Genomic DNA, 288,358 nt, shown 5'->3' with positions numbered 1-288,358 from the left:
CACACACACACACACACAATGAAACCAAACCAAACCAAACCAAACCAGACACTGACAGAAAAGAAAGAAGAGTAGGTAGGGAAAGCAGGCCTGTGAATAAATAATTCACTAGAATTGGGGTGGACGTTAAAACCAAGGCACATGCTAGCATAGCTAGGTGTATCAATGCCTTGAGTGGCACAAAATTCTCTGCACAGATTTTAGATCCTGGTGGCTCAAGTACTGTCAATCTCATCTTGTTCTACCATGTAATCAATATTTCCAACTGAGACCTTCCTGGGAGACCAGGTGCTTATCCTGTAAAATTAGAGCCCACCCTCTATACGAGATTTCCTACCGTAGAGCCTACTCTGATATACACAGTGGGGCACCAACTCGGCCTTCTCCAAGGCTCTTTATAAAATATTCTTCTAACGACACAAATTTCGCTGTGATGGGTCCAGGCTTGGGTCTTTTTCTTATGTGTTCTCTTCAGGGCGGATCTGTAATAAGACAAGAGGGCTCCCGCAGCAAGAGTCTCTGGGAAATCACTGCTGGCTCTGGAGTTAGGAAGACTTTGAAAGTTTTAGAAAACAGAAAGCTCTGAAACTAAATAGACTGAGATGTTTTTAAAAAATGACTTTCTTTAAATAGTGCAAGGACTGGCCAAACCACACAGCCTGTGGGCCATACTAAATATGGTTGTTTTCTGTCTTTGTAAATAAAGTTTTATTGGAACATAGCTATCTATGGTCACACATTCATTTACATACTGTCTGTATCTATCAGAGGTGAGTGGTTACAAGAGAGACTATGAAAATGTTGCTGAGTCAAGACAGTAACTGAGGAAAGTCACGAGCTCTTTTTGGTGGGAAATCACATATATGTAGGAGAAAATCCAAGGATTCTAAGAGTTATATAAAACAACATATAGCAATAATACTCTAGGAGAAGATATTTACTGGGAGATGTTGTAAGGGAAGGTACACACAGTAGAAAGACTAGAATAGTATTAACCTTGAACTCAACTCATATTTCTGCCAATACTAGGGCCCCAAGACCCCAAAGTGGTCTTGTTCACAAAGTGCTCCTCAGGGTTGTCATGTCTGAGTGGCAGTACCCAGCACTCAGCAAGAGCTTCTTCTTCCTTTAGTTCTGTTGTCACAGATGCTGGTAAAATGCATGCATCACACACAGGATGGTGTTATGTTCTGAATAGCAGTGACACAGTCTGGATTCCATTCTGACCCTCATGGTGGTCTTCCTTTGTTGACAGATCCTTTATGGAAATGTCATTGTGAATGTATGTTATAGTCTCTTTCGGTGTCAAATCTTTGCCTTAATCTATAGAACCTAGAAAACGTAGAGAAGAGGCCCCCTAAGTAAAAGAGAAACAGAAATTATCATTTCCAATTAAGCACAGGTTAAACTCATCAGTTCAATATTCATAATGTTAGCTTATTGTTAGTGTCAGTCACATGTTCTGATCAATATCTAATATCAAAAACATGGAATTACTACTTTGATGTCAACATCATTCATAATGATTGAATTCTACTATCAATATTAATAAATGCAGACGAACCCAAGTAACTTTGCAAACATTGTCGAAAGCTTTTAAATTTTAAAAATCATTTTTAGTTGTTGAAAATAGAATAACACATTTGATATTGAAGAGTCTAAAAACACTGTTATATTATTACTTAAAATAACCACTAAGCCTTTTCTAAGTATCAGGTAGATTAATGGATGGCACACCTATCAGTTTATTTAACCATCACAACAACCAGAGAGAACTGCAGAATCGTTATCCTCAGTTTCTAAGAAACCAAGACTTAGAGAAGTTAAAAATGGCCACAAAACATACAAAGGGTATCCCATCGGTAAGTGACATCATCTTAAATTCATGAGAAGATGTTTAACATACAATGGAGGCTGAAGCCCCCACCTCACAGCTCAGTGTCTCCTCACAAAATACTGGTTTGCAGAGTCCTTAGTACTTTGCCTTCAGTTATATATCACTTCCTCTGATGACGAGGTGTTGATCAGTTGCATTTACAAAATTCAGTGCAAGTCTGATCATCTATTTATTGTTGTCATGAACTTTTTTTGTTTATTTTAAGGTGGGTATATTTGGAAAGTCCAAGTATTCTGTTATAATGGAACCCCCCCACACACACACACCATATCCAAATTTGACTTACTACAGTCAACTATTTGTATATTTTTAGCAATTGTCCTAGTTTCCTTGCTATTGCTGTGACAAAACACTGACCCAAAGCAGCTTGGAGAGAGGGTTTATTAATGTTCACAGGTTTCAGCTGATCGTCACGGACAAGGAAGGGACCCGGGGACAGAACCTGAAGCAGAGATCACAGAGGAATGCGGCTGACTGACCCGCCTCCTCTCGTTTGCTCCATCACCCATCTGCCTAGGAGTGGCACCGCCCACAGTGGGCTAGGCTCTCTTCTATCAATCAGCAATTAAGAAAATGCCCTGCAGACATACCCACAGGGCAATATGATCAAAATAATTCATTATTTGAAGTTCCCTCTTCCCAGGTGACTCTAGTTTGTGGCAAGTTGACAAAATTAACCAACACAGCTGTTTCTTCTGCTGTCTCCGTATTTCCAAAAACACGTGCAGGTATCTTCACACTGTGATTTTTTCTTTCTGAGGCATGCCTTCCTGACTTCAGAGAAGTGGAAATAAGGATTTAGCTTTCTTATACTTTCCTCACATCTGATACCTTTACATGCTATTATGCATATACACCCCCTTGAGCCATCCTTCCAATATGGTTACAGAACATTTTCTTATGAAAACATTATTCAGGACATACATTGTTGTCACTATGGGATCATTGTTGGCAGCTGAGTCATGAGGTGTTCCCTGGTTATAGTTCTTTGTTCTCCAAATTCTTGTTTTCCCGAGAGTCACTAAGTACATGATTTTTCATCTGCTTTGTTTTCAAAGACTTGCTCATGCTTCAGTTCCACCTCTGGCAGAGCTGTAACTCCTCCTCAGAGGGTCAGATGCAGAAATTAACTCATCTGTTCCAGGGTGGGGGTGGGGCATCTCTTCCAAAGCTCTTTGGTATTTACTCCAATAGCGACTAGAAATGACATAGCTCTCAGCTTGAAAATTCTATTGCGTCAATCTTGTTCTAATCTTTATATTTCTACTTACTTTTGTCTATGCTGTCTGTAGATTTGTGAGGTATTAAAAGTATTTTATTCTCATAAAAGTATCACTAATTTCTTTTCAGCCAAGAAAGAAACTACATTGTGGTGAGTGAATAATCTTTGGTTCACAAGTCTCTGCTCTTTCAGGACTTCCTTTTTCTTCTATACATTGTGCCTCACTGCTGGAGGTTCTTAACCACTCCACAGAGAGGTCTCTGGGTTTATGTCCATGTCTTTCAACATTTATTTTTCTCACTTGGCCATTTCATCTTTTTGATTATAATTTGATTTAAAATGATTCTAACTTTTAAACTTATGGGTGAATGAGATATATATCTCATCATAAAATTACAAAGGAAAGCTATATGTTGTATCTTTAAAAATGCTTAGCAGATTCCCTTTGACTAGTCACTATGGTTGGAATGGTTTATACAGAGTACACATTTTATAATAGTTAAGATTAAACTGAAACTAACGTGCACAGGGGCCATTGTCAGCATAAGATTGGTTAATTAAAAACAGTATAAAGTTATAATCTGAATTAACTTGAAGAAGATAGAACACAAAGAGCAAGATTGCATGTTTAATTAAAACTTTATCAATATTAACAAAAACAAGCTATTAAGAATGAAGTTTGTGGGGCTGGAGATGGCTTGGTGGTTAAGAGCACTGGCTGCTCTTCCAGAGGACCCAGGTTCAGTTCCCAGCACCCACAGGGTGACCCAAACAGGCTCTAAGTCTGGTTCCAGGGATCTGGAGCCCTCTTCCGGCCTCTGCCGGTGCTGCATGCATGTGGCGTGCAGACGTTAAGTGTTGACAAAGCAAACCATACACATAGAATAAAATGAAATCACAATAGAATTTATAAAACTTGGCCCTTGTTATCATTCAGTCTCATGTTCCCTCTTCTCCATGTTGATATGCTATTTTTTTTGCCCAACCTCAGCATTTCAAATACAGTATTATAAAGTCTCCAAGAAGTTCCACAGCCCTCAGAGAGTTCCAGACTCCTCTACATCACTGCCAATCAAGCTTCTCAAAATAGGGGTCCAGCCTGTTATCTTCATTTCAATCTTCATGAATGAGACTTGTCCTTAAGGTAAATATAATGATTCAAGGTCTTCACTAAATCTTTCTCACTTTGTGGAACTTCATGTCCAAATTACTCTTTCCTGTGTTCTGAACACCCTATTTGTATTTTGCTAATATTTTTGCTCATCTCATTTGTTCCTGTTGTTTTTGCTTCCAGAACCCCTGGCCCATGTATAATTTAGATGTTGTTTTCCCTGTCTGTCCAGTCAGACCTTTGTAGAACCTCCAGTCATATACCTCTCTTATTCTCCTTGACTGATTAGCTAAGTGCTCTGCATGAGAACCCAGTAGATTCTTATTGACTGAATAATAATATCTGGGCTTGGTCTAGAAATCAGGCATAGTTCATGGAAATTTGGGCGAGTCCTGTGAGGGTGTCACAAGGTCCCTGCTTGGGATGCTTAATTTCACTAATAAAAACAGAGATCCCAGGATGCAGATGGGATCTGAAGTACCTCTTCTGAGGCAGTTCAGTACCTCTGTACTGAACTGGAGGACCCCTCTGCAGCAAGAGCAGTCCCGGGCTTTGTTTCTCTCCCTCCCTGTAGCGGAGCAGCTGAAGGAAGTCTGAAACAGTGACAGGCTGTGGAGCACGTCACAGCAGGAGTTCCCCATCCCCTGTGGACCTCTCCTTCCACTGCAACAACAGTCACGTCTTCTTCCTTGCTCCACTATGCAAGACACAACTTTTCAGGGTACTCCCATTATGTAATCCTAGGCACTACCACCCTACCACCGAGTCCCTTGGATTCCTGCCCCAGTTCGCCAGAGTACTCTGGGGGCGGGTCTACTCTGGAGGCTGCAACTAGCATTGTGGGGAGCATTCCCTCTAGGAGTAAGGCAGGGAGGGGATGAGTTCTTCTCCTGGCCAGTGAAGGGACAGCTGGTGTCTAGTACACGGGTAGGGAGGGTCACCTAAGAGCTGGGTGGATCAGGCTGGCAGAGTAGCGCTCATAGCTCCCTGGGACCACTCAAGTTACATTTACAGGGTTCCTCCCGGGGAATACACTCATTAAGGAGACCCTGATCCTTGGCTTCTGGGATGGCCAGGATCAGCTTGTGCTGCTTCGGACCGAGTCCTTTGGGGGGCTTGGAGGATCGCATCCATGTGGGTGTAAACTGTCCCCTGAGCTTCGTGTTCCTAATTTTGACATCATGTAACCTGTAATGCCAACCCCTAATTGGGCAAAGATGACCAGCACCTTTGTTATTTCTAATATCTAGCATCCTTGTCTACCGCCTGGGTCCACCATTTTTGTGGTTGCCGGGACAGTTGGTCCACGTGAGTATCTGATCTTTCCAGAATTTTCTAGGTTTCATTCTCAGAAGCGGATATGGGAACCAAAGACAAAGTCAGATTTTCCAGGAGGGACTTGAGAGGAACTTCGGGGGAGCCAGGGGGTGCCTTGGAAGGGCATAAGAAGATTAGGAATCCTGCCTAGGAGAGTTTTCACACCGCCGCTGCCATCTTGACAAAAACTGGCCTCTTTTCACTCGAATGACTTTGGGTTCACAGTTCTGCTTGTCACTGTAGCCACAGGATGGAACCCGCAGCCTTATGCACAGGACAACCACAGGACGACTCAGGCATCGACCACACAGCCACAGCCCTTGGCCCTGTACGTCATTTTCACTAGAGACTGCTGAGGGTAAATGAGCTTAAGTCAGCAAACGCCAATATTTATGATTACTTGTTTTTAATAGTTAGTTCTCTTTTTCTGGCAAAGGAAAATTTGAAGCCCAGTTAGCAAAAATTGGTTGAATATACTCTACACAATTTCTAACTTAAAAAATGAAAATATTATTCTCCAATCTTGTAATTAGTAAAGAAAAATCCAAGACTGGCAAATCAACATTTTCATGCAATATAAAAATTGGTAATTCACAGAAACAAAATTAATGAGTACATTCTAATAAAGCACGCATTAAGTAACTCAAGCTGGGAAGTTAATAATAGTACTTGAATTTTTAATTGTGACTATTTTTCAAGAAGTCAAAAGCATGTCCCAGCACCGCAGCCCAGCTCTTTAACACGTGGGAGCCGGCACGGACCTTTCACAGGACTACGGAGTTGCTGTGGGGTCAGATCTAATGTAATCCATGTTTGAGGATTCTGCTCCCAGACAACTGCTGGGGGATTTCCAGTGTTCACCCTTTTTCTCTTGATTAGATATCTCTTTCTTGAAAGTGGCATGCTCTTTTCCCCATTAGAAGAGTGAGTACCAAGAGTTAGAAAGGATTTGGTGTGTGTGTGTGTGTGTGTGTGTGTGTGTGTGTGTGTGTGTGTGTGTGTGTGTGTGTGTAAATGAAGGCCCTTTGAAAGCGATAGGTGATCTTTTTTTCTTCTATTAGCATTGTTGGTTGGGAAGATCCAATAGAACAAAAAATAAGCTCCTTTCCGAGAACAGAAAATGCACTTCAACTTACTGCTGACATGAAAACCATCTATTGGCTGGGCTTCGGTTTGGTCTTCTCTTATGAACTAGAAGTTACTCGGACCATCAAGGGCCAGGACGTTCTATGTGCTTTCTAGGGAACAGCATCCAGGAGGTTTGTTTCTAGAAAGTTCTTTCTTGACCAAGCAAGAGACCTCAGTGATATTGCTAGGGATTGACTTTCTGAAGCTCCATTTCTCTTTCTAATTGTCCATCAAGGACTATTGTCAGAGGCAGGAAGAAAACAGAACCTTTAGAAAGGGGGCCGTGTAAGAAGAGAAGACTGGCAGAGATGGAGAGTGCAGTCACCCGAGGTCCTGGACTAGAAGAGCTGTCTGAGTCAGCCGGGACCTGCAGGAAAGGCAGCAGCATGTCTGCCCCACAGAGGCTCAGTACAAATGCCTCTTTGAATTCAAGGAAGGCCCTTGAATTAGTCTTGGCTCTAGGCTGTCCCTCCTCAGACTGAACTTGCCAACAGGCCACCTTGACAGGAACCCATGCCCTGCGGTCCCTGGCATGCTCCATGTGGACCTCTCCCAACAGTGGCTTCAGCTCACTGTTAGCTACCCTGGAGGGCAGTAGCAGAAAATCCTTGGCCTGAGATTCTAGGAGTGGGTACCCTCATGGAACTAGTTTGCTGTAGTCAATGTAGCTGATTACTTCAGGAATAACGAAGCACAGTGTAGTCAGTGGAATCAAGGGTCAGTATAAATAAAGATCAGCGTGGTTATCTAGAAACAGATACAGGGTGTGTGAGAGCTTGTCATTGGAAGAAGTTTCTTCACACATCCTTGAGCCAAAGAACAGTATATTTAACGCATGCCTTTGGACAGTTATTTACATAGAAAAAATAAAAATAGCTTCCTTATCTTGGTGCTCAGGCAAAATGTTTTCCAGATGGATCAACAATATGAAGGGGAAAATGAACCCAGGATTTGAAGCACAGATTTTAAACACTTCTAGCAGTTATCTCTAGAAAGCAAAAAAGAGAATTGGACAGAGGGGTGGTGAACATGAGGCTTTAGATTAATCCCCAAACTTAATTTTTGAAAACCTAGTATATGAATAACTACTATATTTTTCTTTGTCTATTTCTCTATTTTGATGTTTATTCTCCCTCGTTCTAAAACTACCATTTTGGAGGTCTGTTCCCCTTTGACTTCTCAGTGTCTGCTGTTGAACTGTGAAGAAGTAAGAAGCAAACAGCAGAAGGCAAGTATCATGTTTTGTGACCAAACTGCGAAGCAAACCTTTGAAACCTTAAAACCTTTATATATTTTGATTTTAAAGGCCAGTCTGGTTCTTGCTATCTGTGAAGCCCAGGCTGGTCTCGATCTTCCTGCTCACGCTCCCAAGTGCCAGAGTTTCTTTTTGCAGACCATTTTATTCTTGCCCCTTTGTTATGTGAGCAGGACAATAAAGGAAGAGGCTGTTGTGAGAGATCATTATAGCAAATGCCTTCATTTTACCGAAGGCTGGGAGACCAGCTGGCGGTCACCCCATGTGCCAGGCCTGCAGTGAGGATGAGAACCCCCAGGCCACACTGCAGCGCTATCCTTTCTCAGCTGCTGGTTTCATCCCTCCTTCCTCCCCCGCCCCGCACTGGCGCCCCTCTCCAGCACTGCTCTGGCTGCACACAGCTTTCTGGTATTGCTGGTCTATTCTCCTCACAGAGCATGAACTTCCACTCCTGGCCATCCAAACCCATTTTGATTTTTTAATCTCTGTAGTTTTGCACATAGTAGGCGACCAAGGCACATTTGTCAAGTGTTCTGCCTCCATTATTATCTTTATGGTGTTGCCAGCCCGACATGAAGGATAATATAGCCAAGGAACACAGCACTTAGATTGTTACAACGCTAATGATTAAGCGATGAAGCTATTTAATATCCAGTCCTCATTTCAGATGTTACTTGACTTGAGACACTGAGCCATCCTCCTCCACTGGACCTTCTGATAGATCCATGACGACAGAGATAGGTCGTTAGCAGCAACAGCAGAGCCGCATTGGCGTGGTAACTCAGTACAGCACAGGCTAGTGAGCTCAGTGCTCCCTCCCCAGATCTGCTCAGCACCACCTTAATCTGGTACTTCTCAGTATCCAGCCCCCCCCCACCCCCCCGCCCCCCGCAGTGGATGCATGCTTAAAAGATGTTCACTCACACTGTTTTACCAGTGTGATAGCTTCTATTCGCCAGCTGGGGTTTCCGTGTGTTCTGCAACTTCCTATGGCTTTACATTGGGTTTGGGTTTCTCTCTGCTTCCCTCATATTAGGGAATGATTCTGAAATAATGGAAGCGGGCTCAATTCAAGCTTCATAGCAATTTAAATATCACTTTTTATCGTTCCCCTCCTCACATTTCTACAGCATCTTGTCTACTATTATTAACACCACAGCTTGAGGCGGGCACAGACCAATTTACCTTTATGGATTCCTTGACCCCTAAAAGTCCTTGCTCTGTCTCTACGCTTTTCAAACAGGAGCCTGTGTCTACTTGCCCTCAACAAAGGCAAGCGACGAGAACCAAGGCAACCCCTCTCTTTTCCCTGATGGCAAAGAGACTGTACAGATTATAAATTTACGGATCCCTGCCCACTTTTAGTTTGAATGTGAAATCTGCATATTTAGAGGACACAAGAATTAGTAGATTTGGTTTTTTAAAATTATACCAGGCACACAGAATGAACTTAATGTGAACTTATTAAGATATGAAAATCACCGTGGCCAACATATGAAAAAAAAAAACTTGGATTCCTATATAGAGTCAAAGACGTGCTTCTAGCATTGCATAAATATTAATTTTGTTAAGGACGGTCTTAAATAATGTTGATTTCCTACTGAATTCGGAAAGAGTATTTCGAGGAGTATTTGACATGTAATGCCTCCTCTATATTCTCAGCACCAAATGAATGGCTAATTAAATCTGTTCTATGAAAACATCATGGCAGATGGTCCTTCCCATTAATGAGTATGTAATGAAATAATAAACATGCTGAAGAGAGAGACATGAAAGATTGCAGATCAGTTGTGCAGTGGGTAATTTGTCTCAGGACCCAGAGGTCAACCAATCAGGAAGCTGCTGTGAGAGCAAACACTGAATGCCCTGTCTACCCTCCAGCCTGTTGGTGACTTACTAATGTCACAAATGTTACATTCAAATGATTGAGTCCTCCATGTACAGTGTCCCAGAGAAACACTCTGTAATTCACACAGTGCTTTAAAAAGGGTAATCTCATTTGTAAATATGTAGGTAAGAGTTAGTACAAACAAAATCCTATAATATGTTACAGTAATACAATATGACTGAGATCTTATCATGATTTTGTGCAAGACTTGGCCCAATTTATAAGTAAGAAGAAACTGTTATCAAGGAGAGTCTTCTAGGTCGAATGCAGATGTGTCCAGTGAGTTCTAGTCTGCCATTGGTCTCTTCTCTTCCATGTCTAACTACACGCCATATCTGCTAGAACTGCTGATCAAAAATGACCCCAGGTCTTCCACCAGACATCCAGCTGACAACTCCATGGTCGAGTAATGCTGTAGGATCCAGCTGTCCAAGAACTTTTTGGCCAATGCACCTGGTTGTATCATGTACTCCAGACTTCCATTTCTTAACTTTAAGAAAGCTCATGTGACTTTTCTCTAACTGTGCCCAGCCCCCCCTTTCTTCTAAACAACACTCACAACAGATACATGCTTTTCCTATAGTTAAACCACACTTGATGGTGCTGGTTCTTCTACCTCTCTGAAAAACCCTGACAGGGGGAAGGACACTCTGCTGTCAGGGCTTGATAAAATATCAACATTAAAAAGTAATGCTTTCTGTATTCTAACAATACACATGTAGAAATGAAATGGATAAATAACAGTGTTTCGTTCACAGTGGTAAATAAACTCTATGAAATAAGAATAAAAATACAAAGAAGGGCACAGGGTTTACATACATCTATACATATATGTATGCGTTTAAAAAAATCTGTAACATTGGACTGAATGACAAATACAAGAATGCCTGTAATTGGAAAGGTGTTTCATATTCTTGGACAGGTAGACCAAAATAATACTACAGTAATCTTCTCAAATCAAATTCTTGGGAACAAAGCCTCCTCAACATGCACACAGTTCCTCCTGTATGCACACAGACCTCCCCTATCATGCACACAGCCCCCATGCATGCATGCAGCCCCCCATGTACACAGTCCTCTCATGCACATAGTCCCCTCATGGACATAATCCCCCCATGCACACTCCCATGCACATAGTCCCTCCACGCAACAGTTTCCCCAACATGCACACAGCTCCAGCTCCCCCCCCCCACACACACATAAACCCATATACAGTGTCAGTCTGAATAAGAGAAAAACATGTTGTGTCATGAGGAAATGGCTCTGGGAAGATGTGACCGGGGTTATAAAAAGGAAACTGGACAATTAGACACAACTGTTTGTTTTATTGTTTTCACTCTGGCAATCAGGTATTACTTTAATAACTTAAAAATATCAAATGAGTTAGACCATTAAAAACCACAATGAACTCACACCTCTTCAAGTTCCTTTATGCTCTGATTACCACTGCACTTGTTCCGATGCTCAGGTCCCGTACCTGGCACTTAAAAGCTGTGTGATCTCTGGATGAGTTCTTTAAACTCCCCGTACCTTATTTCTCTCGTTGGTTAAGAGACAGTGGAACAATAATTCTAGTAGCTGGCTGGTCGGGTTGTGAAGTAAGACGAGAGCCATTCCCATGTCCAGGGCATTACTCGGCCAACAGTAAGAGCTCCGCAGCATTGTTCGTTCCTGTCATTAATACTCAGGCCTGGGAGCCGCTCCCTCCTTCTCAGGCACTGTCAACGCAGTTCTACTCTGCCAAATTAAGACGAAGGAAAAGAAGGGAATTTGATTTAAGCACTGCTGCCCCAAAAGGTTGTCACTAACTCATGGGTCAGTGAGTTGTAACCCTGGGTAGTCATTAAAAGGATGCGGAAGGAGAGAGGATGCAAGGTCAAGCAGTGCTTATCCAGAGTGTCCAGGGATTTAGACAGGCGTGTGTGTGTGTGTGTGTGTGTGTGTGTGTGTGTGTGTGTGTGTGTTCTCAAGTGTTAGCACAAACATGATTGTGTATAAACAGGAAAGAAACAGTACGATTTAGAATAAATGCACATAGGAGCTGTTTAGTGCCTGGGAGAGTGAGGTCAGAATGCCACACAGTAACTCATGTTTTCTGTTCCAAACATAGTAGCAAAAGGTCTGGCGCATGCTCCTTTATGCACACCGAGCCCTACAATTTATTTCACTGTGTTTGATGCTGGCAGGGAAGCACTTATTTATTTAAAATTACTCAGAACATAGCACAAAGAGCTATTCTGTGGCAATGAAATGCATCTATAGTGCAAAAATACCTCCTTGCACTTCTGACACACTATGACCGTGGTGAAGGCAAATATGAAGAAGCTTCTTTTGTTTCTGGATGCTGCAGGAGGAAACGAAACAATGGCATATGAACGTGGTTCTCAACCTTTTCTCTGTGGGGCACATGCAGCTGACTAATGTTCCCTAGCACAGCGCTCCTCGAAATGCAATTCCCAGCACACTGGCCATTACTTCATCTCATTCTCGGCCACCCAAGAGAGCATTTCAGGATACGAATGAGTGAGGCTGACATTGGAGAGGATAACCTTGGAGACATTCTGTTTTTTAATTAAAAATGTAATGCATGAATATATTCTCATTTGAAAATAGGAATACAAAATGGGAACATATATGCTAGCTCTGCCTTACCCTAGCTCCTGCTTTCACGGAGAGAAGTCTGTGCATTAACAGCAATACTAACAATTAACAATAGTAACAGTGTGTTGTGCTAAACCTGTATCTTAATTTACATGCATGTATGTTTATATACACATGTGCTCATATATAAAAATGTGTAGATATATACATTATATATATATATGATATTTCTTGTTGATTTGCTTTTTCCCATTTAATACCAGAAGTGTCCATGAGTATATACAGCCCATCAAGCACCTGTTTTGCACCAGTTCACATTATCAACACAAGAGATGAGGCACATTTTAACTCACTCAAAAGCATTTGCCTTACAGGCTGCTTTTCCTACCTACTTACAACTTACTTAACGTGGTGGAATGAGCAAGCTGGCCATGGGTGAAAGATACGACTGTCTGAATTGTTGATGTCCCAAAAAATTTCTCCCAGTTTAGCATTTATGAATTCCAACTTATGTATTTCTTCATTTGTGACTGTCGAGTATTATTTCTAAACTAAGAAGGCATTTATGTCTTCTAGCCTAATGGTTTTTTATGACCTCTTTTGATGCTTTTTAACTTTGTTATTCACCTTACTTAGTTCTTTAGTGCATCAGGCGCTTGCATTTGGAAACCTCAGTGTGTGATCGTATGTGCCCTACAGGTGTGTTATTACTGATTTGAAATATAATTAATTTATTGGGTTACATATTAACTTTTTTGGGCCCTCCATATATTTTATTTTATTCTGTCAATACCACACTGTTTCAGTTATTAAGGTTTTATAATATATTTAGATATCTGACATGGATAGCCTTTCTTTCTTCATTAAAAAAAAATAGTTCTGGAGATTGTTCAGATGTTCCTGGGGGGTTCGTTTATCAGGCTCACTTCATTAGCATTTTATTAAAATGTATCCACTGAGTGGGGATAATTAACACCTGTAAAATGCTGAGTCTCATCTAGAGCATACCTTTCCATTTATTTAGGTTTCCTTCTATAATTCCCAGTGAATTTTGAACATTTTATTCCATGCAGTTCTTGCATATGTATTTATTCTCTGGCATTTAATACTTTGTGTCGCTGTTTATAAATATGGCACATTACATTTTATTTTTTTCCTGTCCTGATTCATCAAATTCAGCAAAAAACTAAAACAACAACAACAGTCCTCCCAGTGACTGAAAGCAGAAGGACGGCTTTGCTCCGTGAGTAGTCCTTTAGTGATCTATTTCCAGTAATGGCGCATCTGAATTGATTCCTTCATCAGGATGATCTCTGAGACATGACACATCAAAGTGACTACCTTTAGCCTTTGCTTTGGGACATTTATTTACTGGGGGAGGAGGCAATTAGGCCAAGCCCTGGGGCTCATATATGTTCAATCATGCTGGAGCATAAGAAGAACAAAGCCGTGTGGCTGAGATTCCTCCTCCCTCCTTGGATATTCACCTCTGAAGTTTTATTTTGATTTCCTTTTGCTTCAAGCCTTTATTTTTATATAACTAAAGATTTTTGTGTTATATAATATTTTATACACATAGTAAAGGACATAAAATAACTTGATCAAAATTTATAGCTGGGTCATTTAATGTGACCCAAGTTCAATAGCTGTTAACTATTTGCTATGTTTGATTCAAGATTCTTTTATTACTGTTTTTGTGAGTTTTAAGGAAATAACATGAACTCACTCTTCCAAATGCAGCCAAAGCACACCCCCTCCCTTACTACTTATTCTGATATTGGGTGCTTCATTTTCATGCATCTTTTCCTATTTCCATGCACATCCCTAAGCCATATTTATTAACGTGTACCTTGAACTATCACATAGCTGGTATCACAATGCACATGACCTTTGGAGCTTGACATCGTGGGCTTTTGAAATTTGTCCTTTTTGACAAGGTCAGTTTTTTTCTCTCCCCTCTCCTTCCCCCCTTCCTTCCTCCCTTCCTCCCTCCTTCCTTTGACATAGGTTTTTCCACGTAGCCCTGGCTGGCCCAGTACTATGTAGCCTAGGCTGGCTTTAAACATATGTCTAAACTCCGTCTCTGCTTCCCGAGTGCTGGGGACTTAGGTGTGCACTGTCACGTGTGGTTTGGTTTTGGCCAATTCTCTTCAGCAGCTCTTGGTTCCTTTGTTTATATCACATTGGACAGAAACCAACCAAGACACATAGTTAAACCTAGTATCCAGGAAACCTGAGGAATGTGGTGTTGTTTAAGCCAGCCACGAGCCTAGCTGAAAAACAGTTTCTATTACCAAAACAGAAGATAATGGCTTCCAGCTATTTATCTCCACCCAAAACCTCTATGATGTTTGCTATAGATTTCTAGTATATGCCTTTATTACATTAAGGAGTATGTTTCTTTCCTTTTCTCAGTTTACTGAAGTATTTCTAAATTGCATTTAATTGCAGTTGAGTTTTATCAGTTTATTGGTTATCTCTTAAAATAACTTCATTAAGTTGCTTTTGGCCTGTGACTTTTTATTTGCAAATTTTCTTTTAAAACAAAGTTTATGAATTTTTTTTAAAAAATTGGCCAAATAAATGAACTGCAAGGACAACGCCCCCCCCCCCAAACACAAAATGACTTTATGGATGTCTGCTCAATCTGATGCTTTAAATGGAATGGGTTGAAATGAGAGACAGCCTAATGTTAAACACTTCTTACATTCCAGAAACAAATTTTAATAGATCAATATCTTGACCTTGTATCATTTAGAAAGACATTGTTTTCTTCAAAAACAATGCAGAAATTAGCCAGCTTTTTCTGTTGTTACCCACTCTTGTTTGTGGGACTTTGTGAGCAGGATTATGTTAGACATCTAGAACAGTGGGGGGGGGGCGGAGCTTTCCACCTTTTTTTATATTCTGGAAACTTTATACATCCTACAAGTTATTTATGTAATTTAGGTATTTAATAAAACTCATTTATGAAATCAGTTGGTCTGAGGCATTTTTAAGGGAGACATCCTTGACTACACTTGTAACTATGTCTAGGAGACTATTTTGTCTCTTGAGTAAACTTTTGCTATATTTTTACTAGAGAAAAAAAATCAACCTTACCATTCTTTCACTTTAGACTTCCGAATTTCTTAGCATCAGTTCACACTAAGCTAACATTTGATTGCTTTGTGCTGCTTGCTTGCATCCCCCTAAAGGCTACATTATTTTTCTTTTTGTAGTCTTTTAAGCTGACATACAAAGCAATGGGTTTCACTACGGCATTTTAATATATACATAATCATATTTTCTTATACATAATCTTATTTATTGTACTAGTCATTCAGACTCCCCAAATGTCCCTCATCCTTCTTACCTCATTCTTCCTCTTTCTTTCCTGGATTAGCTTCCACTGTCTGGTTTCACAGCACGTATAATTCATTACTCTCTTTTATCCTTTGTACCTTTCTTTTTTGTTGTTGTTGTTTGTTTGTTTCTCGAGACAGGCTCCGTGTAGTTTTGGTGTCTGTCCTGGAACTCGCTCTGTAGACCAGGCTGGCCTCGAACTCACAGAGATCCGCCTGCCTCTGCCTCCCGAGTGCTGGGATTAAAGGTGTGTGCCACCACTGCCCAGCCCTTTTTACCTTTCTTAAGATCTACTCCTCCCATCTTAAGGTCCCCTTTCTATTTTCATGCCCTACACACACACACACACACACACACACACACACACACACACACACACACTCACATACTCACTCACATATATGCACACACACATGCACACTCACACACATATATGTATACTCACATGCACACACACATACATGAGTGCACACACATGTTCACTCTTTTTAAAAGCACAGGTTCCATCTATGAGCAACAACATCTGGTATTTGTTTTCCTAGTTTGTCTTCTTTTGCATAATGAGATGATCTCAAGTCTCATGCATCTCTTACTTTTCTTGCTGGGAATTTCCACACTTTCACAATTCTGTTGACCTTTCCAAAAACCAGCTAATGGCTACTGAGTAGTTCTTTCAGGCATCTTTTTCATTTTGATATTTTTTGCTTGTAGTTTTCTATCTCTTCTAAATCGGTTTCTTGTTTTTTCCTCTGGGTTGGTGCAAAGTTTAGGTCACTGTGGCCGATGCTATTGACTGGTTATCACCCCTTTCTTCCTTCCCTTATTCCCTTGAAGCTCTAGTGGCTGAAATTGCTAGGCGCTCATTTCCCAGATATCCATGAGCTAAGTGTGCCTGTGCTCCAGATATAAAAGTTCTTGTAGGGGAAGAACTAAGAAAGATGCTATTATTGCTCGAAAAGCAGAGAAGCACACAGAATACCTTTTCTCTTTAAGCAATGTAAGGCAAAAAAGTAGAGAAGACATGCTTGCTTTCTTAAAAGACTTAACCCAGGTCTATTCAAAATAGCCAAGAATTGGAAGCACCATAGATATCGATTAGCTAAAGAATGGATAATGAAAAATGTGATATATTTATACAATGGAATATTATTGAGTTATTGAGAAAAATATGAAATATTCAGGTAAATGGAGCTAGAAAAAAAATTATCCTGAGTGGGGTAACCCAGACCCCAAAAGAGAAATATTGCATGTTTTTTCTTATATGTCTATGCTAACTTTTAAGCATCCATATGTGTGCTGCAACTTGGATAAGAACAGCAGTTAGGTATCTAGCGAGGAGTTAGGCAGGAGAAGAGACTCTTCCAAGGAAGGGCAAATAATTCTGGAGCAACAAAGAGGAAACGGGAAGAGGAGGCTAAGAGGGTGGGGGATGGGCGATAAGGGAAAAAGAGGGGTATGGAGAGGGACAACTATCATTAAAGGGCATTTGGAAAACTATACAGAAACCTACTACTGCAGAAGCTTCCTGAAATACATACACATATGAAAGGAATCTAAATAGAGTCACCAAGTAAAAGGGGAGACAATGCCCTAACCATATATCTTATGTCACCAGGCAAAACCTCCAGTGCCAGGAACGGGTTACATCTTGTTGGGTCACTGGCCAAAGGGGCCCCATGGAAACTCCCAAACATCACAGGCTATTGCCAAGACTATCGGTTACTTTACGCCCCATGGCTTGATAATAAGGCCCCACTGCTGAAGACAATAGTCACATATGTCATTGACCACAGAGAAGTCAAGCTGGTGCCTAACTGGACGGTTTACCTCCACTGAGCAGCATTCATGGTGCAGGAAGGTATTCTGCAAACTACTGCAGAAGGAAGGCAATCATCAAAACCACCCAGCCACAAACCCTGTGGTCTACAACAGTGACCTGCCTGTGAGATACACTGGAGCAATAATGGTACAAAAGTTGTGGGAGTAGCCAACCATTTTGTGATTGGATTTAAGGCTTATTCTGTGAGATGGAACCCATATTAGACACTGCTTAAGTGGCCAAGAACCTTAAAGAGGATAGGTCACGGGCCTATGTAAAGATCTACTACTATTACTCACTAAAGGAACATAGCAATAAAATACCTCCCAATGAAATACTGTGATACCCATAGATCAAATGTCTTGTTCAGCCCTCATCAGATAAGCATATTCTTGCAGTAGACACTAGCACAGAGACCCAGAAATGGACAATGCACAGAGAGTGAGAGACTTTGGGATACTCAGTCCTAAATTGGATGTCTTCATCAAACGTCTCTCTTCAAGGCTGAGGGATTTATACAGAAGAGGAGACAGAAGGATTGTAAGAGCCGCTGATGATGGCTGACTCCAAGGAAACAGTGTCTTTTAGACATAACAAGGCCAATGTACATATGAACTCACAGAAACTGTGTCAGAACACACAATGCCCGTACAAGTTCAAGTTCAGCACTGAGGCAGTAGACATGGGGTCCCACTGTAACCAAGAGGCTTTCTGCAATTGATACCTCTGGTCAAGGAAAAATAAGATGGGGAGGTAGTGAGGAGGATCTGGGAGGAATTAGGAGAGAGGAAAACATGATCAAAATATTGGTTTTTTATTTATTTATTTATTTATTTATTTTTGTTTTTTTGAGACAGGGGTTCTCCATGTAGTTTTGGTGCCTGTCCTGAATCTCGCTCTTAGACCAGGCTGGTCTCGAACTCACAGAGATCCACCTGGCTTGGCCTCCTGAGTGCTGGGATTAAAGGCATGCACCACCACTGCCCTGCTGATCAAAATATATTGTATGAAAACTTATTTTCAATTAAAAATAGACTCAGCCTGGACATGGGACACAGCCTTCCTGCACACACTCTACTGGAACGAGACTGGGAAGTACAATGAGCTGTGCAGATGGCCGGCACTCTGTTGCTATGCAGTTTAGAGTGGCTCAGAGGGCAGGCAGTCCCTTGAACACATGCCTTGTGTCTCTTCCCACGTTCCATGATAAACAGATAACCCCCAAGGTACTCAAGCACAAGACTGAAAGATAGTCTATAATCTTTAAAGGGCCTATATGGGGTACTCTCATCTGATTAAAAAAGGAGCAAAAGAAAATGAATCTTTAAGCTGTAAAGTCTAGGCCCAGGCAAACAGTGACAGAATGGTGTAGTTACCAGCCTGAGGTAATAATGCTATGTGTATTGCTATAAGGGAAAATACTCACCCACGTACACATCCACGGGAGTGGAGACAGGGAGGCTTCTCAGTTTCACTATTAAATCATATATAGTAAAACCAAATGAATCTACTCACAGGTGGCTTTAAATGCCAGTGTCATATAAACAATTAGCATAGATTTATTAGTCGTATCTGCTAAAACCGACATATAACTAACGACAGGCAATAGAGCCAAAGAGCAGTGTCCTGCTATGCGTTCAGATATTAAAAGAATTCTATGTTATAATACCTTTATATTAAATATTTTCCAAAGATATGGTGCTTTAAATAAAGTACGAACAGGGGAAGTAATCATGTTTGCTCTCTAAGGGCTGTTAGATGTAGGCCGAGAATGAGCATGAACACATTTCCAGTCAATGAAATAGGGAGTGTGTCATCTGGTTGGGGCCCAAGTGCTCACCCTCTCTTTTCTGTTTCTCCCAACTGAGTGGATTCAGCACGATGGCATAAAGACTCGAGGACTCCAGGAGCCAAGGGGGAGGCAGCAGGAAGAGTGCAGGCTGCTGTAAAGATGGCCTTATTAGAGGGACAATTGTCACAGCATGGCTGGTCCTCGGGAAGAGTGATTGCTTGGTGAGCCTGTTTGTTCTGGAGATGAAGAAACAAACAGGCCCAGAGAGGCATGGCCTGCTGAGGGGGTGCCGCCGAGGGGCTGCCGCCAAGTCTGAGGCAGGCCTGGCTCTCCTCAGCTCCTGAGGTGTTACTGCACTAGTTGGCTTGCTTGTCTTAGTCCAAGCAAGTGGTAGTTCCTAACTTCCTCTCACTCACCCCATCAACCCCCGGCACCCTTTTCTAGTATTATATATATACACACACATATACATGTGTATGTATGTATATATATATATAAAATATTGTTATATATATATATATATAACCAATCTTCAGGGATGATCCCCAACCTCTGGCTGCTCTGCTTTCACAGTCTTTCTCACAGAATTTACCTCCCCTTCTTTCCTGACACCCTGCAGCAGCGCCTACACCTACTTTGCTAGAGGCTGATGTAATAACTCACTGTGGGACTGACTTCAAGCCTTCACTCAGTAGATAGATTTTGTAGGAAGGAAAAAAACAAAAACCTATATTCTTAGTTTCAAATATGTCAACTTGACACAAACTAGAATTATTTGAGAAGAAGAAACCTCAGTTGAGAAACTGCCCCCTTCAGGTTGGCCTGCGGGCAAGTCTGTGGCATTTTCATGATTGACGATTGATGTGGGAGGGCCCAGCTCACTGTGGGTGGTGCCATCCCTGGGCTGGTGGTCTTGGATGCTTTCAGAAATCTTGCTGAGCAAAGCGTGAGGAGAAAGCCAGTAAGCAGCGATTCTTCATGGCTCTGCTTTAGCTCCCTCCTTGAGTTTTCTGCCCTGACTTCCCTCAGAGAGCATGGTTACCTGTAGAGTAGGTAGAAATAAACCCCTCCCTCCCCAAGTTGCTTTCCTTTGGTGTTGATCACAGCACTAGAAACCTAACGAAGATGACGCCGTTCCTGGTGAAAACTCTACAGTGGCAAGTCTCACTTGCAATCCCATTCCCAGTGACCGATCACGACAAAGCATCTCATGAGCTGAAGAAGGCACAGAGTGTGTGAAGGAAGAAAGCTCACGGGGAAAGGCCCTGGTACCAGGGCCTGTGCAACGGTCCTTAGCTGGATGGAAGTTGCTCTTGTTTTCCTCAGTTGGTTCTTCTAAAAGAAAATTGGATATTTAGATACTGAACTCAATGCCCAAAAGGAAATTCAAATTAGTATCATGTCAGCTGCAGCATTTTCAAAAGTCATCTTTGCATACGAATATTCCATTTTCAACAATAGTCTTGAAATGTCTATATTGCACAACACTGTGCTATGGGGAATATTTGAAAAGCATAATACCAGTAGCTCCAACACTGGAGTAACTGGAAGGTATAGTGGTAAGAGTGTGGTATGAACAAAAAAGGCTTTGGAAGAGAAGCAAGGCTTTAGCTAGACCCTAAAGGGTGGTTAGACTTGGACATGTGGAATGGAAGGAGCCAAGCTGAAGTTCTGGTGGAAGTTCGGGTACAGCAGCACCAGCTGCTGTGGCTGGCCGCTGTTCCACGTGAATCCATCCTCAGTGGTTGTTGTACCTGTCCCACGGCTTGTTAGGTATCCTGAAAGTCACCCGAGAGGGCATTTCTGGACACAGATGCAAATTTGGCTATTGAGAGGTCAGGGAGCAGTTCAGCTCACCTAGGTCTTCCAAAAGTTGACAAATAAATTGACTGCAAATAGAAATTTGCTTTTTCAAATTATTGTTCTGTGTCAGCTAAATCCTATCCATTCTAATACTGTGAACTGCCCCAGGCCTACTGATACCAGGGTCTTTCTGCCTCTCCATTTTGTATTTCAGCAGTGCTGAGGATCAGACCACCAGGGCTCTGTGCATGCTCAGCAAGTGCTCTACCACGGATCCACACCTCAAGTCCAATATCAGCTACAGACTTCATTGCCATACGGGCATATGCATCAGACGGACAAACCCACTCAGGGGCCACAGATGATGGCCACGATCGCTTACAGAATGGAACCTATACTGTCACTTAGAACTCTCTTCTCAGCACAAACTTCAGAGTAATCTCATCAAGAAATAGCAGGACCAGTGTGTCCTCTCCAGCAGGTACTTCTGCCTTTTCACCTTTGGTGGGAAGTAGCCTCGGGGACATGAAACCAATTTTCAGCAGTGATTTGCTACAATATTGAATACACATCTCAATACCCTCATAGATAGAAAAGAAGGGCCTTATTCATCAACACTTTCCTTTAGGTCAGCAGACACTCGGGGAACAATTAGACTGTTTATAAAGCCTTGGTACCTGGAATAGTGCAAAGTCAATTTAAGAAATATATTGAATATGTGAGCTTTTTCCAAATTGTCATCAACTGTTATGACAAGCTATTAAAGAAGCTATTGTAGAGGACTGAAGGAGCAGCTGATTTCCAAACAGTAAATCAAGCCTTGGTCAAGAGCACTGATGAAAAGAGAACAGGATTCTCGCTGTGTTTATGAGTGGCTCAAGACAGCTTTAATACACATCAATCACAGGTAGGCTGCCTGCTCTGGTCCCTGCCCCCGACTCTCAGCGTGACCTTTTGCGAGTCACCAGAAGGCTTTCAGGCTCCGTTACTCAGCCGAAAACAAAGGCAAGGAGAGAACCCTCAATGAAAAACAGGCACTGCATCGCTAATGAGATTTCCTGGGGAAATAAATTCTTCACCTCTACAACCCCCTCTCTGTGACAGCCCTACTCTAGACTGCCACAGCGACCAGTGAACAGAGGGGAGCGTCTGAGGCTCCTGGCTGTGTCACCCTCCCAGCTTCAGAAGCCCTGATCAGGAAGAACCCGGTCTCCCTTGAATCAGGAAGTCTGTGGAGGAAGAGTCCTTCACAAGGATACTTCACACACTGGAGCAGTAGCTTTGGGTTCGAAACCTCTCAATCAGCTATGGTTTGCTGAGGCTGCGAAGAGTTGCCCAAGGAAGCTTTAGACTGGTTTAAATCAGTTTACAGTAAAGTAATCAGTCCTTTGAAATATCTCTGTACAATCCCCCCACCCCCACCCCCAGCAAACATTCACTATGGTGAAGCTTCCCGCTAAAAACCCAAGATTAGGGTCACATGAGGGTGTAGCAATGCGACCCGAGAAGGAGGCAAACTTTGAAGACTAGCTGGGACAGCAGCGTCCTAGGAGGGGCAGTGACACAGGGTGGTGCTGGGAAGGCCACCAGTTTCCTCAGCCTGCAGTTTCCTGTTGCAGCAGGCTATGGTGGAAGCAGCTCAGTGGAGGGTATGACCAACAAAGCCTCTGGCCTCGGAAGAGGAGGCTGCGCTCTCGCTTTTAACATTGTCAGTCCCTTGGCCATTGCCAATACCCTCCCCCCAGGTCCCTGCGTGGCACACAAGGTCTCCTTTCTGAGGCTGGGCCCCTTGGAAAGGTTCCACATGACTGAACCCCACTGAATTAGTTAGTCTATTTAGTGGCTTGTAAGAAAAGCTGACGATATCAGGGCTCCAAGGCAGGCTGCCACCCCAGAGCCTCAGTCGTAACTAATGGGGGTTTAAAAGGGAGATCAGAAAATATCATGCAGATAAAATACAGAGATAGGAGGAAAGACCATAACCTCAATCTGCAAAATGTAATAGCTTTGTCAAAATAAAAGCCAATGCTAAACTTGCCTGCTGCTGCACACCTCCTAGCTCAAGGGAACTGTTCAAGCAGAGAAGCATTTTCTATTAGGGCCAACTCTGAATGCAGCAGGGAGAAATCCAGCCGTAATATCTGCACAACAGCCCCTCCATGCAAACACTATTCTGGTAATGGGAAATTTTAATGATGTAAAGCAGCAAGGTCACACGATACGTCCAGGCAGCCCTTGGAAAGACACTGCCTCTGCAGATATTACAGAAGAGAGCTCAGAATTGCTCTTGGTTCATTAGGCTTCGCCTCGGGGTTTTTTTTCTTCCACTATTAACTACAAACAAGGTTGAGGTTCTTGTTACTCCGTCCCTTGTATGCGAAGCGAAGAGGTGAAGGGCAGGGTTTGTAAATAGAGGAAGACACACGGCTTAGATGTGTTTTTATAATGCTTGAAATATTCTTTCTGAGTCACCTTAAATATGAAAATTGCAATAGCCTTATCAATGTTGCAGTATTTTTTCTTTCCCCATATAGATAAAGGTACTATATGCACATAAATATACACGCATGGGGTAGACAGATTCCCTCCCTCCATACAGCACCACGTCTTACAGTGTGCCTCCTTCTCCCAGCTTTATGACCCCATTGAGATCGCTCTTACTGTTTTCTTCCTCGTTACATTTTGATATTTCAAAGCATGGCCTGGATCTCACTCCCATCTCCCCACTCCACATTATTAATGAATTGGAAAGCAGACATCATTAGTTTTCGGAGACCATTTCTTTTAAAATTTACAGACCCCTTCATCTGAATCCCGAGAGACAGTCTGCTGTTCTCATCTTAGAATCTTATTAGCATCACGTCTTCTGTAGCCTGCCATGCAAACTGCATGGCTATGCACTTTCTAGCACTTGACCCTTTTGCGGACGGAATTAATTTACTCTTTGAAGATGCAGCAGCATGCTGTTGGGCTTGTTAAAGAAAGAAAAGCCAAGCAAGGAGATGGCAAAGCAAGCAAAGAAAATTCTGTGTAAAAGCCAGCTCTTGTAAGCCTCGTTAGATGGAGACCAGGAAGCAGGAACTAATAGCCAGTAACTATTGATGGAAACAGGCAAATTAGCTGATTAACGGGGATCATCGAGAGTTTCTGCATCCACGTCCTAACAGGCACTGGAACAGTTCCCTGGTATGAACCACATTGCAGGAATTACTTTGTACTAGAGTCTTTTATTCTTAGAAGGCATTTTGGTTCAATTTAGCCCAGGTCAGCACTTGAAGACAACTTGGGCAATGAATTCAGATTTGGGGAGCCATCTGATCTCCCGAGGTCTTTCATTTCACTTGAGAATTTACTCAAGTGTGCTTTGTGGGCCAGTACTGCTCTACATGAGGAAGACACAACAGTGAGCAGGGTAGCATAATGTCCCTTAATCACAGAACCTAATTTCTAGTGTGAAAAAAAAAAAAAAAGAAAGAAAGAAAGAAAATACTTTAGGTGACTATATGTGGAGAAAATGTTAGGCCATTAAAAATAGACATTTTTAAGAAGCAGTATTTAAAATGGAGTGATCTGTTTTCCTAGAAGTGGACAGAGCAAGCAAGTCCTGTGAAGATCTCAGGGATGAGTTCCAGATAAAAGGTCAAGTCACAAGACAGGCATGAGCCTGACACACTGAGAGGATGGAAATCGAGCTAATGTGGCTGAGTACAGTAATGTCAGGAGAATGGCAGGAAGAACTGGCAGCACCCAGGAGTAGATGCAGATATCCGAAGGACAAGACAAGGCATTCCAAGTTTGACACTGCTCATTAATGATGCAATCAAGAAGTACTTGAAGTACACCCCTGGCACTTTGTAAAGAACAGACTTAAGGGTTGTATCATGGTTTGGATATAAATATTTCCCCAAAGTTCATGTGTTAAAAAACTTGGTCCTTAATATAGCAACATTCAGAAGTGGCTCCTTTAGAAGGTGACTGAATCATGAGGGCTCTAATCTCATCAATGGGTTGATCCATCTATGAATTCATAGTGAGCTATTTGGAGGCAGCAGAAGTTTTAGGAGATGTGGTCTAGTCGGAGGAAGTAGGAGCTACGAGGGCATTTCCATGAAGAGTATCTTTCGACCCCAGTTCCTCCCAGCAACTCTCCTTTTGCTTCCTGGCCTCCACGAGGTGAGCAGCCTCGTGCCACCCCATGATGCTCTGCCTCACCACAGTCAGAAGGAAATGGAGCTAAGTGACTGCAGACTGCACACTCTGGAAGTGAGAACCAGACTAAACTCATCCTCCACGTTTTTTCTATCAGGTGTGTTATCATATCAACAGAAAGTTGACTACCATAGGTGGAGATGTAGGCATAGAGTGAAATCAAGGAAATCAAGTGGTTACCACAGGAGTTTAATGTGGGTGGTAGTGGAGGAAGGCAGTGGTGGAGGGACGCAGGAGAGTTTAAGAGACTTTGTGAAGTAGATGAAGGATTAGCGTTGCTCCTATCTGAATGACAAAGATTGAAGGTGGAGCTGACTGAAGATGAAATTAAAGGTGCTATTTTAACCAGTTAGATTGGAGATGACCATTAAATGTCCAAGTTGATAAGATGGGAGATCACAGGAAAGACTATGGGCTAAGGATCATACTGGAATAACTTTTACCCAACGTTCCAAGCCAAGTACCTAGAAAAGATCACTGTCAAGTGAGTTTAGAGGGCAACGAGGCTCAAGGATGGCTTTGGGGATACTGCATGGAAGCTGGAGAGGTTGCGGACAAGTGCTGCAGAATTACTTTACACCCCACCATTGGTGAAAGGAGAGAATAATAAACTCTATAAAATACTACTGAGAGAAATGAGAACTGAGGAATGGCTATTTTGGAGGGTGGAAGTCATCAGCCACCTTGACAGAATTCTTCCAGTGGAGAAACAAGGGCAAGGATTTGACTGGAGTGCAGAACAACAGGGGAGGAAGAGGTTGAACAGGCAACTGAGGAGTTTTCTCAGAAAGGAAAGTAGAAAAGAACATTAGTTGTCATTTGTTTTGGAATGAAGGAAAGGCCTTATTAAGCTGGGAACAACCATAGAATGTTTATCTGTCATTAAGAATGGGAAAGGGAGGACCTGAGAGGTCTTGGGGGAGGAGAAATCATGATCAGAATATAATGTATGGCAAAAATCTATTTCCAATGAAAATTTTAAATTATATAAAAAAAGAATGATACTATTGAAAAAGAAAAATGGAAATAGTTGAGAAAGGGTGGGTGGCTGTAAGAACGAAGGCTTTGAGTACAGGGAGGATGTGATCCAGCTCTCACATCAAGGTACCTGCCTCCAACAGGATCAGGGATGTATGTGATCATTGTGACGGGGGAGGTGGCGGCTCGGTGCAGTAGATCTGTCTGAGGGAAGAACCAGTTCTCCACGGACAGTGTCTCCTTTCTCAGGGAAATGAGTCATGACGTTCTCATCTAAAGATGTAAAATTCTAGGACTGTTTAAAATTTGTAGCTAAAACATTTAAAATAAGACCAGTCCATGTGATAGTAGCTATCGGTGTGGGGATGAGAACAATGAGTAGGGGTCACTGAACTGGGGTATTAGTAAGTATATTAGGCGGAAGAGACGAGGGAACCAACAGCTGGGTGATTGTAGGTATCATTAGACATCTCAGGATGTCTGTACTAACTATTCTTTTCGATATTCAACTGAATGAGGTTATAAAATTGACTCTTTGTTTGTTAGACAAGTCTCACTATGTAGCCTTGGCTGGCCTGGAACTCCGAGATCCACTTGCCTTTGTCTCCTGAATTCTGGGATTAAAGGCATGTAAAAAATTTTACTTACTTTCATTTTTATTATGCCTGGGGATCAAGCCTTGAGTCTTACACAAGCAGGGGATAGCCTCTACCACCAAGTTCCAGCTCCAGCTCCGACCTCACTCTTTAGAATGTATTTAAGCACAGCCACTAGAAACATTTGGGCTGTTCATGTAACTCTCACTAAACTGGGGCACTACTTATTGTCTTAGAAGCTCTCATTTCCGGGATGCCCCAGGAGAGATGGCTGCTGTGCTGAGATTAGACCCGGTAGCCTGTTAGAAGGCAGGGTATCTCCAGGTCAGTCCACATTCTTTGGAGTGGTCTTGTCAATCCCTTGCTTCTTAGACAGTGGTCCTTGGACCATCGGCATTGGCATCTCTTGAGAACTTGTTAAATATATAAAATCGCAGGTTCTGTTTCATAACTACCGAATTCAAAGATGAATTTTAAACATGATTTCAAGACAAGTTTTCTGTATATTGAAGTTGGAGCAGCATTGTTTGGTGTACTTTCTAGTAGTAAGGCTGATAAAATTAAGGGTGGGAAGGGAGTGGGTACAAGAAAAACCTTTCTGGATAAGATGCAGCTTGACTAGTGAGCGATTCCAATATGGAGGGGCAGCATTAGCTCCAGGGTTACTCTGGGATACCTAAAGCTACACCAGCCATGTGTTTCTGGGTAACAGTGTAAACATGGCTGGTATAAACAGAGATGTGAGAATATAATATATATCAGGCTTTGAACACTTAGGACAGCAAAAGTGGAAGTACATAAAATATCTTAGTAAATTTCTAAGGATGAGAATGTTGATATGATTTTAGATACATTGAGGCAAATAAAATATACCAGTAAAATTAATATCAGTGCTAATGAGATGGTTTGGGGAATAAAGCCACTTGTCAAGCCCAGTGATCTGACCTTGATCCCTGGAACCCATGTGAAGATAGAAAGAGAGAATCAACTCCACAAATTGTCACCTGACCTTTAAACCCACTCTGTGGCACCCATGCCAACCCCCATGCCACATCTCACATATCTACAGAAACAGTAAGTTTGAAACATGAAAAATGTTTTACCTTAAAAATGCAGCCATCAGCCAGGCGGTGGTGGTGCACACCTTTAATTCCAGCACTCAGGAGGCAGAGCCAGGCAGATCTCTGTGAGTTCGGGGCCAGCCTGGGCTACAGAGCAAGATCCAGGACAGGCATCAAAACAACACAGAGAAACCTTGTTTTGAAAAACCGAAAACCAAAAACCAAAAAAAAAAAAAAAAAAAAAAGGAGCCATCATGTAAAATAAATAGATGAATTAAAATAATGCAGCCATCAGAAAAATCTAAGATTTCTAGGTGGTTCATATTACATTTCTCGTGTTCCCAGGAGAGCACAGCTCTGAGCACACTGGAAAGGTTAAACGTCCAGGACTTTGCTGAGTGAACACACTACAGAGCAGTGGTTGGCACACAACCACCCGTGAGGCAAGCCTGACCAGCCACCTGCTCTGTGGTAAACGAGGCTTTATTAGAGTCATTAGAACTGTGTTTGTGCTCTCCATCATCTACGGCGCCTTTGCTGGTCCAGTGACGGAGCTGAGCAGTGTGTCGGACACTGTGTGTTCTAGAAAACTGAAGTTTTCATTATTTGGCTCCGCATGGAACATGTTCACCAAACCCTTCTGTAGAGAGGAGGAGAGAACTTACAGCTTGTGGGTGCAAGGCACTTTGGGATGCACTCGAAGACAACTCAAGCCTTTACAGAAAGGTTTGTGTCATCTGTAGAAAAATACATAAGGCAGAAGTTGAAAATCCTTTCAGCTGACAGTAGAATCCCTGGCATTTTAAAATTGCATACTTAATTGCACTATTCTTTTACATTATCAGAACCAGAATTCTGCTCCTACTGAAAGTATTTTTAATAGGGGATGCTTTTCAGACTTCATGAGGTTTCAGTTGTTAGCTTGGGTTCTAATTGTAGCCAGATGCTATCAAGCTTTTAATCACTCAGATTGGCTGATTTCCTTTCTGTTCTCCTATTGCACACTGAGTAATCACTTGGAAGCATAGTGCTGATGTTAGGAGCACACCGAGCATGACTTTGAATATGATGAAACTTGACACAGATTCGCATCCATCCTTTGACTGATAATGACGCTTCCACACAACTCGGAGAGGATGACCTTATTAGGGTTATTAGCTCCTGTAATTAGCACTCTCCCCTCCCCCACCCCGTCTCCTGCTGCCTCACTTTACTTTCGGGCTTTAGTAAATTCTCTGTTATGTCATCATCCTTTCCAACTTGCTTTCCTATCTATTTCCCTCATTGTTTCTAGACTAATGTTCTGTAAACACTACCTCCAAAATGCTATGCTCAAGAAAATCCTCAAAATGTACTGTATTTTAAAAGAATCTTCTGACAGGTTCATAAATTGACACTAGAGAGTCTTGTATTCTTAGTCCCCATTAACAATCCCCAGTCTATTGGCAGAAGTACTGGTCTTGACTGGTCCAGTTGGTTTCCTCTTTTACTTCCCTGCCCAGTAGGGCTGGTTCAGGTCACCATGGCGACCACAGACTACAACAATTACAGGATGAAAGCTGCTCATGCTTTGCCTCGCTCTCCCTATCTTTCCTCTGCGCAGAGCTCTTCTGTAGCATCACATTTTATGTTTCTTAGAATCTCTCTCATATCCACCCCCCCCCCCCCGTTTCTCTCTTCTGGTTCCTTTTGAGATCTCTAGGGCAGTCATAAAATAAACGCAAGAGTGAACATGCACAGGCCTACATCTAGCTAGGATATAAAAGGCCATAGGTGGGGTTTGCCCCATGATAACAATAGGAGAGAGAGAGAGAGAGAGAGAGAGAGAGAGAGAGAATCCATCTTACTACAGGTGTTAAAGAGTAGTGGATGTCTAGTAGTTTTGATGAATTTACTTCTAGAAAAAAATGAGCCTTTCAACAGTGATAAAGAGCTAGGCATGTGGCCACATACCTACAAAGCTAGCACTTAGAAGGAGGAGGAGGAGGAGGAGGAGGAGGAGAAAGAGGAGGAGGAGGAAGAGGAGAAAGAGGAGGAGGAGGAGGAGGAAGAAGAGGAGAAAGAGGAGGAGGAGGAGGAGGAGGAGGAGGAGGAGGAGGAGGAGGAGGAGGGAGACTCAGGAGGCCAGCCTGAACTACATGAGATCCTATCTCAAAAAAACTAAAAGTGAGACTGGAATCAGGAGGAGACCCACACACACCAGTAATTCACTTAGCACAGTAATTCTTCCTCCATTCCAAATTTTGCTGAGACAGCATTAAGGAAAATAGGCTTAAAAGAACACCGAATTCGAATAGCATTTTGTTGTTGCTGTTGCTGTTTTTTTTTTTTTTTAAAGAAGATATTCTGTGGTATCTGGAACTAGCTAGAGCCCTAGTATAGCTAATAAGAAGAATGGAAAATAACTGAAACAATAGACTAAAACTTACATGTTAGGATTCAAAGAGATTCACTGCTCTGGAAAATTATTAGGCTATCAGAGGTGAGATGAACAATTCCTAAAGATGTATCTCAGTCACAGATAAACATGACCTCTCATGAAGGTTGAATTATTATCTCCTTACTTTAGATGCCAGGCATAGGAAAGTGCTTGTGCTCTGCAAAAATCCCCAAAGAAACATGCAATATAGTTTATTTTTCTATACACAATGATTGGCATCTTTGAAAATTATAACAGACATACAAAGATGCAAGAAAGTGATATAAAATAAAGAGAAAAATCATTAATAAGCAAATCAATAGATAACTCAGTGTAATTAGCAGACCAGGACTATAAAATGAATATAAATAGCCTCAAATACAAGACAGGCAGAATTGGAGGGCAAAAGATTATTTTTTTTTTACATTTTTTAATTTATTAAATATTTTTCACTTATTTTACATCCCAACCACACTTTCTCCTCCCTCCTCTCCTCCGGTTCCCCACCCCCTCCCCCCATCCACTCCTCCTCTGACTCCATTCAGAAAGGGGCAGGTAGACCATGGGTGTCAACAAAGCATGGCACATCAAGTTGAGGCAGGACCAAGCTCCTCCCCCTGCATCAAGGCTGGGTGAGGCAACCCAGCATGGGGAACAGGTTCCCAAAAGCCAGCTCAAGCTCCAGGGTCAGGTCCTGATCCCACTGATAGGAGCCTCACAAACAGACCAAGTTACACAACTGTCACACACAGAGGGCCTGGGTCGGTCCCATGCAGGCCTCGTGGCTGCCGATCCAGAGTCTGTGAGCTCCTATGGGCCCAGGTTAGTTGTTTCTGTGGGTTCCCTTGACCATCCCTGGCTTGTCCAATCTCTCCCCTTTCTTCAACAGGAATCCCGGAGCTTGGCCCAGTGCTTGGCTGTGGATCTCTGCATCTGTTTCCATTAATTACTGGATGAAGGCTCTCTGATGACAATTAGGGAAGTCACCAATCTGATTACAGTAGATGGTCAGTTCAGGCACCTTCTCCACTATTGCTAGGAGTCTTAGCTGGGGCCATCCTTGTGGATTCCTGGGAGTTTCCCTGGTACCAGGTTTCTCCCTAACTCTGAAATGCACCCCCCTCATTAGGGCATCTCTTTCATTACTCTCCCCCTCTGTCCCAACCCCAACCCAACCAACCGGATCCCTCATGTTCCTACCTTCCTGCCCAGGGCCCCCAGTTTACCCAGGATCTGATCTCTTCTATTTCCTCTTCCCAGGGAAATTCATGCATACCTCCTTGGGCCCTCCTTGTTATCTAGCCTCTCTGGGGCTGGGAGAGCAAAAGATTATTTTTAACGGAGAAAAATGAAACTTTAAAAAGGACTCTGAACATTCTATATAAAAATGGAATATTTGATATGAAAAATTATCCAAATACAGTTCAAAAGGAAGTCAAACAATAAGCTGAACAGGTATCAATGATTTATGTAACAACTGCAAGCAGTTTAACACATATGTAACTCAAGTCCCAGAACCCAGAAGGAAGACAATAATCATAGTTACTATTGGAGAAAATAGAATTGTTTGAAGTATATAAGGAGGGAAACTGTCAATATAGACTCTCACAGTGATAGCATCTTTCAAAATGGAGGCAAAACAACAATATTTGCAGTAAGAATGAGATAGTCTGGTAGCTGCATACCTAAACTATGAGAAATGTTAAAGGTGAGTTCTTCGGAGAGAAAAGAAATGACATGAAATAGACACTGCAGAAAGAAAACAGAGGAGGTCTGAAAATGGGGGTTGGGGTGGGGGAGAAAAGGTGGATAAACATAGAGGAATTTCCCCCCCATAATTCCTCTAACAGAAAAATTGATTGTTTTAAACACAAATAATAATGTTTTAGTATATAAAGCATGAAAGAGTAAAGTATATGGCAACATAGTTTAGACTATGAAAGTAATAAGTGTGGCAAAGATACTGAAATGTCTGGTTTATGTGTGAACTAGTATAGGCTGTGATGAGTGAAGGATGCAGTCCATGTGCACAAAGCCTGCAAAAGATCCAGCCAGCGAAAATCCCAGCATGGATGGGGAGGGTCTCATGGAGTCCCATGCCTGGATGAGGAACGATTGGCAGGTGATGTCTACTAGGGAAGGAGAGCAAGCTTGCTTTGGAGATGAGAAACTTAGTAGGTTGCCAGAGGATGGCCCTGTACGTACGCACATGCTGGCAGCACTGGATGTGCTCAGTAGGTGGAAAACAGAGAGTACATGAGTTTGGGAGGGGAGAAGTGGTGGTGGTGGTGTGGGAGAAGGTAGAGGGTAGGGAGTGGGTAGACTGAATCAAAACACACTGTATACGTATGTGAATTATTCAAACAATAAATAAATATTTAAAAAAGAATGTAGTGCCCAGAGAAAAATCAATGGAGAAAAAAGGCAATCTAGTTCAAAAGCAATAAATAAAAAAGATGAAAAAAAAAAAAGCAAGAGTACTTAAGCAAACTTACTTAAAAAAATAAGGTAGGAAAAGAAGCCTAAAGAAACAAAGAACAGATAGAACAAATAGAAAACAAGTAGTGGATTCACCAGTCTGATTAAGGGGTAAGCCAGTTCAGTTCACGCACCCTCTCCACTATTTCTGGTAGCCCAAGCTGGGGTCTTCCTTGGGGATTCCTGGCAACTTCCCTAACCCTCGGTTTCTCTCTATCCCCATGCTATCTCCCTCTATCATGGTATCTCTTTCATTGCTTTCCCACTCCATCCCTGTTCCAGCTCAACCCTCCCATTCCCTTATGTTCTCATCCCCTATTCCCTACCCTCCATTGCCTACCCCTCACCCCCCAGTTTACTCATGGAGATATCATCTATTTCCCCTTCCCAGGGTGATCCACACATCCCTCTTTGGGTCTTCCTTGTTAGTTAGCTTCTCTGGAGTTGTGGGTTGTTGTCTGATTGTCCTTTGCTTTACATCTAGTATCCACTTATGAGTGAGTACATACCATGTTTGTCCTTCTGAGTCTGGGTCACCCCAGTCAGGATGATATTTTCTAGTTCTATTCATTTGCCTGCAAATTTCATGATGTCACTGTTTTTCTCTGCTGAGTAGTACTCCATTTTTTTTTGTGTGTGTGTATGTGTGTGTGTGTGTCTGTGTGTGTCTGTGTGTGTGTGTATACCACATTTTCTTAATCCATTCTTCAGTTGGGGGCATCTAGGTTGTTTCCAGGTTCTGGCTATTATGAATAATGCTGCTATGAATATAGTTGAGCATGTGTCCTTGTGGTATGATTGAGCATTCCTTGGGTATATGCCCAAGAGTGATATAGCTGGGTCTTGAGGTAGATTGATTCACAATTTTCTGAGAAGTCATCATACTGATTTCCAAAGTGGCTGTACAAGTTTACACTCCCACTAACAGTGGAGGAGTGTTCCCCTTGCTCCACATCCTCTCCAACATAAGCTGTCTGCAGTGCTTTTGATCTTAGCCATTCTGACAGGTGTAAGATGGTATCTCAGAGTCATTTTGATTTGCATTTCCCTGATGCAATTCCTTATTGTCATCAATGCTGAGCAATTCCTTACTGTCATCACAGAGCGTTTCTCTAGTAACTGATGGAAGCAGATGCAGAGAACCACAACCAAATGCCAGGCCAAGCTCCAAGAGTCCAGTCAGAGAGATAGGAGGGATTCTATGCATCAAGTGCATCAAGTGCATCAAGATCATGATGGGGAAACATGCAGAGACAACCAAACTACACTAGTGGGAAATCATGAAAGTTGGATCAATGGCTGTGGAGCCTACATGGGACTGGACTAGGCCCTATGCATGGTGAGACAATTGTGTAGCTTGATCTGCTTGGGGGAGGGGGGCTGGCGATATGATCAGAATCCATCTCTGGTGCATGAGCAGGCTTTTTGGAGCCCACTACCTATGATGGGACACCTCATGCAGCCTTGAAGCAGGGGGATGTGTCTCCCCATGGGAGGCCTTGCTTTCTTGTTGGGTGTGGGTTGGAGGGGGAGGCTGGGAGGGTGGGAAGAGGGAAGAGGGGGATCTTTAATTGGTGTGTAAAATGAGTGAAAAAAATTCTTAATTAAAAAGAAAAGAAAACAAGTAGCAGCTTGGTAAACAAAAATTTAACCACATCAATATTCACATTAAATGTAAAGGGGAAAAACTTTATAATTAAAAGGTGGAGACAATACAAAATTTGTATAAAAACCCAGTTAAATAGTGTTTGTAAGAAGTGTTCATAAGTGTAAGGACACAGACATGCTGATGACAGAACAAAAAAAAAGACAATATAAAAAAAAACCCTAATTATTAGGAAGTCACTGTGGCTGTTAATATGAGACAAAGAAAACTTCAAAACAAGTAGCATTGCCATATATAGAAAAGTACATTCAATAATGATAAAAGGTCATTTCATGAGGAAGACAGTGATGCTAAATGTATATATACTTAATGAGAGGCTACTAAAGTAATAGAGGAAGTGACAAAACTGAAGAAATTGTTTAAATATATACATGTTTTCAACTGCATATGAAATAGTCACTTAGATATAATTATATTCTGAGCCATATAATATCTTAATAAAAGTCAGAAGATTAAAATTATACAGAACATTCACTAAAGTAATAGAGGAAGTAACAAAACTGAAGAAATTGTTTAAATATATACATGTTTTCAACTGCATATGAAATAGTCACTTAGATATAATTATATTCTGAGCCATATAATATCTTAATAAAAGTCAGAAGATTAAAATTATACAGAACATTCTAAGATAAAAAATTAAATTAAAAGTCAATAACACAAAACCCCCTATCAAACATCTGGAAGTCAAACAATTGACTTAAAACTGACATCTGGATCACAGAGATATTGCAATGGAAATAAGGGGAAAATTCAAAGTTGTGATGGATATAGAAGTACATGCCAGGAATAAAGAGAGACACCCGTGTTGATTCTTAGCAAGAAAACTCATAGATTTAGTGATTATTTTAGAAAATAAATCAGTGATTCAAATTTCTTCCATATGAAGCAAAGAAAAGCACGGTGAGTACAATTGAAGGAAATTATGAAAAGTAGAAATCAGGGATGTAGAAAACAGGGCCATCATAGTGGAAATCAACAAAGTCTGTGGTGATAGTGTGTCCCCCAATATATTGTGCACCCTAATAAACTTATCTGGGGTCAGAGAACAGAATAGACGAGACAGACATAGATGCCAGAAAATGGTGGCACACACACCTTTAATCTTAGCATTCCAGAGGCAGAGATCCTGGAAACAGCCAGGCATGGTGACACCTTTAATCCCAGGAAGAGATGACAGGAAGCAGAAAGGTATATAAGGCATGAGGACCAGGAACTAGAGCCTTTTTTAAGTTTTTAGCTTTTAACAGCAGTTAGCTGAGATCCATTTGGATGAGGACACAGAGGCTTCCAGTTTGAGGAAACACGATCAGCTGAGGAATTGGCAAGGTGAGGCTGGCTGGCTTGTTTTGTTTCTCTGATCTTTTAGTGTTAACCCTAATACCTGGCTCTGGTTATTTCATTTATAAGACTGTTTAGCAATTTGTCTTACAAAAGTCAGCAATTGTTTACTTGAAAAAGTAACAAACCTGATAAATTTCAACAAGAATAACTGAGAAAAACAGAGACAACACAAATTTTTACTATCAGTAACAAAAGAAGGGGCACTACTATAGGTTCTGAGATGTGAAAAGCTAAGAGGGTTGGGGAGACGGCTCAACAGTTGAGTATACTTGCAATTTCCCTCTGCACTGGAGAGCTCCTCTTCACCACAGAAGACCATCGCCTCTGGTGTGGCATTTTCCTGGATTCTTTAAACAGCCATTCTTTTTATATGTGATCTCTTAAAACTTTTTTATTATGAAAATTATCAAACTGAATGATAAGACATATCTACATCTCATAAGATTCCCCTTTCTAGTCTTCATCCACAATTCAGGTTGTGCACTATGTTTAAAAGGGACAATTGCCTCAAACTGAATGAAGAAGAAAAACATAAAGAGATACCATGCTACATACCACAGTCACAACACATGCTACATACCACAGTCACGACACAGCACAACATCCCCATGTCTATGGATACTTTGCATTTAACTGCTCTTACTTGGTGACATAATATATTTGCATTGTGTGAATAACCATTTTCAGACTGATGTGACCCCTGTGATGTACGACCGTTTCCCCTACTTATTGATTGTACAGCTGTAGAAAATTGTATCATAAAAGAAATAATTTAATACATCTATTTTCAAATTTCTCTCTTTATGAGTAGCTTTCAAAGAGCAGTTACATTTTCACAGATGTAAATACTTCAATTTACCTTGGAGATATACATAAAGTATGCTCAAATTTCCCAACTATATTAGTGGCATCCTATTGACAGTCACTTGTTATTTCGCAGTGGCCAACACACTTGGATAACCTGTCTCATTATTGAGGACAAACTCGACAAATGATTTTTAGTTCTAATTTGAAGCAGTATTTGTGTGGATAAACAAGTCTGGGTTCTTAAAACTCACCACTCTTCATCTCATTAAAATGTGTTGTAGTAGACATGTCATTATATGAAGACAATAAATACTGTGTAATTACCAAACTTTTATGATTTTCTTCCCAAGTGTATAAAATGAATTCACAACTAATACTAATTGATTAAATAAAAATAAATACAATATTAGGGCTAGGGATACAGCTTAGTAGCTGATCACTTGCCTAGCATGTGCTGAGACCCTGAGTTCAATCATCAGCACTGTAGAACCAAAACAGACAAAACCACAATGTGGTACAGAACTTAAACTATAACAAAAGATACTCAATTCAGAAGAAATAAGAGAAAAAAGGGAACATAGAACAAGGTAAATAAACAGAAGAGAGACTTACATTTTGTCATCAATAATTAGATGTATACAGATAAAACATCCCAATTAAGTGGCAGAAATTATAATATTGCCTTAAAAAGTAAGTCACAACTACTTCCTACTCTATGATATAAAAGTATGAATCAGTTAAAAATACTGTAGGATCTGGAAAATGGCAAGGTTTGAGAGATGGCTCAGAGGTTAAAAGTACTGGCTGCTCATTAGAAGGCCTGGGTTCAAATCTCACTATCCACATCCTAGCTCACAATAGTCTATAACTTTCAGTTCCAGGCTATCCAGTGTTCTTTTCTGGCCTTTGAAGGCACTACATACACATGGTGCATAGACATACATACAAAAAAATACCAATACATATAAAGTTTAAAAATCTTAATACAAGAATAGAAAAATACACTATGATAATAGCCATAATAAATGTTAGAGTAGCTATATTATTATTTAGAATAAATAAGATTAAAAGGGATTTAAAAAGTCATTTCCAAGTGGTGAAAAAAATGGACTCATTAAGAAGCTATACTAGGACCCTTCAGCCTTCACTTCTTGCACATCTTCATTCCTTTGTGTCAGCTGCCAATCCATAGAAACATTTTCTACCACAGGGATCACAGTGAGTTGAGGCACAGGTAGGCAATTTTCATGATCCTTCCAGTCCTCTATTTCAACCTCTCCACATTTATTCTTAGTCCTGCTGCAGCCTGCTAGCTGGAGCCCTTCCTTCCACCCCACATCAAGTCCTTGGGAATTTTGCCTCTTAGTATAGGCCCTGGCTCTCCTAGCTTTTCCCAATGCCTTTCACAGCCTTTCCTTCTAATCCATCTCCATTTCTTTGTGATCCACAGAAGCACTCTCTATCAAGGAGTGCACAACCATCACACTTGCCTAAGATTCAGAGTAGGCAACAACAACTAAAAAATGGAACACTCACCCAACAAAAACAAGACCAGATACTGACACCAAGGAACAACCCAACCATCATAACTCAAGATGCCTAGATCCCAGCACAAAAACACAAACACAAACAGCCAAGAAAATATGCTTCCCCCAGAAGCCAGTAACAATAGGATCTGAGAAATGCAATTTAGCTAAAGTACAAGTCAAGGACTTCAAGATAACAATTATGAATATGTTTGAGGTACTTAAAAAGGATGTGAACTAACACCTTAGTGAAGAAAATGAAAATGTAGATGGTTGAATAAAATATTGAAAAGTTCAAGACATGAAATTAGAAGTAGAATAACCAAAGAAACCCAAGTTGAAACAAAACTGGAAATGAAAAGTTCAGGATGTCAAACAAAAACCTCACAGGTAAGCCTCACCAACAGAGATAAGATATGGGAAAGAGAATTTCAGGTCTCAAAGATAAGGTAGAAGCAATGGAAAGCTCAGTCAAAGAAATGGTTAAGTCATATATATATATAAAACATTCAGGAAATCTGGGATGCTTTGAAAAGATCAAACCTACAAATAATTGGGATAGAGGAAGGAGAAAAGACAGAAAGAAAAGATATAGATAGCTAGATAGCTAGACAGACAGAAAGAAAGAAAGAAAGAAAGAAAGAAAGAAAGAAAGAAAGAAAGAAAGAGAGAGAGAGAAAGAGGTCAAAGGCACAGAAATACTTTTAACAAAATTATAGAAGAAAATTTCCCAAAACTAAAAAAAGAAGTATCTATCAGGTACAACAAGCATACAGAACAGCAAATAGGATAGGATCAGAAAATAAATTCCCCCAAGCACATAATAATCAAAATACTAAGTGTACAGAACAAAGAAAGGATATTAAATATTGCAAGGGCCAAGGGCCAAGTAACAAATAAAGGCAGGCAGGCCTAGTAGAATAACACCTGATTTTTAAATGGAGATTCTAAAAGCCAGAAGCATCCAGAGAGATGCTCTACAAACTCTGAGAGACCACAGATGCCAGCCAGACTACTATACCCAGCAAACTTGCTGTCACAGTCAATGAGGAAAGAAAAATATTATACAATAAAACCAGACCTAATCATTTTCTATATACCAATCCAACTCTATAGAAGGAACTGGAATGAAAATTTCAGTCTGAAGAGGTTAACTACACCCAAGAAGACACAAGGAACAAATAATCCCAGCAGAGTAAGTTGAAAGAGGGCGAAAAAGCCCCACATTATAACAACCAAATAACAGGAGTCACTAAACACTGCTGATTGATAATTCTCTGCTGGGAGCTGCAGAAATATAAAGTAGGAATTCAGGTGGCTACACCAAAAGCTAATACCTGGAAGAAGCCAAGGGCCTTCCAGAGTTAAAGCCAAGACTCAAGGAAGTTTTGGTAATATTGGCTCTTGAATATTAGCCATTTTCCTGCAATGAACTTCTTGCATGCTATTGTAGTATCTCCATTTCTAGAACAGTGTGTTGATCATTCATTGGGCATAATTTCCCATATGCTATTGGAATACTTAGACAACCATACCCAACTGTGCTAAAAGCATCAACACAGCCAGACACCCAATTTCAAGCCTCTGTAATTTTCATCATTAGCAACATCAGGCCAGAACCATCTCCAGACAGATGAAAGTATCTTACCTGAGATACCTCCTAGATTCTACAAGAATAGACTGCAGTTTAGATAAACATCCACTGAGACTACTGCCCAGACCTGGCAGATGTGCTAATTAAGCTTAACTTTTTTTCTTCCAACTGCTACCTCTGCTCTAGATCAATTAAGAACTAAAGGGTTTCTACTACAGGTACATCAAGCTGTGACACAGGGTACCTAGCTACACTTCCCCCACCCTGCCAGAAAACAATGACAGCCAAGATAACTTGAATAGATAAGAGGCCAAAGGAAAAAAGAAGGCAGTTTTATTTTCACTCATCACTGATAGACTCCTAACACTTTAACTACTTCTAAGAACATAGTTTGAGCACATAAAATCCCCTTTGCTCAGATATTAACCGAATTTAGCCCTCAGTTGATTCATTCCCCATTAGCCACTTCCCTTTTGGGTTGCAGCTGATGGCTGACAATTATTGCTCTTTTGTGTGGATCTTATTGGCCCTCCTTTTGACCCTGAGGGAATCCAGGCCTGGTGACCTTGCCTTGGTCAGAGCATTGCTATTGCATGGGTATATACTGTAAACCTCAGAGATTTGAGAAGAAGTAGATTAGAGGACTAGAAGAGAGAACTAGAAGGATGAGATGGAAGATGAGGAAGAGCCAGGTGGGGAGGAACAAGATGAAGAAGAACAAGAGGAGAAAGAAGGAGATGGGAGAAGAGCTAAGATGGGAAAGAACTAGAGGATGAGAACCTAGATGGGGCAGAACTAGATGAAGGAATTAAGATAGCACTTAGAGGGAACAGCGGGAAAATGTAGAGAGATATAAGACAATAAAGGAGCTGAGTAAGAGAGCAAAATAGATGCTGTGTAGAGAGAGAACTGACTCAGAAGAATAAAATGAATAGACTAAAGAGTTTTGTGTATGTAGATTCATTTCATATCATCTAAGATTAGATTATCAGCTGTTTGTAGTTTCTTCTACAGACCCTGGGAGAATGCTATTGAGGGGCTGGACCCCAATAGTTTTCATTAATTCTCAGCATTAATTAACTCAATTTCCTAATGAAAAGATACAGACAACATAGTATTATAAAATAACAAGGGAAGGGCTCTTTGCTAGAACCACCACATCTAGAAGACAGTTTATAACTGTACTCAGGGATCCATATATGCATTTCTGGTAAAATACTTGTGTTTCTTGTGCACAAAGTTCATCCCACAACATCTGAACTTTATAAATGGCCTAAAGGACAGCATATGGTGAATACGTAAGAATTGACGGAAAAGGCTCATCTTGAACATAGAATTGTTGAGCCATATCTGGACAGGGAGTTAATTCATGTTGCTGAGCTGACTGTGGAGGGGCAGAAGGAAGCTCATGGGGTGAGATCTACAGTGCTGTGTTGTGTTAGATTGGCACCCTGAGAACACCTGCCTTAGGTGCATCTTCAGTATTCTATAGGAATACATTTATTGAGCAGGAACACGCCTTCTTCCTCATATTTTAGTATATAGATCTGATGATAAACTTTGGAATGCTGTACTTTGTGTGGTCTGTTGCTCTGTTTCCTTGTAAGCTAAGCATTGAGAAATGCAGAATTTTAATTGTAACTTCACCAGGACTTCTATCTAGAGGCCTGCTGCCATTTTTGTCTTCTATGAAATTCCTGTTGCCAAGGAAGACAGAATTACAATTTTGTCTGACAGATTGAGGTGACCTGGTGTAGTCTTGGTTATCAAAATACTCATGTAGTGTGGGGTTCTTCATTGGTGATATTTACAATGTGCGTGTGGGGGAAAGCATGGTATATACTGTATAATCTCAATTCCCTAAATGTGTGTACACTTGCAGGATCTAGAAGGACACATCAAGCTGAACTTCTTGTGACTGGGTGACTTTGTTCTTGGCTTTTTACGTTTTATTTTCTGTAATGTACATACTAAGAAAATAAATAAAAGCTTCTTTTGAAAGCTTTAGAAAAAGGAAAATAGTATCTATCTTTCTGCTGCACCCAAGAAATACATCTCTCCATAAAGGTAGACATCACCTTATAGTAAAAAAAAAAAATGGGAAAAGGGGGGTATTCCAAACAAATAGATCCAGGAGCAAGCAGGTTTAGCTATTTTAATATCATACAAAATAGACTTCAAGCCAAAACTAATCCGAAGAGATAGGGAAGGACACTACATACTCATTAAAGGAAAAAAAATCCACCAAGAGGATATTGTAATTTTAAATATTTATACACCAAACACAAAGGCACCCAAAGCAATAGAAGGAATGCTGCTACACCTAAAGTCACATATGGACCCTCACACAATGACAGTGGGTGACTTCAGTACCCCACTCTCACTAATAGACAGGTCATCCAAACAAAAACTAAACAGAAATGTTGCTGGAGTTAGAGTTATGTGGATTTAGCCTTTGCTAGTACAGACCAAAAAAAAAAAAAAAGAGGTTTCTGGGCTATATGCTGCTTTGATAGAAGCATAGACCCACTGCTTCTGAGAGTTGATGGTACACATGGCTCACAGATCTAGAGCTGGCGGTAAACGTACCACCACCATGCTGGGAAGCTGAGGTGGGCAGAAATGCTGCAGTTTAAAGCAAGAGGTTCACAATAAGACAGATTCAGATGGAATAGTTTACAATGTGTGTAAAAATGTACGTAGGCTTGGAAGAGAAAAAAGTAATATATGCAGTTATATGGAGAAATAGTTTTTAAAAATAGTCTTTAAAGAGACAGTAAAGGTAATATAAAAAATAAGGCATGTAAAGATGGATATTATACAGAGAATCTGGATTGTGTTGTCTTTGATATTTTTAACTGCAGAAAGACATTTGATTGTAAAGGATGCTCAGTTAAACCAATATGTATATTTAAAGGTACTCTGACTTCAAAATTTGCATGTAAGGATATGTTGCTTTGGAAAGGAAGCTCTGCTTTTGTTTCCATAGGAAGCAAGAGGCTATGGATTTGTTCCAGATTAAGATACATCAGATTTGACCAGCCAAGACTGCCCAAAAGGTCTCTAATGAAACCATGGCCAGATGATCCAACATCCAGAACAGTTTTAAGGCAACGGGCTCAGACAATACAGCTCACAGACTATTCCATAATCCAAAAAATTTCTTTCTGTCCCCATAAGAATACAGCGCCCTCATCCAGCAGGAAGTAGTATGAGAAGCTAAGCCCAAATTCCCAACTATACCAAACTGGCTTTGGAGATGGAATTGGCTCACTCCTTCTCTAAACCCAAACATACTGCTGAAAAAAAAAAGGTTGAGAGATTCTTCAGTCCTATATCAGAAGAGCCCTCTGGTGTGGGACAGAGAAAAACCAATATTTTTATTTAAAGCAGGTTGATTATAAATGCCGTATCTTTCTAAAGAAAAAAAGGGGATATGATATAGATAGGATAGGATGAAAGGGTAGATTATTGAATCTACTTTTAAAGAGCAACTTGTTTAAAATGTTTTACATTGCTATAGATTTTAGTTTATTGATACAAAAATAAACTTAATTTTGTTATACTGTATATATATTTCTACTCTTGTTTGAGGTATGCTTATATAACTCATTTAGATTGTAATGAATAATTAAAAAATACAGATTAATAATTAGTCTTCTATGATAGTCAAACTTGTAGCCATGTTAGTTAAGTTTTCTAGGTATACATAGATATATTTCAGATAGATAGATAACCTTCAAACACTTCAAAGACTGACAGAATATGGCATTTAAAATGTTTTAAAAATTTAGACTTTCTGGACAGTAAGGCATGTCTGCTCCTGGCAGCACCGATTTACTTCAGAGAGGAGGATGGGCATTGAAGACACTCTAAATTGAGTTTATCTTCACCTTGACAAAAATAGCCATTTGGGCAAGAAACTGTTTTTGCCTGGACTGCTTGATCAACTGGACATGCAGGACCCATAGGAAGGTGACCACTAAACTTTGTTTGGCAAAATGGTCCTTCAGGTTCTTGTTTCACAGAGGAAACTGCCAGACATTCTACAGGACACAGAGAGAAGTGACTGAGAGACTCTAGGCCTGTGGGCTGAAGACAGATGGCCCAACTTTACAGAGGAACTTTGGATGACTGACCAGGCTGCCAGCTGTCTCTGTCTACTCTTGCAAGACTCCTGAAAGTTGCTTGCATCCTTCTCCCATTTCTCAGGTAATATTATATCCTTCTGGGGTCTTTGATATAGTTGAAGACTAGATAGTTATAATTTCCTTAGTTATGATAATAGATAAGTTAGATATGAAACCTTAAACTCACAAATATAAGATAAATAGGATATCTTCTTTAATTTTGCCAAATACAAATAGACTAGATATTATAACTATAATTCTTGCTTGATAATTGTTTTGTTATATGTAATTTTACTATGTTAAAGTTAAAACCTTCCATTTTGAAAAAAAATAAAGGGGGAAGTGCTGGGGATGTCCTTTTGTATGCTGTGAATGTGTTTCTCTGATTGATTGATTGATAAATAAAATGCTGACTGGCCAGTAGCCAGGCAGGAAGTATAGTATATGTGGGATAAGGAGAGAGGAGAATTCTGGGAAGTGGAAGGCTGAGTCAGGAGAGGCCGCCAGCTACTGCCACTACCATGAGAAGTAAGATGTAAAGTACCAGTAAGCCACAAGCCATGTGGCAAATTATAGATGAATAGAAATGGGTTAATTTAAGATATAAAAACTAGATAGCAAGAAGCCTGCCACGGCCATACAGTTTATAAGTAATATAAGTCTCTGTGTGTTTGCTTGGGTCTCAGTGGCTGTGGGCCCCTGGTGGACACAGGAAAATGCAGGAGTTCAATAGCATCATAAATCAAATGGATATAGCAGATATTTACAGAACATTTCACCCAAACACAAAAGAATACATTTTCTTTTCAGCAGATCATGTAACTTTCTCCAAAGTTGACTATCTACTAGAACACAAAACAAGTCTCAACAATTAATAGAAACCTTATTAATAAAAAGTTAATTGGAATAATACCCTGCATGCTATCTCAACACCGTGTATTAAAGCTGGATATCAACAACAAAACAGCAGAAAGTACACAAATTTATGGAAGCTGAACAACTCACTACCAAATGAAAAATTGATCAAGACAAAGATCAGGAAGGAAATAAAAAGCGTTTAGAAGTGAATGAAAATCTAAACACAACATACCCAAACCTATAGGACACAATGAAGGCAGTTCTAAAAGGCAAGTTCATAGCACTAGGTCCCCACTTCAAAAAACAAGAGAGATCTCATGTTAATGTCTTAACACACATGAAAGCTCTAGAACAACAAGAAGAAATAACAGCCCAAAAGAGTAGATAGCAAGAAATAATCAGACTCAGGGTTAAAATCAATGAAATAGAAGCAAGCAAGCAAACAAACAATAATAAGAAGATTCAATGAAATAAAGACTTGGTTCTCTGAGAAAATTAACAAGAATGACAAACCCTTAACCAAATTAACTAAAGACACACAGCAAGAACATCCAAAATTAATCAAATTAGAGATGAAAAGGGGATATTACAATAGGCACTGAGGAAATTGAGATAACCATAAGGAACAAACTTTAAAAATATGTACTCTGAAAAAATGGAAAACTTAAGATAAATGAATGAATTTCTTTATATATATAACCTACCAAAGACAAATCAAGATCAAGTAAGAAATTTAAACAGACCCAGGACCCCTAATGAAATAGAAGTAATACTTAAAAGTCTCCCAACCAAAAATGCCCTGGGCCAGATGAATTCAGTGCAAAATTCTATAAGACCTTCAAAAAAGAATTAATGCCAATGTTCCTTATTTATTTGTCAAAATATAAACTGAAGGAACATTTTCCATTTTTTTAAAAAAGCCACTATTAGCCCAACACCAAAACCATATAAACACCCAAGAAAAAGGAAAATTATACACCAGTATTCCTTATAAACATAGATGAAAAAATTCTCAATAAACTATTTGTAAACCAAATGTCCAAGAACATTTCAAAAAGATCATCCACCATGACTAAGTTGGCTTCATCCCAGAGATGCATGGCTCAATATACATAAATTAGTAACCACATAAACAGACTGAAAGATAAAAACAACATGATCATCTCACCAGATGCAGAAAAGGCCTTTGACAAAATCTAACACCTCTTCATGATAAAAGTCCTGGAGAGACTAGGGATACAACAGATATTGCTCAACTCACATCAGAAAAACTTCTTGCAGGAGATGGGAATTAACACAGAGACAGACAACCAGGCAACATGTAGAGTGAGATACTTTGGTGTATTTAGGATTTAGATGAGATATATTTATTACACCCCTCCCCTCAAGGCTCAGGAATCTATGTGGAAGAAGAGGCAGAAAGAGCCAGAGAGGATGGATGACACCAAGGAAAGTGTCTTCCAGACACAACGGGACTGATACACATATGAACTCAGAGAATGTGACAACTCATACAAGTCCTGCACAGGTCCTAGAACTGAAGGGCAGTAGACATGCGGTCCCATGCCTAACCAAGAAGCTATCTGAAATTGATACCTTTTGGGAAAATCAGCTTCTCCAATGGAGTCTCACTAGTTATATCAACCACACTTCAGGGCGGGCCCCATGCTCAGGAGTAGTTGACCAACAGAAAATGAATTTTTTCTCCATTTACTATTTTTTTCAATAGCATTTTTGTTTCATTTTCCTTTGCTTTGGCTTTTTTTTTTTTCCAATTGGTCTTCTGCTTCTTTTTTTATTTTAATTTTTGTAGGCTTCTTTGTGTTTATTTCTGTTTTCATTTAAATTAGAGTTTTTTCATACAATATTTTCTGATTATGGTTTTCTCTCCTGCAGCTCCTCCCAGATCCTCCCCACCTCCTCACCCACCCAAACCTATACCATTTTGTTCTCTCTTATTAAAAAAAACAGATGTCTAAAAAAGATATAAGAAAAATAACAAGATAAAATAAAAACAAACAAACCTGAATAGGATAAAACAAACAAATGAACAGAAAAAAAGTGAAAGAGAAATTATAAGAAACACAGATGCAGAGACACACACATTCGAATACACAGAAATTTCACAAAGACACAAAATTGGAAACCATAATATATAAGTAAAAGACTTGTAGGGTAAAAAAATAAAAGCAACCCAGTCAAAGCATTATGAGACAAAAATATGTAAACAGACAAACAGCTCTCCCAAAATACCATTGAGTTTGTTTTGTGTTGGCCATCTACTACCTGTGCATGGGGACTGCCCTTAAGTATGGCCTGTATATCCAGTGAGACTTCAATGGTTGTGAGGTAAGGGAACACTCATCCATTGCTATTGGGAGTGCAAACTTGTACAGTCACTATGGAAATCAGTGTGATAGTTCCTCAGGAAGCTGGGAAGAGATCTACCTCAAGTTTAGCTATACCATTCTTGGGTATATACCCAAAGGATTCCACATCTTACTACAGAGACACTTGCTCAACCATGTTCACAGCTGTTCTATTCCTAATAGCCACAAGTTGGAATTAGCCTAGATCCCACTGATGGATAAATGGATAAAAAAAATCTGGAACATTTATCCAATGGAATATTACTCCACTGCTAAAAACATGAAATTCATAGGTAAATGGATGGAACTAGAAAAAAATCATTCAGGGTAAGGTAGCCCAGACCCAAAGACATGGTATATATTCATTTATATGTAGATGGTAGCTGTTAATTCTTTGATAAGCAGGCTACAATCCATACGACCACAGATAGTAGGTATAGAGTATGAGACTGGGGGTGAAAATATCCCTAGGAAGGAGAAATAGAATAGATAGTTATTACTTGATGGGGGTAGCGGGGAGACTGGGATGGGAGGGAAGAGAGGAGTTAGGGAAGGACTATGGGGAGGGACTGCTAAAACTAAGGATCATTTGAGAAGTCATATGAAACTCTATTATAGTACATTATATGTATATATATACATATATATATATACATATATACATACATATCTTTCATATACACACATACATACATATGAATGGAATCACCAAATAACTGGAGAGACAAAGTCACAACTAGACTTCTCTTTACCACCAAATGAAACCTCCAGTGCCAGGAATGGGTTATATCAAATTGAGTGGTTGGCCACAGGGTCCCATGGGAGCCCCCAAACAACCCATGCTATTGGCAAAGGTATTCGTTGCTCTCTATGACCTGATTCTAAGGCTCTGTTGAAGAAGACAACACCTATACAACTTTCTGAACATGGAATAGTCGAGCAGGTGCTAACTAGAGCCTTCACCCCTACTGACTACTGCTCTTGGTACTGGAAGGTACTCTGCGTGCTACCAGAGGAGAAAGGTAGACACCAACCCAGCTACAACCACTTTGATCTACAATCATGACCTGTCTGCAAGATACACTAGTGCAATAGTGGCACAGAGTTGTAAGACTGGATGTGAGGCCACTCCATGAGATGGAACCCATGCCAGGCACTGCTCAGGTGGCCAAGGGCCTGAGATCCCACAGTCCATGGACCTAAGGAAAAAACAAATACTACTGTTCTGTTAAAGGAACAGTATCATAAATGACTCCTAGTGACATTCTTCTATACTCATAGATCAGTGCCTTGCTCAGCCATCATCAGAAAGGCTTCCTCTTACAGTAGACAGGAACAAATACAGAGATCCACAACTGGGTAATGTGCAGAGCATGAGCGATCTTGGAACACTTGGTCCTAAATGGGAGGTCTCCATCAAATCCTTCCCCTCAGGGCTCAGGGTACTCTGGAAGAGGGAGCAGAAAGACTGTAAGAGTGGGGATGGAGGACAGCAAGGAAATAAGGCCTTCTAGACACAACAAGGCTGGCACACATATGAACTCAGACTGTGGCAGCATGCACAGGGCCTGCACACATCAGACGAGAGTCCCTGTGCTGAGAGAAGTGGTCACAGACCCCATCCCTAACCCAGAAGCTGTCTCCAGTTGACAGCTACTCCCAAAGGAAAAAAATTAGTTTTCTGTTCTTGTTTCTTGTTTTAGGGTTTTTTATTTTTTGAAAGAGAGAGTGATAGAAAAAGAACATGTGAAGTTGCATGGGTGGGATCTGAGATTAATTGAGTAAAGAAAAAATCAATCAAAATAAAGTATATGGAAAAATAAAAGATATAACATCCATGTTAATTACTGTCTGTAGCTTCTATGATAAGATGCCTTAGACTGGGGGCCTAAACAGCAAACATTTATTTCTCACAGTTCTGGAGACTAGCAATTCCAAGGTCTCTTCTTGGTCTGCAAGTGGCCAACTTACTATGTCCTCACATAGCATTTCTTTTCCTTTAAGGATGCCCCTCCTTCCATGGGATTCCATGTTCAGGGTTTCATCTGGTTGAAGACAGTTCCGTCTATCACACGGCCAGAAGCAGAACTCCTCATCACCAGCATTGAGTCTGCATCACCACACACATGCTCACTGCTCTAGTCAGGCTTGCATTCGTTCTACAAGCCATGCTTCTTATGCTTCTGCTCATGCTTCTTTCTAACCTGGCATACTCACCTTACACATCTGCCTGAATTTTAGCCTTTCAGAGCTGACTGAACTTGCATTTGTTTCTTATTACACCAGTTACCACTAACTTTACAGATTTCCTCCAAATTCTCCTATAGTCTTCACTTAGTCTTGAGTTGCATGTGATCTGCTATTTTTGTTTCTTTTGCCTTATGTTATATACTCAACTTTGGAAAATTGAAGTTTGAAGAGATATCATATCCTGAGATATTTAATGTGTGTTATTATTCCTTTAGCATGCCAATTAAAATGGATAACAATGTATAGCAATCTATAATTCATGCAATTCTTTATTTGGATGGCTAAGGTTTTGTTTTTTGTTATATGTATGAAAGAACAGTTTTGTTGTATCTACAGCACTAGAACATCCCTGTTTTGTGTAATCCATGTGGAAACCTGCAGTGGGATGTGTTCCCAGTGTATTAATCAGCTTTGGAACAGGCAGTGCTCATGCCAGATACAGACTGGCAGGAAGCTGATGAGGCAGCACAATGAATGATCTACCATAAAGGCCATGGGCAAGAGGTGGCCATTAGTCTAGAGCTCAGTAATGCACTCTTCAAGTACATTACTCCCCAATCCATCAGGCAACCTGCTACAGGACCAAGAGATCCCAGCACGTTTAAATCTGTAATGCGATGGCTGCCAGCCTGCTCTACATGCCCTAGGTTACAAGGGCACAGCAGTGTGGGAGAAAGGCAATCCATTTGGTGTCATAGTCAGTATTTTTTCGATTCTTTCTTCTGTGTGTACTTAAGAAATGGTCCTTCTATTACCCATAGATTAATAGTGGAGAGAAGGCTCTGGTGTCTTTATTAGCATTAACTACTGATGGATATTCCCCTGGTGTCTAATCAGCATTAGCTAAAACAAATAAAAATTATGTGGGAAAATACATTGTATTTTTTCCTAAAATATAGGTATTTTATTCTGAATTTTTACTAAAGTGGACTTCAAAACAAACTCATTGTGGTAAATAAAAGCCATATAAACTCGATATGCTAAAATTTAGTCGTAAATCAAGAGTGGCATTCTTTCCTATTCAGACAGCTTTTGCCATATTTGGAGAGTTTCTGTGCACACACATAATTAGGGTTGCTAGTGAAGGTTCAGGCAAAAAGTGATGATATTTACCATTGAAAAAATTCCCCTATCTGTAACTAATAAACATGTAATTAAACATTGTCATAAAAACAGAGAGAGGTTATAGGTTGTTAAATATTAGGCTTATTATTTATCCTGAGCCTATATTTTATACTTATGTAATATTATAATGCTTTTTAATAACAATAAACATCGTTGTGATTTTTGAATACTCTTGCTTGGTAATATGAAAGCTTTACAAGCCTATATTGACAAACCTATGAGAAGGAAAGGAGAGGCACTAATTGTCTAGGAGAAGTCATATTCAATGACCACTTGTGTCATGAAGCCTGTGTGGTACACTGTGGTGACAAGCAAACAGAGAACTCTTGCCCAGGAAAGGTATGGGGTCATCTGTTCTGCATTCATCTTGACAGAGTTGACTATGCTATGCTGTCATACCATGAAAACATGGCTTTCTCTGCCTCTGGGTTAGAAGAAACAGCAGGGATTTAAACACACTCAGATCATAAGAATATATTCATTAAGCATGTACTATTTTCTAGCTTCTTCCATTATCATATTAATTTAATAATCCCATTAATTTATTCATGATTTAATAATTATACTCCATCAAGGTCATTATTCTTTTTTGGATATGAGAATAGAGGGTTAAGATAATTTATAACTTTACATGAGTCTGGACTTGAATCCAGAAAGTATGGGTCCGGATATTTTCCTTACTACCGTTTGATATTGCTTCCCAAATTCTTCTTAAAGGTTCCACATTTAAATCGCTATAGTCACTGAGTCTATAGGGTGCAAGTCTACTGTCTTTTAAAAGTTCTATATGTAGTTCTGATACAGGGCTGTGCTTAAAAATCCACATATGTAAATTGTCCTTCTGATATCATGGCCCCCAAGCTTTGGTTTATATTGTTGTTTTAAACTACAGGAAATGGCTTGGTATTTCATACTGTCATGATCAATATGCTATCAAATGATGGGCTATATAGAGTTGAAAGATGGGATAGGCCTATTCTCTGCTATGATTGTACAATACCAGGAATAGAGAACTTAGTTCTAAACATACAAGTAAACAAAAAGTCATAGAATACTACTGATAGAAAGAAACACAGGCCATCCAAAACAAGGTTAGTTAGATAGATTAAGAAGATGAGGCTATCTGGTGCTTAGAAGATCAGTTCCTTGGGAGCAGCCATGGCAGTCGCAGTCAGTTATCTGAAGAACTGTAATGGGACTACAGTTAGGCTATGTGAATGGACGTTAAAAAAGACAGAGTGTAGTATCTCAGAGGACCAAAGCATGTTTATATGAATGAGAAATAATTGATACTCCAAGCTTTACTGTTGTTGGTTTCTTTTTACATGTACCCTGGGCATAGGCTGGGCTGATATGCAGCAGATAATATAAGCACATCTTTAGCTAGGCCTTGATGTAGTATTGGTTCTGATTGGTGGAGGGCCATGTGGTGGATGGCTTCTGGTCTATGAGAATTCAATTGATGTGACAATCATATTTTGATTATATGTTAAGGCACTAAATTAAAGACACAAAGGTAAAGAATGCATTGCCCCTATCCCTACATCTATTTTGGTATACATACACATAATAAATTTAGATATAGAAACAGAAGAAATTGTTGCTATTCAAACATCTTACCTATAAAATGATGATTTGTGTAGCTCAACAAGCTATCTTGTTTTAATTTTAAGCTATATAATATTTATAGATTTAAAAACGTTATGAGAACAAAAATGAACAACTCATTTATTCTGTTGGAACAAATCTAAGAGAAAGATGGAATTCAGGGCAGTCTTCAACATTTGAGCTGAGTTAAGAGGCTAGGCAAAAATATTTCAGGCAAACAAATAAAGACTATTCCATGGCAGTGGAACAGAATGAGAAAAGAGATGGAATTTAAATGAAAAGCATTTATAGGTTCAAAGAACTCTATTTTCTCATAATAGTAATAGTCTATCAAAAGACTAATGTTCTTTTAATTTAAAAAAATCCTCTGTATTCTTTGCATCATTTACTGAGTGGCTTTTAGATATTTAGAATGACTCCCAAACACTACGAAGACTACAATACATTACTATTTCCCATGGGAATATGCCTAAGCAGTTGAGATGTAGGAATGTACATAATTGTGTCAAGGGACATACGAAGTATGTGTTAAGAACGTGGATATCTGAGATAGCAGACCACAGGTTCAAACATTAGCCCTACGACTTACAATTATAAGCTACTAGTAAGTTACTGCCTTTCAGCCCATCAGTTCCTTTGTCTACAAGATGTGTGACTAGAAGATGGGTGATGAGATCACCCATGCTCCGTGCTGGCACTTGTCTACTTCCTTTGATAGAAAAAACTGATTATTCTTTATGCTTTCAGTTCCTATATGGATAAAATAAACTACTCAAAGGTAATTAACTTTTCTCTTCAACTAAATTGTCTTCCTATTTTCAGCAAAGTAGGGATAAATGAGAGCTCTCAAGTGGAAATGTGTTAAGTTTCTGGCCGATGTCAGCACCAGAGTACTTGGCTCTTCCAATGCCACATGCTGTTAGCTTCATACTTATGAGGAGTCTAGGGATTTTGTTCGAAGGGAAAGAATTCCTGCAACCAAACAACTAAATATTCTGGATAAAAGATTTACAACATCCTTTTAAACATATAGCTGAGTTCACAATAAAGTAAAGAAAATCCTTAGAGGCAAAGAACTAAGGAAAAGCATGAACCCGGAGAGGTAAACATGCTACAGCCAGCAGCCGCCCTGAGGGCAACTGCCAATCCCTAGAAACCTAAAGCATCTTATTTAAGAAGTTTGAATGGAAACCCCCAGTTAAAATCAGGATTATGGAAGAGATGCACCTTCTGAGAAAGAGTGAACTATGGATTCTGCTTTGGCAAAGGTGAAATAATAAAAACTCCTGGTTAGCCTAACTATGGTTAGAATGGACAAGAAGTCTCTTTAAATAGTGTCAGTGGGGTGATACGTAATTTATAACCCAAACAAGGAGTATGGAGAAGGACTTTATGAGAACAAAAGGTTTTAAAACTATGAATGTCTTAGGCAAGCAGGATGTGCGAGCATCCTAACTTGTAACCACAGGTTAGCTAGCATATGGGGATGGAGAACAAAATCATACTGTTTACAGGGGCTGAAAAGATACAAGCTGAGAAATGACTCTTTGGTCAACAGTTCTTTTCAAGCACCCACAGGAAGAAAATGCAAATGGCTTTTGGGAAAATGTGTCCTCAGCCATAAACTCATGTGATTTGCTCCTACTTTCCAGGTTACTTATCTCATGACAGCAAGAACAAATTGATGTGTCACAAAATCCACAGGGAAAAGATACTGTGAGGAGGGACAATAGAACTAACAGAAAGAAACTGACAAAACTACAGTATTACAATAGTTGAATGACATATAAATATATTTGATATGCATAAAGAAAGAAATGAAGTAGAAGAAACCCAAGCCAGAAATAAAAGACTACAGAAATAAAACCTGCGAGATTTTTGAAATGAAAATAGAAATTTCAATTCCGATGAGGGAGAGGGATTAGTCAATGGGTAGTGAGATACAATTGGAGTGGTCTAAGAAGTTCTGGTGTGCTCTGCATAGTAGGGCTACCAATGAGAGCATCCTGTGCTATGTATCCAAAGAAGCTAAAAGGAAGGATTTCAAGTGTTTTTATCCCAAAAAAGGATGTTTAAGGTAATGTGTTTAACCTCATTGCCAAAACATAAGTAGTGGCCATAACCATATAGAATTTTTGTGCTTTTATAATTAGAAATAAAACTTGGGGGCTACTGAGATGGCTCAGCAGGAAAAGGCACCTGATGTGCAAATTAGGAGAACCAATTCCACAAGGTTGTCCTCTGACAGTCATAAGTACACTATGGCACACAGGCCCACATCCACAAACACATCATACATACATAAACACATACAACAATAATAAATGTAAAGTTTAAGAGACAGGAGCAACATCAGATTTAACATAGATGAAGACGGAATGGATGACTGGAAGATGAGACTAAAAAATAAATTACCCAGAATAAAGCACAGAAAGAAAGAAATAGTGAAAACACAGAAATAAATTATGGTATATAAAGGAGAGATGTATACTCACAGTGTACTTATATATGTGTACTTACAGTGTTAGAAAGTGATAATGAAGAAAATCTAAGGCAATACCCTTAGATAGGAGATAATTGCTGAAAAAATTCACAAATGTGCCTTTGAACCCTCAGAACCAGGACATGAAGTAGTGTAAATAAAAACAAATCCACACATATATCATATCAGTTTCAAATTCTAGTTAGTAGGCTTTTTGGGGCCACAATTTGATTTGGCAATTTGAAAACTAGGAATTCTAGAGTTAGAAAATGGCAAGCATATTAAGAATAGAGGTGGTTGGGTGATGGTGGCACATGCTTTTAATCCCAGCACTTGGGAGGCAGAGGCAGGTGAATCTCTGTGAGTTCAAGGCCAGCCTGGTCTATAGAGTGAGTTCCAGGAGAGCCAAGGCAACACAGAGAAACCCTGTCTCAAAAAACAAAACAAAAAAAATTGGGGGGCTGGAGGATGATGGTTCAGTGGTTAAGAACACTGGCTGCTCTTCCAGAGGACCCAGGTTCAATTCCCAGTACCCACATGGCAACTCACAACTGTCTGTAACTTGAATTCCAAGGGATTGGGCACCCTCACATAGACATACATGCAGGCAAAACACCAATGCACACAAAATAAAAATAAGTAAATTAAAAAAAAAGAAAACAGGTGGTGCATTGCTCAATGTTAGAGAAAGAGGTTTGAATATGGCAAGGAAGGAGACTAGAATTTAACCTATGACATCAAAGTAGAATCGGAGTTATTATGATCAGTACACTTTTAATAGCTGGATTAAAATATATATTATATATATGAAAATATGTGTTTTTTTTTTTTTTTTTTGGTTTTTCGAGACAGGGTTTCTCTGTGTAGCTTTGCGCCTTTCCTGGGACTCACTTGGTAGCCCAGGCTGGCCTCGAACTCACTGAGATCCTCCTGCCTCTGCCTCCCGAGTGCTGGGATTAAAGGCGTGCGCCACCACCGCCCGGCTGTGTTTAGTAATATCAAAATGAGTCAGATTCAATGGCACAGAAGCAGCAATGAGCACCATGCATATAGAGTTTGGTTTCAAAATTCCTGTCCCCTGTAAGCAATTACGTTCCATGGAGAAAAAGCTAATTTTAGACTGGTGTAGGGAGATACAAGCTGAACTTAGAATTTCTTTCTTTCTTCCCTCTTCCTTCCTTCCTTCCTTTCCTTCCTTCCTTCCTTTCCTTCCTTCCTTCCTTCCTTCCTTCCTTCCTTCCTTCCTTCCTTCCCTTTTCTTCTTCTTCTTCTTCTTCTTCTTCTTCTTCTTCTTCTTCTTCTTCTTCTTCTTCTTCTTCTTCTTCTTCTTCTTCTCTTCCCTCCCTCCCTTCCTCCCTCCCTCCCTCCGTCCCTCCCTCCCTCCCTCCCCTTTCTGTTTTAGGAAGGGTCTCACTACATAGACCAGGCTGGCTTTGAACTCACAGAAGTTCACGTGCTTGTACCTCTTGATTGCTGAATTTCTTGCTTCAGCAACTAAGGAAATGCTTAAAACATGGTGAGGTATATCTAAAAGACACAGCTCAAGGGACTCTCCTTTGCCAAATCTGGGACCATTTGTGAATTAAAAGCTGTTAAAAATTGATATTGAAAGATCATAATCTATACAATAAAATTGGTGTCTGTCTTAGGGTTTCTATTGCTGTGAAGAGTCACCATGACCACAGCAACTCTTATAAAGGAAAACATTTAACTGGGGCTGGCTTACAGTTTCAGAGGTTTAGTCCATTATCACCATGGCAGGGAGCATAGTGGCATGCAGGCAGACATGGTGCTGGAGAGGTGGTTCAGAGTTCTACATCTGGATCCATAGGCAGCAGGAAATGATAGTGACACACTGACCAGACTTGAGCTTCTGAGACCTCAAAGCCTGTTCCCTAGTGACACACTTCCTCCAACAAAGCCACACCTCCTAATAGTGCCACTCCCTATGGGCCTTTGGGGGGCATTTTTATTCAAACCACCACAGTGTCCATGAATGCATACTAATATAAACATACAGAAGGGGGTGTGAAAGATCTTTAATAATGAAATTTTGACTAGCAAATAGGAATAGTAAAGTAGGATAGTCATTTAGGGTTGCCAAAACTAATAAGAGAAAGTTTGAGAGAGGGCCCCAAAGCATCTACTCCAATACAGTGCCCATTGATACAAAGAGAAAAACAGTAACTCTTCCAATGGTGAGATCCTAGCAGATAGTCACCCTAGCCAGGTGACCTAGCAGAGCACCATGCTAGGAAAAAGCATGATCAGGAGCCCTCTGCTGAGAAGGAATGCACTATCAGCTTTGTGACTCCCCCACGCCAAATGCCTAATGTGACTACAACCAGCAAAGGTTATATCAGAAGAACGTTGAGGAGCATGTGTAAGCTAATAGGCCCTGAAAAAGTTCAGCATCAAGGAAGACAAAGTATGAGGAAAGCACGGAAGGGGAGGAGCATGTTTACAGTTCCCTGATCTTTCTTACCTTCTTGACAAAAAAAAAAAAAAAAAAAAGACTGTTGCCTGGTCAGGGAGAGATGCATAGCCCTGTTTCCCTCTTCTTCCCTCTCAGTGACTGACTGCAGACACAATGGCTAGGACCCAAATGGTCTCCTTATACTATGAAGTGAAAAGCCACACATTGGGAATGCCTGAGAAACAAAGCAAGAGTCAGGACCCTGCCCCACCCCACCTCGCCACACTACATTGGCTGCCTTACCTTTAAATTTTGACTACATGAAAAGTATTTCTTTTGTGAGCTATCACTATACATTCATTTGTTTCTGTTGAGTATAGCCAACCTGATTCAAAATAATACAAGACTAACTGAAAATTCCTAAATACTGCCAATTTGAGTGTAGAATAGTCTAGTCACCTTTAAACACAATTTGATATTATCTAGTAAATTGAAGATGGAAATATCATATAGCCCAGAAATTCAATAATTAGGTTTATATCCTACAGATACATGCACATGGGTCTGGGGAGAGAATAGCAGGAATTTGGGAGTGTCACTACATCAAAAACAACAATGGAAAAATCTATCCACATGAGAAAGCTGATAAAAGTATATTTGTACAGTGGGTATCTATTCTGGAGCAAAATGAACAAAGCTACACAAATCAGTAACTGAATTTTAAAAATACAAAAGTGAGCAAAACCAGGCAACAAACTGAAACATCAGGTATGATATAACACGTCTATTAAGACGAAACAACAGGCCTGGGGATGTGGCTCAAAGGGCAAAGCACTTGTGTCAATGTGAGGACTTGGCTCTGCTCTCCAGCACCCACATATAGTCAGTTATGGGAGCAATATGACTGTAATTCTTTTACCCCTGCAGAGAGATGGGAGAAAAACCAGAAACCATGGGCCAGCTGGCCTGCCATCCACAGCAGTGAGCAGTAAGAGATCCTGTCTCAAACAAGGTGAAAGGTCAGCATTGACACCCGAGCTTGTCATCTGACCTCCACATAACGACATGGCATGTGCACAATTACAGTCAGACACACAGACACATATGCACATGTGTGTATACAGACAGACAGACAACACACAGACACACCTGTTGAAAAACACAATGCTGCATTTACCCCAGCATGGAAAAACCTCTGCAGTATTTAAAATTATAGCTGACACCAAAGATGACGTGGATGTACAGGTCAACATTGTCCTCTAGAAGCTCCTGCAGAGATGGAAGTGTTCTCCATCTGCATGGTTCAGTACTGCAACAATGTAGGTGTAGCTAAGCACAGCTAGTATAACTAAGGAGGGCACCTTATGCTTAGTTTCATTTTAATTCAGTTAAGTTTCAATAGCCACACGTGACGGATGACTACCAATTGGCATGGGTCTAGACAATAAATCCTGTAAGAAAAGTCATTTTATAGCTCTTTGCCTATGTCTGGTGTACAGCTCAAAAGCAAACTTAAAAAATGATGATAATGCCATACTAAATCTTTGCCTACTTCAGCCTACTTCCATGTTTACCAACAGGTTTCAACAATTTCATCAGTCAACATCTACACATCCTCCCAACTGGATGAAGTGGCAGACGCTGTAATCCCAGCACCTGGGAAGCTGAGGAAGGAACATCAAGAGCTCAAGGCCATGTTGGACTCCACAGAGAGATCCCGGCAAGCATGTTTGTGTAGTGAAACTCATCTCAAAAACAAAAAGCAAGCAACCAGACAAACAAAGGCAACCTTTAGGCAGAAAGATAAGCAAATCAACTTGGTTCAGTTCAGGAAAATTCATATACAGATGCACCAACTATAAAAAACTCATATCTCATTAAAAGATTGTTTGATACACATTTTTGTTTAATAAATTCTTATCAAAAATTGGGTAATGTGCTGCAGTTTCCTGTCCCTCCACTGCAGTTGGGATGTAATCTGTGTGTGTGTGTGTGTGTGTGTGTGTGTGTGTGTGTGTGTGTGTGTGAGAGAGAGAGAGAGAGAGAGAGAGAGAGAGAGAGAGAGAGAGGCAGAGGTAATGTGTTAAACTTGATCAACTGTGCTAAACACCACATAACACCTTGATACAAAAAGATGTTTCAATGGCTAGAGAAGACAGTCCATGACTTTCCCCAGGGTCCTGTTTTTATGAGAAAAACATGAAAGGCTGAAAGCCTTAGCAGACAGTTGTAGTTTAAGTCATGCCCAACAGATGTCGCTGTGTTTTGCTCAGAAATTTAAAATATTCTGCTGCACTCCTGTGAGTGGGTTCCAGGGGTGCAGGGGTACACAGTTTGGGATCCATGGAACTATAACTTTTGGACACAGAAAAGTGCAAACTATGGCTAGTAGAAATATGGGTAGACCTTATTTTCTTAATGTTTTGAGATAGTTTTCAAGGGTCATTTAACCAATGAAAAACGTATAGGACATTTGTAAACTGGAGATTTTAAAAAAGTATAAAGATTACATAGAATTGGGGGGGAGGGAGATTAGTAGTGAATGTGTCCAGAAATTCACAAATATGAAGTATAGATTAAATATCCTACAAAATAAATGAGTGGGTATATACAGATACGTATAAAGGCATGAAACCATATCTGTAAACTGTTAGGTCTGAAGAGAGAAATATTCAGGTTAGAGACCAAACATTTCCAGTCTGCAGCTCATGTTTGCACTTTGGAAGCCATCTGTGACCATATATTGCAGAGAACACTGGTAAGAGCAGAAGTCCATCCAAAGAAGATTTAAATGAATTCATGAGAGAGGAAATTGGAGGGAATAAGGAGGAAGATGGAGGGGGGTTGTGAAGTAGAAAAGAAAAGTATACATGTAAGGGAGACCATTAAGAAGATTTAAAAGCAGGACAATGGATTATGAGCTTCTTTAATATAAAATACAATTACATTTTCTTTATGTTTATGTTGTTTCTTTTATTTTCTACAAATAGTCCCTTATCTACAGTTTAAACTGTAGATGAATTTACAGATAAACAGAAATTCCTTAAAAGTAGCAGGTACAGTAGGGCAAACACACAGCAAATGTCTAAAACACACACACACAAATGCATGCATGCACACACCACACACATGCTTCAAGCATACACACACACACACACACACTTGCACATGCATACTACACACACATTGCAAGCACACACATACTCGAATGCACATGCACACACCACACACATTGTGAGAGCGTGCTCTCCCTCCCTCCCTCCCTCCCTCCCTCCCTCCCTCCCTCCCTCCCTCTCTCTCTCTCTCTCTCTCTCTCACACACACACACACACACACACATACACACACACACACACACACACACACACACACACACACACACACACACACACCTGCCTGAATAAAGCATCCAGGCAGCTTAGCAGTTTCTTCAGCACTGAACCTGTGAACCACTTTGTAAACATCTAAAGTAGGTGCCTTTGTTATTGCTGCTCTGTATGACGATACTGTGTCATGGCAAATCGCAGCTTTCCAGCACCAGCAAGGACTGTGAAGGCAGAAGTATCTTTTTTTTTTTTTTTTTTAAAGACCGATGTGGAAATAACTTTCTTTCCAATCATGATGCATATGGGAGAATCGGTGTTCTTCCAAATAATTTCATTGTCTAAAATCAACAACATATTTTTCCACTCTGTCTTCCAGAATCCTTTAGTTCCTTATTAGTACAAAGGGGCTGGTGATACCACTCCACTGAGCTGTGCAAGTAAAGACTCTGTCTGGGGAAGCTCTGTACCATACAAAGAAACAGAAATGTCATTTGGTGATGCTCTGCCCACACCTTCAGCATTTTAAGAGCAGCCTGGAGGTCCACTTGTGAAGACCAGGTAAATTCATGGCATCAGGATTATAGAGCTGGGAGGCTAAGCAATTTCTTCCAACTCTATCATTGCCCTCACTAGTTCATTTTTCTCAACTCTGGGCTTTTTAAAAGGATTTTTCACTCTTTTGGTGAATCCCTTCTGAGGTTTCTAGATGAATCTCATGCTTTTCCATATCACCAAGGTTGTCATTGTTAACCTATAATTATACCTCTTATCCCCCCCTTTCTCTTTCTAGTTCTCTATCTACTATCATTTGGAGAATATTGTGATTGAGATGCCACAACTGCTCCTGGAATGATATGGATAAAGGAATCTACCTCCCCACATAGCCATGTTCACCAATTTTCTCTTAAGTAGCAATAACACCATGGACATTTCTAGGTGTATAACCTTGGTATCATTTTTCCCTATGATGACAATTTCTGCCAACTCTTTCTTTGTAATAATTTTGAGTCATTTTTCATCCACACCATCTCACTATATATCCCTACTTCAATCTTAAATCTTCCACTTCCCAGCCCTTTGTCCTTAATTAATTATCTCATCTGCATATGATTGTAATGGCTTGATAGGAATTCTTTTCATTTGACTTTTCTAATATCAACAAATTTTCAGAGTATTTATCCAACAGTAATTATTCTTTAGCTCCAGTCTTCCCAGTGGCTGTGAAGTGGACTTCACTTCCATGAAGGTGCTTGATAAGGGTGCTTGCTGCTCTTACAGAGGACTCTATTTCAGTTTCCAGAACTCATGTCAGCAGCTCACAATTGTTCATAACTCCAGCTCCAAGAGGATCAAATGCCCACTACTGGCTTCTGAGGGTCTTGCACTCAACATTTATTAACCCCCACACAGACATACATGGATACACATAAATAAAAATAAAAGCATTTTGAGAAATATATTCTGCTATGTTTGCTGTCCTCATCTTGGTTTTTTTGCCCCCTTTGGTTTACCATGGGTATGTATAATGTTGCCTAATCAAGGTGAGAGGCCATGAAAAGGCAGGAGGGGAAGCGTCTGCTGCTCCTGAATTGATCTATATACGCAAAGGAAATCAAGAGTGTTCGTTGTTGTCTAGGTCTGCCCTAAACCTAACTCTGTCCTACTCCCAACCTTCTTCCATCTTAGAGGTCCATAGTTTTCACCTGCTTCAAAATGACACTCTGCATTTAATGTCAAGGATCCTTCCTAGATTAACAGTGCATGAATAAAATACAGCCTCTGTTTAATGTCTGGGTGCTTAATTTAGAATTTTTAGGTGTGAAGTTGTGGACACACTGTTGCTTTCAAATCCTTCCATTACATTACATGATGGCAACATATATATGTATACATCTCTTGTCCTCAATATAGGCCACAAAATGATGGTGTGTTCTTTTTAATTTCCAAATGAAACATCACTGTCTAGGATGCTCGCTTCATTGGCAGTGCTAAGACACCTTGGGGTGCTTATTCAGACTGGAAAGTCAGATCTAGTAGCCATCCTGTGATCGGTCAACCAAGGAGTTAGATTCTTTTCAGCTGTTACTAATTTCTTTGGTACAAGATATATTTATTGAAACAAAGACAGCCCGGCAGTCCCAGCAGTCTTTGTTGTCACTTGAAATACTGTGGTGCCATATTTCTTGTTCATTGCTGGATAAGCCACAATCCAACATGGTCCTTTTCTAAAAACAAGTACTCTGCCCAGTACTTGCCTACTCGGGAATGAGCCTGTGAGTCCACCCCATGCATGGAAGATGCTCAGCTGTGCTTGTCTGCATTGCTTCTTCCGACAAGTGCACAGCCATGTCCCCGTGGACTAGGCTCAGTATTTGAGTCTAAGCACGCATATACTAACATTTTCTGTTTGTTTACTTGAAGTAGCAGGAAGTGATTTCTGGATTCAGCAACTAGAGTAGCTAATAATTGCCTCCTCTTCTGGTGATTTAGGCATATATGCTTGAAGCCAAAAAAAAAAAAATCCCCTTTTGATTCAAAAATACTTACTCTCATTTTCTGACCCAGGATAAGTAGCAATGCTTTCAAGAGAAAACATGGACTTATTGTGTGACCCAGTTTATAACGGGGCCAAGTGAGCCATTCTTTCTGTTTTCTCTCTGTGGTGCATCCATCCAGTCACTTACAATGTAGATACACCGCAGTTTGTTTAACTACATCCCTAAAGTCAATATCCTTTGACCATGTTCAGTAAAAGATCTGTAACAACAAAACTATCTTGCAGCCTCTCATAAGTTCTGACTAACTAGGCCTACACAGGTAGATCCTGGAGAAAAGTGGAAGGTAATAACAAGGAAAATTCCCAAAAACCAGTAACAGAAATAACTTCTTGTGAATTTTTAACCACAGCATTATCTTTTTTCCCCCCTTTTATTTTATTTTACAATACCATTCAGTTCTACATATTAGCCATGGATTCCCTTGTTCTCCCCCCTCCTGCCCCCCTCCCCTCCCCCCCAGCATACTCCCCATTCCCACCTCCTCCAGGGCAAAAGCCTCCCCCAAGGACTGAGATCAACCTGGTAGACTCAGTCCAGGCAGGTCCAGTCCCCTCCTCCCAGATTGAGCCAAGTGTCCCTGCATAAGTCCCAGGTTTCAAACAGCTAACTCATGCAATGAGCATAGGACCCGGTACCACTGGCTAGATGCCTTCCAAACAGATCAAGCCAGTCAACTGTCTCAACTATTCAGAGGGCCTGATCCAGTTGGGGGCCCCTCAGCCTTTGGTTCATAGTTCATGTGTTTCCATTTGTTTGGCTATTTGTCCCTGTGCTTTATCCAACCTTGGTTTCAACAATTTTTGATCATATAAACCCTCCTCTTTCTCACTAATTAGACTTCTGGAGCTCCACCCAGGGCCTAGCCGTGGATCTCTGCATCCAGATCCCTCAGTCGTTGGATGGGGTTTCTGGCATGACTATTAGGGTGTTTAGCCATCCTATCACCAACATGACTGGACTGCTACTCACATCACCAGGGAGGCTACCTGGAAAACAGGACCCCAAGAAAGACACAGGGATCACCCAATGACGGAGAAATGGCTGAGATCTACATGAACAACCTGGACATGAGTGGGAGTAATGAAGGGCGAGGGTCGAAGGAAAGAGAGCCTGTGGGAGCGGGAGATCCCAGCTGGATCAAGAACAGAGAGGGAGAACAAGGAATAGGAGACCATGGTAAATGAAGACCACATGAGAAAAGGAAGAAACAAAGTGCTAGAGAGGCCCACAGAAATCCACAAAGATACCCCCATCACAGCATTATCTTTTGAATTATATGAGGTAGTTACTTGCTTGGAAAGTGGCCTCAAATCTTTTAGACAAGCATAACTTCATTTGCAGTGATAGTCTCTGAAGATAAAAATTTGAAATATCATGATTAACAAATCTATTCCAATGGACTTAACATTAAAAATCTTATCTTATCCCAGAGACTCTACCATAGTTTGCCAAACCCATTATTATCTAATTCTTCTCACTAAACACATCTTATGCTTGGGCTCAGACTTGGCTCGGTTGATAGAGAGCTTGTCTAGCATACTCAAAGCTCTGCGTTTGATCCTCAACACTGCATAAAACTGGATTTGGTGGGACATACCTGTAATCCAGAACTCAAGAGGATAAGAAGTTCAGGGTCATCTTTGGCTACACAGGGAGTTCGAGAACAGCCTGGGCTATAGTAGACTGTCTCAGAAAAATGGTTTGCAGCACAGAAGGAACATACTTTGTATTTTTTGCCATTTTTGGGCTCATATCATTCTTTGCATCTGAGTTTCCTCATTGCAGACAACCAAAATTACAGATTACAGATAACAAAGTGTTTATACAGAGCACAAGAGAAGTGCCTGCATGTACCTAGTGAGGGATGCGCTTGCTCATTTAGAAGTTAATGTGGTTCTTTTGAACCTGGTTATTTGTCCACTGGGTATCTGAAGTAGAACTAGAAGTGGCAGGCTGTGATAGGGAAAGAAAATGTCCAAATGAACTGAAGAGAAGAGACCAGTGAGAGGAAAATGAAATGGGAAGTTATGATGATGGTCAACACAGCAGCTGATGAAGGCAGGCTTACATAACAATATGGTAGCTCAAACACACAAACACTACTTCTTCCCTCGAAAAATGCACCAATATGACATTAGAATGATTAAAAAGACAAAAGTCTCATAAAGCCAAAGATAACAAAAGACGAGAAGACCCTAAAATTTAAATGCTAGAAAGCAGAGTGACACGTTCGAAACTTTTAAACAAACCTTTAAAAACAAAATATAAGCAAATAGGGGAAGAAAACCCAGAAACAATTTAATTTGTACCACAGACTCACATAATGAAATGGAATTATGGACACTAGCACCTTCTGGGTGTAGAGGTATGGCAAAGACGGATGATAACAATTGGGGAAAGCCTCCAGTCTCTACAGACCCTAGAGCTGAAGGGCTGCCTTCTCCTTCTCCCAGAGATTAAAGGTTCACATTCTAAAGAGGGGGAGTAAGTGGGACTCTGAACGGAAACACACGATACTGCTGAAGACGGCATCTTTATTTAAAAGACATGTTATAGAAAACCTACATAAATGGTGACCATGTCCGCTTCGGCCCCCACTGATATCAGCTGAGCTCACACACTTAAAGCTTATAAAAACCTGTTCTGGAGGAACTGACTATCATAAAGGACATAAATACTAATCTTTGGAGAGCCACAATACAACAGCCATTTGGAGTAACATTGGCTGCAACAGATACAATTCACAACGATATCCAAGGTAGCTTTGTTACCTGTTAGTACCTTACATGCTAATGTAATAGTAAAGAACCAGTTATTTAATTAAAATCCCTCTCATGATATACAAAAAAAAAAAAAAAACAATTTTAAAAACAAGATAACTAAGGAAAAAAGAGAAATAAGAAAATAACCTCATAAGACCCATACTTAATATTGTTGGGTAGATTACAAAACACCTTGGTTGTATTCATAAGCAAGAAAAAAAGGTTATGAAGAAAGAAATTCTAGAAATGCCTGGTGGCACATGGCTGAAATTTCAACCCTTGAAGAAGCAGGACAAACATTAATTCAAGGTTAGTTTGGGCTAGATATCAAGACTCTGTCTAAAAAGCAAATAAACAAATAGAGTATTCTGTGTATAAGTATGTTCTTAAAGTTTAAAAACAAAAATACACAAGGGTCATACCTCAAGTAAAGGTGCCTTGAGATCCTCTGGGATACCCGAGATTGGCACAGGCATAGTTGGGTCCCATGGTAGGTTGTTTTTGTTTTTTGTTTTAGTTGTGAGAAACCTCCATACTGCTTTCTATGGTGGCTACTCACATTTACACTCCTAACAGCACACCATGAGAGCTCCCTTTTCCATGTTCTCGTCTGTTGTTTGTTTCTTTGATGATAGCCAATCCGACTGGGGTGAGGGGGAATCCCAGTGGAGTTCTAGCTTCCATGTCACTGAAAGACAAAAATACTGAATACTTCTTTGTTCAAATATTCACTGGCCATTTGTATTTTTTCCTCAGAGAAATGTCTGTTCAGTTTACTTATGCATTTATTGATTGGGTGGTTCAGTGTTTGTTTTTTGGAGTTCTTTATAAATTCTAGATATTAATCCTCAGTTACATATAAAGTTGAAAAAGATATTTCCCATCTCATTGCACTCTGAATATTCTTTGTTTTGCTGCCCAGAACCTTTTTTAATGGCATGCAAACCCATTAGTCAATTTTTAGGATAACTTCCGGTATTACTGATTTCCCCTTCATGAAGTCCTTGCATATTCCACTATCTTGGCATGTTGGGCTCATGTTTTCCTCCAAATATTTCAGAGTTAGATTTTCCATATTAAGGGTTTGGGGGTCTGTTTTTAATAGATTTTGTACAGTTAAGGAATAGACACTCTTTAGTGACCCAGTGGACCTTCTCTTAAATGTACATTCTAGGCCACAAAACAAGTATTTATGTGGCTTTTCACAAAAGGGTCTCTTAGTCTGCACTGTATGTGAAACTCACACAGAAAAAAATCATTCTTTATTAATTAGAGATATAGAAGGAGAGGCTTGAGATTCATGGGATGTGTAGAAAAAGATAAAAATTTCAAAAAGGAGAAAACTAAGGGTTTAGAGGAGCAAGATATGTACACATGCTCCCATGAATACTTAGCTAGCTTTGATTAAACAAATGCTTGGAGAAACTGACAGGAAGCAACAGTTGAAGATTTTTCTCTAAGAGAAGAGGGAGTTCAGCCATTTCAGTTGCTCACTAGAAGTCAACACTATTTAGATGACAATATCTATAATGTCTAAAATGGCACAATTAAATTATTCAACATGTTAAAAGTACTGGTTGGGAACAAGGGTAAGCAGGGGACAGACAAAGAAAGGAAGCAATGAATTGGAAGATAAATCAATAGGAAATACTGAGTTGGAAGATGGGAAAGATAGCTGGAAATGAGAAAGCATAAAGAACAGGATATCTGTGAAATAATAGTTTAAATTATATTTATTCAGTTTTATTCTTGGAAGAACAGATAAGAAAACAATGATCAAGAAGAAACTCTCTCCCTGGGGGTCAGCTTTCACAGTGCTGGAAGGTGCTGTGTGTGCTTCTCAGGGATAAATGGCCTCACTCTGAACTGGACGGTGCATGCTACAATACTGATCTGCCATGCAAGTTGTACTCGTGCAGTAGTGGACTGGTGGTGTGAGGGGTAACCAACAACTTTCTGATTGGTTTTGAGGCCTGCTCTACAGTAGGGTTTCTTAAACTACCATAGTATTTATGTTTATACACACAGATTTATATTGCTCTCAATCTAGGTCATAAAAGCTTCTGTTTCTGCAGTGTTTAGTGGTTGATGGAGAGACTCATACTAGTCAACGTTCTGAGAATCACACTGAGCACTGTAACTTCTTCATGTCTAAAACTCAGGGAACACTGCTGTGGGATGTCGTTCTGTATGCTGTGAATATGTGTTGCTTTGATTGGTTGATAAATAAAATGCTGATTGGCCAATAGCCAGGCAGGAAGTATAGGTGGGATAAGCAGACAAGGAAAATTCAGAGAAGAGAAAGGTAGAGTCAGGAGTCGCCAGCCAGACACAGAGGAAGCAAGATAACAAGGAAGAACTGAGAAAAGGTACCAAACCATGTGGCTAAACATAGATAAGAATTATAGGTTATTTTAAGTGTAAGAGCTAGTCAGTAATAAGCCTGAGCTAATGGCCAAGCAGTTATAATTAATATAAGCTTCTGTGTGTTTACTTAGGGGATGCGAGTGGGAGAGATTTGTCCTGACCACTGGCAGGTCAGGACACAGGAAAACTTCCAACTATAGAACACAGTGAAAGGAGATCTGGAGGATGGGGAGGAGAGCTGTGAAATGCTAACTTGTGGGCATGACATAGCTATCGCACAAAGCAAATGTGGTGAACTGCACAAGATCAAGTCAGTCAAAATCCCAGCACAGATGGGGTGGACCCTCCTGGCACTCCCAGATCAACATCCTAGCAGAAGAGCTATTGGCAGTTGGTGGCTGCTAATGGAGGGAAACATGGCTACTGTTAGGTTTGCCTATATCTCAGTGGGTGGGCATATGGGTTGTATGAACTGTACACAGGTATATTAATAATTATGATGATGAAAGAATACATGAAGGCAGAAGGCAGATTGAATGGTTTGAATGGTGGGTATTGGGGAGCATTGGAGGGGGCAAGTAGTCAGGGATGGGTAAGATCAAAATACATTGCATATACATATGAAAATTTCAAAGAATAAATAAAAATATCATTAAAAGGAAAAGTCAAGTTTTTCCTAGTTATTGAAAATCAAACTTTAAAACCTCCAAAGATAATGAACTCAAGATAATATAAAGAAAACTAAACTTGGAAGCACCTTCAAGCAGGCAGAGGGAATAAACTCCCATTATAAACAGAAAAGCAATGATATAAATTACTATTTTTTTTAAAATCAGGAACAACAGGGAAGACAATAAAAGGCAGTATTCTATAACTGATAAAGAAAGTAAAAACTGTCACATTTGAACTCTATAGTCAGAAAAAATAACTTTAAAACGATATAAAGACACATTTTTAGTAAAATCAAATTTGGGAGACCTTGTTATCAGCAGTTATACTACAAGTAACACACAGGAAGTCACCCAGGCAGAGGAAGTTTAGCTGGAGATTTATATGGGCAGAATGAAGAAAATTTGAAATGGTAACTACTTTGTCAAATACAGAGGATTCTTTTCTCTTTTCTTACTGTCTTAAAAGAATGTAAAAATATAACAGAAATAAAGTAACACTGAGTTTGGGAAAATGCTCATAATATAGATGGAAATTATGTATCACAGCAGGTAAAATGGTAAATGGAGTCTGGCAAGACTCTGACCCTAGAAACAATGGCTTTGTAGAGATATAATTGATCAACTACACTTTAAAATCACATGACTCATCAGTTTTAATATTACTCAGATGAGGGTTGTCTAGGCGATTTAAAGAATGGAAATGGCTGATACATAATTAGAAATTGTTCAGAATGCCACACTGTAAAGATGTGCCTCAATTCATCTCCCTACCCCACCCCAGAATTGGGTAAATTAAGGCAGCTTCAATCAAGCCTCATAATACTTTCTATTTAAAAATTGGAAATTTAGAATTATAATAATGTTAACACAAAAAGAGACCCAAGTATACAATGACAAGATGTTCCATGATAAGGGCAAAGAAGAATATCCAACTAAAATATCAACACAATTTGAATATACATCCCAACTTGGAAAACCACTATTTTTTGACATTATACAAATGGACATGGAGGGATGGAGATTGTATTTCCTATAGAATACACTTTATAAGATAGCAATTTGGCAATCTAATAGGAAAATTGATGGCTGGTGCTTTAAAAGTGTTCAAATAAACTATTTATCAAATGCAATTCTGCTTAGATGAAGAATATATTTCACACCATAGTATTTCTATATGGACTTTGAAGGGAAATCTAACAGAATTTTAATTCTATGTTACTCAAACATGTACAAACACAAGATCATAGAATTAGATACTGTGGTGGTTTGAAAAAGACTCCCAAAGGGACTGGCACTATTAGGAGTTGTAGCCTTGTTGGAGGAAGTGTGTAACTATGGGGATTGGTTTTGAGGTCTCATATATGCTTAAGCCATGCCGAGACAGTTCATTTCACTTTCTGTTGCCTATGGATCAGGATGTAGAACTCTTAGCTCTTTCTCCAGCACCTTGTCTGGCTGCACATGGCCTACCATGATGATAATGGTCTAAATCTTTGGAACTGTAAGCCACCCCCAATTAAATGCTTTTCTTTATAAAAGTTGCCATCATCATGGTGTGTCTTGACAACAATAGAAACCCTAACTAAGACAGGTATCAAGCATTATTCTTAAATTCTTATATTAGTACATGCCTTCAATTCCAGCACTGGAGACAGGTGGGTTTCTGTGAGTTAAAGCCAGCCTGATCTATTAAGGCTCCATAGTAAGAACCTCTTTTCAAAAAACCAACCAACTAACCAACCAAACAAACAAAAACTTAAACACAATTACAAAATTGTATTTAAACTAAACACCTTAATGTAAAAAACATGAATGGACATGCTAAAGTAATTCATTGTATTACATTGTTTCAGTTACTAATATTGCTGTTGGGTTTAATGTTGTATGATGTTTCTTCAGACTGGGTTCCAGACTTAAATGTTTCTAGTTTTAAACACTAATGTTACTAATATAAATACCACATCTTTATAGAGCACACCATATAAAATGAGTGATTTCTGTCTGTATTTAAGTTAAATTTAAAAATGAATAGACTGGCAGGATTGCTCAGTAGGTGAAGTACTTTTTAGCAAATCTAACCACCTGAGTTCAATCCATAGGACCCACATTAGAAAGAAAGAACTCATTCAACAAGGTGTCTTCTAACTTTCATATGTGCATCATGACATACATGTGCACGTACATGTGCACACAAACATGTAAATAACTGCAATAAAAATTTAAGTCAGGTGGTTAGTCTATTGCTGCCACATCTGCTGCTCTCCTTGTAGTATACAAAATAAGCCTCTTTTTCTCTTTTCTAAGAAATATTTTAAAAAATTTAATAATATAAAGCCTTGCTTGCTACCACAGTATGATGACTTATACTTTATTGTTGTGTGATATTTTGATCACATTCTGACAATAAAGCTTTCTTTGAATCAGAGGGCAGAGCTATCCCTCTAGAGGTTAACCATAGAGGTTTTAGAGGACTGAGGACAGAGAGACAGGAAGTAGGAAGGAGGGACTTAGAGAGGATCTCGGCTCTTTCGATGGAGGAACGAAGAGATAGGAAGTCATTGGTCACTATGCTGTTGCTTCTCTAATAATTCAAGTTCTTACCCAATACTTGACTCTGACTGACTCTCTCTCTCTCTCTCTCTCTCTCTCTCTCTCTCTCTCTCTCTCCCTCTCTCCCTCTCTCCCTCTCTCCCTCTCTCCCTCTCTCCCTCTCCCTCTCTCTCTCCCAGTAGCTAGAATTGCCAGTAGCTTGATAGTTAGTGGGGGTATTTCTATACTAGGAATTGGTCGGGCTTGGGCTTGCACAGGTAGAGGTAATTGAGGTGAAGAAGCAGAAGGCAGGGTAGAAGAGGGAGTATGGTGAGAGAGAAATAACACTAAAGATCCAATACCAAATAGTCAGCCCTGAATTTAGGACTATATATGCATATACATATATGTATATAATAATGATGAAAAAAGGCCATGAATTTGAAAGAGAGCAAGGAGGGGTACATAGGAGGGTTTATAGAAAAGGAGAGATGTGGTAGTATTGTGTTCCCCGAAATATTGTGCATGCTAATAAACTTATCTGGGGTCAGAGAACAGAACAGCCACAATATTAAACATAGAAGATAGGGAGTGGTAGCACACGCCTTTAATCCTAGCATTCCAGAGGCAGAGATCTACCTGGATCTCTGTGTGTTCAAGGACACAGCCAAGCATGGTGACTCACACCTTTAATCCCAGAAAGTGAGCCTTTAACCCCAGGGAGTGATGGTAGAAAGCAGAAAGGTATAGAAGGCGTGAAGACCAGAAACTAGAAGCTTTTAGCTGGTTAAGCTTTCAGGCCTTCGAGCAGCACAGTTCAGCTGAGATTCATTCTGGATGAGGACTCAGAGGTTTCCATTCTGAGAAAACAGGATCAGCTGAGGAACTGGTGAGGTGAGGTAGCTGTGGTTTGTTTTGCTTCTCTGATCTTCCAGCATTCACCACAATAACTGGCCTTAGGTTTGATTTAATTAATAAGACCTTTTAAGATTCATGCTACAGAGAGATGTTGTAATTATATTATAATCTTAAAAAGAAAAAAATATTTTCTAAAAGTCGTATGGAAACCTACTACTGTAGAAGCTTTCATACATATATAATACACACATACATGCATATATAACATGTACAAATATACACACAAATAAAAAGAGTTAAAATGGAGTTACCTGTAACAGAGCAACAATGTTTCCACTAGACACCAGAGGCTAACAAATAAAAAGCTCAGTGTCAGGAATGAGTTACTTCTTTTGGAGTTGTTGGCCAGTGAGATCTCTAAACATTATAGGCTGTTGCTATTGGTATTGGCTATCTTTCAGAACTTGACAGTAAGACCCTATTACTGAAGTCATAAAACACTTGAGCCATAGAAGTAGGAGAAATCAAGTTGGTGCTGATCTGAAAACTTTCCTCCTACTGACTAAATTTCACAATGTTGGAAGTTGCTATGCTATGTTTAGTACTGGAGGAGAAAAATAATCATCAACCATACCCATTCCTGAACCCTGGGAGATACAGTGATGACGACAGGCCTAACAAGATACACCTACTGGTGCAATAGTGGTATGAATACCATGAGAGTAACCAATCATTTTATGATTGAAGTCCCATTCCACAAGATGAAACTCATACCTGGCACCATTATTGGGTTAAGAACCTATCACTAGACATGTCATAGGCTCTAGAAGAGAACATACTATTAGTCTGCTAATTGAACATGGTATTAAACTGACTCCTAATGCCTCTTTCTAAGAAAAAAGAATAAGTTTTAATATTTTAAAAGCCTTGTATGATCAGATTTAGACTTTTTATAAAGTCTTGTTCAGAGACATTCTTTGAGTATTTGATTGCTTTTTTATTGATGGATGGGGTCTTGCTTATACTCAGAGATCAATGCCTCTCTTAACCCTCATCCGAGAAGCTTCTATTTGCAGTAGATGGTGATTTAACACTGAGACCCACAACTGGCGAAAGTGCAGAGAATAAGAGACTGCAGAGTGCTCAGCCTGGACAGAACTGCACCCCTTTCTCCAAAGGCTCAGGGATCACTAGCGAAGAGAGAAAGAATGTAAGAGCCAGAGGTGGTGGATAACTACAAGGAAACAGTGGCTTCTGAACATAGTGTGACAGCTGCACATTTGAGTGTCTATCTTATCAGGTGCCACTGGTAACAAAAACAAACACATAAACACAACACCTATATTCCCCTGAAGAGACGTGTGAATATTCCTATTGTCTAAATCTGCATTAGACAACCTAATGAAATTTGGAGTAGGGTACTTAACACCAGAGAACTATTTCAAAGAAATATGCAGGTGCATACATAATGCTTTCTGAATCACCTTGACATTCAATTTAAAACTGCATCATATTTTTTTTTTTGCATTTTCTAGCAAGTATATGAAAGAAAACATAGTAAATAATTGCTCTTAAGTCATAAGTCAGCATTTGTTCTAGGAGGTCCCTATAATAATTCACAATATCGTTATGTTAAATTTAATAAGAAAGATGAGACTGCAAAACTTTTTCCTTAAAAACCACTCAATTCTGTTTTTGAGACAGGATTGTTGTTGTTTTGTTTTTTACTCTTTACTCTTTTGCTCTTTGTTCTTTTGAGGGGCCCACCACCCAGCTCCCAAATATATTCATACAGAGGCTTATTCTTACTTATGAATGCCCAGCCTTAGTTTGGCTTGTTTCTAGCCAGCTTTTCTTAACTTTAATTATCCCATCTATCCTTTGCCTCTGGGCTTTTACCTTTTTCTATTTCTGTGTATTATCTTTTCTTTCCTTCTTATTTCATGTCTGGCTGTGTGGCTGGATGGCTGGCCCCTTCTTTTCTCTCTCCTTGATCTCTCTTGCTCTTTTTTCCTTTTCCTCCCAGATTTCTCCTCCTTTAATTCTCTCTGCCTGTCAGCCCCGTCTATCCTTTCTCCTGCCTAGCTACTGGCCGTTCAGCTCTTTACTAGACCAATCAGGTGTTTCAGACAGGCAAAGTAACACAGTTTCACAGAGTTAAACAAATCCAATATAAAAGAATGCAACACATCTTTGCATCATTAAACAAATGTTTCACAGCATAAACAAATGTAACACATCTTAAAATAATATTCTCCTACACACAGTCTCAGGTAATCCATGTTGCTCTTGACCTCCTGATCACCCTGCCTCTACTCCCCACTGCTGTGGATATTGCTCTATATAAATAAAACACTGATGGCCAGTGACCAGACAGGAAGTATAGGCAGGACAAGGAGAGAGGAGAATTGGGGAAACAGGAAGAAGAAGGGAGAGACACTGCAGCCACCATCAGGAGAAGCAGCATGTAAAGACGCCGGTAAGCCACCAGCCATGTGGCAAGGTATAGATTTATAGAAATGGGTTAATTTAAGATAAAAGAACAGTTAGCAAGAAGCCTGCCATGGCCATTCAGTTTATAAGTAATATAAGCGTCTGAGTGATTATTTTATACGTGAATTGTGGGACTGTGGGGCTTGGTGGAACCTGGAGAGAAGCCCTCCAGCAACAAATGGCACCCAATGGCTGGAGTTTCCACCTTAAACCTGAGGATATTTAATAACCAATTCTAAACAGAGCCAAAACCAGGTTCCTGCTTCTTGTCTCATACGGGAAGCTAGATGCTGCAAAACACTGGTTTGAACACTGGCAGGTTCCTGGCATTTGCGTTTGACCAGCAGTATGGTGGTAATGAGGTGTCTGCCAGCGGCACATTACGCTGTGTGGTAGATTTAGTCTTTACTAGTATTAAAAAAAAAAAAAAAGGTTTCTGGGCTACACGCTGCTTTGATAAAAGCTTAGACCCACTATTTCTGAGACTTGATGACTCACAAAACTGGTGGAAAACACCATGTTGGTAAGCTGAAATGGGCAGAGCCAGCAGCCACACTGCCGTTTCAGTCTTAGAATACTGCAGTTTAAAGCAATAGATTCACAATATGTAGGCTTGAAAGAGACAAAGAAGATAAATTAATATAAAAAAGCCACGTAAAGATGAATATTACACAGACAATCTGGATTGTGTTGTCTTTGGGATTTTTAACTACAAAAAAACATTTGATCGAAAAAGATGTTGAATTAAACCAATACGTATATTTTAAAGGTACCTGGACTTCAAAACTTGGATTTAGGATATGTTGCTTTGGAAAAGAGGTTCTGCTTTTGTTTCCACAGAAAGCCAAAGGCTGTGGATTTGTTCCAGATTAAGATACATCAGGTTTCACCAGCCAAGACCCCCTGAAAGGTCTCCAATGACACCATGGCCCAGATGATCTAACATCCAGAGCGGTTTCAAGGTAACTGGTTCACACAATACAGCCTCACGGACTACCCCATAGGCCTAAAATTTTCTTTGCGTCCCCATAAGATACAGCACCCCCCTCCAGCAGGAAGCAGTAAGAGATGCTACGCCCAAATTCCCAAATATACCAAGCTGGCTTTATAGGTGGAATTGGCTCACTCCCCCTCTAAACCCAGACATATTGCTTTAAAAAAAAAATGGTTAAGAGATTCTCGTGTCCCAAATCAGAAGAGCCCTCTGATGTGGGACAGAGAAAAACCAATATTTTTATTTAAAACATGTTGATTATAAATGTGATCTCTTTCTAAAAAAGAAAAGGGGATATGATATAGATATATAGGAGGATATAGAGATGATAAGATAAAAGGGTAGATTAATGAACCTACTTTTAAAGAATAACTTGTTTAAAATGTTTTACATTGGTATAGATTTTAGTTTATGTTTAAAATGTTTTACATTGGTATAAATTTTAGTTTATTGATACAAACTTGAAGTTAATTTTGCTATACTGTATATATATATATATATATATATATATATATATATATATATATATATTTCTATTCTTGTTTGAGGTATTATGTTTATGTAACTCATTTAAAATTGTAATGGATAATTAAAAAATAGATTAATAATTAGTCATCTATGATAATCATATTTGTAGCCATGTTAGTTAAGTCTTCTAGGTATACACAGATATATTTCAGATAGATAGGTAATCTTCAAACACTTCATAGACCTAGAGAATATGGCATTTAAATAACTTAGAATTCTGTTGACATGAGACACAATTGCTCCTGGCTGCATCAATTTGATCCTGAGAGAATGTTGGGCTTCTAAGACATTTCCATTTGGAAGTTTGTCTTCTTGGCACAAAATTGCCTACTGGGCAAAGAACTGCCCTTGCCTTGATGGCTGACAGTACGAATACAATGCTGTCCTTTCTGGACAAGCGGGATACAAGGAAAGCGACCACTGTACTCTGCCAAGACAGGGTAAGATGGTCTTTCAGAATTCCTGCTTCTGAAAATGGTCTGTCAGATACTCTAAGCCTGTAGCCAATTTGAATGCACCAATAATGCTGAGAAACATTAGGTGACTGTCCAGGCTGCCAGCTGTCTTGGTCTACTCTTGCAAGATTCCCGAAAGTTGCTTACATCCATCTACCATCTCTCAGGTACCATTATGTTCCTTCTCAGGTCTTTGATGTGGTTAAAGACTAGATAGTTGTAATTTCCTCAATTATGATAAAAGATAAGTTAGATATAAAACCTTAAACTCACAAATATAAGATAGATAGGACATCTTCTTTAATATTGTAACTGTAATTCTTGCTCGATAATTGTTTTGCTATATGTAATTTTACCATGTTTAAGTTAAAACATTCCTTTTTAAAAAAAAGAAGAAAAGGTGAAGTGCTGTGGATATCGCTCTATATAAATAAAACACTGATGGCCAGTGACCAGACAGGAAGTATAGGCGGGACAAGGAGAGAGGAGAATTGGGGAAACAGGAAGGAGAGAGACACTGCAGCCACCTCCAGGAGAAGCAGCATGTAAAGATGCCGGTAAGCCACTAGCCATGTGGCAAGGTATAGATTTATAGAAATGGGTTAATTTAAGATAAAAGAACAGTTAGCAAGAAGCCTGCCACGGCCATACAGTTTATAAGTAATATAAGCGTCTGAGTGATTATTTTATACGTGAATTGTGGGACTGTGGGGCGTGGTGGAACCTGGAGAGAAGCCCTCCAGCAACACCCCACATGCTAGGGTCATAGCACTTTCTAACAGATTATGTATCATGTACTTAATAGTATATTGTCTCTTTTCCTGTTTCCACAAGAATGCTCACTAGAACGGCACCATCTTAGCCCTGCAAAATAACCTTAAGTGCCTAGCACAGTACCCAATATATAGCAAAGACTCAGGAAGCATTTGTGAAACACACACTTACCATAAGATGATGTTCCGAGAGTCTCCCACCTCCCACAATGCCCAGGCATGGCCTGGGAGCTGAAGAAACTCAAGTGTAAGTCTCTCTATTTTAATCCCCTTACTGCTCACTAGCTGCCTGACATTGGTCGGTACATAAATCCAAACAGCCTGTGTTTTCCCTGCAGGAAAATGTAACGTCAGTTTTAGGTGGGGAATAACTGTTAATGTATAGTACATAGGAACTCTGCAGATGTAGGGATCAGCATCGTGACTTTTACAGACATCACAGAAAAATATTTCATCAAATAAAAATAAGGTTTTCAATATTATCATGATTTTTCTTCCCCCTATTTCACTTATTCATTAGAAGGTAAAGGAGGAGTTGGATTTTGAATAAAGGAAAAAGTAAAAAGGGATATATTCTAAAATGTCCAACCAAAACACTGAACAATATCAAGTGCCAGATGCTGAAAGAGCATTAGTATAATTGGGCTGTAAAATAAGCAAAAACCAAACCTAGCCTGGTCTTGCCTACAGACACAGCTGACGAGAGAATGAAGATCACTTGTGTGAAGTTGGTAGCATGTTAATGGTTGGGCTCCCCTGTCATTCTCACACTTTATCTGTGCATCTTCTTTGCTCCTGCAAGCTCTAGTTGGCTCATCAGGAACTTTAACCCTCAGGCCAACCCTGAAGGAAGAATTAACCTACTTATTGAACCCTTAGGCAGTGTGCAAGGCCAGGAAGCGGGGTATTTGGAGAACACAGGGAGATGATCTCAGCATTTTACCGCAGTATCTCATGACCACTGAAAGAAGAGGTTAAAACTGATTTACTGTATTAAGCAAAAGCAGTGCAAATTTATTTCTTGGCTTTAGTTTTGCTGCCAAATGGAATCCTCAAAAATACTTTGGAAATACAAATAGATTTAAGATCTGTTTCAGGTAAGCTGTGTTTATTATTTGAAGTGAAAATAAAATGCTGCTTAGTTTTAGGCAAGTTATATATCACTAGTATTCATGCACATAGACAAAATGCAAGTTTGCACTATTAAATTCAGTCTTAATCACCGTGTCCCATCAATGGAAATAGACACTGGTGGAGAAAATCAATTTTCTTTCCAATATAAAAACAGTAAAAGCTAAGTGTATTAAATATAAAATTCACACTTGAAAATAACTCGCGTTAACTAAGCAAAGACAGTCACATGAACTTTCTTGTATCCTTACTTGTCCCCTAGCTCTGCTAGCTCCATTTGCAGAACTCCTTGAATGATAACATGCAGTAGAAATTAACTTGGCTGGCTCCACAGAGGTGGTTCAGTCTCTTGCCATTGCTCTCTGCTTTGGAGAACTGTGGCTGATACCCATCTAGCTGAAAGTTCATTGCTAATATGCTATTCTTCAGTGTGGTCCGATCTGTCTTCCACGTGAGATAGATAGATAGATAGATAGATAAATAGATAAATAAATAAATAAATAAATAAATAAATAAATAAATAAATATTACCGAAGATCAATTAGTTCCGTTTATATCTTCAGTGCTATTTATAACTGACATATATATTATATAGACACAGAGAATGATAAAACCTAAGTGCAAGAGGAGAACCATGACCTACCAAAACAGCAGCACTGAGCAAGATTCCTCTAGGCCAATCAAGTGATCACTAACAGCTCAAACACAGTGTGCATGGGACACTGGAGAGGTTGAGAGGAACCACCGTAACTAGCTAAAGGTAGTTTCCATTCAAATCATTCCAAACATCTTTCCAACTTTCACTAGAGCAATCAAAACAGAAGACCACATGTCATGTATTTAATAGGTGATTTTTTTGTGTGTGACAGTATTCAGAATGCCACTTAATTATCTGTATTTGAAAAAAAAATCTTAGCAACTTTATATCTAAAGATTGGTAAATGAATGCAGTTTTATGTTCCAAAGAAAGAAAGAGATTAAGTATTGACATTTTGTCAGAACTGGCTATAACCAACTTTTAAAGTCAACTAACCATTTACAAGTCCCAGCTGTCTCACTTTAGAGAAGCCCTACTCTGTTAATCTCGATCCTCCTTGCTCAGTCTTAGAACACCAACATCAAGGCTTCGGATGCCTGGTTTCCCTACCATTCCTAAACACTGTTGGACAGCAGGTGCTGAAAACAGCAGCCATTTGCTGGAAATGAAAGATTTCTAGTTGTACCTAAGATTTAAAGATCAAGCATTGAGAAGCAGAATTAACAGAGAAGGGCAATGCACAGGAGAAATTATGTCCTGAGCACTCCAAAAAGGATAATGAGTGCACTGAAAAAAGCCAATCAAAAGAAAACAGAGGGGGTTAACAGGAAGGAGGGTGTGATTAACTGAAGGAAGTCTCGGACGCAACACACACAACATACAGGTTCATGGCTGCTTACACAATGAAGTGTTCACATTATGGAATTCCACATAATTGTTTAAAGGGAGGCAAATATGCAGATACAGTCACAAAAAGATTCCAATAGTTTTACTACTGAGTAAAAAAAAAAAGGCCGAGTGTGGCAAAGTCTCTGGTCCCAGCCATGTTGAGCGTTTGCAGGCATCTTTGTTTGAGACAGGCCCTCCCACTGACACAGAACTTCAACACACAGGTCAGGTGAGCTAGCCATCTGGTCCCTGCCTCCATGCCTAGATTTTTAACCTGAGTCCCAGGGTTCTCACACTCGGCAGTTAGGTGCTTTATTGACTAAGCCACATCCTCAACTCCCCTTAGCCTTTAAGAATCCCTGCTGTTTTCTCCTTTCCACCATTTGTGTTGCTGTTTCCTCGGTCAGGGTCTCACTGGGTTTGCCAGGCCGTCCAAGCAGCACTTGACATTACTATGACCCTCCTGCTTCCACCTCTCTCTGTGTTTTTGTCTTTTCCTTTTTGTATCATCTTTATTTCTGGAGTCAGTGACTCAGTTTTCTCATCTCTTCTTGTTCAGACTGTAGTATTTCTCTTCTACATGGTGATCTATGTACGTTCACCCTCACAAACAAAAGCTAGGTGCTTTGGGGTAGATGGTCACCACAGATTTCATACACCTTTGTTCTACTTAGTTGTTTCTCCAGCAGGATTTCTTCCTTGAGGAGCTGGCTGACTTGACCTCCAAATAAGTGGAAAAAAGCATGCCAGCAGACTAAGGATTATGAAGAGGCGGCGGCGGCGGCGAAGTCCTTGCTATAGTGTTGAAGGGCACTGGTGTAATGCCCTTCGACACTATAGAAGATGCACTTCAGCATCTTCATGGGGCATCTCCTATTAAAGAAGCAGTTAGAGTTTCAGTGCGGGGACAAGCCCTTTCCTGAGCTGTGTCTACAGGAGGAAGGGACTGCTTTAGTTACGATGGTGCCTTAATCTCCAGGTCTCAGTCTTTCTGCTTGCCATGACCTTCACAGTTCTGAAGAACACTGGAAAGTTATTACTTCACAGTGTCTCCAAGTTTAGAATTGTATGAATTTTTTTCATGATGGCAATGATATTATGCATATTTGCCAAAGTGACAGCTCAAGGTGACAGGTGAGAATGTGAACTATTTGGAGGTCTCTAGTGTTCTAATACCAGATGATATTACCTCTGAACACAGTTAAATAGTTTACCAAGATTTCCATATTAAAGCCACTAGTTTTTTTCCTTGTAATTAACCCGTACCTTGCAGGGAGACATTTTTTTTTTTTTTTTTTTTTTGGTTTTTCGAGACAGGGTTTCTCTGCGTAGCTTTGCGCCTTTCCTGGAGCTCACTTGGTAGCCCAGGCTGGCCTCGAACTCACAGAGATCCGCCTGGCTCTGCCTCCCGAGTGCTGGGAGGGCAGCAGGGAGACATTTTTAAAAATACTTTACTTTGAGATTATAATTTCATTATATCAGCCCCTTCCCTTTCCTCCCTCAAAACCCTCCCATAACCCCCCTGCTGGCTTTCAAATTCATGGTCTCTTTTTCCTTGTTATTACATATCTACATGTGTGTGTATTCTAAATGTATAAATACAGCCTGCTCAGTCCTAAATACATAAATACAGCCTGCTCAGTCCATATAGTGTTATTTACATGTATATGTTTTCAGGGCTGGTCATTTGGTATTGGATGACCAACTGGCATGCTTTTCCCTGGGAAGACTATTTGTCTCAGGTTGAGACCTCACGAGTTTCCCCTGTCCATGTCTACATTTCTATTGGTGTTATCCTTGTTTGTGTAAGGTTTAGGCATCCATGCTGATGAGACTTCATGGCTGTCCCTTCTGATGTTACTGGGAGAAACCATCTCACAGCAAACTCTCCATTCCTCTGGCTCTTACAATCTTTCCGCCTGCTCTCCTGCTGTGATCCCAAGTGTCAGGTGCAGAAACTGTACTGCAGATGTATCCGTTGGGGCTGAGCTGTACAAGGTCTTCAGTCCAATTAGAGAGCTGATGGTTACTGAGAAGGTACGTGCGCCACGGCTGCACCCTTCGGGTTATTGTGTCATGCTTGACATTGTTGGTCACAGATGTGATAGCTGCACAGGACTACTGGTTGATTCCCTCCTTTGGAAGCTTGCATAGTGCCTCCTGGTTCCATGAAAACTAGTCCTCAGGGTGGAGGCTTTCAGGTTGGTTTTAGCTTAAGAGACCTAGGCAATTTGTCTGAAGTGCATACATGATGTCTTCAGCAATGATACTTACTTTACACCTCTGGTAGCCAACCAAAAGCCAACATCAACAGCTTCTATTTTGGGAGCCTCCTGGACAACCCTGGTCAACAACTACAAAGGGCTTCTTATGCCTGCTGTTGGGATTTTTGTTAGATGATCTATGGCTCTTGGGGGACACTGTTAGCTTCGATGGTAAAATTTCATTTAAACTATATACATGTATATTTATTTGCTGGCTTATGTGTATTACAGCCATTTTAAGTAGGTGGTTAATAGTATGATTCCTTATGACTTTTTCAGACATCATGACTGTTATTTAATCCTCTTCCTTCCTTCTTCTGTATCTAGTCCCTACCTCCCCAAGTAGACAACCCCCATATTTCTCATTTCCAAAGTGGGGTACCTTGAGGTGACATTAAAGAAACAAATGACTCACTAATTTTAGCATTTGTTTATGATTACTGACTGCAGTTATTTTTCTGATGTTTACCAAATGATTTTCTAATTTCATTATTATCTTTCAACATTTGCTCTTTAGAATTTTACTGTGAAGATCCATCTTTTTGCTTGAATCTACTTATTTATTTTTTTATATCAATGAAGATTGACACATAGACATTTAATTCTACAGTTTTTAGTCAATTATATTATATATTCTATTCATTGGGATGTGAAAAAAATACTTTTTATGGTTGATTTCCAATATGATTATGTGCTGCTGAAAAAAGTATAATTGGGGTAATTATTACCTTTTGGTTATCTGAGATTCCTTCCCTTTTTAACAACACATGTGGTTAACTTTTTGTAAATAGTCGTTGAATGCATATTATGATGAACACTTTTTTACTTAAGACTTTTTCCATTATGAATTATAAAACATTTATAAAAGCACATGGATTATTAAAGCAGACAGACGCCCATGTTATGACCATCCACATGCAAAAATATCTTTCTTATGACTGAAAGCCAAGCATTATGTTCCAACAATGTCCTTTCTCACACCTGCCCCAAATCCATACCTTCATTTTTTTATCTTACCTACTTGCTACTTCTTCTAATAAGTTTGCCATTAATGTATTAGACTTTAGAGGGGAAGGATATTATAGGAAAATGATTATTTATTAGTCTATTAATAGCATACAAAGTAAATTTCAAAACAAGGATTACCAGGGATGATGAAAAAGTATTTCACAATGATGAAGGGTTCATTTCTGTAATAATACACTACAGTTTTAAGTACATACACCTAATAACAGAACCTTAAAATGCATGAAACAGAAATCAAAGACAGATGAAAAGGCTTCTACTCATAACTAAAGACTTTAACACTGAATCAGAAAACTTGCAGATGTTGAGTAACTATCAGCCAGACCTTTTAGAATCCTACGCTTTATTGCAGAGTGTATATTTTCTTTCTAAATGCATAATAAAAACATGCTTTCACATTTATTAGTAACTTGGTTATTGCCACTGCCATGGCTCTGCCTAGATCTCCTTCAGCAAGACAAACTCTATCCTTCAACTGCTGAAGTGTACTAGCTTACACTTGCCTCTCAGAGGACTGCAGTTGGCTGATTAAAACCACACCACCCTTGGTACAGCACTTTATTTAGAATGTCTGGGATGTACAGCATTACAGGTGGAAGCCAAGAGTCAGTAGCTAAGTAATGTTGGGGTACAACAGGTCAGCTATTTTTTGGTAAACAACACATGCTCCAGAATGCTCTACAAACTCAAGGTGAGGCTAGATTTCTACCATTATCTACATATATGAACAAACTTTTTGTTCATCTTATTTCATGTCTTTCCTTACAGAACTCTCCCAGGGTAAGAATAATGTCTTACATCAGTTGTAAAAAAATGTTTTGGTCTCTGTCTTTACTAAAGTCTACCTGGGGAAGTTTTCATTAGGAGTGATCACTGGCATAGTTTGGAAAAAATGCTGAAGGCTTGACTGGCTGTCACAGCCTTAGGTGAATGTGGCTATGACAGAAAGAGAGAGAAGGAATTTGGTGTGTAATGTCTCTGGTTTATCAGAGCAATGAAGAGAGTACTAGGGCCACTGAACTTGTCCATTGATGCTGAGCACCAATGATTTAATAAAGAGAGAGAATGAGGAGTTTGGTTGATTAAGCAACCTACAGAAAAGAACGTCATTTGACACAGTTAAATGTACAGTTAAAGACTTGAACATGGCTTGTAGGAGCATCAGAATTTAAGAGAAGATTGACCTTTCATTATAGTCATCTTTGCTATCCTAATCCTTGAATAAGATTACTTGGAATCTTTTGGGCCTCCGAAAGGGGCTATTCCTCCCTTTTGGGAGAAAGGGACAATGTCATACTTCTGACAATGCAAAGGCTTCAAGTGAGGCTGCTGCCTTACAGAATGTTTTCTGTTTCAGAACCTGAATTCATTTCACCCGTTGGCCACCAGAGCAACAACCACAGTTAAATCTTGAATAGACCCAAGGAGAAATATTGGACCTGTTTATAGAGAAGGGAGATTGATGCCTAGAGTATCTGGTAGCACTTGCCTAAAGTATTCAGTAGGAACTGGCAAAGTATGTTTGGGAGAAAACCCTGAAGATTCTGAAATAGAGGAAGTAGAATGTAAAAAAAAAAAAGGTGCATTTATTTGTATCATACTGGTTTTCTATGCAATCTGGCATATCTTGTCATTTAGAATATTTAGGCCATTTACATTTAATGTAATTAATGAAGATTAAGTCTATTATCTTGTCATTGATTAGATGGATACATTTGGTGACAACTTTTTCTCTTTTAGCCAATTAATCATGGCTTAATTTTAGCTTTCTATTTTTAAGATATGCAACTGTAACTCATTAGAGTCCACTTACGGTAATACTGGCATTGAACTACTCACATACAGAAGCAGCTCAGCGCAGAATCCTTCCGTTTTTCTTTTCAACAGCTTTTGTTGTCACAAGTTACATTTGTTATAAAAATTATTATTATTATTATTTTGCTTTAGACTAAATTATCTTTAATTATATTTAAGTAATAAAAGTTTTAAAACATGGCAATGACAATTACCATTTCCAGTGCTTTTTATTTGTTTGGGGAGCATTCTTGAACATTTCTTACAGTATACATCTTCTACTAACAGTTCAGTTGCTTCTACACACTTTAAAGTCTACATTTCTTCTTTGCTTTTGTTATTTTAAGTCTGGTTTAGGCTGATTAGTTTTTGTGGCTTTTAAAAAACTTTATCATTGGTAGCAAATGTTTTCCCCAGTCTGTAGCTTATTTTTTTTCCATTATTTTATTCCATTGAAGTAACAAGTGTTTTCAGTTTTGACGAAGTTTGACATATCTTTTTTACATTTGGTTCAGGTTCCTTTTCTCTCAAGTGGAGACTTAATGATCCAAAAGTTTTCTGGCTTCTAGAGTAAATCACAAAAGCTTTTTCCTTCCAAACACGTCTTAACTGCATCTTAAAAATTTTCTAATGTATTTTCATTTGCATTCCATTAACATATTTTCTAATTTACCACTGCCTCTTAAATGCATGTCATTAGAAATATTTTATTCTACATGCAAGATTTTTCCAGAGAGCATTCTCACTGCTTTGTGTTCCAATTTTTTTGGAGGGGAGGGACTAGAGAGTTTATTTTTCCTGACTTGAATATTTCTAATTTTCTTTCTTTCTTTCTTTCTTTTTTTTTTTTTTTGTAGATCACAGGGCAGTTCATCTTAATGTTCCATTATACTAGTAAAAGAGCTTCCATTCTGTTCTTCTGGGTGTGTCAATTTTCCTATCATTATTTTCTTAAATGATATTAAAAGGAGGATATCACACAAGGTCGCATCCAGAATTTTGATGGTTCAGTGTATAAATTTGGAATGAGTTGAGATCTTATACAGAAAATGTCCTAATAGTAGTGACAGAGTACTTTTCATTATGAGATAAATGGTATACAAGTACACAGACTAATGACCTAAGAGACGAGGCACTAGCAAATGAACAAAGCTTCTGCGTGAAAAACACTTTCTCATTTTTGGTCTGATCTCCCTTCCTCTTTCAGAGTTGACTTGGACTCATTTTCATCAGGAAGCTTTTTGGCAAGCCTGCCATGGATCAGGTCCTCTGGTGTGCTCCGTCACGATAGCTTGGTATATCTTTTCTGTAGACTTTGTAATGATAATGAAAATATAAGGCCAGACTGTATTGGATTATTAAAGATGTTATGACTTCTCAAAGAGCTGAGTCATCTCAAAAGAATAATTTTTAAGAAGAGTGATAGAGAGTTGTCAACTAAAGTGGCTAGTCAAACCTGGCTCTGGACAGGCAGTGTTTCTCCTTTGAAGGCAGAAAGTCGCCTTCTATCTTCACAAGACGATTGACTCCTGAGCCTATGATTCATAAAATGGTGTACAGAGCAGAGCACATTAAAAACCAACTGGAATGTGAACTCCCCTTCTCCTGCTTTCACACACACAGGCACATACAGTAGGTTCTCCTCTCAGACATTCCTGGACTCCCAAAAGAAAACCTAGATACAAATGGCACATTTGGCTTTAACAGTTTCTTTCCAAGACAGAATCTAAAAACTGTGCCATTGTAGTTGAAGTTTCTTGCAAACTTTTAGGTAGGGAGGATTTCTGTGTTTCTTGAACACTTGGAGCCTTAATCTCTTGCACAGCTCTTGAGGACAGCATGAGAGGCACTTACAGGAAAATGCAGTTTTCCTGGCAATGGACTTGGAAGAGCTGCTTTCACCCTGTCTCAGGCTTACTTTGTAAATTATGTGAAACACTTTTAGACAGACACTGGCACTCATAAATTATACAGCTCATTTGCATATTCCAGTCATGAGACATTATGCAAAGTGACATGATTTGCATAATGGATTCCTCTTGTCGCTTCACTTGCTGTGTGCTTTTAAAAAACAAAATGAAATAAAATGAAAGCATGAAAAGGTAAAAGCATTAAGTTCCCAGCCTTGCCTGACTCCTTCTCAACTGCAATACCAACTGCTTTTATTTTCCACAGAGGCTCTGGGAAAGGGGATGGCAAGCAAAGATACACACAACACACACACACACACACACACACACACACAAAATAACAAAGAGCCTTGGTAGGAATTTTGTTCTTAATTATACTATGTACTTTCTCACTGAAATCCTTTACCCAAAATAACCTAATCTGGCCAAGAGGAATGGAAACAAAATAAAACAGATACTGAGAAAAAAAACTTCATACAACTTAATACTTGTGCTATTTAGGGAAATTCTTGTGAAACCAAAAAAACAACAATTCAAAAAAGTCTTAAAGGCACCATTATTTTGTTATTACTAGAAAAGAAGCATTTAATGGAGGAGATAAATGGTCTTGGGGAGGGGCTTACCCCATCTCTGGAAGAACTTCTGAAGGGGTTTTCTAGTTTGGACAAGGAAGGCAGAGGAGAGCCAGGGTCGTGTCTTACTATTTGACAGAACATATAATGGCTCCATATACTGTACAGGCTGAGGCAGTGCCACGTCGGCTTCTATCCGCTCTACTCCAATAAGCAGGCAACGCTCCCTCAGCAGTTGCTAGTTTTGCTGCGGGCTTTCCCTGCCCCCCTGCACCAGTGCGGAAGGCAGAGTGTGCCAAGCGGCTGGCGTCTGTACCCTGTGGGAAAAGTTAACTGTAATTCTTCGGCTTTTAAAATCAATTAACCCGTGTGTTAATTAACGTCAAGTCGACGGGAGGAGGAGGAGAAGGGGAGGGCGGGAGGAGAGAGAAAAGCTGCAAGGGCGGATGGCAGAAGAGTTGGCACAGTGCCATCCATTCAGGGGCAACGCCACAGTTTCGTGTGATAGCAGCAGCGGGTATATGTTACCGGGCCCTGTATGCGGGCCAGACAGTGCGGTAAAACCAAGGGAGATTATCCAGACCCCCAGGAGCGAACAGCAAGCGGCAACGCGAGGCGCAAGTGCCAGGATTACAGCCCACGCTGCTCCAACTCTGAGCCCTTCCTTGGACCCTGGGAGTCGGCTACTTGGGGTTTGGGGGTCTTCCACACCAAAGAAGCACAAAGCTGACTTTAATCACTTTTTTCATTTAAACTTGATTCTGCCGCAGTCGAGCCAGCACAGCGGATGTTTTCACACCCAGCAAGACAAAGGCCGTTGTCTCCGCCATGACACTGTTCCGTTCCAAGCAGAGGCCGGGATCCTGGACATCTTGAAAAATCAAAAAGAAACAAGGAAAACAAACAACAGATACAGCAGCAATCAGAAAAAATTATCAACCACCAAAATTGTTTGTCCGTTTGCCCATGCCAAGGGTGATGTGGGCATCTGTTGCAGCAGAAGGCACTTGTATGGGTTATTATTGTTTTTTTGTTTTTTTTTTTTCATTAAATTTTTTTTGAGGGGGCAAGCTACTGGCTTATTTGCTATTCAACTTCGTTTATAATTAACTAAAAAAAAAAAAACACCATTCAGCCTAGTCAACAACAAACAAAGAGGAAAAGCAGACATCGGAAGAGAAATGCCATAGGAAGCGGCATGAATGCATGCCACAGCCGGTGCCACTTGCCATTCGGAAAACCTCAGGGAAAGATGCCAATTTTACAGCTCCGAAGAAGGCAGAGATGGGAGCATAAAGGTCTACAAATAGAAATCATAAGGAAAGAATACTTCTTTTACAATCCTGGATAGAGATTGCACACAGCCTCTGCTGAGAAAAAAAGAGGGAATATTTAAGAGGAGCTATAGATGGGTAGATGTGAAAACAGGCAGCCATCGACTGCATATAGATAAATGTGTGTAAGGCTATATGTGTATACAAATACACATACTTTCTGACAAACTGAATGCTTAGAGATGTGCCTATTTTCATGCTATAGGTATGGGTACGTATATAGGTGTATATGTTTGGCATATATACACATGTGGGATGTGTGCATGTCTGAGAACTAGGAGAGGATGGCAGAGGAAAGAGGAGGTGATACGTGTATGTGCATGTATGTGTGTGTGTGTGTATGTGTGTGTGTGTATACATCCCTCTCTCTCTAATCCAGGTATATACAGAAGACAAAATAAAAATCATACTGGAGCAGCAAGCAGGCAGCCAGAGATTTATCTACATTCACTGCTATCACCAGGGAGATGAATGGGGCCGATCTGAAGCCCTTTTACAAGATCCACTATGGGAGTGGAGGAGGAGGAGGAGGAGGGATGCCACACAGACATGCACAAACTTGAAGGCAGAGAATTTTGGAAGGGGCTACTCAGGAAACCCTGGTGGCATGATGCTGAGGAGAAGGGGGAAGAGGCTTGTCTCTGTTTTAGGTGCTTAAAATAAAGACAACCTGCAGAATGGTTGGAGGGGACGACCGGTACTCACGGTTTCTGCGTTGCTGTGAATCCTTGAAGGTGTTCTGTTGGCACCGGGCGCTGAGCCAGGGGCAGGCGCTGGAAACAAAAGAGAGACAAAAAATAATAAAGTCATTCATTGGGAATATTAATTGCTGCTCTTGTGGATTTTACAAAACACACAAACTGTTTTCATTTTTGTTCCTTTTTTTAAAACTGTGGATTGGCGCGTGCCCCTTTCGCATGGAATATACAAGTAGTGTGGGATTTACAGACCAGTTACGGGACTCAGGATTAACCGCGCTGGCATCTTTTGGGCATATTCTTCCTTTTAATGAATGAGCTTTCGCTGTTAATGAGGAATAATCGTTTGGCTAATGAGCTTTGAAACATTAAGAGAAAAGGTTTTGGTTTTTTTTTCCTCCCGTTAATCGCTCTGGTGCGACTGCACGGATGGATTACAAAAGGCAGCGAAGGGAGGGCAGTACAGAGGTGGGGAGGCTCTTCTGGAGTGGGAGAAGCCCCGAGATGGGTGATGTGCCCCCGCATCCTTCCTTCCTTCTCTCTTCACTCTCTCTGCCAACTGCTACGGGTTTCCATAACTCCGCAATCAAAGTGGATGGTCGGGAAGGATTATTACAGAGTGAAGCCTCCGCGGTTAATGTCTCCAGTGTTTAATCATCATACAGTAGAATGGTTTTATGCATATTTCATTTGCATATCATTAAGCCATGTTAGCAAGGGGGCACTCAGAGCCAGGAGAAGTACAAAGTTGGGGAGACAGGGAAGGAAAAAAAGATCCCTATGATGCTTATCTTCAAACAGGGGCTTGTTCCATGATGTGTCTTCTGCTTTTGCTAAAATCATTATGACTTGGAAACCTTTGAAGTTGGATACAACCTTGGCTTCTTCTAATTCCTGCAGAGCGGTATATTTTTAAAAACAGCAGCAATGTCCCTGCACTAGACAATTAAAGGAATATAAACTCCAGTGGGCTGAAACTAGTAGCTCTTTGGGGAATGCAGAGACAGAGGCTTCTACAAATACCAACACTTAAAAAATAATAAAGAGCATCATGCTAAAAACAAAGAAAGAAGACAAGAAATGTTAACATGTGGATTATATTTGTTCCATTTGGGGGGTAATGAACTAAAGAGAATGAAGAAGCCATCGGTAATTTATCCCCTCATTAATGAAGTCACCTTTTGTATGTGTTTGTTTTTATCCTTTAATTGTGAAGATGGGTGTTGTCACTTTTGAAGTGGTTAATTAATTATTTTATAGCTCTGATCCTTCTCCTGCACCTGACAGAAAAGTAAGGTGGTGGTTAGGGAATATGTGAGTATTGGGGGTACCGGGGGTGGAGAATACAGTGAGTTCTTTGTAGATCGTATACATGCACAACATATTAATTGAGGGCTTTTAAAGTTCCCTCAATAGGCTGTTTCATTCTTGGTAAAACGCAGCTGGTTAGCCACTGATGGTGACTCTTCAAATACCACTTTAACGATTTTTATTCTGTTACCATCCTTCCTTGTTTTTCCTCAGTCGAGAGTGAGAATGTGCCGCCACCCTTTCTTGCCCGAGACCTTTCCTCTTCTGTCTTCTTCACTTCCAATTTTCAAACTGTGGAACAATGTTGGTTTAATATTGAATCCTGGTCACAGTGTAACTGCACAACTTGATTTGGAAATGAGATGCTGGTTTATATTTAAATTATCCCCGCTCCTCCCTTATCCTCCAAAGCTTTGTCTCTGCTATGAATATTCAGATGAGGCATGATGTGATTGCACTGTACAATTACTCCTATCCATGGTGGTGGCGGGGGCTGCTGGGGAGAGAGCCAGACAGCCTCCAAGCCAGTGTGGAGTTTTGTTTTCGGTGTTTTTTCTATCTCTTGGCGCTGCGGTACACGCAGGTGTCGCTGTGGTTCTTTATAAAGCTCTAATGACATGCAAAGGCTAACGACTTGGTTTGGACGCAAAGCATCAACTGAATGTTATGGATGTCTTTAAGAAAGAGAAAGAGAAAATCCTGACTGAAGGAATGTCCACATAAATTATTTTTATTTAAATGAATTCAAAGGATGGGGTGAGGGCAAGTGAGAAGGAGTCACATGGAAAACATGCATAATATTAATATGCACAAAGAATTCTTCCCGAGGAGAGGCTCCTCACTACAGCTCATGGGACAAACAGGTTCATTAGGAGACAGCTCAGAGCGACTACAGCATTTTGCTATTTCAATTTTTCCCTTATTTTAAATGAAGAGTCAGACAGATGTGTTTTCTTTGCATGACAGCATTGAGATGGATCCAATCTGTGAAATTTGCTGCCCAAATAGCATTTCTAATGGAAGCTGGGACTAAACAAGGGCATGGATATGGAAGGGAGGGGAGAAGAGAGAATCCACGAAGAGGAGGCTACTCAGCCACTGCATGGCATTTTGTAGCACAGGAAGCTGTCAGAAGCCATCTTTGCTCCACTGGTCCCAGGTGTGGGCTCCTGGTCCAGAGAGCCATCAGGGTTCACCAAGATGAGCACTGAGACAGGCCCTTGTAGGTCTGAGGCAGAGGAAAGCAGCAACTTGGTGCCTGCTCCTCCCCCCTCAGCTGTCTTCAGCTCAGAAGCCAAAAGCACAGCTACTATTTTGGGATGCAGTAGAATGCCTCCTGGTCCAGGTATTCGTGGAAGAAGGAATTCTTGGTGCTACCGCAGACTATGTTGCTAAGAGCAGATGGAATCATTCGCTGCTTAAGGAGGCCTGATCATTGCTGTGCCGGTTAATTCTCGGGGTAATGATTACTGGGGTTGTCTAACATTTCAGAGTGCTGAAGTTATAAGTATCGATTAATGCATGTTTACAATCAACAGTGATAGACAAACAGTGAATGAGTCTGTTGGGTGGATTCAGAACTGATAACATATTTGTACTATTCCTCATGGTTTCAAAGGATTAGCAAAGGATAAAGCAAGACATAGAAGATTTTGTTGATTTCCTTGGTAGGTAGTCCAAATTACTTTCATAATTTGGGTTAAAATTTTATCTTTTGTTTATATTATCTGAAGATAGTCTAAATTTGATCTGTGCATATGTTCAACTTTCTACTTAGTGGCATAAGGCTGACCTAGAATGTATCTAATCATGTTGTAAATTCTGCTGATTTTCACCTATAATCTCCAAGATTTGCATTACACACACAAACACACACTCATTCACTCACTCAGCCATCATGATACTCAAATGTTGTTACAGTATACCAAAGAACAAAGAATAAAGAATTAAGGCTATTTGGAGAATTTCTATTTAATTTTAATTATTCTGGCCTCTAACCTCTTATTTCTCTATTGCCAGAATTATGGATATTACACTTTGAAATAATAGACATAGAGAATTTGGTGCAGCATCTTAAATAACAAGCCTTACATACACGTTAGATTTTATTACTTCTATTGTTACTATTTTGGTGTATTGTTTAGTATTTAAGAGAGTTAAGGGAAAGGAATATATTTACCTAGCTATGCGACTGTAAGGTACACTGAGAAAGCATTACATAGGCATCTATAGTAAACATTGCCTTGTTATATATTAATATGGTCTTGACTTCTGGCTACAAATCATTTATGTATTATTTACTTTACTTCTCTCAAGTGGATATAATTCTGGAATGACTGTCATGTTAATGACATCTGTGGTCTGATGAGTTCGATCACAGTTTGTGTGAAGGGTACAGAAACTGAAGTGTTCATCATTAGACATTGATATGGCACTGACAAATTCAGTCTTTCAAAAAAAGTTATATTCAAAATAGTAAAAAATTAACTATGTTCAATTACCAATAACTTAAACAGTTCATAAAGGAAAAGTCTCTTTCATTCTCGACTCTTCTGGTTATGAGTTCATAAACTTCATTCACAATCTTTAATGACTGTTACCAATTTCTTGTTCATCTTTTCAGATAGTAATAGCGTGCCCAGATTTTAATATATTAGCATACTTTTAAGCATACAAATTATAATTTTTTCAGATTCCTTATAATTTTCTGTAAAGACAATCCATTCATCTATCTCTTCATAGCTGCTGTCTTCATTACCAGCAATCATGCTTTCTTGTTTGTTTCCTTCCTCCCTCCTTTTCTCCCTTTCTTTCTTTCTAACTTGTCTTATCTCATCAGTGAGGACATCTAGCTCAACTCTGCATAGATGCAGTGAGTGTGGGGAGAGAATTCCTTGCTTTGTTCCAATATTAGGGACACCATTGCTGTTTGATGACTTACAGTAGACTTTCATTTTTCACCACTAAGATACATACCCTATATTTGGTGAAAGTAGTTTTCTTGTATTTCTAGGTGTTTTTTTTTTTAAGTCATGAGTGATTGTTAAGCTTTGTAAAATGATCCTCTTGCCTCTGCTCAAACAAGTAACAGCTTAAATAAAACTGTTAGCACAGTGAATTACAGTGATTGATTTTGCTGTTAAACAAGCCTTGCAATCCTAGGACAAATGTCACTTTACCATGATGTACTTATCTGTTATACATTATGATACATAACTTGTTAACATTTTCTTAAGGATTTTTAAAGAAATGTGAGTGAGAAGTATTAATATATAATTTTCTTATAATGATTTTGGTATTGTTACCAGGGTCTTGCTGGCTTTATAAAATGGGTTGACCAGAATCCCTTCTCCACTATATTCTGAAACTCTGTGTAAGACTGTTATGATTTTTACTTAAATATTAGACAAAATTCACCAGTGGAGTTATGAGACCTAGACAATCTTAATTCTAATTCAGTTTAAAAAATACCTATGACTATATATATTTTTTATTTCTTTTATCAATCTTGGTAATGTATGCATCTCCACCCCAATTGTTTATTTTACCTGAGTTAACAAGTCAATTGGGATAAAGATTATCATAATGTTATATTATTCAATTTTTAATTCATGCAAACTTCAGTGACACCCTTCTTTCATTTGTTAATTCATGATTTATATTTTCTTCTTTTCTTGCTCAACTTGTTTTTAAAAGCCAATTTCACTAATCTTTCCAAAGAACCAACTCTTGCTGACGATTTTCTTTTGACTCTTACCCTTTTTCTATGTTTACAAGGTACAGTAGTAGACAACATTAGGCAGTTTTCTTTTCTAACATACATGTGTACAGCTATCTGCTCTCTTCCAAAAATCGCTTCAGTTGTGTCTCATATATTTTCTTTGAGGAAGTTTTTAGGTGTGTGTGTGTGTGTGTGTGTGTGTGTGTGTGTGTGTGTGTGTGTATGCAACGCACGTGCATGTCATGAGGCTTGTGTGAGGGTCAGAGGGCAGCCTGTAGGAGTTAGCTGACTCTTTGGCCTATTTATTGATTTCTAGTGTTTTAAAAATAACTTTCAAGATCTCTGAGGTCACAATTTGCACTGAATGATTTCAATCCTTTCATTAATCTTGACACTTGTATTATGATCAATTTGATTAAAAGTTCAGTTGAAAGAATTTATCTTGTGATTGCTGGGTTAAACTAGGTTATATCAGGCTATGTTCAGCTCCTTTATATTAGTAATTTTTCTTCTTGAACACCTGTCCTGTTGGCTACTGAAAGATTTGCTGAGGTCTTACAATACAGTGTGAATTTGTGTATGATGTTTATTTTTTTAGTTTTTCCATTTTTGCTTTATATATTTTAATGTAATATATTTTAATGCCATTTTTTAAATTAAATGCCCATAAATTGAGAGTGATTTCATCCCTCTATTGTATTAATACTGGTAATTATACTATATGTTACTATTTCTTGTCTTAAAGTCTATTTTAAGGGCTAATATAGTTGTTTTAACTGTATTTTGATATAATTGGATTTAAAAATATCATTTCTTTCAATTAGTTATACTTTTTCCTGAATGAATTTTTTATCCGTCAGACAATTATATCTTTTAATTGGTACACTGAGTCAATTTATATTTAATACAAACTACCTTATTTTTTTCTATTCACTCTATCACATTTATGTTCTTTCATTTTTTTTGCATTGTTTAGGATTTTTTTTTTTCATAGGCTGGGGTGTGGTTCAGTGACACTGAGATCACCTAGCATATGTGAGATTCTATTTGATTTTTTTTTAAAAGTACAGTCTCATAAAACACAGGTTGGCCTTGAACTCTCTGTATTGCTGAGGATGACCTGAGGAGACAGGAGCGCCTCCTATCTCTACCTTCCTAATGCTGGGATTAGAGGAATGTGCCACCATGACCAGCTTGTGTAGTACTAGGAGAAGCATCAGTTTTTGTTGTTTTGCTTGTTTGCTGTTTTTCAAGACAGGGTTTCTCTGTGTAGCCCTGGCTGTCTTGGAACTCTGTTCTGTAAAGTAGGCTGGCCTTGAACTCAGAGATCCACCTGCCTCTGCCTCCCAAGTGCTGGGATTAAAGGTGTGTGCTGCCACTACCCAGCAAAGTTTTGATCCTTATACCAAATGAAAATAAAGAGGGAAGGAGAATGAAATTTCTTGTTTGTTTTTCCTAGCTTGATAGTAAGATGTTAAATGTCACCCTAAATATAGCATGCATCATTTAATACAGGCTGTTATCAACTCATACTTCAGAACACAGAAAATGATAGAACCTTAGACTGGTGTCTTGTTTACCTTTTCTTACTTTTCATGTTATTACTGACAGGCGTTTTTTTGTTCATATATTTTTAACACTGTAAGATTCTATGGTTTTTCCATTATGTGGCCAAGATTAATTGAGACTCATCTACATAAATGCTTTTTGTTTCTTTTTGTACCCTCACATTTCTTTCTGAGATTGTCTTTTCTACCTTAACAACTCACATTTGTGTTTGCATCACATCTATTTTGATAAGGTACCCTACTCTCTGTCTATAAAGTTATCTCATCTTCAGTTTTGAAGGATAATTTCCTAGAGTACAGAATTCTATAGTGGTCGCCATTCTCTTTTAGCACTTTATAAGATGGCATTACATTGTCTCTTAGGCACCATCATTTCTTTTCAGAAGTAGGCTGCCAGACTTATTGCTGCCTTTGGGTGATACATCTTACTTTGCCCCCACTTAAAGTTTTTCTCTTCATTGTTCATCTCCGGTAGTTTCATTGGTGTAACTAAGTTGTACTTTTTTGTTTGTTTATTGCACATGGAATTTTTGCAGATTGATATCTTTCCTCCATTTTGATAACTGTTTGTCATTATCAATTTGAATATGGATTCTACAGAAGAAACACTCTTTTCCTTTTAAGATTCCAACTATACATATATTAGGCACTTTGCAATATGTATCATATTTTTTTGCTATTTATTATGCTCCCTACCTTTATTCATGCCTTGATCTGAATATTTTTATTGTCCTATTAATAGTTCAACAATCCTTCCTTCATCCATTTCCAATGATTCAACTCATGTTACTGTATTTTTCAATTCCAGAATATCCACTTAATTTTTCATAACCATATTTTCTCTCCTCTTTAAGCTGCATTCTTGTGTTTTGCAAAATGTCATTCTGGTGCCATTTAAAAAGCCTTATCTAGTAAATCAAGCATCTGGTTAACTACAGGTCTGCTGCTTCTCCCTTCTGGCTTCCTGCCTTCCACCCTTTCCTCTTTCCTCCCTCCTTCCCTCCCCAATCCATTTCTTCTTTCTCTTCCTTCCTTATTTTTTAACATGTTCATTGTACAAAATAAACTTCATTATGACACTGTCATGTATATAATATAGTAATGATAATCAACATGGCATTCTCTTTTATACTTCTTCTGCATTCCCCATCCTTCTTCCTACTTCTACTTTGATATCTTTTATCCTTACATTCAGTTCATGAGCAAAAACATGTGATGTGTGTCTTCCTGAGTCTGGCTGATTTTGCTTAACATGATGATTTCTAGTTCCATCATTGTTCCTACAGATAAAATAATTTTATTCTTTTTTGTGGTGAAATACTTGTGGTGGGTGTGTGTGTGTGTGTGTGTGTGTGTGCGCGCGCACACACACACACTGTGCTGCATTTTAAAATTCATCTGTTGCTATGCACTTGATTCTATAACTTGATTATTATACATAGTACAATGGTAGCTATGAGTGTGCTGCATTTTAATTATATGCTGACTTTGAGTCCTGTGAGCATGTACTCTGGAGTGGTAAATCTGGATCATATGCTAGCTCTATTTTTAGTTTTTTTCTTTTTGAATTCCTATACTGATCTACAAGTTAGCTAGATGAGTTTATAGTTTTATCAATGGTGTATCTGAACTACTGCCACACTCTCATCTGTACCAGTATTTGGTGCTACTCATTTTCTTGATGAAGGCCATTATGACTTGAGTGAGATGGGATCATAATAGCCTTCGACTTGCATTTTTCTCATGGCTACAAGTGCTGGATAATTTCCCAGGATTTATTGTACTTCTTTCAAGAACTGTCTGTTCTGAGCATTTGCCTGCTTTATTGGTTGCATGATTCTCTTTTGGTGTTTTATTTTTTGTTTTAGTTCTTTAAGTATTTGGAATGTTAATATCCTATCAGGTGAGTGGCTGGTAAAGCTATTCTCCCATTCTGTAGACAGTCTCTCCACCCTGTTCATTTTTTCCCTTTGATGTGCAGAAGTCTTTTATTCTATAAGCCCAGTTGATAATACTTGCAATTATTTCTTGAACTAATGGAATCTTATTTACAAAGTCCTTACCTATGTCTGTACCTGTTAAATATTTGTGTTTATTCTGTTGAGAATTTCACAAATGTATATAAAATATCTCGAGTCTATCCACTCCCACTCCTCCTTCCTGGACCCCTCACAACATGTCTCCCCTTGTCACCTTCTTGTCCTTGGTTGTTATTATAACTCATTAAGTCCTTTATAGTACTGCCACTATGTATAGGGATGGGGGGCTTCCACAGAGGCATGGGCAGTCTATCACAGACCATACTTGCAGGAAAAAAAAATTGTCTCTCCCTTACCCAGTAGTCATCGACTGCCAACAGCTCTTCAGGTAGCGGTGGGTTCTTGTGAGCACCCTCGCCATCCACATTGAAATGTTGACTAGCTTGATGAGTTCACAAGTGCGATGTCCAGAAGACACTCTTTCTCACCCTCTGACTTTCTTTCTTTCTGCTCCCTCTTTTGGGACACTCCCTAAGCCTTGGGTAGGAGCTTAATATAGATACCCCATTTAGGACTGAACATCAAGAGTCAATTTTTTCTCAGCTCTTTAACCAGTTATGACTCTTCCTTAACCACTGTTCACTACAAAAAGAACTTCTGCCAACCAATGTAGGTGGTTTTTTTTTTTTTTACTCTTTGCTTTTTTAGGGGACCTGTCACCCAGACCCTAAAGAATCACAGGAAGACTTATTCTTATAAATGCCCAGTCTTAGCTTGGCTTGTTTCTAGTCAGCTTTTCTTAACTTGTCCCATCTACCTTTTGCTTCTTGGCTTTTATCTTTTTTTATTCTGTAGATTTTTTTTTGTTCTTTACTTTTTACTCTGTGGATGGCTGTGTAGCTGGGTGGCTGGTCCCTGATGTCTTCCTTCTCTTCTTCCCGCTACTCAATCTTCTCTTCCCAGATTTCTCCTTCTATTTATTTTTTTTGCCTGCCAGCCCTACCTATCCTTTCTCCTGCCTACCTATTAGCTATTCAGCTCTTTATTAGACCAATCAGGTGTTTTAGACAGGTCAAGTAATACAGCTTCACAGAGTTAAACAAATGCAACACAAAAGAATGCAACACATCTTTGCATCATTAAACAAATATTCCACAGCATAGATGAATGTAACACATCTTAAATTAATATTCCATGACAGACCAAGATTAAGAATAATATTAATTAATGGGTATAATAATAAATATTTAGAAGCCAGTTTGACAATATTACCATTAAACAAAACAATAGTAGTAGGTTCATTTTGGGACCTATAACCTCCTTAGCCTTGGGCTTTTGACTGGGTGTATAGAGTTAGGAATGAATTCTTGCCTGTGGGGCAGGCTTCCAATCCAGTCAGAAGGCAGTTGTTTACTCCCATAACAGTTATAACACTATTGTACCAGTGGGCAGACCTTGCCTGGTATATTGTTGTAGCAAGCAAGGTTCCAGTTGGGTAAGATCACTGATACCTTTTTTCCTCCCCAGTAGCCTGCATAGCACCTTCTGGTATTATAAAAGATAGCTACGATGTCTGTATCTTGAAATGTTTTCCTCATATTTTCCTCTACTAGCTTGAAAGTTTCAGATATCACTTAAAAGTCTTTGATATATTTTGATTTTTATACAGGGTGGGAGTCGGGAATCTGGTTGCATTATTTTACGTTCACATATCCATTTTTTTCCAGAATCACTTGTTAAAAAGATGTTTGTTCCTCCAATATATGTTTTCAGCATATTTCTGAAAAATCAGACAGCTGTATCTATGTGAGTTTATCTCTAGGACCTCTATTATATTCCATGATACACGTTTGGTTTGGTGCTAGTGTCATACTGTTTTGTTACTATGGGTCTCTAGTATAATGTGAAATTGTGTATCATGATACCTTAAGTATTAGTCTTCCTCCACCCTCAGGATTATTTTGACTATTCAGGATTATTTTGTGCTTTTAAATAAATACGAGAATTATTTTTTTCTAGATCTATGAAAATGTTTGAATTTTGATAGGAATTGCATTGAATCTGTGTTATTGCTTTGGGCAATATAACCACTTTCACAGTTTTAATTTTGCTGACCCATAAGTATGAGAGGTATATCTATTTTCTGGAGTCCTCTTTAATATTATCAGTATTTTGAAGTTTTTGTTATAGAAGTCTTTTACCTCCTCACTCCTGCCCTAAATCTTGTTTTTAAAGTCATTGTGAAAGAGATTTTTATCATTTAATTTCATTCCCAACCTATTTGCAACTTGTATGTAGAAAAGCTACTGCACTTATGTTGCTTTTTTAATTTGCTACTTTATTAAATGTGTTAATCAGATCTAAGGTTTTGTTGTAGAATCTTAAGGGTATTTTAAATATAGGACCGTATCATCTGGAAAGAATAACTTTTTCTCCTTTCCTATTTCTATTTATTTTATTTCTTTTTCTTTCCTTATTGCTCTGGCTAAGACTTCAAATACTATATTAAATAAGAGTGGCAACAGACTATTCTTGTTGCATTCATTCTATAGGGATTGCTTTATGTTTCTCCCTCTTTAATATAATATTGACTATATATTTGTCATGTTATAGTATATTGAATAATTAATAACAAGAAAAAAACCTGTACATGTTTAGCAAAGTCACAAATTTTTGAGTATTTTGACCTTAGGTTGTTTAAATCCATGCATAGAGAACTTAGAACTAAAGAAGCTGACTCCATCCTATCATACATTTGGCCTTGCAAATTATAGACTATCCACCCAAAGTGACTACCTGAGATCTTTATTTTAATGTTTACCCAGATGCTTCCCAACATTATCCATACAAATTCTGCCCTTTATTGATATTATAGTCACTCATGAGTGTTATATTCCCAGCCAAGAATATAATCTATAGAAGAGAATGCATTCAAATATCCAACTTCGAGATTAACATTTGGTTGTTAACCAATCATCACAATGTTTATGTGTGCTTCTGTTTATAAACAGATATATGCATACTATATTTCATAACTTTGTATGAAGCAATGACAGTGTTTCCAGAAAGTTAAAGCAAAGGGCTAATAGGCTTAGGTTTAGAGAATATATAAAGAATTTGTAAACTGAAGACTATCCTGTACTAAAAATTAACTACCAAAGAATATCTCAAAGTTTTCACTGTTCTCTGTAAAGAGGACAGAAAATAATATTTTAACGAAATCAGATATGAATTACTTTATTTGACAATAAATAAGAGGAAATGGAGAGTGTTAGGTGAGAGATGCCCCTGAGAGCTTCCAAACTTGAATATTGTAAAATTAGTGTGTTTTGTGAATACACGAATAGGGGAAATGATTTATAGATGGACACATTTTTTTCTAATGAACTATCTGGTTGTCCAATTTCATCAGTGTAAAGAGAAAATACTTCCAAGCTTTCAATTAACACCAACACAGAGATTCTGTGCTGTATAGTTCTAATTATGATGGTTCTAAGTCTCAAAAATTAGAAGTTTTTCCATGATGACTTTAAAAAGATGTTTCAAGCAATTAGAGGTATCAGTTAGCATTATTTAAGAATGCTCATCTTTAAAAAGTCTAAGGGTAAAAAAAATAAAGATTCAAAACACAATTAGGGGATTAGTCATATTACAAATCAATTCTTTACCTCATTACAGGTTTCATCCAGAATTAATAACTCCTTTGTGCATTTAAAGTAGTATTTTTTAAGTTAAAAAATTACTTGTAATTTTTATAAAGGTTTTTTAATTACACAGAGCATGACATACTTATATGTAGGATTTAAATGCTGTAACAATTAACAGGGTTATAATAAAAAGTGCTTCAGATTTCTTACCATAATTATAATTATAATTTATATTTGTCTAAGGCTTCTACTGTAAAAAGCAATTTCATATATACTTTTCAAAAAAAAGGCATCACAAGACCATGAACTGATACTACATTGTCCTCCCCTGTGAACAGTACTCCTTTTTTTTATATGCATAATGTTTGTTAAGTGGCTTTATTTTTTTTCTTGCCAATAAATTTGAGCTGTGGGATTATCATTTATTAAGTCTGATACATTGTAACAGTTTATATTTTTGATGTAGAAAACCATTTCTGCCCTTTAGGAGATAATTTTTTTTTTAATCAAGGGAAGGCATATACAGATTGTTAAAAGTAATTGATTTTGCCCATATGAGTAGATTATAATTTGAAAACACCAAGATTGAAAAAATGAAATGGTAATCTGATGGTGAGTGACATGAAAGCACACAAGACTGTGACAAAAGAGTTATTAGAACCATAGTCCTCAACTGAGACCAGAGGTGCTGAGTAGGAAGTCACATCTGAGAGGGCAAGGGAGAGGATAATCAGATTCATGTGATTAGAAAGCATTTTTGAGCTTGAAAAGCATAGGTGATTTGAAATGATTTTGCTTTAATTTTTCTACAAGGGGTAGTTATTTAGTATCACTAAATTAAAACTTAAGCTTATATATGCTATCCCAAGAGTAGTCTCTCATTTTCTGCATGTCTGGCTGTGTGTCTCTGTATTTGTTCCCATCTACTGCAGGAGGAAGCTTCTCTGATGATGGCTGAACAAGACACTGATCCATAAGAATAACAGAATATCATTAGGAGTCATTTCCTTCCTTCCTTCCTTCCTTCCTTCCTTCCTTCCTTCCTTCCTTCCTTCCTTCCTTCCTTCCTTCCTTCCTCCCTCCCTCCTTCCTTTCTTTTCTCTGTCTCTGTCTCTGTCTCTCCCCCCCTCCCTTTCTCTCTCTCTTTCCTTCTTTTTAGAACAATAGTATTTGTTTTACCCTAGGCCCCTAGGATATCTAGTCTCAGGTTCTTGGTCACCAAAGTGTAGGATATGGGTTCCATCAGATATTGGTTGGTTACTCCCACAAGCTTTGTGCCACCATTGCCCTAGCATATCTTGCAGGTAAGTCAACCATTATAGACCACAGGGTTTGTAGCTGGGTTTGTGTTTATGCTTCTCTTCTGATAGCTTGCAGAGTACCTTCCTTCCTGTACCAAGTGTACTAGCATGCAGCAGCCAAGGCTCTAAGTAGGCACCAGCTTGACTTCTCTGTGAATATACCTGCCCCTCCTCCAGTCTCTTTATCTAACCTCCGTGGTTTTATGCGTTGTACCTTGCCTATCATTGAGGTAACAGTTAATATCCACATATAAACAAATATATGCTATATTTCTGGGTCTGGGTTACCTCATTTAGGATGATTTTTTCCTAGTTCCATCCATTTATTTGTGAATTTCATGATTTCATTTTTTAATGGCTGAGTAATATTCCATAGTGTAAATGTACCATTTTTTAAAATCCATTTTTCTGTTGAGTGACATGTAGGTTGTTTCTAATTTCTGGCTATTATGAATAGAGCAGTAATAAACATGGCTGAGCAAGTATCTCTGTGGTAGGATGAAATATCCTTTGGTATATGCCCAAGAGTAGTATAGCTGGATCCTGAAGTAGATAGGTCAAATCTCATCTTCCTAAAAAACCACCACACCGATTTCTATAGTGGCTGTACAAGTTTGCACTCCAACCAGCAATTACTCCATATCCTCATCAGCAAAGCTGTCATTTGTGTTATTGATCTTAGACATTTTGATGAGTGTAAGATGAAATCTAAAAGTAATTTTGATTTGCATTTCCCTGATGACTAAGGATGTTGGACAATTCTTTAAGTGTTTCTTAGCCATTTGAATTTCCTCTTTTGAGAATATCCTGTTTAGATCTGTACCTCATTTTTCATTGGGTTATTTGTTTTCTTGATATCCAGTTTTTGAGTTCTTTATATATTTTGGATACCCTCTATTGGATGTGCAGTTGGTAAAAATCTTTTTTACCTATCCTGTAGGCTGTAATCATGCTACATTTAAAATGTGGAAACACAATCATTTTATAACAATCACCATTCCATTTGTCCACCTCCCCTCCCTTCCTTCTTTCATTTTTTTTTTCCCTGAGCTTCTCAAAAGGCAATACAGCAAAGTACAGGCTGTAGAATCAGCAGGACCTATATTAGGATCTCAGTTTTATTTACTTGGTAGCTAGGTGAGATTGGATAAGCAACTTAATTTATATATGCTTCATTTTCTTCTTCTTGGATTAGGTATTCTGGCCCCAAAGAGCTAGATTAAGAGGAAATAGTTAAATACTTCAAAGCAATATTCAAAACTAGTAAGGACTCAGTAATAATATAAGATAGTTTCTATTAGTAAAATTAACTATTATTTTCACTGACTAAAACATCTTAGTAAAACATAGGATAAAAAGTAAAGAATTAAATAGGAGATGATGGCTGGTCCAATGTTACAGAACAAGTCAGGAAGGGAGTAAGAAGTCAACCTTAGAAGCAAGCGAGGCATTACTGTCACAGGAAATAGAGTGGCTAGAAAAACTGGGCTTATACTCAAACCCTTTTCCAGTTATGATGCTCACTGGAGAAAGTAGCACTGTGGGTGTCTCAGACAAGTATTATTTAGGAAAAATAAAATGGAGGTATATATTTATGATGTGACTGATGGGTGAAAGTAACTTTGGAATCATCTGTGAATTAAGCAATAGAAGGGGGCAGGAGACAAGGAATATGAGAATGTATTACTCAGGCAGATACAAGAAAATCAGTTAGATTGAGCTTGTAACTTATAAGGATAAAAGACTCAACCTTGTATTTTCACAAAAAACCTCTCTGCTCTAGAAGAAATATACTAGTGAGGCTCCTTACAGAAATAAGATGTGAGCTAGACAGGGAGCCTCACCTTTAAAGTGTGTATTGCTTAAAGTAACTCACCACTACTACATGAAGGCCATCTTTGCAGCGATGATGTTCACTCTGTTTCATTTTGTCTCAATGTTCTTTACAGTGAACACACAGGCAGGGAAATGACACTATTTTGAGGGCCTATTGAATGTCAGGTGTTTTTATAAACGGTATGATCGTTTTTGCTAATATAAGAGTTAAGAAAAGGCAGGTTGAAAGGTTGAAGTAATAGTCAATTCAAGGTACATGTATCATATACATCAAGATTAAAAGAAAGTAAAAACAAATCCCCTACCCCTACGCTCCTCGTGCTATTTCCAAATGTATCGGACACTGAAATGCTACTTTGTTCTGGTAAGGCTTCACAAATTATATTGAACTATTATAGAAAAGCAATAGTAGCTTGCTTGTAAACATCCCCACAACTGTTCAGTACATACAACAAGTACCCAGGAAACATGCGACTTACCTCATTTTCAAAGTAAGTTTTTAAATATTGAAAAATCATGCCACAGAAAGCATATCAGTTAATGTTCAATATCACAGAGCAAAGCTATAAAAGAAACAAGAACACTCTGGTGTTGGTATATTATTCCTGACTGTCATTTATAATTCCTCTAGACAAAGACCATCAGAACATGGAGGGGACTATGTTTGCTCATTGTAAATACTCATTTGGTCTAGAGATTTGAACAGTTTTGTACACTGGGTCTGTAGAGAGGTAATTGTCCTCTGACCCAGTTCCAAAGTCCACCTTCTTTACCCCATTGGTTTGCAGCTTGGAAAGGAGGAAGACAAAGGAAGAGTTAAATTTTACTCCTTAGAGCAAGGGTCTGTGTTCCTGCCTGTCATTCTCTTAGCCTCCCAGAATAAATTGCTACTTAGAAAAAGAAAAGTCAAACGTTTATGAAACATACTGCTACTTAGAAAAAATAAGAATTGTTTTGCAAATAGTAGCACTATTAAAAGAGGAGGGAGAGAATAGCATCAGTCATTTTATATTACATATAAGCAGTTTATTAAAGAATTAAATATTTATGGATTATAAAGTAAGGCAGGCGATGAGTCGCAAACAGCTTGCTGAGAAGTACATTATAAAGCAATGAGTCTGTCAGTGATTGATAAAGAATGGGGAGTGCAAATGCTTTATAAAATTCCTAAGTTAGCTATGTATTTCCACTCGAGCAAAAACAGGACACAGTTGCCAGCAACATCACACCATTTTGTGCTGATATATATGCCAAAAGCCTTCAGTGAACCCAAAGTGACTCTTTGATCCTGCAAGCCCATGTAATACAGAGAAAGGGCTGCAAGGCACAGCAAACTGCCAAGGCTTTATGGACGCCCCTTTCCAAGCTAATAAATATTAATCTAGATGCCCACGTAATACATAAAACAAAGAAACCTCTCCCTTCTTTACAGAACCAGATAGCCGAGTCTAATTCTTTGGCTTTAGAGGAGAATCATCTGAGATTTAAAGGGGCAAAAGTGACCCACACAAGGTCACATGGCTACTTAATAACAGAATGGAAGCTAAAACCCATGTCTCTTATGCATGAGAACCACATTCTTTCCACAGTATCACCTTTCCTCAATCCCCCTTTCAAAGTAGAACTCTTTCTTACAATCCATAAAATATCGTATGTTAAAATTCATGAGCTCCAGGAATGGGGAGACAGCTCAGCAGAGAAAGTGCTTGACACTGGAGCCTGAGAACATGGGATGGAATGCCCAAATCCATGTAAAGCCAGATGTGCTTTCTCAAACAAAATTATATTTTAGCCATGCTTGGGTGGTGTGGTGTTAGGGGGACAAAAGCTTTAGGCAGAAGCAAGTGTGTCCAGTCTGACATGCAGGACACAACCTGTCTCTCCAGCGGTTCTAGAGCCGGAGCCGACAGGATGCCGCTAGAGAGGCGCTGGCCCTCTCTGGAGGGGACTGATGGATGTTTGTTTGTTTGTTTGTTTTTCTCATGGATGAATACACAGGAAGATGAGTTGTTCCTTGCCTTTAGGAGGATGACTGTCAAAGACCTAAAGCTGTTTATAAGTTTAAGTGCCAGACAGTCACTGTTCCTCTCCCTTGTGACAGTCATGACTCTCTACATGCTCTGTACATACTAATATGGAGTTCTAACTTTCCTTTTCCATGCCTTCACATTCAGTCATTTGGTCTCTCCAAGTCAAAACTATTGAATTAAATCCTTTGTCTCCACACAACAGCTAACACACTGGCTTGCCTAGAAAACTCAAAGCACTGCTGCTCTGCACATACTAGTTTCATATTTGAATCTGTAACGAAATCATATCCGATGCACATAATCTATATATAATAATAATAATAATAATATTACATGCTTGCTTTTTCCTAAGAAAACAACTACCTTATAGAGAGGTATAATTAACAAGTCAACAGCCCGCACATTTTGCGTGCAGCTCTCAGTTTAAGTGCACACCCGAGAAATACCATTATCAAGATCACAAACACATTTATGTCCCAAAGTTTCCTTTGGTTTATTGCTGTATGTCTATAGTAAGATATACATACGCGCACGCGCGTGCACACATACAGACACACACTTAGTTTCCATAGCATTTTAATTAGCCAATACTGTGAGCTATAGTTACTATATGGAATGGGAGGGAAATCACTTGAATTTCTTTACCTAACATGCCTAAAATCCACACCCTGTAAACATCCCAAGTCTTCCTTCCATGACGGCTACTGCTCGAGTTTTTGTTTCTATGAGCTGCATACTTTTTTTGGATTATACATGTCAGACAATATGGTATTATTTATCTTTCTGTGTCATTTAGCCTCAAGAACTCTGTGTCCATTCATGTTGCCATAAATAGTAAAAATTTCAAAACTGAATAATATTCCATTGTATGGACATGCCACAATATCTTTATCTTTTTGGTGAATAATTAGATTGTTTCCATATCCCGGCTACTGTAGATAGTTTTGTAATAAACATGGAAGTACAGATATCTCTTCAAGATACCTCTATCTTTTCTTTTAGATATATGTCCCAAATTCAGATTGCCAGAGAGTTCCCTGTTTTCAATCTCTTGATATTATTGCCCATACAATAGTAACAATTCACAATGGTATAGCTCCTTTCTCCCACATCCCTGCCAACAGTTGTCTCTTATCTTTTTCATTACAGTCCTCTTAAAGGTGTGAGATTCTACTTCATCACATTTGCTTTGTAGCTGTCTGATGATTACTAACCTTGAACACCGTTCCATGTGTCTGGTAGCTTTTGTATGTCTTCTTTAAAGTAATGTCTATCTAGTTATTTTGCTGGTTTTCCAAGTCAGGTCTCTTTCTCTCTCTCTCTCTTCCTTCCTCCTTCCCTCCCTCCCCCCAAGTTATATAAGTTCCTCAAGTTCCAGCTAATCAAAGATAAAGAGCTTTTATCTCATCTCCTTGGAGTTTTAGTTTTATGGTTTCAGGTCTTATGTTTTTAATTCATGTTGAGTTGTTTTTTGTGTGTGGTACAATTACTCACGTGTACTCTTTTGCACGTGTATATTCTGCATTCCTGTGCTATGCCCTAAAGATACCATGCTTTCCACACCGTGATTTCCCGGTGCCCTTGCTGGGAATGAGTTGTTTATCTCTTACAGGTTTGTCTCCAAGCTCTCAATTCTATTCCATTTATGTATGCTACGTAATCCATTTTGGAATCAGTGAGTACAAAACTTTTAAATTTAGTCCTATTCTTCTTGTTCAAGGTTGATTTGACTACACAGGACTTCCATGTGAATTTGGGGATTGACCTTTCTATTGATGTAAGAAAATGCCATTATATTTTTATAGGGGTTGTATTCAAGTTGTAGATTGCATTTGAGTAATGTGTTAATTTTTTTGCCACTATAATGAATTGTCCAGGATGACTGAATTACAGTCTAGATTCCTAATTTTTAAGGTGCCAGTCTAAGATCAAATGGCTCCATTGCTTTGGGCTTGAACTAAACAGCACATTATGTAGGCCAAGTGAAACTCCTCACACCACGAGCCAAACAACAAAAGGAATAGAAAAGGAGCCAGGGTCCGCAGAATCCCCTTTAAGGGTACGCCTCCCGTAAGGCCTTACTTCTCAAAGATTCGACCACCAACCAGTAACACACCCACCCTGAAATCCAAGCCTTTAACCCATAGGCCTTTTTGGGAAATTCAAGATCCAAACTGTAATGAGTAATCCAGGCATTTTAATAATTTTAAGTTTTCTAAACCATTGACCATGGCCTATCCACAGACTTCCGTGGTTTCAGAAGGTGTGGGCACTTCTCTCCATCAGAAAGCAGTTAGTTGTAGCAATGGACCGGCTAGGTGTCCTCTAACTCAGTTAAGTTCCGATACTATCTGCCTGGAAATAGGATGAGGCACCACTGTGGAAGGTTCAGTCCTTGAGACTGGCCAGCCCCTCCCACTAGAGATGCCAATCACAAGCCCCAGGCTGTTTCACTTGTGCTTCTGACTGACTGGCTACAAACCAGGGGGCTCAAGACCTCTTTGGCTTTGATTAGTTTGCTTGAGGGACTCAGAGTTCAGTGAAGCTCTTACTCACATGGGAGTGCAGAGCTTGCAGGGCTCTTCGGGTGCCCCCCACTCCGGGAACCTTCTCGAGTTCAGCTGTCTGGAGGCTTTCCAAGCCAGCATTGCAGGTTTCATATGGAGACTTCACTGAATGGACTGGATGGGCATATTTGTACAGCATTTCTTCCATTAGGGTAGGAGGCATGTCTCTTTGGAACAAGGAGAATTACCACAGAAGGCTTGGTCATGGTGCTTCTTTATGACCAACTGCAACATAAAAGTAAGGGCAGGTTAGAGTTCCTATGACTACCTTGGGGAAGAGAAAGCCTACTTTCTATAGCTTGCTCTGGGGAGGGTAAGTTACAAGCCAATGTGGGTGGGAAGTTGCTTGTAGGTGGCATATAGTTAGATTTTCCCCCCCCTGCCTATTCAGTAAATTTCTTGAACCAAAGTAATTATTGATGGATGAGGCCTTCTGCTTCTACTTTGCTTCTTTCTCCCTTAGTGTTCTGTAATTTGTTTTGTTCGGTGGATTCCAGGAGTCTGTCTTATCTGCCCTGTTAGTGGAAATGATCAGACAAATGAGAGAGATAAAATTTCAAAGCTGAATTTGCTCAGCTGAAGAGACTGTTACATCATGGGCCTGGCCCTTAAAGACAGTGGCAACTAACTCTAAAAGGCCAGATCCTATAGTCTGTGTCTGTCTGTCCTTCACCCCCAATTAATAAGTTGTTCTGTGGTTTTATGGCTTTACCTGGCTCTCACATGCTCTTTGTTACATACTAGCTTGAAATGAATCATGATTGCGGGACTTCCTGCCATGCCCTGAGAGGTTATAAATGTCGACTATTTTCCATTGTGTGTGAGTTCTCAGTTTTCCTCTGTTGTCCTGCCCACACAGCTGAGCTATCCCCTCAATGAAGCTCCAGCTAAGGTTTTAAACAGATGTCTCTTCCTCCTTTTAAGTCCCCACTCACATCTCTAACATAAGCTTCTGTCCCTTTCCAATGCTCTCCCACCTCAGGGCCCATGGTGGCTCCCACCGAGGCCCTTATCCTAATGAAGCTTATTCTTTTAAGTCTCACTTGGCTGTAGCTCCTTTCTCGACCAACTTCTCTAAGTAACAGTGACAATGTGAGTGTAACAAAGTGAAGAAAGATGGTACCTAGAACAAAAAAATAGAGGCACAGTGTCATGAAGTTGATGGGCACTTTCTTCTTGAGGGCTGCTAACTATTTACTGGAGAGCACAATAGCCAAAATTATAATTAAAAATCAGAATCCTGACACCAAGGGAGAACACATGCTGCATAAGAATGAACTTAGAAAGTCATTGGATGGAACTATGACGGTTGAAATTTATGTGCAGATCTGACCTAGAACCATAAAGTGTTGTATTAAAGCCACTCGAAGTTAGAAGTTATGGCAGCATACAGAGAGGTAAATGCAAACAACTAGGATATAGAAGTCCAAAAGGCAAGACCATTGGAGGTTCTCCATAGGTAAGCTGACTGATTAAATCACAGAAGTAGGCTCTCTCAATGCCTGAGAGTGGCAAACATAGGTTACATATGATTCAATAAAATGAAACAAGGTTATTTGATACAACATTTCAGAAACAGTTATTTCACAAATAAGAAACAAGTAAGTTTAAAAAAAATCAAAACAAATAAACAGATGCTGGACTCACAATGTATTACTACAGGGAAAGTGGGATGCACTTGACTGAAAGCAAAGGAGACAGTGGAGATAGAATACTTGGGTATTTTTTGTGTGACTCTCATATGTTGTTAAAATGTCATCTTGCAGTCAGGCAGTGGTGGCACACACCTTTAATCTCAGCACTCAGGAGGCAGAGGCAGGCAGATCTCTGTGAGTTCGAGGCCAGCCTGGTCTACAGAGCGAGTTCCAGTAAAGGCTCCAAAGCTATGCAGTGAAACCCTTTCTCAAAAAAGCAAAACAAAACAAACAAACAAATAAATAATAAAATAAAAATCTTGCAGTCTTCCTTAACTTTTAGTGAAGAAAATAAAGTAAAATTTAGAGCATCATTAAAGAAATCCAAGTCTAAGATCTTGGAAGCCTCCTGACTGAACAGCAAACCCACAATGCTAAGACCTTTACCACAGTCTTCTAAGTTAAATTACTAGAAACTGCTGAATGTTCTTGTTATTTTGTATCATTCTGAAGGACTTAGCAGGACCTGGTTTCTATATTTTCACACTTTCGAATCTCAAGCACAACTAAAACCCATCTTTGTAAAGTTCCCCCAGATAAACTCCAAATCGGACGGGGTTGAAAACCAGCTCTTTGGGCATCTTTGCCCGAAGTGCGGAGAGCCGTTATGAAAGCCGCGTTAACGAAGACAGTAAATGAGTAGGTTTGAGAACCAATTTCTTGTGTCTTCAAAGTTTCAACTCAATATGACAAAGATGAATTCACTTCTGTGAAGATGAAAAGCACAGACTAAACTGTAATTCTAGGAGCTGTTATTATGAGCTCTCTAAACCACTGTTAACAACTGGAAAAGCCAAAAGTCCATGGCTAATAGAGGGCAATAGATTTCCCCCTTTGTTTTCTCCATTTTGCCCTTTAAGGAAAGGCTGTACTTACTTGTCTGTCCCTAGGAAAAATTAGATAACAGGGTAAAGCTACCGTTTCTGAAGAATGACCAGCAATGTTGGGAGGGGGTGGGGGGTTGTCTCATTCCCCATAGGGTCTTAGCTAAAGTTATTGCTTTAGGCAGATAATGCCCATGTACACATGGTAAGATGAGATGAGCTGTGCTTCATAGAGTTAATCTTCAGAAAAAGATATGGATCCTCAGGCAATGTTTGCAAACAATGAACAATGGGCTCCATGCAGTGAGTCTATCAGTCAAAATGGCTTATGTGTAAAGCGAGTACCAGCATGTGATTAGCTGCTCATAGATGATGGTAGAATGGAACTCTGGATTCATGACCATTTATTTTCAAATACACTAAATCTATAACATATTAACAAGGAAGGAAATAAATATGGCATAGAGGATTTCAAACATTATCTAAATTACTCACAGATGATAGATGATGAGGAAAGTATAATTTAAGAAATTTAATATAAATGACACTCAAAATACATAATATAACTAGAATTGCTTTCTTAAAAAGAAACGCAGGCACTATTCACTATCTTTTATGCTGCTGTCATAGTTTGTCAAGGTTCTTGCAATAGTTTTCTAACTAGTCTTCCATTTTTACCTGCCCCAGACTACTCTCTGTGTGTATCTGTCTATATATCTTCTCTCTGTCTCTACCTATCATCCATCCATCCATCCATCCATCCATCCATCCATCCATCCATCCATCCACCCATTTATCCATTCATCTATCCATCTATCTACCCACCCACCCACCCATCCATCCGTCTATCCAACTATATATCTCATAAAAACATGTTTATGCTACTATTTAACAACTTCTTTGGTCTCGCCATCCAGAGTAACCCTGATCAGGCCCTCTATCTTACTCACCATGGCTCCTTCTTTTGTATACTCAGCTCTTAAACACTAGCCTCCTTGGGCCTGCCATGTACAGCCCAATCTTGGAGCTTTTTTATGCCCTACTTTCTTTCTGTTATGCCTCTAGACAGCCTGATAGTTTGCTCTTCATTTCCTTAACCTTTCCAATGTAGCTTTTCCTGACAATGTCCCACTTCAGCAATGTTCTTGACTTCTCCTACTGCTTCCTTTTTCTCCAGAGTACTTCCCTAGCTGGAATATGACCTACTTACCTGCTTAGTCCTTGCTGTTTCTTGCTTGGATAATTCTTGCCCTGTGGAGACTTTGGCCATTTTGTTTATGCTGTATTCTCTGACATTCAGAACTGTGCCTGGAATAGAATATGTTCTTGGTAAATACTGCTCAAGAGATGATGCCATAGTTCCAACTTTAAATCTCAGAAGCTATACTACCTGGTTTTAGATTTGGATTTAAATGTAGTCTACCTTCATAAAATGCCAGCTCATTTTCTAGTAAAATGGGAGAAAATTACCATTCCCATGTGTTTTTGTGAGAATTAGACTAGTTGCTTCATTTTAAGGAATTCCACAAATATCTAAATAACCAATAGAGTTACTGATATCAGATCTACCTTATGCTTACATTCTCTTAATTTTCCTTCCTGTTGATCTAGAAAGTCTCAGGACAGAAAGCTGAGGTTTTTCTGGGAAAAATGGACAAAATGGATCAAAAATCTAGATTTAGACAAGGGCACAGGATTATGGTCCCTACCAGAAGCAAATAAACAAGGCCATCCTACCACCACTTGTTTCTATGAAGAGGCACTGTCCAGACCACACCAAGGCAGCATGGACCAAGTAGACTGTGGTAGTTGAACATAGTTGAGGAGGCAGAGACAAATACTGTGGAGGTCAATGAATCTGGAATTTATGTAGGGTCCCCAAGAGGACAGAGAGCCAATGAGGGTGAAATCCACAAAACTGTCTAGGGATTTCTAAGTGCCAACTCCCTAACTTTCTGCTCTCATTTATTTATGTTTTTAAACATTGAGGATTCCAAGTTAAAACAGTTTACAGATATCAATATTTGCATGCTATAAATAAAAACTAGTAATTATCAAAATATAAATCCATTTTAACATAAAAGGCATCATGTAGTGTTTTAATGAAAAATAAGTATATTTTATAAAATAATATTAATGAGAATAGTAGTATTATTTTACTTTTTTGGCAATTTTCGTATTTTCTAACTTGATAGAAAATGTCTGTACTTTTCTATTTGCTTTGGGACTCAATTTGTTGCAACCGTATATGCCACAGAACTTCTAGAAAATCTCACCATACACACTTTGGAGAGAACGAAAGTAGAAAGGCAATAACATCTTCATATAGTAATGAACACAGTTTTAAACCTACAGTCTTGGTGTTATTACCAAGGATATCATTAACTTAAGCCTGTATCAGTCCCAAGTCTTTGATAAACACTAACCTACATGTACAGGGGCGAAACTGCAGAAACAGGGAAAGAGCTCTCAGGGAAGTGTGAACTGAGCAATACTTAGAGCTCATTAGGCCAGAATACAGTCAAATTCTAGCCCCCCCAAAATGGAAGGATTGTGGGCCATGTTTAGAAAATTCAGTAGATGCCACAGAGGTGCCAAGCTCAGCTAGTGGCAACTTGAAACAAATTTCTTGAGCAAAGACTACTTTAGATTAACAAAAGAGGTTCTCATACCTCAAAAACAAACAGATCCAGAAGCAAATTTGCCTACTTTATATACATCCTTAGAAAGGGAGACAACAAAATGCAGAGTCAACAATTTAATACTCATAATATCCAGCATCCAACAGGAAAAAACAAACAAGACATGCAAAAAGGCAGAAAAAGGTGATTAACACTCAAAGAAACATAGTCACCAGACAATCTAGAAATAACAGATAATGGCAATAAAACAAAAAGAACCCTTAAGCAAAGCCGGATGTGGTGGTTCTTGTCTGTAATCCCAGCACTGGAAAGGGGAGGTAGAAGACTATTATGTGTTTGAAGCCAGCCTAGATTACAAAGTGAAACCCTGTCTCAAACACACACACACACACACACACACACACACACGCACGCACGCACGCACGCACGCACGCACGCACGCACGGTACACCATTACAAATATGTGCAAAGTCTCAAAGGCAAAAAAATTAACATGAGGAAAGTACAGAATATACAAAAAAGAACTAAATGGAAGTTTCAAAGTTGGAAAATACAATATTCAAAATGGTTAATTTATTGAATGAACTCGAAAGCAGAGGGACTGAGACATTGATAAAAATGATCCTAATTGACTTATTAAGAAAAATAATAGAGACTTAGTGACATGCGGGGACAATATCCACTGATCTAACATACAGAATTAGAGTCTTTGGAAAAGAAGAGAGAATGTTTATATGGATGTCTCCATATTTCAAAAAAAGTATGGGTCCTCAGGGTACAGTTAAGCTGATAAACCCGAAAAAAATAAATCTTCAATGTTCCCATAGGCTCAGTATCTTCAATGCTTGGTCCCAACCAAGTGGCACCATTTGGGGAAGTTGTAAAAATTTTGGAAAGTAAGATTTGGCTGGATGAAATGAGTCACTGGGGGTAGGTCGTGGGTGGATATTATCCCTGACCCTGTACTGTTGGATCATTCCTGGCTGGCCATGACATAGGTTGACTTTCTCTACAACACGGTTATACCACCATGATGTTCTGTTCAAGCACATTTGGAGTCATATATCTATAGTTTGAACCATCTGAAACTATGAGACAACAAAATCCCTCCTCAAATTGTTTCTGACAGGTATTTTGTCAGTGAGACAAGAAAGCTATCTAATAGAAATGCAAATGTTGTAACAACCTTGATGTCTCCCCTTAGTCAAAGAATCCATTTTAAAATGAATTCTCTTCAATGTGCTGGGGATGGGAGGAGGATGTTGCTGGTAACTTACAATTCTAGGTTTTAAGAATTAAAGTAAAATGAAGGTGTTTTCATATAAACAAGAGCAAAATAACTCAATCACCAACAGTCTAAACTAAACTTACTAGCTAAATAAATATACAACAGAAAGGAAACAAAAACCTAGAGTAGACAGATAATTCGAAGAGGGACCAACAACTATGCCCCAAGAGTTAAATTTGTTTCTCCTTCTATGCAAACAGTCATGCTCCCTCTTTTCTAGATTGTATATAGCTAATGGCTGAACTGAGTAATTGTAACAACATGACCCACTAAAAAAATATTCACTATGTGTCTATTGATAGAAAGTGTGTGTGGACCTATGGTTTGAAGTGGAAACAACTCACTGTATGTGGAGTTTGTAACCATCAAGAAGTCATTGTTACCAGTGGCACTTCTTTGCCTCCACATAAGGTTGGTTCAGGCTTTTCCCTCCCTTTCTCCATCCTTCCCCACTTCCCCCTTCTTTTCTTTTCTATGCAGATACCCAATTGTTATTTGAGAGCTAATCTTTTCCTCATTCGAATCAACCTAACATCTTTGTCAAGTACTAACTGGGTATGCTCCTAGGCTTGACTCTGTTGCACTGATATGTAGCTTCATCCATATACAAGGAACACGTTGCCTTGATTACTAGAGCATTGGAGTAAGCTGTGAAATCAGTTAGCAAAGGCCTCCAATTGTAATCTTTTGTCCATGGATTTCTTTTTACATGTATTTGCTAATTTCTATATTTTAAAAGCATGCTGGAATTCGTTTTTTTTGTAATTACATTAATTCTAAAGGTCAATCTAGGGAGAGGTGACATCTTAATGATATTGAATACATTAATCCACAATTACAGTATACCTATATTTAGTTCTTGCTTAATTCTCTTCAGAATATCATAAAATGTTCAGTAAAAATCTTACACAATTTTTGCTAAGCAACAACCTTGAGATATACCCACCTTTAACAAAAATTTTTCTTAGAAAAAAGCTCTAACCTTGTTACAGTGATAGAACAGATAAAAGTCAGCATGTTAATTTTTGATTAAGTAGCCATAATCTAATTTCTAATCAATTGTGTTTCCATATTTCCTGTTTAGTCAGTCGAAAGCCCCACAATTTATGGGACCATTAGGAATCATTTAGTTACATCAAAGTTCCATATGACTTTTGTGGCTAAGAATTTATTATCTATTTTCAATTGTCCTATTCCTTCATTGTATCCTCAAATAATTTTATATGCACATATTAATATATGTCTTATCTTTCTTTTCTTCTTCTTTTTCTTCCCTTTATCCCATTAACCAAGGCACCCATAGTTAATGTATAACGTGAAAGATGAGAGGGGTAAAGGGACTCCAGTATGAGGGGAACTATTCTATACAGTAAAACTGAGAAGGGAAAAAAATAGAGTATCTGAAAGTAGTAGGTTCCATAAAGACATATGAGACAATGTAAAAGACAACCAAAGACATGTTGCTCCATCCTAACAATGACAAAAAAAAAAAAAAAAAAAAAAAAAAAAGCCAGACAGTCAGAAGAATCACGGCTTACTTAAACACAGCAGAGAGTTGAGTTCAAAGGCAAGCAGAGACAAGCTAATCTCAGAGTGAAAAATCCTCTGAAGAAAAGGGGTACACAGTAGTTCTGGTTCGTCATAGTAAAGAAAACAACACAAGCTGTGCTGGATCATGTCAGAGCGTAACAACTGCAATCTTGGAGTATCCTGATACAAAGAGTGTCACACTTGCTCACAAGTTCTCTGCGGTACGAAATCAGCTACTCCTTAGATACTTCTCTTAGACAAAAAACTCAGTCACTGTGGCAGGGCAAGAAAACCCCCTCCCTTATGATTTAGGCAAAAAAAAAAAAAGTCACCTCTTCTGGAGAAGAGGTGGAAACCAAAGTCACCATAATGCAGAGTCCACAGGCAGGCAGTAGTCAGGTAGTTAGATGACAAAAGTCACCATGCAGTCACGTGGTTAGATGGCAAAAACCTGCCTCTACAACACTACATGCACTGTCTGTAAGTCAGTAAACTACACACATTTGAATTCAAGGGAAAAGCTTTTCAGAGAGGAGAGCCTTGAACAGAACTAGATGAAGAGATGACAAAGATGTTGATACTCCATGGCTGTGCTAGCAAAACACTATCCCAGCTGCAGAAATCTCTGCTAGCTTATCAACAGACAGCACACACACACACACACACACACACACACACACACACACACACACACGGAAATGGGCACCAATGAGCGTTAAGATAAGGCATTTGAAATTGCGCAGAGTGGAAAACAGAGAGCAACCAGAGTGGAGGAAAAACCTCAAAGGCCATCTGCAAACAGTGGTGCAATCTCCAGCAGTGCACAGCTGCAGAGTCCAGGGGGAGAAAAGAGAAGAGGAGAAGAACAAACCCCGAGTCATAAAAGCACTTTACAAAAACAAGACTAAATGGCACAGATTGAAGAGAACTGTCTTAGTTACTTTTCTAACGCTGTGGGAAAACACCCATGACCAAGGCAACTTATAGAGAGAGTTTTAATTAGGCTTATGGTTTCAGAGGGTGAGAGTCCATGATGGTGGAGCAAAGAATATGGTTGCAGGAGCAGCTAAGAGCTCACATCATCTTGATCCACAAGCAGGAGGCAAAGTGAGAATACTAGGAATGACATGCGTCTTCCGAAACGTCAAAGCCTGACCCCAGTGACACATCTTCTCTAGCAAGGCCATCCCTCCTAATCCTTCCCAAACAATTCCATCAACTAAGACAAATTTTCAAACGTGTGAGCCTATGGGGCCATTCTCATTCAAACCACTCACTGCAGAAGTCAAAAGTAGGAGAACACACATACACAGGCTCATAAAGACATCATATTTGAACTGCTGAGAAATGAGAATAATGAGGGCAGCCAGAGAAGAAAATAATTATTACAGAGAAGACAAAAGTTAAAATCATAGTGGACTACTTATCCAAAATGGTACAATCTGGAAGATACTATTTGATGTATTCAATGTACTAAAAAAGTCACCAACCCAGAATTTTATAGTTAGGGAAAATGATTTTTAAACAAAGCTGAAAGAATTTTCTGTTTTCTGGGGAGGTGGGGTGGTCAGGGCTATGTAGCCCAGGTTACCCTTGAACTTACAGGGATCCTCCTGCCTCAACTTCCTAAGAATTAAGATTACAGGTGTGTACCACCATGTCTAACTTTAAGAGAATTCTTTGCCATTATACCTAGAGTATAAGAAGCAGAGGCAGTTTGATATACAAAGAGGCAAAGGAAAGGCCAGGAAACTTAGAGAGCAGGAAGTGAACAATACTTATATTACAGGAGTAACAGAAGGAGAGATGGGAAAGGGCACAGAAGGCCAGCTTAACGTGATGATAGATAAAACTCAGCAATCCGTGGAAGATCCAGACAGTGTAAAGGCCTCAACAGATTCAACCCAAGAAAGTCTTCTCTAGGGTACACTGCACCAGACTGTCAAAAGTGAAAGACATAATTAGGGCATGAAAATACCTAGAAAGGAATTCCCATAGACTAACAACCGACTTCTCAGAAGAAAGCTAAAGGGCTGGGAGAGAATGAGATGATACGATGCTTTCAAAGTGCTGAAATTAAATGAAACAAAACAAAAAGGCACAACCCACAAACCAAACTTCCAGTCAAGAACACTATGTTCAGCAAAGCTCTCCTTCAGAAATGAATGAGATACAAAGTTTCCAACATGAAAGCCCCAAATGAAGGAATTCATCACCACCCTACTGGTCATACAATAAAAGCTCCAGGGAGTCCTGCATCTAGAAGTAAACCGATAGCTACCATGAAGAATCACCACTGACAATCTCCTTTCTAGTTCATCAAGTTCTACCAACTCTGCTGTTCAGATATCTTACCATGTACCTGACAAATTCAATCGCTTCTGTCTGTGGCCGTTGCTATGACCTAGGCCAGATCACTGTTACCTTTCACTGGCCCACAAGAGCAGGAGCCTCTTGCTTTTCCAGCATCCATTCCTACCTCTGGTCATCATTTTTCCACATCAAAACCAAGGTGATATTTTAAAAGTGTGATCACTTGTTTCCTGCTCACCTCTTAAGGTTACTACCCAAGGGTTCCCTTAGCCCCACCCTAGTCTAGCTTACTCCAACAGTTCTCCTGGGCAAAACAGCACTGCTTCTGAATTTACTTTTAGTTGGTACAACATAACAAAATCAAATACTTAATTTTAAAACTTTATAGCAAAATAACTATAATAAGATCTCCACCACATCCAAATGATGAGCAACAGCAATAGTGTTTCTAGTGTTCTATCTTTACTCTGAGTTAAAGAGTTATGATTATTCATCTTATTTCTATGGGTAGAGAAGTCAAGGCTTACCCAATTGTTCATTGTAACATAGTCAACAGGAAATCATGTTGGTCTAACTTGGAAGCCTGTCCTCTTAATGGCTCTACCTTGCTTCTCAGCGATAATTGTTCCAAATTGGTGAGCTGTGGATAGGCGGACATTTTGATGCCAATTGTCTATATAGATTCAGTATGTTAGAAAAAAAAAGTTAATGATCTTTAGAGTATGCATTTCTACAGCCTTTCATCATAGTCTATTAAGAAATGGAAAATGAAAAAGCAAGAGAGAAAACAGGAGAAAAAAGCAGAAGATTGTTAAATATATGAATTGGAGACCAAGTCCCTTTTGAGGATGAAGATACAGAGAACAGAACAGAATGCAAAGAGGTTTACCATGACCCAGATAGAAAAAAAAAAAAAAAAACAACAACCAAAAATAGGTTTCATCTATAGTGGTGCAAAAAAGGAAAAATGTTTATTAAAGAGGTTAAAAATGTTACTTTAATTTCAAAATTAATAAAGTGGAAGGAAAAATACATTTTTCTAAAATGAAACACCAAAAGCTACTGCAGTTCTATTTGCTTGTCAAAAAGAGTATTAGTTTAAAAGGAAACATGGGGAACAAAATCCTCTACGTAAAACACAATGGAGCAGCGAATGTCACCCTTAACCAATGTAACACCTACAAGCAAGAGACCACAGTCTCTAGGAAATGCACAATTCGGAGAGACTCTGAGACTGTGTTTTGAGAGATATTCACATTTTCCAGTTGTTCCCCCCTCTCACTTTTTTTTAGAAGAGTAGTCCTTATTAAAGGACACAGGACAGTTCACTTTCCCTCCAGTTCCTCATCCTCTACCTCCATCTCAAAGGTGGCTCTGATGCCAGTTGGAAAAGACCCTGCCTTAAACAGAACACCCTTCAGTGCTGCCTTACACGTGGCAGAGGCTCATCCTCTTGTCGTGAGTCCTCTGCTTATCCTGACTCTCAGGCTGTCTCTGGCTCAGTAGTCCACAGAGAAGGATAAGCAATGCTTTAGATTCTTAAGCAATCATTGTTCCCAAGTGTAGACAAATAATTGTCTAAAGTTCTAAATTTCAAACAATTAGCAGTGTGAAATGCTAGCTAAGTGAAACTATGCCATATCAGTTAAAAGATTTCTTTTTTTAATGTATAGAATGAGTTGTATCCATTTAAAAGTGTATCATTGTTCAAAGGCTGGCTTTTAAAGAAGATAATTTGTTTCAAGTGTCGATATATTTCATTGTAGTTAGGAAACCATGGTTTGTTTCTGAGGAAGAAGGTAAGATCTGAGTGTGTGGGTGCGTGGTGGCACTCCTGATGCTGGAGGCCGCTGGAGAACCGCTAGCTTGGCGGGCAGCCCGGGTTACGCAGTCTCAAAAGAAAACTTAGCAGTAACTTGCTTTTCTTGATTTCTCAATTTCTGGCAACTCATTACTTGGGGTGCCAGTATCCAAATACTTAAAAAAAAGTGTATGTTTAAATTTTTATTTTGGGTAATGGTGCTTTTGTTGTTGTTCATTTTTAACTAAACTCTAAAGGGATAGCAAAAGAAAAGCAAATTACTTGGCTATAAGGTAAATGTATCTTTAGACTCCAGGAATGACGCAAACAGGAACTTCTCAAAAGAAAGCTCTGAATGACAGTGATATATTCCTTAGACACTGCAGACACCAGCACAGAAATGTTTAAAGAGTGAAGGGGACCAGAGTCCTACAGTCCAATATACACTAAAGAATCTGAGCTATCAATGTCCCTTTATCTTGGGAATACATTTTTCTTGTATTGTATTTTGAGAGACGGGGTATTAAAATGTTGCCCAGGCTAGCCTGTAACAGGCTTAAATCATTCTTTTGGCTCAGCCTTCTGAGTATCTTGATTGTATTCACATGCCACCAAACCTAGAATAATATCTGTCCACCCTCTCTCTGAAAGGATCTCACTATGTAGCCCTTGGTCTAGAACTCTCCATGTAGACCGGGCTGGCTTCAAATTCACAGAAATCTACCTGCTTCTGCCTCTGGGGTGCTGGCATTAAAGGTGTGTACCTTTTGGAAGAGCCTGTACACAATGAGCTGCAAAGTAAAAAAGACTAGAAAATCTAAATATTCAAGAAGTTGAATAAGCATGCCATTGAATATACAGATATGCTATATATTATGTATGCATATTCATATACTTCTATCACTTAATTTAATAAATGAAGTGATCAATAATTTTGTCCCAAATCACAGATAAATACAAAATGTCTGAAATGTATTTTGGTAATAAGGACACAACAATGGCTAGAGAAAGAATTAGAACTAGTTTATTTATTAGATTTGTTCCCTTTTTTGCTTGTGATTTTGGGAGGAGGAAGGGTATGCTAGTCAAACACATATAATCCGAGAAAAAGGGTGATTTAAGAGAGCGTATTAAAAAACACACAGCGTATAAACAAATGGCAGTGCATGTTCTGATGCTTCTAGAGTTGGCTGGTGTTTAGGGTTGAAGCACAGCTTTCCTGGAACATGTGTTATTAAAAACTTGTAGATTCAGTCAGTGCGCTGGCGAACCCAGGACAGCAGATGGAGAAATGGGTACAAGAAGGCTGTCACACTGTAATACTGGCAATCAGCACTCAGTATCACAAACGGCAAACCCCTCTGGCTCTCCTCTGCCCCTGACTCATTACTGAACTCGGCAACGGCAGTGTTTCCCGATTCTGCTTCTCAGTTACAGAAGGACAATGTGTCCATAGAGGGTGAGTTAATGTGACAGTGTGCAACGCTTAGAGGAGTCTGACTGTGCTCTGACCACTTCTGGGAAGGACTGTGCCCTCTGCCACCCCACAAAAGCTTAAAGAGCACAGGAGGGGCAGAACAGAGGGTTAAATTCTACTTAGCTCTGAATTTCCAGTTATTTCAATAGTTCCTTCAATGCGCGTTTATTATTTCTTCGCCCTTTTATAGTTAGGTATTTCGAATCTCTCTTCTAGCACGTAATTTTCTTTTCCCGTCTGTTTTTATTCACATGAAACAAGGACTTATTTTTGTCTTGAGTTCCTCATTATATTTATATGAAAAAATCTTTTGTTTTCTTCTACTACTTATCTTGATGTTGTTTGACTTATGCATCTTATTTGTCAAGCTTTAAGCATGTTAACCTTTCAATAGTAGGAAAACTTCCATCCTGTCACTTTAAAAGGAGAAATAACCACTGTATATAATGAACCAACAAAAATGTTAACACTTTCTTCACTGATATCCTAGTAAATAAAGGTCTAGAAACATCAGCCATTTTTTTCTTATAAAGTATTTATCTATTTCAGTTTCTATTTGGGTATACATTTTATATTATTATATATAGGGTAAGAAAAAGAAATGTTTCACACTTCTATTTTTAATGCCATTACTTCTGGTTGGATAATAGTGAAAATCTCTTAACATATATATACAATATGGAAAGGACTGCCTCATTGTACTCTTGGGATGATTAATTATGCTTTTACATTAGAACAAAGGCTATGTGAACGTATGGTATTATTACTTCGATACAGGTAATTCATTGTAGTATAAAACAGCCATATATAGACCAAACAATAATCACTTACTGCATGGGATAAAGCACCCCGCCCCCCCCCCCCACACACACTGAAGAATGGAGAAGGGCCTCTTTCTGCCTCTAATTAGTTTTTAATAAATGATACATAATAAATGGCCATGTTCTAATTAATCACAGTTTAGGTGTAGTCCCCAATGGGGGATGGGGATGTAGAAACTGTGGCAGCTATCTGCATAGCCTGTGAAGCTTTCTATGAAAGGCATTGCACTCAAAGTCTGAAGATGTGCCTGTTTTCATAAGGCTCTCTCTGGTCCATGTGACTAACGGCATGTAGATTCTCTATACACAAGGTCCTAGTAGTCTCTCCATCTCCCTCTCTGTCTCTCTCCTCCTCTCCCTCCCATACCTAGTACACAGAACAGCTCCCTTTTGTGTAAAGGTACGACAAGTACACTACCCCTCAGGAGTCCCCCCCCACTCCCTTCTTTCGACACTAGGGGCCGAGTCGAGCCTGGAGCACACCAGGCCAAGTGCTCTAGCATGCAGCCATCTCTGGCGCCCCTGTTTCTACTGTTCTGAGACAGGGTCTTTTGAAGTTGCCTAGGCTGGCCTTTGAACCTATTTTGTAGCGGGTCTTGAACTCATGATCCTCCTACCTCAGCCTTCTGAGTAGTGGGATGACTGACCTGCACCACCAGGCCTGGCTAGTTTAGAGCGGTTTTTAAAAGGATGTTATTTGGTTCCCTGACATTAAATGCTATAAAACAGCCTGTGGACATTTTTCATGGCGCATTTCAGTAGAGTAAAGGACCTGAAGGAGTTGAAGTTGGTTGTAGGAATCCAGGTGGGATCTATTTTTCATTCCTGGTTTCTTCTGACATTCGGTCTCATACTTTCTTCTTTAACTAGTGAAGATGAAGGAGACCTTCCCACAAGCATTTCGCAAGTCTCTAGCAGTGGGATTCTGCTTTCCACAGAATATTTCTGTTCTTTATGTTGTGTCACCTTTACGCTCGCCTGAGAAATGAGGCATGTTGAGAAGGCAGGTTTACCACTTGACAGGACAAAGTGGTGTTGTGTGTTCACTGAACATGCTCCTCTCTCCATGCTTGCATAAACCGCATCCATTGCTCTAACATCATACTGCCTGTCTGCATGCAATTTTGCATGTTAAGGCAAGGACTCTTAACATTACCTCAGAATAAAGAAGCTTAGGGGAAAATGATTGCTTGCTCTTAAAAATAGATAAAATATACATACATATTGAGACTACAATCAGCTATTCCTGAATAAGCAGAGACAATTCATTCTGAGAAATTTTTAATGCACATGTTTCTTTACAGAAATCTCCTCTATTCCCAATTGGATTACTTCTTGAGTGTCTTTGTCCTCAAAGAGTACGCTTTCTCTATGCTGAACATTTTGAATAAATGTCTGCTATGAGTAGTTAAATTTGGGGGATATAACTTACTTTATCATTAACATGAGTGTACCCTTTCTACGTGCCCTTTATCAAGCTACACACAAAAGAAGAAAGGATCTTTTTCATAAAATGCATACATGTATGGAAAGCTAGATCATCTTCCATGACATGGTGTAGACAAGCTACTGCATACATATGCAATGCAGGTGCATTTTTTGTAGTGAGTGCATGCCTGCATTATGTCCTCACATTCCTTCATCCCACTGTCATCTGGCCACACCTGCATCCATGTGCAACTCCATTTCTATCAAGTTCCGTCCACCTAGCGCTGCAGAGCCTGGGTGCTAATATTGTATCTTTTCCTGCGGTAACTGTGACCAGCTATTTACACCCTAACAATTCTGGCACAGAGCTGATTTAGCATTTTTATTGGAATGTGAAAGCTCTTAAAAGAAGAAAAAAAATCTAATCAGGCAGAAGAGATAGAAAACTTGCTGAATTTTCTCTCCCCCTGCCCCGGGACCCCCCTGAATCCTATCAAAAGCACATCTTCCATTCATTGCTTCCCAGTGTCATTATGACAAGCGGCTACAAATCAATAGCAGAGGGAGAGGCAGGACCAACCCGCACTCACCCAGTGATAAAGATTCACTCTCAGCCCCGATTTGCTAATAGCCCATAATAGCAGCCATTGGCGCCCTGCATTAAATCATACATTTCACTCTGCGTTTATTATGGGATTTTTAAAACTCCTCACCAAATTGGATTTTCTCGATGGTCTCTAATTTCCACATTTATCATTTAAAATTAAACTCCGCTGTGGAGAGGGGGGTAGAGAAAGAGAAGGTAGAGAGTGGCCAGACAGTAGTATATTTTTCCTTTCACCCCCTCCCCTTTATGAAAACCCATAAATAACACCAGGTATCAAAGCCATAGCAGCTGTGGTAATGCTTGTTTCTAATATCGAAAAATTCTAGAAATCAGCTTGGAATGGTTCATATATGCTGGGCTATGAAAGAAAATGGTAGTTCCAGATGATGAGACATATATACATATAGAGAAGGTTTCAAACAAAAGAATACTGGTTTAAAAAATCCTCAGTAATGTCACAATGCAGGCGAATTACAAAAAAAAAAAAAATAAAAAAGCAATCAGAAAGAAATTTGTGCCATTCTGCAAATACGTGAGAGTTTGTAAAAATTATATTTATCTTTTTCTAAAAATCAGTGGCAGAGGAAAAGTAAAACATTCTTCTTGGCTTCTAGTTCTGAATCAGCTTGTTTTACCTTCTATATTTTCCATTTTAAAATTATCATAAAATTTCATAGAGCCCCTTGGTTGCTGTAGCAGAAACGTAAATAAGTTCGTGCCGCCTCCCCCCGACCAACACACACACACACACACACACACACACACACACACACACACACACACCTCCCCAGATACCCAGTAAAAAGAGTATCAGCCCCTACAACCTTAAACCACAACACACGTAGCTTTTTGATATAAAACATTGTAATCTTTGTGTATAAAAGTGAAAATTAAACTGCATGTCTACAGCCTAATAATAAAAGGTACATCTTTTCAAGGTTGCCAAGTGTGGCCAAGTGATAACCACTATACAGCCGGACCTGAAGATGTCAGTGTGCAGAGATGCTGGGAGAGGCTAGATCTAAGTGAGGCAGCAAGTAATCCCTTCACTGCACTTCCTCGGCCATAAAATCTGCCTACAGAATTATATTTAAGAGACACAGGAATTAACTTATAGATCATTAAGAGCTAAAAAAAAGAGAGAGAGAGAAAGAAAAGTAAAAGAAAAAGAAACAAAAACAAAAAACCCAGCCACTCCATAAAAGTGCTGTAATTAATCTTCAGAGACTATCTTTTGCTTTTGGAGTTCTGCTTAAAAGATTTATTTTCATTTTATGTACATTTTGCCAGCGTGTATGTCTGTGTACCCTGTGTGTGCCTGGTGCCCATGGAGTTCAGAAAAGGCATCGGAGCCCCTGCAACTGGAGTTACAGACAGTTGTGAGCCACCAAGTGGGTGCTGGGAATCAAACCCGGGTCCTCTGGAAGGGCAGCCAGTGCTCTTAACCACTGAGCCATCTCTCCAGCCTCATTATCATTGACAAATTTATCTAAAATGCTCTTAGTAATCCTTTAAAAGTACCCACCATCAAGTGCTTCAATTCTTCCCTTCTCTCTCCCTTTTAAAGGTTAAAAAGTGTTTTCTTCTGGCCCCTTTCCCTTTTCTCTTCCACTCCTCATAATCAATAACCTCCATTTTAATAAAGTTTTTATTCAAATGACACACTGAAGAGTGAATCAATAAAAAGGTATGCTATCAATTTTTACTAGGTACAGACATTTACATAGCAAGCATCCATAAGACCCAGTGTTTGTCAGTGTCCCAGAATCCTCCTGTGCTCCTTTTCAGTCACTTCCAACTCTCTTAAGGATGGCTCTCTAGCTTGCTACTTTAACATCATAGATTAATTCTGCCTACCTTTGATCTTCATAGAAATGGGATAATCCAATATGCACATTTTCTGTCTATCTTCTTTTATTCAAAGTTATGTAAGACTAATGCATGTTGATGTATGTAGTTATAGTTTACTCATTCTCACATACCCAGAGCAAGGATCAACAAACTATGGCCAAAGGGTCAAACCTGGTCCCTTGCTTTTATATGGCTTGTGAGTTGAATAAGATATTTCTGTTTTAAAGTTGTTTTTTTTTTTTTTACAATCAAAATAATAACATTTTACTACCTGTGAAAATTATAAAAATTTCAAAATTTGGGTGGTTGTAAATAAAAATGGGAGGGGCTGGGGTGGCCAGCACTGTCAGGCTGTTCTCTCAGTACTGTCCTGGCTGATTGCATGCTATAACAATAGGAACCGAGCAGCCGGGACACAAAGTCAGATCACCAAGACTTTACCATCTGGTCACTGCCAGAAAAAGTTTGGACTCATGCCTTAAAGTGTTCCATTGTGTGACTACTGTACACAATCTATTTACCCATCTACTGTTAAAAGACATTTGGACTGTTAAAAGAAATGGGGCATAAACATTCTAGAATGTGTATTTTGTAAATACAAACATCATGAGTAGCAGAACTGCTAGGCATGGGTTACATATGTTCTACTCTGTATTTACTGCCCGTTTTCTCCAAGTGCAGTTTAACCAATTTACAATGTGCACACCATCAGCTGCTGTTTTCTTGTCAGCCCTTGGTATTTTCATTAGTCTAGATATTTTAATTTGCATGTCCTTATGTTTAATAAGAGCAGACATCTTCCTCCATGTTGTCTGGCTTAAGCAAAGCTTGTGCATGCTGTCACAGAAAGTGTCTGGGAGCTCATATGTGCATCTGTCTGCTTGTGTCCGGAAGATGCTGTTTCCTTGAAGTCATTCACCACCTTTGGCTCTTACGGTCTTTCTGCCCCCTCTTCCACATAGATCTCTTGAGTCTTGAGGGGAGGGATGTGATATAGATATCCATTTAGGGCTTAGCATTCCAAAGTCTCTTATTCTTTGCGTGTTGACTAGTTCTGGGATTCTGCTTTAATTATCATCTACCACAAGAAGAAGCTTCTCTGATAAGGGTTGAGCATTACACTGATCTACTCATACAAAGTCCAATTCCTACCCACAGCTAAGAAGCTATTTGAAACTATAGCTGCTGGGAGAGGAAAAATTGGGTTTCTTCTGTGGGATGACTGGGTATATCAAAAACACTCCAAGGCAGGCCCCATGCTCAAGCATTGTCAGCCAACACAAATTGGACTCCATGTTTGTTTTGGGGTATGGGAGTGGATTGCCTTTAAGAGGGAAAAAGGACATGAAATTGGGTGATAGGGAGGTGGTGGGGGATCTGGGAGAAGGAAAATAATATGATCAAAATATATTGCATGAAATTCTCAACAAATAAATAAAACAATGTTTTTTTTTTTTTTCAAGAGCAGATGGTACTGCCATTTAGGTAACCTTTTTATGGAGGTCTATTTGAGTCTTTCACCAATTTCTCTAATGGGCTATCTAGCTTATTGACTCATATCAGTTATCTATGTTGTATGGATACAAACATATTGTTATATTATCTGCTATAAATGTCTCCAGGACTATGATGTGCTGTTTTACTCTAAGGGAGTCTTTCCATGAACAGAATTTCTTGATTTTAGTCTGGTTCTGTGTATCCATATTTTCTTAATACACTATTTGTGCTTCTTTTTTTTGGGGGGGGGAGATATGGCATACCCCAAAGGCATCAAGGTTAGTCATGCATTTAAATTGTTCATGTACATTAATAGGTAATTTATGAATAATGGCAATACTTATGCTTTTGGTTGGCTTACTATGGTTAAAACCTAAAGTACCATGTTGAACAGAAGTAATGTCAATGGGTCTAATCTTTTTATGTTGTAATTTCTAAAACTTAAAATACAGTCACATCATTTCCCCTTTCTTCCTCCTTCCCCTGACCCCTGCCATTCTACCCTCCCAGCTCCTTCTCAAATTCATGGCTTTTTTATTTCAATTATTATTTTTATTATTTTTTCAATTGTGTATATACAACATGCTGAATTCATTTGGTGTCATTGATATGTATATGATATTGGGATGACCATGTGGTATTGGATAACCAATTAGCAGGCTCATCCCCAGGGAAGACTATTCTCCCTAATCTCCCTTGCTTTCAATTCTGCTACACATTTTTACAGATATCCTTAATCAGGTTAAGGAAATTCCTTTCCATTCCTGGTTTTTATTATGAATTAGTATTTAAGTTTATTGAAGATTTGAAAAAAAATCTAGCAAGATGATCATGTAATTCCTGTCTCTCCTTTAGCTGACATGGTGCATTATATTGACTGGGAAATGTTAAACCACTTAGGCATTTCTAGACGATCACACTCAATCATCATTTGCAATAATTTCTATATACTAATAGATTCAATTTACTGATATTTTGTTTTGGATTTTAAAAATACAATGATTATAATAAAGTCTAGTTTATAGTTTCCTGTTCTTACAGCATCCTTGTTTGATTTTACCATCTTCTTTATACTTCTAGAAATCCTAGTGGGATGCTAAGCTCCTTCTGAAAAACAGCCATAGTGTTATAATAGTGGAGCAGAGTGCTGGGAGACTGGCATTTCTTATGTTCTACCTTCCAGAAGTTTCATGATTCACTATTTCCTAGTGTGCACTTCTCCACACAATCTTTTGAACATTCTTCTGAATTTTATAAGTTTAATTTCACTTCTTAGGACCCTGAATTCAACAGTCTAAAGTAAGGGCTTTTGTTAGGCACAGCATATTAGGTGCTTGCCATCTGCAAGAACAGGTATTATTGAAAATGACAAGAGAAGTCGAAGGTGTATTCTCTGCTCTGGATGGATTTATAAGTAGATAAGAACTCCCTTTTAAAATTATAAATCATCTTTGGATTCATCTTTAATTAAATTCTTTCATTCAAGTTCATGAGGCTTTAAAAAATGACTTCTATTATAATGTGGAAAACAAGTTAACGAGGGAAAAGTTGAAAATAAAGCAGAAAAAAAGTACAAAATAATTCACAGTCCCACACACAAAGACAACCGTTGCTAGCATTTAAATTTGTTGCAGATAACCTTCAAAGTGTTACATTCTCATATTTTCTTTAAATATCTCCATAGTTGATATTATTAATTTCACCTGTGTACAACTTTATACTTTTATCTAGGCTTTTCCAAAAACTTTTTAAAAAGACAAATTTCTTAACAGCTTCTAAAAGTTTTTATCTTTAAAACTATATAGTAATTAGGAAATTTATTTGAATGTGTGAAATGAAAATTCATTTTTTTTCTCGGTGAATCTGATATGGATCCCAACTTGGAAAGTTAATGTTACACGCTTCCTAGGTCACTATCTTGCCGCACCTCCTTTAAGCAGCCCTCATCTCTGAGATGGGTGCTGGGCAGTCAGTAAGGTGGCTCAGTGGGTAAAGACACTTGTAGAACAAGCCCAAGGACCTGTGTTCCACCACACGATCCACATTTATGTTGAAGGAGAGACCTGTCTGCTCCACGAAGTTGCTCTCTGATCATCACACGCGGGCATGGTGTGCAAATGACCTCCAATAACAATAGACACTGACATTCCAAAAGACTGATGCAAAAATTTTTCTCTTTTCCATAGGACATTGAAACACTTTCAAATTTTCTGTAGGACATTGAAACATGGGATTGTTATGTTAAGAGCTGGTTTAGCACAGCGATGAGAGCCACGTGCTACGGCTCTGCACTGAATCTGAGAGCAGCCACAAGTACTCACGAGGTATAGAAACTTGCTCAGCTGATTTCAATTTTCTATGCCTCAGTTGCTTATCTATAAAGCGGAGAGACTAATAATGACCTCTTGTAGTTTCAAGGACTAAGAAAGCTGGAAAAACAAAGTCCTTTTGGGTCTATAGCCAGTACTCAGGAAGCATCGGCTTTGATAGGCAGGCTGGAATGCTGCTTTTTTTCAAACACACTGAAGTACAGCTAGCTATACTTCCAGTTTTCTGAGGAAAAGTCTCCTCTATGCGGCTTGCCTCAGAACCCTGGAGCTGGTGTCTTTGGTTTAGTTTCCTGCTTCATGCTTACTGTCTGTCATATGCTCTGTACCTCGTTCCCAAAACAATGCACAAGTTCCCAGATTTAAGTTTTGTTGGTGAGAACTGACTTTTATTCTAGGCCTCTAACTAAGCTAGCTCCATTATAGCTGTGCAGATAAAAGCTGGATGGAAGGAATAAAATCAGGGGTCATGTTAAACTGGCAGCATTGTGAGGATTCTCCACTTTTTCTTTAGCTAATCTAGAATTCAGAGTACAGGCCATATCTGTTCAATTAAGGGGTCAACTAAACAACTGACACTCAATAAATGTTTATCATTTGCAGTTATGCAATGAAATATAGAAGATATTAAAATGAACTAAAAAAATAAGCCAGGGACAAGAAATAACTTTAATAAAAATTTAAAATACAAATCCTAAACACTTCTTTTTGAGGTTGTGATACTTTGTCATCACAAGAGACTGGAAAGATCAGAATGAACTGTTTAAAGTCTTAAAATCGAAGCCTGGAGGCTTTCTTTAATCCGTACACAAGACCTTTTAACATTGTTGCAATTATAATTTACGTAAGAAACTATTTATTTCTTTACAAAACTGCAAGGTTGTTTGCAAAACATCAATTCTGTGAAACATTCAGATATGGTTAAGGTTATGGATTTTCTCAAGATGCATGTGTGAAAAAAGACACTAAAACAGGACAAGGAGCTTTAATTACAAGCTGAGGCCTTGTAGTGTGAGTGCCAGTCTTAACCATCACTCTTATGTGGATTCCACCCAGTGTCCTCACACTTTTTAAAAACTGTTTAAGAATCTGAAGCATCCTGTGGTTATTGATTTTTGTAACCACACACTCTGCCACTAATGTCCATCACTTGTGTTTCTCCTGATGACTGCTTCGTGGGGGGAATGAAAGTTGGAAAATGTGACACAATAATTCCAAATGGGATGACTCACTGTAAATACTGAGGAGGAAAAGAAGTATTTTAAACCACAAGCAGAAATATCTTCCTTCCAAATGGAACTGATCTGCAAAACCCAGTTCAAGTCAGCAAACTGGCAAAGAATTACTAAGGTAGCCACTTTGCCGACACTGGTACATCCGCAGGTCAGTTTTCTCTGAACAACAAAACAATCTGAAGTTCATTTTGATGCCTGATTTTACTCAAATTTGATTTTACCTGGGAACAATCATTTCTAACCATGCCTAAATGCTCAAACGTGGCTATTAATTCTTCTATATTTCTGAGGCAATCTCAGACATCTTTTGTAAGTCGTTTTCTCCCCAAGTCAACAACCCACCAACAGTTCTATCATTTACCTCTAGAGCAATTCATGTAACTTATTTCTATTGCAATTCTGTTTTTGCACTTCATCACTGGCTTTCTGGACTTAATATACTTGCATACTTTAAAGGTGCACATACTCCTATCAGCCTCCTTACACCCTTCCCAGAACCACCTGTGGTGTAAGGGGGAGGGGGGGAAGAGTAGAAGTAAAAAAGTCAAACTGCCTGGACTTGAACCTAGTTCTCAGATAAATGCCTGATTGGCCTTGGGCAGTTTACTACACGTTTCTTCATTAGTTAAATGGGAGATAAGATTGTACTGAAGCAAACACATGAACATCATAAAAACACCATATAATGAATTAGTCCATAGCTGCTTTTTTCTTGATGGTCTCTAGATTCTAAAGAAGGAATGGCTAATTGGCATGTTCTCTTCTGTGTAGTCAAAGTGATTCTTTTAAAACAAAAGTAAAATTAAGGTTCTCTTCTGATCAAACTCTTTCAGAGGCTTCCTGTCTCATTCAAAGTCAGAGTCCATACGTGGCCCTCGCTGGTTTAAAACCTCTTCACTCCTCCCCTTTGTTCTCTTTCTCTGCTATTTCTCCCCTCCTCTGCACGACTCGGTGATTGGTTTTCTTGCCCCTAGAATGTGTTAAACATGCCTCTCTTTGGGGGTCCATTAATAGCTGCTTTCTTCCCGAATAGAAAAGCCTTACCATTAGCAAACTTACTCTGTCCATCCACTATAAAAGAGCAAATCTGTTCAAACCTAGGCTTTCTTGGAGCCGTTTACCTTATCTGTCTCTACAGTACTTATCTCATCTGATAAATTTATCTTCAGGTGGTAAAATGACCTCTAAGGGTTTAATTAAGTATGATAATTGCTGACTGAAGATCTTCCCTATTGGTTGATTCTGTTGGCACAGAAAGCCATGGTAATTTTAAAGATCTACCAGATTGACTTCTAAGAAGTAAGACCTTACAGTTACAATGTAATCTTTGTGGGAAATCCTTCCTGATCTCATGCTCTGTAGCAGGAATCTTAAAAGGTCTTATTAATTAAATCAAAGTTGAGCCAGGTATTGGGGTGAACACTGGAAGTTCAGAGAGAGAGAGAACAAGCCACAGCTAACCTCACCTGGCCAACTTCTCAGCTGATCTTGTTTCCTCAGACTGGAAGCCTCTGTGTCCTCATATCCGAATGGCTCTCAGCTGAACTGTGCTGCTCAAAACCTAAAAGCTTAACCAGCCAAATGCTTAACCAGCCAAATGCTTCTAGTTTCTGGTCCTCACACCTTATATACCTTTCTGCTTTCTACCATCACTCCCTAGGATTAAAGGCGTGAGTCACCATACTTGGCTGTATCCTTGAGCAGATGGATTTCTGCCTCTGGAATGCTAGGATTAAAGGCGTGTGCTACCACTGCCTATCCTAAGTATCTAGTGGCTTTTCTGTTCTCTGACCCCAGATAAGTTTATTAGGGTACACATTATTTTGGGGAACACAATACCACCACAATGCTCACTTGTTCCTGAAATGGAAAATGCACCCTGGACTTGATGTCTACCATTCCCATGAGTGCTCTGAAAGCTTTGAAGTTTTCATTTCATCACACTGTAATGTTCTGGAATAATTTTTCATGTTCAACAGTATATCTTAGAGTTTTATTCCTAATGATATGTACAGGTATAGCTCATTATTTTAACTGTTCTATGTGTTTTATTGAGTGAATATCCTCAAATTTATTCACCCATTTTCTTATCACTGGACAGTTAGACTTCTTCAGCTTTCCATAATTATTTATAATGTAACAACAAATATTAACTTTTTACTTTTTGTGTACATATATTAGAGTTTATAAAACATACCTGAATATTTTCAACTCTCCTAAGTATTATCAAACTGAATAGCTAGAAAAGTAATTACTACAACTATCATAGTAATAGTAACTATTTATGGTATCACCTGTAGATTTTGAGATTAGGTTATGTTCTTATGTCTGTGTTAATGAATATTTTCCATTTAATTTTGCATTAAGCTGATGAGAGTGAAATAGCAGCTGCAATAAATACTTATTTAAGTGTGTGTGTGTGTGTGTGTGTGTGTGTGTGTGTGTGTATGTATGTATGCATGGACATATGCTATGGTGTGCATGTAGATGTCAGAGAAAAACTTGCACGAGTCGGTTCCCTTCTACACTGTGAGCACTGAGGATCAAACTCGGGTGGTCAGGCTTGGTGGCAAGTGCCCTTATCCACGGAGCAGTCCAAGCATTAAAGCTGCACAGTACTGGACTCTCATGGCAGTGGTTAAGGGTGATTTGGGGGAAAGTGCTGCCTTCATGATGTTGGGTCTTCTTGTTAACCCAGGTTTTTTGTCCACTTATTCAGAGTTTTTTCCAACTTTCATTAAGGTTCATCATTTACTCTGTAAAGATTATGTATTTCCTCCTATTGATTTATTCCTCTGCATCTATGGTCTTTATGTCATAAACGGAATTTTTCAAACCTTCATTTTCTTCCATGGCAATAACTGACAGACAATCGATTTAGAGTGCTAATTATGTGCATTAGAAAAGAAGTCTTGAGTCAGTTATCTAAGTTCTTCTTCAGGAACTTTGAAAGAGAGAGCAAAATAAATCTTAAGCAAGCAGAACAAAAGAAATAATAGAGGTGAGCAGAATTGGTTGAAGTTGAAAACAGTAAAACAGTTGATAAGAATCAATTAATGAAGAGCTGGTTTGTTTTCTATGTGGACATAGTGCCTCCTTACATTGCCTAAGCTGACCTTGAACTTGTGACCCTTCTACCTCAACCTCCTCAGCAGGTGGGACTGCAGGTCCACACCAACACTCTAGCAAAGAACTTATTTCTTTTTTTAAACATAATAAAATTGACACATCTCTAGCAATTAGTAGTATTGATAATAAAACAGAAATATTGCTTTATCCACAAATCAATCAAAAGGACAATGGGAGAGAGCTACAAATAACTCTACAAATGCAAGTCTGATGACTTAGATAAAATGGACCAATTCTTACTGACAAAAACCTGAAGTATCATAACTCATCCAGTATGAAACAGGTCATTTGAATAGCTCTGGAAGTATTAAAATAAATGCATCTGTAATTGAAAATTACCACAGAAGTAATCACCAGGCCAGACTGTTTTATTAAAGAATTTTATCCAAAATTTAAATGAGAGTTATACCAAGTCTCCATTATTTCAGAATATAGAAGAGGAAAAGTTTCTCGGTTAACTCTATGAATCTGGAGGCATGTTGACATTAAACTCAATAAAAAAAAATAGAAGGAAAGAAAGGAAGAAAACAAAATAAATGAGGGAAGAAAATTACAGATCAGTATTCTTTTTAAAAGAAGAGGCCAAATAAATAACAAACAATTAGTAAATACAAGTCAACAGCATAGAGAAAGAACACATACACAGAGAACAAAGTTAGACTTACTGCAGGGATGTAAAGCTTATTAAACAGAAAATTGATCTGTATTTTCCATATTATTAACAAGTTGATCTTATGATCTTATCAACTGATGCAAAGAAAGCATCAGAAAAGTTCAATAAGCACTCATGATAAAGTCCTCACAGGAACAAAGGAAAGCTTTCTCAATTTGATAGAGTACCTACTAAAACTCTGCTAATACTACGCTTAACTATTGCAGGCTAATATAATATATTATATATATAATTTATATTTATATATGTAATTATTATAATATAATAATAATGTTTTCCTTCTAAGATCTGAACATGGCAGTTGAGGAAAAAATGGCTTTTCAGTAAATGATGCTGGACAAATTAGACATCCAAACGCAAAAATGAAGAACCTAAGTGCCATACCTTATATAAAAAATTAATTAATAACAAGTTATAAACAGTGCTAAATGTAAAACTATTTTTTAATTTAGAAAAAAGTTTTGAGGAAAATCTTCCAGATGTAGGGCTAAGCAAAGAGTCCTAGGCTTGATACTAAAAATATGATCTATGAAAAGAAACAAATGTTGTCCTAGGTCGTTTCGTAATTAAAACCTTTTGCTTTGAAAATAACTAGGCCAAGAGCATGAGAAAGGGGAAGCTGGGAAGACAGAATTTCTGACAAAGAACTGCTGTTTAAACTTCACAAATGATAGCCCAACAGTGGAACAACGTACCGTTCAGCTGAACAGAACCAGCAGACACAGGTATCTCATCCCAGAAGACACGCAGTGAGCAGACACACAGAGGCTGGCTGGCAGGACGTACTCCCCACAGAAGTAACACTGTCCCTCCCCGGCACTGCTTCTGTGTAAACTCCGTACTGCAATTAAAAAAAAATCTTCTGTCTTAAGACTTCTTTTTTTGTTTGTTTTTATTTTTGACTGGTCAGCCATCATGGCCCTCTTTTTTTTTTTTTGTCTCCCCAACTTGATGTATGAAGGCTTCGGTCTCCCTGGGAGTGGGTTGAGGTGTTGAGGCTGCCAGGGTTTGCCTGTACACTGACTTGAGAGACCAGCCTAATAAAAGTGCACACCTTACAAACAAACAACAACAACAAAAGATGGCTGGCATCCTCATTCAGAGCTCCCATGGAAATGCAAGTTAAAACCATAGAAAGACATCACTAAACACCTCTCACAATGTCTAAAATGAAAAAATCGACATCAACTCCTACTTGGGATACACAAGAACTGGACTGACACAAGTGTCCTTACAAGAGACATACGGAGACATTAGCTGTAAGGGACAGTGGCCAAGACTAGAGTGATGTGGCTATAAGATGGTTGAAGCAAAGAATGGCTGTCCATTTCAGCCCCACTTTCCAGCGTGAGCCTCTCACATTCACACTGTGGGCCTTTGAGGACAGTGAGAATACAATTCTCTTGTAAAGTCAGATTTGTGGTAATCTGCTTTGAGATCCACAGGAAATATATTTATTCACAAACAGCTAAATGTAACACCAAGATATTCTTCAAGGGCAAATGCTTGATCTTTTGCAGTCATAGCATGGAATGCTATCCAACAACCCAACAGAAATAACTGTTGATGTACACAAAAACTGGATGGCTCCCCAGGACACACAAAGGCCAGATGCATAATGTGAGCACATTCGGTTCCAGTGTTTGTCCACAGAGATGGGGCAGAGGCAAGGGAATCCTGGTAGGTCTTCAGCTAGCTACATTAGTGTTTCTAGCAGAACAACAAAGACACCCTGTCTCAAACAAAATGGAAGGCAAACACTGAAGCTAACTAAGGTGGTCCTCTAACCCTACTTGTGTCAGGGCACGTTCCCACATTTACATGCACACACACACACACCCAAGAATCCTTGGTGATGCACTTGTTCAGTATGCAACTTGACTATTTCAATGTCAATACCCAGTTGTGATGTGATTTGTAGTAGTTTTCCAGGATGTTAGAATTGGGGGAAATTGGATAAAAATGAACAGAGAAATCTCTTCATGTTGTTCCTTACTATTGTCTGTAAATCTACATCTAGCTCAAAAAAAAAAAATGAAGTGATCACCTAGGGGCACTAAAACCTAGAAATGAAAGAGTAACAAAAATCAAGGTAGAAGGAATCTGTAGCAATTTCAATAGAGCAATCACCCCGAAACAAAACTCAGTCAATTTTAAATTGGTTGTAGCTCTCTGAATGAAGTGTTTCATCTCATCTCTTACAGGTGTATCATCTTTTTAGCATCTGCCTCTCCTCCACTGTTTTTCTTTAATTGACTGCAATATTAAAAACAAATCTGCCAGCATGCTGCCTGTTGTGACAATCTACCCTCACTAACCACTGCAGACTCAGTTCTATAACTGATGTCATGACCATTCTCTCCCTTCTCAGTAATATGGTTAACATGCACTTTCATGATGCGTTAGAAAACTTTTAGCTTTCAGGGCATTTTCAAACACCATGACACCACACTCACTCATGTAACACTTATTCTCTATCTGGTCTCAGCCAGTGACCACCGGTGTCTTTGTACTTCCTGTCTAATTGCTGGTTTCTATGATACCACTAATTCACAGATTACTTGCTATCTTATATTTGGAGCCCAAGGTACCTTAGTAAATGCTTTGATTCCTTCAGTACTCACATATTTGTAATTTTTCATAATATAAATTCCAACCATTAACTTTAAATCTGGTTTGCAATCTCTATCAACAAGGTACCATGAAAATTCAGGCATTCCAGCATAAAGACCAGATGCCATCACATTGACTTGTTAACCAACTATGTCAACCATCTGGCACTAATCATTCCGAGGATATTTGTCAATTCTCTGTTCCTGGATATTTGTTTGCAATTACTAATTCCTACAACAACATACCTAACTCTCCCACATCTCTGCACACATACATGAGCATTTCCTTAGTGAAATGGCAGAAAATGGATTTACTGTAGGGTATGAACAATTTGCCTTCATTATGTGGCACCAAAATTATTTCTCAGTCTCTTACTATATTTTTACTGTTTATACTTGGGATGGCTAATATTGTCAACTTGACAGGATCTAGAATCGCCAAAGACACAAGGCTCTGGGCATGTGTGTGAAAGATTTTCTAGGTTAGGCTAATTAGAGTGGAAAGACCCACCCTGATGTTGATGGCACCATTCCCTGGGCTGGTGTCCTGGACTGAATGAGAAGGTGAGCCCGAGCACCTCTGCTCCTTCCTCCTGGCTGCAGACACAATGGCAGTGGCCACCTCTAGCTCCTGCTGCCACAGATGCCCTGCCATGATTGACAGCACCCTTTGCAAGTGTGAGCCGAAATAAACCCTTTGCTTTTATCAGTTATTTTGTTTTTGTTTTTTGTTTTATTTGCTTTGTTTTGTTTTTGTTATAGCAATAAGACAAGTAACAAAAACAACACTGTCTTTCAATGAAAAGAAATTTCTTTAAAATTTATAGGCACAAAATAGAATTGTAGTTCTATTTGTGTTTTTGGTGTTTGTTTGTTTGTTTTGAGACAAGCTCTTGTTATGTAGTCCTGGTTAGCTTGGTTTTCTAATTATTCTTGAATACATATGAAAAACTTTTATTTTTCTAGGCAATTGTCCCAGCTGAGGTTTTCAATTTATTGGCATAAAGTAATTATGTCCACTGAGGATGCTTTTTAGCTCAACAATTAGATTCATGTAACTATTACAGGCATATGTAGCATAAAGGTTAGGACACATAGCTACAGAGCATGTCAACATAGCAATAGCAGGCATTTCTCTTGAGTAGGAGTAGTCATCCAATGGTGGTTATCTGATCATAACTGCTGAGGAGCTAACCTCAGATGAGAGGGAACAAAATCACCAGTGGGCTGGTGCAGAATTCACTGATATACTTTGGAAGAACTCTGCAGTCATAGTTTCTGGTCACTGCTCTTCAGAAGTTTAAAGCTAGAATTTCTATCAGGTTATAGTCTTATTTCTAGTCTTCTAACCTGATGCAATTTACTCACAAAATGTCACTACTGACCTAGCAATGGTGCTTGATACACATAATTCACATTCAGACAACAGGCTCCGGGGATAACTGAGCTAGGTAAATGATATTCTCTTACATTTTAAACTCATTAATCATAGGTAGCTTCCTTCTCCTTCATCATTACTAATTATTTGTGCATTTCTTCCTAGAGTTTTGCTTCATGTTTCTCTATTGCTTTAATGATTTAAAGAATAACCTACTTTGAGTTTTTAATTCAACAGTCTTTATATTTTATTTACTTTTTCTTTAGGTTTTTTTTTTTCAAACATTTAGCTATAGAGTTTCCTCTAAGTACCACAACAGCTTCTTCAGCTTATAAAATTTGAAATTATACTTTAATTTTGTTCTAGTCTAAGTATTTTTCAAATTCTATTATAATTTTCTTTCTTTCTTTCTTTTTTTTTTTTTTTTTTTGTTTTTCGAGACAGGGTTTCTCTGTGTAGCTTTGTGCCTTTCCTGGGACTCACTTGGTAGCCCAGGCTGGCCTCGAACTCACAGAGATCCGCCTGGCTCTGCCTCCCGAGTGCTGGGATTAAAGGCGTGTGCCACCACCGCCCGGCTTTCTTTCTTTTTTATTAGGAAATTTTGTATTCTTTTACATACCAACCACAGCCCCCTCTCTTCCCTCCTCTCACCGCCCCCCTTCCCCTCCAACCTATCCCCTACTCCCTCCTCACTCCAACAAGGAAAGGCCTCCCATGGGGAGTTGTGAGTCTAAAAGAGTGTTTTGAAAATTCCCATGCCAAAGAATGTTTGGGGTCATCCTCTGATTCCTAATTTTGCTGTATTATGGTCAGAGGTTAGTATGAAAATGACCCTTTAAAAATATGTTGAGATCCTCTTTGGGTCCCTGGAATATACCATGTTCTCATAAATACCATAGATTTATTTGAAAATCACATCTATTAACTGTAGGATTAACTGTGCCACACCTATCTTCAAGGTCACATGTGCAAACCTTTTACTTTTCTATTAATCTGTATTCTTGAGCAGTTCTTTAGGTGAGAGTTTAAATTTCCTCATTAGGACCGCAGAATTGTCATTTTACTCTTAAAATGCTGTCAGTTTTTGCTGTATTCACTTTTGGCTTTGTTAACAAGAACATGCACATTATCTTGTGTGTAACTTTAAAAATTTTCATTTTATATTTTGTAGTCTTACTTACCTTTAATAAAGCTTTTGTCTTCAACAATATTGGGTTTAATATCAACATAGATAGTTTTGTTATTAGCATTTGCCTCAAACATTTTTCATTTCTAAATCTCTCTGCATCCTAATATCATAAGCATAGCTCTTATAAGTATAATTTAGATAATTTTCTTAAAACTAGTATTATATTTTTATCTGGGAAGATTAGAGCATTTTGCATGCATATATATGTAATAAACTATATAACATATACTTATATATGTTTGTGTATTTGTGTGGGTGCGTGTTCCTGTGTGGATGGGCAGCTGGGATTTTACTAACTGAACCACTTCCAAAGCTCATATTTACATTTCTGCCATTTTTTTGTAGTTGTTAATTTTATTTTACTCTCTTTTAGTACATTTTAAAATCATTTTTTTTGTCTTCTGTTAGTATGACAAAGTAGTTTTTAATTTAAAAAAGTTGCTTATATTAAATATTGTAGAATGTTGGGCAGTGGTGGCACACGCCTTTAATCCCAGCACTCAGGAGGCAAAGCCAGGTGGATCTCTGTTGAGTTCAAGGCCAGTCTGGGCTACAGAGTGAGATCCAGGAAAGGTGCAAAGCTACACAGAGAAACCCTGTCTCGAACACCCCCCAAAATAAATAAATAAATAAATTCATTCTTAATACAATTTTTATTGTTTCACTTCTATATTTTATAGAAAAGCCAAATTTTGGAAATATAGGAAATAAAGTTTATTTCTTGAGCTATCTTTGCTGTCCCTAGACACAGGAACAACAACACATTGCTCACAATACACTTTCTTTTCACATACTAACAAGCTTTCTTTTTGCTTAAAAATGTATTCATTTTATGGAATTTTCATACATGTATTCAGTGTATCTTTATCTTACCCATGTCTCATGCCCTCCCTCCAGCTCCCCATCCCTTCAACCTATTTCCCACTTCCCTCCAAAATTCACTGAGATATGCCAAATAAATTCCAAATAGTTTGGGATATTTCTCTCTCTCTCCTTATAGTTCTGTCCATTTTTCTTCATTTATAGCTTTTGTTATACACATTTAGAAATGTTTTATTTTTCTTTTTAGTTAAAACATATATATGTGGTTAGTGGTTTTAGCTTTCTTTCAGTCTATGTAAAATTTAGTTCACCAAATTTAAAACGATCATCTGCCACTATCCTTTCCTGAGCAATTCCAGTGAAATTTCTGAATATATACTATTTTATCACAAATTCCATAAAATTTGCCATAAACTCCACTGCAATTAAGACACAGACTGTCTCCTCATCACAAATTCCTTCTGTTATTAATCATTAATAGTCACTCTACCCTTTCTTTTTCTTCTCCTTCATCCTTGGCAATCACTAATGTTCACTGTACTTTTATCATTCTGACGCTGCTAACAGAGCCATACTTCATGTGGCCTCCTGCAGGTGGCTTTTCCTACCTCGGAATAATGCTCTTATTTCAGTATTTGAAGTACATTCTTCAGCTATTCTCCCGTACACAAATAAGTTTGTTATGACAATGTCTTTATAACAGCTTTACTCTTGAGTAGTAGGTTAGGCAGAACCATGCATCAACCAGGGACAAAGGAGGCTAAAGTTAAAGGTGATTTACTCTAAAACTTTAGATGTTTACAAACTCTTGGGGGAGGGGGTTGGGAAGATGCCTAGTGAGTGAAGAATGTGTCAACATAAGAATGAACACCTAGCCTGGTGGCACACGCCTTTAATCCCAGGGGTAGAGGCAGGCTTGTGAGTTCAAGGCCAGCCTGCTCTACAGAATGAGTTCCAAGACAGCCAGGGCTACATAGAAAGACTCTGTCTTGAAAAATAACAAAAAACAAACAAACAAAAAAAGAAAGAAAGAATGAATACCTGAGTTCAGATACCCAGCACTCACATATAAAGTTGGGCATGATGGAATATGTTTGTAACCCTTGGGGTGAGGTTGGAGGCAGAGGCAGACAGATTGGCCATCTAAATCAATTGGCTCTGGGTTTAATAAGAGGCTCTGTCTCAAAATACAAGGTCAAGAACAATTGTGGAACTAGATGCCAATATCTGGCTTCTACATGCATATATGCACATGTTCAAGGGGGTTCCTCTAACTTTTAACGTTTCAAAAGAATTTTTATACTTTCCTGTTTATATTCTCTTTCAGTTATCGTTATTAGAGGCTACTTCTGGTGTGCACTAGGGTCTGCTAATTCTTGCTCATTTTGGCTGTTTCCTTGACTAGTATCTGACTTGTAAGAAGTAAAGCCATGCTGAGTGGTACATTTTCTCAAGGAGTATAGTGTAGCCTGAGAGAAGGGCATACACTTTACAACGGTTTTCATCTTGGTTCTGTAGAGCTCATCAGGAGTACTAGTGCTCTGTAACTCCCTTCACCTTTTTTTTTTTTTTTTCCAGCAGATACACCAGATGAGAGCTCACATTTAAACCATGACTTTCTAAAAGAGCATGCCTATAACGGTTAGAAATTCTTAGGGGAAGCTGTCTCTTCCTATTTAGTCACAAAGCCCAGGCCGAGTGAGAGGAATCATCCCTTTTGCTGCTGCATGCTGGAGAGCTGACTAGAAATCCTAGTCCTCACACAAGGCTCCCAGGGTTCCTGCTGCATGCTGGAGAGCTGACTAGAAATCCTAGTCCTCACACAAGGCTCCCAGGGTTCCTGCTCAGTGCTTCTGCCTCAGCTGCAACTCTCCCAGTCATGGAGGCTCCAAATCTTGAGTCCCAGTCTTAGCTGGAGGTTCCATTTATATCCATGGGCCAGGACACCCCTCTACCTCCCTTCCCAAGATAGTTGATATCACTACCAGGCTTACCATTCTGTTTTTAAAAGCTTTCCCATTGTTTAAGTACTGAAATTTTTCCTTAGTTTTTCAGAAGCATGGATATTCACCCAAAACAAGAACATTTCATTTTGCTTGCATTTCTATATGTTGAGCAGTGGGAGACTTTTCAAGTTAATACTACATTCTCTATCCAAGAATTTTCTTACAAAACTTTTATTCTTCACATAGCCCCTAGCACACCTGTCAGAAAGAAATATATAATGGATGAGATGAGTGATTGATTGAATAAATTATACTTTTTTCCTTCATTTATTCATTTTCTCAAACTTTTATTTCACAGGTCATTCATTATAAATTTTGTGGAGTTCATATTTTATGTACTTCATTTAGATGAACATGATTTTCTCACATTGACTCCTATACTACACATGGCGATTCTGCATCCAGATCTTTCCCTTTGTCCCACATATACCTACTAAGCACCTTTTTTTTTTGCCATGAGATTCTTGCTACATCTTTTTATTGCCAAGGGCATCTCAAAGACCATATTTTGACTCATCTCCTCTTTTTTTTTTTTTTTTTTTTTTTTTTTTTTTTTTTTTTGGTTTTTTCGAGACAGGGTTTCTCTGTGTAGCTTTGCGCCTTTTCCTGGAGCTCACTTGGTAGCCCAGGCTGGCCTCGAACTCACAAAGATCCGCCTGGCTCAGCCTCCCGAGTGCTGGGATTAAAGGCGCGCGCCACCACGCCCGGCCTTGACTCATCTCCTCTTAAAACTCTTTTGTTCTTTTAGTAGTTCTACATGAAGTTCTACTAAATAAAGCAATGTGGAATGGCATCAACATAGAAAATTATTCCTACTCACTTGCTGTTGTTATAGTTTGTCTCATTTTTGATAGCCTGTTAACTTGAAGATTTACATAAGTATAGGAAAATACAGAAATGCTTCATGTATACCTTTTTATAATATTTCTACCATGTTCACATGCATTAGGAGTATCTATGTGTTTAGTGCAATATACATATAATCCAATTATGCAATAATTTTTTATACATATGTATCTAAAATTATAGTCATATAAATCTTCTCTCTTCTATTATCTTCCTTCAGCAAAATCCCTGAAAAACCTAGTATAATGTCAAGAGCCCAGTGGACATTTAATAAATATTCATTTGTGACAATCATGGTGATCTCACACAGGGCTTTTGAAGGTGATTTTCAGAAATCATCAGCTATTCTTTGCCATAGATTAAAAAAAAAAAAACCTTCCCCTAGAAATGATTGCCTTTCAGTCACAGAAGAAATGAAAATAAAGCAAAACCAAGAGGAAGTCTTTTCTCATTTTTAAACTAAAACTCTAATGTCATATAGTATTAGGTACCATGAACATTTTAGATAAACAGTACTGTGTGGAAACTCAATTTAGTGACACAAAATTATATGGAGACTCGTTAGTAAAATTATATATGCTTTTCCTGAACTTTTAGTGGTATGCACTGAAAAATTCATATTTGTACTTTTAAATACAGTAGCATCTAAGTACTTATCCACAACTGCAATTATGTCGATGGATAGTGTATGAACATTAGAACTGAAGACACAAGCCCTCCACAGTCAGCTGATTAGCAATGCTAATGAGCCTACCACACAGTCATATAATTAGAAAGAGTTTTACTCACAGTGATGTTGAGGTTATAGGGTTAGAACAGTTTCCATTTCAAAAGAAGAGATAATCCAGGTTACTATGATGGGGAAACGTAAATCATCTAATTTTAGCTGTTGAAAATATCAAGATTTATTTAAATAAAAACAACTTCTACCTTTCCTGGGGAAAATGAAGGTACATGAGATGAGTGCACTCTTTCTCAGGTAGGGGAAATTTTCCAAAGAGAAAGCAGACCCTCACCAGGCAGCACAGCGAAGGAGCCTTCTCCAGGCAAGACTGAATCAGTGCATCTAGGTCATCACCTCACTACTCACGCAGGAGACAATGCTTCTTGATTAGAAAATGGAAACCATCAAGATACTCACTCCTTCCCTAGAAATGGGAAGCTGCAGAGGCAGATGGGGGTGTGGGAGGGAGGAAGAGGGAAGGCAGTCAGGCTGTTATGCAGTGCATAAGAATCCATTTCCCTGTGTTCCTTCTTTGTATCCCTTCTCAGCACTAATGACCTACCAAACATCCTTGAGTTTAGTGGCTGGTAATTAGCTAGTTTCTTTACTTTCAATGGAGAACAGTAGTCAGCCACTCAATATTAGCAGGCAACACCACTATCTGATATTCTAGATGTAAATATACTTAATATTTAGGGATAATCTATTTGATTACTAAGAGGATTTATCACAACTGGAATACCTTTGTCTCATCGTGGCACTTTGTGATGGATAAAGATATGTTGTTACTCTGTTTCAGTGTAAGAATCTGGATCATTTTTTAAGTCTGGTGATTATATTTGAATCTTACATACATGCCTTGAAATGAAAAAGCATTTTCATAAATCCTTGCATTATGTAGGAAAATGTCAACTGCAGTTTTAAATAACATTCTTGGAGACAAAAGGAAGCCCAATACATCTGTATGTGCTCTTTAGAATGACAAGAGGAGCGTTCTCTCTCTCTCTCTCTCTCTCTCTCTCTCTCTCTCTCTCTCTCTCTCTCTCTCTCTCTCTCTCACACACACACACACACACACACACACACACACACACACAGACACACACACTGCCTTAGAGAGCTATTTCTATTTTCATTACATAGTTAAGTTAGGATTACCTAAGGAAAAAATTTTCAAAGGATTTATCATTTAACACTTCAATGGAGTTACTAATAGGAATTACAGTGAAGTAGGTCATGCCAAATCCACCCTCGAATTACTAGAGATCCTATATAAGTCAGCAAACATTTCAAACACAATAGGCACAAACCCCTCCTGATTATTACAAGTGTGTGTATCTCTAGTATACTGAGAATTGGGATACTAAAATTGAAAACCAGATTTCTAGTTAGTCTTACTAATAACACAATTAATCAGTTTTAAAATAAGTAGATAGCTCATATCATCAATGTTTAACATAAGCATATTAACAGTAAAATATTTTTTTAATTTATCTAGCCTACTATATAGAATCTGATTATGAAATAAAGGCTAAAAATCATGAATACAACAAAGAGGATTTCTTTCACTCACATGGAACATGAAAATATTTTCCTAAGTTGCAAATTGGAAAAATATTTATTTTACTCTTTGAAAAATGTCTTCTATGTCATTCATCTAAAGGATATTAGAGTATTAACACAATGACAAAGCAAAAGTTATTATTCAGGCCTTCCTCACTAGCCTGCACATCAGTGCCCTGAATTATTTTGTGGTGGGGAAACAAAGGTTCTGTTAACGCGCTATGTAATAAACAAGCATTCCCCAAAGGAAGAAAATATGTGACACTTTTTAAAAAATAGGTTTATGAACAAGCATAATGTGTCTAAGGCCTTTAGCATTCTGACCTCATCTCACGTGTTCTTAGTTTATTGTTCTTAAAATTTATGAAAAGTGCATCATCAGTATCTACTCTTGTTTCTGGAAATCTCTTACTCTGTTTGGGCAGAAATTATTTCCGACTTGAACTACATTTGGAAGTAACATGCTTGGCTACATTATACTATAGCCAAGGTCACAGCTTGGACATTATCTTTACTAACATCAAATTATTCAAATATGTTCAACGACTTATGGTCCAAGGGTTGTGCATGAAAGAGAGAGAAAAGACGTAGGTTACAGGGAGTTTCAGGATCAGTCATATTACACTAGTCTAAAAACGTATTTCTACTGTGAAGTAAATGAACAAAGTTTAGCCCTAGTCCCCAGCTTGCCTTTTAAAAGTTTGCATATTTTATATCATGAGTTACATTATTCTCTTACGATGTGATACCCTTATCACATTTTAACAGAAATAAATAAGGTGAAGACCCCTGTCTAAGCATTTTGTTTTATTTACTGCTGAGATAATAAATATTCATCACCAAAGAAGTCAAAATGCGCCAGGCGGTGGTGGCGCACACCTTTAATCCCAACACTGGGAGGCAGAGGCAGGCGGATCTCTGTGAGTTCCAGGCCTGCCTGGGCTACAGAGTGCGTTTCAGAAAAGGCGCAAAGCTACATGGAGGAACCTTGTCTTGAAAAACCAAAAATAAATAAATAAATAAATAAAAAATAAAAAAAAGTCAAAATCAAGAAAGTTCTGTTTAGTTCTTTCAGCATCCTTCTGAATAAGATCCATTCTTTCCTATGACCTAATAACTTTGATTCCATTTTCTTAAATGAATGAAAACTACTAAAATTCTTGCTTTCCCTTTAAATCTAAAAATTGTCTATAATTGTTGAGACCCAACTAGTCTTCTTGTTGACAGAAAATATTTTATACCTTCATTTAACGACTAGGCCTCAAGCAAGCAGAGCTGAATACTATTGTATGCTGAAATCCATGTGGAAGAATCGACTTGTAATATAATTATGCATGTTTTATAGATAGCTCTATATCAATGCATTTTCATATTTTACATGACTTTTTGTTACAAGAAAATACCATGAACATGGAGATGTATGAATATATACATCTACAGATTTGCTTCTCCTTATCATGATCTTTACAAGGACTTGAATATTCAAACAGGAAATACTGTTTCTATTTATACATAAGATAAGGAAGAGACCCAAAAAGCTAAATAGCAGAGCCAAGACCTGAACAAGTCAGACATTATTTTACTATGTATCACAGTGAGAGAGAGAGAAAAAAAAGCATAGCTACAAATCATCAATAGAGGCAGTTTCCTTGACTACAGTTTCAACAACAACTTTAAATAATTTCTCTTCTAACTAACTTTGGGAGTAAGTACAATTCTGCACTTGTAAAAATCAAATGTACTTCAGAAGAAATAAAATCAGGGGCCATTTTCATAGACTGCAACATAAGTCACTTTGTAAACTATAGATGACATCTTCTTCAACTAATGAAAAGTGTTAATATAAATGCATTAAACCAATTACATTTCTCCTTTTTATATGTGTTACTTTAGAAAGGATTTTAGTTGTGTGTGTGAATTATAATATATAATCCATGTTAAGGTCAAGGGAAAAGAATATTATTCTGTAGAAGGTGTCCTGTATTCTCACTGAATCTTTTTTTTTTTTAAACAAGATTCTAACTGTGTGGCCCTAACTGGCCTGGAACTCACTGTAGACCAGGCTGGCCTTGAACTCACAGAGATCCATGTGCTTTTGTCTCTCAGGTGCTGAGATTAAAAGCATGCTCTACTACTCCTGGCTTCTTGAGTCATCAAGTGTTAGGTGAGACTTAATATACATACAGCAACATTCATATCATCATTCCTGGTCATGCACAGGACACCCATCAGCAGCTACTTCTCCTGCACAGTGCATAGGATTTCCAATGGGTTCTATTATTTTTACATTGTGGCTACTGTTATGACTTTTTTTTTTTTTTAATCTTACTATTTTCCAAGACAAGGCCTTGAAATATAGCCCTGGCTGGCCTGGAACTTCAATGTAGACAAGGTTGGTTTTGAACTTATAACCCTCCGGCCTCTACCTTCCATGGTAGAAGATTATATGACCATTAGTTATGCTCCTTATGAGCTGCCTGTTTTTTCTTTATGGTTCTTAGTTGTTCTTTTGCACAGCTGTCAGCCTAAGCCGTGCTGGGATCAAGAAAAATGGGCCTTGGCAGTTCATGTTCCCTGGAGTTGTATCCAAACCAGTGGATGTCCACACGCTCCAGAGGAGAATTTAACATTGCTGCTGCTGCTGTTGCTGTTATAGCAGTGGCGGCCACTACTGCTACTGTTTCTGGGATTACCATCTCATAATTGCTTACTACAGCTAGCACAGTGGAGACCCTGGCAGCAAAAGTAGCTACCACAGTTAGTTAGTCTTTCATTCTATTGGGCATGATAAATTTAATTCAATAGTTATATACATTTTGATTGGCTTTGAAAATTATAAATTTATAAACTCAAGTTCTATTTGCTTTTGGGATACCATCTTACAAGGACTCCAATTTGCAGTAAGGCTCATTAAGGAAGGGAATGGCTTAGCTGCCTTTAGCCTACTGGCTATGGGTGGGATAGGACTTCTGTTGGTCTTTTCTGTGTCAAACACACAGATTGCAAGCCCAATGCCACTTTGAGATCTTTGGCAGCAGTTAACTCTGCATCTCACATACAGTTGAGACTGTATGATAATGAGTATTCAGAGACGGGTAATGCCTGGGGGGCACTCACCAACCTAAGACAGAATGCCTGTGTGGCCTGGGCAGGCATCTCCATGACGGGTAAGGTGACCTGCTGACGTCCCACGCAACCCAAGTCAGAAGCTCATTTTTTAGTAAAAGGGGGGGACCTGTAGGGCCCTGGCCCCTGTTTTGGGTAACTGTTGCCTTGCTTGTTGACCTTGACCTTGATATCCTCCCTATGCTAATTCCCTGCTGGTTTCCAGCTTCCTGGATGCTTAAGGGAAATTCCTTGTCTGTTTATCCTGCATAATGGGCGTTAACAGCTTAGATGCAAGATTGTAAAACATCAGTAGTGAACTTCTGCCCTCTGGGGTTCTCCCATTGTGCTGTAAGCCTGCATTTAAGACCTCCTCCCTCCTTCAATAAACAGCATTTGGCATTGAAAAAATAAAAAACAAAACAAAACAAAACAAAACAAAAAAAACCCTGTTCTTTGCTTTAAGTATATATCTTTTTTCCATTTAAAAATTTTTATTTTTAAAAATCATTTTACATATAATTTCTTATGATCATATTCTTTCCCTGACTTCCAATGCCTACACATGAAATTTAAGGCAAATATCACATTTTAGTTTTTGTTTTTTTTTAATATAAATAATCAAAGTATGACACTAATACCTTAGTCTAGTACAGCACTAAAAACTTCAAGTCCCAAAGTTACAGGGCCTTTCCCTTCCCAGTTCGTTCCTGTGATGGAGTGGCATTTGTATGAGTGTTACCTGACTCTCAGTTCAGACCTTTTGTTTAAGTAGAAGTCTCTGTCTCTGTCTCTGTGTGTGTGTGTGTGTGTGTGTGTGTGTCTGTCTGTCTGTCTGTCTGTCTGTGTGTCTGTCTGTCTCTCTGTTTTAGCACCTGGGAGGATGGCTAGCAACTCACCAGACCTTGCTATCACAGTAACACTCCAGGAAGCCCATGGGGGTAAGACAACTTTGTATCCTATTTCCTATTCATACGCCATTCAAGATGTATACAATGCAACAAACTCTTGAGAAGGAAGTCACTGTCATTTCCCATTCAAAGCAACTGGTCAGTTAGTCTTATGCTCTTTGGACTCCTCAGGCACTCATCAGAGTAGGTCCTAACCGGTATGGATCATTTATTAAACTGTTCAAGTGATCTCCTTAAAGTCTGTATTCAGATGAAGGGAAATGCACCTCCTTCTTTCCCTTTAGAGGGATGACAGGACAGTCAGCAAGGCAGCAACTCTCTCTAAAAGTCCCGTTTCCTTAGGTTACAACCTCAGTCCTTTAAGAACCTTGATATGATTGTACTGTTTTGTTCACACCCTAGAGTATGTCTTCATATCTCATCTTGAAATCTTTTGTCTTGGAGCCTCTGCTACAACAAACCAGTTGAGTTCCTTTATAAAATCCTGTTACCTATGGTATTAAAATGGAAACAACCCAGATGTCCTTAACCTGAAATTCTTTACCTAAGTCAAACAATTATGTGAACATAGACTATTTGGGGAATATTTTTATATTTAATTTCATGAAGGTCCTTATTTCCCCATAAATTTACCTTCAAAGGCTAAGGCCCTTGGCTAAAATAATGATGGGTGAATACTGAGAAATGCAGATTCACCATAAACTGAACCTAATCAAATGACCATTAAGTCTATTCCTATTGCCAGTTTGGATCATCTCACTTGAAAAGGCACTGGGGCCTTTCACTTTGTTCATTTCAAATCTGCCAAGTTCCTAGAAGCAGGGCCCACAGAGAACTGAAAGAGCCTAACAGTGCTTGCGTGTGCAAGCGCTCTCTCTCTCTCTCTCTCTCTCTCTCTCTCTCTCTCTCTCTCTCTCTCTCTCTCTCTGTCTCTCTTCTCTGTCTCTGTCTCTCTCTGCCCCGTGTCTGTCTCTCTCCCCACTTCTGTCTGTCTGTCCCTGTGTGTCTGTCTGTACCCCTGTCTCTCTGTGTCTGTCTCTCTCCCCCCTCTCTTGTCTGTCTCTCTCTCTGCCCCCTCTCTGTATCTGTCTGTCTGTCTGTCTGTCTGTCTCTGCCCACTCTCTGTGTCTGTCTGTCTGTCTGTGTCTCTCTCTCTCCCTCTCTCTCTCTGCCCGCTCTCTGTGTCTGTCTGTCTCTCTCTGTCTCTCTCTCTGCCTGCTCTCTGTGTCTGTCTGTCTGTCTCTCCCCCTCCCCCCCCCACGCTCTGTGTTCATCAGTATAAAGAAATGATTGTTTTTGCAGCTTTGGACCTGAACGCTTGTCACTCCATTTGCTGTAATGCAGTTTATCCTCTTCAGCTGCAGTCGCTCCTTTCAAACCTCCATGCAGGCGAGCTCGGCTCATAAATGCTGATTAATGGAGCCAAATACAAATTCTCACCTCGAGCCCCCTGTACTTGGAATGCTACCATCCGACTGGTTAAAGAGAGGAGGAAATAACAATAAGGCTGGAAGGGAGGGATGGAGATGGGGTAAAATAGTAATAAAAATAATTACATAAAAATGCTAAAGATATCACATCTGCTTTTTTGCTTAACCCACTGAGCATGGCAGTTCTAGATTTATGCCATTGTCCATGTTTTAGCAGATATGGAAATGGGAAAGGGAAGAGGATGTTTATGGGTGATTATTAAATAGTGCAGGAAAAATAAGAGTCTTTATTACAGTGGTAAGGGAAAGAGAAACTCAGGGAAATTTCTTTCCACAGATTTGCCTTTGTGATCTGCAAGGTGCTGTTCCCCTGCTTACACTCTGTTACCCTGGCAACACACTCCTGTAAAATAAAGATTATTAAAGCGCATATGATTATTTTGCTGCTGAGTGAATAAGACAAGCCGCTTCTGAAATGCCTTATCAGAGAAATTCAATTTTAGACCAAATTGTGTTTTTGCCTCCTTCTAGCTTTCTCTCCCTCCCCCTACTTCAAATAAAACCATCATCTCCACAGTTACTACACGACACTTTGTTACTTATTCACACCCTTGGTATTTTCAGCTCTCTCTTAATTTCATGAAAGCATTTCCCCCATTTTCATTATTGTTCACTCTATTTCTCTAGCTGTCTACCATCTGTTTGCAAATCAAAATTAGAAAGTAATGTGGCTATGCTTTGATTTTATTATATAGCAGTCATAAAAATATTGGGTTCTGTACCAAACATAAATGCTTATATTACACACCAGAGAAGCAATATTCCACTGAAGAATGGCACAGAAAGCTAAGATGAGGCATGTGGTGCCACTTTAAAGGTTGCAAATGCAACTGCTCCATCGTCCCAGACCAGCTCAGTGTCTGTGCTTTCCACAGGACGCTGTCCTAGTGCTGGAAAGAGGGGCAGGTGAACAGCAGCAATGGTCGCCCCGTTCGCACCTTTGTTGTATGGCACGTCTCTATTTGCTACTCAGTTGGTAAAGATGACAGAGAATTCTGAAGAACATGGAAATTATTTACTACTGAACTCAATAGGCTCTGTTAATATTACCCTGATGAGATATTATGTGATTTTCCTAGAAGCTGCACCTTTGAGTCTGTTCATAGTTCAAGCCAGAGTCAGTAACAATAGGAGAAAAAACAAAACAAAACAAAACAAAAAAAGAAAAAGAAAAAAGAAAAAGAGAAAGGAAAGGAAAATGAGAAGAAATTGGTACTCACAACCTTGTATCATTTCCATGCTGTATGAAAAAAAAAAAGACCATTTGGAATTGTTTAATATAAAAATTAAATCAGCTTTGAAGTAGAGGGTGGGGATTGAGATGGATGACACTAAGCATATTCCTACTGCTATAAGGCACTGGCATGTAACTGGATACTACAATGTCTCCCAAGACACACATGAACACACGGATCCATGCAAACACACTTGCAGTAATGTACAAGGTTGATATTCTAGTATCAAATAATTGTTCACCTTTGTTTTGTTAACATTCATTTTCAAGCCTGACCCAGAACCACCATTACTAGAGTAAGCAGCTAGGTCCTTAGCTTTTTATTTCACTAATTATGAATCTCTGCTCATTGGTAAAAATGACATTGGTATTTAGCAAGTACTAGAAATTCCAAGAAAAAGTAGAATGATGTATCAATTCTTCTGACAAAGCAGACCACATATCCTATTATTCACATGTTGGGTATGCTAACACCACCATGGAACTAACTCATGGCTGTGATTCACTCCCAGCACTGCCCAGAAGGTGTCACCACAGCCTCATTGGCTTAAAGGATTTGGGGACAAGTGGGGAGTAGAAAGCAAAGGGAGAAAAACAGACACAAAGAAAAAAGTGTTCATGCAGACAAAGGAAAACAAGACAATGCACCAAGAAATAATATTCCCTGAGAAATTCAAACATCCACCCAGTCTGAGAGTGTGGAGTGACGACAGGAAAGGGAGCCTCCATGTGTTGTGGACAGTAGAAAGTGGGAGACTCAAGGCATGTGCTACTGATGGGAGCAATTCTGTGGAAAGTAAACAGCAAGTGATGAATACGAAGCCTGGTTCAAGATTCCTACCTCACCTGCTTACCTTGTTCTCACCTGAGGTTCTGTTTCCTATACTGAACTGAATGAAAGAGAAGAAGAAAGAACAGCTGGGAAGAGATTCTAGGTAGAGTCAAACAATACAGAACACAGTCTTTTACTGAGAAACTGAACAGATGAACTCCAAATTACTGCTACACTCACACAAGGAAAAGGAAGCTTCAAGGCACAAAACTTGTTGCTGCGGTCCATCTTGCTTGAGGGGGTATCTTCACTCATACACTAGTAGCTAAAAGCCACTCCCTTTATACTACTACATCTTTTTATTTCTGCTCTTCCCCGTTGTAGTTTAATTAAAAGACAATGAACCTTTTAAAGTATTCAAATGGAGAATTATAAAATTGCACCATTCTATCAAAGCTTAAGACTTTCTTGTTCTCAGAACATGAGAGGAATTCAAAGTAACATACTTGGTATTTTATTACACTGTAGTCCCTCTGTGCCATACTTTATCGGTGCTCTTGGAATAGCTATTTGAAACCAGAAAGGCAGGTCAACCTCAGACTGCTAATAGTCAAAATTAAAAACAAACAAGCAAATAAAAACAGCCATGTAAGATCAACCTGATGTAGTTTCTGGATCATTGCATGTGATATTTAATTTATAAGATATTACTATACATCTGAATTGTCCCTGTGTGTTAAAAATTAGTATCCTTTCTGATTTAATATATTCTCGGCTTTAGGGTACATGAGCTATGGCAAAATATAGTAAAATGTTATTAGATGATAGGTAGGCATGAGTGCTTAGCTTTCTTCTAACTCCACAGCCTAAATCTATTAATTTTGGCAAAGGGCACCAAGACACATCCATGCCGTTTGAAATGTTCCATGGGAGTCTTTAAAAATGAAGATCTTGTCTACTCTTTATGGACATTAAAATGCTTCATCCCAAAGACTCCTTCATAGCAAATTGCAAGCTGTTCTGTTTTATGTGCTCTGACAGGATGAAGGGCTGAGCTGGCCCAAGAGGGACAGGATACAGAGTCTGAGTAGTTCAAACTTGAGATTTCCAATAAAGCATCTCCCACAATTAGAAGAAGGCTATGGCAGCATTTCATTAGGTAGTTGCAGGCCACTAAGAACTACTCGTCTCCTTGACTCAATGCAGCACTAAAGCACTAATTCAGATTGTGCTTTTCCAGTGAGACCCTCCAGATGAGCACTGAAGTTCTTCTGGTCATCTACTCAAGCACTGCATAGCATATCTTAATTCTGATATCTGCTATCTTCATCCTTGATTTCTTACAGACAAAAGTCTGTGCAACACTCTTGCACAGCCATTATTGTTCATTATCCTTAAGTTCAACTTTCCAGGACTGGTTGAAAAATTCTACTTTAGCCGGGCGGTGGTGGTGCACGCCTTTAATCCCAGCACTCGGGAGGCAGAGCCAGGCGGATCTCTGTGAGTTCGAGGCCAGCCTGGGCTACCAAGTGAGTTCCAGGAAAAGGTGCAAAGCTACACAGAGAAACCCTGTCTCGAAAAACCAAAAAAAGAAAAAGAAAAATTCTACTTTAATTTTTCTTTCTAGTCTAACAATCTCCACTAAGGAAATACTTAATGAACAAGAATTGTTGTTTACAGATGTCTACTATGGTATACTACTTTTAAAATGTTAGAAGATGCCAATAAATCTATTAATGTCAACACTCATTTTTCTAGAACTATGTTTGTATTCTATTCTTTGAGTAACAAAATATATTTCCCTTTAGAACATACTATTGTAACAGTTTATTGTACTTTTTAAAAGTTATCCACCTTCCTGAGGACTAGCTCTCATGGCACCAGAAGGCACCATATAAGCTTCCAAGAGAGAGAAACAACTAATAGTCCTACCCTGCTATCATGCCTACGAACTAAAAAAAAAAAAAAACAAAACAAAAACCGACCAACATGGCATGATATCCCTAAGATTGCAATAGTGGCAACATACCTTAGTGATAACCAGAAGCTCTCTAATTGAACTTAAACCCCACCCTCAACAAGAGGAAATCATGCCTGGTACTGGAAACCTAGTCAATTATCCAAGGTTAGCAAAGTCACAGATCGTGGAGGAGAACCTAAAAATCACCAGTTTATTAAACCAGCATCATAAATAACTACATTCTAAATGTTTACCCTTAAATACATATATTTGTATAGGTCTCACCTTTCATCAAAGAAACACTTCCTTGCAACAGTCAGAGATCATTGCAGGAGATCACAACTAATCAAAATGCAGAAAACATGTGGTGCCTAACCCCAAGTGATACTTCTATAACACAACTCCTGGTCAGGATTCACAGTGGAAGAGGGATGGAAAGATTACTGAGAACCAGAGGAACAATAAATTTTCTGTGAGATATTGTCTCCTAGAAATGTCAAAGAAGATACACCCAGAAAGTTGCATCAGTACCGATGCCTAAACAAGCCTTGAACAAGGAAAACACCAATAGACTTGCTACCATGCGAGGGGAAATTTCATAGGGCCTCAACCCTTGTCAAAAAAACCACACTTAAGTAAGGCATAATGAAAGTGGAAAACTAGTCTCTCTGAAATCATGTATATACAAGTAATTATGCAGACTGAGCAGGTTGTATTCATATATTTAGGGATATATAGACATATATATGTGTGTATCATATATGATAAAAGAAATAGAGGCCATGTATTTGAGAGAGAACAAGAAGGGTACAGGGGAATGGTTGAAATGAAAAAAGAGAAAGGGGGAATGATGCAGTTATATTTTAGTTTAATAAATAAATAAATAGTTGCCCAAGCTATATAACCACAAATGTAACTCTATGTAAGTAATCTTATGAAATTAAAGTAATAAAATGTGGTAGAGAAATGTCAACAAACCTTATCAAGGATGATTTCACCACATCATGGAATGTTTCTGAAATATATTCTGAAATTTTACATTACAGTAAGCAATAGTTGGAGCTCTGAAGTAATACCAAAGCATTTAGTCTCTTCAATTCAATTTCTCATTATTTAGTATTTAAATATCATCAAAATCATATTAGTTTGTCAAATTGTGAAAGAAAGTAGGAATCTTCTGAATGAAGTAGAAAACCACTTTTAAAAGCAGAGGCTTTCAAATCAGAGTGACATTTGTAATGGATAATCTTCACTGTAGATTTAGAATCACCTAGGAGACACACTTGTGTGTCTGTAAGGGTGCTTCCAGAAAGCTTTAGTTGAGAACCACACCTGAATGTGGGCAATACTATTCCACGGGTTCATATTCTGGACCAAATAAAAAGAGAAAAGTATGTTGAATGCAAGCATTTAGTTCTCTCTGCTTTCGGCTGTGGATGCAATGTGATCATGTGATCAGCTGCCTCATGTTCCTGCTGACATGTTTTGTGCACCATGATGGACCGAATCAGAGCTCATGACAAAAATAAATGCATCCTTCTTTAAGCTGATTTTTATCAGATATTTGTTATAGCGCCAAAAATGTAACTCACATAGGCTTAAACACTTCTGGCGGGATAGGCGGTCTGAAATAAAAATATACAACATTATATAGGACTGAGGCTACTGCATGCTGAACTCTAGAGAAGACCAGCAGTTATGTTCTGATGTAGTAAGAAAGATTAAATGTTTTCACAGAAATGGAGAAGCGAGATAAAAATGTAGTTGGATATTAGAACCTGGTGTGGGCTCTTCCTTACTAGAAGGATGTGGCCAAGGCTCAATTTGCAGAACCCTTACTATTACTCTGGGCTGAACACTCAAAGGCATCCCAAGACATACAGTCTTACCAAAGGAAGCCAGACATGGGTAACTGAAGGACTACCACAGGGAGGAATAAGCAAAGTACAGTGAGAAGAAAAGTCACTTGTACCACTTACTAAAAACAGACCTGTAAAACCAAAGTTTCCAGGAATGTAATACCAACAAAGGTATCCAAAACAAATCAACAAATCAACTGTCAGAAAATTAATGCATTCCACACAAAATTAGTTTTATTGAAACAGTCTGGCAATGGCATTAAGAGAAGTGCATTTAGGATTTCTGAAGTTAGAAATGAAGAAACAATTTCTGGTAGAAGGTAAGAAGAACTTATAAAACTAAAGAGGCTGAAGTAGAATAAGAACAGTTAGAAAAAATACTTTATAATATAGTCACTGAAATTAAAGACTCAATAGTACAGATAACCTTTGGTTTGGGGTCTTACATACACAAAACCTTAAGGAATCGATTTTAAAAAGCTATTAAATCTATTAAATGAGTTCATCAAGATTTCAGACTAAGATGCCAACATTTAAGTCACCTATATACTATATATACTACCAATATAACTATAGAATTTTAAAGTAAAATTAAGTGAATAACCCCATTTACAGTAATATCAACAAAACAAAACACCTATGAGTAAATGTAACAACAGAAGTACAGATTTATAAATAAAAATTAAGAGAACATTGTTGGAAAGAAGAAATGCAAAATTTTAAACACCTCAATCAATGTAAAGAGAATTAAGATTTTAAACACACTCGTATACTCCATAGCAGATTTTCAACAAGGGTGTGAAGGTAGTTAGATGAGGGGAAAATCTCAAAAAGAAAGCACAAAGGGATATCCATGGGCAAAAGAATGAAGCGATTCCTACCTCCCAGTATCCACACAATTACAGAGCAGTAAGACCAGAGAGCTAACTGTAAGGGCTAAAAGCATGAAACTCTTAGATGAACACATAAGATGAATATCCTAAACTTTATCTTAGGTAATGACTCCTTAGATGTGCTATATGAGCTATAACAGAAAAGATGGATATTCTGGACTTCACCATTTTTTAGTTGAGACAAAGTCTCACTATGTAGCAAACTATACTTGACTTGGTATCCTCCTGACTTGGCCTCTCGAGTGCTGGAATTATAACCAAGAATTACCACCTTAGGTTAAAATTAAAACAAAAACATGACAAACAAATGAACTTTGTCCTTTGAAGAATACATTAGGATGATAAAATTATAATCAAGAGAGAGGAACTATCTGCAGGTTCTGTATCTAGGAAGGAATTGGCATTTGAGGTGGGTAAAGGACACTTACAACTCAATCAGAAACAAAGACTAAAATCCAATTTAAAAATTGCTAGGGATATGGATAAAAATCTTTAAAAAGATATAAGCTGGGCATGGCAGCATATGCCTTTAATTATAGAACTTGGGAAAGGCAGGTGGCTGTCTATGAATTCAAGGCCAACCTGGTCTACATAGTATGTTCCAGGCCAGTCAGGGATACATAATAAGATCCTATTTCACCACCACCCCTCCCCCAAAAAAAGAAAAGAAAGAGAAAGAGAAAAGAAAGGGAAGCAGGAAGAAATAAAGATACAGGAATGACAAAATACATGTGAAAAGTTGCCCAACAGTCATTAAGGAGATGATAAGACAACACAATGCTAATTTGCATCTGCTGGATAATGATGATAATAAAACAAACTGGAATGAAGAGACACCTTACAGAACAGGGGAAAATCTTTGCCAAATGAATATAGGCAAACCTGCTTTGGGATGGTCTTTCTGTATGCTGTGAATATGTGTTGCTACCACTGGTTAATAAAGAAGGTACTCTAGCCTATGGCAAGACATGTTATAGCCAGGCAGGAAATTCAAGCAAAGATACAGGGAGAAGAAAAGCACAGTTAAGGAAGATGCTGCAGGCCACTGGACGAGTAAGATGTAATGGAACACAGGTAAAGCCAAGAGATATGTAGCAATACACAGATGAATAGAAATGGGTTAATTTAAGATGTAATAGCTAGCTATCAATAAGCCTGAGCCATAGACCAAACAGTTTGTAATTAATATTAAATCTCTATATGTTCATTTGGGACTGAGCCGCTGCGGGACAATGGAAAACTTCCAGCTAAAATTGGTGCCCAATGTGAGGCTCAAATTTCCACATAAAACCTGAGAGCTTTAAAAAAGGTTCTAAAACAGAGCCAAGAGCATGTCCTAGTTCATGTCATTCATTATGGGCCACAGTAAAGAGATGCATCCTCTGCTGCAGCAGGCTTCAGTGGCAACATGGCAGACTCCCACAGTTGTCCAGGGGCTGTGATACAAAGAGGCTTCTCCCAGCTGCTGCCTGTGGGCTTGAGAGCACGGCCACAGGCTTAAAAACACAGGCATGCTACTTAATACTGCTTACCAAAATTGGGGAGGTAAGTGAGACTTGTTGGTACCTGTGCCACGTTGAAAAACTGAGCAGGGCAGAGCCAACAGCCAGGGCTGCCACTTTGGTACTAGCCGCATAGCTTACCAGTTTAAAAACTCTCCTGGTCCAAAAAGGAGTAAAGATACACAACAAAACAGATTCAGATGGAAAAATAAAACTCTAAACAGGTTACAGTATGTTTAAAGACATATGTAAGCTTGGGAGAAAAAAGATAAAGGATAGAGAAAGTCCTTAAAAAACAGAGTAACAATAATAACAATAAGCCACGTAATGATGGAAAATACACAGAGAGTCTGGATATTGTATATTATTGCATTGTCTTTGAGATTTTTTAACTGTAGAGAGACATTTGATTGTTAGGTCTGCAAAGTTAAACTAACATATATATCTTAAAGGTATCTTGACTTCAAAATTTGGGTCTAAGGATATGTTGCTTTGGAAAAGTGGTTCTGTTTTTGTTCCCACAGAAGATGAGAAGCTGTGGATTCCTTCCAGGTTAATATGGTTCCATCAAGGAAGACCCCTGAGAAGTCTCCAATGGGAGTGGTGGCCCAAATGATCCAACACCCAGAACAGCTTCAAGGTAACTGGCTGAGATGATGCAGCCTCACAGACTACTCCAGTAGGGACTTGACTATAAAACTAAATTTTCTCAGGATTCCTGTAAGATTGCCAGTGCCCCCAGTCAGCAGAAAGTAGTTTAAAAAACCATTCCAACATTCCAAAAACAAATTATAGATGTTTGCCTTTGTTTAGAGCGCTGGTTACAAATTATTATTGGTCATAGTCTATCTCTCTATGAATGAAGAAAGGGAGTATGATATAGAAATGACAGAATAAAAGGGTAGATTATTAAATCTACTTCAATCCAAAAAACAACCATTAATCTTACATATTTTACATTGGTATGGTTTTGGTTTACTGGTACAAATTTAAAGCTAATTGTATTATACTGTATGCATATTTCTGCTCTTATTTAGGGTACTGTGTTGATGCAGCTCATTTAAAAATATAGTATATAATTTAGAAATACAACTTAATAGTCATCTTAGTAGTCAAAATTATACTCATCTTAGGTTTTCTAGTTATACAGAGTCATATTTCAGATAGATAGGTAATCTTCAAACACTTCAAAGATCTAATGAATATGGCATTTAAAATGTTTTAAGAACTTAGACTTTTCTCAACAGTGAGACACATCTTCTCCTGCAAGCACCAAATGCTTCAAAGAGGATGATGGACATTGAAGAAACTCATTATGGAGTTTGCTTACAGTGTGGAAAAGGCTAGCCATTTGGGCAAGAAACTGCTCTTGCCTGGACTGTTTGACAATATGCTGTATAAACTGGACATGCAGGACTCATAGAAAAATGACCACTGACTTTTGCCAAAACAAGATGAGATGGTTCTTCAGGTTCCCGCTTCACAGAAAAAATTGCCAGACATTCTGCAGGACACAAAGGAAAGCAAATAATGAGCTCTGCCAAAATAGGCAGTTAAGTTCTTCAAGTTTCTTGCTCCATTGAAAAGTCTGCCAGATACTCCAGGCCTGTAAGCTGAAGATAGATGCCCCAATGTTACAGAAGAACTTGGATGATTGACCAGGCAGCCAGATGCCTCTGTCATTTCTAGAATTTTGAAGGTTGCTTACAATGAACTTCCTGTTTATTTAGGTAATATTATATGAATCTGGGGTCTTTGATGGAGAGTTGAAGGCTAGTTAGTTATAATTATAGTTTTCCTTAGTTATGATAAAAGGTAAATTAGATATAAAACTTTAGACTCACAGGAATGGGATGGATGATGGAGTATTTTCTGTAATTTTGCCAAATGCAAATAAATTGGATATTGTAACTGTAATTCTTGCTTGATAACTGTTTTATTATATGTAATTTCACCATGTTAAAATTAAAACCTTCCTTTTTGATTACACAGAAAAGGGGAAGTGTAGATGAATTTCTAAATGGTCTTATTAAATAAAAAACACAGAACCAGAAATATACTGATATACAAAGACAATGTTTATATGATAACCAAACCTTAATTCTAGGCTGCATGGAAGCCATGAATGTATGCAACAGAATAGAGGAATAAGGGAAAACTGAATCATTTACGAAAGTCATACAAGGCCCAAAAGAATCCTCCACAGATTTCTTACAAAGGCTGTCTTTAGCAGTAAATTGAATGATACCAAGTTCAGAAGCTAGACAGATAATAATTGAATCTTTGGCTTTTGAGAATGCGAATGTAGCATGCAAAAGAATAATCAGGCTGTTAAAGGCAATATCAACACCCTTGGAGGATTGGATCAGGGACACAATTAATATTGACTCTCATGACCATGATGATACATGGATAGGAGAGGTGATTTCAAAAACTTTGAGAAAAAATGTCAGCTATTTTAGTTGTGGTAAACAACATCATTTGAAAAGGGAATGTAATTAGGGCATTCCTAGAAACAATGTATATTCAAAGAACAATGGCAACAGAATGCCCCTCCCTTCTGGATTATGCAGAAGGTATAGTAAGGGTAAGCACTGGACCAACGAATATAGACAAACAAGGGACAGACAAGGTAATACTTTGTCACTGCCCTCAGCAAACTCGCAGAGGGGCCTCATGCAGGCCCTCACAGCAAATTCAGTTCAGACCTTTCCTGCCATCATAGAAGAAACTCCTTCTCAGAGTAATTAAATAACCAAATGCCTATTGGAATAAACCAGGATTCTCAGGGTGATAGAACAGTTGTAGCAGAGAGAACAGGAAATTCAGAAGAAACCATAAAGCAAACTCTTTGGCAAACTTCTATAAATGAACAAAGACCAAAATTAAAAATAAGAATAAATGATGTTCTCTTGGAAGGTTTAGTAGACATAGGTGCAGGTGTTACAATAATTGTAACAGAATTTTGGCATCCAAACTGGCCTCTTCAGGACGTAAATGTTCAGCTCTTAGGGATTGGAACATTCTCTCAAGTGAAACAGAGCACAAGATGACTCGCATGTATTGGACCAGAAGGACAGAGAGGAAAATTAAAGCCATATGTGGCTAATATAGCTATGTCCTTATATCTATTACAACAATGGAATACTCAGATTAACATTCCTCCAACCTCAGAAACAAACCATAAACTAACACATGTTTCTAAGAGAAATATTAGGAGGTATTATTATTATTTTTTATTTTATTTTATTTTTTTTGGTTTTTTGAGACAGGGTTTCTCTGTGCAGCTTTGCGCCTTTTCCTGGAACTCACTTGGTAGCCCAGGCTGGCCTCGAACTCACAGAGATCCGCCTGGCTCTGCCTCCCGAGTGCTGGGATTAAAGGCATGCGCCACCACCGCCCGGCTTAGGAGGTATTATTATAAAGAGCAGTCACCAGCCATCCAGATTGTACAAGAACAAGGCACAACTTCTGATCTTTCAAAGACACCAATTGCTCTACCTTTCAAATGGTTAACAGACAAGCCTGTATAGGTTCAGCAATGGCCTTTAACAACAGAGAAACTGCAGGTTTTAGAAGGGTGATACAAGAGCAGTTAAATGCTCAGCATACTGGAGAATCAACCAGCCCTTGGAATTCTCCTGTATTTCTTATTAAAAAGAAATCTGGAAAATGGAGAATGGTAACAGACCTAAAAGCAATTAACAAGGTAATTCAGCCAATGGACTCTCTACAATCTAGAATTCCTTTGTCTACTCTGTTACTTAAAGGATGGCCTCTTATAGTTGTCTATTTAAAAGACTGTTTCTTTTCAATACCCTTACAAGAAAAGGACAGATAAAGATTTGCCTTCACAGTGCCTACTTATAATTCTCAGCTGGTTAAGCGATATCAATGGAGGGTTCTCCCACAGGGAATGTTGAATAGCCCAACCCTGTGCCACTATTTTGTAAGACAGCCACTGAAGAAATATGTAAATAATTTCCTAAATATATAATTTATCATTACATGGATGATATTTTACTGATTCAAATGTAGATGCTTTAGACAGAATGTTTGAAAAAGTAAAAAAAATTTTGCCTTGTTGGAGATTACAAATTGCTCCTGAAAAGACACAAAGAGGAGATTCTATTAACTATTTAGGATATAAAATTGGCCTCCAAAAAAATTAGACCCCAAAAGGTGCAAAAGGAGAGATTGATTACAGACTTTTAATGACTTTCAACGATAATCTGGAGACACTTCCCATCTACGAACTGTTGTTGGGGTAAAAAATGATGAACTGAATAATTTGTTCAAAACCTTAGAAGGTGACAAGGACCTAAATAGTCCAAGTGAATTATCAGCTGAAACTGAGAGAAAATTGGCCTTTGTGGAAAAGAAAGTATAGGAAGGACATGTGGAACATGTGGATCCAAAGCTTGGTTGCATTTTGGTTATTTTATACTCTAAGCATTCTCCTACAGGAATTTTAGTGCAGAGGTTAGATATTATATTGGAATGGATATTTCTACCAAATAAACAGAGTAAAAATTAAAAACTTATGTGGAAAAGATCTCTGACTTGATTTTAGAAGGAAAATTGAGACTTCATCAATTAGCAGGAATAGACCGAGCAGAAATTGTAGTACCTTTAACCAAGTATGAAATTGACAAATTATGGGCAGAAAGTGAACCTTGGCAAAGAGCTTGCAGTAATTTTTGGGAAGAGATTAACAGCAAATATCCCAAAAGTGATAAATTCAACTTATAAAGAGAGCTGATTGGATTCTGCCTTGAATTGTTTAGGAAACACAAACACTTCCATATGGAAGTGCTGTGGAATGATCTTTCTGTATGCTGTGAATATGTGTTGCTACCATTGGTTAATAAAGAAGGTGCATGCCTATGGCAAGACAGGTAAGAGCCAGGCAGGAAATCCAAGCAAAGATACAGAGAGAAGAAAGGCAGAGTCAAGGAAGACACTGTGGGCTTCCAGGGGAGCAAGATGTAATGGAACACAGGTAAAACCACAAGACACATGATGATACATAGATTAATAGAAATGAGTTAATTTAGGATGCAATAGCTAGTTAGTAATAAGCTTGAGCCATAGACCAAACAGTTTGTAGTTGATATAAGCCTCTATATGTTTATTTGGGACCAAACAGCTGAAGGACACAGGAAAACTTCCAGCTATACAAACACTTTAAGTTATAGGAGTAAAGAAGAATTTTCTAAAAAGGACTCAAATATCAAAGAAAAGAAATAATTACCTACCCATCCAATATAGCAAATGTGATTTAGGAAATTATAAATCTTCTGCATGGCAAAAGAAACAGAGTGAAGAGACAGCTTAAAGACTGTGGTAAAATTCTTGGCCCACTATAGAGAAGACAGGGACTACTGCCTAGAATCTTCAAAGAATTCAAAAAATGAAACACCAATCCAAACTAATCATACAATCAATAAGTGAACTCATGTATTAAAAAGACAGTTTTTAAGGGAAGAAATACAAATGGCCAATAATTATTTCAAAAAGGTACACAACATCCTTAGTTGCCAGAGAAATGTGAATTAAAGCTACATGGAGATTTCATCTCAAGTTGGTATAAATGACTATCGTAAAGAAAACAAACAACAAATGCTGGTGAGGATGTATAACCAAAGCTTATGCTCTGTTTCAGGGGATGGAAATGTGCTCATTCACCATGGAAATCAAGCTGGAAGTTTCCTGAAAATCTAAAAGTAAAAAATATCATATGAACTAATTATACCAATCTTGGATTTACCCAAACAACACTAAGGGGATATACTATAGACAGATACTGCATACTACTGATAAACTATAGATGTACTATATAGCATATATTACATACACAGAATATATACTGTACTCAGAAGGTTTCTCTGGTCCCACCCGGCCCACAGTCCCACAGCCACTTATAAAATAATTACTCAGAGGTTTATATTAATTACCAATTGCACGGCATACGGCAGGCTTCTTGTTAGCTAGCTCTTATAACTTAAACTAACCCATTTCTATTAATCTATGTTTTGCTATGTGTTCTGTGGCTTACTGGTCTGCTGGCATGTTGTTCCCTGGGCAGCTGGCTGGCAGATCTCTGCCTCTCCTTTCTCTTCCTGTCTATCTGCTTGGATTTCCACCTGCCTCTAAGCTGCCTTGACATAGGCCAAACAGCATTATTTATCAACCAATCAGAGAAACACATATGCATAGCATACAGAAAGATATCCCACAGCACTTCCCCTTTTCTGTCTAATCAAAAAGGAAGGTTTCAACTTCAACACAGTAAAATTACATATAAGAGAACAGTTATCAAGCAGGAATTACAGTTACAATACCTTGTCTATTTTTATTTGGCAAAATTAAAGGTAAATTCATGGAGACAGAAAGCAGAGACGTTGTCAAATTTGGTTGAGAAAGAAAGGAAATGTATGGAAAGTAACCACCAGTAGGTCTACTGTTTTTGCTTGGGAATGTGTGGTGAAATTAATCTATTATAAAGTCATATTAAGGTAGTAGTTGTAAAACTCCATAAGTATGCTAAAACCCATTAAATATCATTACAAGTGATGTACACCTATGGGATATAAATTATATCTCAATAAAACTTAAAATGGCAAGGGATCGGCATGCAAACAGCCAGAAACACTTCAAAGATCAATTTGGCAACATTTAGCATAGTTGGTATATGCACAGGCCCAGCAGTTCCACTCACAGATATTTAACCAGACAAAAAACTCACACATGAGACCAAGGAGATGGGCACAAGAGTGCTTGCTGTGGTATTATTTTTAATAGTTGAAAACAGAAAACAGAAAAATGTGTTTAGGAAGAAATAAGTGGATAAACAAGTTAGGGCATCATTTTATAAATGAAATGCCACGGAACATATCAAGAGAAAGACACTTTAGAAGTAGAATGCTGTGGGCTGGGGAAACAGTGCAGTAGTAGAGGGCTTGCCTGGTATACATAGGTTTCATCCCAAGTGCTGACAAAAATAAGTGGAGTAAAAAATGAACTATTTTTTATGTACATGGTATCACGTACATGGTATTGCATGATTTATCACTCAAAATACTATTTGGATACATAATGATATAATAAGGTCAAAATTACTGGGGAATCAAAACCAAGTGTTACAGTAAGAAAGGTAAAAAATATGATGGCAAAAACATTAGGGACACCACTATTATTATTTAAAATGTGCAATGGTCATGTCAAATTGGTAATTTAGTAACCTATGCAATGACACATGGGTATTCCTTATATTAGTCTCCACTCTTTCTTCAGGATGTTCAAAATATATTTTAACACACAAAAACGGCATGATCTAATGAACCAAGTTTTGGAGAGCAGCAAAGCCTCTCAAAAAGACATTTCTGCCTTTAAATCAATACATCAAGGGGAAATATCACTCTCTTGTGCTAGCATTATATTACTATTAAAAGCTAAAGGATTAACTTTAGAATGCTACAAAATTTAAAAGTTGGAATTATTACACATGAACTCAGACACTTTGAAAACCAGATGCTCTCTGACCTTACTGCTACTGTCATCTGATAAAGTCACTGTTTCCAGAACATAACATTTATTCAAGGGTGAGGGGAGCATTCAAGAGGGTCTCTCCCTACCGTTCCTTCAGTAGAAATCATAGAAATGACAACTGTAATTAAATAATTTTTTAAATTACCTATGAGTTTTGAGTCAGGGTGAAAATCATCTCTAACCTTATGAACTTTAGCACTTTATGTTACTGAAAGAAAATCCTTCCAGCTTTCCTTTATATGGGCAGAGCAAATGGCAGCTAAGCACAGGGCATGTCTATGCTTTGACTACTTGTGGCTATTCCGCTTGCCACAAATACAAATGAAGCAAGTTTAGTATTTAAAATGTAATCGCCTCTTACAGCATTACTGAACATTTTAAGGAAAACAGTACCAAGAGAAAGAGGCGCTGTTTGCCACTAAGTCACAAAATTAGTAGTTTCTTTCATGATCCACCAATGATGTCTTACAATTTTGAGGGCAGAGACAGGGGGAAAAACAAACAGCAAAACAATTTTTTTTCAGGTTGCAGGGGAATGTAGAACTCCAACAATCCACAACTATTACGACTCTATGAAGGCTTGCCTTTTTTGAAAATGTAAAGTATCATTTTGTCATTTGGAGTATTGTTATCGAAAGAGATTGCCCTTTGCTGACCATCTCCTCAGAGAAATACCATAAGATAAGGTAAATACAGACCTTATATCTCGTACTAGTACTTACTACAGCCTCAAGTACATTCTTACCGGGGAGACAAACAATGCTGTATTCTGGGATCGTGTTGTGGGCTGGCTCTGAATGGTTCTCTGGCTGCTCAGAACACACTTGGGAAAGGTTCCAGCAGTGTGGCAGATCAGTCAAAGAAAAGGAAGGTGATATACGAGCTAAAGATTTGCCAGATTGGCACTATATCTATTGATAGAGACAAGAAAAACTCATCACACTTATTTCTCTATAGAAATGTTTCAGGATATGATAGTTTTTACTCAAATGATTTAAATAAAATTTAAATAATCATTAGCACACATCATCAACAATAAGTATTTGTTGGGGTTTAAAAAGAAGAAGTTTTACAACTAGAACAGTAAGAATCAGTGGTAGGGCTGGTGGTAAAAACATGAGCTATAAGAGATTTTTTTATTTTTTATTTTTATTTTTTTGAAACAGTGTTTCTCTGTATAGCTTGGGAGCCTTTCCTGGAACTCACTCTGTAGCCTAGGCTGGCCTCAAACTCAGAGATCTGCCTGTCTCTGCCTTGTAAGTACTGGGATTAAAGGCATGAGCCAACACTGCCCGACAAGAGGGAAATTATTAAAATAATTACTGTTTTCCTTATTTTGAGCATTTCATACAAATGGAATAATTCAGTATGTGGCCTTTTGTGATTATCTTCTTTCGTTTAGCATACTACCCTCAGATTTTACCCAACTTGTAGTATATTCTATTATTTTATTCCTTTTTATAGCCAAGTACTATTTTTCTTTATGGCTACATCACATTTGACTTTTTCAATCATCAGCTGATGAAACTTTGAGTGATTTTTCACTTTTTAAAAAATAAATACTTCACTAGAAGTATTAAGTAAGAGAATCTTCAAGTATTTAACCTAAGAATTACAAAGGAAACACTTGGTATATAATATCAATAACACCTATGAAATCAGCAAGACTATTATGATTTTGTAGTTGTTGAGAATAAAGGGGGAATCTATTCTGTTTTAATAGTAAAATTTAAAAGTAAGCACATAGCTTTAATGTCTCCAGACAAAAGGTCCTTACAGCTACTGTTTACACTCTGAGGTGAAAATTAACAGGGAGAACCTGTAAAAAGAATGGGAGAGAGCTATTAAATACTTTCAGTAAAAAATGGTTCTTTGTCTTGAGTAGATCAAATGCAACGTACTCTTTAATTTAGAAAATATTTTAAAAGGTATATTTTGTTATTGTAGCTAAAATTATCTTAGTCCTAAAACGTCTGTAGTTTCTTGTATTTTTTTCAATACTTACTAGAAGTTCTTTACCAACTTATTTTTTGCTTAAACTATAATTTTCTTTTCCTTCTTGTTTCCATTTTTTTCCTTGCATTTAAAACGAAGGTGGCTGGGAAGATGGCTTGGTGGTGAGAGTTTCAGTCCACGAGAAGGTCAGGGGCAGCTGCACACGCCTACAACACATGGGGGAGGGGGCAACTCTGAGACTTTACTGGGTAGCTATCTTCCTAATTCACCAAGCTCTAGGTTGGTGAGAAATTCTGTCCAAAATTAAGGTAGAGATTTATACAAAAAGACATTTCATTTCTTCTTCTGCCCTCTGCATATGCACAAATGGGTACACACATATGCACAAACATATAAAATGCGCGCACGCATGCACGCACACACACAGGGAGGAGCTCTTGAGGATAGAGAGAGGTAGAAGGCCCCAGGGTATAGTTTTAATGGCAGATATCTGTCTGCCATGCATGCACACAGAGCCCAAATTCTACTAAAGAGATAACTGCTATTTCATATGCTTTTGAGCAATTTCACTTAATATTTAGATATATATTATATTACATTATATTATATTATTATATTATATTATAAATAATTGATCAAAGGATGATATATATTTTGACTTTTCAGGGCCTAATTTGTATGTGTCTTTACATATATTAGTTCAACAATTTATTAAATTGTCTAGGATATATGTGGTTATATTTCTATGGGAGAAGTAACATTATCAACGTTGAGCTTGTGAAAATAGTGGGAAAAGTTAATGATCCAGAATTACTTAGACCGAATAGATTGGGCAAACTAGCCTCAAACTGAAGCATTTTCCAGGTATTTTATCTCTCCTAATTTGCTACTAGAAGTGTGTGTGTGTGTGTGTGTGTGTGTGTGTGTGTGTGTGTGTGTGTGTGTGTGTTGCTGAGAAATGAACTAAGGCCTCACACATAGAAGTCAAGTACTCTAATGAACTGCCTATCTCCAGCCTACTGAAGGTTTTAAGAGGTTAGGAGTCTGTTCCAGCCTAGAAACAAAGCTAAATGTCTTCTGTTGGAGTGTGTGTGTTGGGGTGGGGGGAAGTCAATAAAATTATAGTGGGTATAGAAGAAGCAAGATGGTTTGGCAGGTAAGCCTGACAACCTGGGTTTAATGTCTAGGAACCTCAGGGTGGGAGAATGCCCACAAGTTATCCTCTGACTTCCATATGCACACAGTGGCATGTGCCTCAGCTCTGACTGAATAAGCCAATCAATCAATCAATCAATCAATCAATAGATAAATAAATGTAATAAGTCTTTTAAAAAGCATACAGAACAGGCCAATCATTCATATTACAAGAGGAATTCCATTCAATTCACAATCTAGAAAAAAAAACCTTCATCTTTTCAAGTCTTGTTATTAACAGAAACTAGGTTCTCTTCAGACTGATTCCAACTATTCTCATTACATTGTCCATTACCCGCAATCTACCCAGAAATAATATCTGGTTCTGTCAGTTCCTCAGGAAAGTCTAGAAGCATCTCAATATCCACTTAAGATTGTTTCTTGCTCTGCTCCCAGGAAAACACCCCTTTTGACTACTATGCAAAACGCTGTTGAGAACATTGCTGTGCCTGTTTCTCTGTGAACATGTGCTCACAGACACCTGGGCTCAGATGATTACAATACATAATATACCTAGACATGGTGGCACATACCTGTAGTCCCAGCACTTAGGAAGTAGGTGTAGGAACATCAAGACTTCAAGGTCAGCTTCAGCTATGTAGCAAGCTTGAGGTCAACCTCACCTCATATATGAGTCCCGAATTCAAAAAACCAAAAGAAAAAAATCATATCTCCAAACTGTTTTCTAAAGTGTCTATACCACTTTATATTCCCAATATGAAGTCTCTAATTAGTCCATACCCTGTCAATGCTTTTTCATTTTATTTATTTATCCTATATAGTAGGAATGAAGCATCACTGTGGCTTTCTCTAATTAGCTAATATTAATGAGTGGCTTTTCAGGATTTACCTATCCAGAAACTACCATGTCACTTCTATATATATATTTCATAGGAAGCAAATGTTATTTTGGATGCAGAAGAGAGGTAAATGGATGTTTCTGTGGGTAAAGTGCCTGTCACTAAGCCTGACAAACTTAGTTTAACCCCTAGGACACAGAGGGTTGAAGGAAAGAACTTTTTCCCAAAAAAAAGTTCTGACCTCTATCAGCCACACACACACACACACACACACACACACACACACACACACACACACACACACACAAAACAGATGCACATGAGTCTAGAAGATCAGTTCCTGGCTTAACCCAAACTCAGCATTGTGGAAGACAACACCAAGCTCCGGAGAATAGCTATAGCTTACATATTTCAGCACTGTTTTGCACCATGGTGCGCTGTTTGCTTAGTTTGTCTTACCAAGGCTCCTAATAGTTCATACAGAGATGACGAAGTTGAAACCTTTTTCATAGCTACATAGTACCGGCATTTCTGTATGAACTAAGAAGCCATCTCTTTTAATTAGCCAGGAAATCTACTATAAATGTACATATTTCTTTGAAGATAGACCTAAAAAAAAACTCAGTTTCTGCAAAATCAGACTGCTGAGAAAACTAGTAGAGCTTACAGCCTTAGGGATAGTTTCCCTCCCCTAGAGCTCCGGGTTCTCAAGCTGCACCTTACAGGTAAGAGCAGATTTCATCCTCTCTTGAAGCTCCCAGAAGTGAATTTTATCCTCTCTTCTTTCCTACACATTTGTCCTCCACTTTCTGCTTGAGTTGAGAGCTTAGAAGAGTTGGAAGATTTTCTCTTGGATAATTCTTCATTTGTACACCCTAGGCTGGAAATGGAGGCAAACTTCAAAACAAAACAAACAATAGCTACAGCTCTCAAATTCTCGACCAATGATTGATGGTAATTGGAACAAAAACATCCATATCCCTGTAGAGAATTATGGTGTCATTGACTAGGATGGTTGGTTACAAGTTGTTATTGTTAATGGTCAGGAAAAAGGCTAAACAAAGGAGATATATTTAAGGTTCTTCTTTGAAAAAAAGAGAAAAAAGAAAAAAGAGGATATAGATAAGAGGTAGATTATTGAATCTACTCTTAAAAAAAAAGAGAGGATATGGATATGATATAGATAAAAAAGGTAATTTAATCTACTTTTAAAAGGCAACTACTAGTTTTAAATATTTTACATTGTATTAGATTTTTGTATATTATATACAAAGTATGTATATTGATACAAATTTGAGATTGATTTTGTTAGTAGATACTGTACATATATTTCTAATCTTGTTCAAGGTATTATACCTATACAGTTCATTTAACAATGCAATGCAATTTGCTAATCCTCGAAAGTTATTATTACCAACTATTAGAATATAAAGAAATGAAAGTTAGTAGTTAGTCATTACAATTGAACTTGTAGTCATATTAGGTCCGTTTTTAAGGTCAAGCAGAGATATATTTTAGATAGACAGGCCATCTTCAAACCCTTCAGAGATCTACAGAATATGGCATTTAAGATGTTTTAATAACAGATTTTTTCTCTCTTTTTTTTTATGATTATGAGACATGTCTGCTCCTGGTAGCACCAATTTACTTCAAAGGAGATAAGGGCATTGAAGAACTTCCACATGGAGTTAACTTTCACTGTGGCAAAAGTTAGCCACTGGGCAAGAAAGTACCTTCACATCAATTGCTGAGAGTATACTGTCCAAAATGGACAAGCAGGACACAAAACAAAGGACTACTGATCCAAGACAAGTGTGGTTACAGCTTTGGCAACAGGCATCCTCTGAGGCCAGGACAATATGGCACCATTGCTGAAGTGGCTTTGCATCCCAGAAAAGGTACAGTGCCCCTTCCTTTGAAGGCAGCTAGCTGAACAGGCAGTGGGCCTATGGCTCCTGGTGTGCAGTGGAACAGTAGCTGGAACACTTATTCTTGGAAGAGTAACTAGGCCGACGGAGTCTGGCTTCTCAGTGGTAGACTGGCAATTAATAAACGAGATGAAGCCACCCACCCACAAGTCAAGAACAACGGGAAGCTGAATTCCAAAACCACCAGCAATTTCTAGAATTTAAAATCCTGAATCATGACATGATACTGGCAGAATTCAAGTTTATCTGGTACAGGGAATATTCGCACCAGATGTGGAATTGAGCTGTAGCCCTTGCGTACATCCTGCTTCATAAATGAGTCTGTCAGATATGCTAAGCCTGTAGGCTGAAGATGATGCTCCAATGTTGCAGAGAAACCTTGGGTGACTGTCCAGGCAGCTGGCTGTTTCTGTCAACTCACGACTTTTTTGGAAGCCACTTGTTTGCACTTTCTGTTTTACTAGGTAATATTATTTCCTTCTCGGGTCTCTGAGGGAGTTGAAGATTAGATAGTTACAATTTTCCTTGTTAAATTCCGAAAAGAAACTCACTAAGAGGTGTTAGGTGTGTAAGTTTGAAAGACATCATAAGGTAGTTTTCTGTTGGTAATACAAGATAGGCTAGAAAGTGAATAAGGTACATTTTGGACTCACCAAAATAGGATAGAGAATGGAATATTTTCTCTCAATTTGTCAAATGCAAATGGACTAGACATTGTTGATATATTTATTGCTTGTATATACTGTATATAGTTATTGTACTTATTGTATATAGTTTTTCTTATATTAGTTAAAACTATTTTTATTAGACAAGAAAAGGGGTAATGTGGTGATACTTTATTTGTGCTGAAATGTGGTGATATTTTATTTTGTGCTTTAATAAATAAAGCTTGCCTGGTGATCAGAGGAATAGGAACAGCCATTATAAGTAATCAAAGAAGTCAGGCAATGGTAGCACACACCTTTAATCCTATCATTTGGCAGGCAGGAATCTGTCTGGATCTCTGTGAGTTCAAGTCCACACTAGAAGCAACCAGGTGTGGTAGCACATGCTTTAAGTTCCAACACTAGCTAACCATGGAGGTCTGGAGGTCTGTACAGACAGACAGGAAGTGACATAGCTGGGCAGGAAGAGGAAGTGATATAGCTAGACAGAGAGAGCAAATCAGATGGCAGAGCAGCAAGGCATATAGGCATGGGTAGACAGGAAGTAACTCGCACTTAGAAGCTGCTGAGTTGGTGAAGTGAAGTTGGCTGGTGGCTCTTCCTATTCCTCTGATCTCTCTCTGACTTTAACCCCAATTTCTGGCTCCATGTTTTTTATTTAATAAGACCATTTAGAAATTCATCTACATAGAATAACTTTGTAGTATCTGTTTCTGTTTCCCAGAACTAGTGCATCCCTGATTAGTGTCTATACTTTCATATCTATAATTCCAGCATTCAGGAGGTGGAGATGGGGATTAGAAGCTCAAGACTGTCTCAAGCTACATAGAATGTTTGCTGTTTTACCCTTTACTACTCACCCCGCCTTTCTATCTTTGGCTGTTATCTTTAGGTATTTATTTAGGGCATGTACTGCATACATGTGTAGGTGTGTGTGGTTTGTTTGCCCGTGCACGCAGGCAGCTGTGCTGAGAATCTCCTTTGACCACTATGCATCTTATTTTTGGAAACAGTGTCTCTCTTGTTAAATTTCAAATCAGCTGTTTTGACTAGATGGAATGTCCAGACAGCCCCTGGGATCTACCTACCACCACCCCTTGCTAGGGATTGAAGCTCAGGTCCTTATGAGTGCCAAGCAATCACTTTGCCCATGAAGCCACATTCCCAGTCTTGCTTGGTCTTTCCCTGCATGACTCTACCATTTTATTGGGATCAAACAACAGATCCTTATTTTGGGGGATCTAAACTGTGACACCCTATTTTCACCTTCCAGCATGTAGAGTACATATTAGCTAAGTATAGTTGGACTCCCAGGCAGTGTTAAAAATGTATTCATCTTCAGAGGTCTAGAGATCACAGGAAAAAAAAAACAACACTTGAAATCACTGGTAGTTGATATAAAACATTAATATGTTGAGGAAAATGAGATACTGGAATTTCCATGACTTCTGTGTTATAATGACAAAACTTTCTACTCATGAATTATGCATAGAATTCTATTATGGCTTCTTTAAATAGTCCTCGTTTACACTCTTGCTATATTTTCAGACAATGTTGCCAGAAATATTCTTGACTATGTAACATTTTGCATATGGATGGTCTATCTTTGGGATAAATTCATAGTAACAGAATCACTGGGGCAAAACCCAGTAATATCTCAGTTGGTACAGTACTTGAAGTACAAGCATGAGGAACTGAGTTCAATACTCAGAAGCCACAGAGTAAAGCTGGATGTGGTAGTTCATGCTTAGAATCCCGGCACCAGGGACAGAGAGAGGAGAATCCCAAGGTCTTGATAGCCAAACAACTTAGACTAATCAGGGAGTTATAGGTCAAGTAAGACACAAGAGGTAAAATGTAAGGTTTCTCAGGAATAACACCCAAAGTTGACTCTGGCCTCAACATATACACAAAAGCATGCACACCTGTATGGGGGTAGAGGGAAACATATTCATAACAAATGACTTCCTTAGGGATTTGCCAATTTTAGCTTCCACTTAGCAATGTAAAGGAGTTCCTATTCAAATTAACAGCACTATCAAAATTTTTCCATCAGTTCACCTGGTAGATAAAAATTATAACTTTTTTCTCCCAGAAATATTGATCATTTCATTCAGAATCATTATACACAAAACTTGTCTGATTATATTTTATCTAATTATATGTATCCCACTCATTGATTTGTAGGTGTTCCTTATATACCAAAGAACCTTCTATGAAATACAAACTGTAACTGTTTCCACAGTTTATACTGGACCTTCTGGTTATTAATTTTCCACTGGATACAAGTTTTAAGGTTGGGGATATAGTTCAGATGGTAAAGTGGTTGCCTAGCATGCAGCAAAGCCTTGGGTTAGATCCCCAGTACCACAGAAAAACGAATGTGGTGGCACATAGCTACAATTCTAACATTCAGGAGGTGGAGACAGTGGGATTAGAAGTTCAGGATCACCTCCAGCTCCATATAAAGTTTGAACAATGACACTGTCTCAAAAAGAACAAAGTTTATACAGATCTTAAAGATATTTATTGCTAGTTTTAAGCATTACCGCTCAATGCTAATTCTTTTACCCACTTTGGGCTGATTTTATGCAGACTTGGAGAGGAGTTATCAAGTTTCACTCTTCTGTAGATTACATAGTCAGTCTTCCTAGCAACACCAGTGAGCCAGGCTGTCTTCTTTCTGCTCACTTTTGAGATTATAATTTAAGATTTTCTCCCTTCCTATCCTCCTTCAAATCCTTCCCACATACCTCTTCTTCAAATTTATAGATTCTTTTTTCATTAATTGTTGCTACATACAAATATGTGTAAGTGTATCCATTTATATTCCTAATATAACCTGCTCAATCTGTATACTGTTACTTGTACATATGTTTTCAGGGCTGACCATTTGGTATTAGATAAACAATTGGTGTGCTCTTCACAGGGAACACTATTTCTCCCACTCTCAGCATTCCTTAGTTACCTGTAGTTCTTTGTGTAGGGCTGAGGCTTGTTTTTGCCCTGTCTACTTTAGACTGTCTATTATTGTTCTTGTTTAGCTCGTGTTTAGGCAATCACACTGATGAGATTGGATGGATGTAGCTTCTGATGTCACTAGGAGACATAATCTCACAGCAGACTCTGATTCTCTGGCTCTTACGAGCTTTCCATCCCACTCTTCCACAATGTTTCCTGACCTTAGGTGCTGGAGTTGTCTTAAAGATGTATCAGTTGTGACTGGACTCTACAACCCTACAACTTGATTGGTTGTGGTTTTCTGTAGTGGTCTCCATCTGTTTCAAAGAGAAGTTTCCTTGATGAGGGTGAGGACTACACTTAATCTGTGTGTACAGGACCAATATTTAGAATGTAGTTAGGGATTATGCTAGTTTAGCAAAATGGTGGTTGCAGGTTCCTCTCCAAGATCTGTAACTTCACTAGCTCTGGGTAGATGGTTAGGTTTCCCGTACAAAGCATGTTTCCCTCTTGTTGAACAGGCCTTAAATCCAATTAAAGACCCGTTGGTTACTGCCAAGGTATGTGTACCACTACTGCCACTTAATATTTGACAAAGATGCCAAAAACACAAGCTGGAGAAAAGTATCTTTAAGAAATGGTGCTGGGGAAACTGGACGTCCACATGTAGAATGACATTAGACTCATATCTATCAACTTGCACAAAAACTAATGGATCAAAGACTTAAATGTGAAACCTGAAACACCAAATTCAGAGGAAGAAAACAGGCTATCTTTCACCTAATATATATTTTTAGTATTTTTGTCAACAATCAGGTGGAATGGCTATAGCTCTGTGGATTTATTTCTGGTCCTCTATTCTATTAGCTTTGTTTTTATTTGTTTTTTTGTGCCAATGCCAGTATGGTTTTGTTATGCTGGCTCTAGTAAAATTTGAACTGAGGACTGGGATGCCTCCAACACTGTTCTTTTTCATTCAAGGCCTCCTTCAGGTTTGTTTATGGCTTTCTGTGCTTCTTAAAGAATTTTAGGATTATTTTCCCTAGTTCTGTGAAAAACATTAATAGAATTTTAATAGGAATTACACTGAGTTTGTAGATCACTTTTAGCAAGACAACCACCTTCAAAAAATTATTAATGTGTTGATCCATGAACATGAAAGGTCTTTAACCTTCTAGTGTCTTTTCCAGTGGCTTTCTTCAGTATTTATAGCTTACACTGCTTGGTTAGATTTCATGTTAGCATTTCTTTTATTTGGGCTATTGTAAAATTTCCTCATTTCTTTCTCATCAGGTTCATCACTGATATACAGAAATATTGCTGTTCATTTCTTAATGTTAACCCATCTCCTAGTACTTTGAATTTACCAGATATAAGAATTTCATTGTGGGGTCTGCAGGGCCCAGTAAGAAGAAGATCCTAACAACATCTGTAATATATTTGACTTCCTACTACTCTCACCCAATTTTATTTCTCTAGCCTTATTTTTCTGGCTAAGGGTTTGAGCGTTTATTGATTAAGAGTGGTAAAAGCTGGGCGGTGGTGGTGCACGCCTTTAATCACAGCACTCGGGAGGCAGAGGCAGGCAGATCTCTGTGAATTCGAGGCCAGCCTGGGCTACAGAGTGAGTTCCAGGAAAGGCGCAAAGCTACACAGAGAAACCCTGTCTCGAAAAAAAACAAAAACAAAAACAAACAAACAAACAAAAAGAGTGGTAAAAAAAACATTACATTCCTAATTTTAGAGTAAATGCTTTATTTTTTTCAGTATTCAGTACAGTATTGGCCATAGGTTTGTTGTATATAGCTTTAACTATGTTGTTCCTTCTATTACCACTTTCTTTGAGGTATATTTTTTCAATAACATATTCTGTCTTTATTGAGATAATTACATCACCTTTTCTTTGATTCTATTTATATACTTTACTGTTTGTTCACTTGCATTAAGTTGAACCATCCTTCCATGCCTGGAATGAAACTTGACTGTGCAGCTCTGACTAGTCTGGAATTTACTACGTAGATGTCTCAGAATTTTATTGCTGCAAAGCGACACTTTGACCCTTATAAAGGAAAATATTTAATTGGGTCTGGCTTACAGTTTCAGAGGTTTAGTCCATTACGGTCATGGTAAGAAGCATGGCAGCACACAGGCAGACATGGTGCTGGAGAAGGAGCTGAGAGTTCTACATCTTGATCCGCAGACAGCAGAAGGAGACTGACATATTGGCCAGACTTCAGCTTCTGAGACCTCAAAGCCTGCCTCCAGTGACCCACATCCTCCAGCAAGGCCACATCTCCTAATGGTGCCACTCCCTACTACCAAGCATTCAAACACATGAGTTTAGGGGATCCATTCCTATTCAAACCACCACAGTAGACCATGGTGTTCTTGAACTTGCAGTGGTCCTCCTGCCCCAGTAACCAGAATGCTGGAATTAAAATCATGTGCCAATAGGTACAACAGGTCATCTTTACAATGTGTTGTGGAAATAAGTTAGTGTTTTGTTAAGGTTTTTCGTTTTGTTTTCTGCTTTTCATCAAGGAAATTTGTTCTGGTTTTATATAAGATTAATATTGGCATTATAGAATATATATATATATATATATATATATATATATATATATATATATATGCATTCCTAGCCTTTCTTTTTGTAGTTTGAGGATCTTTAAAGATCTAGTAGGATTCAGTGTTGAATCCACTCAGTCCTGGGGTTTTCTATGTGAAAGGACGATTTATTACTGCTTTAATTTCATTTTTTAATTACAGATTTTAGGCTGTTTATATCCTTATAGTTCAATTTTGCTAAGTCATGTGTATTTAGAAATTTATCCATTTTTTTGCGATTTTCCTTTTAAAAATAATTTTCAAAAAACTTCCTAATGATCTACTATATTTAGGTGGTAACTGTCATATTATCTCCATTTTTATCTCTAATTTTATTAATTTAGACTGTTTTTCTCTTTTGGTTAATTCAACTAAGGGTTTGCCAATCTTGTTTATCTTTCAGTCTTTCCTATACTGATTATTTGCATTGTTTTATAGTTTCCATTTCATTCATTTCCACTAAGATCTTTATTAATTTATTACATCTAGTAATTCAGGGCTTGGATGACACTTAGTTTTCTAGGAATTTGAAGTGTATCATTGGGTTACTTGAGATCTTTTCCATTGGTTTTAATATAGGCACTCAAAGCTATAAACTTCAGAACCACCTTTGCTGTTCCACAAAGTGTCAAATTGTCTTTTTATTTTCATTTGATTCTAAGAATTTTTTTAAGTTTCTTCCTGATTTCTTCAATGAATCACACTGACTGGTCCAAAGTGTATTATTCAATCCCCTTGTGTTTGTATAGCTTCTGTAGATTATATATTTATTTCTAGTTTTGCTCTATTATAATCTAATACGATATAACAAATCATTGTTTTTATTTGTTAAGACTTGCTTTGTGGTTTAAAATGTAATATGTTTTGGAGATCAGTTTGTAGACTGCTGAGAAGAATGTATATTCTACAAATGTTGGATGGACTATTATGTTATGTCCATCTAACCTATGATGCAGTTTAACTCCGAAATGTATTGATTTTTCCTTTGCAATATCTCTCTATTGATGACAGTGATGTATTGAAGTCACCCACTATCATTGTTTCTGGACTTGCTTGTCTTTTTATGTCTAGTACCTGCTTGCTTTACAAACGTGGGTTTGTCAACATGTGATATATAAGCATTTGCAATAATTATATTGTCTGGATAGTTTCCTTCTATAGTGTGTAATGAATTTCTTCACTTCTGATTGTTTTCTTGTTCAGATATTATACTGCTGTCACTGCTTGCTTTAAGAGTCTGTTTACTTGAAACATTTTCTGTCCTTCATTCTGTTTGTATGTCTATGACACTAAGTGAGTTTCTTGAACTTACATAACAAGTTCTAGCTTCCACCAGGCTTCATAGTGAGGTTCGGTTTTGATTTGGAAGCAAGCAAGCAAATAAGCCCCTTCCAGAGTTTAATCTAATAGTTTTCTGTTTTTCTTTTCCAAGATTAAATTGTGGTTTCTTTCATTTCAATATTTTGTTACACATTCTAAGAAAAGAATACAACATTCTGGCTTGTTATTTTAGTACGTGTCTGTAATTCCAGAACTCAGGGTTTTGAGGCAGGAGAATTCTGAGTTTGAAGAAAGCCTGGGCTATACAGTGAGTTCCAAGTCTGGCAATGCAGTAAGTCCCTATCTCAAAACACCAGAAACAATCAAAGAATCCAACATTTTTGGGGGTACAGATGACTAGCTCATGAATATATATTGAATACCTATTTTCCCACACTGATTTCTAACATCACATTTAATAAATATTTTTCATCTGATTTTGATCTTGCTTTTATATTTTCTATTCAATCAACCTGCATAGTCAAATACTCTTTTCACACTGTCTAAATCAATACAGTCTTAATTTTTAATATTTTGGTGGAGCCAGCCTCTGCTCATCTTGCTGCTTTTAAGAAACTGTCCTGGTTATTAATTATTGTTTCATATAACCATCAGAGACCTGTCCACTGATCCTTAGGTCCACCTAGGAAATGCCCCATCTACCTCCTGTATTCTCTGCCTACTCTTTCTCTGTTCCTAATAAGTACTTGTTCTACTTCCCTCCTTTTCACATAACTTTAATTTCTTGAAAGATTAATTATATTTTCATTAAACTAAAAGATCATGGAGAATACCATCACGATTTAATCTTTTCTTAAGCCTTTCTTGCCTTGTTGAATCTTAGATACTTCAAATATTTGCCCCTTTTGAATTCTTTCTTTTCCTTGTTGCATGCTTGCTTCATTAAGAACACAGAATCCTTCTCTTTTCCTCAGAGAAAGACACTCAGTAACATTCTGTATCCAAATCTGTAATTGATACACAAGTTTTATATGTGTAAGATATGATTTCACATAAATACATTTATGTTTAGAAATATGCATACGTAAGTCTTTAAAATTAAGTCCTAAGATCAATTACTATTACTTGTTCAGTTCTAAGTAACTACAAATTACCTACTTATAGTAGATAGGAAATACATAATAGATAAATGAAAGAATGAATGAACACAGATTCTAAATTTCTACTAACATAAAAATATACCATTAAATTCTACAGTGATCAAACTACATCTGAACACCAAAGTTTATTCTGGGCATCACAAATCATAGTCCATGCTGAATTTAACTGAATTCAGTGAAGGACATCCAAATGATGAATTACACAAAATGCAGATGATAGGCTGAGATGTAAGTACTTGAAGTGTGGCTGATGGCTAAACTTTAGACATTGGTCCTGAAGGACAACAGCTTTTACTTCTGGTGTGTATAATATTTACTGAGAAATAACTGTTCCTGATATTGGTTGAACACTGTGTGCATAGTATTTCAGGATGCTTTTCTATTGTTATCATTCTCTTTCTCAGAATAGTCAATTGAGCTCAACAAAGGCTGAACTTATATATAGTTCTAATTCCTTGAGATTAAAAACAATGAGGCCCATAGAATGCGCTAATGAGAACATTAGAAGAGATAGCAGTAAACCATAAAAAAGTATTCTTTGTTTTTTTTTTTTTTTGTTGTTTTGTTTTTTGAGACAGGGTTTCTCTGTGTAGTTTGCACCTTTCCTGGAACTCACTTGGTAGTCCAGGCTGGCCTTGAACTTACAGAGATCCACCTGGCTCTGCCTCCCGAGTGCTGGGATTAAAGGCGTGTGCCACCACTGCCCAAGAGTATCCTTAAGATAGTTATTTTAGCATCTTCTAATGACCAGCATATTTTCATGTTCATAGTAATCATACCAGAATGAACCAAACTTTTTCCTTAGTGTATGAGTGATCATCTAGACTTATACATAATGTGTTTCTAAAAAATTCAATTTAAGTTGAGTGGAGTCATAAAAATGTACACAAGGGAATATTATATAAAAGTATCGATCCCTAGCATATGAATGAATCTCAGAGACATGCTAAGTAAAAGAAGCCAGTCACAAGAACATATCATTATGTAATTCTATTTATTTACTTATTTATACTTATTTTGTGCATATGAGTATTTTGTATACATGTATGTATGTGTAACACTTGTGTGTCTGGTGCTAGAGGTGATCAGAAGAGGACATTGGCCCCCCTGAAACTGGAGTTATAGATGGTTGTGAGCTGCCATGCAGATGCTGGGAACCAAGCCTGGGTCCTCTGCAAGGGCAGCAATACTTTTAACCACTGAGCCATTTCTCCAGCCCACTTGGAATTCTATTACTATGAAACATGTAGTTAGACAATAATACAGACAAATGATGTAGTGGCTGCCTGAGATTTGGAGGGGTGGGGAGAAGTGAAGAGTGTCAGGTATCAAGTAATTTTTCTAGAGTCAGGAAAACTGACTATGCTTACAAATCTATGTGAAAATAATAAAAACATGTACTGTATAGTTCAAATGGATGAACTGCATAGCATATAAATTATATTTCAATAATACAGTTTTTAAAAAGTATAATTATAGTTTTAGGCCTATAAAGGATCCTGACCTAAATGCTTAAAGTAGATCATAAAATTGCTAGAGTGAACATTTACATATATATAAAGCCTGATCTTCCTTTTCCAAGCACTGAGAATACAGGTATGAGCCACCACAGCCAGTGTATGAGGTAGTGGAGACAGAACGCAGGGCTTTGTGTATTCTAGGCAAGCACTCTGTCAACTGAGTGACATTTCCTGCCCTTAGACGTATTTGACAAAAAATATTTTAATATATTTAAAGATAAAGCGTAATAAAATTATGGGTTTCAAAATAATTTCTAGGGATACACAAAAGAAACAATTTTCTGGAACCAACCAAGTAAACACAATCCGGGCTGCCCTGGGGGAAGCAGGAGGCTATATCAGCTTCTCTCAGTAAGGAATCGTCACACGTTGGGGGTGGACATCTTGGAAATTACATCAAGAAATGAAAAAACTGAATAAATAAAAATGAAAACTGCATGTTGAAGTGTTTGCTAGCTAGCAGGCTGTTACATGATAAAATAGCCCCAAAATTTTTGTTACTGAATACAAGAACATTTGAATCCTATGTTAATTCGAATTCTGCATCTATAAGTAGATTTAGCACATATTATTTATCTGAGTGATCTGTTCTAAAGACAAGGTCTACCTCTAGTTTATATGAACTTTTACCTGCTGAGTTAAGTATTTTTGTATTTTATTTATAGAAATAACAATATAAACATCCTCAAATTTGCAAGCAAGTGTCCTAATTCTGTGATGTCAGAAGAGCTCCTTCCTTGGCTCAGTGCCTCAGTAAGAAAACACAGTATCTGTTTGTGTTTCCCACCCTCTCCTGCCAGCTACCCACCCTACCTGCTAGCCCTGTGCTCAGGATCGACCTTAGTTTTGATGCCTTGTGGGGTGACTTTCCCCACATTATTCCTCTGTCATCAGTTACTCTCTTCTAGAAAACACCAGTGACACGGGAGGTTGCTGGAAGCAAGTTTCAGTCAACCAGCTATCCACAGTAGAGCACAGCCACCGGTGTGTCTGGAGGACACACGGTGCTCAAATTCTACCCTCGTGTAGAAGCAGCCACCTCTGGCTGGGGAGGGAATCAATGAGCAAACAGAGGAGGACAGAGCAATTCAAAGAGCTTGCTACAGAAAGACTATGCAGATGTCAATTTTCTCAATGAGCTAACTAAGCTAACATACCAACCCAGCACATGCTGAGGGAAGCAGTCAGTTCATCTTCGTGCAATTTTAAAATGAAGCAAATGCACTGGGATTATATCACTCTATCCACCACTAAAACTGAGATTTGAACAGCAGTCTGTTCACTGCACTAAGAAGGCCTAATTGCAGAAAATGTGTGAAGTGCAGGATGCATCAGCTGGGGTGGAAAGAGCAGGGTGTTTACCTTGGTCAGGGCAGAGTGAATTGTACACTTGTGGTACAGGTACATCTCTTAGTTTTGCCATTTAACACAGGCCCAAGAAATACTCATCTTTGTTGAAAGTGGGCAGTTGTCAACTCACATGTAGCTATTCTCTTGAACGACTCATTAACACATAAAGTTATTATTGTATTGATATAAGCCCGTTCATTTATATCATTCAAAACATACATTTGGGGAGCTGGAGAGATGGTTCAACAGTTAAGCACACTTACTGCTCTTGCAGAGGACCTGAGTTGGGTTTTCAGCACCTATCACTCCAGTTCTAGGGATCTGACCACCTCTTCCGGTCTCAGCAGGCTCCTGAATGCTTATGATGCACATAAATTATAGCAGGCAAGCACACACATATAAAATACATAAAAATTTTAACATATACATACTCTTTTAAGGATATAAGGTTCTACTATGTTACTCAGATGGTCGTTTCCAAGAACCAAGTCTTCTCCCACCTAGGTCTCCTGAGTGTCCAGGACTATAGAAGTGTGCTACTTTATATGCTCTAGGAGTGTGTCACTGTGTGAACGATAGGAGTGTGTCACTGTGTGCACGATAGGAGTGTGTCACTGTGTGCACTATAGGAGTGTGTCACTGTGTGCACTATAGGAGTGTGTCACTGTGTGCACTATAGGAGTGTGTCCCTGTGTGCACTATAGGAGTGTGTCCCTGTGTGCACTATAGGAGTGTGTCACTGTGTGCACTAGAGGAGTGTGCCACTGTGTGCACTAGAAGAGTATGTCACTGTGTGAATGATAGGAGTATATCACTGTGTGCACTAGAGGAATGTCACTGTATGCACTAGAGAAGTATGTCATTGTATGCACTATAAGAGTGTGTCACTGTGTGCACTATAGGAGTATGTCACTGTGTGCACTATAGGAGTCTGTCACTGTGTGCACTAGAGGAGTGTGTCACTGTGTGCACTATAGGAGTATGTCTCAAAAAGCCATAAAATATCCTTAATATATTTAAGAATAAAGTGGAATAAAACTGGTATTCCCTTGTGATTTCTTTTGTGGCACAAAAAAGAAATCTTTTTTTGGAAGCCAAGTAAAATAAAACCATCTCCCCAACTTCCTCATTTCAACTGCACAACTCTAACCTCCGACGGGCATCTCATTACACTTGGCCTCTCTATGCTCATAACTGGAGCACACTCTGTCCACTTTGGAAATAAGTTAACACACGGATAGCCTCTCCTTCCCAACAGCCCTTTCCACAGCCACCAACTTTTCTTGGGTCAAGTTTGTTCTTCCTATTTTTTCTATTTATTGTAATTAGAATAGTTTCCATGGACTATTTCTAGTTTTATTTTCTCTCTTTAAAATGTTTTCTAGCTCAAATTCCTCTGATTTTATGTGTGATTGTTATTTTCTTTTATGCCATCCCACAGAGCCACAAGATGCCCAAATATCTGGTTGAAAACCTAAGATGTTTTGGTTGAGATTAGCATTTAAACCAGTAGACTGAACAACACAGATCATGTAAGAGGGTCAAATCCAATCCACTGAAGGTCTGAGCAGAACAAGAAAAAAATTCTCCTGCCTTCAAATAACGACATTGTTCTTCTTGGATATCTACAGCAACTTCCAGCTCTCAGACTTGGCCTGGGATACCTGCTTTGCAGACTTCCACATCATACTCCATAGTTTCAGGGTGTGTGCGTGTGTATGTGTGTGTGTGTGTGTGTGTGCGCGTGCACAAGCTCATGAGCTATTGGTCTATCCTGAAGAACTTTCATTAATAATCTATTTATCCTAAATCTTAATACCATTTTTCTAGCTCATTTTTATTAGATCTCAACAAATTCTACAAAATTATCTATTAAAAAGTGATATATACATATACATACATCTTTAATTTTTGTTACACATATTATATAACAACAATATATAAAAAGAGACCATGAATTTGAAAGAGAGCAAGGCAGGAAGTACTTAGGAGGGTTTGAAAGGAGGAAAGGGAAGGGGGAAATGATGTAATTATAATCTCAAAAAATAAATAATGTTATTTAAAAATTGACATTTATCTATAATGCTTATATTTCCTTAGCACATTATTTCTCTGCAGCTGGTATGTTAAGCATGGGAATAGGACATTGACTTACTTCTTTCCAAAGAAATAACAAAAGGGACTGATAGTGCAAAATGTAACTTATGGGCCTCTTTTTAGATTGTATGTATATATATATATGTATATACTTACATATGTACATATAATACATATATGTATTAAGTAAACACATATGCCTCCTGCCTAAAACCTAATACATGTTTTCATGTTTTTGTTTGTTTTTATTTAAACAAATCACAGCTTGTATTCAAATTAAATTTTTATTTAAAAATACTCATCATCTTCATTCTTTTTTGCTTAGTTAGGGCACCAAATACAATTATAGATACAGTCATCTTAGGTAATTTAAATGTGCAATTGACATAATGTTTTAATGTCTGGACGAACTGCATCCTTTAAATTTTTCAAACTCAGTGGTACTGCTTTTTTAAGAAAGCGGCACCTCCGGGACAGCATCTGGTGAAGATCTCCCTGTGGACTCACCCAGAAAAGGAAGTCAGGGAATTTCATTTCTCCCACAGTGTGGGTGCAAAAGTGCAATCACAATATGTTTCCAATGGAGTGGTGTAAGTGGGACTTCAGAGCTCAGCGTCCTCACATGATTGGATCCAAAGGTTTAGAATATTTAAGGCCATATCTCATCAACAGGGAAAGGAAGGCTGTTTTCTTTTCTAGCTTTCCCAGGAGTTGGAAGAAAGAAATAATAATCCAGGAAATTGAAGTCTATGAGCTGGAAAATATGAATTTGATCTTTTTAAAAGCATTCATTAAAAAAATAATAATAGGTAGTTCCTTAATGATAGGCTCCAGCACGTCAGAAAAGTCTGGCATGAGATAATTAGATGAGATCTGATGGTGTCATTGTGCGCACACAGCTCTGCTAATACAGAATGTTCAAAATGGTTTTTCTTTTGTCTCGTGTGTGTGTGTGTGTGTGTGTGTGTGTGTGTGTGTGCGTGCGCGCATGCACGAACAGTGTTTTGTCCAAGCCTTGATCCAGTCCAATGACTAGAGAATGGAACTTCCCCCCAGCTCTCTGGGGACTGCATTCCAGAGACTAATAGATTTCACTGTCAGAAAACACTTCCCGGATTCAGTCTTAAATTTCCGTTACTTAATTTCATCCCAGTACTTAACTACAAAGCCTCTTATCCTACCTTTAAAGTGACTTGACTTCCATGACTGTCTACATCTTTCAAATATTTGTAAAATACTGTAACTGGAAATAACAGAAAACAAACAAACAATATGCTTTCCTTTAATCTTTTGCAGTAAGTTAAAGTCTAAAGCTTGTCATACATTTATTTTCCAGTTTGAACATTATGCAATGTGCTTAAATGAATCATGTGTGTGCCACAAACTGGTATTCTCATTGTGATCGCAGCAGTACTAGTAAAATAACTTTTAGTTTCCAGCCATGTGGTATGGATGCTTTGGATGTACATACTAAAATCTCATTGACTGACTTTACTGAGTACTGTGTTACGAGACCGTACATAATCTGCCGCCACTATCATCTCAAACAAAGTCTCTTGGTAGTACTACTTTCCAAGCACTGTATATGCCGCCAACTGGATGGCTGTGTTTCTGATTATTTTCCCCAGATGTATTAGCTACATTTTTCCAGGTTGAATCACATTTCATTTCCTGTCCATATTTCTAACCACTTTAGGTCTCTTTTTATGTGCCCTCTCTGGTTTTGTCAACACCATCCAATTTACCATCATCTGTAAATTTAATTAACATGATGTATATCCTTCCTTATAAATCATTAATGAAGTTTCTCTACAACAATTTGGTTTTTTAATCTAATAGTGCTTACTGTTTGTAGTCTTCCTATTTCTTAAGAATATACCTCTTCTGTCATATAATTTTTTTTTTTACTTGTAGATGGTAGACTAACAAAGATAAAGTTCAGAGTCGCTATTTCCTTTTTTGAACATTAGTATGGAATTATCTTTATTGTTGTACAAGACAGGGTTTTACTTAGTCTTCTGTCCTTCAACAAGTATTACATTTTCATCACTGTTCTTACACCACACCATGACATAAAACTGTCAAAGAATCTTCATTTCAAATTGTGTTGTGTAGTGAGCTATTTTAATTTTGCATTCCAATTTACAATGACACTATTCTGCCATATTAAACAAGTAAAAAAGTGTTTCTATTTCAACTATTTGAAATCAGTAAGTTGAACCAAGACCATATGAACTGAACAAAAACTATTTTGTTATTTTACATTTACAACTGCTATTTCTTTTTAATTACTAGTTATTTTAAAATCTTCTGCTGTTTTAAAACCCATTTTTAAACTTTAGTTTTGGGATATACATAGTGATATACACATCCAATCTCAGCATTCAGGAGAAAGAAGCAGGTGGATCTCCATGAGTTCAAGACTAGCCTGGTCTACATAGAGAATTCCACATCAGCAGGAACTACAAAATGAGTTCCAGTTTGAAATATTTTTTTTAAATTTTTGTCCAGAAAGATGGCTTACTGAGTAAAGGCACTTACCACTAGACATGGTGACCTGGCTTTATTCCATGGAACCAGATAGTAGAGGAGAGAATTGCCTGCTACAGCTTGTTATCTGACCTCCACATGTATGCTGTGGCATTCAGCAACACATATATAACACTCACAAAAAAACATGTAAAAAGGTAAAATGTATTTTATAAAGAAAATACCTTCTTTCCTATGGGGGTAACTGCTGGTATGAGTTTTCTAAAATAATTTACTTTATAATTTATCTATGTAATCCTATAGCTAAGAAGTGTTTTTTCAAAAATTAAATATCTTAGATTTTCGGGTTATTAGTTTCTATTTTATTTGAGTTAATTCTTTTTTCCAAAGGTTTCTCTTCTCCTGCATGAACATCTTGCCATGTGTTTCTAATATCCCTGGAAGGAAGCATACATTCCTTTCTTCAGAAGTTCCTCACCTAAATCCCCAGTGTTAGCTTTACATACCATCTTTTCTTCTCTTAAATCCATAGCCTGAACTTCTGTCTTTTTGAGCAGTTACTCAGGCTGTTTTTTGCTCATTTACAGGTAGATATATATTTAAGTGCTTATTAATGATCTAAATATGGAAAAGACATCTGATTGCGTTAAGTCAATAAGAAGATCCCTTAACCTAGTTTTTCAGCCAATTTTCACAGTTCATTTTATTTGTTAAAAGGCTAGAAAATTCATGGGCACCTAAATATAAAATCTACATTTATTTCCTCAAAATTTTAAGCACCTTTTCTTGGTTATCAAATCTATCCTTGCATATTTTTTGTCGTTGTTACAATTTAATTTCTATCTCTCATCCCCATATCCATGCAGCAACTAAACACATTTCCATTTTTAAGTCAAAGCTTATCTTGATTTTCACCCTGAAATATGGTTATTATACGATAAAAAGCTGACAAATCTAGGTCTCATTTGTATTTTACCAATTATCTTATCATTGCTTTAAAAGTACATGTGTCAGCTATTTAGAGAATGATAGTCATCTCCACATGGTTTGAACTAGAAAAAAAAAACACAAACAATCAAAATGACTAATAATTAGGGAGCTAGATAAATACAATCTAGCTGAGTGGTACATAAAATTACTATGAACTTCACTGAAATTAGCAACTGCCAATTTAGTTTCTCAGTGAGCATCTCCCTGCCCTCTAGTACCTTAGATTTAAAAGTTAAGTAACTCCTGGGTGCCCAATAACTCTTTAATGATAAACAGTTAAAAAGCCACGTCATCACATGTCAAGGTGAGTATTTTTGGGGTGTGATTCTCGGCGTCTCACTAGATGACTCTGATCCCAGACTTTGGAATTACGTCTTTGCTTAGCTTCTCTCCCTGCCGTCTGCTTCCCTGTCTTTGAGCACTTCCTCAATAAACCGTGCATAAGAATCCCCATTTTGAACTGATCCTAAGGGATCCGACTTAAAAGAACCAGTGAGAGCAGTAGACAGTAAGGGCGAGATTACAGAGTAGATTACTCGTTGGCTGTCAACGAGGACCCCAAGTTAGTGGTTTCTTACTGGGGCAAACTATCGCAGTACTACTGTTACAGCTTTCGCTGGGGAACCAGGATGAACACACACTGGAAGAAGTTCATTGGCATGCGCCACAGCTTTTCTTAACCATAATGCTTTCGGTCTGTTTTAGATATTTCTGATAGTGGTTTTAGATGAGGTTTCTATTGGAATCTGTAGACTCTTACTAAAGCATACTACCTTCTGTAATGTAGACAGGCTTCATTCGATAGATAACAGGCTTGGAGAGATGTTTTCTCAATTTCCCCCAAGCAAGCAAGAATTCATCAGATTGCCCTTGGTCTCCTCAGCCATGTTTACTCTCATTTACTCTTCCTGTTTCTACAGTAGGTTTTCTTTGGCCTCAAACTTCAACACTTTACTTTGTATCTCGCCTGTGAGGCATCCCCGTCAGACTCCGTACTGGTCCAGCCTCCACAACTGCATGAGACAATCCTTAGAGTGAGTCTCTTTCCCTCCATAAAACAGCTTGTTGGTTCTGCTTCTTTGGAACACTAATAAATATACAGTAGACACATGACATCACAGATCCCTACAAAAATGCAGTAGATATGGCAGAAGATAATGAATTACAGTAATGTAACCTAAGCAGTAGCCTTAGAGAGATTTGCATCAGATGGGTGCCTTTACTACCAAAAGTAAACATATCTTCCGATACATCATGTAATTCTACTGATCTGAAAATGGTATTTTTTTAAAGTTTTATTAGTGTCTACCTACTTTTTGTACATTTTTATGAAGGAGTCTCATGAATCCAAGGCTAGTCTAGAAATATTTTTGTAGTTGAGGATGAAATTGAACTTCCGATCCTCCCCAGTGCTAGGACTGCAGGCAGGAACCATCACAACTGGTTATGCAGTACTAGAGGAAAACCTAGGGCCCTGTGCATACCAAGGAAGTGCTACACCACCAAGTCACATTTCTAGCCCAGATACTGTATTCATTTCAGTACGTAGCAACCAAAGAGAGCCAATGGAAAGTCTATGATGAGATGGGAACAGAACACCAATACACAGCAGGAGTCTGAAAAGTTTCTCTGTGGAGAGTCTGAATCAAGGGAACCTTAGGGAAGGACATTACAAAAGCACATAACAAAGCAGATGCAATCTTCTACAACTTTTGGTTGATGAAATTCAAAGCATATTAAAATAATTTAATATAGTTCTAGAAATAGAAGCCTATTAATAACAGAAAAATTGTAGGGATTCACATCTTGTTTAAATAGGAGGTACAATGTTAGTGCTGTCAATTACTAAAATTAATTTTAAGGTATACCAGTTAAGGCTGATCTGTAGTGAGATTTACATATTTACTTTGAGATTTTCTTTTAAATAGGAACTACTAAATACTAATGTCAGTCATGAGCATATGGTATTAATTGATATTCAACAATTGTAAGGCATTTATAGCAAATTATTTTTATAATTGCAGGTTAGCAATTCATTATATTGTACATTAATCAGTTCCAAATGAAAGTTAGGTGGAAGTTCTTCAATTATACAGCTAATGGATTTTAAAATATGAAATATTCCTTTATACTTGAGTCAAAGTCTAAAAACTTTCCTAGAACTGGTTTGAGCTTGTATGGGAGTCTACTTCTTGTTTTGTCAAGCATGTACACAGCCAGCTGTACTGAAATGACAAGTGTGGTTTGCTACTGACTAACTCAAGAGTGTGATCTTCATTAAGCACATATCCAAAGTCACCATGGTGGTTGAGTGAATTCTTCTCATTTGGAAACATGTGCCCTTTAACGCTGAGCTCAAAAAAACTCATAAACACAACTTTACAACAACAAAGCCACCAAATTGCTGTGTGTAAAAAGAAATTTGGGATACTTAGGTTCAGTTTCTCACAAAAAATATAATAATATCAGGAGTGATGATGTCTAAGTCCCTGAGAATGATGGAGCTCATGGTTGACAGTACTGCCTTAACAACACAATGATAACCCAAATATTTTCCACAAAGCATCTTTGCAGAAGTCATCCCAGGAAAGTCTTTCCCATTGACTTTCACATGTTAGTCCAGATAAGGCTTTCTCTGGTCCACACACTTTTGTACTATTCAGCAACGTACATCTTCACAGATTCCTTCATATGGTACTGATGCTTTGCTCTGTTTTTTTAAACAACCTGCCTATGGTTATTTTAGAGCAACTACTCAAGACACAAGGAAATACTCTATCTTTTTTTGTTAGTCTTAGTTTGAAATAGACTGTAGATATTATTCTCAATGTTTTAATGTCCCTGATTGACAGGCTAATAATTTTTAAGATGTTAATTTTCTTAGTACATATACTTTCAGCTACTACAACCAACTTACTACCAGTAAATTATTTTCCTTGTTTATCTAAGAGGGGTTTCCCAAAACTTACTTTAATTTTCATTTTATTTTTAAGAAAATCTACTAAATGAGATAATCAATTTTAAAATTTCTCTCTTTTCTAACCTTTACTTTACTATGATGTAGGAACACAGATGAGTGCTTAGTGTGGTACATTTTAGCATAGCTATCATAACACTGAATGACTAACACAATGTTTTTCAATAAAACTCAACAAGAAAATCTTCTACAGTCCACCGTGAAGGATGCTGTGACTGTAATGATACACAGTACCAGTAGTGTCAGTCACAGCTTTGCTCATCACACTATGCGAATTGTGGTTGATGTCACAGACAGCTGATGAGCACTGAAATGACTGGGCAGTTCACATACTGCCACACTGGCCCACTCTAGATGAATCATGATCACCAAATCTACTGAAACAAAATGGGATGTCTTCAGAAGAAAAATGTGCTCTATGAGGTAAGATAAAATGCCCATAAACAAAGAGTCCAGACACAGTCATGAAGATTTCAGGGTCACACAGGGCATGCTGGGGTACTTGCTCCAAATTAAAAGACAGTATATTATATATTATACCTCAAAACTAATTTTAAACATTATAAGGCTTTGTATACATCTTAAGATTAAACGCACACTTGGAAAAGAGCTCTGAACTAACTGAATGTGGAAGACTACCTCTGTTGAGCGGGGTACAAAGCACAAGTTATACCCTAGGGTCTGGGCTCCCTGATGACAGCTGTATTGCTTAGGTAAAATAACTGGAAAAACTCATTAGCCCATGGTTACAGAATGAATCAACTATAATGAAATTACATATGGGTACTCTCATAAACAGTCACATAAAAGTCTTTGACAAAATATTAGCAAGTCATTTCCAACTCTATATATGTATGTGTGTATGTATACATATGTATAAACATATACAACAAAGTAGTAGTTATCAAAAGAATGCAAAGCTGGTTTGATATTTGAAAATCAATGCAATGCCATCTACCAAATTAATATTCTAAAGAAAATCTATATGATTATACTAATTGCTACAGAAAAAAATTCATAAAATAAAACATTTTCTTGAAAAAGCTCAGCAAACTAAAAATAATGGAAAAGTATTGTTATGGTTTAAATATAAAATGTCTTCCATGGGCTTATGTTTTAAATACTTGGTCCCTAGCTGGCAGTGCTGTCTTTAGCAGGTAGTAGAAATTTTAGGATAAAAGCTGGACATTGGTGCATGCCTTTAAATAGCATACCTTATGCCAACCCCCCCCCCCCCCGCCACACCCCATTACTTCTTGTCAATCCTGAGGAAAAGAAAGTAGCCTCTGTCACATGCTGATGCTGCCATTAATCCCTCAGATCATGGACCCAGTATTAATGCAGCCAAAGACTGGACTGAAACCAGGATGCAAAATAAACATCCCCCTAAGCCATGGTGCTAAAAGATCCAACACAGAAAACTGGTACTAGAGAAGTGGGATCATTGAGCTGTTACAACTGGACTGTGTGGGGAAATGAAGACGTCTGGAGAAGTGGGTGAGAAAAAGCCTCAAATGCTGTAAGCAGAGTTTACTGAGTTAGAAGAGCGGAGAGAGCAGACCGTGCTGACAAGGTTTCAGAGGACAACAAGGACTCATGAGAATTGAGTAGATGTCATTGTTTAAGACATAAAAACAGCAACAAGCTCTTTACATCTCAACTGTGCCCGAGACTGAGAGTTTAACCGTGACGAATTAGTTAATCGAGTAAAGGGGATTCTTAAAGGCATTCCACTATTCAAACAGTGCAGTTATTGAAAGTTGCTATTAGTCAGATTTATAGTGTGACTAGGAGAAACATGCAAATTAGAAAGACCTGAAAAAAACCTTCATTTTGGTCTCAGAAGTCTGTAAAGTTAGAGCTAAGGAAGGCATGTTTTCTGAAAAAATTAGCACATTAAAATCAACCAAGCAGTATACATTGAAACAGCAGCAAAGGTGCTGTGAGCATGTCTCCTGAATTGTCCAGGTATCACTGATAGCTGGCTCAGGGATATGAAAGAGCAAATAAATTTAGAAGAAATTCTCTTGAGAAAAGAGAGCCTCTAGAGCATCCTTTTTGCAGACTAACTAGGATTTCTTTCATTGTACTCAGTGGCCTGGCACTCAGTGGCCTTGGTCCAAGGATGTCTGCCTATCGCTTTAACTGATGGCATGCTTTTTTAATATTGTCTATATGATGCTGGTCTTATAGGCATGCAAAATGAAAGCATTAAAGGATCATGGAGGCTTCCACCAAAATTTAAAAGGAATTCCTGAAAGGCTAGGAAGTATGTAGGTTTGAAGTCCCTGCAGGCAGCCCCTCAGAAGGCAATGTGTAAAGCTGAGGGTGTAGTGTAAGCTGAAGTGGAGATTCTGGGACGTAGAAGACACACCAAGAATGAGAAATTACACCTGAGGAAAGCCACAGGCAATGAGTGGAGTCAGCCCCCCAAAAAGAGCCCATGTGGGCAGCAAATGACAAGGCCAGAAGGTTGGAGCTGCACTACCGGAGCTCATAAGGATGCAAGTCATGGAGCTAAGCATTCAGTGAGGCCCCTCTAGTTCAGCCTTGCTTCATCAGAGTCTTCCTTTCCATTCGTCTACTTTTCTCTTTTCCAATCAGAATATCTCTTTCATGGTCATTTTATCTTGGAAGTATCTTTCTATTTTGTAGGGGCTCCCAGCTAAGAGTGTGCACCGAGTCTCAGAAAAGACTCTGGACTTGGGCTTCTGAACAACATTGAAACTGTCAATACTTGGGGACACATTCTATGTGCATTTTGCACATAAACCTTTCTGGGCTGAGTGGAATGCTGTCATCTGAATGAAATGTCCCCTCGAGCTCATGTTTTATACCATTTGTCCACAGCTTAGGAGGCGGTAGGATTTAGCTAGAGAAAGGAGATCACTGGAAATGGATCTCTATTCTCCTACTGTTTCCTGTCCACCAGGAGGTAAGTGGCCTCTGTCACATGCTCCTGCTGAATGATATTCTGCTTCATCCAGGTTTATCTAGATAGACAAAATAAATAACTCCTCCTTTTGAGCTATGTCAGGTATTTTATCACAGTGATGAAATGTCTAACTAACACACTTACTTATCAAACAACCTGAAGATGGTTTATAGCCAACAATTACCTAACGGTCAAAGACTGACTGCTTTTCCCCAATAAATGGTCACTATATAAGATGCATGAAATAAAGCTAGAGAGTTCTCAGTTGGTAAGGTGCTGGCTAACATGCATAAAAATCTGGGTTTAATCCCCAGTACCACACACATAAAAGAAGACATAAAAAAAATCAGACATGGCGGTACATACCTTGTAATCCATATGGAGGCAGCAGGATCACAAGTTCAAAGTCATCTTCAAGTATATAACAAGTTTGAGGTCAGACCAAGATATGAGACCCTGCCTTTAAAAAAAGGAAGGGAGGGAGGGAGGGAGGGAGGAAGGAAGGAAGGAATGAAGGAAGGAATGAAGGAGGAAAGAGAAAGAGAGAGAGAGAGAGAGAGAGAGAGAGAGAGAGAGAGAGAGAGAGAGAGAAGGAAGGAGGGAGAGAGGGAAGAAAGCCCAAAACAGTATTATTACCAAACTAACAAAAAAAAAAAACCTAAACAATATGTAAATTATCACCCCTTTTCACTTGTTCAAACTGAAGATACATGAAAGGAAACCTATCTTAAATCCAAGGAGAGGCCAATGTCTCTGAGAAGACATGGGATGTGAACACTGGCGTACCTGGGTCTGAATACTAGAAGAACATAAAGAAATGAGCAAGAAGGTTCTAGCTAAAAGTTGTAAACAAATAACCCAGGCCAAATGAAAGTTGTGAGAACTTCAACCCTAAGAGACACATACTCAAGGAAATTTGTAGACATGACTATTTAGTGAGTGTTTACAAGGCAAATTCCAGGCTGGGAGGGAGACTACAGAAAGCTTCCCTTTGTGGCACAGGCCTGGAAGAAGCAGAGGCCATGCCGCAAAAATACCCAGTCTCCTCCTCTCAGAACAGAACCTTTAAGCCACCCAGAGAAGGCAGCAAACCATCCTGTATCTCTAAAGTTAAAGACCTCACAATGTCAGCAGGAAGACACTCACCCCTACATCTTAGAATGGAAGGACCTGCCTAACATTGGAGTGGAACCAAGGCACTGAGTCTCTTCTTACACCTCACCAGGCTAGCAAGCATCAAGCGAATCAACTATGAAATGAGGTAGAAAGAGATTCTTTCATTCTCTCTGTTGTGTACACAGGGAAGACTTGGGCATTGATAAAACAACAATTGAATGGACAAATCATTTGGGCAAACCAACATTAACCTTCAACACAAGACAATGCTAGAAAAATCTGAGGGAGACAAATTTAAAAATCTATACCTAGTTCTTTCTGACTAGACTGACTCTATCCTAACAGTCTAGCAGAGGATACTGGCCCATTTCTACACATCAATATTACTTACTGTAGTATCTATAATCCTATACAACATACCCCGCTATTGACCAAAAATTACCAAATACACACACACACACACACACACACACACACACACACACACACTCACTCACATGAGAAGCTATGGTAGGAACCTAGCACTCAAGGAAGGTAATAAAACTCCTAACTGACAGCATCTATTTTCCCTATGAAGCAACAGTCAGTTGTGAACTAATAGCAAACAGGGACAACATAGGAGGGAAAGGTTGAGAAAAGAAGGTTTAATTAAATGTTCTAGGACAGTGGTTCTCAAACTTCGGTGTGCATCAGAATAACATGGAGGATTTACTGAAGTGCCGATTGCCAGAGTCCACATCAAGAGTTTTAAGACTTAGTAAGTATGGAATGGGGTACACAGCTTTCCACTCTTACCACTATGCTGGGTAACAGTAAGGTTTGTGGTCTAGGGACCACACTTTAAATGCTTTGCTGTGGGGAACAGGAGAAGGAATGGATAGGAACACAAAACTGCTGATAGAACATGGTACAAAAACCAATTTACCCCTTGGAGATTAGATTTAAAAAGAAGTCAAGGTATTCAAGGAGATGACAAACTGGAACTATTTGCGAGCATATAAGAATACAAATGGCAAAAATAATTGGAGTCTCACTTCCATAAAATCCAATGGGAAGGAAAATGAGTAAACTGAGGAATCAAAGGTTATGGGAAGAGACAAGAAAATAAGATATTTCAGGGGAAGTCATCCTGGGTAGCAAGAGAAGAGACAGCTGACTTTAAGAGTGTCAAGAAACTGTGACTATGTTAACATACAGGAGCCCTACACCAAAGCCTGGGACAACATCTAAAACAATAGCAAAAGACTTAAACACTGAGGATAATGGGGTGCTCCTGGAATTCTAACTCCTGGAAAGTGAAAACAAGAGGATCAGAGTTCAAGATGCTCTTCAGTAACACAGTGAATTGCTGGCAGGTTTGCTACAGGAGACTCTGTAAACAAACACAACGTAAACAAGCAAACAGACAGACTATCCCACATAAACCTCTATTTAACACAAGGGAGTGACTTTGAGATTGGTAAAAGATAAACATCAGAAACAACAGTCATGAAGTTGAACAGAATACCATAGAAGCTTCCTTTCAGCAGAGAACAGAGAAGTGATGAACAAAGGAACCTGGGCAACACTGAGTAACCAATGCCTCCAACAGGAGGACTACACAATGAAGACACAAAGCAGTTTTCAGTACAAGGGCTAGGGGTAATTATATTTGGAGTCCCCAAATCCAAATCATTACTAGATACAATGTGTCTCTTATAGGACAATTTACAGGACACATCAGGAAGTACAATCACCAGAAAAAGATCCTGAAAGCAAGCATATAACCCACATGTTCAAGACTTTTTTAAGTACTCTGACAGCTAGTATTAAGATAGGAAGGACTTGGTTCATGATCAAGGAAGATATAAACAATGCTAAAAAAACTAAAATCGCCTGCTTCGTTTTGCTTCATTTTTTGAGATAGTCTTACTATGCTGGCTTTGAATTCCTGATAAGCCTTCTGCCTCAGCCTCCTGCATGCTGAGATGATAGAAAGGTGCCATTTGGCCCACTTTTGCAGAAGATACTTTGTATATAAAACATCAGAACAGCCTATTGTGGGGTATAAGAAAAATAATTTTTCAATGTCATACGATTATTAATGGGGAGAGTAAGTTTTTATGCAATGCAGCCTGAATATAAATTTTATTATTATTGTATAGTTTGTGTGTGTGTGAGAGAGAGCGATATGGGGCAGGGAGAGAGAAAGAGGGAGACAGAGACAGGGACAAACAGAAACAGAGAAAGAGAGATGTAGATCTTTCCCTCTTCCTCCATTACTCCACATACAATCCCCCAGTCTCATTCCAGTTCTGTAGGAGACCACATGCTTTGTCTTCTCCTTATTCTCTGACCCCAGGGATCTAAGAAGATCCTGGTAGAATACCCTCTACTTTCCTCCCTCCCGTGGGTAGTTATATGTAGGTCAGCCCCACCTCAGACCATCCCCATTCCTAAGTGTCATCTACCAATACCTAGAAACACATTTTACCTGGAACTTCCAGTGGCCACACCTATCAGGATCCCAGAAGAATTTCCTACCAGGCAACACACAGCCACCACACTTTCCTAAAAACCAGAGAGGGCAACAGAAGCCAAGGAACAAAACACCCACCCACAAAGAAAAGACAAGATATCAGCCCCAAGAATTACAATCTTCCAAAACCAGTTGCCTAGATGCCAGTGTTGAAATGCAACCAATAACAGCCAAGACAACATGTCTCCACTAGAGCCTAGCAACCCTACCACAGCAGGCTGTAAGTACTGCAACACAGCTGAAGCACAACACACCCAGGAATTCGGGAATACTATGAAATGACCAAATCAAATAATAATAGAAACAGAGGAAGAAGAAAAAAGCCAGGTCAAAGGAACAGAAAATACTTTCAGGAAAACCATAGAACATCTCCCAAATCTAAAGGAGATGCCTATCAAGGTACAAGAATCATACAGACAGAACACCAAAATAGACTGAACCAGAAAAGAAAGTCCCCTCCTCACATAATAATCAAAACAATAAAAGTACAAAACAAATAAAAATATTAAAAATTGCAAGGGAAAATGGCCAAGTAACATATAAAGGCTGACCTAGTAGAATAACTGACTCATCCATGGAGATTCTAAAAGTCAGAAGGCCTGAACAGACATTCTATAGATTCTAAGAGACCACAAATGACAGCCCAGACTACTATACCCAGCAAAACATTCAAGCACAATAGATAGAAAAAAAGACATTCCATGATAAAACCAAATTTAAGCAATATCTATTTACAAAGTAGCTCTACAGAAGGTGCTAGAAGGAAATCTCCAACCTAAAGCTGTTAACCACACCCAAGAGAACACAAGGAATAAAAAAAAAACTAAAGACCAGCAAACACACACACACACACACACACACACACACACACACACACACACACACACACACACACACTCCACAAAACAAAATAACAGTAATCAAAGAACACTATCAATGGTCTCAATTTAACAATAAAAATATACAGACTAACAGAACAAAAATGGGATCCATCCTTCTGGGGCATCCAAGAAACACACCCTAACATCAAAGATAGACATCACCTCAGGGTAAAAGGATGGAAAAAGATATTCCAAGCAAATGGACCTAAGAAGCAAACTAGTGTAGCCATTTTAATATCTGACAAAATAGACTTCTAACCAATACTAATCAGAAGATATAGGGAAGGACACTACACACTCATTAAAGGAAAAATACACAAAGGACATTGTAATGCTTAGCATCAACATATCAAATACAAGGGCACCCAAGTTCATGCAAGAAACACTATTACAGGTTAAACTACATATTTACCCTCCCACACTGATAGTGGAAGACTTTAAGACTTTAATAATTCTTGCTAATGGACAGGTCATCCAGACATAAATTAAACAGAAAAATGCTGGACCTAACAGATATTTACAGAACATTTCACCCAAGCACAAAATACACCTCAGAACGTTGGGGAATTTTATCCAAAACTGACCATAAACTTAGACACAAACAAGTCTCAAGAGAAAGGAGAACATTGAAATAACATGCTGCATCCTATCTGACCACCACAGACTAAAGCTGGATATCAAAACAGCAGAAAGCTTTCAAACTCATAGAATCTGAACAACTCACTACTGAATGAAACATGGGTCATGGTAGACATTAAGAAAGATATTAAAGACTTTCTACAGTTGAATGAAAATGAACACAAAACATACCAAACTCTGGTGGCACAATGAAGGCAGTTCCAAGAGGCAAGTTCACAGCACTAATTGCTTACATTAAAAAAATGGAGAGATTTGAACAGCAAACCTGAAAGCTCTGAAATAAAAAGAAGAAACCCAACCCAAATGAGTAGATGGCAAGAAATAATCAAACTCAGAGCTAAAATCAATAAAAATGGGGGGGGACCCCACAAAGAATCTGAAACAAAAAGTTGAGTAAAGCAGTTAAGATTGACAAAACTTTATCCAAATTAACTAAGAGGAACAGAAAGAATATCCAAAATTTAAAAGATAGAAATGCAAACGGGGATATAACAACAGACATCAAGATATCCAAAGAATCTTAAGGACAGACTTTAAAAGCATGGATTCTACCAAACTGGAAAATCTAGAAGAAATAGATAATTTTCTTTTTTTCTTTACTTTTTTTGGTTTTTCTGAGACAGGGTTTCACTGTGTAGCTTTTGCGCCTTTCCTGGATCTCACTCAGTAGACCAGCCTGGCCTCAAAGTCACAGAGATCCGCCTGGCTCTGCCTCCTGAGTGCTGGGATTAAAGGCATGCGCCACCACTGCCCAGCAATAATTTTCTTGATTCATACCACTTACCAAAGTTAAATCAAGATGAGACAATCAATTAAAAGAGACCTATAAGTCCCGATGAAATAGAAGCAGTAATTGAAAGTCTCCCAATCAAAAGAGCCCAGGGCCAAATGATGTTAGCACAGATTTCTATCAGACTTTTGAAGAGTTAATGTCAACACACCTCAAATTATTCCACAAAACAGTAACAGTAGGAACACTGGCCAATTCATTTTACAAGGCTACAGTTACCCTGATACCCAAACCAAATGAAGACACAACAAAGAAGGAGAATTACAGACCAATTTTCCTTATGAACATAGATGCAAAAATATTCAGCAAAATACTTGCAAACCAAATCCAAGAACACATCAAAAAGGTCATCCACCATGAACAAGTAGGCTTTATTTCGGAGATGCAGGGATGGATCAACACACAAAAATCAGCAAATGAGATTCATCATATAAACAAACTTGAAAGACAAAAACCACATGATAATCGCATTAAATGCAAAAAAAGGTTTAGACAAAATTCAACACCATTGCCAGGTGGTGGTGGCGCACGCCTTTAATCCCAGCACTCGGGAGGCAGAGGCAGGTGGATTTCTGTAAGTTCAAGGCCAGCCTAGGCTACAGAGAGAGTTCTAGGACAGGCTCCAAAAGCTACACAGAGAAACCCTGTCTCAATACCCCCCCCCAAAAAAAAGAAAAAGAAAAAAAACTCAACACCCTTTCATGATAAAAACTTCTGGAAAGATCAGGGATACAAGGGATGTGTTTCAATATAATAAAGGCAGTTTATAGCAAACCCATAGCCAACATCAACTTCAATATAGTGAGAGAGACTTGAAGCAATTCTACTAAAATCAGGAACAAGACAAGGTTGTTCACTCTCTCCATATCTATTCAATATAGTACTTGAAGTCTTAGCTAGAGCAATAAGACAACTGAAGGAGATCAAGGGGATACAAATTAGAAAGGAAGAAGTCAAAGTATCTTTATTTGCAGATGATATGACAGTATGCATAAGTGACCCTAAAAATTTCACCAGGAAACTACAGCTGATAAACACTTTCAACATATTAGCTGGATACAAAATTACCTTGCAAAACTCAGTAGCCCTCCTATAGAAAAATGTCAAACAAACTGAGAAAGAAATCAGGGAAACAACACCTTTCACAATAGCCTCAAATAATATAAAATATCTTGGTGTAACTCTAACCAAGCAAGTGAAAGTCTTGTATGATTAAAAACTTTAAGACACCAAATAAAAAAATTGAAGCTATCAGAAGATGGAAAGATCTCCTATGCTCATGAATTGGTAGGATTAATATAGTAAAAATGGCCATCCAACCAAAAGCAATTTACAGATTCAATGCAATCCCCATCAAAATTCCAACACAATTCTTCACATCTTGAAAGGACAATTTTTAGCTTCATATGGAAACACACACACACAAAATCCAAGATAGCTAAAAACAAACTAAACAATAAAAGAACTGCTGGAGGTATCATCATCTCTGGTTTTAAGTTGTACTGCAGAGATGCAGTAATAAAAACAGGATGGTATTGGCACAAACCCAGACATGTTGATTAATGTAATGGAACTGAAGACCCAAGCATAAATCCACACACCTATGGACCCTGGTTTTTGAAAACAAAGCCATAGATACACACTGGAGGGAAGACAGCATCGTCAACAAAGGGTGCTAGTAAAACAGGAAGGCTGTCTGTGGAGTCATCCGAGTACCTGTGGGTCCTGACATAAAGCCAGACACACTGAGCGTGGTAAGAGGAGAAAATGAGGGATAGCCTTGAACACACTGGCACAGGAAAAGACTTTCTGAATAAAACACCATTAGCACAGGCACTAAGATCAATAATTAATATATGGGACCTCATAAAACTGAAAAACTTCTGGATGGCAAAGGACACCACTGTTTGGACAAAGTAACAGCCTTCAGAATTGGAGAAGATATTTACCAACCACACACTGAATATAGGGATAATACCCTCTAGTTATGTAAAGAATGAAAAAATAATCTAAATATCAAGAAAACAAATAATCCAGTTTTTAAAAAATGGGGTACAGATATAAACAGAGAATTCTCCAAAGAGGAAACTCAAATGGCTGAGATACACTTAAAGAAATGTTCAACATCCTTAGCCATTAAGTGTTGTAGACTATTAAGATATGTTACATTTGTTTATGCTATCGAACATTTGATTAATGATGCAAAGATGTGTTTAATTCTTTTATGTTACATTTGTTTAACTCTGTGAAGCTTTGTTACTGTGCCTGTCTAAAACACCTGATGGTTTAATAAAGAGCTGAATGGCCAATAGTGAGGCAGGAGAAAGGATAGGCAGGGCTGGCAGATAGAGAGAATAAATAGGAGAAATCTGGGAGGAAAAGGAAAAAAGAGCAAGAGAGATCAAGGATCGAGAAAAGAAGAGGCCAGCCACATAGCCAGCGACGGACTAAGAGTGAAAGTAAGATTACAGAAGTAAGAAAAGGAAAAAGCCCAGAGGCAAAAGGTACATTGGATAATTTAAGTTTAAGGAAAGCTGGCTAGAAACAAGCCAAGCTAAAGCTGGGTATTTATAATTAAGAATAAGCCTCTGAGCGTTATTTATTTGGGAGCTGGGTGACAGCCCCCCCCCCCAAAAAAAAGCAAAAACAACCAACTACAATTAGGGAAATGCAAATCAAAACTACTTTGAAATTCCATTTTATATCCTCAGAATGGCTAAGCCAATAAAACAAGTGACAGCTCATGCAGTCAAGGATGAGGACTATAAGGGGAATCTTCATCCACTGCTGGTGAGAAGGCAAACTTATACAGCCACTATGGACATCAGTGTGATGGCTGCTCAGGAAGATTGGAATATATCTACCTCAAGATCCAGCTATACCACTCTTGTGCATATAACCAAAGGATGCATCATCCTACACAGAGACACTTGCTTAACCATGCTCATTGCTGCTCTATTCATAATAGCCAAAACCGTAGATGTTCCTCAAGAAGAATGGATAAGGAAATTGTGGTACATTTACACAGTGAAGCATTACTCAACTGTTAAAAAAAATGAAATCATGGAATTCATGGGTAATCAATGGAACTACAAAAAAATCATCCTGAGTGAGATAACCTATATCTAGAAAGAAAAATATGGTATCTATTTACTTATATGTGGATATTAGCTGTTAAGTCAATGACAACCAAGCTACAATCAATAGAACACAGAGGTTAGGTATAGATTAAGGGACTAAGGGAGAGATTAGATATCCCAAGGAAAAGGAAATAGACTAGATAATTATGAATGGAGGGGGTAGGGCTGGAACAGGAAGATCAAGTGGGAAGGGAAAGGGGAGAGGAGGATAAGGGAGGGAATACCGTGAGAGACAGCCAAAATTAAGAGCCATTTGGGGGTTAGTACAGAAACCTAATACAGTAGAAACTTCCTAAATAAATATACATATATGATCATGATCTAAATGAAATTGCCAAATAATAGGGGAGACAGAAGCCCAACTGACATTTCTTGTCACCAAATGAAGCTTCCAGTACTGGGACTGGATTTCATATAATTGAGTTATGGCCAAAGGGGTTCCATGGGAACCCCCAAACAATGCAGGCTGTTGCCAGTACTATAGGTTGCTCTCCACAAACTGAGACAGCAAGGTCCCATTGCTGAATACAACACCCACACAACTCATTGAACATGGAGTGGTAGAGCTGGGGCCTGTATACAGCCTTCACCTTTATGCCCTAGTGTCTTTAATACAGGAAGATACTCTGTATGCTAACAAAAAGGAAACATAAACACCACCCAGCCACAAACCTTTTGATCTAAAATGGTGTCCTGTCAACAAGATATGTATGCTATGGCAATGGTGGCACAAAGCTTATGGGAGTAACCAACCAATGACTGGTATGACTTAAGGCCTATTCCATGAGATGGAACCCATACCTGACACTGCTTGGATGATCATGAACCTGAGATTAGATAGACCAAGGATCTATAGTAAAACCAAATACTAATTTTTTTAAGTAGCAATAAAATAACTCCTAATGACATTTTTCTTTATTCATAGATCAATGTCTCACTCAGCCATTATCAGAGAAACTTTCTCCTGCAGCAATGGGAACAAATAGAGAGACCTAGAGACAGATACTATGCAGAAAGTAAGAGACCTTGAAACATTCAGCCCTAAATAGGATGTCTCCATCAAACCCTTCCCCTAGGGCTCAGGGAACCCTGCAGAAGAAAAGACAGAAAAAGCCTAAGAGTCAGAGGGGAGGAAAGATATCATGAAAACAGGTCCTCTAAATCAACATAAACAAAGCTCATATGCTGGGGGCAGCATTCATTGGGCCTGCACGGATCTGTACCAGGTCCTTTGAGCATATAGTATGGCTTCCAGTTTAGTGTTTTCATGGGATTCCTGAGTGTGCAAATGAGTGGATCTCTGTTTCTTGTGCCTTCTACTGGGCTCTTTTCCTTCTATTTGTTTGTTTTACCCAATTCCAATGTGTTACTTTTTGTTTTATCTTACATATTTTATTATTATCCCTTAGAAGTCTGTTGTATTCTAATGAGTGACAGAAAGGGAGTGGATTGGAATGAGGGGGCGGGGCGGGAACTGAGAGAAGTAGAGGGAGGGGAAACTGTAACCAGTATATATTATGTGAGAAAAAAATCCATTTTTAATAAATGGGAAAAGGGAAGGAGCTGGATTATGGGAGAGCTCTCTGAGAAGTGTGCCATGGCATGCAACCGTCTTCTCACTTCAGCAAAAACCACAAGCAGCTTTCTGGAAAATGGACTTTCCTTGAAAGCAGGTGCATTTGTGTCTTCTCTTGAATATTTCAAACATTTAGAGCACTCCCTGGCACAAAGAGACAACACCACTGCTGAGTGAGCAAGTTTTTTAGAACCTGTAAATGCCACCTTATATACTGCATGGGTATTGGTGCAATGGGAAGCAGGTCCTCCTCCTCTCTTCATTTGAGAGAGAAAAAAAGTTCTGGGAGGGTAAGAACAGTGCACACAGTGCTGACTTTGGCAGCACATATTCTAAAATTTGAAGGACATGGAGAAGATTAGCATGGCTCCTGTACAAGGATGACACATAAATTCATATTTTGACATATACAGACATATCTATCAGAATTATACCCAACTTCTCAACGGAGACTCTCAAAACCCGAGTAGCCTGGACAGACATCTTGCAGACTCTTAAAGAGACCATGAATGCCAGCCCACACTAATATATCCAGCAAAACTTTCAATTATCATAGATGGAGAAAAAAATACATTTCATGACAAAGTCAATAAAGAGTATCTATCAACAAATCCAGCCCTACAGAAGGTACTAGAAGGAAAATTCCAACCCAAGTAAGTTAGCTATGACCACAAAAACACAGGCAATAGATAGTCTCAGACCAGCAAAACCTAAAGGGAAACACACACACACACACACACACACACACTCTACCACCACCACTAACAACAACAACAACAACAACAACAACAACAACAACAAAATAACAGTAATGAACAACCACTGGTCATTAATATCTCTCAATATCAATGGATTCAATTCGCCAATAGTCAGAAGTGTGTTAGTTTGTTGTTTACTAGGAATGATACTGAAGCAAAAGAATGTGTCAAAATTAATGCAGTTGATGCTCACATTCAATCTTTCTAGCTCTTCAGAACTAAACTGTATCTTTACTATTTGGATGGAGAGCACAGCCCACAGAATCAACTAAGCAGGGCTCATAGGAGCTCACAGGGACTGAAGCAGCAACCATGGGTCTGCATGGGTCTACATTAGTCCCTTTGCATATGTGCTATGGTTGTTTAGCTTAGAGTTTTTGTGGGACTCCTAACAGTGGGAGTAGGGTTGTCTTCTGACTCTTTTGTCTGCTTGTGGGTTCTTTTCCTCCTAGTGGGTTGCCTCATCCAGCCTTGATACGAAGGTTTGTGCCTAGGCTTATTGCATCTTGTTATATTCAGTTGGTATCACTGGGTGCCCTGCTCTTTTCTGAAGGGGAATGGAGGAGCAGTAGATCTGGGGGAGAAGGGAGACTGGGAGGAGAGGAGAGAGCGGAGACTTTGTTCCAGGTATATTGTATGATTGTATGAAAGAGAAATTTAAAAAAAAGTGCACACAGCCAAAAACAAAAGAATAAAGGCAGAATTTTAACCTGGATCTGGGTGTTTACAGAACTGAATTCATCATAACTTTATCTTTCTGAACAACAATTGGTAAGAGAAATAAATTTAAAAGCTAAAGACAAAAAATGTTCTACTATACATTTGTGAGGACTTTCAGGCTCACAAAATTTAGAGTGAGGGTATAGTTCTACATCCACGTGGTTTTCCAACTATCTACTTTGCTTATAAATTTGTAGCCTAGTTAGGACCTTTCTAGTTAACGTGACCAATATGACTTTGAACTGACTTAGAAAAAAGAGGAATTTACTAAAATAGAACAGAAGTATCTCAGTGACTACAAACAAGAATTATGCAAAGACAGACGAAGACATAATTAGAACTAGGTCATTGTTCTCCATAAGTCTCATCTATTTCTATGGGCCAGTTTAATCCTCTTGCACTGCAGACTACCTTTTCCTCAGATACAGAAGGATGTGTCTATTAGAGTTATGGAGTTCACTGTGCATCTAAAAGACTAGTTGAGTCTCAAATTCAAATTTATCAGGCAAGATTCCAATGTCTCCAACACTGCACAAATTAAGTAGGCGGGTGGGGAGCTGTATTTATTCCTGAAGTATATACCTGGAACCAAAAAGGATGCTACACGTTGTGAATGAAGAATGAAAATTCCAGAAAAGACTTGCTTAACAACCATGTCATAGATGTTCATTGCCTTGACAAGCCAAATTTTCTCCTATAAAACTATTAAATGTAGATTTATCTACAGATAGAACTTATTGTTTTGGTAGTGAAACTTCTGTTAATAACATTGTTACCTTCTTGGTTTATTTATTTATATTGTAAATTATTCCAAAAAGAATTTAATAAAGGAAGGAATGCATTAAATTATACCAAAATAAAAATTAAATCTAAAATGAAAGAGGTAAAATCAGGATAGCAACAGAATGAAATCATAAATAATATACTCTATAATGCAAGTATACACATTCACTATAAGGAAGTTACAAAATATGAGTTTTCCAGTAACTTTGTTAATAATGTAATGGATAACACACATTAGATTGTAAACCGTTACCTAAGAGACATAAAACATACTGTGAAGAATGGATGCCTGTATTGCCACCATCAACAGATAGGAACTCCTGCTGGAAATCTTCACTTAGTCTCCAGAGCAGTCTTCACGCATCCATGTATCCATGTATCACCTGTGAAGACAGAGTGACTATGGGAGCAAGGAGAGACCCGCCACTTTGGCAGTACCTCGTAGTATGATTTTGAACACAGGGTGAATAAGGATGACAACTTTAAGAATATCTAGATGAAAGGTCCAGGCAAAAGAACAATAAAAATGTCAGAAATGTAGCTTATGTTTATGGAAAGGCAAGGAGGATAGTGTTATTGGAAGTTGAATAAGAATGAAATAGAAGAGCACTTAGAGGTAGGACCAGACCGTGGTAGGTACAGTAACCCACAGGGAAGACTGGGTGCTAGTCTAAGCTGAACTGAAACAACTGGACTGTTTTCATCAAGAACTGACAGGAACTGAATGGATTCTTACACAAGGATGCTTCCATCTGCTACATGGAGAATAGACCTTTAGGGGATGAGAGGAAAGTTAAGTGGAGAGATGATTCTGTACGTCCAATAAGAGAGAAACATAATTTGGGAGCACTGGAGGTGAGAATGTGGGATGCACTCTGGAGGTAAACTAAGCAGGACTTGAAGACTGAATGACAGGAGTGGAGACTGGTGTTGGAAAGTGGTACCTAAGGATGACGATGCAACACTAGTAAGCACATACTCTGGTAAAGGTTTTTTAACTCAATAGCAAGAGTCAAAGATCTTGAAGTATAAAATAGAGAAATGAATGCTATTTAACTTGAAAAAACAAACAAACCACTTTCTCTTCTTTGTGACCTTAACTGCTCATGGTCAAAAATAAAACTTTTTGTCACTATATATATATAATGTTCCAAAGAGTTAAAAATGTCTATTAGTTTTACAGTGTTTTGTTAAGCCTGTATGTAGCCTCTTTGTATAAAAGGGATAAAGTGAAATGAAATAACAGAGACCACCATATCAGATCACCACAGTTCCTGAAACTGGAGACTTGAAGCAGCTTGATTCCATCAATACTGACATAAGCTGGTATTCCTTGACACTAGCACAATGGTAGGAGGAGTCAGGTAGCAAAGTGACATGATCTGGAAAGGGTTAACAAAATTCACATCCAAATGCTAATGATTGTACAGTCACCTTATACTTTATAAAGTAAGCATTTTACCTGAAGGAGAGTTAGAAGAAGAGAACTTGAATCCGTGTATGAAGATGCCATGCCAAAACTCAACATCTTGCATGCTAACTCAAACGTTAACTAAAAATAAATCTGGAAGCATCTATGGCATTGTCTAAAATTTGCAATTTGATGAGATATTTTTCTAAGAAATTCAGAATTCCAACAAACAAAAGCTCAGAGAATTTGTCAGAAAACTGCTCCACAAGAAATGCTGGAGGAGGATCTTTAGTCTAAAGGAAAATACCAGATGCAAATTTGAGGCTATACTAAGCATAAAATGAACTAGACATGACAAATATGAGTAGATATAGAATATACTTGCTGTCATAGGCTACTTTCTTTAAACATTATAGTTAGTTTATGATACAACTGAAACCAAAGTATGCTAAAAGTGAGAGTAGCAGGAATACAAAGCCCTATAAGATATAATAGTGCATTACTTGAAAACACCGAAAGTAATTAGACTATCCTTCTGCAAAAGTACTTGCATTCTTCATAATAGCTATGGAAACAACTGACATCTCTGTCAATAGATGGATGAACAAAGAAACTCTTAGACATCAATCAATCTTGAAGAATGAGATTTTTACAATCAGGTTTCTTTTTAAATTTTTTAACATTTAAAAATGTATATTAGTTATTTCAGAATTTCACATAATGTATTTGCATATTCATCTTTCCCTAACTTCTCCCAGATCTATCTCCCACATCCCTAACTACTCCTAACTTTATGTCTTTAAAAAAATAATCCTAGCATATGTTAATTGTAGAAAATAATGGGTTTCACTGTGGAAATTATATCACATCATTTATCACACAAATGAACCTTTGAGAACATCTAGCCAATGAAATAAACCAGAAAGAGAATGAAAACTATTATATGACTATATGATCTCATTTTATGTGGCATCTAAAATATATGTATATTTCAAATGCACAGAAACAGAGAGTAGATCAGTGTGGTTACAGGTGGTGAGTTAATGGGTAAAAATTTGTAGTTTTGTAGGCCAAGAAAGAAGACAAGAGGCAGGATGCATGAGAAAGAAAGAAGGATATGAAGAACTGAACCAATTAGACTTAATCAAAACTATACAGGAGCAGAATCCCACCCTACAGAGTACACACTTCTTCAAGTGTAGAAAGAACACCTACCAGTCCCTATGCTGAATCTATGAAATCTTCATCCAATTTCTAACATATTTTAAGCGATGTTGCTGTTGGTTTTTGCTCTTTTGGGGGGCCTGCCATCAGCTCCCAAATAAATCACATACAGAGGCTTATTCTTAATTATAAATGCTCGGCCTTAACTTGGCTTGTTGCTACTCAACTTTTCCTAACTTTAAGTTATCCTGTCTATCATTGCCTCTGGGCTTTTACCTTTCTATTACATCTGGAAATTTTACTTTCACTTAGTCCATGGCTGGCTGTGTAGCTGGGTGGCTGGCCCCTGATTTCTTCCTTTCCTTGTTCTCTTGCTCTTTTTTTTTCCTCCCAGATTTCTCCTATTTGTTCTATCTGCCAGCCCCGCCTATCCTTTCTCCTGCCTGCTATTGGCCATCCAGCTCTTTATTGGACCATCAGGTGTTTTAGACAGGCAAAGTAACACAGCTTCATAGAGTTAAACAAATGCAACATAAAAAAAGCAATACATCTTTGCATCATTAAACAAATTTAACACATCTTAAAATAATATTCTACAACAAACAGATGAGCTTACACAGCACTGTAAAGTAGTTTTGCTTGTTTGGGTCTTTTCAATGTATGCAGCTTTCATTTGATTTTTATTTCCACTGCTCTAGGATATGTATCAATTCCATTAGGTAAATTAGAATCTGTGCATTTTTTGTTGGTACAAACAATGCCACTAAGATTTTTTGTGTATATGAGTCTGATGCACAATCCAAAATGTTCTTTCAACACCAATAATTACCAAAGACTAGAGGAAGCAGGGCTAGGGAATCGCTCAGGTAGTACAGTAGCCTTGTAAGCATAAGAACTTGAGTTTGATTCCCAGAAACCATAGTTTTGTATTGTTTAAAAAGCCAAGAATGGTGGAACACTTGTAATCTCATGCCTAGGGCATACTCTACCCAGTCTGACCTTCTTGGCCAAAATACATGATGGGTAGCACTTGAGGAATGACTCACAAGACTGACCTGTAGCCTCAACATGCACACATGCACACACACCTACACAAACATCAAAAACTGGAGGAATTAACACAAGGACTAACAACAAAAGAGAAAACATTACTGTACCAACTATAGAGACATCATTGCCTGGTAGAGTATAGTCCTAAATATAAAAAACAAATTACACAAGTTTTACATGATAAAAACATAAATTTTATAACAGTATAGCAGAAAAGTATTTCTTATATGGAAAACCAAAAGATTGAGTATGGTGTGGTGATACATGCCTATAATCTTAGTCTCTGCAGGCAAAGTCAGTAGGTCAGCCTGAACTACACAGAGAGTTCAAGACAATAAGACTAGTCAGGGACAGAGAGGTCACATTTCCAAAAATGAAAGAAAATTAAAACAAAACCAAAAATCAACAGTGGGGTGGGCGAAGGGGAAGACTGCTAAATTACCTCATGTTCAAATTAAGAACTATGTTTATCTTTAGAAAGCATAAAAATTAAGATAAATCATATGCTAAGAAAATGTTTTATATACCTATGTGAACACATACACGCATATACCCCCCCTTCTCTCAGAAAATTATTCTAATACAGGATACTTCAGTACAACACACAAATCAATACAATGGATATAATAACAAAGGCAAATAGAAACACTGGCAAAAGAAAAAAGCTCTTCAGAGAAGTTTTTTTTTAAATGTTCAACATACAGAGAAACTGCATGTCAAAGATATCATTTCAGACAGATACTATTGATAAATATTTTTAAGCCCCAACATACATTATCAGAATGTCCAAGAAAAGGAATTCAAGTATATTGTAAGTAAAAGTAAAACCCACTATAGGTACACTGGAAAGCCAATTTGTTCTTTCTAGTAAAGCTAGATGTGCCCATCCTCTCTGACCCAGTAAGTCTATAGCATAGATATGTACACACCAGGCTCACATACATGGGGATAGCATGTTCCAAACTCCATTTAAATGGGAAAACATTTCACTAGACAAAGCTAAAGGAAGAATTAGTAAATTGAAAAGTAAAGTTGAAGAAATGTTCTAAAGTGCAGGACAATGCACCAAATAGATAAAGGACACAAAATAGAAGTCAATAGACACAGAGGATGAAAATATTAACAGAAACCTAGAAGAAAATAGGGAAAATAAAGATGTAATGATGTACTAGTTGAACAGATAATTGTTAACTCAAATGATAAATGGTCTTTAAATAAATAAAAAAAAAACAGGGCCAGATATTGGAATAAATGCTGAAGGATTAGAAACAAAGGAACAAGCCACTGCCATGTCTCACCTTGCCAACTCCATGAATCCTCTGACTGAAATCCTCTAAGTCCTCACCCGAAACGCTCTAGCCAAAAGAGCCTTTAGTTCCTGTCTCCTCATGCCTTATACACCTTTCTCCAGCCAGCCATCTTAGTGCTGGGATTATAAAGTCATGTGTGCTTCCCAGATACTGGTAGCAAAGGAATGAGATGTCAAGTACTGGGATTAAAGGTGTGTGCCACCACTGTCTAGCTCAGTTTCTCTCCTAGACTGAGTCAATCTCAGGATTTCAGGACAGCCAGGGCTACACAGAGAAACCCTGTCTTGAAAAAACAAAACAAACAAACAAAAACCAGAAAAACTACCTTTCAGCTGTGTGTGGTATCCATACCTGCAATTCTAATTTTCAGGAGGATGAGGCAGGAGGACTACTGTAAGTTAAAGGCCAGGTTGAACTATATAGTGAATTCAAGACCTGTTGTATAGAAAACAAAACAAACTAATAAGTCTTCTAATACATTATCTATATAAGAAAGAAAATAAAACTGACAGATTTTTCTTCAATGACAGAAAAAGAAATGACCAAACTGTGGAGAGATAAACAGTTTTGAACTTAAAATTCTTATTACATATGGAGGGAAAAGCTATTTCTAGCTATAAAAACAATCTTACAGCCTTTACTGGAAGCAATAAGAAGGATAGGCATTAATAGAAAGAAAAATTCAAATCTAAGAGTAAGAGTGAACAAAGGCAGAATTATCGAAGATATTAATATGCAATGGTAGTGAATGTGAATATTTACTGATTATATTAATTATAATACAAACTATAATATGATACAATTAGTAAATGTAAGAACCATGGTAAGAATTTGTGCTTGAAACTTCTATAATAATCCAGTTCACTGTGTGGGTTAGAGCTCAGACTCTGAAATCAGACTGTGTGGGTTTGAATACAAATTACAGGTGTCTTTCAAACTACAATTAAAGTCAATAACCCGATCAAAGAACAATAATGACATCTAAGAAATAGGAGTCATATTTTTGCCATTCTAATCAACTGTCAATTTTAATACATTAACAAGAGAAGAATAATGCAGGGCCCAGGGAAAGACAGCTGGAATTTTCAGAGGCGTTGAACATCCGTTAAAAAATCTTAAAAGAAGGCAGGAGTGGGGTGAATATGATCAAAACACACTGTAAGACATTCTCAGAGAATTAATAAAATATTGCATTAAAATATCTTAAAAGACATTAAGAAATTTAATCTTCATATTGTTCAAAAAGGTTTTCATGGCTGCCTACTTTAGATATTCAAATGGAATACAACAACACAGTCTTTGCAGTTATTTCTCTGTCTTAAGATCTTCCTCTCCAAAAGGGCTATATACAGAGGATAGAAGAAAATCGTTTGGACACGACCATTAAGCCTCTGCTCAGGATGAGCCAGGAAGCCTGGGCGATAAAGTTATTGACAATTTCTTTTAGTCTCGTGTGACAACAGTGCCAACAGGGCATGACCAAGTTTTGCCTGATTTGTTTGGCTCATGACTAGAAGTTATTACAACTTGATGTTTTTATTTCTGCATTAGTTAAATGTTTAACATGAAGACATAGGTCTTGATTTTTCTAGTCAATAAATACTTGCGATTTCCAATGAATTGCTTCTGTCTAAAATCATCTGCTTCCTATCACTTCATAAGCCCTACCAGTAACTGTTCAGATCTCTAAGGGATGGCAACCAAGCTCAATCTTGTACTTTCTGTGTGACCAGTTTAATTTCAAACACACTGGGCCTTCCTTTGGGTTGAAAAGATTCTACTAAATGGATTTGCCTGTCAAGTAATACCATCCATATCAGTATCTATCCTTGTCATTTTTATTTTATTGTTTTTAACCACCAGTTAGACAGCTTTGGTTATTTTACCCTATTTACACATTAAGTATTTGTCTCTTTGACTGTTTTGGGAAAGTCTGCAGGTCAGAACAAGTATTAGAGTATGTGTTGATTTAGCTAGCTGACAACAAGGGTTGCCATATGCTTGGCTCTGGCCTCATCATATTTCTGCTCAAGACCCTCATGTGGCTGGCTTGCGGCTCATGCTAAGACAAGAACAAGTCTTTACAATGTCCCACAAGTCCCTTTCCCTACATCTTCCACGGGTTTCTGGTCTCTTAGTCCACTGCTTCTGCAGCTGGCCAGGCATATTTCCCCTAGCATCTCTATGTTTGCTGCAGCTCTGTGTCTGGACTCCTCCTTCCTCAGACGTCTACAGTTAGTTGTCTCCTTCCTCTTACTTTATTCAACTGACCTGCTGACTTCATTGACACTTACATTGGATGTATTATTAGTGTCCACTTTTTCACAGTGGCCAGAACTCATCTCCCATCCCCTAGACTTTAAACTTGACCATGCAACTTACTTTGTTGACTAGAAAGTTAACACAAATGATTCAATTGAGCCTTAAAATGTCTTACACTGCTAAGCCCAGTCTCTTTTATTCTGACTTTATCATAGCACTGACAATAAAGAAATGGGGGGGGGGGAGTGGTAGCAGAAGCAGCAGCAGCCTAGTGTGACGGCACACGCAGCTCCAGCAGCTTGGGAGGCTAAGGCAGGAGGGTCACTTGAGCTATTAGCGGGAGACTAACCTGAGCAAAATGGTCCAGAGGAAAAAGAAACAAAAGAAATTGAGAAGGGGAGGAGGGGAAGGAGAAAAAGAGAAAGGAAGAAGGGGAAGGGGAGAAGGGGAAGGGGAGGAGGGAGATGCGTTGTGAACCACACAACCTGGAGCTAAGTCTAACCTGGTTATAAAAACCCGAGTAGACCTACAGAATATTAATAAACCACTGGGTTTTAAGTACTTGTTCTATAACATCCTCGTGCAAACAGCAGAAGAAATTGAAAACTGTTAACATGTAGACAATGTGCACCCTTCTATGAATTTGTTTTCCTTCCTAGCACATAAAACTAAAATAGTTCACATCTTTAGTGCCTGGTCCCTCCACACACACACATATGTCCATGCACACACCAAGTAACAGCTCCACACTTGCAGCAACTTCTTTCTGCACTACTGTCCCACCTGCAGTGTGAATGCCATGGCAAGAGCTCAATTAACATTGGTCGTATTGAAAAATTAACAGGGTAGCCAGTGGCCAACACCAGCGGAAATTAAAATATTAGCAGGGAATACCAGAAAATTAACATAGATACAAAAATTATTTCTAGATAGTTATGTGTGTTTTGAGTAGAAAGAGTTGTATCAGTGATATAGAGATGAAAAAAAAAAAAAAAGAGTTACCGGGAGGGAACTTATATAAAATGAGTGCTGAATACAGTCTTAAGTACATCTGGGACATTTCAATTCTAGATAAAGAGAACTAGACATTCCAGGATGGTGACACAAAGAAAATTTCTGTTCAAGGAGCAGAAAAGGTGGAAAGAGCAGACAGTGAAGCAGAGGGAGACAGAAACCCAATTATGAGCTTTAGTATGGCATCCGGGTTTTAATCTAATTTCAGTTGAAAGCTTCTGGGTGTCAGGTGGGGGAAATGGTTAGTTAAGGTCCCGTGTGTTCCATGGAGGTAGAGGGCAAGAAAGGGTGTCTCAGTTAGGGTTTACTGTTGCTATAAAGAGACACCAGGGCCATGGCAACTCTTATAAGGAAATCATTTCATCGAGGGGGTGCCTTACTGTTGCAGAGGTTCAGTCCATTATGATCATGAAAGGGAACCCGGCAGCGTGCAGGCAGAAGTGGTGCTGGATAGATTTTGACCAGAAGGCAGCAGGAAATCGACTAACAGTCATACTGAGGGAATCATGAGCAAAAGAGACCTCAAAGTCCACCCCCACAGTGTCACACTTCCTCCAACAAGGCCACATCTCCTAACAGTGCCAGTCCCTTTGGGGGCCATTTTCTTCCAAACCACCATATGGGGGCAAAGATAGATAGATGAACGAAGGAGCCTTTGCAAGAACACAGGCATGCAGACATCAGGACCAGGCTGAGCCAGAGGTAGTGGTGGAGATGTGAGGTAATGTAGTGCCTTTTGCAAGCAGAGCCAACAGGATTTCTTGATTGAACAGACAGCCTTGTTATAGGGGTTATACAGGGACATCTAGAGGCTGAAGAGGTGAGAATGGAGGGTGGCTGTTTACTTTCTGTCTGCACAACTTACAAAATAATCCTTTTATTACCGAGTAGAAGTTGAGCAGTTATGGGGGAAGAGACATCATGAGCTCTACTTTGTACACCTATTGATCAGCTTCTCTACACAAAGTCCAGTACTACCCAGAAGTCACAGGAATCTATTCTGCAAAATACTTAAGTCTTTCTCAGTTGCTAAATACAATCAATAGTTTCACTGCTAGCTGGATTCTACCAGACTCAATTCAGACCACATCACAAACAAAACGGACCTCTGTCCTGCCTCCAGATGAAAAGAACCCTGTTTGTTTGGTCCACTGAGGCAACTAAGAGCAGACAAACATACCATCTGTGCTTAAACAGAAACGGGCAGAGAATACATATTTGATTTAGTTCCTATATATACTGGAGAAAACCCTGGAAGGATCAAAGGAACTAATACTTCTGATCACTTCCTGAGGGGAAGGGGTGAGAGCTGAAGGACAGATAGTGGTAAGTCTCATCATTCACCCATTCTGATGGAACTTGTTCATGCAGTGTGAAAGCCCCACTGATTTCTTGTTTTGTGTAAGTCATAGGAAAATGCTACAAAAAGTATAGAGCAGAAGATCCAAGAGATTCCTGGTTCTTGGTCATGCGTAGGTGAAAACCTTTATGCCAGGTGTGTGTGTGTGTCTGTCTGTCTGTCTGTCTGTCTGTCTGTCTGTCTGTCTGTCTCTCTCTCTCTCTCTCTCTCTCGTGTCTGTCTGTCTCACTATAATTTCATATTAAGAGTCACAGAATATATTTTTAAATTACAAAGCCTTCAATACTACTTTAACTGAAAAGTATTTTAAGACAAGGGTCAAGAATCAAGCTTGGAATAAAAATTGTTCTTACACCTCTGTCTGATTTATCACTTTAAATTTCTTCTTTAATGTGTCATAAAAAGTAGAAAACAATTGCGATAAAAATACTCTTCTCTTTCAAGCTGGGAGTGGTAGGTAAACCTGTAATTGTGGCCCTCAGGAGGTGGAGGCCAAAGGAACAAGGGACAGGCTAAGCCTGGAATGAGATGTCTTTCACAGTAACATATTTTGGTAAGTCTATTTACAAAACTACAGATATAAAGAAAATATTTTTTATAACAGCGCTATGGTTTTAAAAAAAAAGTAGTATAATGATAATGGCAATTCATCTAGCTAAATATTTTCTTAAGGATAGTAAGTTGGTTTTCTAAACTAGCACGTAGCATAGTATTTGAAAAGTTTTTAAAAATACAGACATTTTTGTCAAATACTTAGAGGAGTAAAGTTAACTGTTCTAGTATATCAGTAATTATAATCACAATTAATTGTGATTAAGACATTTGTCTTCAGTTGTATACCAATGGTGAGCTCATCAGACTCTAATGGGTAGTCCCAAACCCATGAGGATGCAAAATTGTCAAAGAACAAGTTCAAAAAAGACTTGCCTATAGAATTAACTTACATGAAAATCATCAACAAATGTCAAAACAACAAAAGCAAAATTCCTATCTTATTCCAAAGCTCCAAGTAGCCATGTCAGATGGCTGCCAATCAAGACAACATTTCTGAAGATTTTGATGCAGAACTACATTTATGCACATTTATCAGTGTAGGGAAAAAGGGCTCCAAATGGATCTTCAAACTCAGAAAGAGCTTGATACCTCTAGATAGTGGATTACTGATAGTCAGATATGGAAATGGATGCTACCCTTCTTATTCTTTTTTTCCTTTTCTTAGCCCTACTAATTGTACCCTGCTTCATAAACCTCTTTACTAGTTTTCTTCAGCAACAGATCCAAAATATTTCTAGCCAAACCCTGAACCAGTTAATATTACAGGATTACCAGCCCCTATCAACAAAGCCAGAGATCTGCAGAACCTAGTTACATCCTTAGGAGGAAGATCAAGATTGTTCCAAGAACCTCGATGCCCCAATTCAGCAGGAAACGGTCTAATGTTAACTTCGCCCCCTTTCTAACCACCAGCTGCTTATTACTAAACAAAAATGGGGGAATGTAGGTAAAAGGGGCTGGCTAAAGAAACTCACCCTGACCCTGGAGCCCAGAACTAGGGAAAAATGGCTCAGATCAGGGCAGAAAGAAACACAGTTTGGCTCAATCAGATCAGAGCCATCTCTGCCCCTGGCCAACTGACTTGTGAAACCAACCAATCACAGAGCAAGACAGTAGAACCCTGGGCCCCAAGTCAACTCCTGGTTGATTCCACCCACAAGACATCCTATGTAAACCACCCTGCCTAGTCAGTTTTTAAAAGGCTGTTCTCTCCACCCTGGTAGAGGTAGCTACTCTCTGGACTCCTCCTTCCCAAATAAATCTCTTTCTCAAAAGAGTTTTGGATGTGAAGATCTTTACTCACTGGCATAGAGAAGATCCTTACTGAGACGTCATTCAGTGTACAAAACAAGGGAGGGCTGGAAGAGCAGAGCAAGGAGGAGCTGAACAAAAGATCTTTGCTGAGATGTCTCTCAGCAGACAGAGCAAGAGAGAGATGAAAAAGTAACAATTTTCTCTGTAGCCAGAGGAGATTCTCGCTACATTTCTACAGGGGTTTCACCTTTTGCAAAGTGAGGCAAAAGAAGCAACATCTTAGGCCCAGAGAAGCAGAGCTCTGCTAGGAAGCCCCCTTAAGTGGGGGCTGAGCAAAGCTCAGCTAGCTGTAGCAGGTCTCCAGGAGAGGAGTAGGATTACTATCTCCTGCAGGGAGACCATCCCCCCTTACACCAGTATACTCTGACTTTCCCAAACAGTCAGCATACCCTTCCCTGCTGATGCAGTTCCAGGCCTGACTTTCCTAAGAAGTCAGAGAAATTTCCCTTCCAGAGCTGAACTGTCTCCTTGCAGTTCCAGCCATCAGAGCTGTGCTAAACAGCTCCAGGTGTCTGGGACACCTTCAGGGCAGAGCTGTTGTTCTGAGCAGCTCGAGGTGTCTGTGATACCTCGTCCTCCAGGGCTGGACTGTCTCCATGCAGCTTCAGCCATCAGAACTATCCTAAGTAGCTCAAGGTGTTGCCTGACTCCCCAGGTAGTCAGGACACCTTTCCCAGAGTTGCAAAACTCACATTTTGGTGCCAAAATCCAGAACAAAACCCACAAAGTTGCAACAAATTTACTTATAATCAGTATACATATTTTTAAAATAATGTGTTAATAAAATAGGTAATCAAATCTATGCAGGACTGAAATCCAGGGACTCAATCAGCTTTACAGTTCAGAAAAAAAGTATAGTCAGTCAGATTTTATGGCTATTCATTTTGCTGTTGTTGTTGGTTAACTTGAAAAAAGAAAAACTTTAGAATACTGATTTTTTTTTTTAAATCCCAGAAAGTAGTAAAAAGTTTATTACTAAGAGAAGAGTGTTCCAAAAACACTTTGGGGGAAGATTTTTATCTTTCTGTTTGTTTTCCTTAGACTTTATAACTGGGCAGCTTTCCCTAGACTATGTCGTCATTTCAAGGAAAGTAGTAAACAATGCTTGAGAGATCACTAGATTGCCACTTTGGTAGAGCTATTTATTTGAGAATCAAGGCATAAGCTTGAAGTTATTAAAGAGCCATCAAAAAATGCATGTCTGTGATTATTACATCCATGTTGGACGAGCCTGCGAATCATTTTATGATCAACAAAACAATGCATATATACTGCATTACTGGGGTATTCTGCACCATATATTATATATAGGTAACAAATTTTATTTTCTTAAAAAGGTTATATATTGTCAAACCTGGTAATCATAAGGAATATTCAACAATGCTGAATAATAAACAATATGAAGGAATCCAACCCTCCCCCATCATTCGTCTATCCTTCCTCAACAGTTCCAGCATGCAATATCTGATGCAAACACCCATACTGAATATCAGATTCTACATCTGCTTCAGCATCTTAGTTCTCTATCATGCAAACCTAAATAATTGTCAGTATCAATCAGATAAGGCACTTTGAAACTAATTTCAGTCATATCCCTAAGAATATAAACAGAGAAGCCACACATCCCTAGTTATTATTTGTAAGTGAACAGACACAGGAAGGTGCACTGACCATCTCAGGATACTCAGGAACTATAAGGGAAGAACTACTGTCCCCTACAATCATGTCTTGCCATGGCAGTCACTTTAGCACTAAACACAACAGAACACACTGTTGATCAGCCTTGTTTACTGGATGTTACAAGCTTTTTAACTGGGGCTATGCAAAGTTTTTGCATGGAGATGGTATTCAAATTGAAATATACACCAAAGGAGTTACTGAGTCTAAAAATAATAGAAATCAGAAAGGTAATCATGAAACTCATTTTGTTTTTCACTCTGATAATGTACAATCTTCTAAAATATCTGCATGTGAAATGAGAGCACCTATTTAAACCAATGGTGATAATGACTGTTTTAAAATGTAAAGAGTATACATATGAATGAGACAGGCACTATATGGAGGAGAAATGGAATGAGTAAAAGTTTCAGAAAACATATGCATGTACAAACGTGCTTAGAAGACACTAGCTGTGAGATAAATATCCAGCTTAAAATTTCAGTGCTTTGGTGGCTAAGGCAGTAAGAGAAAAACAACATCTCTTTGCACTTAGAAACCTGTTTCTAATCAACTGAGCTACTCCTATGGGGGCAAATAAAAATGATTAGCTTATTAAAAGCATAGCTTTGCTATTTAATAAGCAAAAATGATTGAAAATTCTGCTCCAGATCCTGATAATTTTAGTGTTTCTAGTTAAGCTTGCAAAATTGCATTCATTATTAGTGTCTAGATTCATTAACAATTCAATTTATAGATATTAATGCTTATAATGCATGCTTCGCTTGCCAAAACTTGAAGAGAAATTGTTTCAATTAGCTTTCATGGATCATGAATCCTACCGGCTGGGTATTTTTAGACAAAAGATACAAACACATCCCCAAGCAATGCTAATGCACAGCTGGGACTTGTGTGTAAGGTCACTTGAGCTAACAGTTTAAAAGGAAAAACAGTAAATGAGTTTTACCCAGATGAGCAAGACAGGGACAGTCTTCTGCTTCCAACCAAATATTTGAAAGGCATATATGCACTTAAGGAAAATGGCAGCAGAATTATTTGCTTTAGGGATCTCTAAAGACAAAACTATTAGGCAGAAATTGGCAAGCTAAACTCAGTGAGAGATGTTCAGCATAAAAGACAATGGGAAATCTCAGTGAGAGACCTTAATTTATTTCATTGTAGAAGAGAAAGGGTATTTCTTGTAAGTCAAGCTTAAACGGGATTCAAATTCTGTCACTTGCACAAGGGCCATGATGCTGTGGTAGGAGATAAAGAATAGACCAATGTCCCAAGTGATCGAGACAGCAATCCAGATATATAGGTAATTATAAATTCTCCATTTTATGTGGGGCTACACACAACCAATTCAAAGTTGCTACTTACTGTCAGTGACAAAAGATATATATGTATGTATATATATACACATACATACATACATACATACATACACACACACACACACACACACACACACACTCTTAGGTAGAAAGACATTTTTTGAGTGTTCATCTCTTCCACATACATTTCTTTCACCAATCTGCATTAATACCAAGAACACCAATGTATTTTTATACTTCACACAGTGATTATAGTACTGTATTCTAGCACCATCTATACAAGCGGTCTGATTGTTTATTAACTAGGTATGTACTATAACAGGAAGAAAATAAAATGACTTCTTATATTAGAACAGATAATTTGTCTTTACTGAAATTCTGATTCATTTCATATGCTGAAGAAGGAACTGAATAATGATTCTATATTTATTTATCATTAGTCTCATTTTGTAGCTTAGACAAGCCTTAAACTCTGACCGTCCTCCCTCCCCCTCAGCCTCTTAGTTTGGGAATTATAAGCAAGCACCACTGCACCCAGGTGAACATGACTCCTTAATGTCTCCAGGATCCTACAAAGCCACCTCAGAAAACTCTAAAGCCAGTAGAATGAAGGCTGAAAAGCCAGTGAAATACTAACACAGCTCTAAGGGTGTGCCATAAAAGTTGAGTAGGAAGGCGGCATGGAAGGCACGCAAGCTCACTGAGATATTTAAGATAAGTATGAGAACATGTAAAGCATTTCTTCTGAAATTATATTTCCTTTTATATCAAAAGTCTGATGTTAGTCTGGAAGTCAAATACATATACACCTAGGAAAACATTTATTATTATATTCTTTTGTCTTAACAGTGGTATGACTTTACCAAAAAATAATTTTGAGCTTACAGTAAATCATAACAACTGCTATAATACACAGAACTAAGGCCGGGCATGGTGGTGCACGCCTTTAATCCCAGCACTTGGGAGGCGAGGTAGGTGGATCTCTGTGAGTTTGAGACCAGCCTGGTCTACAGAGTGAGTTCCAAGATAGGCTCCAAAGCTAAACAAAGAAACCCTGTCTTAAAAACAAACAAACAAACAATAAACAAAAACAACAATAAAAAAACACACAGAACTAAAACATATCAGAATTATAATCTAAGGCTGGAACTAGGGATATAGCTTGGTAATAGAACACTTGGCTAGCATGTGCAAGACCCTAGGTTCCAGCCTTAGCACTAAAAACAAAACTAGATTTGTGAGATATACACACACACAGTGAAGTCTATATGGGAATTAAAAACCATTACACAGAGAATGGACAAAAACAAGCTAGAATAAAAATGGAAAAGTAAGTCTAAGGAAAAAAGTGAAGACTTTTGTTTTCAATTATTAATTTGAAGATGGTTCTAAAGACTGATAGAAAAACACAACTAGGCTAATAGCAGTAGGTAAATGGGACTGGCTGAAAAACTAATGATGTAACTTGCTCATTTATTTCGCCAATATGCTTGCATAAGTACATATACACACACATGTATAATGTATATTAATGCGTTTCTCACACTGTTAAATTCATGATAAATAAACTATTCTTTTAAAACCTACAGTTTACACTTAAACCAAATAGTTACTTGATAACTTTATGCGTGCATGTACACACACACACACACACACACAGAGAGAGAGAGAGAGAGAGAGGCTCTGGTCACTGATGAAATCATTAGCAGTGTCACATTACTATTCAAGAGTATAATTCATTCTTTAGTATTAAGAGTCCATAGGGGCCTGGTTTGCTTTGCCACACTGAAAATAGGGAACAGCAGGGATCCCTGGTACATGAAGCTTACTTCCCTGTTCTTTCGTAAGCTTCCAAGTGTTCTAGTTAGTCTTTTGTTTCTGTAGCTAATCTATTACTTAAGGTACTTCTCCCTCTCTACAGTAGATGCAAAGGGCACTGAGCAGGAATAGTAGCAGTTTCCTCAAGGGGTGTGAGGTAGTCGGTTTTGCTGCTTGATAGGAGTTACAGGCTATATCCTCACACTGAAAATGTAACCCAAAGATCTTTCAGTGATGAAAATCCTATTCCACAGAATTTCAACTCCCCACAAAGCCCATCAGTTTATGAGACAATAAAAGATGCTTGGAAGGTGATAACAAGTGTCAATAAATATAGCAGAGTATACATATGATCAGAAATACTGACATTCAATAACATTAGAGAGCAGTTTGTATGGGTAGCCATGTGTAGCAATCTAGAGTTATCCAGATCTTGTAATTTTTGCATGTGTGCATGGGAGGTGGTTGGTGCATAGGAGTGTGGAGGCCAGAGGACAACCTCAAGTTGTTCCCTGGAGGCTACCTACTCTGTTCTCGGAAATAGTCTCTCAGTTGCCTGAAAGGCTGTGCTGCCTGCTAACTCTGGCATTACGAGCATGCACCACCATGTCCAGACTTCTTCCTATGGGTACTTGGGGTTGAACTCAGGTAGTGTCTGAACTACCTCCCTACTTAAATATTCTAATTTGGGTGAGGTAAATCTAGGGATGGGGGCAGGGGCAGCACCACTTTGTGTTTAAGAAAAAGCATTCTGCCCTGTAATGACTTCTTAGAGGAACCACAGCAAACTCCGATCTGGTGCACTATTCCACAAGGCGATTCTACAGCCATTCCAACTCCAAAGGCAGGCGAGCCACCTTACCAATGCATTGCCATGGCTACTCTAAAACAAGTGTCACATTATGCACCAGATATCTGTTGAATGAACAGGTTAATGATTCCCCGCCATGGTGCCCAAGTTCCTTCCTGTGGAAAGCAAAGTAATCGCGGATTCTTTGTTTCTGGGATTAAAGAAACCAAGAAGTAATACATGCCATGATAAGACTGAAAATGGAACTGTCAGGTATTAGCTACTGTTATGTAGTAGCCAACTGATAGATATTAGCAAGTTTGAAGGTCATGAGGATGGATTCCTCCTTTGCCAGATTGGCCCCCACCTCCTGTGTTCCTATTAACACTGATTTTACAAATAAAAAATAAATTACATGGAAGGAAGGCATATCACAACTCCCCCTCCATAAGGTTTAAAGTATTTGAGGATGACCTGGATGTCCCCTTCCTGAGAATTAACTTTCATGGTACCAGAAGGTGCCATACAAGCTTCCAAAGAAAGAAGGAGCCAACAGTCCCACCTTACTATGACACCTATGAACCACATCAACAAGCAGCAATGCAGGATAACCCTAAGGATACAGTAGTGGCACACATACCTTGGCAGTAACCAACAGCTCTCTAATTGGACTTAAGCCTGGCTTAACAAGAAGGAAACCACGGCTGGTACCAGAAACCTTTAGTAGTCAAGTCAGGGTTATTAGAGGAGAATTTACAGCTGCTAATTTACTAACCCAGCATAATCCCTAACAACAATCTACAAACATCTGTCCTTATACCCACAGGTAAGTGTAGTCTTCGACACTCATCAAGGAAACTTCTCTCTGCAACAGATGGAGACCACAACAGAAAACCACAACCAAACACAATGGAGTTGTGGAGCCCAGTGCCAATTGATATATTCATAAAACTCTCCCACACCTAAGGCTCAGGGAACATTTTGGAAAAGGAGGAGGAAAGATTGTAAGAGCCAAAGCAAATCAGGGGAGTTTGCTGTGAGACTGCATCCGCTAATAATGTTGGAAGCTATACCCAATAGAGCGCACCAACATGACTGCCCAAACATGAACTGAATAAGGGTGACACCAATGAAAACACCAAAGTGGATGGAGAAAAACCTATGGAGCCTCAACCCTATGCAAAGAACTACAGGCAACCGAGGAAAGCTGAAAACAGGAGAGATGGCCTCCCCCATGAAAGAGCAGAACAACTGGGTGTCCTCTACCAAACCATCAGCCCTGAAAACAAACATACAGGCAGCACTATAAAGAATGAATATTTAGGAATACACATGCATGTGTGTGTCTGTGTGTGTGTGCGCGCACACATGCCGGACTGTGTGTACTCACGCCTGCAATAATAATTAGTGAAAAAAAAAAAGGCTGTGAATTTGAAGGATAACAGGAAGGGGTATATGGGAGGGGTTGGAAAGGGGAAAGGGAAGAGAGATATGTCATAATTAAATTATAATCTCAAAAAAATAAGGACTCTGAAGCTGGAGAGACGGCTCAGTTGGCAAAGTACTCGATACATAAGCATGAGGACCTGAGTTGACCCTCAGCATTCAGTTCCATGAGAATAACAACAACAAACCCACAGGTGAGTATTACAGCGTGTGCTTGGACTCCCAGTGCTACGGAGGCAGGTAGACAGGTCCCTAGAATCTCCTTGACAGCAGCTTAGTCCAATCGGCAAGCCCCAGGTCCCAGAAAAAGATCCAACCTCAAAAAGTAAAAAAGCCTGTCTTGCAGAAGACCACTCAAGGTTGACCTGTGCACGTGCAAACACAGGAACATGTGCGCCTCCCCTGCACAAAGGAAGATGCAGAGCATGGCATGAAAGGATAACTACAAATTATTATTATTATTATTATTATTATTATTATTATTATTATTATTATTAGGCAAACAAGACAAAGGTAGAGATAGCGAGACTTCAATGAGGCCCATGATAAAGCATTAATTTTATAGCATGTAATTTTAAATTCTTTTAAATCTGCTCTATTATATGATTTTTAGTCAGAAGAATAGACTATGAGTTCTATCTCTGGCCCAAAGCGAAGATGTGTCATTCTGACGTGACCCAACGATGACAAAATTCCTACTTAGCAGGAGGCCTTCTGCTAAAGATCAAAGACCTACCACCAGGACCCTTTCTCTTTTGGAGTTAGTGCAAAGTCTATAAGGCACCTGGACTGGAAAACCCTCAAGAAAGTGGTCTCTCCTAGAAACTGTAATAGCATAGAGCCTACTCAAAAATGTAAGCTGCACAGTGTTCTTTCTCTGAGGCCGTTGTCAACTTCTACCCCATGAAAGCATTTTCCTCCACAATGGTTTCTGTAACTGCTGTCCACTCTTACTCCATGACAGCATTTCCTTTACAACGGTGCCTCTGGCCATTGCCTATTCTTAGGGTGCTCTGCTTTACTCTGTAATAAACCCCACCGCCTACGCTATGCCGTGTGTCTCTATGGAATTCTTTCTGTTGAGATCACAAGTACTAGGGAGCCAAGGAGAGATCAGAGGAAGATGCTGGTGACAAAAGCAGGTGTTTGGGAATATGGGGACTCTGCATATTATCTTTGCAAATTTTCTGCAAGCCTAAAGTTAAGGAAAGCTTATTTTTAAAAAAGATTAGGGAAAACAAACTGATATTTGATATACAGTTAATACAAATCTAACTCTCAAAACTGCCTAGCTACTCGGTCACTCATAGCAAACTAGTGAAGGGACTAACCAGCCTCCAACAGTAGAGACTGGTTGGCCTTATCTACTTGTCAGTTAATACCTCAAACCTGTAATGACCTTAACTCACTTCAACACTTTCACAGGGTACCACTGGGAAACTACTACCCTCACTTCTCCTTCTCCTTTTTCAAAGCTAACTTCAGATCTAAGATGTTCCGATGCCCCTAAGCCTCATATTCATGACTAGGATAATAGCATGGCAGTCTGGGTAAGATATGAAAATATTCACTAACCAAAAGTGAAAAAAAAAAAACCTGTTTACACAAACCAAGTTTCCAATTAATGGAGGAATGCAGTGGATATCGCTCTGTATGCTGTGAATGTGTTGCTCCGATGGGTTAATAAATAAAATGCTGATTATTGGCCAGTAGCCAGGCAGGAAGTATAGGTGGGACAAACAGAGAAGAGAATGCTGGGAACAAGAAGGCTGAGTCAGGAGTCACCAGTCAGACACAGAGGAAGCAAGATGTAAAAGTACCAGTAAGCCACAAGCCATGTGGCAACTTATAGATTAATAGAAATGGGTTAATTTAGGATATAAGAACTAGATAGCAAGAAGCCTAGCACGGCCATACAGTTTATAAGTAATATAAGTCTCTGTGTGTTTACTTGGGTCTGAGCAGCTGCAGGAGCTGGGTAGACACAGGAAAACTTCAGCTACAGAAGAATAAACACAAGAGTCCTCATGTTACCTAGGAGCATTTTTCAAGATCTCACTTATTCTTCCAACCAGCAATGACACTTGACAAAAAAATAAATAAAATCATTTTTTCCTCTCCCTCAAAAGCAATGTTTCTTGTTTTTAAAATTAGAAAGCCTGAACAGAAGATTTAGTAGTATCAGTATAATTGTCTCCCTTTTAAAGTTACTAAAAACCATTCCTGACTAAGTAGCAAAACAAATCACATAAATGGAATCATTTCCCCCAATATTTCTACTGGAAATGCATCAGCAACGTTAAAAAAATAAACAAAAACAAAACAAAAAACAACCTAAAATTATTTTAAATGATGTAAAAAAATTTGAACACAAAACATTAATATATTCAAAATATTCTATTTCACCCAGGCTTGTAATATGTCCTAAATGATTATTTCTTTAATTCAGCAGCATAAAAGGGATATGTTGAGATTCTCTAAGTATGTCAGTTGCCTCCTTATAAATGGAAGCATTCTTACCAGTGTCCACTTACCTCCACTCCCACCCAGGCTCTGTCTCACCTCAACGCTTTGTATAACTCCAACAACAGTGGATGTGAAGCCAAAGAAAGAAGCTACCACCATTGTCCAGGGATCAGAACTGCTGGTTTGTCTTTTTCTAATGACTCTCAGCCTTAGTGGCCTTAGAAACCCCTGCGTTTTTAAAAGGAATTGAAGATTTCAGACAGTTTATGTGGCTACACCATTAATATTTATAATAATGGAAATTAAACAAATAAAAAATGTCAACTTTATTTAATCATTTAAAGCAGTAAAAAAAAAAATCAGTGTATATTCATAACATACTTTTATGAGAGAATTCTTTTTCCTACTTCAAAATATATTCATTGTGTTTCCACATGAGAATAAAAATTTATATTTACTTTTATAAATATATATAATTTATATATACTTAAGTATATATATACAAATATGAAAATTGATGCTTCAAGAAGTGTGCTATGTTTATTCTCAATGGAGAGGAATGAATGAGTTAATAATATGCTAGACAGCAGTTTGAGAAACATGAGGCCAGGACAAATTTCCCACATCTGAATATTGTATTATATGGGGTTTGTCTTTATAGAATTTTATATACAAGAGGACAAACGGCCTGACTTTTATTAAAATAAGCAGAGTGGGGGAAATGTTCTCCTCTGGCATCTTCCAAGATACACTGATGCTCACTAGAATTCCAAATCACCCAAGGCCTTCCACTCAAGTGCCCTTGATCCAAGTAGCCTAACCCTTTGGTAGGCTTACTTGGTATAGTATCTATTAATTTAAAACTGAACCTGGGTTCCCTTTAAATTAGCCAAATGTGAGATAACTTGCTATAATACAGATCCTGGAGACAAAGTATGCTACATGCAGGCCAAGGCCTTGTACCTCTGTCAAAGTCAGGAGAGCAAGCATCTTAGATGCAGCCTTCTGCAGTGCTAGGTAAACCTGCCTCTGCCGTGAGCGGGGGGTGCAGTCGCACGCCAGCCAGTCTCTTGAATGATTAAATCTGAAAATACACTTTAAAAAACATTGTCAGGGTAAGTTTGAAATAAGCACTTTATGAATTTTCTAGTATTTAACTGCCCTCATTCTATTGTTTCTAACTCTGGTCTCCTCTATTCTGACTTGAATAAAAGAACTATGCACTTCCAAGCAGCTTGAAAATTTTAACTAGGGTATGGAAGACAATGAGAGGACCTGTCCAGATCCCCTCAGTTTTACAAACTGTTTCTTGCCCAGCTCCTGAGAGAGTGGACATCCTTTCTGCGGTCACATTAGAAGCCTTCCCTGGGGACCCTCCATATGAATATAGAATATGGAAGGTTTCACCCCTGGCCCTGGCTCCAAACAGCTCTTGAAGTCAGTCAATGGTGGAGTTCTTCAGGGGACAGTCTGAGCTGGCATGGCCTTCCCTTCCCCTAAGTCCCGCCCTTGCACTCCTCCACCACTCCAAAAGCATTGCCCCTTATCAACACTAAACTGCCTCATAGACTCCACCCCCCCAGAGGACCAACTGGGACAGTTTGTGTTAGGGATCTAAGGGAGGTTTGGGAATTATGGATATGTTAATAGGCCAGAAGGAATATCTTTTAGGAGACAGTCTCATTTTCTATATGTAGTTGACATAAAGTCATTATAAGCAAAGATAATTAGGTTCAACTAACAAATTGTTAAAATGAGATCATATAGAAACTGCTGTATTTTACCTTAGAAAGATAAATTGTCACCAACACAAGACAGAACAAAGTGATTAACAGATTTATTTTCTCCTCTAAGCTAAATAGTTTTTCAACATATACAAAAATGGAGGAGACTACTTGTGAAGCCATTTAGTGTTTAATGGGTTTTACATTTTACTTTATTATTTATTTAAGCATAGATAAAACAGTGAATTTCAGAGTAAAGATCAAATTATAAACATTCTTATGGGCCACAATTTGAATTACCTGTTCCATTTGCTTAAAAAAAAAGAAAACAATATATTTACTATAATAATATTCCCAACACAAAAGTAGAATCCTCACCTAAAATCGTGTGTGTGTGTGTGTGTGTGTGTGTGTGTGTGTGTGTCTGTATGTATTTGGTTTTCTGAGACAGAGTTTCTCTGTGTAGTTTGGCACCTTTCCTGGAACTCACTCTGTAGCCCAAGCTGGCCTCGAACTCACCGAGATCCGCCTGCCTCTGCCTCCCGAGTGCTGGGATTAAAGGCGTGCGCCATCACTGCCTGGCCTCTTTTCTATATTTTTTTTTTTTTTGGTTTTTTTGAGACAGGGTTTCTCTGCGTAGCTTTTGCGCCTTTCCTGGAGCTCACTTGGTAGCCCAGGCTGGCCTCGAACTCACAGAGATCCGCCTGGCTCTGCCTCCCGAGTGCTGGGATTAAAGGCGTGCGCCACCACCGCCCGGCCTGTTTTCTATATTTTTATTACATGTCACTATATAAACCAGACACACAGAATTCTTTTAATGATATTCTATTCCCTTTTCTAGTGCTCCCTCTCTGCTCAAATCCTCAGTTTTAAATAAGCAGCATGTGCTGTTCAGCTTACCTGCTACACCACGTCTATAATGATCAATTTTAGAATGTAGGAAGGGAAATTCAATTAAGAACAACTTTCCTCTAAGGACTAGTTTCAGTGGACAGGTACTGGATCAACACATCCATGCCTCTGCACTCTCCTTCCTTAGCACCACAATCTAAAGAACACCCTGTGCTGGGAAATGACTAAGCTGGGAACATGAATTAAAAGCTCTCCATGAAAAAGCAGGTTTCCTGATGGGACCTGAAGATACTGAGAAGAAGCTATTTTGTTATTAACACAAATCAAACTACGGGAATCAACTGGAGCTAAAAAACAAACAAACAAAAAAAAAACAAAACAGTAACTGTTTTATTATTACCATAGTATAGAAGTAAATCACATTGCTCTGTTACTGTGTCTGGTTATTTGTCCAGCAAAGTAAAGTTATTTTTGGTAACCCCAAAGCTAAACTATAACTTTAATTTTTTTTGTTGTTGTTGTTTTTGTTTTTTTAGACAAGGTTTCTCTGTGTAGCTCTGCGCCTTTGCTGAAACTCACTCTGTAGTCCAGGCTGGCCTCAAACTCACAGAGATCCACCTGCCTATGCCTCTCTAGTGCTGGTATAAAAGGCGTGTGCCACCACTGCCCAGCTTACTCCAACAATATTAAAGTTATAGCTGGGCAGTGGTGGCGCACGCCTTTTATACCAGCACTTGGGAGGCAGAGGCAGAAGGATCTCCATGAGTTTGAGGCCAGCCTGAGCTACAGAGTGAGTTCCAGGGCAGCCAGGGCTACATAGAGAAACCCTGTCTCAAAAAACAAACAAACATAAATATATATAATGTATATTATATATAATGTACTATATAAAAAATATATAAATAAAATATATATAAAAGAACTAGAAAAGAGGTGTCTTCTATAGTAAATGGTCTGCTCAGCTCTCCTTTATATGCTATAATCTATTGGCTTGAAGGAATGTGATCCAACAACTCTGATGCTGAATTCTCCACTTTTCAAAGTTAATTAGGCAGCTTTTTTTGGCTCATCAACCTATCTGATGTGGAGCATATTGCTTTTGATCTGTAACAATGGTATCATTTAAAATGCTAGGACAGGAACAACAATGAGAAAAAATTCAGAAATTACTCATCTGGAAGCTTCAACAAACACCAGTGTGTTTGGGGGTTACATAGGCAATGAAGCACCACCAATGATTTTACCACAAATTGACTGTCATGAACCATGGGAACATAGATGGCCAGACTGGATAAAACAGACCTAGTGCTGGGGATACAGGTCAGTGATATAGTGCTTGTTTTGTGTGTGTGTGTGTGTGTGTGTGTGTGTGTGCGTGTGACACACATGGCCCTGGGTTTGAGTGTCATCACTGGCAAAAGAAAAAATCAAAAGCATCCAATTATACGCTTTCTACACAAGATCACTTATGATAGGTTGAAGGGAAGAGGATGAAAAAAGATGCATCATCCCCATGGCAACTATGAAACCCTGGAATGGCATGATGCCATACAAAACATTTTAGAGCTACAACAATTACAGAGGTAAGAAGGAACATTCAACAGTAAAAATCTAAATCCATCAGAATGGTTTACCAATAATGAACGTACACACTCCTAACAAAAAGCCACCAGTACATGAAGACAAAACTGACAAACTGTGTGGTGCTTTGAATGAGAATGGCCCCACATCAGCTCATGTATTTGTACACTCAGTTCCCAGCTGGCAGAACTGCCTGGGAAGTTTTAGGCGGTGTGGCTTTGCTGAAGGAGGTGTATCACTGGGGTGGTCTTTGAGGTTTCAAAGCTCATTGCTATCCCTAGTCTCTTTTCTTCCCTCTCTCCTCTTCACCCCCACTTGTAGATCAGATGTAGGTCTCAGTTAGTGCAGCACCATGCCATGCCTGCCTGCCTGCTGCCATGGTCCCTGCCATGATGGTCATGGACTCATCCTCTGAAACTGTAAGGCCCATCTTAGATAGGGTTTCTACTGCTTCAATGAAACGCCATGACCAAAAAGCAAGTTGGGAAAGAAAAGGTTTATTTGGTTTGTACTTCCATATTGCTGTTCATCATTGAAGGAAGTCAGGACAGGAAGTCAAACAGGGCAGAAAACTGGAAGCAGGAACTGATGCAGAGGCCATGGAGGGGGGCTGCCTAATGGCTTGCTCCCCATGGTTTGCTTAGCTTGCTTTCTTATAGAATCCAGGGCCACTAGTCCAGGGATGGAACCACCCACAATGGCCTGGGCCCTCCCGCATCAATCACTATTAACAAAATGCCTTACAACCAGATCTTACGGAGGCATTTTCCTCAGTTATGGGTCCCTCCTTTCAGACAACTCTAGTTTGTGTATCCTGTTGACATAAGACCAGCCACTACCGCCTCCAATAAACTTGCTTCTTTAAGTTGCCTTGGTCATAGTGTTTTGTCACAATTGGAAGGGACACAAAGAGAGACAAAGACACACAGAGAGAAATATATATTTTTTTAAAATTTCAATTCTTTACTTTCAGGAATGATAGAACTAGGAAGAAGATGACCAAAAAAAATAGTAGCAGCATTATCAGCTAGTGGACTCCAACACATATGACTACATAACATTCCAGCCTTCATACATGGTGTGTTATCTAATGCAGGATCTGTATGAGGCCATGGTCTCAATTAATTAAAAATGACTAAATCAAGCTGTGTATGCTGCAATTAGAAATCGATAACAGAAGGTGGCTTAGGAAATCTACAAGTATTTAAAAATAATGCACTCTTAAAAACCAATTAAACCAGGCCGGGCGGTGGTGGCGCACGCCTTTAATCCCAGCACTTGGGAGGCCGAGCCAGGCGGATCTCCGTGAGTTCGAGGCCAGCCTGGGCTACCAAGTGAGCTCCAGGAAAGGCGCAAAGCTACGCAGAGAAACCCTGTCTCGAAAAACCAAAAAAAAAAATAATAAAATAAAATAAAATAAAAAAAATAAAAAATAAAAAAAAACAATTAAACCATGATGAAGTTACAAGGGAAATTAGAAAATCCTGTTGGGTCAATGAAAACAAAACAAAGAAAAAGTTGTGGAATATGACTATAGCATGGCTCACATAGACATTTATAGTTATAATGCTTTTTTTTTTTTTTGGTTTTTCAAGACAGGGTTTCTCTGTGTAGTTTTGGTGCCTATCCTGGATCTCACTCTGTAAACCAGGCTGGCCTCGAACTCACAGAAATCCACCTGGCTCTGCCTCTTGAGTGCTGGGATTAAAGGTGTGTGCCACCACCGCCTAGCTGCCAATGTTAAATAAAAACAATTTCAGCTGACTAAAGCAAACTTCCACATAATTCACTACAGGGAAAAGAGAGGACACCAAATTTAAAGCAAGCAAATAGTAATCAAAATAGAATAATGAATAATATAAATAGAAGAGTCAGAAAAACTAAGAAAAATTAAAAGTTGCTTTGGAGTAGATTAACAAAATGGGAAAACCAGTTGCTGGACTAGCCAGGAGAAAAAAAAAAAAGAAGGAGAAAAGACTCAAGTTATTGAAAGCAGAAATGAAAGAGGAAGTACAACTACTAACCATATAGAAATAAAAAAATCAGAAAATACTAAAAACAATTATATGCCAACAAATGAGATAACTTGGGTAAAATGATAACATTCCCAGAAAGACAACCTACTTTTTGACACTAGATCAAGAAGAGAAAATTAAACCACTAACATATCTCAATTTATTCTAAGAAAATCATACAGTTGGAAAACAAAACAACTACAGACCAATCTCTCATCTCTCTGGGGAAGTGGAAGTGAGGGTGTACAGTCTTGCTATAGAACCCAGAGGAGCCTAGCTCTCCTGTCTCTGCCTTCTGAGTGCTAGGGTTACAGACATGCACCACTCAGACATACACACATTGATAAACACACCTGGACATACACCACATGGACATGTATGCCTGGACATGCATGCCTGGACCTTGCCTAGCTCAATTACTTTCTCTTGAAACTAAATCAGACAGTAACTAATTGGACATAGAAAAGATTATCCATGGTGATCATGTGAGATACAATCTAGAAGTATAGAAATGGCTTAACATTTGAAAATCAATTCATGAAATATATCAATGGAACAATCTAAACTCCATAAATATTATGTAAAAATAAAAATTTGTCAAAATCCAACATGAATTAATAAACTACGGATAACAGAGATTCTAAAGAAAACACTCAACAAACAATACCAATAAAAGACAGAATGAATTCCCCTATAGCTAGGACAATTAGGAAAGAAAACAAAATAAAAGGTATCAAGATTGGAAGAAAGAACAAAAGAACAGTAAACTCATTCCAACTTACAGATGAAGTGATAAACACCAGAAATCCTTAAGGAATCTACCAACATTTTATTGTATTAAAAGTATCAGTTTAGTAAAGTTGTAGCATATAAGATTAATGTACATAAATAAATTCATCTTGTCTAAGCTTGAAATGAACAGTCCAAAGGTGAAATTTTAAAGATTTCAATTATAATACTACCAAAAAATACTTTAAGGTGAATTTTAAAAATAATTTAAAATATATACAATGAAACTACAAAACACTGCTGTCTTGTTTAGATGTTTAGAATTTAACCTCAGTTGCATACCTAAACGAATGGGGGATTTCATAATCATGTGGTTTTCCTCTACAGTCACATGGGTTAAAAGAACAGAAGAGAAAGAACAGAATAAAAATGTGTAAAATACATTAAATTTTACAATGTACATGGCTGTGGGACCAATCTCTCATAGCACACACATGTGTACACATGCATGCGCATGCTCATGAGCATGCACACACACAGGTCACATGGCATGCTGGCCCTGATTCTTATCTCATGCCTTGTTTGTTTCACTATGTTTTATTGTTATCATTTTATTGGTATGTATTTATTGAGCATAGTAGTGGGTTTCAAAGGACATTTTTTTTTTTTTTTTTGAGACAGGGTTTCTCTGTATAGCTTTGTGCCTTTCCTGGAACTCACTTGGTAGCCCAGGCTGGCCTCGAACTCACAGAGATCCGCCTGGCTCTACCTCCCGAGTGCTGGGATTAAAGGCGTGCGCCACCACCGCCCGGCTCAAAGGACATTTTCATGGATGTATGCAATGTATTTTGACCATGATTTGTTGTTACTTTAATGAGGGGGGAGGAAGGAAAGAGGGAGGGGGAGAGGGAGAGAGGAGGAGGAAGAGAGAAAGCTCTTAAGATATACACTTTGGATAAATTTGCTTACTGGTAAGTTATACCTTAATACAAATGTAATTTAAAAAGAAAAAGAACTTTGTTATATGTCTCACTTCAAGTACACAATTTAAAAAGAAAAGAAAATGAAAGCAAACCAACAAAATCTGGGAAAAAGACCCTCTTGCCCCTTAAATGCATATTTTTAATCTCAAGTAAATTACAGAGCACTAAGCATGGTCTGATTTGGATATCAAGCACTAGTTCCCACATGAAAATTGTTATTGTTGGCTTCAGCACATTAATCTAAAGAGGACACAAATTCTACTCTTGTTTGAATAACCCTTGCCAACAAATTGATCCCACCGCAGCAGAACTGCAGGGAGTTGTTTTCAAGGCTGGGGGGAAGCACTGCCGCCTATACAGAAGTTATGACAGCCCCTCTCAAGAGCAAAGCAAGCGAAAGGCTGCTCTCTCCTCTTTCCCAAAAGCCATCTAAAGGGACATTGGGGAACATCTGCAATTTACATGGAAGAGAGAATACCAAAGAAATGCATATTCCACAGCTGTTAACCCAAGGGACAACTCAAACCAGGCAAAGCTCTAAATAAGGTCTGCAAGGCTGCTGCTCTGCTAAGGCAGATGAATCCCCAAGCAGAATACAGTGGGCATGAAGAACTCAGACTTCTGCCTTCCTAGAAGCTCCCTTTGCTTTCCATATGAGCAAAATAGAGCATCTGAGATATATATGTGTGTGTGTGTGTGTGTGTGTGTGTCCAATTAAAATATGGCCAAAGCAGACGAGGCATTTTGTCTGGCTACTACATTCCAACATGAACATAGGGAGAACTTCGCACATTGTTTTAGTATCTATCATCTTCATCTGCACAATATTAAATATTGATTAACAATGTTCAAGGGCTAAAGGCTCCCACTAATACAATAAAAAAATGAGGAAACCTAGGTGGCATGGCTGTGCATGCCTTTAACACCAATACTAGGGAGCTATAGCAGGAGGATCGAGTTAAGTCACTCTGGGCTACATAGAGACCGTCTCAAAATAAATAAAACAAAGCAAAAAAGTGGACAATCTTTCAGAAAACTTTAGTCCAATATGCTACCTGATCAAACTCTATTTTTTTTCAACTTTCTGTGTCTCTTTGGACAAGTTGCTTTACATTTCTAGGTCTCAGCTTCTTCATATGTGAAAATAAATGTTATCCACACAGAGCTTTGAATAGCAAACAGGCAACACATAAAGACATGTTATAAGTGTCCTATACATCTACCTTAACATTTGCAGGAAGCTACCTTTCTACTGTAACTTCTAAAATTGGCAGTGGTGCCTCTAACCTCACCTATCAATGCCTCATGAATGAAAAAGTGTCTCAAACTGTGACATGTGAATTGGTGGGTCCACTCACTAATAAACAGCTAGCAAGTATCAATGATTCAGTTGTAAGGACAGATACATTCAGATATCAGTTAAAAGGTAAAGGATTACTACATCATCTTAATTTCCCGACTAATAGTTCTGCTCACATAACACATGTGTTTACGTTGACTGACAGCCTTTTGAGGAAGCCAATGTTCTACAGGAGGTGCATCTGGAAAGATCAAGCAGAACACTTGGGAATTAAAGGATAGAGTGGTGTGAAAACTAACAGAGAGAAAGATGTACGGTGGGTTCCTCAAGGAGAGCTTGAGCAGGCCTTCACACTTTCCCCTCTTCTACACTAGACTGAAATTAAATAGTGCTCTGTCCCTTTAACTGTCAAATGGTTTTCCATTCCCAACTAATCCTCCTCCACAGAGGAGCCTTTACAAAGTTATAAATAAAATGCCCCAAATGTTTTCCTTTTCCCACAGATGAGAACATTAGAACACTGACATTTTAATCTGTTCTTTACAAGACTGAGTTGTGTCAACACAGTGCTCCCAGCTACACCACCAAGAAAACAAGTTTAATTAAAGACAGAGAGACCGCATGTGGAGTATAAGCCATGGAGATACGAGGGGCTGCCATCTCCAGAGTGAGTTCTTTGTGAGCAAATGTCTTTGTCAGTGTTAGAAGAATAAGAAAAAAAAAAAGGACAAAGCAAAGTAAAACGCTATAAAGAAAAAACATGTGATAGAGAATGTCAGTGTCCACACTAAGAACCAGAATTAGTATTTATGTGGCACTTCCTTCCGGGGAACAAAACTCCACCTAACACCATAAGACATCTCAGGATATAAATAGATGCCTATTTACCATATACATGTTATAGACAAGAGACTGACTGACCCATAAAAAGAAGAAGCTGGCTTCATAAGGTGATGGTTTAGCGACAATAAATACTGCTTTAATTGGGTTTACTCTAGAATGCTGTCTAAACTCTTTCCTCAAACTCTAATCTGAAAGGCAAATTTGCATTATCAAGTTATTTCCCCCAAATAAGCACAAATCTAACTACTCTTGCTTGACTAACTACACCTGCTTGACTGCACCATGCTGCAATGGGGGTGTCCATGGCTGTCTGGGGAAGTGCCAAATTACTTCCTGGCAGGAGCAGAGACACTGCAGAGACAGGGGAAACAACCTCAATACACTGGAGATGGGCAGCCTCAGGCTACAAGTCTGTTCAACATACTAGCTTGGACAGCTTATAGGCCTCCAAGACTCCCCCTTTTCTCTGCTGGTCCTGTCTAGATACCCACCCACCGTACCTCCCCACTGTTTCTCTTGCTGTTTTCTGAGAACAAGACACAGTTTTCTCTGGAAGCCTACGTTGTCTTTCCTTATGTCCTACTTATGTCTCTCTAATTCTGCTTTAATACCCTTCTTCCCGAGTCCCCTATTATCAGAGGTAATGCACCAAGAAGAAAAGTGGGAGGAGATGACCAAGTTTCAACCTCAGCTTGCCAGTTTTCAGGCTTAGCATCGCTTAAGCATGTTATTTAATATACCTGGGCTTTGTTTTCCTCAACTGTAAAAGAGAGACAATAGTAACTATTCATAGTAAGACTTCAGCCAGATAACACATATAAATCACCCGGTTCATTTCCTAGCTCACTTCACAGATGTCCCAGACAGAGTATTAACCTCTTTTTCTTGCAATAGGGTCCAATGTTGCCAAGGCTGACTCAAACATGTGCATTTTCTGTCTCAGTCTCAACCACTGGGATTACAGGCACATACTATCATGTCCATACCCTTATTAACTTTTTGTTTTCTTAAATATTTGACACTTTCTGGTTATTCTTTAATCATACTCTCTACATTCTATTTTCCATATAGCACAATGTCTATCTCCTGCATATGGAATCTTATTTTACCTAGGAAGAAATATTTAGCATTAGGTCCTATAATCTACTGGTCTGATCACCTACATTGTAACTTTTTTCCAATTCTAGGGACTGAAAAAAGAGCCTTGTATAATACTAAGCAAGCACTCTACCACTGAGTAGCCACACCTGCAGCTAGTAACTTGCTTTTGTCATGACATAGTGTGTGAGAATGGCTGTCAGCATTAATTCACATGTCAAAACTGTTCAGCATTGCTCATTACATTTCAACCACGCTACTGCTATATAATAACTGTGCATGTTTTGGAAAGTTACTTATCTACAGTATAGTTTCTACATCTGTAATACAGAGATAGAAGACTTTTTACTTATAGGGTTGTTCTTAAAATTAAATAATATATACTATATATATTAGGATATATAATATATATTAGAATGTGCTTATTCCAAGTATGAGACCACATTTGGTACTATCTGACAATATAGCTAGCTGCCCAATGAATATTTTATATTTAATGCATAAATATCAGGTATTTCTCTGAATTTATATAATTTATAGGGAGATAAAGTCAGGTAAATAATTTGATAAATAGCTACAAACAATGATAACAACAACATGAAGACATATAAGGAAAACTGACAAGTATAAAACTAACTCAATTGGAGTCACTGTAAAGAACCCAATATGTGTGGTTTTTATTTATCAGTTCAGAAACAAAAAAAAAAAATGAGTGAATCCAGGCTTTATAAAGAACTGGACCTGTTGTGGTCTAATAAAATGGTGAATAATACAATACATAAAACTGCCATATTTTAACAGTATTAGGGAAAGAATCATAGAGAAGATGGTACACAGATTCAGACAGATGAAATTAATTATGATGCTATAATTTTGTTTAAAAAACAATAAAGACATGGGAAGGGATATGAAAGAAATACAGACCACCCATTTGGGGGGAAATGCAGATCTGTGTGTCTGAAACTAAGGGTTGTTCAGGAAGAAGAGCTGATTTAGTTCTGAATTCCTGTACACACCAAGTTTAGGGGATAGAGTAGGTGCTCACTAAGCATCTATGTAGGAGCTAGGGTGGATCTAGTCATTGCTAGTTTCAAATGCTAGATCAAGTAGGGTTTCCTAAAGGGTGTGCTAAGACATACTGCTATGCCAACATTAGGTAATATGAATATTAAGCTGATGACCACCTGGGCCCTTGGGTACAAAGCTCCTGTTGTGAAATGACTGGTATACTACCAAATTGTGCCATACAGAAGTCACTTTCTAGCTAGGTACAGTGGTACGCACCTGTGATCCTAAGACTTGAGAGGTGTAGGAAGGTATATCAGAAGTTCAAGTCTAGCCTCAACTACATAGAAATCTGTCTCAAACAAAAACAACAAGGCACCCCCCGCCCCTCTCCCTGGGCTCCATATCCTGATCAACAACTTCGGAAGAAGACTTCGACTTTACTCGAGGCCAGGCAGGATCTAGGAATCCAAGACTACACCCCCACCCCTGGGCTCTTATGTCCCAGTCCCTGAGCTAGCTCCATATCCCAGTCAACTACTTTGGAAGAATTCTTTGGCTTTACCAGAGGACAGGTCGATCGAGGGACCCCAGGTAAGACACCACCCACTGCCTGCTAACACTCCTTAAAGCCTACCCAGCAACCTCAGACTACACCCCCTCCCCTGGGCTCCACACTAGGGCCCACAGCCCTGGCAGCTTTACTGGAGGCCAGAGTGGCCCTAGAGACCCCAGAGAAGACACCACTTACCACCCACTAAACCCTTATAAGCCTGTCCAACAACCCCAAACTGCACCCCCACCCCTGGGCTCCATATCCCAGCCTACTACTTTGGAAGCAGACTTCAGCTTTACTGGAACACAGGCCAGCTCTAGGGACCCCAGAGGCCAGACCAGATCTAGGGGACACAAACTGCACCCCATCCCCTGTGCATAATATCCTAGTCTACAACTTTAAAAAAAAAAAAAAAAAAAAAGACTTTGGCTTTACCAGAGGCCAGAAGATTAAAAAGGAAACCAAGGAGCAAAACACCCATCCAACAAAGACAAATGCAGGAATCAACACCTAGACCTATAACCACCCCAAATCCAGATGCCTAAATGCCAGTGTAAGAACACAATCAATAACAGAAAAGGCAATATGGCATCACTAGCACCCAGTTATCCTACAACAGCAAGACCTGAACAATCCAACACAGCTGAAGCACAAGAAAATAAGCTTTAAAATTATTTTATGAAGATGATAGAGGTCCTTAAAGAGGATACGGAAAAAAAAAACTTCTTAAAGAAATTGAGAAAAACACAAATAAAAAAATTGGAAGAAATCAATAAATCCCTACAAGAAAGCCAAGAAACAAACAAACAGATGAAAGCAACTGTTTGAGACCTGAAAATGGAAATAAAAGCAATAAAGAAAACACAAACTGAGGAAATCCTGGAAAAAGAAAATCTGGGCAAGCAAACAGGAACTGCATCACCAACAGAATATAAGAGATGGAAGAGAGGATCTCGGGTGTTGAAGACAGGATAGAGGAAATAGATTCATCAGTCAAAGAACATGTTATTTCTAAAGTATTCCTAACACAAAACATTCAGGAAATCTGAGACACTATGAAAAGATCAAACACAAAAATGATAGGAATAGAAAGAAGAGAAGAAACCCAGCTCAAAAACCCAGAGAAGATGTTTAACAAAATCATAAAGAAAGCTTTCCCAGCCTAAAGAATGACATGTCTATGAAGATACAAGAAGTTTATAGAACACCAAATAGATTGGATTGGAAAAGAAAATCCTTTTGCCACATGATAATCAAAACACTAAACATAGAAAGCCAAGCAAGAACATTAAAAATGGCAAAGGAAAAAGGCCACGTAACATATAAAGGCAGACTTATTAGACTCACACGCAACTTCTTCTCAACGGAGACCATAAATTCCAGAAGGGCCTCAACTGATGTCTTGCAGACCCTAAAAGACCATGGATACCAGCTCAGACTACTATAGCCAGCAAAACTGTCAATCACTGTAGATGGAGAAAACAAAATATTTCATGACAAAGTCAAATTTAAACAATATCTATCCACAAACCCAGTCCTACAGAAGGTACTAGAAGGAAAACTCCAACCCCAGGAAGTTTACACCCACAAAAACACAGGCAATAGTTAATCTCAAATCAGCAAAATCCAAAGAAGGGAAACACACAGACACACAAATACACACACACACACACACACACACACACACACACACACACACGGCCACCACAAACAACAAAATAACAGGAATTAACAATCAATAGTTATTAATATCCCTCAATATCAATGGACTCAATTCATCAATAAAAAGACACAGGCTAATAAAATGGAAAACAGCATCCATCCTTCTGCTGCATACAAGAAAGACACCTCAACATCAAAGATAGACATTACTTCAGAGTAAAGGGTTGGAAAAAGATTTTTCAATCAGATGGACCTAAGAAGCAAGCTTGTGTAGCTATCCTAATATCTAACAAATAGACTTCAAACCAAAATTAATCAAAAGATATGAGAGAAGGGAATTTCACATTCATTAAAGGAAAAATTCACAAAGATTATGTCTCAATTCTGAACATTTATGCCACAAATGTAAGGGCACACACATTTGTAAAAGAAAAATTCTTAAAGCTTAAATCACGCACAGAATCTCATACAATAATAGTAGGAGATTTTAACACCCCACTCTCATCAATAGACAGGTCATCCAGACAGAAAGTTAACAGAGAAATGTCAGAATTAACAGACGTTATGACTCAAATGGACCTAACAGATATCTACAGACCATTTCACCCAAACATAAAAGAATATACCTTCTTCTCAGCACCTCACGAAACCTTCTCCAAAATTGACCATATACTCGGCCTCAAAGTAAGTCTCAATAGATACAAAAAAATTGAAGTAAGCCCCTGTATCTTATCAGACCACCATGGATTAAAGCTAGATTTCAATACCAGAAACAACAGAAAGCCTACAAACCCATGGAAACTGAAGAACTCTCTACTGAGTTACCACTGCCTCAAGGAAGAAATAAAGAAGTTAAAGACTTCCCAGAATTCAATGAAAATGAATGCACAACATAACCCAAACTTATGGGACACAATGAAAGCATTGCTAAGAGCAAAGTTCATAGCACTAAGTGCCTTCATGAAGAATTAGGAGAGATCTCATACTAGCAACTTAACAGCACACCTGAAAGCTCTAGAACAAAAAGAAGGAGACAAGCCTAAGAGGAATTGATGGCAGGAAATAATCAAACTGAAGGCCGAAATCAATAAAAACAAAGAACAAAGAGAACAATACAAAAGAATCAATGAAACAAAGAGCTGGTTCTTCCAGAAAATCAACAAACGGAAAAACTAACAAAAAGACAAAGAGAAAATACCCAACTTAACAAAATCAGAAATGAAAAGGGGGACATAACAACAGACAGCTAGGAAATCCATAGAATCATTAAGTTATGCTTCAAAAACCTGTACACCACAAAATTAGAAAATCTAAAAGAAATGGAAAAAATAGACTTAACTTACCAAATTTATATCAAGATGAGATAAACATTTTAAGTAGACCAATAACCCCTAAGAAATAGAAGCAGTCATTAAAAGTCTACCAACCAAAAACAGGCCAAGGCCACATGGTTTTAATGCAGAATTTTACCAGACTTTCAAAGAAGAGCTAATACCAATACTCTTAAAATTACTCTGTAAAATAGAAATAGAAGGAACATTGCCAAACTCTTTCTATGAGGCCACAGTCACCCTGATATCCCAACCACACAAAGACTCAACAAAGAAAGAGAATTACAGACCAATTTCACTCATGAACATTGATGCAAAAGTACTCAGTAAAATACTGGCATACTGAACCCAAGAACAAATCAAAATGGTCATCCACCACAACCAAGTAGGCTTCATCCCAGAGATGCAGGAATGGTTCAACATACAAAAAGTTGTCAATGTAGTACACCATATAAACAAACGGAAAGGAAAACAAAAACAAAAACACATGATCATCTCATTAGATGCTAAAAAGCCTTTGACAAAATCCAACATCCCTTCAAAATAAAGGTCTTGAAGAGCTCAGGGATACAAGGGACATACCTAAACATAATAAAAGCAATATACAGCAAGCAGACTGCCAGCATCAAAATAAATGGAGAGAAATTCAAAGCAATTCCACTAAAATCAGAAACAAGACAAGTTGTCCACTCTCTGCATACCTATTCAATTTAGTATTTGAAGTTCGAGATAAAGCAATGAGACAAAGGAAATCAAAGGGATACAAATTGGAAAGGAAGAAGTCAAAGTATTATTATTCACAGATGATATGATAGTATACATAAGCGACCCCAAAAACTCTACCAGAGAACTCCTGCAGCTGATAAATACCTTTAGTAAAGTGGCTGGATACAAGATTAACTCAAAAAAATCAGTAGCCCTCCTATATACAAATGATAAATGGGCTGAGAAAAAAAATCACAGAATCAACACCCTTTACAAGAGCCTCCCATAACAAAAAATATCATAGTGTAACTCTAGTCAAACAAGTGAAAGATGTCTATGACAAGAACATCAAGTCTTTGAAGATAGAAATTGAAAAAGATATCAGAAAATAGAAAGATCTCCTATGCTCATGGATAGGTAGGATTAACACAGTAAATGTTAATAGTAATATTACCAAAAGCAATCTACAGATTCAATGTAATCCCCATTAAAATCCCAACACAATTCTTTACAGACCTTGAAAGAACAATACTCAACTTCATATGGAAAAACAAAAGACCCAGGATGGCTAAAACAATTCTGTACAATAAAAGAACTTCCAGAGGTTATCACCATCCCTGATTTCAAGCTCTACTACAGATATACAGTAATAAAAAGTGCATGGTATTGGCATAAAAACAGACAGGTGAATCAATGGAATTGAATCAAAGACCCAGATATAAATCTACACACCTATGAACACCTGATTTTTGACAAAGAAGCCAAAATTATACATTGGAAAAAAGAAGCATCTTCAACAAATGGTGCTGGTCTAACTGGATGTTGGCATGTAAAAAAAATGCAAATAGATCCATATCTATCACCCCGTACAAAACTCAAGTCCAAGTGGATCAAAGACCTCAACATAAATCTGGATAGACTGAACCTAAGAGAAGAGAAAGTAGGAAATAATCTAGAACACATTAGCACAGGAGACAACTGCCTGAACAGAACACTAATAGCACAGGCACTAGAATTGACAATTAATAAATGTGACCTCATGAAACCGAAAAGTTTCTGTAAGGCAAAGGACACCATCAATAGGGCAAAAAAATGGCAGCTTACAGAATGGGAAAAGATCTTTACCAACCTGACATCTGACAGAGGGCCAGTTTCCAAAATACATAAAGAACTCAAGAAACTAGATATCAACAAACCACATAATTCAATTAAAAAATGGAAGTACAGATCTAAACAGAGAATTCTCAACAGAAGAATCTCAAATGGCCAAGAAACACTTATGGAGATGTGCAGCATCCTTAGCCATAGGGAAATGCAAATCAAAATGATTCTGAGATTCCATCTTACATCTGTCAGAGTGGCTAAGATCAAAAACACAAGTGACAGCTCATGCTAGAGAGGACAAGCAGTAAGGGGAACATTCTTCCATTGCTGGTGGGAGTGCAAACAGAAAACTGGGAATCAATCTACCACATGACTCAGCTAAACTGCTCTTGGGCATATACCCAAAGGATGCTCAATCATACCACAAGGACATTTATTCAACTATGATCATAGCAGCTTTATTTATAATAGTCAGAACCTGGAAACAACCTAGATGTTCCTCAACTGAGGAATAGATAAAGAAAATGTGAAACATTTACACAATGGAGTACTACTCAGCTGTTAAAAACAAGGATACCAGGAAATTTGAAGGCAAATGGATGGAACTAGAAAAGATCATCCAGAGATAGGTAACCCAGATCGAGAAAGACAAATATGGTACGTACTCAATCGTAAGTGGATATTAGCTATAAAACAAAGGATACCTATACTACAGTCCACAGCCCCAGAGAAGCTAGGTAACAAGGAGGGTTCGTGGAGGGACAGTGGATCTCCCTGGGAAAGGGAAATAGAAGAGATTTTGTGAGTGGACTGAGGGCAGGTGGGGATCGGAACATGGGCAGTCAGGTTTGGGGTGGGGGGACAGAGTAGGAGAGTACTGAAAGAGACTACTGGAAAGGAGAGGCATTTTGGGATCAGGTAAAAACCTGGACCAAGGGAAATCTCCCAGGAATCTACAAGGAAGACCCCAGCTAAGACTCCTAGCAATAGCAGATATATAGCCTGAACTAGCCATCTCCTGTGACCAGACTGGTGCCTATGCCAATTGTCATCAGAGAGGCTTCATCCAGCAACTGATGGAAACAGATGCAGATCCACAGCCAAGCATTAGAGTTCAGGGAATCCTGTAGAAGGGGAAAAAGGAATGTAGGAGCCAGAGGGGTCAAAGACAACACAAGAAAACTCACAGAATCAACTAAACTGGACTCATAGGGGCTCACAGCGACTGAATCGACAACCAGGGAGTCTGCATGAGACTGACCTAGGCACTCAGCATATATGTTACAGTTGTGTAGTTTGGTCCTCTTGTGGGACTCCTAACAATGGGAACAGGGGCTGTCTCCGACTCTTTTACTGGCTTTTAGGTCCCTACTCCTCCTACTAGGTTGCCTTGCTGAGCCTTAATAGATAGAAGGTGCTTAGTTTTACTGCAACTTGATATGCTATGTTTTGTTGATATCCATGGGAGGCCTGCCCTTTCCTGAACAGAAATGTAGGAGTAGATTCAGGGGATGGGGGTGGGAACAGGGGTGAAAGGTAGGGGGAAGGGACTGGGAGGAGAGGAGGAAGGGAAAACTGTGGCCCGGATGTACAATATGTGTGTGTGTGTGTGTGTGTGTGTGTGTGTGTGTGTGTGTGTGTGTGTGTACAACAAAACAATCTTTTTCTAAGTACACAATATCATAAAAAGTTAGGGAGCAATAGGTTAAATAATATGGTTATTAATAGGCAATATACAATGGGACAAAGATTGGGAGATAATATAAAGTACAGCAGTCTTTGCCCTAGCTAGGTGGTACCATGGAACACTGGCTGAATGAACACAGAAAAGACAAATGACAAAAAAAAAAAAAAAAACCATAGCTGTTCAAAAAGTGTTACAGCTGACTAGACACGAAAACCAAGGCCAAAGTCAGGGTAGCAAAAGAGTGAATTCAGAACGGGCTGTGAAAGAACAGCTACTTAGAACTCAGTTTATTTCAGTTCAATAAACATTTACTGCTTCCCATCATGTCAGCTATTTGCCAGGCATTAAGGATTTAAAATCGTGACGAGGGGCTGAAGAGATGCCTCGCAGTGAAGAGCCCTGGCTACTCTTCAGAGGACCCAGATTTGACTCCGGCACCCACATGGCAGCCCACAACTCTCTATACTCCAGTTCTAGGTTAGGCAATGAACACTTCTGGCCTCATGGGCTAACAGACACTCAAGTCGTGCACAGATGTGCCTGCAGACACAATACCCACACACATATGATTAAATTAAATTTTTAAAATTGAAATAAAATACTAAAAATAATTTCAGTTATAAGGAATTTTTAAAAATTATAAACACAAAATTCCAGGTTTTCCTTAATAGAGACTATATCACACCCACATCTAGAAGAAAGGAAGTATTTAAAAACTACAACAGATTGCACAGTTCTCTGAAATGGTTCTAATTTACCACTAAAACTTGACAAAATAAGCCTTTTCAGTTGGGCACAGTGGTGCAGGTCTTGAGACCAACTTGGTCTACGCACAAAACCTTGTCTCAAAAACAAACAAAACACTCATTTGTTTGCTGGGTTTGTTTTGAGACATGGTCTCACTATGCAGTCCTGACTGGCCCAGAACTCCCTATGTAGATGAGGTTAGCCTCAAGGTCACTGTTTCTGCTCCACCCCCACCCTCCCACCACCCCCACTCCGTCCTAGGATTAAAGGTGTGTTACCATACCTAGCAAAACATCTTTTAAGAAATAAAAACAAGAAATATAATTACTTTGTTATTTATTAAACTCTTTTCAAGTTTACATGTTTAGCATTAATTTTTTTAACTTTTTTTTGCTAAATTTGCTCTCTGAAATTTTTAGGCACGTATACAATGTATTCTGATTGCTCTCATCCACAACCCTTCCCATGCCCTTCCAAACCCCTATCAAGCCCTGTCCTCCCTACAACTCCACTTTTCATATTCTCATGTTTTTGTTTTGTTTTGAGACCCCACCAGTTTAACCAGGGCCATTTGCGTGACTGTAGGTTTAGAGTACACCATCCAAGTCTCATGGGCTCACTAATGATGACACTACCAATGGCAGTGTCTATCTTTCTAATAAACTGCCTCGATATAACAGCCAGAAGGCTGTAAGGAAACTTCCGTGAAATAGTGTGCCAAATACAATAGTGATACCAATAGTTCCTAATATATTTGTATCTGAACAAGGGTTATGATGTATACCATTGGCAAATTCTCCTTATAGCCTTAAGAGACAATAGCAGTTACCATTTATTAGGTGTTCACTCTATAGTAAACACTGTGTCATACATATGTTATTGCATTTTAGTAAGTGTTATCAATCCCACTGCTTTCACAGAAGGGGTGGGACTTAGAATAGTCAGCTGTCCTAGCACTCCTAGCTAGTCAAGTAGCAAAGCCATCTAAAACCTAAGTGTATCTAACCCTTGAGAATATGTTCTTATTAAATGTCTTTCAACAGACACGCTCATTCAAGAAGGAATTTGAATTCAAAAGGCTTAGAGGTAAGGAAAAGAGTCACACAAGCAAATACAAGTCAGACTCCCTACACGTTGTTTTAGGGGAGAGTATTGCACTGGGCTGGCCAACTGGACCCACCTGGGGAAAAGTTAGGTAAGTGCATTAGTTTTTGACTGCTGACACACAAATGGCCACTAGCTTTAGTAACAAGACAAATTTATCTTCTGATAGTTTTAGAGGTTACAAACTGGCAATGGGTCTTGGTGACCTAAGATCAAGGTATCAGGAGAGCCCTTTTCCTTACTGGAAACTCTAGGACAGAATCTAACTGCTGCCTTTCCCAGCTTCTGGAGAAGGCCAGCATTCCTTGGTTCAGGGCACCTTTCTAGATCGTCAAGGCCAGCAAGGTCTCTGATGCTGCCTGCTTTCCCTTAGGTTCTCCTACAGTCTCATCACCCTTTCAACAAAGGGAGTTTTCTGATTATAAGAACCCATGGAATTAAACTCAGCCCACTCATATAATCCACCTAAGCTCACCAACTCAATTTATCACATCTGTATAGATCCTTCTGTACTCTGTAAGGTAATAGATACTGGGGGCTAAGACACAAACATTATGGAGTGGGAGGCATTATTTTATCATTCAGTTTGAGTAAAAGACAGTAGAGCCACTCAATGTTTGAAACAACTATTTGTCTTGTTCTGATTCTACATGTACAAGACAATTAACTCATAATATTTTTGCTTGTCTTATAGCTTACTTATAAGAAGGAAATGTGCTGTTCAGGGGATACTATGCCTAGGCCCCAGGGAAAATATGTTCTACACTGTATTGAATAGTTTGTATTCTAGGTTATACATTACTTTCCTGTGAGTGCTGTCAGAATGAGTCAGAATCTCTTAGACCAAACGTCTTAAGAGTCCGACAAGATCAATATTCTGAATCTTCAAATTTAAGAATCAGAGTCAGGCATAAGAGAGGAGGTATATTTAATGGGTTTATAGCTATGATAAAAACAACCTTTGAAAATCATGTTTAAGAAGCTACATATAATTAGGTACACCTAAGAATATAGTTATATGTCACTTACTTTGATTTATAAGACTTACATTAACAAAGAGAATAGTCATGGATTTTTTTCCCCTCTGTACCTGTATAATCAATTGAGCAGTTTGAAGGAGAATGTCCTTGGAAAGCAGCAGAGAGCTTCACATCAACAAGTTTTAAAACTTAGATCACACAGAGGAGTAATTGGCTAGGTCTAGAGTATTCAGGACAGAATACAAGACGACTGTTAATGAATATGGAATGTTGAAACTGTTCTAAATAGTGTGATAGCTGTATCTGTGAACAGATTTTATTCACATTGCAAATTGAATGGAATGTGAATTATATCTCAACAAAACCATTTAAAACATGGCTCACAAAATGATGACACTGAGAAGTAGATATGGTTAAATATCAAGAGATGCTGGGAGACAAACAAGGGCCTTTGGAAGATCACTTCTTCAGTCTCTACACTTCCCTCTTCACTCTTCTATCTACTTCAGCTTTTGTTGATTCTATCTCAGGGGAAATAACAATCTTCTACCCTTCCCTTCATTCTATTTTAGTTTATTAATTAATTAATATACATATCTACAACAACTGTGCCAATTACAAATGCCACAGGATGTGAGTCTGTTAGCTTCCTATGCTCCTTTATAAAGTAGGATGGGATAAGGGACCAATACACACTGGCCCTGCTCTGTCACTCTTCTGGGTCTCTGTGTGCCTTAAATTATCCCATGCACCTTAACAGCTGTGCTGGATCATGTTGCCTTGTACTCAGATTCTTGTGTCAATTTCAAAGAACTAGTTTCCACCTGCAAATGTAGACAGTTCACACTTTAATAAACAATACCTGTTGGTTCCATTTTATACCTATAATCAGTACAATGTCCAGTATTGAGTCCAGTGATCTGTGGAATGACTCTCTGGCTGCATATTTTACCTGCATTCTCTTTCTTAAAAGCATCAATAGCCCCCATTTTCCAAATGCCATAGCAAAATAAAAACTGGTTGGCAGAGATTATTATATACTTTTGTGCAAATTAGAAAGTTAGTTAGCCAATATATTGCTCTAGGCTTTCCTATAGTTGATGTGAAATTAACAACCTATATAGCCCCTATAAAGGTTCCCCTCTAAATAACTATTTCAAAAGAACTTCTTTAAGTGGATACATTAAAGATGTTCAGATAATAAATATCATGATCTAAGACCACTAAACAGGGTTCCTCTAACTTTGACATAGAGATCTTCTCATATAAGCATAGACAAAATGATCTAGCTACTTCTCTACATGAAAAATGTAAAGATCACTCACCATCCTCAGAATAACTGATACCTGAGACTATAAACCCAGTTCCTGGACATAATCATGTCTAATAAGCCAGATTCTCCACTGAACCTTAAGTCTACAACACTATCATATATGCTCTCCCTCAGTACAATTTAGTCTTTTATTGTGGCATGCATTTAATTATATGTGTAAAAAGAACATGATGTTTCAAGATCAATAGACATAAAATCTGCCCTGCCACCAGGCAGTGGTGGCATACTATTTTAATCTCAACACTCAGGAGGCAGAGGCAGGCAGATATCTGAATTCGAGCACAGCCTGGTCTACAGAGAGAGTTCCAAGAAAGCCAAGGCTATGAAGAGAAACCTTGTCTCGAAAAACAAGCAAACAAACCCAAAACAAATAAACAAAAATCTGTACTTCTTCCAAGTACTGTTTGATATAATTTCCTTGTTCTTAAATATGAATATAAATTTGACCTTATAGAACTAACAACATAAATTCAGTTCCTGATACAAAACTATGTCAAATAGTTTGTATTATTCATTTTTTCCAAAATTCTGCAAAAACCTGGAGGGAAAAATCTCATCTATTACAGTCGAAACTGGAAACCCTTTAATATTAGGTTACAAAAAATTCCTACAAAGCAATTTATAAAATATTTATAAATTTGTCAAGATTGTGTTGTTACTGTTTTAATGCCCAGAGGATATAAGCCCACATTCTGGGGATCCTTCCAGAAAACAGAAAGGTAATTTTTTTTAAGCTGACAGTTGTAGTTTGTTGGATCTTCCATGGACTGTGAAAGCTATTTGCCAATACCGTTGAAAGACTATTACTCATTTCAATCTCATCAAAGAGGATCCACATCTCTCTGGCAAAACATCAGCCAAAAAATACGAGTTTGGGGGTTATGACTGGAACAGCTCAGCATGTACATGTGGCTAGAAATTCAACAGAGAAACTAATCCAAGACCAACAGCATAGCTTCCACGTAGACGAGAGAGATTGAGACTAATGCATATGCACCATGCATGGTAATTACACCACCTGACCTGACAGAACTGTCTATTTGAATGGCAAACCCTTTGCATATGTTTGATTTTTGTGATCCCAGCAATTCAAAACAAAGAAACTTTGGGGGCCAATCAAATCAGCCTGGAGTGTCAGTCACTGTCCAGGCCATGTAGCTATTCAAAAATACCAAGATCACACTAAGAATCAGTTTATATCCTTATTCAGCATCACAAAGAAAACCAGAGCCTTATAATTTTGTAGAATAAAATCAGGACCAGCATGCAATAGTCATTATGCCACAGGTGAAAATAATCTACATAATTTGCACAGATATTAAGGAGGCTTGATATTCACAGTATTTAAGTCAAGGTGTCTATACAATACTCAAGTAAAAACCACTGGGATACAGTCTGATGTTTAGTTTACATAGAGCACAAATATGAAGTCTGAGATGCCAAATATATTCTGTTATTTGAAGAAGATGGTAGCAACAGAGTCAGGTTTGTGGCATCTACCTGTGATCCCAGTACTTAAGAGGATAAAGCAGGAGAACATGAAGTTCAGAGCCAGCATGTGCTACAAGGTGAAGTCTCTAATAAGACTCTAGCTACACAGGCACTTAAAGTTATGAAGATCATGAAACTGTACACTCACAATATGTGAGTCTTTGGAAGCAAAGAAGCCTTGGGATTAAGGAAACACTATCTCCTCTATTGAACTGCCCCATGAATTTAATTGCTTAGAAAAGCAAGAGTATCAAATTCCTATTTGATCAAGCTTCATACTTGATTTTCAGTTTTCCCGGCTAAGTTGTACAAAGATAGCCTCAAGTTAGACAAATTAAAGCCATGAAATACGTTTCATAATACTTGTGTGTGCTACCTTGTGAGACAGTTTATAACAACTTGACTCCTATTCTGATGACTTAAAAAGTATTTTAAGTAGCCATGCTTTGTTCCCAAAAAGGTCTACCAAACCACAAATCATATTCTTTAGCAAACACAAAGTCAAGCTGTTTAAAAAAAATCTAAGCTTGTGTACAATATTCAATAATATGGACATTTGAAATATTTTATACTGATAACAGAGGTAGAGCTAACATATACCAAGACACCTTCCCAAGTATATAAGAATGATCATAGTAGAAACAATATTGAGACTCAGATGTGAAATCCAACTTTGTGACTCATCTAACTGAGGTCATCACTAGAATTTAAAAGATACAAATGGGTTTTTTATTGTTATTGTTTTGATTATTTGTTTTAGTCTTTTGAAATAGGGTCTTACTGTGTAGCTCTGGCTGGCCTGGAGCTCACAGAGATCTGCCTGCCTCTGCCTCCTGAGTAATGAGATCAAAGGCATGTGTCACTATGCCTGACTGAAAGATAACAAACTTTTAAAACTTTAGTTTATTGCTGAGACTTCTATAATGGCTTCTTAACTCTACAAGGTAATTTTACTTTAGGATGAAATTCTCAGTATTAGCTTAGTTTATTGTGTTCACAACCAGGAACTGATCTTCCTTTTCTTATGGGTCAATTGTGAAAAGGAAGAGATTTCTTAAAACAGAGTTTTTCAAAGAAAATATTCCCATATGCAATTTTACATGCATAGCTTATTGGTGATGAACATTATCATATAAGGCTGAAAGAAATAGCAACTGGCACATTTTGTGGGGGAGAAAGCAAATATCATAGCTCCTTTTTCTTTCTTTCTTGATTCCTATTTGATCCAAAGGGCAGACCTCAACACCAACTGGATGATCAAAAGGCAAGGAAAGTCATTTTGTTGGTCAGTATTTGTTTCTGCTACTGTAGCAGTAGTTTGAAATCTAATTCCATAAAAGGGACATACCTTACCCAAAAGGAGCATCACACCATACCCAACAGTTTAAATGTAGAAAGAGTGATTAAGTTTGATGTTCAACTTCGATTTTAATGAATACTCAAATGCTGTGTGATATTACTGACTTCACCATGCTCCTTCTTCCCATTTTGCTCTCTTGAAGATACTTTTAGCATATGTGCATTATAAAACAATCTACACAGAGTTCATCTCAGTTATTAACTAACACCAACCAGAGAATCCATGGAACAGTCACATATTTGCTTCCAGCCTACTATTTCTGCATCATCAGAAGTTGAATTAACTAAACTACCCAGATCAGTCAAATCTTGCCAAATACAGTTTCAGCTGTGTGCCAGAAAAAAAAATGGAAAATACAAGAAAATATTTTACATGATATGAAAATACCTGTGAAAATTTTTCCCAATGTAAAACAACTCCATGTGAGGGTCTAAAAATGGAAGGCTTTCTAAGGACAAAAGACCAGGTAGTTCAACAGGTTCCTGGAATCCACTAGTAATCAATAATTGACTTCTACTTCACCTCTGCTGAAGAGGCTATACTTAGCAAATCACTGTGTAAGCTGCCTCAATAACAGCACTCCTGCTATCAGGTTTACTTGCAATGATTCCAACAAAGAAATTAATTTCTTAGATGGCAAGGAAAGGTGACCTAAAACGGGGAAAACAGACTGAGGCTTTACTAGTAAAACAGACAAATATCAGTCTAGGCACTGAATTCAGAGCTGCTCAACTGTAAGCAAAATCCAGCTCCTCATAGCATAACCACTACCATTATTTCACATACAAAGTCACACACAAATGTATATATGTACGTACACACACACACACACACACACACACACACACGCACACACACGCACACACACAGAGAGGTATCACACACACACACACACACACACACACACACACACACACACACACACAGAGATAATGGTGTATGGTCTAGGAACTCAAGCCCAGGCAAATTAGAAGAGATACCCTAATCTTTAGTTCCCAACCCATGCACGCGCGCGTGCGCGTGCGCGCGCGCACACACACACACACACACACACACACGTACATAAATCTATATTCTCTCAACCATATTCATTCTGAACGTCAAACAATGTTTTTTAAATATCTTGTGAGTTTATTAACTGTTCAAACAATAAGTGGTGTTATAAAATAATCTAACAGCTACTGTTTAATTTATTAATAGCTAAAAAATGTAACTGACTGGCAGTAAGCAAATTTGAAAACTTGAAAATTTCTATTTGTCATAGGTCAGGTGACCCACTCCTTATTTAAAAGACTTCTTGAAATCAAATTCATATCACTAAGTGTTCCTGTAGGAAATCTCTTACAGTTATTCCATTGTGTAGAGAGGAAGCTCTCTGAAGAATTTTGTAGGTTTGAATTTGTTTCATCAGTGTACAATAACATGTAACCTTGAGACAGAGTAACTTTAGTAATTCTTTATTTTCTAGTATGTAAAAAGGTCAGGTAATGTCACCAATCTCATATTTTCACAATTATTAAATAGTACATTAAATAAATAACACTATTTAATATTATTTTAATATACTTAAAATTTAATATTAAGAATTAAATAATATAATAAATGTTATTTTTCATTTATAGGCATCACCACTGTAGCCAAGCCCAAGAATTAACAAGTACTCTGAAGGTAGTAGCTGCCTATTTCTGACTTTATTGGTGGAAACACACACAAAAAAAGTTTATTTACATCTATACTACTGAGATTTCCAGACTTATTCTGACTATAAAATCTAGCAAACTATTATGCATCTTAAAAGAGAGAGTATCCTTTAATGAGAGTAATTACTTCTATGTGAAAATTTTCAATGAATTTCAGTAAGAGATGCAATCATACAATAAAAAATCAAAGCACCTCATCCTTATGTTAGAAAACTCAGCATTTAACAGCCTGAAATACTGGAGGTAAAAATCATATCTATGATTGAAAGAACAAGTGTAAATACTGAATCAAAATAGAGTCAAAGTTTAAATTTTAGATTTTGAGAAAACCTAAAGTGCAATAGCATATGTCCAGAACCAGATGCAACCAGAGCTCAGTTCTTCCGATATGCAGTTCAATTAACTTTTCAATATGCTTCTCTCCAAGCCATAGTGAAAACCATAAATTTCTATTCCAAAATTTCTAATAATGACCATGTTTGAAACATTCATACACAAAAAAAAATGAGGAGGGGTGTGGTATGAAGAGTGAAGAAAAACAACAGTGTCGCACAGAAGGGTGCAGATTTTGAAGGCACCAGAAACTTCCTTCCAATGTCAGCTCTACCACTCCCCAGGGTGCAGGTAGCTTTGAAGGACAGGCCCCGTCTTTATAATGCTATCTAAGGGATGGCACCAGGGTGGACAATTGGACACAAACTGTCTATCACCAGCAAAAGTGTCCTGTGCACACCGGAAGCCCTGTCTGCAGTTATGTAACGACTTCACACCATGAGAAATACCTCAGTGAAGAGCCAGGCATGCAACAGTCAGCCTGCTCTATACATATCACCTCATTAATAGCTGGGGCCAGAGCTCAGCGAGGTATTCTTTGCCTAACATGTACAAGCACCTAACATGTACAAGCATCTAACATGTACAAGCACCTAACATGTACAAGCACCTAACATGTACAAGCACCTAACATGTACAAGCACCTAACATGTACAAGCACCTAACATGTACAAGTACTTCATCGCCAGCACTGTAAGAAAAGCAATCATCTGCCACTTAGTGTGTACTGAGTAATAAAAACATAATCAACATCAAAAATACCAGTAACAACGAAGCATCTGATTTACAAGCGGAGCTAGACCAGATGTTGAAGCCAACATGCTATATAAAATCAGAGCTCTTTGGGTATTACTATTCCAAGAATGAAGACAGTTCTCAATAACCAGTCTGGACATTCCAGAAAATGTCAGCATCACTTTGAAGGGTCACACAGTTTTTGTGAGAGTCCCTGGAGGAAGCCTATGGAAGAACTTTAATCACATCAGTGTAAGACTCAAGCTCAGGGTCCAAGTACTGCTCTGGACTCGTCTTACAAAATTTATTAACAGGGTTTGGGTGAAGCCAGATGTTGCTTGTTTAGCATTTCAAGCCCCAGGTCATAGCTGATCCTTGAAGAAATGATGCTGAACTTATTTTAAAGGTGTTTGTTTTGATTTAGCTAGCCATAGCAGCTACAAATAAGGGTATTAGAGATATGGTAGGTGGTATCTTAGTTAGGGTTACGATTGCTATAATGAAACACCATGACCAAAGCAACCTGGGAAAGAAAGGATTTATTTGGCTTACACTTCCATATTATTGTCATCATCAAAGGAAGTCAGGACAGGAACTCAAACAGGGCAGGAACCTGGAAGCAAGAGCTGATTCAGAGGCTATGGAGGGGTGCTGCTTACTGGCTTGCTCCTCATGGCTTGCTCAGCCTGCTTTCTTGTAGAACCCAGGACCATCAGCCTGGGGGACGGGAGATGGGAGTTGGGGAGGGGGGAAAGCATGGGACAGGGGAAGGGAAGTTGGTTATACCACCCACAATGAGCTGGACCCTCCACCATCAATCACTGTCTCAATTAGGGTTCTATTGCTGTGAAGAGACACCATAACCATGGCAACTCTTATAAAGAAAAACATTTAATTGGGGCTGGCTTATAGTTCAGAGGTCTAGTCCATTGTCATCACGGTAAGAAGCATGACAGCATGTAGGCAGACATGGTACTGGAGAGGTAACTGAGAGTTCTACATCTGGATATGAAGGCAGCAAGAGACTGAGTCACACCGGGCCTAGCTTGAGCATCTGAAACCTTAAAGCCTGCCCCCAGTGACACACTTCCTCCAAAAAGGCCACACCTACTCCAATAAGGCCACACCTCCTACTAGTGTCACTCCCTATAGGCCTACTGGGGCCAATTTCTTTCAAACCACAATCACTAATTAAGAAAATGCCCTACACAGGCTTGCCTAAAACCCAATCTTATGGAGGCATTGTCTCAACTGAGGTTCCCTCTTCTCAGACGACTTTCGCTTATGTCAAGTTGACATAAAATTATCCAGTACAGATGGTATTTTCTTGAAAAGGAATGGTCCAACATGCTGAAAACATGACCTAAGAATTTTCAGTTATAAAACAAAAATCTCGGCCAGATGAGGTGGTGCACACCTTTAATTCCAGCACTTGGGAGGCAGAGGCAGGTGGATCTCTGTGAGTTCATGGCCAACATGATAAGTTCTATGCCAGCTAAGACTATATAATAAGAACCTCTTAAAACAAAACAAAACAAAAAAAGAAAACATCTGAAATCTCATTATATGATCAATAAATAATGCTTTTTAATGATAGAATCAAAATCCATTATTCTGGAATTAAACATAAAATTCAGAAAGTACAGCCAGACAGTGGTGGTACACACCTTTAATCCCAGAGGCAGAGGCAGGAGGATCTCCTGAGTTCAAGGCCAGCCTAGTCTACAGAGAAAGTTCCAGGACAGCCAGGGCTAAGACAGACAGAGAAACCCTGTCTCTAAAAACCAAACAAACAAAAAATTCAGAAAATACAATGTCTATATTCACCCTGTACTGATATACATTTTTAGAATTGTGGTTTTTAGGATACTAGATTTTTAGAATTCTCAGTCTACCATTTTTTAAAGATATGTTACAAGTTAGGCAATAACAGAAGTATGAAACAAAGCCAAAATTATAGCCATAATATTAAGTTAACCTGTGAAAGACCAGCTGTGAAGAGAAGAAATACACAGCTTTTGGAGACTATCTACTGTAGCATAATTTGTCTAAACTCCTAACCAAAAATAAATAGAAAGAAAAGAAACATAAAAGTCTACATATAACACACCACCATTTAAGAGAACCAATGAAATTTTTTCATTACATTCCCTGTAATGAAAAAAGACCTATATCCAAACTAGGTGGAAAGATATGATTCCAAAGTCTCGAGGGAAATTAAATCACAAACTTTAAACACAACAGCATGAAAAAAAAAAAAACCAGTATTTTACAAAATAAAAAAAAGGGAAAATTTAGTTTTCAGCTGTCTTTTTACAAAATTTCTATTTTTAGGACAGATACAGTGGCCTAAGATGTAACCATGCTACCACATGCCCCATTTGGTAGGGAAATAGCCTGTTTGGCCTTGTGACTTCTGAAGGTAAATAGGAGGTTTGCATTCAAGTTATAATGTAGAATACTTCAGAGTAACCTCATGCCAAAATGGCATATTTCTGAGGGATGCAAAGGTATTCAATAAAAAGCTTTTAAAGGCATATTTTTAAACTTGCAGCAGGAAAGCTTTTCTGTGTCAAGACAGTAATTCTTTTAACAGCATTGATCAAAATGTCATTCTTTTATGAGTGTACAATACCTTTTAATGGCATACAACAAGCCATTAGGGTTATACACCTCTGTAGAGCAGACAGCTTACTGGAAAAAAGGGAACCCGGGCCAAGATATAGTCAGTAGGCTTATGCTCCTGATAAGGATCCCCCACCCTACACATATGCCAGCTGCATTCTGAAGTCTATAACTGAAGTCATCCAAAAATTCAGTGTTGGCTCTCTACTTGGGTAATTTAGAAGCACTTCCACAGAGACGTGGGCTCTAAGGTCTAAGGGGCATTCTTGTGGATAGTGTAGAATGACCTTGAAAACAGCCTCTTACCTGAGGCCAGAAGAATTTATTCATGAAGATTAGGAAACAATGAGAGTTTTATTCACTTTCTGGGGAAAAGAAGAAAGTGGATTTTAAAAGAATGTTATGAGACAATCACTTTCCATGTTTATTTACAAAAGCAAACACTAAAGGAAGAACATTAATGTTAGACATTGTTCTAACATGAAATCTATCTGTCACTCAACCCAGCTAAGGAGGTGTTCATAAAATGAAGCTATTTCAACATCTTCTTAAAACAAATCCTTCTCTCTGTCAACAACTCATTTTTTGAGGTAAATTCTGAAATTATTTAGAAAAAGCAAATCACAAATATACAAAGTTAAGTAGACAGTTACAAATGTGACAAGTTATCAACTGCTAGACTCCTAACTCAGTAAATGCAGAACTGTGGAGAAGAGTGAGACAGAGGGGGCCTGGACTCAATTCCTTAGCATGCACGCCTTCGTTTTCCTCAAGCATCAAAGGAAATGACTTAACACAAGCCAACTCCTAAGATTACAGAAATAGCCCAGATAAAGTGGTTGAGCCTTCATCTCTGCCTTCAGATGACTACCCCAGGGCTTCAGACAATCTAAAAAGTGTCACAAATGCAAAAATCGTGTGTGTGTGTGTGTGTGTGTGTGTGTGTGTGTGTGTGTGTGTGAAGAAAATAGTAAGTGATGGGTGTGTTGGTACACACCTTTCATCTCAGCACTAGGCAGGCAGAAGCACGTAGTGCAGATTGTTCGGTCAGAGCCTCCAGCTCGCCAGTGCGTTGTTCTGGAAGTGAGCTTCTCTCTCTCTCTCCCTCTCCCTCTCCCTCTCCCTCTCCCTCTCCCTCTCTAAACCCCGCCCACTCAGCGAGTCTGAACAAAGGGAAGGGGTCAAAAAGCCCAGTTCTGCCTTCTTGGCAGCTACTGCAACCCCTCCCCTGATGCCGCCACCCAAGTCACAGGCTAAGCGTTCAGCTTTTGACCAGACTTGGGCACAAAGCCAGCTTCTGGAGGACACGCCATTACTCCTCACCTACAGGCTATAAAACTTTCCTGCCCTGGCTCAGGTGCATGAATTCTCCAGCCTTCATCATTGCAACCAGAGAACCCTTCTGGGGGTTGCTTTGCTCAATATACCTGTTGTTATACTTTTTCAATTCAGTTTAATCTGGCTTACCATGTGAGCAGAGAAACTTACCAAATTGTGGGAGAGCGAAGGCACAGACAACCTATTACAGATCTCTGTGAGTTAGAGACCAGTCTGGTCTACACAGTGAGACCTTTTCTCAAGAAAAAAGAAGAAGAAGAAGAAGAAGAGGAGGAGGAGGAGGAGGAGGAGGAGGAGGAGGAGGAGGAGGAGGAGGAAGAAGAAGAAGAAGAAGAAAAGAAAAGAAAGAGAAAAGGAAGGAAGGAAGGAAAGAAGGAATGAAGAAAGTGAATAGAAAGGTCCCATGAACACATATCCAAATTCTACAATCAAAACCACCAAGTTCCATTTTGGGCTTGTAGGATCAGAGTATATACACCAATTTCATCTCTGGTTTAAGTGAAAATACAAAGAAAATGCAAAAAAAAAAAAAAAATCTCCAAAGTATTTTCGAGTCGGTAAGAATAGGAAGAAATTACCAATCCAAAACCTGAATGAAAACGGGATTTCAAGATGACTTGCGCGTTAAATCTGCTTCTGCTTTGAGATACATAGGCAACCACTTTGATTCAAGCTACAGATTTTGTTTAGTATGAAGAATAGAAAACAAAAACAACTATTTTCTGAAAATCTAGTCAAGACTCTGTTCCCATGAACCTGGGACCTCAAAAGGTTACTGCTCAAGCTGACATTATCCCAAGAGTGGGTAAAGGCCGGTAAGGAAATCTGCCTTGGTAACAGGCAGAGCAGAGGAAAACACAAGACATTCCAATTTAACTAGCCAATCACACATACACAGCTCAAGCTCACATCACCTGAGTGGGCAAACAAAGAATAATCAACAAGCACACAGTGGTGCAGGCTGCAGCACACATCATTTTCTGATAAAACCAACTCAAAATCAGTGACCTAGAAGATCTGAAAGGCATTTTTAAAAACTGACTGTATAGTAACTAAAAGGAAAACTTAAGGCTATGGGAGATGAGCTGAGAATAGGCTATCCTTCCTAATGCGATTTAGAAAGACCAAAAAAATATCTGGGCGTGGTGGCGCAAGCCTTTAATCTCAGCACTCTTAATTCAAGGCCAGCCTGGTCTACAGAGAGTTCTAGAACAGCCAGGGCTACAGGGTAGAAAGTGGGGGATGGGAGGTGGGAGCAAGGTAAAATATGATTATGCATCATTTAGTAGGGCTATATTCTGAGAAATTTTTCATTAGATGATTTCCTGAGGTGTGAACATCAGAGTGCACCTACACAAATTACAACTGCTAGAGCGTCACTTCGTGATACGAACTGGTGTGACCACTGTCATATGTTCAAGTCTATCACTCACCAAAGGGCTTTGATGTAGTGAGTCACTGAATGTGTCTCAGTCTGTTATTGCTATAACCGAATAACAAATATCAGGAGATTAATGAAGAATAACTAGAGGTTTATTTAACTTAGAATCCTGGAGGCCTGCTGTTAAATATATGGCAGAAGGTGTTACATGATGAAAGAGAGAAGAGAACTGGGGTCATACTCTTCTCATGCAAAACCACTAATACAACTAGGGAAGCACCGTTCAAATGAAACCGTGCTGGGACTCAAGACAGGGCTCAATGGCTAGGAGCACTTGCTGCTCTCAGAGGATCCAAATTCAGTTCCCAGCCCCATGTTGGGTCACTCACAACCCCCTGTAACTTCAGCTCCAGAAGATATGACACCATCTTCCATCACAGCAGGGAAGGCACTGCAGTGGGAGCATGGGGCAACTGGTCCTCAGCTGGCTGGGAAGCAGGAATAGCTGAGCGCTGGTGTTCTGCTCATTTTCACATCCTTTTTCTTCTACCGAGGGCTCCAGTCCATAAAGTGCTGATACTGAATTTAGGGGAGTGGGGGGGTCTTCTCCCTCATGTAATCCTGTCCTGTAATGCCCTCATGGACATGTCCAAAGGTGTGCCTGACTAATGCCCTAGGTGTCTATTAACCTAATCAAGCTGACAGTAGAAGTCAACCATCATATTAGAGGACTGTAAATGAAAACAAATTACTACTACACAAATTCTTATTATATAATATAGAAGTCTTGCTACTTGTATTTATCCAAATGAGTTAAAAATATATCCACACAAATTCCTTCACAGGGTTGTATATAGAAGCTTTATTATTAATTGCTAAAAACCTGAAGCAAGCAGAGTGCCTTTCAATAGGCTAGTGGATAAGCTGTGGTATCAATAGAACAGAGTATTATTCAGCACGTGTAAATTAGCTGTTAATCCACGAAAAGATGTGGAGGAACATTACACTATATTACTAAATGAAAGACACCATTTTGAAAAGGCTACATGCTGTATGATTCCAACTATACCACACTGTAGAAAAGACAAAACTCAGGAGACAAGAAAAAGATCTGAGATTTCCCGGGATTAGTGGGGAAGGAGAGATGAATATGTCAAGTCCAGGGTTTCTTGGGTATTGAACTATTCTGTGTGTTAATAAAGAGATGGATAGATGCCATTATACATTTATCAAAACCAATGGGCTATAAAACCTCAAAAGTTAGCTCTAATGTAAATTATGGACTTTGGGTGATAACACTGTGTCAAGGACATTCATCAGTTGTAACAAATGTATCACTCTGGTGCAGGATATCAATAGTGAAGGAGACTGTGCATGCAGGGAGCAGGGGTACATGGGAACTCTGCTTTCCTTTGCAGTGAAGCTAGGACTATTCTAAAAAGTCTTTTAAAGGGAAATATTGGAAAGGAAGTGGGAATCCAAGGCAGGGGTGGGGGAGTAAAAAAGCATAAGTGAATGCGATAAAGGTATGGTACCTTGTTAAAAAATAATAATAATATGAACTAGTAATAAAGAGAAATTAAAAATGAGAAAACTTTTAAAAATGAGTATATTACAGGGGAAAAAAGAACTACAAAGAGTCATCTTGTTCAAGCCATGGTTCTATTTTGGCGAGTTTCCTTATTTTGTTTTGTTTTTTCCAAAGTGATGTAATTCTAAGTGGATATTGTACCATGGTCTGACAAAACAAACTTTCAGGTCTTTATTCTTCACAACCATCAGGTGAGGACAGCAAGGTTAGTCTAAGAAACAGGTGGAACAAGCCTTGCAAATCCTTCATTTTACTTCACATATACTCACATGACACTTGGCATGTGCTCAGCAGTTGGAAGAACTTTACAAATACTTCTTTTTTTGTTTGTTTGTTTTTTGAGACAGGGTTTCTCTGTACAGTTTTGGTGCCTCTCCTGGATCTCACTCTGTAGACCAGGCTGGCCTTGAACTCACAGAGACCCACCTGGCTCTGCCTCCGGAGTGCTGGGATTAAAGGCATATGCCACCACCGCCTGGCTAAATGTAGGTTTTTGGTTTTTGGTTTTTCAGGACTGAGGACCAAACCCAGGACCTTACGCTTGCTAGGCAAGCACTCTACCACTGAGCTAAATCCCCCCCCCGCCCCCCCCCCCCCCGCAAATACTTCTTAACCATTCAACATGTCTAGATGCAGCTGAACACTGAAATATAAGTACAGAGGGAACTCAACGGTTAAGTGGAACCACCATTTCACTCTGCTTGACTAAGAAGAAACTCTCCTCTTAACTACCATCAGCCTGCCACCAAACAGGTGGATAGTTTAGGTTGTGACTACAGCAGATCTTCACCAACAAAGTTTCAATAAAACCAGACTCACAGCCGGGCGGTGGTGGCGCACGCCTTTAATCCCAGCACTCGGGAGGCAGAGCCAGGTGGATCTCTGTGAGTTCAAGGCCAGCCTGGACTACCAGGTGAGTTCCAGGAAAGGCACAAAGCTACACAGAGAAACCCTGTCTCGAAAAACCAAAAAAAAAAAAAAAAAAAAAAAAAAAAAGAAAACCAGACTCACACAACATACAGCCAATAAAGTATGGAGGTGCTCCTCCAGCTAGCTACTTTTCCATCTTCTGTCCTGCTTTGGCTTTTCTTTCTCTCTTTTCTTAGTCCATATAAAGCTCAGGACCTTCAATGTCCCTTTTGTGTGGAAAATGTGATAAATGCATGTGACACATACACACAAATAAATAAGTAAATGAATATAAAAATAATTGAAAATGTACATGGAAACATATAGCACTGGGAAGTGAAGGAGTACTTTAGTAGAAATGTCTACAAGGAAAAATTATGTCAAACAAATCCAAGAGAAAAAGGATTCTATCAATGAGAGCTATCAATGAGCAAAGCTAGAAACATCTGTTTAGCAAAACAAAGTCCTGTTGGATTTAAAAATATATTCCATGACTTGGACCAGTTGCGATGGTATCCACCTGGAATCCCAGGACTTGGGAGGTGGAAGCAGGCAGTGAAGGAGTCCAGAGCCATCTGCAGTTAGGTAGCAAAGTTTGAGTCAGGCCTGAGCTGCGTGAGACCCTGTCTTAAGACACAAACCAACCATTATTCTATACTGATATCAATACGTGTAATCAAATAAACAAGGGACAACAGACTGGTCTTATGAAGGAAAATTCCAATTAATTTCTCTTTCTTCTGCCCTTACATGTAAGCCACAGCTTTCTGCTCCTGAAATAGGAACTGTGTAGATAATGTCTCCTTTCCAAAGAATGCATAACACAAAATCAGGAAAAGAGAGTGACTCTACAATGGAGAGACATGACAAATGTCAGCCCAAAGACTGAGGTTAGATAATGGTGACAGTATGACCCTGTTTAAAAAAAAATGATGAAAACAGCACTTTACTTCTGTGATTTTCCTCCCAAACCTAGAATAACTAGAATAAAAACATCAAAAAAATACAAATCCCAATAATGAGACAGTCTGCAAGCTACTTCAGTACTCTTCAAAACATCAAGCAAAGTATGACAAGGATCAAGGAGAGGGTGCCTAAAGAGACATGAATTCTAAATGCAACATGGCGTGTTCCATGGGACTTTGGGACAGAATAAAATGTGGACTTCATTACCTTTGTTCAGTTAATAATGAATCAATAAAATTTCATTCAGTGAAATAAGACATTAGTAGTAGGGAAATAACTTTCATTATGTGTGACCTCTCCATACTAGCTTTCTAATTTTTCTGCATATCCCAAATGCTTCTGGATTTAAAGCTTTACTGAAAAAAATTATTTTACTTAAAAATGTTTATGACTTTTTTCTTCTTAAATCCTTATTGTGTGTGTCTGAGTAGATGACGTGGAGGCACACGTGGTACAGTGTACACAGAGAGCTCAGAGGACAACTCTGGGCAGCTGCTGCGTTATTTAGGCTTCAGAGATCCAGGTCAGGTCTTGAGGCTTGCAGAGTAAGTACCTAAACCTAGTGAGTTGTCTCAACAGCCCTGAGATATTTTTTCTTGATCTTGACTTCAAACGGTTTGAGTACAATGTACTTTGTTGTCACTTTTTAAAATTGTCTTTTCAAGACAAGTAATTGCTATGTTGCCTAGTTTGGTCTTAAACTCCTGGCTCAAGCGACACTCGTGCCTCAGCTTCCCGAGCAGTGAAGCACAGGGGTACACCTGAAAGTGTTCTACTGTTCAATTCTAGGCTTCCTAAAAAAGTTAGCTTTTCTGATGTGATTTCTATTCCTTAATTTATCAGAATTTTCCCCTGTTCGTGGAAACATGTTTGTGGTGTTTATTGACTGCCTTTTCTCCTGTGCATATACTACATTTTACTCTTTCTTTGAATGTCTACATTTTACTATATTACAAATAGTTTGGGTGTTGCAGAAATTATGAATCAGGTTATAGTCTTAAAAGAACATTAATAGTTTCGTTTTAATAGGCAATTAACTTGGTGGAAGTCAAGCACCCAATTACCTTTCCTCTCTTCAGATCTTTTAGTCTGCTAGTACTACTTGAAAGCTGTCTAATGCAAGTTCAGTGGTCAGGTCAAGAGAGGAGGAGTCTTTAAACAGAACTTATGTTCCTCCACTTGGGAACTGTCATTTCCCTGTGCTCTTTCCAGCTGCTGGGAATATCCCAAGTCCTCAATCCAGTTGTACATGCCAAGAAGTCTGTTAATATTCCATTCAAGTTTTAGCTGAATGATATGATATCTACTATGGTCCATGCACTGTGACCAAAAAAACAAAAGTCATACAAACAGGAAACTCAGCCAATGCCAGTCTTTTCCAAATACATATCCTGCAGCTTCTACTTGCTTTTGTTGTTTGTTTTTGTTATTCCTCGTTGTAGTCAAGTAGTAAAATTATATTTCCTTGCCATAAATGTTGTAATTGCCATAATGCTATAAATGTTACCACAGAAAGGGCTGCAAAAATAGGTAGTATGCTTTCACTAACAGAAGCACCTGAACTTTAACTGGGAAAGGGAAAACTGGGAATGGGCCATCCGGATATTCTGGGCAGAGGAGGCGAGTCAGTGGGTGAAGTACTTGCAGTGCACCTACATAAAAGCCAGCTGTTGTGATTCATATCTGCTGCAACCCCCACACTACTGGAGTGCAAACAAGCAGATCCAAGAGCCTTGATGCCTACCCAGACTAGCTGAGACAGCAAGCTCCAGGTTCACTACGAGACTTCGCCTCAAAAAATAAGCTGGAGAGCAATAGAGGAAGAGGACACTCTTCCTATACATGCAAAGGTGAGCACTGCCATGTGTGTGGCGCGTGTGCGCACGCGCACACACACACACACACACACACACAATGAGAATGTTTGGATATCCATGTGGGAAAAAAATGAATCCTGATCCTTTCTATGCATAAAACTCAACACAAAATTTATCATCATCAATCTAACCTGGCCTCTGTGGGCATCAGCACACACATGTATACAGATACACATGTACACACACATAAACATAAATAAAACACAATCTTTAAGAATGGATAAATTACATATTATCAAAATAAAAATGGTTCTAGAAATGACATCTAAAACATAAAGTCAAGTCTCAGATGGGTAGAAAATATTCTGAAAATATGTAGTTGACAAACTACTTTGTACCTCAATACAGTAAAGTTAGTATTACTTGGGAAGGACAGTAAGGGTCTCATGTTTAACCACCGGACTCATCTCTTGCAGCTATATAACTGTAAAACTGGAACCCTTTGAATAATCAGACCAGTAACTCCTTCATCTAACACAGCAAGGGCTTTTGTTTTTCTTTTCATTCTTTATTTGTATGGGTGTTTTGCCTGCATATATGTATGTACGTGCACCATGGTAACCATGGAGACCAGAAGAGGGCATGAGATCCCCTGGAACTGGAGCTACAGAGGGGTGTGAGCCACCATGTGGGTTCTGGAAATTGAACTTGGGTCGTTTACAAGAGCAGCCAGTACTCTTAACCACTGAGTCATCTCTCCAAACCCCAGTACAGCAATTTTATCAGCCTACCACCTTACTGTTTTCTTTAATGAGTTTTGTATTCTATATACAGGTATTTATTTATAAGAGATGGCAATCTATCTTTTCCTTCATAGTGTAGGAATTTTCTTTAAAAAAAAGTAAATGTTGGTATTTGGAGATATAGTTTGTTTTTCATGATATAACTTTAACTTAAATTTACAAGAGTTTCTTTTTGTCTTGGGAAATAATTAAGTTATTTCTTATCACACTATTGGAGGTATTTATCATTCTTCAGTCTTTACTATCTCTAACGTACAATTTGTTAGTTAGATTTACATCACTATAATGAAACACCTAGCATAGGCTGTGTATGGAGAAAGGTTTATTTTGGCTCATGGTTCTGGAGATTCTAGTCCAAATTGGGCAGCACCACTGGTATGGGCCTCTGGGAAGGGCAGCACATCCAAGAGGGCCCATTTATTTGAGTTGAGAGCTTAAATCTCTAGCCAGAAAATAGAGAGGACATGCCAAGTCTCAAAATCCCCTTGAAGGGCATGGTTTCAATAACCTACAGATCTCCTACAAGGCTGAGCTTCCAAAAGATTTCATTACATCTCAACAGAACCAACTTGGAGACCAAACCTTTAACATGTTGTGTTGTTCAAATTTCTAAAGGTCTTATTAATAAACCCTGAACCAGATATTGGGGTAAATGCTGAAAGATCAGAGAGACAAAGGAACAAGCTGGGACTTACCTCTGGGACTCCCCAGCTGAAAAGCCTTTAGTTCCTGTCTCCTCACACTTTATATATCTTTCTCCACCCTGCCATATTACTTCCTGGGACTAAAGGCATGTGTGCTTCCCAAGCAAAGGCATGAGATCTCAAGATCTGGGATTAAAGGCTTCTGATTCCCAAGTACTGGGGTTAAAGGTGTGTACCACCACTGTCTGGCTCTGTTTCTCTCTTAGACTGAGTCAATCTCATGTAGTCCAGGGTGGCTTTGAACTGACAGAGATCCAGACGGATCTCTGCCTCATGAGTGCTAGGATTAAAGGTGTGTGCCACCACTCTCTGGCCTCTATGTTTAATCTAGTGGCTTGTTCTTTTCTCTGATCTTCAGGCAAAGTTTATTAGGGTACACAATATATCACCACAGTGTGGGACTTTCAAACTACAGCAATAATTTCTAGAAAAGAAAATGCAACAAAGGAAAATCTTTAGCTGATTTTGGTGGTGCATAGCTCTAATCTCATCTACTTAGGGGACTAAGGCAGGAAGATCTCAAAGTTCTAGGCCTGCACAGGCTACAGAGTAAGTTCAACATAGGCCAGGTGTGAGAATGGCACCTTACCACAAACTACCATTGTAAAAAGAGGGCAAGCCACATAGAATGCACAAGGCCTCGGAGTCAGTCTCAAGCATCACACACAGGAATAACTTGAAGCATGACTAATATTTCAGGGTCTAGATCTCTCCCGATCCATATATCTGTGTGTCTCAATGGAACTAACACCACTTTTAAAGTTACAAGCAGGTTTTATTTGTCTTAGAGGTTAGTGATGATGAAGATTCCCAGTGCTCCTCTAATTCAAACACTCATGGTGAGTTGTCATGTGTAGAAAGCAAAGGGGAAGCCTCTCTAATATTAAAAAGAAAAAAAAAAAGCAAAACCCTCTACTTCCTTTTTCTAAAAGGAGAAGAGAAATTGAATATAGTAGAAGATATCAATTTTACAATGATAATCGAGAAGTCACATCTTTGTTTATAAAAGAGGTACAAAATATCTGTCACTTAAGTTCCAAATGCATTAATTAAATTAATTAAAATGTCTGCATTTACTTTCATTATATAGCAAGTATCAAGTTTAGTACTAATTAATGAAAGAACCCCCTGTTTTCCTTACTCACTTTGATGTGATTTTTTTTGATAAGCCAACTTTCTAGCAACTTCAGTTCACCTTTTTTTAAAAAAGATAAAAGTACCAGCAAACAGTGTAGTCAGAAGGAATAAATGAGGCAATGATGGGTGTCCAACACTCCTAATTGCTATAGAAAACCAGGTACTGTGGGGCTGGAGAGGTGGCTCAGAGTTTAAGAGCACTGGCTCCTCTTCCAGAGGTCCTGAGTTCAATTCCCAGCAACTACATGGTGGCTCACAACCATCCATAATGAGATCTGGTGCCCTCTTCTGACCTGCAGGTGTATATGCAGACAGAACACAGTATACGTAATAAATAAATAAATCTGAAAAAAAAAAGAAAGAAAGAAAACCAAGTAGTGCCCAGCAGAGAACATATTAGTTTACCATGTTACAAATGACCATAAACTCCTCGTCTCAAACAACTGTATTTGCTCAGCATGCTAGAGACTAAAAGTCTAAAATCAAGGCTGCAGCAGTCACCCTCTCTTTGAAATGTCTAAATCTCCTGGCCTCCTCTCAGCTGCTGCTGGCTGCAGGTGATCCTTGGTGTTCCTCAGCTTAGAGCTACAACAGCTGTGGTCCTGCCTCCATCATCCCACAGCCACCTTCCTGCAGTATCTGTCTGCTCTCATTCAAATTTCCCTTTGCTTTCCCTCATACAAACACCAGCTACAGGGACAGGGTCAAGCTTAACCCACTATGGTCCTGTTTCAGCTTGGATGATACCTGCAACACTATTTTGTTTTAATTCCATTCACTCCGGGTAGGACCTAAATGACCATCTTAGTGAGGGACACAAACCCCCACCAGAGAATGTCTCCACACTTAAGCAGCTATACAAAGCTCTTCTACTCCTTGTCTGTGTTCTGAAGGTCTGGGGTTCTGCCACCCCCTTGGCCCTCCTTAGACTCTCATACATCTCTGTGGGCTGTACTTTTTAAACCACCCTTGCCTCCTAACTCACAGTTCTAAAAAGGCCTGACTTGGCCAAACATTCTTATCTCAGAAATCAGGGATTGATAGTATAGTTGAAATAAGTTGTACCCTCATGAGGACAAAGATCGAGCCTTTAGAGTTCCTTGCTATATGAAAGTGACCCAATATCAATAAATCTTTTTATGAACTAGAAACCATCAGCATGACCTCTTGTTCCAGTTTATGTAATCTGCTTCTCAGGGGACCTCCTGACTAGGTGATTACCTTTAAACTGAGCATCTACGCCATGTAAGAAAGAGATGCTTATGGCTTTTCCTCACGCTCCACATCCTCAGGTTTCCTCCCTCTGAGACTATTTGTTATCATTCAAAACTCCTCTATACGGCATTGATTTAACTTCTGAGAGCAGCACTAAATGCAAAATATGCATTAGTAATACTGCTTACAGGCCATCATTCTTTACCTTTTTGCTTGCTGTGGTATTCCCAGTGGAGAATACAATCTTTTTAAAAGAAATAATATAATGGCTTCATGTATGCAAATCAGCCCCCCCCCACATCATTTTCTTAATTAGTTTAAGGAAAGAATAAAAACCCCTGCCAACTATGTTAAAGCACTCTATGAAGTCTTCCTTAATATGCTCCCTCTCTTCCCTACTCCACCCATGCCTAACAGGTACACGATACATAAATTATCTCTACAACTAATTACTGCTTAAAGACTGATGTTTATGATGCCTATGCTATTTTGTACTTCCAATAAATTACAGAACATTCCATATATTTTAAGCTTTCTGCATTTGTTATACATAACTTCACAACATTTTTGGCTCAGACTATGAGACTGATCATTGATCATACTGATATACAGTGCTCTATCATTTTTTACACTTTATTTGTGTGTGAGAGAGACCGTGTGTGTGTGTGTCTGTGTGTGACAGAGAGAGAGGGAGAGGGAGAGGGAGAGGGAGAGGGAGAGGGAGAGAGAGAGAGAGAGAGAGAGAGAGAATGCCCTGTTTATGTAGGCCAGAGGACAACTTGTAACAATCAGTTCTCTCCTTCACCATCATGAGGGTCCCAGGGTGTAAACTCTGGTCATCAGGCTTGGTGGTTAGTGTCTTTATTCACTGACTCATCTCACCACCACCCTTTTACATCATTATTTTAACAGCTTTACTTTTTTATTTGAGAATATAAAACCAATTAATAGTCAGTCTTCTTCTTATGGACATATGTTGTTGCAACTATGAACAATGCTTTGTGAACAATTAACTCATAACTGGATTACAATATTATTTTTCCATTTTACTAAAACAGCTTTAATATAATTTATATAATATAAAATCCACTCTTTTGAAGTGTACAATTCAGTAATTTTTTAAGGCATTCATATAGCTGTGTAACAATCACAACCATCTAATCCCAGACCATTTTCATTATCCCAAAAGAAATTCCCCACTCACCAGCACTCATTTCCTAACCTCTAAGCATCCCTAACAATCAGGAAGCTACTTCCTGTCTCTGTGACTTCATAGTCTGGGCATCTTCTAAAAGTGGACTAATAAAACATTAAGACAAATTGGAATTGGATTCTCTCACCAAACATGTTTTCAAGGTTCATTCATATCATAGCATGCACAATAATTAATCTGATTATAATAATGGTTTCATGGCTGTAATATGTCAGCACTTACTAACGTATACTTCAAACATTTACAATTTGGTGTATATCAACTGATTCTTAGGAAAGCAGTGAACACTTAGAATGTTTTAGTAGGTGTTTCACCAAAAGTGTACAGAGAGCAAACAAATGCATGAAAGATGCTCTATAAAAGTAGTCATCTAAGATGTGAGAATGAAAATTACATTGAGACATCAGTACACACTCACCTACTGGAAAAGTTAAAATTGAAATTACTAACAATACCAAGGGTTAACATAAACTGTAATAACTGGAACTGCTGTTCACTGTTGAAGGGAATGCGTGCAGAAGGAAGAATGGAAAAATACTTGGTAACATTAGTTAACTTAAACACATACTTGTCCCATGATCCGGTTTCACTCCCAGGTAACTCAGTAACAAGGGAAGTTTACAGCAACACAAAAGAAGTGTAGAAAACATTTATAGCAGCTTATGGTGGTATTTTATTTGTACTGAAATGTGATTTTCATTGTATGTTAATAAATAAAGCTGCCCGGGGGTCAGAGCTATTAGAGCCATAGCAAGAGCGTGGCGGTGGTGGCGCACGCCTTTAATCCCAGCACTTGGTAGAAGAGCTAGGTAGATCTCTGTGTGTTCGGGGATACAGCCAGCATTGGAGACATATGCCTTTAAGACCTAGAGGGCGGTACTTACAGGCAGTGACGAGGCAGTCATGTGTTTGGGTTTACAACCAATGAGAAGGCAGAACAGAAAGACTATTTAAAGACAGACACACAGGAAGTAGCTCTCTTTCGGGGAAGCTAGGAGCACTGCAGGAGGTAAGATTTTAACTCTGAGCTCTGACCTCTCGGCTTTCTCTTTTACATTGGTTCTGTGTTTCTTATTTTTTTTTTTTTTTTTTTTTTTTGGTTTTTTTTTTTTTTTCGAGACAGGGTTTCTCTGTGTAGCTTTGCGCCTTTCCTGGAACTCACTTGGTAGCCCAGGCTGGCCTCGAACTCACAGAGATCCGCCTGCCTCTGCCTCCCAAGTGCTGGGATTAAAGGCGTGCGCCACCACCGCCCGGCTGTGTTTCTTATTTTAATAAGATGATTGGTTACATCTACAGCAGCTTCATTCCTAACAGTCCCTAACCACAAAGAACTCAGATATCTATGATCTAATAAACGGTAAACAAACTGTGATACATATGGATAATGGAATACATTCATACGTTAAAAAAGGAGAAATGGTTGTCTATGGGATGATATGGAAGAATTTTAAAAGTACTATACTAAGTGAAATAAGGCAGACAAAAACAGCTGTTTTATAGCAGTCCATTCACATGACATTGCCAGAATGTCTTCCCTTCTCACAGGGCCGGGGCTACAGGCGCATGTGCAGCCACGCCGGGCTCTCTGTGTGGTGCCGGCATTTAAACTCAGGTTCTCCTGCTTGAGCAGCCAGCACTCTTACCCACCACACCAACTCTAGAGTCTCCATTTTCTTAACTTCATTAAAATCTCCTGACAAAGAAAATACCAGGCCAAAGGGTGTGTTTAATCAAACATTTAATTTAAAAAAAAATCCAGTTTAACCTGTTTACTTTTTAAAACTACATTATTATTATGTGTGTTTCTCATGTGTGTGGGGAACACACCATGGTGCGCTGTGAAGGTCAGAGGACAAGTCTGTGGCGGTAGCTCTCCACCTTTACACAGGTTCTAGGGGTCAAACTCAGATTTCCAACTTAAACGGCAAATGCCTTTATGTTGAGCCATCTCAGGAGCCCCTAATACTGAAATTTTGGAAAAAATTAGAGAAGTGCACTCACTATACATCTCAGATTACTTAAACACAGCTACCATTATTCTAATTCTAAAACCAAACAGTCACAATAAAGCAAAATAAAGTCCAAATCTCCTTAAAAACTCTAAAGAACAGTTATTAAAAAAGTCACGGGCCAGGAGGTGGTGGCACACGCCTTTAATCCCAGCACTCGGGAGGCAGAGCCAGGTGGATCTTTGTGAGTTCGAGGCCAGCCTGGTCTACAGAGCAAGATCCAGGAAAGGCGCAAAACTACACAGAAAAACCCTGTCTCGAAAAACCAAAAAAAAAAAAAAAAAAAAAAAAAGTCACATTTAAGTTGATAGACATTAGGATATACTATGTTCATGGACAAGAAAACTGAATAATGAAGGCTGCTCCTTCCTCTTAAATTAATCTGAATATTCAGTGAAATGCTACTTAAAGTCTCTGAAAGATTTCTCAAGACATTTAACAAGCTGATCATGAAACATCATATGGTTAGCTATAAAGGCTAAAGGCTAAAACAACTTGGTGTCGGGATAGAAGAGCAGTTTGCCCTATTGACTATTCTTATTTTAGAGTTACTTAGAGTAATTTAAGACACTATTACATATGTTCACAGATTGACAAAGGAGATAAACTAGAAAGGTAAAAACAGAAGCACATACATGAAAACTAGATGGAAAAAAAAAAGACACTATCAATTTAGCTGCAAGGATGACCTGGTCCAAGGGTTATCAGATCTTTTTCTGTAAGGGATAAGATAGTGTCTGTCACAGAAATCAATTCTGACACTGCCACACAAAAGCAGTCATAGATAATAAGTAACTAAATAATCATAGCGGGGTACCAACAAAGCTTTACTTATAAAAATAGCAACAGAATTTTTTTTTTGAAAGCCAATTAAACACACACACACACACACACACACACACACACACACAACCTGAAGCCATTTCTTCCAACATATATAAAATGAAAGCCATTTCGTAAAAGAAAACATGTAATATTCTCAAGAAAATCTCCACTTTTTTTTTTCTTCTGGTTTGTAAGGGAACTGAGATCTCCTCCCACTACTTAAAAAAACAAAATTTAGGACTCCGTTTTAGACACTCATATTGAATAATCAAATTGGAAAGGAAATAGAGGATCCCCAGAGAGGATCTGAGGAAAGCTATTGATGATACATTATAAATCTCCTGACAGGGTACCAATTTCAGGGGAAATAAAATACACTGCGGTGGAGGAGAGGTGTGATAATACACTGAGGAGCCATAGGTTAGGGAAGAGAGGTTCCAATCAGCCTCTAATTTTATGCTTCAGGTCAAGTGTCAGAGGCGGTTTCCAACCAACATTTAGTCTTTTCAAAAATCTAACAGTCTTCATAACCCAAATAGGAAACGTATGTATCAATAGGGTCTGTCCAAGACCAAAATAACTACGTTTTCAAGGGGATAACTTACATTTTTGCAGCACCTTAGAAAGTGCTTTCAACGTAGGGCTTTGTACAGGAAGGTCACTGCTTCCGGGCTTGGGAGGAAACCAGGAGCATCCTTTCTTCACGAGGAATGTTCTGGGCTCAGTCTGTGAGGGGCGGTGGCGTCGTGTTCGTCGGGCTGCGTGGGAGCCTCTTCCCACTTGTTAAGATGCACTGAGAAACTTTCTGATGGTGATGGAGATGCGGACATGATGGAAGAGATCCGTGGGGTGGAAGGCCCAACGGGGAGGAGTGTGGGGCGCGGGAGCACTGGGAAGGTTACCGGCAGCAGCGCTTCCCCTCAGGGGCACAAAGCAGGCCGCAAGGGCACCTCAGACTTGGAGGACCTGAGGGCAAAGCCAAGAGGCTGACCTCACCCCTCTGAGGAGGCCTGCAGCTGGTCCGCCCCAGCTCGCGCTTGTCCTCACTTGCCTACGTCCTCAGTTTCCCGCAGTTGCCCACCCAACGCCATGCGGGAAGGCGCCACACTTTCCAAAGAGAGGGGCCCAGCTGCGACGGCCCAGAGTGAAGGCCAGAGGAGCCAATGGAAGCCCAGCTTTGGCCAGACGCCTCGGGCGGTGGGCGTGGCTAGGGGTGGGGCTATTGAGTTGCTTTCTGGCGGCCGCCGAAGGACCGCGTTTCTGTCCACAGCGGTCTCGACAGCCGCTCTAAGACCGAGCTAGGGCCGCACCAGCAGTCCCGCCTCCTTCCTCCTCTCTCAGCAGACTCTTTACCCAGGCAGTTAGACTTGGCAAAGGGTTCCTCTAAGGTAAGCATGTGGCCACCACCTTTTTATATGCAGGTTGTGAAATTCAGGGGCCCACTTGGTCACCCAGAATGGAAAGGATGAATCTGGGAACGTCCCGTAGCCTCTTACCATGTGTTTGTTGTTGCTGTTTAGCCGCAGTCCATTTTTTTTTTCTGCCGTTAAATATTGGGTGCAATTTGAATTCCACAGTTACATGGATTTTCCTTCTCTTCCTTGAGACTCTTTAGTGATGGGTACCACCCTTGCCCACTAAATTACGGTTCTTTCTGATCGCAGAATTCTGACAAAGGGACAAAGAGTTGGATTTTTTTTTTATTGCTGTAACATGCAAAGGTTCTGTGGTTTAATTTCTTAATTGTCTCTAAATCCAATGGTAAGAAACACTGGTGGTTTGAGTCAAACCATTTCAAGAATCAAACTAATTCAGCTGAGTCTTCCCGTTTCTCCCTCGTTACACGTGAACATCGTCAGGTGGTTAGCATCTAACAGGTTTATCTTCTCAAAGAAAGTGAGCTTTTCGGAAATGATGGGGCTTTCCAGAAGCATTCCAGAGACAGACACTTCTGTGCTTTTGGGGGAAAAAAAAAATCTTAGTTTTAAAGGAGCCTATTGTAACCGGGTGGTGATGGCGTACCACTTTAATCCCAGCACTCTGGAAGCAGAGGCAGGCAGAGCTCTATGAGTTTGAGGCCAGGCTAGTCTAAAGAACGAGTTCCAGGACAGCCAGAACTACACAGAAAAACCCTGTCTTGAAAAAAACAAAACAAAACAAAAAGCATATAGGAACAAATCAGAAAAATCACTGTTAATTTCTTGTCAATCCAAAAATCTAAGAGAGAGCGTGTACTGAATTTAATTTGCTTCTTTAGAAAACTTTCAACTCCAAATTTAAAATGGAAGGAAGTGTTCATGAAAACTTTAGATCTATGTCTTTAAGTTTCTCCCAACTCTTGAACAAAAAATCTTCAAAACTCTTTGCTGATGAGCACTTTCAGAATAGCTTGGCTGACATTCTGAATAATTTCCTCTCAACCTGAAGATTCGAAATTTCATTAAATAAAAAATTAAGTATGTTACAATACTTAGATATGAAACATTAATGAACTGAGTAATACAGTCTTAAGAAGAGGCACTTAAAACACAGGACACCTGCATTATTAGAGCCATATAATGTGATGTGATTTGATAAATAGGCGAGAGATTATGAAATGCACAAGAATTCAAGACAGAATGTTCTGCAAGCTGCTTACTGCCTCCATAGGCCATTTGAAGACAAAACAACTCAGCAGAAGCTCAAGAGAACTTAATGATGAGCTAAAGTATCCTTGGATGCCACTATTAAAACGAACAAAGTCAGTTCAACTTCATCTGACAAGGGAAAGAAGGCCTAATTTTTATAGGGACACAGGACATTAATTTTAAAGTATATGATGATTTTAGAGAGTAGAAAGTAGAGAAAGATAGCTCAACCTAAATTACATCGTTTAGAAGGAAACAAGTTCCCTTGTCTTGTAGTAGACACTTGCCTTTCTACCTTTTTTCTCTCCCCTCTACTTGGTTGAATCCTACTTATTCTTCAACCCAGCTCAAAATCTGAACCTTCCATATCATAGCCCACAGAGTGTTCTCCTTGTAGAATAAAAGCAGAACTTTTTATTTGACATTTTTGTTGGATATCTTATAATGGTTATCATTTATGAGTTTTGTTTTTGTTTTTGCTTTGGACACGGAATGCTAAACTACTTGAACTTTTATTCACCACTGTTATTGGCAGAGTAGCTTGAACATGGTAAACAAGTTTAGACTAGTGTTAATGTGGTTAGTAGGTATAGTAATCTGCTAGGGTCAACTTAACAAAAATAATAGACTTGGTAATTTAAAGGACAGAAATGTATGGGTTATTTATTTATTTATTTATTTTGGCTTTTTCGAGACAGGGTTTCTCTGTGTAGTTCTGGTGCCTGTCCTGGATATGGATTTTGCTCTGTAGACCAGGCTGGCCTCGAACTCACAGAGATTCTGCCAGGCTCTGCCTCCCGAGTGCTGGGATTAAAGGCATGTGCCACTACTGCCTGCCCTGAAATGTATGTTCTTAAAGTAATGGAGACTAGATGTCTCAGATTACAGTGTTCTATGGTCGGTTTCCTTCTGAGCTCGCACCATGTTGGTAGATGGCTGTGCCATTGCTGTCTTGTGTCTCCTTTATTTATATACACATCTAACTCCAAATTTACCCTTATTTTTAAGGACACCATTTTAATGAGTTAGGGCCACATTAAAGACCTCATTTCTACTTAATTATCCCTTTAAACACCTTATCATGAAGTAATTACTTTTTAGGGATGAAACATCAGGATAGGAAGTTTTGGAGGGAAATAGTGAAGCCCATAACAGCAGCAGTGCCAAAGCAGAAATGTTTCAGATAAGTTACTTGTCATTAGACAATCCTCAAACTGGAATCAGAGCTACTAGTGTCTGCCCAGCCTTCAGAAGCCCTGAGTTCAATCTCCTACATATACCCACCCAACTCCCAGAATCTCAGTTTTAGATCTATAGATGACATAAATATGTAAATCAAATTGGTATAATAAGGAACGTTGGGTTTTGTAGAAATCAGTGTATTTGTCTAGACAAAAGACATTTAAAACTTGTCCTCCCTCAAAAACAAGAAAAAAAACACAAACAAAACAAAACGGGGAAAAAAACTTCAAACAAATTAGTTAGTTTTGACTTCTAAGATATCAGTTTGAAAAGTCACCAGATGTTACTTCATTTGGAATCATAACTTCTTATGATAGATATCAGCATGTTAAGTATGTTTTTGGATGACCAGAGGAACATTCTCAGACTCCATGGGTTCACATATTTACATTTTTAATTGACCATTATTTTGAAAAATGCCATACTAAATAGCAGAGACATCAGTTTCCCACAAACATTGAAGAGTTCCAGGAACTCTGTTCTTAAGAACATAATTTATTTTTGAAATATTTTATTTAAAAATGAAGCTACAGTAGTCTTTTCTTATCTATAGTTTTTTGTTGTTGTTGTTTTGCAGTTTCAGTCAACTGAAAATACTAAAATGGAAAATAACAGAAAATCCTTAGGTTTTGAACAGCACTCTATTCTAAATAGCGTGGTGATGTTTTGTACTGTTCTCTTTTGTACAACTGAAGATGTGAATCATCTCTGTCAAGTATAGCTCCACTGAAGTGAACGTATCACCCACCTGTTAGTCACTTAATAGTCATATTCATCAGGTCCACTATAGTGTTATGACAGTGCTTTTATTTCACTCCAAAATAGCAGTAAAGCATGCACTTGTATTACATTTGTTAATAATTGTTATTTTTACCATTCCAAGTTTTTAAAATAAATAATAAAATAGTATATGTAGAGTTTAGTGCTATCCACATATGATTTAAGACTTCCTTTTAGATATTCTAAAATATTCAGGAATGTGTAAGTCCTTCTATAGATCAGGCTATTGTTAACTAAAAGGAGTTAGTGTAGCAATTCAGAGGAACTTTTTTTAAAAATATACCTTTCTCAGCACTAGATCTGAATATTCTAATGCGGTAGACTTGGACAAATGGCAGATAATCTATGTTTTGAAAATATTTCCTTCATTAAATAACTCTGATGAACACCTTCATTAGCACATGCTCCCCTAAAGCATCTACTATATAGTGTGTACTTAATGAATTTTTGTCACATTAAATGACTAGCTGTGATTTATTAAGATTAATAAGACCCTAGTGTCTAGGATGAATTGAGAGTTGGAAGTGTCCTAGAGGCAAGGAAAGCCTCTAGGACATAGACACTGGCTAAGAGATGAGCAGTCCTAAACTAGAGTAGAGGCGGTAGGAGGAAATGGATGAGGAATACTGAAGAGGTGGAATGAACACAATTAGATAAACTGTGGAAACCTCTTCACTTAGTCCAGGGTGAAGCGTGTGAATCTGAATCTTTTATGACCCTTCCTTAGAATTCTAATGTAAGTTACTTATTTCAATTTTTGACCTCAGTTTAAGAACACACCACTCGGCCGGGTGGTGGTGGCGCACACCTTTAATCCCAGCACTCGGGAGGCAGAGCCAGGAGGATCTCTGTGAGTTCGAGGCCAGCCTGGGCTACCAAGTGAGCTCCAGGAAAGGCGCAAAGCTACGCAGACAAACCCTGTCTCGAAAAGCCAAAAAAAAAAAGAAAGAAAGAAAGAACACACCACTCCACATTGAACCCTGATGAGTAGAGAAAAATTTTAAATAAGAGATGGATTGCTCAGTGGCTAAGAGCAGTTGCTGCTCTCACAGAGAAACTAGATTAAGATAGAAACAGGTATCCTATTTTAATGGATTGGAAAACAATATTTTTAGGTAATAGTGTGACCCCAAAATGATTTACAGATTTATTTCAAGACCTAACAAGATCCCAGTATCAGTTTTTTTGAAGAGACGTTTAAGATCATCCATGGAATTTCAAAAGACCAGAGTAACTAAAAAAATATAGAAATTAAAAAGTTAGTGAATATACATTCTCTTATTTTGAACACAAAGCTACCATTATCCAAACAGTTTAAGACTGTCATGTGAATAAATAAAAGTCCATATGGAATAAAACTGAGAGCCTAGGAATACATCTTCAGATGAGTGGTCAAACCATCTTCAAAGTTGTAAGGTTCATTCAATTGGAGAAGGATAATCTTGTTAACCGATGGTTCTGAAGGGAGGAAAAGTCTCCATGTATAATGAATTTAGACTCTATGGCACATATAAGAACTAACTCAAAGCTGATTAAAGACCCAAACTTTAAACTGTAAAACTCTTAAGTATAGAGCAAAAGCCTCAGTACATTGGGTTGGGGGAAAAAAAAGAAAGAAAAGAAAGAAAAAGAAATTCTTATTCAATGGTAAATCTGATGACTAAGATGGCTACTTAATGATGAAAAGGTGAGTGACACATACTGTGGGAATATGTACACTGGACCAAGGTAAGGGTCTCTTCCTGTGAAGGAGCCTGTGATAGTTCGCCGAGTTAGTTTTTGTTTTTTTCAAGTGTGCGGTTTATATGAATTATTTCTGAAATTTTCCATTTAAGATTTTGGGACTGTGTTTGACAAGCTAGCTGAATTGTCAGAGAGGACAATCTTAAGGAAGAATGACTATATATGCTACAACATGAGTGTCTGGACTTTGAAAATATGCAACTTGAAATATACACAAAGGGCTAACTCTTGTGAATTACAAAGTCTGGAGGTTGAGGTTTCTCCAGGCTGCTGTAGTTGAGTTACTGATTTCTTCAATGAGCTACTTAATGTTTCAAGAAAATTAAAATACCAAAGTATGCTTCTGCCTACTTGATATAAAATGAGAATATTTTCTGTATAAATGAGGTATTTATATGTGCTGTAAATTATTCCACAGTATTGGCAAAATTGTCAGCATTGATAATGGCAAAATAGACTTCAGGGCCTGGAAAGACAGCTCAGCCATTAAGAGCTCTTGTAGAGGACCCAGGTTTGGCTCTTAGGAGCTACATCAGATGGCTCAAGAGGGCCTGTATTTCCAGATCCAGGGCATCCAATGCCCTCTTTAGGCCGTCACAGACAACTATATAGAAGTGATGTGCATACAGACAATCAGGTGCATATAACAAATACATAAAAACAAAGTTTTTTTTTTAAAAAAAAAAAAAAAACAGACTTCCATGTTAAGTACCAGCTGTGTAAGTTATTACTTTTGTGTACTTTTAGTCCATTTAGCTCAGTTTCTGCATCTGGACTGGAGACAGCAGTGGAAGCCACTAAGTGTAATTCTTGACAATATGAGAACAAATACCTTGTACCTTCTAGACTACCCTTAATGAGAATTGTCAGTATTGATTAAATATTACTTGTTTCCCTAACCTTATGAACTTAGGAAAAAACACCAGCTGTGATTTAAAAATATCCTTAAAAAATATAGCCCTGGCTATCTATCCCTGTATAGATATACTCACCTACTGATTATATACTTCCCCCTTTCTCTAAATTTCTCTTTTTTCATTATAACTGTATATTAGTGCATTTTCTTGTATTTGAGTCTCATTATTTTGTGGGAGTTCTCATCTTCCAATGCCGTGACCTGCATGGCTTTGTGTTGACCTGCGTAGGGCATCGAGGGAATGAAGAAAGGACAGACACACAGACCAAATGCAGAAGAGCTGGGATTGGGTGAGCCATGGGCTCAGATGGTGATGCAACAGCCCCAAACCTTGGCAGTTATTTTATATGTCTGAATGAGGAGATGTGTTTATTGTAGACAGCGGAATGAGGAGACAGGTTTAGCTAATCCTGGCAGGAAGTCTATAGGGTGCAGTTTCAGGTTGCAGTCATCTAGGATAAGGAAATTGTCCTGTGGTTGATAATTTCTGTATACGTCAGTCAATCATTGATTAACACTTTGACTTGGAGCAGGGAAAGGCTTTGCTGTTGCCATGGACCTTGACATGGCTGTGCTCATGTCAACAATACACATTCACTCAGGACTTCATTTGCTCTCTTCACCCACAAGCTGTCTATGTATACGTTTTGAGGCTAGCTAATCTACCTTGTGTTTGATTATTTGATTTTGTTGTTGTTGCTTTTTATCTTTAGACATGGTTGTCCTTGAACACACTGTGTAGAAAGACCTTGAACTCCCGATCTTCCTGCCTCCACTTCCCAAGTGCTAGAATTACAAGGTGAGTGCCAATATCCTTGGTTTAGCTAATACTTCATAGCTTGTATTTCTTTTGTGTCTCTTTCAGCTAGCACACTACTACAGTGTAGTCAAATACTCTGTAAACATTTGTTTATTTTTAGTAATTGGTGATTTCTAAGTAAGCCCTTAAGCATATTATAATTGCAATTAGGATTAACAGTCACTCTGAACAGAACTGATAGTACACTTGAGAATTCCTATTAGTCAAAGGTGACCTTCCTACATATCCCAGCAGATGCAGACCTGACAAAGTGATTCATACCTTCATAACCTGCAGTACAAGTCTCTTTAAACTGCCTTGCTGCTGAAATAAGCAATGTAGATTAAGAGTTTCCTTCTGAATTCAGAACACTATTGGCATAGTCTTATGTTTCCTCTAAAATTGTATTTCAAATCTGAGGGCAATGCCAGGAAATTAACACTGCCAAATACAAGGTAATAATGAGTTTTAAGATATCTTTGTGTAAAATTAATAAAATAGCAGTAAGCCTGAAGTTCAGGAAATACTCTTTCAAGACCTTACTTTGAAGTAATAAAGTATTTCATCTTAAGCTGTACTATTTACTCTGGGTGATATTAACTTATATAAACAGCTTCCTCATTTGTTAAATGAGCATCAGTCTTAGAGATTTACTCTACTAAAGTAGTTGAGGTGCTGTACTGAGTACAATGTCATAGACCTGCTAATTAAATAGTAAAAACATTTTACCTGGGGTTTTAAAATATTCTAGTTCAATATTATTTTTATTGTTTTATTTTTGAGAATATAATATAATTAAATAATTCCCTCCCCTTCCCTTTCCTCCCTCTAAAATCTCTCATATACCCTTCCTTGCTCTCTTTCAAACTCAAAGCCTCTTTTTTCAATGATTATTGTT

The 288,358-nt window shown here is 38.6% G+C and overlaps 1 protein-coding gene and 1 pseudogene across 11 annotated transcripts; one reads left to right on the top strand and one right to left on the bottom strand.

Annotated features, from left to right (window-relative positions):
- Nucleotides 1-87,503: 87,503 nt before the first annotated feature.
- Nucleotides 87,504-280,492, bottom strand: LOC143273316 (uncharacterized). 11 transcript variants are annotated; one of them, XM_076572132.1, is made up of 7 exons: nt 279,959-280,492; nt 211,183-211,292; nt 113,252-113,349; nt 109,513-109,748; nt 89,571-89,638; nt 88,272-88,402; nt 87,504-87,848 (listed from the first exon to the last, which is right to left on the bottom strand). In XM_076572132.1, exons 4-7 carry the CDS (start codon nt 109,684-109,686, stop codon nt 87,760-87,762), a joined length of 462 nt encoding a protein of 153 aa, XP_076428247.1. In that variant the 5' UTR covers nt 109,687-109,748; nt 113,252-113,349; nt 211,183-211,292; nt 279,959-280,492; the 3' UTR covers nt 87,504-87,759. The 11 variants fall into 11 exon arrangements, with proteins under 11 accessions (XP_076428247.1, XP_076428248.1, XP_076428251.1 ...); XM_076572133.1 differs by lacking the exon at nt 211,183-211,292 and adding an exon at nt 137,356-137,501; XM_076572136.1 differs by lacking the exon at nt 109,513-109,748.
- LOC121829872 (U6 spliceosomal RNA) lies at nt 208,957-209,051 on the top strand (annotated as a pseudogene).
- Nucleotides 280,493-288,358: the final 7,866 nt, after the last annotated feature.

Source organism: Peromyscus maniculatus, chromosome 5, assembly GCF_049852395.1.
Source record: "Peromyscus maniculatus bairdii isolate BWxNUB_F1_BW_parent chromosome 5, HU_Pman_BW_mat_3.1, whole genome shotgun sequence".
In the NCBI taxonomy this organism is placed as follows: domain Eukaryota; kingdom Metazoa; phylum Chordata; class Mammalia; order Rodentia; family Cricetidae; genus Peromyscus; species Peromyscus maniculatus.
Note: the sequence above shows the minus strand (reverse complement) of the source record. Positions and strands in the feature narration are given on the sequence as shown.

Coding starts and splice junctions, on each gene's coding strand:
- LOC143273316 (XM_076572132.1), bottom strand. CDS start 109,686: ATGCCTCCTACCCTAATGGAAGAAATGCTGTACAAATATGCCCATCCA. Junction 89,639..109,512: donor TGCAAGCTCTGCACTCCCAT/GTGAGTAAGAGC, acceptor TTTTGTTTCCAG/CGCCTGCCCCTGGCTCAGCG. Junction 88,403..89,570: donor TTCACAGCAACGCAGAAACC/GTGAGTACCGGT, acceptor TGATTTTTCAAG/ATGTCCAGGATCCCGGCCTC.